Source organism: Schistocerca americana, chromosome 6, assembly GCF_021461395.2.
Source record: "Schistocerca americana isolate TAMUIC-IGC-003095 chromosome 6, iqSchAmer2.1, whole genome shotgun sequence".
Taxonomy (NCBI): domain Eukaryota; kingdom Metazoa; phylum Arthropoda; class Insecta; order Orthoptera; family Acrididae; genus Schistocerca; species Schistocerca americana.
The window spans coordinates 26,017,259-26,305,616 of record NC_060124.1 but is presented as its reverse complement, the minus strand read 5'-3'; the positions used below and the strand labels follow the sequence as shown (position 1 = coordinate 26,305,616).

The following is a 288,358-nucleotide window of genomic DNA, read 5'->3' as shown; positions in this document are numbered from 1 at the left end:
ACGCGTACATGCGCAGCTCCCACCATCGAGGACGTCTGTCGACCTTCGTGGTCGTATCGGGTATAAGCACAGTGAGACTCCCATCGTATGGTTATCCACATTGTGTATAGAGAGAGATATCACCGCGGTGAGCACACAGTCTCACAATTTCATTTGGGAGTTGGCACCATCGACGTGCTGATACATGTGAGTACCTAGGGAACGTTTTTGTAATAACAGTTTACCGATCTGAAAAAAAATGTGACTCGTTGATGTTTTCAATACCCTTTGATGCTTTCAATGCCTAATTATTTCCAAGCATTCAAGTAGTGTGTAGATAACAAAGTTACACTCTCTTCTAAAATGGTCTACAAATACCCAGTCGCTGTTTGTACTTAATTAATATTAAAAAATTGAAACGCAGTTAATTGGATGCGTACCAGTGGTAGGGGAAAAATCATCCCTCATCTTATTCGGTTTGGCCTGTTTATTGACTTCCTTCATCTTATTGGGTTTGGCCTGTTTATTGACTTCGTTTACTGATATGTTTATTCACTTGAGAACCATGTTCTGTGTCGTTGTGACCATGATGGCCATTCTTGCTCACGGATTAAAGCAGCAACTGATATCTTCAACTGATAAAGTCAATGCAATTTCAGGAACTACTTACCTTTTCTTCCTTGAATGTGAGAGCTTTTCAATTCTATACTCGTTATTTACATACCGTAATTGTGTTCAAATGAGTGTGAACTTCTAAGGGACCAAACTGCTTAGGTCTTCGGTCCCTAGACTTACACACTACTTAAACGAACTTATGCTAAGAACAATACACACACTCATGCCCGAGGGAGGACTCGAACCTCCGGTGGGAGGGGTCGTGCAGTCCGTGACATGACGCCTCAAACCGCGCGGACACTCGGCGCGGCATAACGTAATTATGTATTACGAGTAGTGCTTAACAATAAGTTTTCCCAATGGTAAAAGTGTGTGATTTGTGTGAAGTATGTTCTAATTTGCAGGAAAAATTAGAATTCACTGCGAGAAAAATGAACGTCTTCCCTTGCTCGTTTGAAAGTCGCTGAAACAACGAGGGAAAAACAGCTACAGGTACATTCCTGTACCACTACCAGAATACATTACGTCTGCACACATGTAAGACGTTCTTGTTTGTAAATAAGTCTCCTGAAACCACTAGCTTGTAAATTTTCTTTTGCATTTTATAGGCAAAAAATGGTTCAAATGGCTCTGAGCACTATGGGACTTAACATCTATGGTCATCAGTCCCCTAGAACTTAGAACTACTTAAACATAACTAACCTAAGGACAGCACACAACACCCAGTCATCACGAGGCAGAGAAAATCCCTGACTCCGCCGGGAATCGAACCCGGGAACCCGGGCGCGGTTTTATAGGCAGCTGAGACAAAATTACGTTTTAATTCTTTTTCAGATCTGTCTTTTCTATGCTTTTCATTTTGAATGGTACTTTGTTTTAGCAGATGACCAACGTATTTCAAACATTTACAGGCATTTGCGTGTTTCACGCTTAATTTGTAAATTATTGACAGTTAAAACACACTCCGGGGAGAAAGCACTCTTATATGAACACACTATCAAATGTTACAGAAAGTATTTCCCTTCAGTTAATAAGGTCCCAGAATATTTTAAACATCTGAAGGGGACGAAAAGTGTTAGAAGTGGCAATAGTCGAAGCGTCGCAGCAGAATGATGCCATTTCATAATGGAACACTCTAACGACTACACGACGATTGCCTCTAGCATTTTGTAACTCGGTTTGAAATGTAAACTGCTTGAAGGCTTCAGCTGTCGTTGTCTATTCACCTTATATTTAACTACAACAAATCGTACCAATAGCGACCCGTTTTCTAGAACTCTTCAGTATCTAAAGCAGCCTATATTCATAGGACATACGTAGAGGTGAAAGTGAAGAAAAACCTCGAGATTTATTGAATAGAATGAACAGTCTAATAAGTACAGAATATGGAACGAGAGTAAATGAAAGAAAAACTTAAGTGTTGAGAAGAAGTAATAATGAGAAGAGCGAGAACCGTCCCATCAAAACTGTGGATCGTGAAGTAGATGAAGTTAAGGAACTGTTCTCCCTAGGCAGCAATTTAATCCTGACGAACGGAGCAAAGAGGACATACAAGGCGCACAACTTTGCTTCCGCCGTTTGCCGGTAGGTGGTGACAACGGTAAGTAGCGGTCGGAAGAAACAGATCGCAGACGTCAGGCAATTAGCTTGGACCTCGGTAAACATAACCTCACTCAAACATTAAAAAATGGTTCAAATGGCTCTGACCACTATGGGACTCCTGAGGTCATTAGTCCCCTAGACCTTAGAACTAGTTAAACCTAACTAACCTAAAGACATCACAAACATCCATGCCCGAGGCAGGATTCGAACCTGCGACCCTAGCGGTCTTGCGGTTCCAGACTGCAGCGCCTTTAACCGCACGGCCACTTCGGCCGGCTCTCAAATATTAGTCGATTTGTGTCTGCATCATAACGTTGTTCTTGATTGAAAATGTCAGTTTACGAGCCTAATTCTCATCATTTGCGGGAGGTGTTACTGTTTTCTTTCAGTATGAAGAGCGGCTGATTCTCATAGTATGCTCTCAAGTACGTCTGATAAGGGTGCTATTAGTGAAAGAACGTGTCGTGAGTGGTTTCAACGCTTTAAGAACGGTGATGTTAACGCCGTAGACCGGCGTAGTGGTGGAAGAGAGAATGTGTTCGAAGATGCAGAATTAGAGACATTGCTGAGTGAAGACTCGCGTCAAACTCAAGAAGAATTGGCACGATTAATGGGAGTGACACAGCAAGCCATTTCAAAACGTCTCAAGGCTATGGGCATGATTCAGAAAGAAGGAACTTGGGTCCCGTGTGAGCTGAAACCAAGAGACGTTGAACGGCGTTTGTGTGTTAGTGAATAGTTGCTTCAGAGGCAAAAACGGAAGGGATTTCTGCATAGCATTGTGACCGGGGACGAAAAATGGATTCATTATGATAGCTCTAAAAGCAAAAAATCCTGGGGATATCCCAGCCATGCTTGGACGTCGACAGCCAAACCGAATATTCAAGGCTCCAAGAACATGCTCTGCACCTGGAGGGACCAGCTCGGCGTCGTGTTAAAACCAAGTGAATCAGTCACATGTGCTCGTTATAGATCGCAATTAATGCGTTTGCGCAGAGCATTAAAAGACAAACGGCCGCAATACAGCGAGAGGCACGAGAAAGTGATTTTGCAGCACGACAACGCTCGACCCCACGTTGCAAAAGAGGTCAAAACGTACTTGCAAACGTTAAAATGGGAAGTCCTAACCCCACTGGCCGTATTCTCCAGGCATTGCTCTCTCTGAATATCACCTGTTTAGATCAATGGCGCATGACCTGGCTGACCAACACTTCCGATCTCATGAAGAAGTTATAAATTGTATCGATTCGTGGATCGCTTCAAAAGATGAACAGTTTTTTCGAGGTGGGATTCGTACACTCCCCGAAAAATGGGAGAAAGCAGTGGCCAGCGATGGATGATACATGTGTAACCAATTTGTTTCATTTGTTGTTGTTGTGGTATATAGTCCAGAGACTGGTTTGATGCAGATCTCCATGCTACTCTATCCTGTGCAAGCTTCTTCATCTCCCGGTACCTACTGCAACCTACATCCTTCTGACTGTGTGGCTGGTCCCGGCGGAGGTTCGAGTCCTCTCTCGGGCATGGGTGTGTGTGTTTGTCCGTAGGATACTTTAGGTTAAGTAGTGTGTAAGCTTAGGGACTGGTGACTTTAGCAGTTAAGTCCCATAAGATTTCACACACATTTGGCAATTTTGAAGCCGGCCACGGTGGCCGAGCGGTTCTAGGAGCTTCAGTTTGGAACTGCGCGACTGGTACGGTCGCAGGTTCGAATCCTGCCTCGGGCATGGACGTGTGTGATGTCCTTAGGTTAGCCAGGTTTAAGTAGTTCTAAGTTCTAGGGGACTGATGACCTCAGATGTTAAGTCCCATAGTGCTACGAGCCATTTGAACCATTTTGAACATCCTTCTGGATCTGCTTAGTGTATTCATCTCTTGGTCTCCCTCTAAGATTTTTACCCTCCGCGCTGCCCTCCAGTACTAAATTGGTGATCCCTTGATGCCTCAGACTATGTCCTACCGACCGATCCCTTCTTCTAGTCAAGTTGTGCCACAAACTTCTCCCCAATTCTATTCACTAGCTCCTCATTAGTTATGTCATCTATCCATCTAATCTTCAGCATCCTTCTGTAGCACCAAATTTCGAAAGCTGCTATTCTCTTTTTGTCTAAACTATTTATTGTTCACGTTTCACTTCCATACATATACATTCAGAAAAGACTTCCTGGCACCTAAATCTATACTCGATGTTATTTGTTTCATTAAAGCCTCAAATGTTAGGGAAAAAAAACGGGGGAAGCAAAGTTGTACACCTTGTAAAAGGCGTTGTAGCACTGGCAAAAAGGACGTAGCTGACCAAGAGAAGTCTACTAGTATCAAATTTGAGGAAGAATAATGGCTCTGAGCACTATGCGACTTAACTTCTGAGGTCATCAGTCCCCTATAACTTAGAACTGATTAAACCTAACTAACCTAAGGACATCACACACATCCATGCCTGAGGCAGGATCCGAACCTGCGACCGTAGCGGTCGCGCGCTTCCAGACAGGAGCTTTGAGGAGGAAGTTTCTACCTTTGGAGCACAGCATTGTATGGCAGTGGGACATGGACTGTTGGAAAACCGGAACAGAAGAGAGGAGAAACGTTTGAGATGTGGTGCTACAGACGAATGTTGTAAATTAGAAGGACTGATAACGCAACGAAAGAGGAGGTTCTTCGCACATTCGCCGAGGAAAGGAATACATGGAAAATACTGCCTAGAAGAGGAGACGAGACGATATGAGAGCTGTTAAGATATCAGGGAATATCTTCCATGGATCATGAGAGAGGGCCTTGACAACTGTAGATGAAGACAGATATTGGGACACATCCAACAAATAATTGAGGACATAGGTTGTAAGTGCAATTCTGAGATGAAAAAGCTGGCACAGGAGAGGAATTCGCGGTGGCCGCATAAAACCAGTCAGAAGACTGATGACTCCAAAGGCGTAGATGTTTACAACCTATCATATGTATATATAAACCATGGAATAATGTAGATAGAGAGGTAAAAATTGACACACATGCTTGGAATGACATGGGGTTTTATTAGAACAAAATAAAAAACAAAGTTCACAAAATGTTCGACAGATGGCGATGGACAGCAAAACGTCGTGTATAAAGGAGCTGTAATGAGAGAGAGAATCAGATGCGCCAGCAGTCGCAGCATGTTGACGTTACCTGAAAAGGCGCTTTTAGTTAAGCTGCATTGTCAGAATGGGGATGTGCTAGTTCAGCGTTACGATCCTATAGCCATAGGAAGGAGATTCGAACGGGTAAAGGTCCGTTGACAAATGCAGCTGTGGCGAGAATGATTTCGAAGTTCGAAGCCACGGGTTGTTTAGACGATAGACCCCGTAGTGGCCGACCGAGCACAAGGCGTAATGCTGCTGAGACAGTTCAGGAAGAAATGGAGACTGTCGCGGGTTCGTCTATGCACGGGGAAGTCAGCGTTCGTGCAGTCGCACGTCGCACCGGCATTCCATACACTACTGTTTAGTTGGCACTGAGGCGTACCTTCCGATGCTATCCGTACAAAATCCATCGGCATCATGAACTGTTACCTGGCGATTAGTGAAGCGGAGGACATTTGCGGTGTGGACGTTTCAAAAGATGGCGGAAGATGACGATTGGTTGAGTAACGTGTTGTGTACCGACGAAGCTCCTTTCACGCTCCGAGGGTCTGTCAAAGCCCACAACTGCAGAATTTGGGCTACCGAAAATCCTAGAACTGTCGTGGAAACTCCATTCCACGACCAGGAAGTCACGGTATGGGTTGGATTTACCACATTTAGCGTTATCGGGCCTTTTTTCTTCGAGGAAATGCGTGACTCTGGTTTTGTAATTGCTACCGTGACGGGTGAGAGGTACGCCGATATGTTACAGAATCGCATCATCCCCAGCCTGGCTGATAAACACCTGCTGGAACGTACGATGTTTATGCAGGATGGCGCTCCACCCCATATTGTTAGACGCGTGAAAGATCTCTTGTGCGCGCCGTTTGCTTTGGTGATCATCGTGTGTTCAGCCCCCACTTTCGTCATGATTGGCTTCCCAGGCCCGTAGACATCAGTCCGTGCGATTATTGGCTATGGGATTACCTGAAGTCGAAGTGTATCGTGATCGACCGACATCTCTAGGGATGCTGGAAGACTACAACCGACGCCAATGCCTCACCATAACTCTGGACATGGTTCACAGTGCTGTTCACAACATTATTCCCCGACTACACTCCGCAAGCCACCCAGCGGTGTGTGGCGGAGGGCACTTTACGTGCCACTGTCATTAACTCCCTTTTCTGTTCCAGTCGCGTATGGTTCGCGGGAAGAACGACTGTCTGAAAGCCTCCGTGCGCGCTCTAATCTCTCTAATTTTACATTCGTGATCTCCTCGGGAGGTATAGGTAGGGGGAAGCAATATATTCGATACCTCATCCAGAAACGCACCCTCTCGAAACCTGGCGAGCAATCTACACCGCGATGCAGAGCGCCTCTCTTGCAGAGCCTGCCACTTGAGTTTGCTAAACATCTCCGTAACGCTATCACGGTTACCAAATAACCCTGTGACGAAACGCGCCGCTCTTCTTTGGATCTTCTCTATCTCCTCTGTCAACCCGATCTGGTACAGACTACAGCTATTGTTGAGGAATGATGGTGGACATATTGAGCATTTCCTCTAAAGAACATCATCTTCGCTTTGTCTTACTTTGTTATGCTAATTACTGCTATTCAGATCAGATGAAGCGCCGTCTGTCAGCCATTTTTTGAAACTTTGTATTTTTTTGGTTGTAATAAAATCCCATGTCATTCCAAGCATGTGTGTCAATTTGTACCTCTCTATCTACATTATTCCATGATTTATTCAGTTTTCAAATTTATACTGACTTTTTGAACATCCGGTATATAGATATAGTTTCTCTCGCTTCTCAGGAGTCGATGTGACAACGAAAGTCGATAGACGCCGCCACCGATCGAAATTGGGCGTGTATACATTGTAGTGACGTCGCAGAGGAGCGTCACCGAGGTGAATCTAACGTCTCGCGATTGTTCGGTCATCTGGTGGTGTGGCTCTCGTCTCTCGCCACGCCCCAGTCCGCTGTCCGCGCCCTCCTCCCCCGCGGCCGGGACTGGGGATTCCCGGCTGAGAACGCCGCTCTCCCGCCGCGGTCCTCCCCGGTTGTTCCCGCGCCTCCCAGAATAACCGGCTGCCTGAGTCGGCACGCCGCGCCGCATTCCCCGGCTAAAAGCGTACCCACTCCTCTAATCCGGGCCTTCCGCGGGTTTCCCGCCTCCTGGCCGCCGGCTGAAGGCTGACCGACCAATCGTATCTCGCCACCAGCACTCCCAAACCACACACGCCCCGTAATAATACTCCCTGAGCTTGCTTTACCACAGGCAACGAAAACTTAAAGAAAGTGGGGTCCCTGCACCGCCACACTTGCATGGTGACCATTATAAAAGGTTCGACTGTCACCTCTGCCAAAGGGTTAGTACAGGGGTTGCGCAAAAACATCGCGAGCTATGCAAGCTTCAACACACACTGAGATGACAACAGTCATGGGATACCCGCTAAGGTCGTGTCGGATCTCCTTTTACCCAGCATAGTGCAGCAACTTGACGTGACATGGACCCAAGTTGTTAGAACTGTCCTGCAGAAAACTGGAGCCATGTTGTGCTGCTTGAGGCTCTCCCAATGGACATGTTGTATATACAGGGTGTTTCAAAAATGACCGGTATATTTGAAACAGCAATAAAAACTAAACGAGCAGCGATAGAAATACACCGTTTGTTGCAATATGCTTGGGACAACAGTACATTTTCAGGCGGACAAACTTTCGAAATTACAGTAGTTACAATTTTCAACAACAGATGGCGCTGCAAGTGATGTGAAAGATATAGAAGACAACGCAGTCTGTGGGTGCGCCATTCTGTACGTCGTCTTTCTGCTGTAGGCGTGTGCTGTTCACAACGTGCAAGTGTGCTGTGCACAACATGGTTTATTCCTTAGAACAGAGGATTTTTCTGGTGTTGGAATTCCACCGCCTAGAACACAGTGTTGTTGCAACAAGACGAAGTTTTCAACGGAGGTTTAATGTAACCAAAGGACCGAAAAGCGATACAATAAAGGATCTGTTTGACAAATCTCAACTGACTGGGAACGTGACGGATGAACGTGCTGGAAAGGTAGGGCGACCGCGTACGGCAACCACAGAGGGTAACGCGCAGCTAGTGCAGCAGGTGATCCAACAGCGGCCTCGGGTTTCCGTTCGCCGTGTTGCAGCTGCGGTCCAAATGACGCCAACGTCCACGTATCGTCTCATGCGCCAGAGTTTACACCTCTATCCGTACAAAATTCAAACGCGGCAACCCCTCAGCGCCGCTACCATTGCTGCACGAGAGACATTCGCTAACGATATAGTGCACACGATTGATGACGGCGATATGCATGTGGGCAGCATTTGGTTTACTGACGAAGCTTATTTTTACCTGGACGGCTTCGTCAATAAACAGAACTGGCGCATATGGGGAACCGAAAAGCCCCATGTTGCAGTCCCATCGTCCCTGCATCCTCAAAAAGTACTGGTCTGGGCCGCCATTTCTTCCAAAGGAATCATTGGCCCATTTTCCAGATCCGAAACGATTACTGCCTCTCGCTATCTGGACATTCTTCGTGAATTTGTGGCGGTACAAACTGCCTTAGACGACACTGCGAACACCTCGTGGTTTATGCAAGATGGTGCCCGGCCACATCGCACGGCCGACGTCTTTAATTTCCTGAATGAATATTTCGATGATCGTGTGATTGCTTTGGGCTATCCGAAACATACAGGAGGCGGCGTGGATTGGCCTCCCTATTCGCCAGACATGAACCCCTGTGACTTCTTTCTGTGGGGACACGTGAAAGACCAGGTGTACCGCCAGAATCCAGAAACAATTGAACAGCTGAAGCAGTACATCTCATCTGCATGTGAAGCCATTCCGCCAGACACGTTGTCAAAGGTTTCGGGTAATTTCATTCAGAGACTACGCCATATTATTGCTACGCATGGTGGATATGTGGAAAATATCGTGCTATAGAGTTTCCCAGACCACAGCGCCATCTGTTGTTGACAATTGTAGCTACTGTAATTTCGAAAGTTTGTCTGCCTGAAAATGTACTGTTGTCCCAAGCGTATTGCAACAAACGGTGTATTTCTATCGCTGCTCATTTAGTTTGTATTGCCGTTTCAAATATACCGGTCATTTTTGAAACATCCTGTATATGGTTCTCAGGCGAGACGTCGAATGTCATAGTGAAAACTCCACAATATTTCATCAGCGCAACTGGCCGACATCTTCAGGTGCGGCGAACACACTGCTAAGGCAAGGCTAGAGCCCCATATTTATGCCGGTCTTAGGCAGGAAGTGCGCACGCATGGAGGCGCCAAATTCGATGGCCAACAGCGACGATATCAACCGATAGCTGGAAGGACAGCAACGCCACCTGCAAGATGGAGAACCAGAGCCTTCGGCGCACGCGCGGAGGCTGCCGCTGCTGCTCTGCGCTGCCATCGGCCGCCCCAGGGACCTCTGTCGGAAGCCGCAAGCAAAGATGCGCGTCCGCGTAAGCGCGTGACTATCCTCCCGTTGTCAACAGAATATTTACGTTGCTGGCGAATCGTCATCCGTCTTATGACCAATAGTACTCCTCTCTGCTCGAAGCGACTTCAATTTGGCCACTGCTGGATCCCAAGCTGTACTGAGCTGAATGCCCGTGTCTCTGTTTACAAGATTCGTCGAGCTATGTATTTCCACTGCTTCCTTAATAATGTTGTCTCTACAGCCATCCATAATTGCGAAAGTGTTGCTGGTGCAGAATTTTGTGCGCAGACTGAACCTCTCACTGTGTCCCACAAATGTTCGATGGGATTCACGCTGGGCGATTTATGTGACCAAATCATTCCATCGCACTGTCCAGAATTTTCTTCAAACCAATCGCGAACAGTTGTGGCTAGGTGACATGGCAGATTGTCATCCATAAAGTTCCATCGTTGTTCTGGAACATGAAGTCCATGATCGGTTCAGCTGGACCAGAGGAGTCAGTCCATACCTTGTAAATACAGCCTGCGACATTATGGAGCCAGCAACTTCCACGGTGTCTTGTTGAAAACTTGGGTCCACAGTTCCAACGGGATCTGTGCCACACTCAAACCCTACTATTAGCTTTTACCAACTGAAATCGACATTCATCTGACCAGGTCACGCTTTTCAGTCGTCTAGAATCCAAGTCATTCATGACGAATCACGTGAATACAAATGACAGCTCCGCCAATGCACTGCCCTTTTATACTTCGCAGTACACCTGCCATCTGTGTATATGCATATCGCTATCCCGTGACTTCCCTCACCCCAGCGTATATCGCCACCAGCTCTCCATAACCACCCACTCTGCCGGCCGGTGTAGCCGAGCGGTTCTAGGCGCTTCAGTCTGGAACCGCGCGACCGCTACAGTCGCAGGTTCGAATCCTGCCACGGACATGGATGTGTGTGTTGTTCTTAGCATAAGTTAGCTTAAGTAGAGTGTAAGTCTAGGGACCGATGACCTCAGAAGTTAGGTCCCATAGTGCTCAGAGCCATTTGAACCATTTGAACTACTCACTCTCGATAACATTGCAATCTAAACTCGATTTACCACACGATACGAAATCGTATAGAAGATGGAATCCCTCCACGGTCACACTTGCATGGTGACCATTACAGAAGGTCCTGCTGTCACCTCTACGAAAGGGTTAGTACAGGGGTTGGACGGAAATACGGAAACACCGCCAGAAATGCATGCTTGATCGTCAACGAAGATGCTAGTCAAACTTGCACCTTGCGCTGTTGTATTTGGATCGTGAACGTCACCCATTGCAGTGTCCTCAGTACACTGGAAGGATCAGCCGTGGTCAGGACAATGACATTTGTAGTTGTGAGTGCACTGGTCGAACCTACGTCATTTCGAACGTGGGCCAACTGTTGGTGCTCGTATGGTGGGTAGTCGAAGGTAGTCGAAGTGTTCGGTGTTTCACCAGGCACTGAACTGAAGATTCATACCGCATGTAGGGGACGTGGTAAAACATCATTCGCTAAGTTACGCAGCGGACGAGAATGTGTGTTGAGTAATTGTAATAGACACTGATTGAAGAGGGCTGTGACGAAAAATAAGGGGATGACAGCTGTCAAAGTCACTGCAGGACTGAATGTCGCAATCGCGAATACTTTCAGCATCAAAACAACATGAAGCGGGCTCCATTACCAGGGAACTGCAAGGCGGGCTGGAATTCCAGAATCCCTCGTCAGTGGTGCAAATGCCCTTAATAGGAAAAGTTGGATCCGAAGCCATAACACCTGAACTATGGAACAATGGAAGAAAGTAATTTTGTCGTTTGAGTCCTGTTTCATACGTTTCGACTTCTGGACGAGTTTACATCCCGAGAGTAAAACATAGCGGAGGTTCGAGGATGATTTGAACGCCATATCATGGTATACCTGGAGGTACTCTCCAAGATCGCATTATTGCCAAGGATTGTGAGACCATTTTGGGTGATCAGGTCCATTCCACGGCACAATATTTGTTCTGCAATGGTGACGCTGTCTTAGAAGACGATAGGACACTTCGTGACACAGTTCGCATTATCTAAGACTAGTTGTGTGAGCACAGGGATGAACTGTCGCATCACCCCTAGACACCACACTCACCAGATCTCAGTATTATTGAATTCTTGGGGTCTGCTTCCTAGCTATCCACCTCCATCATTGCCGGACGCGGGGGCCGAGAGGTTCTAGGCACTTCAGTCTGGAACCAAGCGGCTGCTACGGTCGCAGGTTCGAATCCTGCCTCGGGCATGGATGTGTGTGATCTCCTTAGGTTAGTTAGGTTTAAGTAGTTCTAAGTTCTAGGAGGCTGATGACCTCAGATGTTAAGTCCCACAGTGCTTAGAGCCACCTCCATCATTGCTACCAGAACTTGACGCTAGTTTGCAGCAATATTGGTGTAAAAACCATAGAGGAACTGTATTTATCGATTCCGAGACGACGGAAATCTTTGAATGTCAACGGTTTCCCTAGACGGTATTACGCATGGTAATCAGTTGTATTGTTGTGTTCCCATAGTTTTATTCAATCGCTGTGTTTCTATCGAGGAGTCACCATTTTCTTTCACTGGGCCTGGATTTTACTCAAAAACTAGAAAGGGAATGATATCGGCATGTAACTGAAAAGAACTGTTATTAATTGTGTTTTTCATGTAGATACAATCTATAATTATAAACAGAAGGGCTGACATTACATCAAAACCCACAATTTTGGAAATCACTAGGCTGACTGATAACAGTTCTGACTATATTTCACATCTTGGGATGTGTTTGGGGGGGAGGGGGGGGGGGCAGGCAGTGTGTGAGAACAATGGAAAAATAATCGAAAACTACAAATATTTGTTTTCATCTGTAGTATTCGAGTTTGGTAGGGTGATCGTGGCAGTCCTTGTGATTGTCGACCTGTAGGAGAAGATGTGAAAGATGTTGTGGGAAAGCAGATGACATGGAAAGCATAACTGTGCAGCACTTTGAAACAAACTTGTGCAGATAACTGGGAAAAAATGCAGGGAGGAAGAGATGTCTGGGCCCCCTAGGCGTTGGGATGAGAATGGGAAGGTGTTGATGCTGAAAAATAATCGGTTAACTGGAGCAAGATATTCTTATTTTCAAGTTAGAATATCTTTGCAAAAGGTTTTAGTTCTGCTTCGTATGTGCGATAGTTTTGACACCCGCATTACGCTGAAACCAACAGCAACACCTAAACATTGCAGATCAAGAATGGATCTTAGTCCAGTTAAAGCAGCATACAGGGAGGAATCAGAGCGACTCCAGGATATCGGAGTTAAGAGACCAGTAAACATGAGCAACTGGACTGCACCTAATTAGTGGGGCAAAGTTTAATATGGAACATTGGTTAAACAATTTAGACACTGTATTACACTTTGTCTAAATTCTTTAAACAATATTCCACTCATTGCAGTCGATTTCCCGCCACATGGCCAATCAACAGAGTCTGAGGGGGAGGAAGGGGCATGCATGCATGGTACGATTTTTATTATTTAAAACCCGCTTTTGCTGAATTTATGAAGGAAAATGGCAATCAGGAACGAAAATTAGAATATCCGGAATTTCCTGGGACTGGCTTGACACACAGCGCGTGTCTTTTCGATATTTTCAGGCGTTTTCAGCCTTTTTGGACGACCGACATTGCCAACACCGTCATCAATAACACTACCCGTTCTCTCAAACTTGAGCATCAAATTCTTGATTGTTAGCACACTTGGACCGGTTGTCTTCAGCTTGAACTCGGTCGTAAACTTCCTTTGAGCCGCAGCTGGGCTGTTATTGCTCGCATAGTAAGTCTTCGCAAGCGCTATATGCTCAGGCAGTGTGCACCGTGACATTTTCACGTGGAAATGGCCGACAACGAGAAGGCGGTCAGCCGTGCGGTTTGAACGTCCTAGCGAAAACTGTTCAGAAGTTATGACGATTTTATTTGATATAGTTCAATAACAGTCACCCTATACATTACGTTGTCGAACTCTTTTTGTGGGTCGACGAATCCTATGAGCGTGTCTTTAGTTTTCTTCAGTCTTGCTTCCATCATCAAGTGCAACGTGAGAACTGCCTCTCAGATGCCTTTACGTTTCCTAAAGCCAAACTGATCATCGCTAATATTCTGAAGACTGTTTGTTTCTATATGGTTCCAAAGGTAGTGTTCTTGGGGAAGAATGACTTTACGTTTAAATAGTAAGCGATTTTCTTTCTGTGGCAAAAGCAGATGATAACTTCTAAAAGTTAATCGGTGGTAGCTCGTTTTTCCTCACTTAAACGAACTTCAATCACCTTAATGGACAAGAAAACCATTTTCACGAAAGAAAACATTTTGCAAGGACAGAAACAAAGTGATACTGAATGTGTGATGCACTCTGGGCTCGCTCCAGTAGATCTGACTGTTACTTAGCAACTTTACGGTGCCATACGTTGCGTCCCTCAAGTTATCAAAAAATAGGCGCCCAATATGGACCCGAAACTGCTAGATTTTACTGCATGAACTTTCCTCTGTTCACTGCCCATTACTGGTAAAATTACGTCGCAACAGATAAATTTTCCAGGCTGGAATCGCAACTGTTTTCATTCGACCTTCCACTTCTCAATTTACGTCTGTCTTCTTTGCTATAAATGAAATTGGCCAACAGTTTACGAGTTCTGACTTAATGATAGACTATTCCCTTGAGCAGGCGAACATATTTTGTGAGGCTAGGGTCCAAGGGTCCAAGACAACAAGCACGACAAAGACTATAGCAGAACGTGGTCAGTACATTACCAAAGAAAGGACTGACTGTGCGCCTACGTGTCGCCGCTGCACTCTTTGGATTTGGCTCAAGTCTGTTGCTGAATGTGAGTTATTTGAAGAGTTTTTGACATCATCGCGTAAGTATACAGGATGTGCAGAATACTGTGAGCAATCCTATCAGTAGGGGTTCCGAAATTCGTTTGCTAGGTTACAGGGCTGTCAAGCTACTATGTCACTTTTTGCAACTGTTATTAGATACGCTTCTCGCGAACAGTTAAACCCCCTCCTCACATAACAGTGGAAGTGCTCACCCCCTGCCAGAATATAGCCTTCAGCACGCCGTCAGGGCCTGTTCTACGCGCATTACGGTACCGCATAATTGAACGTATGTGAACTGTGTCCTCGGTACTTGGACAATATGCGCGGGAAGATATGCTTCATCATCGACCAGTTGACTTGACGTAAACCGACAGAAAGAAGTTCGCTGTGTTTGTCATATGGCCGTAAAAATCAAGATATTGGACGGCCTCCGCCTACCCACTTCGCTGGACGGAGAGACAAACAATAAGTTACTCCAGGACTGGGGAACCGAAAAGTGCAGAGGGTAGTAGTAGGTGAAGCATATCCTCCAGCGGACTGCCAGCGGGATGGAATCCGAATAATAGGACTTTACGCTCAAGGGATTTAAGGAACAAGTTCGCGAAATTAAGTCGTCCACACCTGCGAAGAAAACCGGTGACATTTGTAAAGCATTAAATTAAGACTCATTAACGGTTTCGGCTTTGCAGGCATCATCAGATCCAAAGAGTATAGCAGAACGTAGTCAGTACATTACCAAAGAAAGTACTGACTATGCACCGACGTGTCGCCGCTGCACTCTTTGGATTTGATGGAGACTGGAAATCCGAAACCGGTCATGAATTTAATAAACTAGTTTGTGATGAACAGTGGCCGTGCGGTTCTAGGCGCTACAGTCTGGAACCGCGTGACCGCTACGGTCGCAGTTTCGAATCCGGCCTCGGGCGTGGATGTGTGTGATGTCCTTAGGTTAGTTAGGTTTAAGTAGTTCTAAGTTCTAGGGGACTGATGACCTTAGAAGTTAAGTCCCATAGTGCTCAGAACTATTTGAACCATTTTGTGATGAAGACTTCGATCTCCATAATTTATTTCAAGAGCGAAAGAAACACACACACACACACACACACACACACACACACACACACACAGATTAACACACAGATTCATTTTCTCATAACTCGAAAACGAAACATTTACATACCCATTCTCAGATGAGCTTTTATTGTTGTATTTACCCATGGAATCCGATGTATAAATATTTCCTACTATATAAGAACGTAGGCTTCCGCGGCCGGTGTCATAGTGATTAAAATCCTTCTCGGTATTATGCCGCGTCATTGCTAAAAACTAACAACAATAATAATTGTTGTTGGTTTTTAGCAATGACGCGGCATAATACCCAGAAGAATTTTAATCACTATTTCCCACTATATTCGACACATCCTGTATACAGGGTGTTACAAAAAGGTACGGCCAAACTTTCAGGAAACATTCCTCACACACAAATAAAGAAAAGATGTTATGTGAACATGTGTCCGGAAACGCTTACTTTCCACGTTAGTGCTCATTTTATTACTTCTCTTCAAATCACATTAATCATGGAATGAAAACACACAGCAACAGAACGTACATTGTTGGATGAACCATTCGCAGAAGTGTACCCGTGGATGCCAATCAGCTGCTGATAGTGCCTGCACACGCTGTACATGGTACGGAAACAACTGGTTCTCCCGTAGCACTCTCCATACAGTGACGTGGTCAACGTTACCTTGTACAGCAGCAACTTCTCTGACGCTGACATTAGGGTTATGGTCAACTGCACGAGCAATTGCCTCGTCCATTGCAGGTGTCCTCGTCGTTCTAGGTCTTCCCCAGTCGCGAGTCATAGGCTGGAATGTTCCGTGCTCCCTTAAGACGCCGATCAATTACTTCGAACGTCTTCCTGTCGGGACACCTTCGTTCTGGAAATCTGTCTCGATACAAACGTACCGCGCCAGGGCTATTGCCCCGTGCTAATCCATACATCGAATGGGCATCTGCCAACTCCGCATTTGTAAACATTGCACTGACTGCAAAACCACGTTCGTGATGAACACTAACCTGTTGATGCTACATACTGATGTGCTTGATACTAGTACGGTAGAGCAATGAGTCGCAAGTCAACACAAGCACCGAAGTCAACATTACCTTCCTTCAATTGGGCCAACTGGCGGTGAATCGAGGAAGTACAGCACATACTGACGAAACTAAAATGAGCTCTAACATGGAAATTAAGCGTTTCCGGACACATGTCCACATAACATCTTTTCCTTATTTGTGTGTGAGGAATGTTTCCTGAAAATTTGGCCGTACCTTTTTGTAACACCCTGTAGATGATATTGTGTGTCCCGAAACGTTAGAGTGAAAATTTGTTGTGGACCGGCAAGTAATGGTAATATTGGGTTGATTACGTGCTGTATGTTTCACGATATTTATTAAACACAATATTTCCTAAACGCACAACAAATGTCAGACGCCACAGGCAATTAAAGTATTGAATCGTATCTGTACATAACACTGTGGGTGATTTTAACGAACTTACGCCTTGCCTTCAGCAATTATTATACTAATGACAGAACTGCCTCGAAAATTCTTCGAAAAGACACACGCTACAACTAATGGCGATACCGACGTGCGATGTACATAACTGGATCCTAAAGTTATTGAGAAGGGGAACCAATGTCTGGAAATGATTGACTAACCGTTATGGTCGGAGACTTACGAGAAACTGAGCCGTTCAAGCCACAGAGAGTCGGCCTCGGCTGTAGACAAAGGACTGTTGACATAGCAGAGTTCGAGGATAAGGTACTGAATCATCAGCGTGTACCCACAAACTTTACTGATCCAGGTCACATTTCGAAGACTTCAGTTGCGAGAGAACTGCAGTAGCGGCATTAACACGAACATCATAGAGGCAGAAAGCAATAGCGCCAAATGATGTTGTCCTGAGTTCAGTCAGTAGATTATTTAGTGCCGTTATAGTACATGCACTGCGACTGGCGGTCACCAGTTTGTACAGCTCCTGTGGGCTCAAGATCTTGCTATGATGTGTCAGTTGTTTATGTCAATAAAAAAACAACAAATATTCATTTTGAGACCTTTGGTTCCTTATCAAATTGTACTCAATTTAAGATCGACCACCATCTACATAATTTAAACTTAACTGGATAATATTCAATTTCATCAATTTCTTTTTTCTTAATGTAATTGTTTTGTGAAAGATTGTTATAGAAATGCTAGAAACCACTTGTTCAGAAGATTCTTCAGATAGAGAACGAAGAGCTTCATTTTTACTGTTTAATACAAAGCACTGCTGAAATTAATTTACAGGTGAAATCCCACAGGCCTTCAGCGTTAGTGTGGCGGTGTGCCAAATGACCCGTTCATTACGTAAGGATCGCCGCATTCCACGCCGGACTGACTGCGTAATGCCTCTCCTGCTGTCAGAGACTAAATTAACCGTAGAGAGTCCTCGGCAATAACTTAGGGAACTTGTCAAGTGCTGGCTGGGGGTAAAAACAGTTAAATAACGAGTCACTGATCTCACACACGGTGGCTATTGTCTCAGACTTCAGTTTAGCCGCAGAGATATTCCGAGGTGTCCACAAATAAGGTACTCAAACTATAAGAAGATATTCTATTGGGCGTCGAAAGAACGGGTTAACTATGTGCACAGAGGAAAGGTTTGTTATAAATTCGATAAAGCACTTTAAGACCATGTGTAGCTCCCGTCTCATTCTGAGGATAACTGAAGATATGGATATGATGCCGTACAGTACGTTGCGTGATAAGCGTTAAACTACGCGATTGAAAAACATGAGCTGTACTATACAATCAAGGGTGTATCCCCCGCGCCGCAGAAAGGAAATCTTACAAACCAAAGTCACATCTGCCCACCAAACAGAAACAGATCATTTCAGTACCAGTAGAAGAAAGCCATAACAAATCATTTGTAGCAGGGCTATATGGAACCCTTTTGAGTTGACTCCGAATTTTACCCTATCCCTTCTATCATCATCATCATCATATAAAACAAACGCAACACGTTATTACACAGCTATGCAATACCCTCACCTATACTCTGCAAACTCACATTGACAACTCAAGGAGCCAACGTGCGCGGAAGAAGAACGCAGTAGCACCCCGTGTGTGAGATCCGTGACAGGTTTGCTGTGCCCACCCCGTGATATATTCCGGCCAGCAATGCTATACGACATTTACATTTCCACGTCCAACGTTAAGTGTTGCTTGTAAATAAATTTAATGTATTTCAAGTCAAAAATCACGATGTGATAGTGTCACCTAGCATCTTCAACCTTCATACTCTTTGTACTTACATTCAACGTTTGTTTACTGTGGAAAAAAAAAAACCACGCATCACGAAGGAATTCTTCGAACGGGACGGAAATCGGAAGATTTTGATGTACAGGTATTCACAAAAACGATTACAAGTTCAGGAAAACTGGATGGTTTACTCAACAGAAGGCGCTTCAAAAATTGACAAGTCAGCAGCCCTTTGGTCCACCTCTTGTCCATATGTAAACAATTATTTGGCTTAGCATTGATTGAGAGAGTTCTTGGATGTCTTCCTGAGGGATTTAGTGTCAGATTCTGAGCACTTGGTGTGTTATGTCATCGAGATCCCGAGCTCATTTGGGGAGTCATCTGACGACCTTGCTGCCCAAGGTATGATTTGGCAAGCACGGAAACACTGGAATGTAAGCACAGAATGGCTTGTCGTGAAGGGCAATAGAGCGGGCGTACCGCTGTGCTGTGAGGATGTTGCGGATGACAAGCAGAAGAATCTTACTATGAAGTGAAATGCCACCCTACACCATGACTCTTGGCGAGCGACAGTCAGGTTGAGATACCACCGCTGTCCGGGGCGTCTCCAGATAGTTCTGCCTGGAATTTCATTGACTGGAATAGAACTGTCTTCAGTGATGAGTCTCGCTTCAAACTGAACCCTGATGGCCAGTGAAGACTTGTCTGGAGAGGCTGCGGACCTGACTGTCTCCCGCCACATTGCCCTACAGCCAGGAGTGAAGGTCTGAGCTGCCATTTGTTTTCATAGCAGGACCCCTTTACTTGTTATCCGCAGCACCCTTACAGCACAGCGGTACGTCGACGGTGTTCTACGTCCCGTTGTGTTGCCCTTCATGGCAAGCCATCCTCGGCTTACGCTTCAGAAAGACAATGCCCGCCCTCACACGGTGAAAGTTTCTGCTGCTTCTGATCCTACTTGCCAAACCCGACATTGGTCGACAAGGTCGCCCAACCTCTTTCCTGTTGAGAACATGTGGAGCACATGCGCAGGGCCTCAAACGAGCTTGGAATTTTCGATGATCTGACGCGCCAGTTGGGACAGAATTGGGCACGACATCCCTCTTGAGGACATCCTAAAATCTGTCAATGCCAAGCCAAGTAACTGCTTACAAAGGGCAAGATGTGGATTAACGCGTTACTGACTTGCTCTCTCTCCTGAATAAATCATCCATTTTTTCTGAATCTGTAATCATTTGTTTGTCTGTACATGTGCGTCACATCTACCGATCTCCGTCCCATTCGGATAATTCCTTCGTGGTGCGTCAGTTTTTGGCCTAGAGTGTGGTGCGGGTGCGTGCGTGTTTGTGTTTGTATGTGTGTGTGTGTATGTGTGTGTGTGTGTGTGTGTGTGTGTGAGAGAGAGAGACAGAGAGAGAGAGAGAGAGAGAGAGAGAGAGAGAGCGAGAGCTGACTGAAACATATACCGAGCGAGGTGGTGCAGTGGCTAGCACACTGGACTCGCATTCGGGAGGACGACGGTTCAATCCCACGTCCGGCCATCCTGATTTAGGTTTTCCGTGATTTCCCTAAGTAGCTCCAGGCAAATGCCGGGATGGTTCCTTTAAGAAGGGCACGGCTGACTTCCTTCCCCGTCCCTAATCCGATGAGACCGATGACATCGCTGTCTGGTCTCCTTCCCCAAATAACCCAACCCAATTTAAACATAAATTAACGGAATGAATTTCTCATGGATGCCATGAGACAGTGCAATATAATTATCCTAAAACATAGATGCCTTTTCGTTTCCTAAACATCTATGTAATGTATGCCTAAATTTCTATTAATTCCGCCGTGACCGTGACCCTAGCGTCTACACTGATCAGCTAGAACTTTATGACCGCCCACCTGATAGCCTGTATGTCCATCTTTGGCACGGGTAACATCTGCGGCGCGTCGTGGCATGGAAGCAGTGAGGCCTCGGTAGGTGGCTAGTGGGAACTGGCACCACATCTGTTCATACGTTGTAAGACGTGTATATTTCTATTGTCTGTTGTCAAACCACAATTTATGAAAGATTTTTATATTTTATTAATAGGATTAAGTAGGAATAATTAATATTTGTCATGTTGGAAATAATTGTGGTAGCAGGGAATGTCTGCACCAAAGTATTGTTGGCGGGAGAGACCGCACATTCATATAATTTTAAAAAGGGCGGGAGAGACCGCGTATGGAGACATTTTAAGTAAAGAGCGGGAAAGACTGCGCATTGATACATTGGTAGCAGGGACTGTTTGCACCAGAAAGCATTGTTGGCAGGAGAGGCCGCACTTCAGCGTTCGTAGGAAGTCAGTAGTAAGCGAGAAGTGAAGCGAGTCGGTAGCAGGTCTGAAACGAGAGGTTGAGAGGAGCGGTGTGCCTGCCAGCCACCAGCTATGATTTACAAGAGATTATAAACGGATGTACAGAGACATCAGCTAACTATTATAATAAGAGGAGCTAATATTATTGAATTTTATATTTTTTTTTTTTTTTGAGGAACTCAAGACTACTGAAGATATGTTTGCGCAATGCTAGTTGTGAGATTATTGTAAAAAGTAAGTCTCATTTGAACGTTTGTAAAATCATTTAATTAGGAACAGTAAATATTTGAAGAATCTTTTTCAGAATATAACTAATTTTTGCCAGCGATATTGCATTACTGATTATAATCCATCCCTAAAACCATCAACGTAAAACTTTGCAAAATTTTACTGTTGTTAAGAAAAAGTTTAACTATGAATTACGTAACTTCAGTCAAATTAATTAAAGAATAACGTCAGCTTTGGTATTAAAGAATAATGTCAGCTTTCGTAATAAATACAGCCACTTATTATGACAGCCCACCAGCTGCTAATAGAGTAACTACTGTATATCCATGTCGCAGTTCGATGTAGCAGTCAGATGGCGATCCAGTTGACAGTAAAAAAGGTAAGGAACAGTTTTCGGTTGTTGCAGGTAACGACTGAGGGCCACGACGACGACATATTCTATGTTTCGTCCAAATAATAAGAAAATCACTTTCAATAAGCAGCATTTAAATTTTTATGCGAAGATTGCACTTATTATTATTGAGAAAGAGAATTATTTTCAAAGGAAAGATTTCATTTGTTAAGCAAGACATGGAAATCCTAAGGGAAGGTTTCATGGGTTATTGTAGAAGAGAGGGTTGCGCAACAAAATAGATATAGAGGAGACGCGAAGGTTTCAACGTCACCTAATTCCTGTGGATTCCGAGGAGGGGGGTCGATGGGCTCTGACACTGCGTTCGATCGTGTTCAGATCTGGTGAGATGAGGTGGTCAGCATATGAACTCGCCATTGCGTCCCTCGAACCACTCCATCACACTCCTGGCCTTGTGACATGGCCGATTATCTTGTTGAAAAATGCCACAGCCGTCGAGAAACATGATCGTCATGAGGGGTATACGTGGTCTCCAACCAGTGTAAGATACTCCTTGCCCATCACGGTGCCTTGCACGACCTCCATTGGGCCCATGGATGCCCACGTGAATGTTCCCCAGAGAACAATGGAGCCGCCGCCAGCTTGTCTCCGACCCGCAGTTGAGGTGTCAAGGAAGTGCTCCCCTGGAAGAAGACGGTTTCACGCCCTCCCATCGGCATGATGAAGAAGGTATCGGGATTCATCAGACCGTGCAACGCCCTGCCACGGCGCCACTGCCGATGGTCACGTGCGCATTTCAGTCGTAGCTGCTGATGTCGTGGTGTCAACAGTGACACATGCGTGGGTCGTCGGCTGCGGAGGCCCATCGTTGGGAGTGATCGGTGCACCGTGTGTTCAGACACACTTGTACTCTGCCCAGCATCAAAGTCTGATGTTAGTTACGGTCAGTTCGCCGCCTGTTTTACCAGCCTTCCAGCTTACGACGTTCAACATCTGTGCTCAACCAACCCTACGGCGTCTGGACTTGGTTTCACCTTGGTTTCGCCACGTGTTGAAGACACCCACCACAGCACCTCTAACACGCGACAAGTCGCGTAATTTCTCAAATGCTCGTTCCGAGCGTACACACCGTGACAATCTGCCCTCGATCAAACTCAGATAGATCGTGCACCTTCCCCAATCTACACTTGGTTCAAAATGGTTCAAATGGCTCTGAGCACTATGGGACTTTACTTCTGAGGTCATCAGTCCCCTAGAACTACTTAAACCTAACTAACCGAAGGACATAACACATGTAACCTCCCCACAAAAAATATAATTTTAAATATTATTTGGTTAATGATTCTAATTTTAGTGTAACCTCAGAACAAAACTGATTCCCATTTAATGTACCCACAAAATTCTTTTCTCATTTAATATAAGCTCGAAACAGAAAAATTCCTAAACCTCGTAATAAAAAATAAATTCAGTAACCTGGTAAAATTGGGACGACAGCAGTGCTGCGTCATGGCCCTGTAAGATCATTCTGAATAAAAAGCAAAAATTCTCACCTCGATAAAGTCGGCAACTATCTGGTCTTACAATAGCTCTTTTCCGGCACAGCTCTGTGCAATGCTGCCCTATACATTTGTTATTTATGAAAGGAAGCAAATGATTTTTCTTTTGCAACAATCGGAATGATCATGCATTAAAAAAATATTAAATTCTTTAGATTGAAATGAATGCTTGTTCTTATTAGGACATTTTAAAAAGATATACAAGGGAGTTTACATAATATTACTAGATATGCGCGAGGCTGTTTTTTTACCTTATACAATAATAATCAGGCTCCGGCATCGCTGCACCGCGACCGGCCCAGCCAACATGATACACCAGACCAGACCAGAGGAGACACACACACACTGCTACACAGTTCGTACAGTCAACACTGCTCTCTGGTCAGCGATTCTCTTATACCTTGCATATCGCAGGCAGCGCATGAACAATACATCGAAATTACATCTGCTCGGACCTCTTCCATAAAATTACATCTGTATTACATCTGCTCGGACCCCTTACACACACATCTATGCCCGAGGCAGGATTCGAACCTGCGACCGCAGCGGTCTCGCGGTTCCAGATTGTAGCGCCTAGAACCACACGGCCACTCCGGCCGGCCCGGCTCTAGACATGGACAGCATGCTCACTGATAATAAACACACTTTGCGTTTGTCTCACTGGCAGTTATTCCTCGCACACATGCACGTAGCTATCCCTTGGACTAGATTGTATCAATAATAGGATGGTCATAATGTTCTGGGTGATCAATGTAGTTGCGCATGCAAAGCTGCCAGGAAATAATGTTCCTGTAACATCTTTATCTCAAAAAAAAAAAAAAAAAAGAAAAAAATGTTGAAATATGTGTGAAATCTTATGGGACTTAACTGCTGAGGTCATCAGTCCACACACACATCCATGCCCGAGGCAGGATTCGAACCTGCGACCGCAGAGGTCTCGCGGTTCCAGATTGTAGCGCCTAGAACCACACGGCCACTCCGGCCGGCCCGGCTCTAGACATGGACAGCATACTCACTGATAATAAACACACTTTGCGTTTGTCTCACTGGCAGTTATTCCTCGCACACATGCACGTAGCTATCCCTTGGACTAGATTGTATCAATAATAGGATGGTCATAATGTTCTGGGTGATCAATGTAGTTGCGCATGCAAAGCTGCCAGGAAATAATGTTCCTGTAACATCTTTATCTCAAAAAAAAAAAAGAAAAAAAAAATGTTGAAATATGTGTGAAATCTTATGGGACTTAACTGCTGAGGTCATCAGTCCACACACACATCCATGCCCGAGGCAGGATTCGAACCTGCGACCGCAGAGGTCTCGCGGTTCCAGATTGTAGCGCCTAGAACCACACGGCCACTCCGGCCGGCCCGGCTCTAGACATGGACAGCATACTCACTGATAATAAACACACTTTGCGTTTGTCTCACTGGCAGTTATTCCTCGCACACATGCACGTAGCTATCCCTTGGACTAGATTGTATCAATAATAGGATGGTCATAATGTTCTGGGTGATCAATGTAGTTGCGCATGCAAAGCTGCCAGGAAATAATGTTCCTGTAACATCTTTATCTCAAAAAAAAAAAAGAAAAAAAAAATGTTGAAATATGTGTGAAATCTTATGGGACTTAACTGCTGAGGTCATCAGTCCCTAAGCTTACACACTACTTAATCTAAATTATCCTAAGGACAAACACACACACCCATGCCCGAGGGAGGACTCGAACCTCCGCCGGGACCAGCCGCACAGTCCATGACTGCAGCGCCCAAGACCGCTCGGCTAATCCCGCGCGGCACCTCTATCTGATTAGCAAGCTGCAATGACTCAAAAACTAGTTAATGGGCTAACAAATCGTATCAGATTCAGAAAATTAGTGGTTGCATTGGTCGGTGTGGTTTTACTTGGTAGTTTGCTTTTCAAAAGTATTGTATTTACTCCTACAAATGGGAGGTAATTTGCCTCTATAAATTAAAGAGTTAATAGTAGATAAGACTTTCAAATCTATTACAAGTACGAGTGGATGAGAAACACTCATCTACTGCTGGCGACAGCGTGCGACCTATTTAACGAAGTGGCGGCAACTGTCGAAGCTGAAACGCAGGTGTGGCGAAGTCTGCTCAGACACCCGTCACAGGTGTGGGACACATTTTCTCTAAGGTCCCCAGTTAGAGGCTAAGTTCAGGTATTGTGACAGAACGGGATCACGGATGCTGTCTACGTCAGCCCTCGCTTCGCGGTCCCAAACCGTACCATCGTGGCCACGCTATGCCTCCGTCCGCTTGCGGCCAGTTGCTTCATCTACTCCCTCTGCCAACTCCCGACTCCGGGGCCCAATAACGCTGCTTCCACATATAACTTTTAAAATCGAATTAACTTTCATATCCTTGGCATTGCCCCTTACAAAAGTGCCCCTTCCCATTTATTTAACTGCTGGCGTACTACAGAAACACAACAATTGTCATCGCAAAGAAAATGATAACTGAGCATCACCATCCTGTCCATTTTCGGCTTAGATATTTCTGTCTGTTCTGAAACCAAGCAGTTTAAAGCTGATTCCACCATCTTCTTAGCGGTCGTCCTACCATTCTTCCACCCTTCTGTCTGTAGTCACTAGACATTCATGCGCGTTCATTTCATGGCAAGGAACTGCTCCCCTCGAAGACGACGGTTTCGCGTCCACCCATCGGCATGATGAAGAATGTGGTATCGAGAGCTAGGATGCCACTGCGTAGGTGCAAGTTCTTAAGTTGGCACTACGACAGACACCGAGGACAGCGCCCCCTAGCCGGTGCTGTGGAGGTCTACGAGCTCCGCTCCAGATTCAACCCATTTCATCATGTGCAGACGGCCGGGACACTTCGCTTCATATAGAGACTTTGCACTACTTACGACGGGTCTAAGACTTCGCACCTACGTACTCATCATTGCAAAATTATGTTACCATTTATTAACTTGGTTTTTGCCTATAGCAAACATCTATAATTTTACTCGCAGTACCGAAGTGTTTTACCTCTCCTGTTCATACTCGCTTTCGTCATTCGTCCAACCTTTCAGTTTTCAGGAGCAGACCCACGCACCGCCTTCCAGGCGGGATACAAAAAAGAAGGTATCGGGATTCATCGGACCATGCAACGCCCTGCCACTGCTACTATTCCTAGAACATGGAGCTCCTCTCTTGTCTCAAAGTTGCTCTTATGACATTCCCACCAAAGGTGTTAGAAATCTTATTTCTGGAGCTACAGTTCTCTGTCAATTTTTTGTCATTAAGGTCCACGAGTCGGATCAGTAGAGCAATAACGGTGTACACATAGTATTATAGAATTTGAGTGGTTCCTCTTTCCTGGTTCTGTTCAGGAGCGTCCTCATTATCGTATTTAAGTGTGTAAGTACTTCTGTAGTTTCCTTTCAGGGTCATTATGATAAGTTTATGGGGTACCACAGCCCAGATAATTGAATATGTGGACTTGATCTAGAAATTGTTCTCGATTAAGATTTTAGCTCTAAGACGTAATTTTTTTTTAAAAAAAGTCATAACTTTAGTTTTCTTTGGGGATATGGTTAAATTATAATGTTTTTCCATTGTATGTAAAGACCACTCAGCTCATTTCAGATTGTATTCCGTGTCTACTAATATACCAGGTTGTCTGCAAAAGTGAATGAGTTCAATACAGTACGCCTCCGTGAGCAGAGGTCTTTCATTTTCTTTTGCCATCAAGTGATAATATCACTTGCGTTTGTGCGTAATAGCGTGGACGCTATAGGTCCCTTGTCTGAATCCAGTGCGATTTTTCTCATCCCGGTACGAATAGTTGATCGTAAACGTATCTTGATATTGTTATCAACACGGTAGTTGAAATTTGAAAAAGGTAATGTCGGTGACGCAGAATGATTACATTGTAAAGTGGCGTTTGGAGATAACTTGTTTGCAACATATCACGTACGAGCGTTCAGGAATTTTGCTTTCACTGCGTCATTCAATCCGAAGTTTAATTTGATGAGTGATTTTTTACATATATATTTTTCCATCGAAATTGTGGTAGGATTTTGATGCACTCTTGCCACAAAATATCACAGATAGCCCGCTGTATTTATCTGAATGTAATTGTCCCTATAAAGACTCGAAAACTGGCAACATTTTAAAGGCGTTTGTGCATTGATCTGAATATCGGGGCTTTCGCCTTGACGTCACTGATGGATCGATACTTAGGAGACAGACATAATACAGTCAAGTACGACTGTAAACTCACTGGCTGTTTGATGATGAGGTGTTGCTCAAAAAGCGCAGCAAGAAACTGAGTACAGTACTTCCAGCGGAACCCGCTAAGATGTACGAGGTTGCTGGTGCGGCTACGTTCAGTGTCTAAGTAGCCTGCTTTTTCTTATTTTTTAAAGAAGAAAGACAAGAGAACTACGGGCTGTGCGAAAGTAATGCCTTCCGTTGTTTTTCCTCCTTCGTTAAGTGGGGAATGTAGTAGTTGTGAATGTGGCACACATTCGCTAACCATCTTTGTCACCTCACTCCACTAACAGCGTCCTACATCGACAGACGGCAATACAGAAAATTAGTGGCATTGACATACATACAAGACAGAGTTCTGTGACTGAACTTGTTACATCAGAAGGTGAAACACCCAGTTGCATTAATCAAAGGCTGAAGAAGAAGGAGATGCTACAGTGGATGTCAGTACCATTAGAGGTAGGGTTTGTCGCTGCAGAGAAGCTGAATGGCGAATGCGGTTGGCTGATGCAACACCGGCACGGAACGGCCGGCCAGTGGCTGAAGTGACGTCACACAATATCCAACGTGTCGACAAGATCATCCGTGACATCAGCCGGGTACCGACAGATGAATTGTGTCGTCAGCTATTCATCGGTAGAGGCAGTGTGTTGGCCATTACTGAAAAACTGGGCTATCCAAAGATTTGTGCACATTAGTTTCCAGAAGTTCAAAAATGGTTCAAATGGCTCTGGGCACTATGGGACTCAACTGCTGTGGTTATCAGTCCCCTAGAACTTAGAACTACTTAAAGCTAACCAACCTAAGGACATCACACACATCCATACCAGAGGCAGGATTCGAACCTGCGACCGTAGCAGTCGCACGGCTCCGGACTGCGCGCCTAGAACCGCGAGATCACCGCGGCCGGCTTTCCAGAAGTGTTGGCCGACAAGAATAAAGAGGTCAGGAAAGCAGGTGCATTCAGCCTGTTGCACTACCTCTGGGCATCACTTTGAAGGTGCAAAACACTTTGTAGAAACCTGTACGCCAGTGGGTGAGGAAGCAGGACCTTGATTTTTACCTCACAGGCGTACATGCACTTGTATCAAGGCGAAGAAAAACCATGGACAGAGATGATGATTACATTGAAAAGTGACAAATTAAACGTGGATGTTGTAGCCATTTTCCAAGTGTATTGCATTTACTTTTCTCGTAAAACAAAAAGTAAAAGAAGAGGCACTACCTTCTGACTGACCCTTATGTCTTTGATACCCGTAATCCCTAATCCTTGATATTGTATGCATAAAACCACCTCATCAGGATACGTAGACACTCGACTCGTTATCGATGTAAGCGATGCCGAGGCCCTCGTCCAGCCAGTGCGGTCTGCGGTTTCATGTTTTAAACCACTTCATTTTAATTTCATCAAGGCCACTACACTTTTCTTCTCCAAATAGGTTACTGCTCCGCCCGTGACGCGTTTCATGTCGGCGAGCCACTCCTCCCTCCCTGCAATCTCTTCTCTGCAAGACATGCACTCCTGACACTCGGGGCTTACCTCCAGATGGCCCGCCAGCAACAAAAACTGTTCCGCCAGGTCCTGGGGGCCTTATGTAACGGCGGAATCTTGAGAAACGCGTGCCGGAAACTCCGTCCCACTTGCACAACTGTTTCTGTTTCTGCCTGGCACAGCACATGTTGCGCTTTCACGTGCCACCAACGCTAGCCGTACGACCATGAACGTCTGCTGCAACTATCACACAGATCTCTTGTCATTCAAATACCATTTAAAACATCTCGGTTATAATCTGAAACACCCCGCAATTCGTAACGGCAATCCATTGTCTCTCACGAATAGCCGGCCAGTGTGGCCGAGCGGTTCTAGGCGCTACAGTCCGGAACCCCGCGACCGCTACGGTCGCACGTTCGAATCCTGCCTCGGGCATGGATGTGTGTGATGTCCTTAGGTTAGTTAGGTTTTATGTAGTTGTAAGTTATAGGGGACTGATGACCTCAGAAGTTAAGTACCATAGTGCTGAGAGCCGTTCGAACCATTCTCTCACGAATAGTCCTTAAATGAAAGCGTTTTCTCCAGGTTGGTAAGAAGACATTTTGTTCCTGGCTCACTTATAGGGACTGGATAAAAACATGAAAACAACAGGAAGAAAGCATGCTTGAACATAAACGCAGTTGCTAGCCAAGCCTGAAAGTTGCGCTGTTGTATTTGACCAGTCAGTCGTAGTCAGAACAGCGTTCTGTGTAGTTGCGAGTGCATTGTGTCGCTGCTAAGTGAAGTCGAACGTGGGGAAGTTATTCGTCCTCGTACGGTGGTGCTTCTAGCCGAACTGTTTGCTTTTTGAGGAGATTCGATATCGAAGATTTACTCGTGTGCCGCAAACAGAGAAAACCGAAAAACATCATCCACTAAATCACAAAGAGGGCGAAAGTGCGTGTTGACTGATCGTGAAGACGATTGTGACGAAAATTAGACGACGACAGCTGCAAAAGTCATTGCTGAACTGAAAGTTCCACTCGCGAGTCCTATTAGCGCCAGAAGACCACGAGAGCGGCTCCATAAGAAGGCAAATTCAGGGTGAGCTGGAATCCAGAGACCATTCATCTGTCATGCAAACACCATTAACAGGAAAACGTGGTGCCGAGGCCATAAAATCTCGACTATCGAGCAAAGGAAGAAAATCATTTGGTTGGATTGAGTCTTGTTTCCCACTGTTTTCAACTAACGGCCAAGTTTACCTCCCAGGAGCGAAACGTGGCGGGGCTTCGGTGATGATTTGGTCAGCCATATCGTAGTCTTCCGTGGACCCGCCAGGTTAGCCGAGAGCGCTAACGCGCTGCTTCCTGGACTCAGGTAGGTGCGCCGGCTCCGCATCGAATCCGCCCGGCGGATTAACGACGAGGGCCGGTGCGCCGGCCAGCCTCGACATGGTTTTTAGGTGGTTTTCCACACCCCCCTTGGTGAATACCGGGCTGGTCCCCACGTCCCGAACCAATTACACAGCTCGCAGACATCTGAACACTTTCGCATTATTCTATGGATTACATCAGTCTGCTTTCCGCAGCGCTGCGGCGAGGACGTCTTGTTTACGTCCCGTCCGCGCGGTCGCGAGTGCCCGTAGTTGTTTACTACTTCGTCGCCGCTAGTTTAGAGTCCATCACTACCGACGCAACATGGCACATTCATACAGACAAACCACCATCAACATCAGTTTTCAAACCGATCATGCACGACCGCGAGCTTTTGAAGTGGAACGTTTTCTACGTGACGACGTTAAAATTGACCCGCGAGACATAATTGGTATCCATCTCTCTATCACGAGCAGTGTTGTCTACGTCAAGCTAGTAAGTGACGAGGTGTGCAACAGAATCGTGAGCGCACATGCGAACGATCTTAAATTCAAACATTCTGATGGCCATATTGGGGTGGTCTCTATCGATCACGCGGGGCTTGGCCTCCGTACGATACGCGTCTTCGAACTCCCTTTCGAAGTACCACCGGACGTAGTTACCGCGGCTTTCCAGCCCTACGGCAGAGTGATCAGCCATGTGGCCGAAAAATGGACCACCTTTACAACGTACCCCGTTCTTAACGGGGTACGACAGATTAAAATTGAACTGACCAAACATGTTCCGTCATATCTTGTCATCGGCGGATGTAGGGCGATCATTATGTATGACGGTCAGCCACGCACTTGTTCTGGTTGTGGCCAAGAAGGGCACGTCCGGTCGGATTGTCTCCGACGACGGCTTACTCAAATCCCGACAGGTGAATCTATGACTCCTTCTACGGTGACGACCCTTCCTCTCAATTACGTCGAAGTTACACGGGCAGCAACTCTTTCCGATGCTGACGACAGTAGTCCGATAGCCACCCCCGATGGAGAGACCAAAATGGCTTCTGCAGTACAGGATCCGGCCTCTACAACGGCGCCCCCACCTGAAGATAATCACCGATCGACCTTGCAAGAAGGCGTGGATGCCAGAATGGACATTGACCCACGGGTTGTGCCGACAGCGGCTTTTCTTCCAGACACTGGAGCAGCTGACGAAATCCACCCACATTCAGATACTGAAACACACGTCCGTAAACAGCGTTCCCCGCGAAAACACAAGAGACGGCGGCGTGCTCCATCGGACGAGTGTTTGCAGCGATCGTCTGACATGGACTATGGAAATTCCGACGACGGTACCGGCGGTACAGAGGCCGCTGTAACTTCAAACTCAACAGATCGCCGTGGTGACGGCTTCAGCCCCTCAGACCCCACAGCACAGCAGCATCACAAGCAGACATCCGCTGCCGATTCCCAGCCAGCAGAGCCGATGGAGTCAGCGCCGAGTGCCGCAGCAGCCACTAACAGCCACCAACAGCCGATGGTGTTTCATGGCGACTGGGCGGACGACTGTGAGGAACACTCCTTGCCCGTCGTGTCGGACGACACGGGGGGAAATTTACCCCACCAGTGTTGATCCTTTCCCGCCGTCAGTTACAGTGACGAGACAGCCTTACCAGGGTATTGATGGCCAACACGGATGCTGTGGATAGACCTCAAACTTATCGCGTTGCAACTATAAACATTAACACTATACGGACGCGCGCTAAGTTATCCTTGCTTCAGCATATGTTGAACTCTGCTTCCATCGACATAGCCCTTCTCCAGGAAGTGTATGTCGACGACTTCCCAGGCATGTACGGTTACGATGCTTGCGTCTCTCCAGCTTCCCCAACAGGCAGCGGTATCGCTGTACTTCTTCGGGAAGGGATAGTGGCGGACGATATCCTGTTTCTGCCTGGGGCAAGAGGAATGGCACTCACAGTACTGGGTGTCCGCCTTATCAATATCTACGCACCTTCCGGGACGGACAAACGTCGCGAACGTTCACGATTCTTTGCGGAAGACGTCGCCCCGCTCTTCCAAGGCCGCCACGACCATCTGGTGTTTGGAGGTGACCACAATTGCGTACTGGCGCCCAGAGATCAACTCCCACGACATAATCCGTGCCCGGAACTCGGGACGCTAATTCGAGACCTGCAGATGGTGGACACTTGGGAACATCTTCACGGCCACCGACCGGGATTCACGCACTTCACAAGTCACTCTTCCAGTCGTATCGATCGGATTTATGTCTCACGCTCTCCCGCCGCTGGAACACAGGATGCGGAACTGTGGCCTGCAGCATTCTCGGACCACTCAGCTTACATTTGTGCCGTCACCCTGCGGCGGCAACAAGTGTGGAGAAGCCGCAGCCCGTGGAAATTAAACATCGCTCACCTGTCGTACCCGGATTGCCGCCAAGCCGTTGAGGATACGTGGCATTCGTGTGAAAATCGCCTCCGTGCATATCCCACAACGATCCGCTGGTGGTTGGACTGCGCCAAACCGGCACTGAGGCGAACGTTGATAACCTACGGTCGTGACCACGCTACCTGGCGAAGACATACACTCGACTTTTACTTCCGGGTCCTGCGCGACTGCGATGCTATGGCGCCGTCTCCGGAACGACAAACGGCGGTCCACCGTGCTAAGGCTCAGATCCTCGCTCATATGCGACGCCACCTAGAGGGGGTAGCCATCCGCTCGAGGACGCAGGATCGGATACCGAGCGAACGCCCGTCAATGTTCCACGTCCTTCGTGAACGTAAACGACGCCAACGAGCGCTGATACGCTTCATCGACACGGAGGACGGTCATCGCCTCACCACGCAACAAGACATAAACACAGCGTTCTACAATCATTATTCCCAACTCTATTCCGCTCAGACCCCTGATCCGACAGCACTGGAGGACGTCTCTCAGACGATTTACGGCACCGTCACCCCGGCAATGGAAGCGGCCTTGATGGAAGAAATTACAGAAGAAGAAGTGATCGACGCCTTTCGAAAAGGTGCTGTCAACAAGTCTCCGGGTCCTGATGGCCTCCCCTTGGAATTTTACCGGACTTTTCAATATTTATTAGCCTCCCGATGGACGGACATCTGTCGCGAACTCCTATCCCCGGACGTGCCGCTCCCTGCGGCCCTTGTGGAAGGGATGATTATTCCTATTCACAAACCGTCCGGTGGCTCACGACTGCACGACTACCGCCCGTTGACGCTATTGAACTGCGACTTTAAGATCTTTTCTCGACTGTTGGCGGCGCGGATACGCCAGACCCTACGAAATGTTATCTCACCCGATCAAACATCATTAGGAGGCGACAATAATATTCAAACAGCACTCAGTGAATATCGTGACTTGATCTCACTGGCGAGGGCATGTCGTCTGAAGGGTGCACTGGCGGCAATCGATTTTAGTCAAGCTTTCGACCGAGTGGGCCACAACTATTTGGAAGCGGTCCTCCAACATATGCGGTACCCACAGCCATTCGTCACTGTCGTCATGCGACTACTCCGTGGCGCGACGTCCAAGGTGATCGTCAACGGCCGACCTTCGCAGCCCCTCACCATTTCTCGATCGATACGCCAAGGGTGCCCTCTGTCCACTTTACTTTACGCTGTGGCCATGGAACCTCTCCTCTGCGGCCTGCGCCAACGACTGACGGGTATGACGTTACGAAGCCACACTTTCCGGTGTAAAGCGTACGCTGACGACCTGGTGATTGTCATCCGCCACGGTGACGACACCGCTAGCGCACTAAATTGGATAACGAAATATGGCATGGCCGCTGGTAGTCGTATCAACGTCGCAAAATCGGTGGCGATGAACATCGGAGTCGGATTGTCTGAGAACAGTGTCACCCCCTTACAGCTCAGAGATAGTTTGAAATGTCTCGGCATTGACTTTACAGACGATATACGACGGACCGCTGCTCACAACTTTCGACGGCTTTTACGGAATGTTCGGACTGGAATTGCCAACAACCGCCTACGAGCCCTGGACATCGTCCAACGGACCCAGTATGTTAACTCACATTTAGCGTCACGCATTCCGCACATCGACCAGATATTACCTATACCGGTGATGTTAGCACGCCGTATACATGCGGCTTTTGGGTCCTTCGTGAGTTCAGGAATGCTTTTCAAGATCAAATATGAGACTCTCACCCTTCCCCCCCCATCGGGGAGGGCTTGGCCTTTATCACGTTTATGACAGAGCGGTCGCCCTATTTGTGAGCACATTAAACTACGGCACCGCCGTCCGGACAGTCTGACCAGTTTGTTAATAGAAGAACTAGCACCGCCCTCCCTGTTGCCGCCCGTGCCGATACACCACGTCCCCTCCTCGCTCTTCTACATCGGTGTCTTTTACCTCGAACTCAGTTACGTTCGACTTGCCTTACCAGCGACTCAACTGGCGACGGCAAAGACGGTTTGTAGGGTCCTGCAACGTGGACGACCCGATAACGTCGTGGAGAGTAAGCACCCGAACGTCAACTGGCGAGTAGTGTGGAGGACAATTCACCACGTAACATTGGACACTGACGTCACGGCGATGTGGTATATCACTGTCAACGGTAAGCAGGTGACCAGATCAAGGCTACATGCGATCCACATGGTGGACTCACCCACGTGCACGAACTGTGGCGTTCAAGACGACGATGAACACCGTCTTAGCTGTGGCGAGTCTACGGCAGTGTGGCACTTAGTGAGGCAAATGTCAGCATACTTCCTTCGGGTAACGCCGAATCATATCGACCCCAAGACTATCTTATTCCCGGATGAAACGTATTACCCACGCACTAAAACTAATGCAATGACGTGGCTTCGTGGACATGCAGTGCATTATTTGTTTCAAGACGGCACTAAGGACACTTTAGACTTTTGGAACTATTTGCAGGAACGACATTGCAAGATCCTCCGTAACCCTAAGTATCGACAATATTTTTCCAATTTTTTGTGGAGTGCGTTCCACGACCCTCCACGTAGCTGGAACATCACGGGTAAGAGAAGTTAAAATTACAATACGATGATAGAACACTACACGGTACGACGTGGGATCTACTTTCATCATTACGAGAAGTCATACCTGGATGATACAGCAGATGGAGAGTTTCGTTGTGAACCCTCACACTATGTAGCAGTATTTGCCCCATTTCCTCTTTTTGTCCCCGGTGCGAAAAGGTCTTCGCAGTTTTAGTTTCCCCATCCGGTGCAAGATGTAGCACTGGTTAATGGTGGTATGGATTCCACCCCTCAGTTTTGTTTCATGGTTTCCTTCGCCCCGCACTTTGCTCTCTTTCTTTATGCCTTTTTCTACAACTATTAGCATGGTTTTAGTTATGTGCGTCCCCAACTCGACGCAAAGAGTGCACTTACTAGTTTTCAGTTCCTTACCCTCTTGACGGGCTTTAATTAACAGAGAGGAAAAGGAGAGACAGATCTCTTAAGTCCTGGTCGGCATTCTACCCAGGAGAAGATACTCTGATTTAAGACTCTATCCCCCAGGTTGGCGGTTGTGCGGTGGACTGGTTACCTATCCATATAAACCGGAATAAGACAGATAGTTCTCAAAGTCGACGACAAGGCCATGATAAAGGAAAACGAGCTGGTGTTAAAGATATATTTTCCGTAGGTACCTGTAATGTAAGAGCATGTTTTAATACAGAGGAATTAGACCTTATAGAAAACTCGAAACAAAGAAACGTAAAGAGTGCTGTAATAACAGAAACACAGAAGAAACTCAGAGGAACAAAATATTTAAATAATTACAGATTAATTTATGTTAAGTCGAACAAACGAAGTTCAGTCAATTCTTTTTGTCATTTTCGTGACGTGGGTTTGTCTGATCATATTATCTTCTTTCTTGAAGGTTTTTGTAAAAATAATTCTTGTGTGCATGTTTCTGTCACATTGAAACTCGACTATTGTATCACACTAGCGAGACCTAGCAATTCTTCGCAATTGCTAAATATATATGGTAATTAGATATTCGTCGTAATCTCCTTCTCGTTCCCCTCTCTGCCCCTCACCTCCTCCATTCTGTTTCTGTCCATCACCTTTGCCCCATATCTTGAAAGGTGGCTACACTGCGTCACAGCGCCAGAGATTGCGCCAAAGATTATTATTCCGCCGCTTCCACTGGTGCAGTAGTAGTTCAGAGGATGTCGAGGGCAGTTGTTGTTCTGTTGGGCGAGAGAGTAGATGCTGTTCGGTTGGTGTAATGTATAGATGGAAGAAGTTGCAATTGTCAGAGTGTATTTGAGGAGATGGACTTTTGATTATTGATGCTGGTATAATGGAAATTTTTCGTCAATATATAATGAGGTAAAAAGGTATTACAGTTTTCTTTAATGACAATGCCTCTTGCTCACAGGTACAGTCAACAAGGCATCTGGCTCGTGTTCATTTCTTAGACTTGTAATTCTGGTTTCTATGTGCAATTATAGTATTTCTGGTTTTTCAATTAGTTCGTTGTAAATGGTGTTTAAAATATTTTGTCGTATTGAGAAAGAACCGAGCCAGATACATGTACGTTGAGTCACACTACCACACACAGAACAGTTACACTGGTGCTTTGTTCTTTCGTAGCTTCTATAGTTGCAGGGGACTTAATTAATCAATTGTGTTAATGGAAATTCCTTGTCATTCTTTATTTTTACTTTATGCAGTCAGATTGCGTGCTAATAATAGTCAGGGCCAACCGGTTACGAGACTTCGTAACCGATCACACAGCTAGTAAAATTATTGCATTTATTCATTAATATTTTTAATTAAGCCCCCATGCAATTTCTCCATCTCCTTCTCCTGACACTCGCGGTTCATCTCCTGCTTTCCCTTGAGGCAAATGCCGGGATGGTTCCTTTGAAAGAGAACGTCGATTTCTTTCACCATCCTTCCCTAATCCGACGGGACCGATGACCTCGCTGTTTGGTCCCCTCCCACAAATCAACCAACCAACCAATCCTCCTTTCCCGTCTCTATGTCCATTTCCACCCCCTCTGTCCAGCTTCCTATTCCCATTCTCTATGAGCATAAGCCTTGTTAATTGTTATTGTCAATGAAACCTTTATTGGGAATGAAAGTCGAATGAAATTAATGGATAAATCGGTTGGGATCAGTGGTATACGGGTTATGAGGGACCACGCGTGCTGCTGGATCTGTGGATCGAGCGGTGTAGCACACTAGAATCGCATTCAGGAGGACGACGGCAAAAGCTTGGATGGTTCCTTTGAAAGGGCATGGCCGATTTACTACCCGGTTAGTGAAACATTCCGTGCTTGTGCTCTGTCAGTAATGACCTCGATGTCGACGGGACGTAAAACTCAAAACTTGCTTGCTTGGATGTGTGAGAATTGTAGCTTCAATGACAGTATTTCACATAGTTTTAATGTGAAGCCGAGTAAGAACAAAGTTTGAGACGACTGAGATTCCAAGATTCTACCTAACAAAGTTTCCCGTTTATATATTGTATAAATATTTAAAGTAAGTTGGTCAAGAACTTTTCGAGACTTTTTATAATACAATTTCTGAGTAACAATGATATGTATAGCGTATACTCGTCCAAATGATTGTTTCAGTATTGCGTAAAAATTTAAAGACAATTGGTGTATAACTTCTCGAGAGTTTTGCTCAAAAAGTTTCCCCTTTATACAGTACATATTGGCAGTTATAAGAGTCCAAGGGCACGAAAGGGAAGCAGTGGTTGGGAAGGCAGTGAGTCAGGGTTGTAGCCTCTCCCCGATGTTATTCAATCTGTGCATTGAGGAAGCAGTAAAGGAAACAAAAGAAAATTCGGAGTAGATATTAAAATCCATGGAGAAGAAATAAAAACTTTGAGGTTCGCCGATGACATTGTAATTCTGTCAGAGACAGCAAAGGACTTTGCAGAGCAGTTGAACAGAATCGACAGTGTCTTGAAAGGAGGATATAAGATGAACATCAACAAAAGCAAAACGAGGATAATGGAATGTAGTCGAATTAAGTCGGGTGATGCTGAGGGAATTAGATTAGGAAATGAGACACTTAAAGTAGTAAAGGAGTTTTGCTATTTACGGAGCAAAATAACTGATGATGGTCGAAGTAGAGAGGATATAAAATGTAGACTGGCAATGGCAAGGAAAGCGTTTTTTAAAAAGAGAAATTTGTTAACATCGAGTATAGATTTAAGTGTCAGGAAGTCGTTTCTGAAAGTATTTGTATGGAGTGTAGCCATGTATGGAAGTGAAACATGGACGATAAATAGTTTGGACAAGAAGAGAATAGAACTTTCGAAATGTGGTGCTACAGAAGAATGCTGAAGATTAGATGGGTAGATCACATAACTAATGAGGAGGTATTAAATAGAATTGGGGGGAAGAGGGATTTGTGGAATAACTTGAAGGAAGAAAGGACCGGTTGGTAGGATATGTTCAGAGGCATCAAGGGATCACAAATTTAGCATTGGAGGACGGCGTGGAGGGTAAAAATCGTAGAGGAAGACCAAGAGATGAATACACTAAGCAGATTCAGAAGGATGTAGGTTGCAGTAAGTACTGGGAGATGAAGAAGCTTGCACAGGGTAGAGTAGTATGGAGAGCTGCATCAAACCAGTCTCAGCACTGAAGACCACAACAACAACGCAGTACATATGTGTTTGTATGCGACACATATTAAACAGAATATGTAGCCTAGTCTGTCGCAATATTGAGTAGAATATCGTGTAAACATTTGAGATAAATTGGTCGACGCCTTCTCAAGAAGTTTGGGAACAATGTTAAAAAACGATTATCTTTATATAGTAGTAGGCATTATAAAGAATTTGAAGATGTAAAAGCTTATTTCATTTTATAAAGTTTTAGTTCGACATCGAGATGTATCCGGGACGATAAAGGAAACTGCAAATCATCTGCCTAGCATGAACTTCCGTGGAGACGAGCAATAAAAAGACAAGTAAAACTATTTCATGGATACTGTTCGAACATATCGCACCATACCAGTTTTATGGCATAACATGTAATTGTTTAATGAACAAAACATATTGTATATTATTAGCTGTTTTTACTGTTTTTGGTCGAATTTGGTGACATTCGGAATTAACATATAATTTGTAAGTAGGGTGTTTAGGTTTTTATGTTGGTAACGCCACGTAGCGCTCTGTTTGAAAATCGCTGACTGTGCTGTGTGCAGTCTGTGACTGGTTGGACTCATTGTTGGAATATTTGCTTGTGTAGTGTTGGGCAATTGGATGGGAACAGCGCGTAGCGTTGTGCACTTGGAGGTGAGCCGCCAGCAGTGGTGGATGTGGGGTGAGTGATGGCAGAGTTTTGACAGCGGACGATCTGGACGTGTGTCCGTCAGAAAAAGGAAATTCGTAAGACTGGATGTCATGAACTACTTATATAATGAGTTTTGAACACTATTAAGGTAAATCCATTGTTTGTTCTCTATCAAAATCTTTCATTTGCTAACTATGCCATCAGTAGTTAGTGCCTACAGCAGTTACAAACTTTTATTTAGCTGGCAGTATTGGCGCTCGCTGTATTGGAGTAGTTCTAGTAACGAAGATTTTTGTGAGGTAAGTGATTCATGAAAGGTATAGGTTATTGTTAGTCAGGGCCATTGTTTTGTAGGGATTATCGAAAGTCAGATTGCGTTGCGCTAAAAAAAAAATATTGTGTGTCAGTTTAGTGATGATCAGAATAAGTAAAGAGAGAAATGGCTGAGTACGTTCAGGTTTGCTCAACTGTTTGAAAGTGAAATAACGTATGAGGTTTATCGGCACAGTTATTTATAATTTTTCTCAGGAGACGGCACAAATTTTACAATAAATTGAAATAAAAATTCCTCATCATTTAAGCTACTTATGGAAGAGACATAAATACATAAATATATCAGTTTAACTAAAATAAAGGCATGTTGCTACCACAGGCGTGGTTATATCTGACAGTGTGTCCAGGTTCAGAGACTATTTACAACTGACTTTCTGCGCTACATAATGTGTGCTGTTGTGTTACTGGTACATAAATTACAGAAGCCTACCTCGGTGAACGCACTTATTGTCATTTGCTGGCATCGAATTTGACTTTCTCCCTTATTTCTTCATAGTTCAACACTAAAGTGGCAACATCAAAGTCTGCATACTCTAACCACGAAAAAGGCTTGTATCACGCGATGAGTCAGACAATTTCGTTCATTCATTCAGCGTTCCGGACGAAAAGGCGCTTCTTCATCATAAAAGTTTAATTTAGCCCCTTCCTGATTCAACGAGATCTATCAGATTGTCCAACGCCGAAAAAACGGAGAAAGTACAATTTAAAACTAGGCGTCTATTTAAAAGTTGGGAAACTTGGAAGAGCATTTTGGTGGGTTCTTTGCGCTTTACGGTTTGAATTTGAGAGATGCGCAAGCTGCCTGACCTACTGCATAACACGCCGCTGCATTGGGGAAAGCTGTCGCGTTATGGCCCAGCTATGTGGGTCAATACCCTGGCGTTACCGCAGCATTAGTGGCAACGACGTCGTAGTGCAATTAGCTTTACAGGGGAAAGCCCGCGCTGATCTCTAGCTCCACTGAACACGGCCCTGAGTGTAAAAGTAGCGGAGCTCTCATAGTGAGTACTTCCAAGACCCCAGAAGCCCTTGAACGGTCGAGAAGGAACTATTAAAGCTGATGGCTATGGTAGTGAATACAGGTGAGTTAGGAGGAGGCTTTCAGACAGCAACTACATTGGTGCGCTAAACATTAGGACGATAGTAACTTCCACATGATGTGTCACTGCCGAATAACAGAGCTCGATAAAACTTGGACCACACATAGAAAGATCTGCTAAAGACCTGCTACAATATGGGAGAGAAGGTAACTGAAAGAAATACGCAGTGAGGCGAACAAAAACGACAGTTTTATTTAGACAATAATTACCCTGAAGTCAACACGATTTATGACGATACCTTGGACATTGCAAAGGAGATAATTGGTTCAGTAGGGTGTGTGGACACATGATCGTTTTTTGGTGGTCCAGATACTATGGCGTGGGGAGGCATATTGTTGCGTGGGCGTACTGACCTCCAAATCTTCTAACACGGTACAGTCACGGGGGAACGCTTTACTCCTTTCCCATGTGTGTTTCCAGATGTGAATTCGGCCTTGACTTCATTTTTTTGCATGACCGTATCGAACAGCGCAAGTGGAGGAGCCCTTGGAACGAGAGGATATTCGGCGAATGGACATTCCCCCCCTCCCCCCCGGCTTAAATCCCTCCGAACACGTGTGCATCCGCTGAGGAGGCGTATTGTAGAATGTCCACATTCGCCAACGATCATGTAGCAGCTGCCAACCGCACTGGTAGAGGAATGGAATGCCCTTTCACAAGAACTCCTTAGCAGTCGTGTGGCTAGCATGAAATTACGTTGCAGAGCTTGCATTGCTGTCCACAGTGATCACACACTCTGTTAGTGATAATGTCCCGCAATTTGTGTCGTCCACAGGACGATCATAAATGGCGGTGGCTTCAGTGTCACTACTGCTTTTGAATAAAGGTGTCACTTCTGTTCGTCTCATTGCACATTTTTCAGTTATCTTCTGTGCTGTAATATAATGTTTCTGTCAGTGTATGGTGCAAATTTCATTGATCTGCGTTACTTGGCAATGACACAACATGTGAAAGTTACTTTCGTCCCGAAGTTTTGCACACCAGTGTACCTGCTACACTGTCAGGCTAACCGGTTACTTCCTTACTGTACTTGTATATTAGGCAGTGCATAGTCCATAAAGAAAAACCTAATGGCTATCGTTTTCAGTTATTTTTATGCATACTCTTTCCCAGCTCATTGTCATCATTAGAGTTGGAACGTCATTATGGCTGCCACCAAGCGACCTAACGACCTGGAGAACTTTGGTACTGAAACTTGTTTCAACAATTTTGATTGTTTTCACATGTCTCTGCCTTCCCATCTCTACGAAATGTCGCTGATCAGCTAATGACTATGAATGTGACGCTGAATCAGGCATTTTTGATTATATTTCTTTGTCACTACATTCCCCTTCCTGCATCCAGGAGATCAATTTTTCTAACTACGTGTACCAAGGTTGATCGAAATTGTTCTGCATATTCCACAATTAAGGTTGAAAAACAAACCAACTGCAGTTTTGTTCTACTAATATTTGTTTATTTCGAATTTGCGTATATCTTATTATGCCATCATGAGAAAACAATTCACTAGCGTCCGCTAAAGACACTAGTGAACAGGAAAGCAAACATTAGAAACAAACATCAACACACAGACTCTTTGGTCATGGCATTAGGCGAGAAATCTCTAGTCGAGCGTTCATTAATCATCTTATGCACATACCACATTAAATTACAATGTTACAATACAATTACAAGGTGGTTTGTATCAAACACACTACATAACAAAACAAACGCAATATTAAAGTATAAAAGTTACGTAAGTATAGTACTAAAGGATGCGACGACGAAAAACAAAGTAATATTTATGACAATTCTGTTGTGGTAAGAGGTTGTGTAGATTAATACAATCATTGGGAGTGAGGTCTGGAAGAATGTGGCTGACTGAATGGATCATTTGAAGCTTAACGGTGGTGATATGCTCAGATGTAACTGATAATTTAAGACCACGTGGTTATTTGACCTAAATGGTTATTTACTTCAAGTGGTTTTAATAGGCTATGTTCCTCCAAATGGTTCAAATGGCTCTGAGCACTATGGGACTTAACATCTATGGTCATCAGTCCCCTAGAACTTAGAACTACTTAAACCTAACTAACCTAAGGACATCACACAACACCCAGCCATCACGAGGCAGAGAAAATCCCTGACCCCGCCGGGAATCGAACCCGGGAACCCGGGCGTGGGAAGCGAGAACGCTACCGCACGACCACGAGATTATGTTCCTCCATTTGTTGGGTATGCGCAGCAGTTCTGTGTGGGCTCTGTATCTCTGACCAACCTTCAACATATGTTCAATAAACGTGGAGTCTGACTTACGTGATCTCCAGCTTCTTCGGCTTCAGTCGGTGCAGCCGATATAGGTTTGCCTGTTTGACAAATATACAAATTATTTGCACTCAATGGAGTTTTACAAATATCACCACTTCTTAATAAATCCGTTTTATCGTTGCTGCTGAATAAGATATGAGCTGTGCTGCTTCTTGAGAGTTTTCTTTAAGGGGATGGTCCCATTTGAAAGTATGAAAATTAGGGTATGTTCGTATTTTTTTTTCAAGTAAAATAAAAAGTGATTCTAAATCCGATCATACAGTTTTATTCTGTTTTCGGAGACCCATTTTCACAAATCGCCTTGTAACTCGCCATGGAGTTTCTGGCGAACTTGGGATGAACACTGCAGTAAAGCAGACATACCAAAGTCATGAACACAGCAACCATGTTTAAGGAGGGACATATGCGAAAGCGACCAAAATTGTGAAAATTATTTTATTGGATCTTCATTTACTACATGGTATTGAAATTTCAGTTTCAGAATATTAAAAAATTACGTTCTAATTCCACTCGTAAGTGTGATTAAAATAATAATTGACAAAAGCTTGTATGGAGCCACGACCCTATGTTGTCCTGTATTTCCTCATATCGTTTTTTTCTACGGTGTTTCCTTCCAGTTTTAAAGAGCCACACTGTAGCAGATTCAGAACTCCTACAAAACTACGTGCATGGAAAAACACAAAATCCTAATGAAATTTACGACTCTCTGATAGGAAAATCATGCCCCAACACAGCATTTGTTTCCACAACTACTGATGAAGTTGCAATGTGTGACGCTTGTTTAGCTTTTAACTGCGCTAATCTTGGCACGGACGCTGAGGAGGCTAGGATTTGATCCAGGAGCTTTCACACTTTCGATACTGAAGGAAATCGATAACAGGAGAATTGATACAGTTGACAGTATTGTTACTCTGTTCGAAACTCGGGTTAACCTAAGAGGACAAGCGAAGAGCCGGCCGCGGTGGCCGAGCGGTTCTAGGCTCTTCAGTTTGGAACCGCGCGACTGCTACGGTCGCAGGTTCGAATCCTGCTTCGGGCGTGGATGTGTGTGATGTCCTTAGGTTAATTAGGTTTAAGTAGTTCTAAGTTCTAGGGGCTGATGACCTCAGATGTTAAGTCTCATAGAGTTCAGAGCCAATTTTTGACAAGCGAGGAAAAGATGCTTGAGAATGAAGAGGGGAGTGTTTATGGTTTGCAGTAGTCCACCCAGATAAGCCAAGGCCTAATACAAACACCATCAAAGCTTTGATTCGGGATTCCTATAACTCACTTTTTGACGACTTCATGTACCTTTTCCTCACAAACCACTGACATTATATATGTATATATAGGGTGTCCCAGCTATCTTGTCCACCCAAAATATCTCTGGAACAATAACAGCTATTGGAAAACGACTTTCACCGGTATCAATGTAGGGCTGGGGCCCATGAAAGTACATATTTGGAAACATTCTAAAACGAAAGCATATGTGTTTTTTAACACAAACTTATGTTTTTTTTAAATGGGCCACCTATATTTTTTCTTCAGCAATCCATAGCATGACAAAGCACATACACAATGGCGTTGATTGCATCGCAATATTCCCATTACATCCCGAGATATTAAGACGTGAAGTTGACGCTTGAAACACCCGACCTGCGCTGCTAGCGCACGTCCTGAGGCTCAGGCGTGAACCCCATGCTGCCCGTAATCGCGATGTGATTGACATGCGTAATCACACTTCCATACTTATCAAGAGGTCCCAAACGAATAATACGGTCTGCTGCCATCCTGCATTAACGTCGTACATTCCAGCAGGTATTTATCCCATAGGCTAGGGGTGATGCGGTTCTGTAACATATCTGTGTACCGCAACGTTAGTCACAAAGTTAACTTCGCTTATCGTTAATCCGTTATTAAAAAGGTAATGCCGTCCAACGGTAAAACTTTACTTTACTGTAGATCTAGCGCAAGTGATAGTTAATCAGTCACTCGTAATAGTAAAATTCATGTTGATGGTTTTAGTGAAACGAGCAAGTGGACTAAAAGTTTTACCGTTGTTTAGGTAAAAATGTTTTGATTTGGGAAGTTCAGGTAGGACATAGAAGATGAATGTAAACATGTTTAACCAATTAGTTTTATCATCACATAATTATAAATGTTACGTTTATCTAATGCGTTAAATGACAAATTGTTGCAAACAAATGTTTCTTAACATCACTGGGTAAAATGGCCCTTTGTAGAAACTTCCACTGTGATACCAGCACTACATACTAAACATAGCGTTCACATCTCATGCTCAAAGTGATGCCCATCGGCTTGCATACATAGGGTCACTCTGCAGATGAAGGATGCCCTACTTCGTGCTACTGTTTCCTCTTTGATGGCTGTACAAGCATCAATAATGCGTTGCTTCATGTCCTCTGGTGTTGTTGGTTCATGTTGGTAAACAGCATCCTTCACTGCTCTCCAAAGAAAATAATCCAGCGGTGTAAGGTCCGGAGATCGGGCAGGCCACCTAACTGGGCCACCTCGTCCAATCCACCTACCAGGGAAATTACGGTTCAGAAGTCGTCGTGCTCGTAAGGCGTTATGTGCAGGGCATCCCTCATGCTGATACCACATGACCATTCTCCGGTTCAGAGGTACAGTGTCCAAGAGAACAGGAAGATTGTGTCGTATAAATTTGGAGTATTGTCTGCCATTTGGATGCCATTTATAAAGAAAGGTCCGATAATGGTATCTCCAATAATCCCACACCAAACATTAACTTTCCACGGACGTTGATGCTCTACCTGACGGAGCCATTTTGGATTGTCTGCGGACCAATAATGCATATTCCTCATATTGACAATTCCTTTGTTGGAGAATGATGCCTCGTCGGTAAAGAGAACATCTGCAAAAAAAATTTGGATTAGTCAGAAGTTTTTGCTGAGCCCATCGACAAAATGTTACCCTATTGCGAAAGTCATTTCCGTGAAGATCCTGGTGTAAATGAACATGGTAAGGATGAAATTTATGACGTTTAAGAATACGCTGTGCACTTGATTTCGACACACCAACTTCACGTTCAATTTGACGTGTGCTGATTTGAGGATTCACAGCTATGGTAGCGAGCACAGCAACTTCAGCACGTTCATCTGTGCGTGTTCTAGGACTATGTCGAGGTCTTGGATTTAAGCTTCCCGTTTCACGTAGACGAGATGTGAGACGACCAAACATCCGACGCGAAGACGATGGCTTGTCAGGGAATCGTCTTTTGTACAGTCGTTCTGCCTGAACAGCATTTCGTCCACCCACAACAGGGTACAGTACAGGTATGTAGAGTAGGGTAGAAAACAGACATATTAACTTAATAATCATAATGTTCGCTAACAGTACTATCAAAAAACAAGCAATCTCATAACGTATTTCCCGTCAACGTACATTCTCCATAGATCAGCAGCATTTCTACCATATCTTCATGTGTGTACATTATACTGTACAGTATAAGTTCCACAACACAACGTTTATTCACAATGTGTACTACCTCCGTGCCGTCAGTAGATTACTCTGATGCACGACTACACTGGCAAACGGTGTACTGCACGCCAAAGCAACAACAAATGGGATGCTCGGAGGGTGGTGGAGTACAGGAGTTTGCATGGGTCGCAAATCATAAACAAGGCGAAGTGGTAACTGTGGCAGTAGTGGGAACTACGTTGGACACTTGACTAGGTAGAGCCAGGCCCTGTGCGACAGGCACAATGGGTCATATAACGCATTAGATAAACCTTATTTTGGGTGTGCAGGATAAACAAGACAACCTGACGGGTGTACACCGATCGGTACTGGTTCATATTGTGTACGTAGATACGTAAAACGTGCAAGAGGGAAACCATTATGTGCTTATGAGAGTTGATGGCAGCAGACCGTATTATTCGTTTCGGACCTCTTGATAAGTATGGAGGTGTGATTACACATGTCAATCACATCGCGATTACGAGCAGCATGGGGTTCACGCCTGAGCCTCAGGACGTGCGCTAGCAGCGCATGTCGGGTGTTTCAAGCGTCAACTTCGCGTCTCAATATCTCGGGATGTAATGGGAATCTTGCGATGCAATCAACGCCATTGTGTATGTGCTTTGTCATGCTATGGATTGCTGAAGAAAGAATATAGGAGGTCCATTTAAAAAAACATAAGTTTGTGTTAAAAAACACATATTCTTTCGTTTTACAATGTTTCCAAATATGTACATTCATGGGCCCCAGCCCTACATTGATACCAGTCAAAGTCGTTCTCCAATAGCTGTTATTGTTCCAGAGATATTTTGGATTTTGGGTGGACAAGATAGCTGGGACACCCTATATATATATATATATATATATATATATATATATATATATATATATATATATATATATATATATATTTGACATGCAATCAGTCAATACTATGAATCAGTCTGAAGGAATTTTCGTTTAAGACAACATTAATTTATATAATATTAATTTATGAAAGAGAAAATCCCTACGCTTTGGTGTATTTTTATTCATAGAAATTAGGAGAGCTGTAAAATTGTAGCAAAAGAATATATCAATGTTCTGTTCCACAGATATTTGTAATAATGGTATACCAAACTTTGTACAAAAACACATTAAATTCATTCTGACAGATTATTCAAAAAAGGAAGTTTGTACTCACCTGGTTGAAAAAAATTCAGTTGTTTATAAATACAAACGTATAATTTCAATAAGCGTGAAAACATATGTCTGTATCCATATAACATTCCTTAACAACTTTCTCAAATTTAGTTACATTGCCTTGAAAACTTTTGACTTTATAAGGATATTTTTCAATGTATTGCAACTTTGCATGTGCGCCCAGTTAAATGGATGTAGGTTGTATTATTTATTCAGAGAGTAAGGGACTAGCACATAGTAGACTAACATGAAGAGCTTCATCAAACCAGTCTGCGGTCTGAAGACCACAACAACATAGTTCTTTGCTTCTGTCAACCCACTAAGCGGCATTCGTATTGTATCTGTGTTTCTTCGATGATCGGGTCAGCATTTTGTTCTGGTATTCAAAGGTAACTCCAAACAGTATTAGCGTACTTAATAGGCAACATCATTTTTGGGACCAGTCATTATTTGTTGTAATATCATGCATTGGGACAAACAAGCAACACTTTAAGACAAATCGCATAAAAATGATCACCTGACTTTCAATAATACTCTACTGAACGAATGAGTTTTGGTAATTATTACATCCAGTGTATTTTATTTCTTCGTTTGAATATCATGTAACTTGGGGAACTCGAGACGTACTATACACTTCAAAATTTTTGTTCCGTTTTCTTACATTTGGATCAGAAAAGTGAGAATTCATAATTTAATGCAACAGACAAAATAAACTTAATGTAGCTGCGTCACTTGTTCTGTGAGCATTTTATGACTGCGAAGCAATTCTTCTGATCAAAATAGTAGTTTTATTTAGATTAATTGCCTTGACAACCAAATGGTCTATAGGGAGAATAAAGGACACCAGCCGATTTATTGCTCTTAAAATTTTATCGTAATGGGTGCCAGAGGGAGTTAAATTGGAAAATAACATCATTTAATGGACAATGAAAAAAGTTACTGCTTAGCTACAAGCTTCCATAACGGCTTCCTCATGGCTGTTACTAATGTGGAATATATGGTGGCCAAACAATTCAGATGTGATTATGTGCACCATGTTCATTTCACCATCCCAAACTTGGCACACCGCTTCAATCTGTTGAGAATGTTTTGCTTCGCTTTTGTTGGCCTGACACACTTCGCGACATTTGATGCTATCACAAGCCATGATACATTACCGTCGGTCACACACACACACACACACACACACACACACACACACACACACAAATACCTCAGGCAATAAGTCAGAGTGACGACTATGAGTGGGTGTCTGTTGTCGGACCTTGATGATACGTCTTTCATAAGGTTCTTTTTATTCACTTATTCATTCATCAACTCAAGGTGTATTTACATAATTCCCTTGAATCTTCTGGAAGGACTTTCTAGGAGATCGGAACAGTTTTCGAAGGAATATTCGAGTATTTCTAATATTTCTACATTGGGCATTCGAAGACTTTCCCTCCACTGTTGCTTGGACAAACTATGTTTCCTGGCGGATTGTCCCAGCGTAGGTTCCCAGCTTGAGGCTATAGCAGGTCGCATGTCATATCAAGGTGAGGAAGAACTCGTTGAGTTTATTAGGCAGGCCAAGAATTCCCATTTGCAATGAAACAAAGCACACAGCGTAAGAAACATAATCAGAGATGCTCCAAGCTTTATCATCGATCCAAGGCTCGTGTATTGCCTACGATATACTTTAATCAATTCCACCATGGTTTTTCATCACATGGGGGACTCAAATTAAAGAGGATTGAGTCTGAAAGTTCCTCGTAGCCTCCAATAGTAGGTTACCTGTGATTCTCTAAAAAACATGAGGCAAGTACTAGGGTAGTTGCTTCTAGTAAATGTGGCTGTTTTCCTGCCTAATGTTCGTCCAATTCAAGTTCAGCTCCACTTATGACGTTGTCCTTGTTGGCAGGATGTTAAAACTTAATCTCTCCATGTTCTCCGTCAGTAATGTAGGTGAAGTGATGGATGCAGTTCACGTCAGTATCAGTTCCGATGTATGGGGGGGAACTTCCACACAACATAAGAAAGGACCACTTGATCGTTAAATCAGGCACTTACAAACTATAAAAAAACTGATGGTAGATCATATTCAGCTGTTTGTTCGCTTATAACGTCCCAATGGATACTTGCAGACACAGACAGTTGATGCACCGATTCATCAGTCTCCCCTCGTTTCCGAATTGAATCTCAACAGTTCAGCACTTCAATGAAGACTCCGCGGACACGACGATTCTTGCCTGTTTCTCAGCTGATCATACCGGGAGTCTGTAAGAGGTGCGTTACACCTTGCTCGACTCACTCTCTGTGACTTCCCGCAAGCTTCTGACTAACCTGATATTCACATGGCTTCCCTTCTTTCCTGGTCTCTTGTTGGATATGTATCAAGAGGGAGCAGCTGCCAGAAGGAGGAGGGTGTGGGGTCTTGCCCACTCTTCGCTCATAGGGTGCCTACGGGATGCAGAGTTCTCGGAATGCTATACAAGAATTCAAACAAATAACATTAGTATTATTTCTATAAAGCAATTGGCAATATTTACCTCGGGAGATACATCAAATGTCGCTAGCGAGAGGCGACATGAAAATAGTAAAGTTCTTGCGATACACAAGGTTCATGGAAGTTTACACGTCACCGATAACTAGAAGTCGTACATAACAGGTGAAATGTCTGCTGATTATATAATAGCTTCCACCTGATTCAACAGACCTTTCAGTGTAACAATTGAAAGTAGGAAGCAGAGAAAAAGTGAACTGCTCAGATGACACAGTCTGCTTTGCTGATGGATCGAAAACAAGCAAAGATGCTAGACTAGAGAGAGCCATCTCTCAAGGGGCTCAGACACCGGCATTACAAGTGGATATATTCTTGGAGGAAAATCTACATAGGTGCCACAAGGCTCCTAGCGCCCACATTCATTCAGACAGTCAAGCAGCTGTGATATCTCTATCAGTTTGTGCAAAGAGATCAAACATCGTTACAGAATGCCATCATTCCTTGTACGACTAGGGGAAAGTACAAGCGTAAATCGGCTATGGGTTCCTGATCTATCTGCTGTTACTGGGAAGGAGTAAGCTGATGGGTTAATCAGGAGAAGGGCAACAGCCCCATTTGTTGGACCGCAACCTGTGCAAACCATCACCAGTGTGGTGATGAAATCTAAACTATGTAGCTGGATCGGAAGGTAGCAATTAGAACTTTGGATTGCCTGAACTAGCTTCAAAGGGAAGTTCTGCAACTCTGCTGTTGAGCGGGAAGCAGATTGAACTCTGGAATTTTGACAACTGCCTACAGAAACTTCAAGAAACATCTAGAGACGGTGGGAACAGAGAAGGAAATCCCTAACTGTAGACTGTACGGTGTGGGGGATGAAACTACACAACATTTAAACTTCCAGTGCGAAGCACTGGAAGCTAGAAAACCCTAAATATGTGGGTCGGTAATTGCTCAAGAGACTGTATCTACCAAAGCACTAGTCAAGCGACTCCTACTACTCTTCAAGGGTACTGGCTAGCTTTACTTGAGTTACAGGAGGAGATACCAGATAGTTAACTTTGTTTCATTTCGGGAACAGCGGGTTCAGACCACTGATGGTTTGTCTCCCTGATTAACTCCAGTCATACCAAGTCAATGGTCTTCAGATATACATTACTGTTTGTAAAAAGTGAAACACCGAGAGATGTGATCACAAAGAAATTTGTTCCGCTGATTAGCGACTTGACACTACGCAGATGATTAGCATTACAGACCCGAACCCACACTGTGACTCTGGAAGTTCAGTACGGAATATCTCCACCACATGTTGCAATCACAGCTGCTAGATGTCGCGATACAGAATCAAAAGGCTTCTTAATAAGCTGCTGGGGAGTACTCTGACACACGGTTTGTAGGTGCGTCCAAAAAAAAAAAAAAAAAAAAAAAATAAGTGTCAACTGTGGCTGCAGGATGACTTGGACAAACAAGCTGCCAACTAATCATATTCTAGACATGTTCGTGCGTGTCAGGCCAACGGGCTGACCAGGGAAGCAGTGGTATCCATCGTTCTTCGAAAAAGGCTTGCACACTCCTCGCCACGTGTAGCCGGGCATTGCCCTGCTGAAATATGCCATGTGGAACGGCTTGCAGGAGGGGCTGTACCTCGGGCTGTAAAACCTTCCTGATGTAATGGCAGCTACTCAGATTGCCCTCAAGACGTTTGAAGCGAGATCGTGTGTTATTTGGCAACGGTGTCCAAACCATCACTCTTGCTACTCAACAATACAGTTTTCCCGACCCTCTGTGCACCACGGCGGCGTCGAATGCGTGTGCGGCCATCGCTGTAAGACATACTGAAGCGGGATTCATCCGTAAACACTCAGCAACCCAGGGCCGCGTTCACGTGCCCGTTGCAGTTCTGGTCAGTGGAAGCTGAGACAATGGCATGCTTGCCACCTGTTCAGCCCACAGAAGACGGCGTCGAACTGTCGAAGCAGACATCTCCATACCCGATGCAATGCTGCAGCGTCGCGACAACACTGTGGACGAAACTGTTGTGTTCATCACAGCCAAATAGAGAAGGCATCGGCGGTCTCCCGCTGTGGTCACATTGTGTCCCTTGTTGTGTCCACATAAACCTCACTGTTGAAGCAGAGTGCTCGGTGTACGAGCTGCCATGTCACGTGACAACAGACACACTTAAGAAGAGCAATCACTCTGCCTCGTTCGAACGCACTCAAATCCCGATAACCCACCCTGTGATGGCGGCGAGGCATAGTGGCGCTTATTTACACGTTTCCATTTCGTGTAACGTCTCCGCGCCTACTGAGTGTTGCGTAACACAGTCCTCTCCAATCACACAAAAGAGGGCGCTGCTGCGCCGATGTGCACGCCGCTCCTGTGCTATTTGTAAGTAGGCTGTTTAGGTTTTTATGTTGGTAACGCCACGTAGCGCTCTACATGAAAAACATTGACTGTGCTTAAACTGACACACAATATTTTTTTTTGCGCAACGCAATCTGACTTAATAATCCCTACAAAAGAATGCCCCGGACTAACAATAACCTATACCTTCCATAACTCACTTACCTTACAAAAATCTTCGTTACTCGAACTACCGCAATACAGCGAGCGACACTACTGCCAGCTAAATAAAGGGACTAACTACTGATAGGCATAGTTAGCAAATGAAAGATTTTGATAAAGAACAAACAATGTATTTACCTTAGTAGTGTTCAAAAGTCATAATATATATATATATCAGTTCATGACATCCAGTCTTACAAATTTACTCTCTCTGATGGACACACGTCCAGATCATCCGCTCTCAAAACTCCGTCATCTCTCTCCCGACATCCACACTGCTGGCGGCTCACCTCCAACTGCGCAACGCTACGCGCTGTTAACAGCCAACTGCCCAACACTACAATAGCATATACTCCAACAATGCAAATCAACCACAGCCTTCATACAGCACAGTCAGTGATTTTCATATAGAGCGCTACGTGGCGTTACCAACATAAAAACCTAAACAGCCTACTTACATAGCCCCCATGCTCCCCACAAAAATTTTACAAATTCAAATGGTTCAAATGGCTCTGAGCGCTATGGGACTCAACATCTTAGGTCATAAGTCCCCTAGAACTTAGAACTACTTAAACCTAACTAACCTAAGGACATCACACACACCCATGCCCGAGGCAGGATTCGAACCTGCGACTGTAGCAGTCCCGCGGTTCCGGACTGCAGCGCCAGAACCGCTAGACCACCGCGGCCGGCTTTTACAAATTGTTTTGGGCAGTGGCCAATAATGATTTGATAAAATTTTTCATCATTACAATAACAAAGATGTCAAATGCTCACACTTATTGATACACTGTTGGTCAAAAGCAAAAATTGTAGTTATTTTGGTTCCCATATTGTCTGTTTCTCTGATTGTCTCCATGATAGTCATTATCGGGGAGAGGTGATCTTTCCCTGTAATTATTACTACTGTGCCAACGGTTGTCATACGGGTGGTGTCTGTTTTGGTCACGATTTACATTGTAAGAATAGCCTTGACGTGTCCAGCTATTATTTCTGTCAACGCGGAATTGTGACGGATCTGACTTGTAATTGTTGTGCTCCTGTTTTCGAGTTCCGCGATTGTCAGTGTCAATTTCCAATTCTTGTAACAGTCCCTGAAAAGCTTCAATGTCGTCTTTGCAAAGTCCTGCCAAAATAATAAGTCATAGATGTTCAGGCAATTTGATTAAGCAAATGCGGATGAGTTCTGAGGGGCTGTATGGGTTTGACAGGTACTGATTCTTATGCAACATGTCTTCAAAATATTTCACAAGACTGGAAAATTCAGATTGTTCGAAATGTTTCATCATTATGATGGTATGTTTTACTCGGTGTTGTGTAGCTTGAGACCAATATGCTGAGAGGTACGCATGTTAAAATTCTCCTTCACTGTGACAATAGTGAATGACCGATCACATTCTTACAGCTGGTTCATTCTCTAAATAGCCACACATAAATTCTAACCTGTGCTCCAATGAACAGTTGGGAGGAAAACAATGAGAGTATTGATGAAGCCACGCTTGTGGATGAATGTCGTTGCCAGAATTCTTAAATGTTTTGAATTTACGTGTACTAATGAACAGCTTATAGCCAAAATCATCGTGTCGGCGAGTCGCGTATCGGTCATTGTTACGTCGTGTCGGCGCTTCCATCTCAAAATTCGGTGCACCTTGCCAATTTCTTTCATTCCGAAATGCCCTGTGTTATTATTTTGTGGCTTTTCCGTATTTCTGAGTCCCTCTTCCCGTGTTGGAGCGCGAGTGTCCTCTGAAATATGTAATTCTTGTATTACTTGTGCCAACTGATCTTGTACTTCCCGGATTTCTCTTTTGTACAGTGTATTGGTTTGATTTTGATTTTGTTTGAATTTCCTAATTTGTTCGTACTCTTCTGTATCATTAAAGACTACCGGTCTTGTGTCATTCAGATTATCATCTACCTTCGTAGACAAATTATTTAGCTGATCCGAAAGTTCAACTACTTTCTCTGATAATGAACTAATTTCCTCCATGTGTCTTTCTGAACCAATTTTCAGGGTATCTGCTGTGTCCTTTAAGTTTTCCTGAGTTTTTGCAAGTAGCGTAACCGAATCGGTAGATGCAACTGAGTCAATTTTAGCTCGCAAGGTCTCGTGATTTTCATGAACAATAGTTTGCAGTTCTTTTGTGGCTGCTTCGTGATTCTGTAATGCATTTTCATGACGCGAAAAAATAGGTGAAAATGCTCACAAATTTGTTTTCTTACGTCATTACAGACTTTTTGACATTTCGATTAGATGTTATGTAACTCAGTAGTTAAAGCGTCACGTGTTTGTTCAAGCGTGGTGTCTAACTTTCGAAGATTTTATTCCGTTGTGTCTAACTTTTGAAGTCTTCGCTGTGTTTGTCTCTGATTTTGTTCCATCGTGTCTAACTTTTGAAGATTTTGTTCCATTGTGTCTAACTTTTGAAGCTTTTGTCCCATTTGTTGTATTAATTGTAATAACAATGCACTGCTGTCTGCAACATGTTCCTCAGTGCTTTTTGGCAGTGAATTTGCACCGGCAACATTCACATTTTGACAAGCAGAAAATGCGTCTTGACTTATTTGAGAAAACGGTGAGGATCCAAAACCTGAATCTACAGTGTTTGCGAAATTGTGTCCTGTCATTTCGAATTCCTGAGGCGAGCTGTTGCCGACCGATCGATCGATAATGCTTCCCTGTTCACTAACTGTTTCAATGTCTACACCATTATTTGCAGCCCGCTCATTTTCCTATGCACAATTACCAAATTAATAGTTGGAACATTAGTTAATTCATTACACAGTGGCGCTAACACACTGCTTTCGTCTTCACTGTCATTTCTAAGTTTACTTTGGAGCCTAGTATTACGTTTTTCACACGCTATTATTGTCACAATATTTGACATGATAACACAGAAAAGCACAATTTGAAGAGCAAAATAAGAAAACACATTAGCATAGCATTAAAAATAATATCTCGTTAATTGCAAGAACAGCTGCGAAATACTCGGTGCAAATCTACATGAATGCCACAACTGTTTTACTGTACAACAATGAAAAACTACTACTACAAAGGAGATTCTCTCTACAATTACACGCTAGCAATAAACAATAGCTACACTAATTACAGAAACTACAAGAAAAAAATCAGAAGATTCCAGTGAGGTACCCTCGGCTAAGGGTCGACATATGAAACGTCCCCTTAGAAAAATTATAAATGACTGTGCTTAAAGTGACACACAATATTTTTTTAGCGCAACGCAATCTGACTTAATAATCCCTACAAAAGAATGGCCCTGACTAACAATAACCTATACCTTTCATGACTCACTTGCCTCACAAAAATCTTCGTTACTCGAACTTCTGCAATACAGCGAACGCCACTACTGCCAGCTAAATAAAAGATTCAAACTACTGAAGGCACTAACTACTGATAGGCATAGTTAGCAAATGAAAGATTTTGATATAGAACAAACAATGTATTTACCTTAATAGTGTTCAAAAGTCATAATATATATATATATATATATATATATATATATATATATATATATATATATATATCAGTTCACGACATCCAGTCTTACAAATTTACTGTCTCTGATGGCCACACGTCCAGATCATCCGCTCTCAAAACTCCGTCATCTCTCTCCCCACATCCACCACTGCTGGCGACTCACCTTCAACTGCGCAACGCTACGCGCTGTTAACATCCAACTGCCCAACACTACAATAGCATATACTCCAACAATGCAAACCAACCACAGCCTTCACACAGCACAGTCAGTGATTTTCATATAGAGCGCTACGTGGCGTTACCAACATAAAAACCTAAACAGCCTACTTACATATTTAAATCTGATGTTCTTCCTAGCAAGGCATACGTGACAAAGGCTTGAACCTGTTTAATTTTAATTTCGAACTTGAGCATATCTGCTTGAAACTTTGACCATTGCTTTCTCACAATGTAATGTTATGGTTTCTTAAACTTTCATTCTGATAAAGACATCCTTAGAGGTGTCGAAACCTAGATCCTTGAAACAAAGAGTTATTTGCAACCGCTTGACTGTGTGATTCCTATACTGGAGCCATTTACATCACTTATTAGGGTTCCGGTGCCGCCTCTGTGATCGAGCGGTTCTAGGCGCTTCAGTCCTGAACCACGCGGCTGCTACGGTCGCAGGTTCGAATCCTGCCTCGGACATTCTACATCTACATCTACATCTACATGATTACTCTGCAATTCACATTTAAGTGCTTGGCAGAGGGTTCATCGAACCACAAGCATATTGTCTCCCTACCGTTCCATTCCCGAAGAGCGCGCGGGAAAAGCGAACACCTAAACCTTTCTGTTCGAGCTCTGATTTCTCTTATTTTATTTTGATGATCATTCCTACCTATGTAGGTTGGGCTCAACAAAATATTTTCGCATTCGGAAGAGAAAGTTGCTGACTGAAATTTCGTAAATAGATCTCGACGCGACGAAAAACATCTTTGCTCTAATGACTTCCATCCCAACTCGCGTATCATATCTGCCACACTCTCTCCCCCCTATTGCGTGATAATACAAAACGAGCTGCCCTTTTTTGCACCCTTTCGATGTCCTCCGTCAATCCCACCTGGTAAGGATCCCACACTGCGCAGCAATATTCTAACAGAGGACGAACGAGTGTAGTGTAAGCTGTCTCTTTAGAGGACTTGTTGCATCTTCTAAGTGTCCTGCCAATGAAACGAAACCTTTGGTTCGCCTTCCCCACAATATTATCTATGTGGTCTTCCCAACTGAAGTTGTTCGTAATTTTTACACCCAGGTATTTAGTTGAATTGGCAGCCTTGAGAATTGTGCTATTTATCGAGTAATCGAATTCTAACGAATTTCTTCTGGAACTCTTGTGGATCACCTCACACTTTTCGTTATTTAGCGTCAACTGCCACCTGCCACACCATACAGCAATCTTTTCTACAACGCTTTGCAACTGATACTGGTCTTCGGATGACCTTACTAGACGGTAAATTACAGCATCATCTGCGAACAACCTAAGAGAACTGCTCAGATTGTCACCCAGGTCATTTATACAGATCAGGAACAGCAGAGGTCCCAGGACGCTTCCCTGGGGAGCACCTGATATCACTTCAGTTTTACTCGATGATTTGCCGTCTATTACTACGAACTGCGACCTTCCTGAGAGGAAATCACGAATCCAGTCGCACAACTGAGACGATACCCCATAGGCCGGCAGCTTGATTAGAAGTCGCTTGTGAGGAACGGTGTCAAAAGCTTTCCGGAAATCTAGAAATACGGAATCACCTTGAGATCCCCTGTCGATAGCGGCCATTACTTCGTGCGAATAAAGAGCTAGCGGCGTTGCACAAGAACGATGTTTTCTGAAACCATGCTGATTACGTATCAATAGATCGTTCCCTTCGAGGTGATTCATAATGTTTGAATACAGTATATGCTCCAAAACCCTACTGCAAACCGACGTCAATGATATAGGTCTGTAGTTCGATGGATTACTCCTACTACCCTTCTTAAACACTGGTGCGACCTGCGCAATTTTCCAATCTCTAGGTACAGATCTATCGGTGAGCGAGCGGTTGTATATGATTGCTAAGTAGGGAGCTGTTGTATCAGCGTAATCTGAAAGGAACCTAATCGGTATACAATCTGGACCTGAAGACTTGCCCGTATCAAGCGATTTGAGTTGCTTCGCAACCCCTAAGGTATCTACTTCTAAGAAACTCATGCTAGCAGCTGTTCGTGTTTCAAATTCTTCCCTGGTGAAGGAATTTCGGAAAACTGCGTTCAATAACTCCGCTTTAGCGGCACAGTCGTCGGTAACAGTACCATCGGCACTGCGCAGCGAAGGTATTTACTGCGTCTTGCCGCTTGTGTACTTTACGTACGACCAGAATTTCTTCGGATATTCTACCAAATTTCGAGACAATGTTTCGTTGTGGAACGTTTTAAAGGCATCTCGCATTGAAGTCCGTGCCAAATTTCGCGCGTCTGTAATTTTTAGCCAATCTTCGAGATTTCACGTTCTTCTGAACCTCGCATGCTTTTTCCGATGCCTCTGCAACAGCGTTCGGACCTGTTTTGTGTACCATGGGGGATCAGTTCCATCTCTTACCAATTTATGAGGTATGAATCTCTCAATTGCTGTTGCTACTACATCTTTGAATGTGAGCCACATCTCGTCTACATTTGCATAGTCAGTTCGGAAGGAATGGAGATTGTCTCTTAGGAAGGCTTCTAGTGACACTTTATCCGCCTTTTTAAATAAAATTATTTTGCGTTTGTTTCTGGTGGATTTGGAAGAAACGGTATTGAGCCTAGCTACAACGACCTTGTGATCACTAATCCCTGTATCAGTCATGATGCTCTCTATTAGCTCTGGATTGTTTGTGGCTAAGAGGTCAAGTGTGTTTTCGCAACCATTTACAATTCGCGTGGGTTCGTGGACTAACTGCTCGAAATAATTTTCAGAGAAAGCATTTAGGACAATCTCGGAATATGTTTTCTGCCTACCACCGGTTTTGAACAAGTATTTTTGCCAACATATAGAGGGAAGATTGAAGTCCCCACCAACTATAACCGTATGAGTGGGATATTTATTTGTTACGAGACTCAAATTTTCTCTGAACTGTTCAGCAATTATATCATCGGAGTCTGGGGGTCGGTAGAAGGAGCCAATTATTAACTTAGTTTGGCTGTTAAGTATAACCTCCACCCATACCAATTCGCACGGAGTATCTACTTCGACTTCACTACCAGATAAACCATTACTGACAGATACAAACACTCCACCACCAATTCTGCCTAATCTATCTTTCCTGAACACCGTCTGAGACTTCGTAAAAATTTCTGCAGAACTTATTTCAGGCTTTAGCCAGCTTTCTGTACCTATAACGATTTCAGCTTCTGTGCTTTCTATTAGCGCTTGAAGCTCAGGGACTTTCCCAGCACAACTACAACAATTTACAACTACAATTCCGACTGTTCCTTGATCCAAGCACGTCCTGTATTTGCCATGCACGCTTTGAGATTGCAGCCCACCCCGTACTCTCCCGAGGCCTTCTAACCTAAAAAAACGCCCAGTTCACGCCACACAGCCTCCGCTACCCGTGTAGCCGCCAGCTGAGTGTAGTGAACTCCTGACCTATTCAGCGGAACCCGAAACCCCACCACCCTATGGCGCAAGTCAAGGAATCTGCAGCCAACACGGTCGCAAAACCGTCTGAGCCTCTGATTCAGACCCTCCACCCGGCTCTGCACCAAAGGTCCGCAGTCGGTTCTGTCAACGATGCTGCAGATGGTGAGCTCTGCCTTCATCTCGTAAGCAAGACCGGCGGCCTTCACCAAATCAGATAGCCGCTGGAATCCAGAGAGAATTTCCTCAGATCCAAAGCAACACACGTCATTAGTGCCGACATGTGCCACCACCTGCAGCTGGCTGCACAAAATACGACATTGATGTATGTCATGTTCTTAGGTTAGATAGGTTTAAGCAGTTCCAAGTCTAGGGGACTGATGACCTCAGATGTTAAGTCCCATAGTGCCTAGAGCCATTTGAACCATTTTATGGTTCCGGTGGTCTACACGTCTTCTTATCGTGGCGTGTTGCAGACGATTGTGTCTGAGTATTAGACTTTTTACGATTAATAGTGTGATGTGTTCCTGACACCTATATCTGTTTCATATTTTACAAACAGGAACCCAGTTTAGATTAATTCAGTCGTTTTGTTGCTTATATCACATTCCTTTACTGGTGATAATGTCGTATCAGAAACTGAATTTTTCAGTAAATACTAGCAATTGGAGGGACGTCCGTTTTCGCTCGGAATCTCTAAACTTCCCAGAAAACACCACTCCACATACTTTGTAATTCGAGGATAGAGCTCCGTTATTAATCGGGACGGTGAAAGCTTGTGGAAATTCAGCTCGCCGCGGCCTAGATGAGAATACTGGAGTGCCGTGAGGCTGCGCTTCGTTATGGCCCATTGTCACGCTTACCGTTCGGCTAATGGCGCTTTGGCGACCTTACTCCCATACCGACGCAGCCTGCAAAGGTCGCGTGGCGATACAACACGTGGATTGCAACTTGGACTGAACAGTACCTGGTTGCTCACGTCAGCACAACGTAGAGCGGGCCACCGCCCTATTATAACGACATTTTTTCGAAATATTTCAGGAAACAAAGACCCGTATTGCTTGAAGATAGTAAAAAATCGCTTATAGTTGAATAGCGCCATATGAGGAGGTGCTCTCGAGAATAGTCGAAAAAAGTAATTTGTGGGGCATTTTTTTTTTTTTTTTTTTTTTTTTTTTTTTTTTTTTTTTTTTTTTTTCAGATCAGACAAATCGTATCGTAGCTGATTTAGACTTTTGCAAGTGGACTGAATGTAACCCGCCTATGGATGTGATCCATCAGTCTCATCTCATTATATCTTGCTAAGAAGTCGATGCCGGCTGGTGTGGCCGAGCGGTTCTAGGCGTTACAGTCTGGAACCGCGCGACCGCAACGGTCGCAGGTTCGAATCCTGCCTCGGGCATGCATGTGTGTGATGTTCTTAGGTTAGATAGGTTTAAGTAGTTCTAAGTTCTAGGGAACTGATGACCTCAGAAGTTAAGTCCCATAGTGCTCAGAGCCATTTGAACCATTTTTTTCAGAAGTCGAAACGGGTGATGGTACCATTTCTTGACGTTAGAATGAAATCAATTATATGGAACTTAATATATGTATGTTCATCTTCTCTGTGCCCCTATACCAGTCATATGACTAGGATGAAACTTTAGTGGGTTGCTGTGTGTACAACCGCGAAGGTTCCTGTGGGGGTAAGAACCACTTGACACCCACAGTGGTCAGAGTTGGAAAGGATTGACCTATAAGCTGCACTCAGGAACGATGGAGCAATTTCAATCAAATTTTGTATCGATATGGCTCATTAGTTGTGTATCTATTTATATAAAAACATTGTGAACGCTAAATCATCTTAGGGGTGAGAATGGGGTGAGAAGACGTAAGTCGTAAAAATATTCGATAACGACCGATGTTGTTGTTGTTGTTGTTGTGGTCTTCAGTCCTGAGACTGGTTTGATGCAGCTCTCCATGCTACTCTATCCTGTGCAAGCTTCTTCATCTCCCAGTACCTACTGCAACCTACATCCTTCTGAATCTGCTTGGTGTATTCATCTCTTGGCCTCCCACTACGATTTTTACCCTCTACGCTGCCCTCCAATATTAAACTGGTGATCCCTTGATGCCTCAGAACATGTCCTACCAACCGATCCCTTCTTCTAGTCAAGTTGTGCCACAAACTTCTCTTCTCCCCAACCCTATTCAACACCTCCTCATTAGTTATGTGAGCTACCCATCTAATCTTCAGCATTCTTCTGTAGCACCACATTTCGAAAGCTTCTATTCTCTTCTCGTCTAAACTATTTGTCGTCCGTGTTTCACTTCCATACATGGCTGCACTCCACACAAATACTTTCAGAAACGACTTCCTGACACTTAAATCTATACGACCGATATTAATATAAAATTCATTGTTTTCATGGTTGCCCACCACATTTGGCACTCATCCTTAGAGTCGTCGGGATAGGAGGCGGAAGGGAGGATGGGGGTGCAAGGACAGTGAGATATCAGAGTATTTCTGTAACGCCTGAAGGAATGTCTGCCAGTATTGGCCCACATATCACTTGTTATCTGGAAAATAATCTGGTGTGGCAGTAAGGCACTCCTAGTATCCCTATGGGCGAGGGTTTGAGGTGAAGAAGCGTGACATGAAATCATAACTAAGGAACGTTTGTAGCACTTTCAACCAAATTTGATACATACGTGACGCATTATTTATACAAAAATTCTGTGGGAGGAAGATACAACTACTGCGAGGGGGTGAGAAGAAGATGAGGCGTGACATGTGCTAAACAACCTTCTTGATATTTCTTCTCAGTAATTGGTTAACTTGGAATACTTTAAGCCATTTGTCTCTTATTGGCGTTATTGTTTGAATCGTTATTGTTTGAAACGAGTTTCGCCTTAGTACAACAAGTACATTTAACGTCCTCTCTAGAATCAAATTGTGTAAAACAGCGAAGGATCAGACCGTTGCCAGCGACGGATATTTGTCTCGAAACGACAATCAGTTACCGGCAGAATTACAAGATTCGTGAGAATTAATATGAAACGGCAGGGCGAAATTCACTAGAGACACAGATGAAGTATGCGTACAATACGTTGAATGTATGTGAAATATATTTATGTGCGACCCGTAGAGAGGTCCAGAAAAATGTAGACACTCTTTGATAGATAATATCTCTGGAACAAAGTGACATATCGTTGCAATTTCGCGCAGTAGCATACTCCACTGTTTTCTCAACAGATCTTGGCGTGCGTTTTCCAGCAGATGACGGTGTCGCATTGCATGAAGTAAGATTGTCGTGCGAGCAACGCAATGCCGTATTGAAGTGGTACTGGAAGTATCAGAACATGACGGAGGTACAACAGCAATGGCGTAATGTGAACGGAACTGAGCCATCAACAGGTACAAGAATTTGTCGTATTCGCGATAAATCTGACCGTACTGTTCAGGATGCATAAGGAAAGACATGACCAACCAAAAACAACAAGTCCAGCTTTCAGCGCTGTTGTGTTGTAACATTTTACTAGGACACCTCAAAAAACTGTGATGCGGGGTGCACGTGAAAGCGGGGTGAACTGATCAAGCGTACAACGAATTCTGATGGCTGCAAAGTGGGAAGTGTACATTCGAAGATTGCTGCACGCTATGAACGAGGACGACCCGGCTCGAAGGATGGAGTACTGCGAGTGGTTTGAAGGCATGCTTCGCGAGGATGACCGGTTTCTCATTGATGGTTATCTGGTCTGACGGGGCGCAGTTCAAACTGAACGGTACTGGAACCTCCACAACTGCGTGTGCTGGGCTCCTGGAAATCCTCGCGTTCATGTGGGCAAACATGTTAATCTACCGGGTGCTAATGCGCGGTGTAGTCTGTAATCGAGCGGTTTGACTGGCCTATTCTTCTTTGAAGGTACCGTAAGTGGTGGGGTGCATCTTCACATGGTGCAAACATCGATTTTACATGCCATCCGAGATGTGTTTGGAAGCAACAAACTTTGCCTACAACAAGATGGCGCTCCGCATCACTACCACAGAGGTGTCAATCCACCTGGACGACGGACAGTTCGAAAAGGAGCTGTTGAGTCCCCATCACGGTCTCCAGACCTTACACTTCTTGACTTCAACCTGTGGGGGACCTTGAAAAATGAAATTCATCAACCAGCTACAAGTAACAATCGAGGCGTCCTACTCGGCTACCACACCAGCAACACCGACAGCTGTAGCTCGGTAAACAGTTCAGCGGCATCGACAATGTTTGGCTGATAATGTGGGTCACTTTGAGCACATAAAATAACCTTTCCCCCGTGCAAGAATTGTGACAGTATGTCATTTTGTTCCATTAATATTGACTATCAAAGAGTGTCTACATTTTTCTGGACCTCTCTATGTACAACGTATTTAACATGTGCCTATGTGGCCGAATCTGCTTGAAGAAGCTTGCTTTTTTGAATTAGAAGGAAAGACGAAAAGTATTATATATCTCAAAGCACTTGAATAAACTTTTTCAACTTTAATTTTATCCACAAAAAGTCTTTGTCTTTTACTTATTTTGTACATGTAAATGCGTCTGTTTCGTACATGTGTACCTACTTAGAAAGAATAAACGCATGCGTTCCTCGAAGGCAGTACTCCCAGTCTGTATACTTGTGTGTTTTACAGTTGCGGGAAATAACTTCAGTGGCATTACACAGAGCCTTTGAGGAAACCATAGGAGGAGACAAAAACTCATATAAATACAAGAGAATGAGGAGATTGTAAAAGGAAAGGAAATCTTGGTTGGACACATCCAACCAATCAGAAGACTGAAGGCATTTAAAAAAAAATATTGTACCCCTGTCTTTTCGCTCACTGAGTTAACATGATACATGAAATGTCCCCTTAGAAAAATTAATGAATAACTGTGCCGGTAAACCTCTGACGTTATTTGATTTTCAAACAGCTGAGCAAAACTGAACATACTCAGACATTTCTCTCTTTACTTATTCTGATCATCACTAAACTGACACACAATATTTTTAGCGCAACGCAGTCTGACTTTCAATAATCCCTACAAAAGAATGGCCCTGACTAACAATAACCTATACCGTTCATGAATCACTTACCTCACAAAAATCTTCGTTACTCGAACTACTGCAATACAGCGAGCACCAATACTGCCAGCTAAATAAAGGATTCTAACTACTGAAGGCACTAACTATTGATAGGCATAGTTGGCAAATGAAAGATTTTGATAGAGAACAAACAATGTATTTACCTTAATAGTGTTCAAAAGTCATAATATATATATATATATCAGTTTATGACATCCAGTCTTACAAATTTACTCTCTCTGATGGACACACGGCCAGATCATCCGCTCTCAAAACTCCGCCATCTCTCTCCCCACATCCACCACTGCTGGCGGCTCACCTCCAACTGCGCAACGCTACGCGCTGTTCACGTCCATCTGCCTAGCACTACAATAGCAAATATTCCAACAATGCAAACCAGCCACAGACTTCAGACTGCACAGTTAGTGATTATCATATAGAGCATTACGTGGCGTTACCAACATAAAAACCTAATCAGCCTACTTACGTACATTGCTACAACATTTAATGATTTAAATACTAAAACATTGCACCAGTTTCTTTTTTTTAATTTAGCACTACGCGTTTAGAGCAGTCAGTCTCATTGTCAATTGCATTTTGTGACGATACTGATTTGTTACATATCGCTATGTGACAATATATAAAATCATTTTACGTAAACATTCCGAATGAAAGAGCGGGGCCTGGGAATTGTGGCATCTTAGTTCGTGTTTCTCTCAGCTGCTGGAGCGTGGCTGGACGTGCCAATTGTTAAGTTTTAGGCGATGGTTGGACAACGGCGGAAATCGCGGGAGGTTTCCCACTAGTAACTCCCATGGGCAGCGGTCACGCGAGTAAGCTGATTTCGGTATCTCTTAAGCCAGAATACTTCAAAAGTGCCTTTCAAAGCAGTGCGAGCCACGTGAGCTTCCGAAAGATTTCAACAAAAGCCCACACCCTGTCCTTAAAAGGGACGTCACACGTTCAATAATATTGTCGAAACGTCAAAATACTGACCACCTGAGAGCGCTTATTGATGTATTGTCAGTTCAAGAAATGTTGATGAGAAGTATTGATGGCCATCAAAATATTTTCAGTAGTGTCGATTCATACTGAGAGTATGAGGTCGAGTATTGACGGTATGACAATATTCGGCTTTCAGATGTTGGCACAGCTTCATTAACCAGCCACATGGCGCTAGTGTACAGTCACTGCGTGTTCGTGTTTTCAGTTAATCCACATTAGTCTTTGTGCGGTTTTGTTTCTCATTTCCGTTGAAGTTCGCCTTTCACAAAATGATCTGGCCTGTGTTCGTAGAATTTATAGAGTGCTGCCAGCGAAATAAATCCTTGTAGAATCATTCCGAAAAAGAATACATGGACGGAAATTATAAAAAAAAAATGCCGCCTACGAAGAACTACTGAAACTATATTGAACGTGCTATGCTAATGAAAAACTGCTTCAGGAAACAATTTAAAAAAAATGGAAGACAGTAACCGCTCCGGAGCTGGAGCTTCAGATGTATACATACCAAAGTACTTTCCACACACTTCGTTTTCAGATTGATACCGAGAGCTTTGTGGCTGTGTCAGTTTCTTTAGAAGTGGTAAGCTACATTAAAACAAAGTTTTAATTTACAGTATTTCTTTATTTTATTGCAAATCATTACGATATTTTAACTAAGCTTTAGATAACATATTTATTACAGGAGGACATTATCTTGCCAAAAGATTTCTCCTTATTGGGAAAATTGCAAGCAGCTTAGCCTCCAGTATTATTTGCTGAAGTAATCGCATTCAGAAATCACCCCCTTTGCAACTGCAAAAGATCTCTGCTCACTCGATCAGTCCGTCTTGTGATATTACCTGTTGTGTGGTCTTCAACGTCTACCACTTCTTGCATGTAGCTTGCTGGAATATAAATGTGCAGAAGACAACATACCATTGTAATGAAATTCACTTTCTCAGTCTCCAAGTTGACGTGTTTCTGAAACATCACAAAATTAAATACTGTACTTGCTATGGCAACCTTTTATTAGTGAAATTCATTGTTTCTTTCTATAGGTCTTCGAATTAGATGAAGACGGAAATGTAAGCGTAGGCTTCCGCGGCCGTTGTCTTCTTCAATAAAATTCTTCAGGGTATCAGACCGCATCGTCATAATTTAAAATGCGCCAACGTTTCGGCCAGCGTTGCAGCTAGCCTTCATCAGGGCCTTACGTTAACTGCTAAATGAACACACTTGGTTCCTTAAATAGCTGCACGACAAAACCGTGTCGTTACTTGATTGGCTGTAAAAGGAGGAGGAGGAGGGGTGAAAGGTATGCTTTATTGGAGTTTCCTTTATTATCTGTCATTGGCTGAAATAGCTGTTTTCTATTGGTCTTTATATTAATCCACCCCATTGGAGGAGACGGACGAATAGCGAACAGGTGATGGCTGTGACGTCACACTGTTTCCATGCTGTCCAGAAGCCGGCTGCGGCGTGCCATTGCTTTGTGTGCTCGCGACCACTGCTCCAGCTCTCCGCGTGTCTGCATGGGCCGCCACGGCTCTGCCGCCGCTCCGTAGCCCTGCTATTGCTGGCAGCCAAGACCTCGGAAGCTTGTACCCGTCCTCTCTATTCATGTTGGCGGGTCTTTTGGCAAAATTCTACGAAAAGCCGACATCAAACCAATTTTCCGAAGCAGAAACAAAACATCAGACATGCTCGGTTCTACCAAGGATGCAGTTGACAAACTACACACAGCTGGCGTGTATGAAATTGATTGTGCGTGTGGATTAGTCTACATAGGTGAGACGGGTCGTCCGATTAGCAGAAGGCTCTCGGAACATGAAAGATATATCCGCCTGAAACAACACACTAAGTCAGCAGTGGCGGAACACCGAGACGAGTGCGGGAAACCAATATTTTTTCAAGAAGCCCGCGTCCTGGCGAAACAGCCTCTCACTTTCAAAAGAAAGATTAGAGAGGCGATAGAAATAGCCAAAAGACCCGCCAACATGAATAGAGAGGACGGGTACAAGCTTCCGAGGTCTTCGCTGCCTGCAATAGCAGGGCTACGGAGCGGCCGCAGAGCCGTGGCGGCCCATGCAGACACGCGGAGAGCTGGAGTAGTGGTCGCGAGCACACAAAGCAATGGCACGCCGCAGCCGGCTTCTGGACAGCATGGAAACAGTGTGACGTCACAGCCATCACCTGTTCGCTATTCGTCCGTCTCCTCCAATGGGGTGGATTAATATAAAGACCAATAGAAAACAGCTATTTCAGCCAATGACAGATAATAAAGGAAACTCCAATAAAGCATACCTTTCACCCCTCCTCCTCCTCCTTTTACAGCCAATCAAGTAACGACACGGTTTTGTCGTGCAGCTATTTAAGGAACCAAGTGTGTTCATTTAGCAGTTAACGTAAGGCCCTGATGAAGGCTAGCTGCAACGCTGGCCGAAACGTTGGCGCATTTTAAATTATGACGATGTGGTCTGATACCCTGAAGAATTTTATTGAAGAAGACGGAAATGTTACAGTAATTTTGTCATCTGCCTTATCACCAGCTTCTGCCTCATCACCACTTTCTACTTAATCATCAGCTCCTGCCTCATCAAGAGCTGCAGTCAGACCACAACTTGGGAAATCAACGAAGAGATAAATAAGCGAGCAGGGTGCTCTTGGCAAAGCATAATACTTCAAAACGAGACAGCAAACAGAGGAGGAGGCGATTGCAAAAGTCTGGAGCAGGAAACTGAAATCAGTGAGTTCAGAACAGTCAATATTTGCTCAAAAACATATTTTTGATGTATTATTGGTAGAACAACTGGGATCTCTGTTGATAGATATGCTTCTCCAGGACTGATTGAGACCAGAGCAACAAATAACATCCCTACACACCCAGAAGAGAGAGCATCAGGTAAAATCGGGACAAAAAAAAATCTGTGTTCCTCAAACAGCAAGGCAAAGACACAAGTGTTACAACCTGTTTTGTTTCCAAAAGATTGTATTAGTAGTTTGAATAAATGTAACTTTGATTCAATTTATACATTAACTGTGTTTGTTTCCTGTATCTTGATATATGCTGGAAGTGACCTTTCATTTTTTACCAAATCATAGCTTAAAATTTCTTATGTTCATAATTTTATGGTTATGTGCAGTTAGTTGGATTTTTTTAAATGTGATTTTGTTGCTGGTCATCAGAAGTTTTCTAAAATTGCTCTGCTTCAGTCACTTTAATTAAGTGAATGGAATCATTATTACTACCACTGAATTCTTCCCAAAAATGACATTCTCTGTTTTGTGTATATATGTGTAACTTGCGAAAATAGTGTTTTATGTTTTGTAGTCCATAACTATGCAGAATATGTTGTCTCATAATATATGTCTCCCACTGCTGTGTATGCATTGTGTGTGCATCCCACCACATACCTGCAGGTCACATTTCCTTACTTCAATGTCATGGTTAGGAACACTGTTTACACACACCAGCTACAAACTCACAAAATGTTTTGCATAAAATAAAGTCAGTACACTGACTTATACATATAATTTCACAAAAAGTGAAACCAAAATGGAAAATTTTGAAATGCAACAGATTTTGTCATCCTGTATATCAAATCAAAAGTCAGAATGTGGAATTTCTGAAATTGTACAATGCCTCACACAGGAATCTATTTGCGCTGAAACAGAACTGTGGGAGAAAAATACACAACATTTGGTACATTATATTTTGATACAAAACAGATTTCTTTATTTAGAATATATTATTTAGACGTAACCAAACAATTTAAAATAGTATTTGAAGTACACTTTAAATTTTAGAAACAAAGGCATTAAAATAGTTTAAGGAAGTCAGTTACTGATAGGTCCACAATAAATTAAACGGAAATGTTTGTATCAAACCTATAATTTTACATTTAATGGAAAAAAATTGTATGCTCTGTTTTATTTGGTCGTGACAGATAAAATTCTAGTAAGAAAAAGTTTTACAACTGCTTGCAACTACCAGAAATGTTTTTACAGATGTAACATTCGATTTTACTCTACTGAAAAAAGGAATTTCAATTTTAAAAAAAAAGCCAAAATTGTGGAAACTGAAAGTAGTGAGAATAATTTCTCAACAAATTGCTCACATGAACTCAACAACTGGTGTCAACAGAATGGTGATGAGACGAACGAAGCAGTTGAAGTTGTGCAGGAAGGTTCTATAGATGTTTTCTAAATGTTAGGCATCAAGCTTTTAGTCCATCGTTTTATCAAAAGTAAGGTACCATCTTTGAAATGACAATAGCTGAAGATGTTTCAGACTGCGTTTGTGTACTCCAGATTGATTTCAGTGAAAGCTTCACTATTGCTCATCAGGATAAGCTCTAACATTCATACCAGAGTAAAGAATAAATCACTATTTACATAGCAGTGGCTTATACAGTTACTGGTCCAGTGTTATATGCTATGGCATCCGATTACCAGCAACTCGATAAGCCAGATGTTCATGCTCAAAATCAGAACATACTTCAGAAACCAAACAACAAATTTCTTAATCTTAAGGTGGTAGAAATACTCTCTGCAGATCCTAGCAAATATTTCATACAGTGGTATGCATATCGATTGTGATCCTGTGATAAACTTAATGAAACAGAAGTTCCAGAAGAGGAGGAAAAACACTTGCTGAGAAGTTACAGCAGCACTGGAGTGAATCAGAATTCTTCCAAGCACTCATCAAGACAACATTCCTTCCCACCTTTGAGAAATATACAGAGGGTTGTTGATCTAGAAGCGGAACAAGAACATACATACAAATTTGTTCGACATGATGTCATTGACAAAGTAAAAAAAAAGTTTTAGTTAAGTTGAGAGTAGGGAACGAATTTGGCAGAAAGAGACAATACTAGTGAAGCTGATACTTCCCCACTGGTGTGTACTTTACAAGAACCTATCACAGATTCTCAGGAAATTAAATTCAAGATTTTGAAGTGAAATTGGTTTCTGTTATCTGAGTGGTGTTCGTTTATTCACAAATTTGTCACCATACAATGATTTTAGCATTGTGGGGTATATAATTTCAGTCCTAAATTATGAGTTAACTGGACTTGTTATATCTGTAACACCAAAATGTTACACCTGTGAAATGTAACTGTATTGTTTTATATTAGTGTGGGCAAACTGTGATATATTTTCGTAAATACTCGCCCTCATGCTTCATCTAAATATTGCAAATTTATTTTTGGTGAAGAATACAACAGATATTACAGGACATTCAAATACATGTGGATTGTCTTCGAATTTCTCAGTTATTTCTGTAAAACCACTGTCTTATTTTTTTAGTAATAAATGAGAACAGGTAGGTTAATCAAATCTTAACGGTATGTTCTATCAGTATAACAAAAACATGTAACTTCTTGCTTTATTTTCTTGTTTATACTTCATTTTCAATTATAATAATGTTTAATCTTCAACCATGGGATGACGCAAATAGAGTCTTCACTATTGAAGAAAATAAGCTAAATTTCTAACAATAAATTTTCCTTTCATCACACTACTGTTTGTGTGTGGACTTTCATACCACAACAAAATTCTACATAGCATTTGTTTATGTGAACACGTTTCATAGTCCTGAGTGCAATTTCATTAGTTGAAATTATTATTAGCTTTATTAAAGTGAACAAGGGTACAGAAATGTTACTCATTTATGTAGTATTTAAGGACACAGCTTCAAAAAATATACTTTCAGTATGAGTAATTAAATCTATAGAAGAGAGTTTGTGAGAGCAATTATAAATGATTTGTTGAGGTAGTTAAAGTGTAAATAGGGGAAGTTACCTTACAGGAATTCAGGCTGAGATTAAAATTCCATGTTATTAGGTAACCTTCAGGTTTGTTTAGGAAAGCTGTGTATACTAAATGTGGTACTTAATCACAAGTTTTCAGTGGATACTGGCAACGTTAAAAGAAATTTGTAGCTTAAACATATTTATTATGTATAAATACACTACAACATTTGGAGTAAGCTTTAGGTTACTTGATTGTTACAAAATAATATTGTCTTGCCAGGGAACTTTCCCCTCATTAGCGAAACAGCTAGCAAATTTGTCTCTAATATCCTTTGCTGCAGCACTTGCATTCTAAAATCTTCCTCTTTACAGCTGCAAAAGATCTGCGTTCACTCGATCGGCCCCTTTTGTAACACTGCTAGTCATATAATCTTCTACATTTACCATTCCATGCAGATAGCTGGTTGGATTTTCCTGTATTATCTAGCTGTGTAGAAGACACCACGCCATTATAATTATGCTCATCTCTGGTGGCTCCATATTACTGTCTTTTTGTAATATCCCAATTTTGATACTCGGATTTCAAATACATTTTCTACTACTCTTCGTGCTCGTGAGAGTCTGTCATTAGAAACACGTTTCATGCTGTGTAGTCCATTTATACTGTACAGTTCATGAAATTTATCTGTAACGCAAATGAGTCATCTGTTATAAACAGAAACTTTTCTGCACTATTTGGGATGAAGTTAAGGCCGTGAATATGTAAGGCCCCACTCACAAATAGATCCCAAAATTGGTGCAGTGAATGTCACCACCATCGGATATTCTTCAACTGAACCCAAAATCAACAGAAACAAATCTGTAGTGAGCGACCACAACAGCCATCAACACCACACTAAAGTAGCTCTTATAGTTATGGTAAACAAAACCTGAGTTCATGGGCTTTTTAATGTCTTACATGTTAACCATCTATGGCACCCAAAGAACTATGAAAATTTCACTTGCTTCCACAATCATGAGCAACATCCCTCCATTGGTCTTCTGTTTATGGCAGCTGAAATAAATTTATTACTTGGTATAACAACATTTGTTAGTGAAATTCAGTTATTGTTTCGTTCTACAGATATATGAAATAGATGAAAATGTCAGATTTGTAGAATTTCTATCACCGATTTCAACATCAAAGACAGTGTCCATATCAACATGGTAAATCAATGAAGAGGCTGAGAGTCTAAAAGTGACCACGATCTACTCAGCAAGGCCTATAACTTCCTGCAAAATAGGGAACAGAGGAGGAGGAGAAGAAGTAGGAGGAGGCAATAGCCGAAGTGAGAAGCTTAAAACATGTTTTCAGTTTCATGGAAAATGAATTGCCAAGCTTAGGAATACTGTTTTCAGAAAACGGCTTAAGCTGAAGACCGATAATGTATTTTACAAAGTATAAACAAAGTTTACGAAATTTGTTATGAAACCGAAGATCCATGTATCTAATGGTAATCTCCATTGTCGTAGTACACTAGAATTACACAACTATTTATGTAATATTTAAAGACCGTTTCAAACATTAACTTATGCACTGGAACATACTGTCAGTAGGAGCAATTGCGAGTACATAAACACTTTAGTAGCCTAGATATTGTAGCTGTAGGGCATGGACAAATAATTTGTTGAACTATTTAGAGTGAAGACAGGATAAAGTATTTTACAAGAATTTAGGGTAAGCTTAGAATTTGTTGTTTTTAGTCAATCTTCAAATGCGTTCAGCAACAGTGTATGTGCTGTGTCACGTAACCAAAAATCTTCAGTGTGAAGAAGGTACAGTTGTCCAGCTACAAAGCAGTATGAAAAATGCTTTTACTTGAAAAATATGTCATAAAATCTTGGTTGCGCTGACAAACATCTGCGGTGTAGGCCAAGGTCTAGGTAAATTTCAAAGGCGTCCGTTGGGTTAAGAGTTGCTGAAGCCTATTAATATGATTACCAAACAAAGGCTTTAGTGGCAGGTAGACATGTAGCGCTTTGCCATTATATAAACTAAAATTGCAACGTAAATTCAGAACATGAATTTACGTATTGGACGAATCTCTGACAAGTATTTTGATGCATATCATGTATGTGGATGTACGAAAAGTGCAGGCCTATACCTTTTACCCAGTGCGCTATTAACTAGGTATGTAAAATGCATGTCACTCCTACCAAGTTACCACAGAACGTGAACAGAGTCTAATGTTTATTAGCTGCATATATTATTGTACGGAAGCTATAATTGCTTCACAGTTTTCCATAACAATTTTGCTGATTGTGTTTGCTAACGTTGCAGCACTAAATATCAAGCACTCAAATGACTTGCCATTCGCCAGAAATCTCAAAGTTACTCTCAGCCTCTCGTCAAGTGGGGTTGCCTCTCTCATTAACGTATTTCGCTTCTCTATTTTATCTCGTATCAACATTAATAACTTATCGTACGATAAAGGACTCATCCGAAAACAGTTCATGAAATCTTTCAGGTCTGGTTCTGATTTCAGTTAGTAAATTCACATCTGACCAGTTGCTCCTTTTCTTCAACCATTCTCTGATCTATTCCCTCTTTTTCGTTGTTTTATGTTGTTTACCAACTATCGCTAATAAAACTGCAGCAAACGCTTTCTTCTGGCCATTTGGCATTTTACCCTCATGAAATTGCGTTGCCAGCTAACATTTTTGGTCAATATTATTGATGGTGTGAGGTCGCTTCATTATATTGAAGGGTTTTCAAACTAGTACTGTCTATAAACACTGAACACTGCACGCTCCTTAAAGTGGAAGCAGAGAACAGAGCCACCGAAAGCGTGTGAAGTAAGCTGCATTTATACACTCAGACATCATTCCGCCAACCATAAGGCGAGGGCCAGTAGCACTGCCAACTTTCAGTTTGTTGATAAAGAATACAACAAGTGTCGGAGAAGAAATTTTCGCAGGCTTTTCATGCATACAGGAAGAGAAAGAGATTTTTAGTTGTCGCTGCGGTAAACCTTGCGATTTCCTCCCCTCCTACAGCAATTTTTGAGAAGTGTGTGAGAGTAGGCAGTCGGTAGTCGATTTCTGGGGCGAATACATAGTGGCGGTTCATGTCTCTATGGAGAGTCGCTATTCGGAACCCTTCTTCAACTTGGCGCTCCTTTAGCTGTTTTGGAGCAAGTGTCGCGTTTCGTGTTTGCATTATCTCTGCACTACATAGCTCCAAATTTGCGAGTCTGTTTCGCAATTTGTGACTGCTTTTTATCCTTACTTCTCTATCATACTGGAATCAAAGTCGATGCTATCCAGTATATTTTCCTTTCGTGTGTTGCCCAGATTGTGCACAGTGATTTGCATCTTAGTTTACAGTCTTCTAGAGAGCATTCGGGTTCCTTCTGCACGGACAGAACGTTTATTAATCTGGATACTATCACGCTGATGCTTCAGAAAAATCTCAAGACTGTATGCGTATTGATTTTTACATTTTTTGATGAAAGTCATTGTAAACCAATCCAACTTCAATTTCAACATCAATGATTGAGAGCAAACACTTTAGTATTTTAAAAATAAATCATTCTCACTCAATCATTTTCTCCTGCAACGTTCCAACGCGGTGACCCTTTACATTAAAAATAAATACCTTTAGTGGGCTACAGCTCACTGAATTGTAGTCTCACCGTGAGGCATGCTTCCAGTGTGATACAGGTGCCATTAACATATTGTTTTCCTTTTATCTGGAAAGTTAGTTGGGTCCTTTTTAATTATATGAATTGAATTGAAAACTCAGCTGCATTAGCGCTTAGAAACGTAGATAATGATGAGCTTATTGGATTGTATTTGAGCATAGACTTGCTTGTTTGGTCACTTGTGTCTTGAGTTTACGAGTGTGGCAGGCAGCTTGCATAAACGACTGCTGAACCCCAGTGGATCCGCACATATTACAACAAGTAATAGCCAACTTAGATTGTTTGCAGATGATGCTGTCATTTACCGTCTTGTAAGGTCATCAGATGAACAAAACGATTGGAAAATGATTTATATAAGATATTTGTATCGTGCGAAAAGTGGGAATGGACTCAGAATAAAGAAAAGTGTGAAGTTATTCACGTGAGTACTAAAGAAATCCGCTAAATTTCGATTACGCGATAAGTCACACAAATCTGAAGGCTGTAAATTCAACTAAATACTTAGGGATTACAATTACAAATACCCTACATTGGAACGATCACATAGATAATGTTGTGGGTAGAGCAAACCAAAGACTGCGATTCATAGGCAGAACACTTAGAAGGTGCAACAGGTCTACTAAAGAGACTGCTTACACCACGCTTGTCCGCCCTATTCTGGAGTACTGCTGTGCGGTGTGGGATCCGCACTTGATGGGACTGACTGATGACATCGACAAAGTACAAAGAAGGGCAGCTCGTTCTGTATTATCGCGAAGTATGAGAGACAGTGCCACAGATATGATTCGTGAATTGGAGTGCCAGTCATTAAAATAAAGGCATTTTTCTTTGCGACGGGATCTTCTCATGAAATTCCAATCACGAGTTTTCTCCTCTGATCGCGAAAACATTCAATTGGCACCCACGTACATAGGGAGAAGTGATAATCACGATAAAATAATAGAAATCAGGGCTTGCACAGAAAAATTTGAGTGCTCGTTTTTCTCGCGCGCCGTTCGAGACTGGGACGGTAGAGAGCTTGAAGGTGGTTCATTGAACCCTCTGCCAGGCACTTAATTGTGAATAGCAGAGTAATCACGTAGATGTAGAAGTACGATAAGAGACTTAAACATTTCAGTTTCTTTACATAAGTGTTTTGTGTAATATCTGTGTGTGTGTTTTTCTGCCTTTCTTACTTCTGTAGTCGCCTTTTTGAGGCTCTGCTGGAATGGAAAATCTGTAAAAATTAAACTTGGGATGTTTCTCATATGGTAAGGTTAGAAATAGTATTTTGTGTTTTCATCCTTTTGCTTACAGGTACTGTGCCTCCTCCGTTACGCGGAATACGACACACACACACACACACACACACACACACACACACAAAACACGCATACCATTACTCACACTGCTTGTTTTTGAAGTCAAATGTTGAAATTCCATAACAATGCGATTTCATAAAGAGAGTGGATGCAGTAAGGGGTCGTTTGCATTATTTACGCAAGGTTGCCAATTATACTTTTATTTTACCATTACTATTACTAACTTTTAAATTATGTGTTATGCTTTATATTCTGTTGTGTTATAAATGTTGAGTAGAGTCCATGATGAAATGATGATATTTATGGAATTTACTACAGTTATGATACACAGGAGAAACATTTGAAATAACCAAATCATTCACTATCTAGCTTGTCACTGAGAATTTCTTCCACCTGTTTTTGTGGTGTACAAAAGTTTCCATCTCCTCCATTAAATCCATTGTATGTGATTTACAGAGGTGATGGGAGTATCTTAAGATCTTCTTCAATGTTTCTGAACGGATTTTCAGCTTTTTTACGTGTTGCTATTGCCAATTTTGCGAATCAATAATGTATGTAACAGTTGATGTGTTCAGGGTACCTACGGCTTGTACATGTTAACTACCGTCTTTTGCAGCTTTAATTAAACTATAAATTTTATATCTGCAAGTGAGGAAAAGAGAGGTCGAATAACAAAGAAGACAACATCAGTGTATCTAGTAGGAAAGCTACTGCAAGTTTTACATCTGATTTTTTTATGTTCCTGAGTGTGAGAATTCATCTTTTTCATTGATTAAAGTGTGCACTAATTTTTGTTGTAGTTTGTCGTTGTAGAGAAAGCTATTTTCACTTTACATGACCCAAGTAGGTTCGTTATATTTTGAGAAATGTTGCCAACACAAGATATGCTGGCCATACATTTGATTATATTATTGGTTCCTCTTCGACCTGTCGGGGGAATCGAACCTCGTACCCCGTGATCTTTTCCTACGAAACTCCGATCTGATTCTTCGCGCGTTCATGACTCTACTTCTTGCTAGTTGTTGCACCTCTTAATGGAAGACGCACTATGTGTTGTCCTCCTGACTTTGTTGAATGGTACTCCGTCCTGGTTTTCTCGTTAACGTTGACGTAATGTCAAGGAATGAACTCACCGTCCCTCTGAACACCGTCGTCACATTACTCATCTCGGAGCCGAGGTGCGCCTTGTCCGAAATAAATACAAATTTATAAATTTTTGGTAAGGTCGTATGGGACCAAACTGCTGAGGACATCGGTTCCTAAGCTAACGCACTAACTTACGCTAAAGACAACACACACGTCCTTGCCCGAGGGAGGACTCGAACATCCGACGGAGGAAGCCGCGTGTCCGAAATAGCCAAGGTTTTGTGTATTAAGGTATTCAGCAGAGCTGGATGGTGACATCTTGTCAGTATCATAGTTTCTAACACGAGTCATTTAGGTGCAGACGTAGCTGTGAGAATTTGCGCGATGTTTAGTGCAACCTCCGTGATAAGTTTTCTGTGTCAATGTCATGCACTGACAGCGAAAGACGAAGTAGTTGCCTTGTGGCCCATCGTTACACAGAAAAGTGCACATACTTCATACAAAACTTTATTAAAATAATTCATTAAAATAACCACAATAAAATGAACACTATCGTGACTGGCACGGTAAGAAAATTTCAGTAACTTCATTATAGCCGTGGACTTCACTGTCCCAATTAATTTGATGCCATGAAGATCAAAACCTAGTATTTGTCTTGATATTTAACAGTTACACTATTCGTATTTTAATTTCGGACAAGCGAGAGTTCTTTACTACATCTATGACCGAGTCTCACAGGAACTACTATATTTAGCTGTGTCACGGACAAGTTACGTTTTGCCAGAAGTGGATTCGAACGTTCAGACCTGCTTACCATAATCTACGATTACCATGGAGTTTTGCGGCCTAGACTACTTGGACTTTTTTCTTTTTAACAACTGATTTTTATACGTATAAAGCACAAAATACAATTCGTCTTAATAAAAAATTTCAATATCACACAAAATGTTACTTCCGTCACTAGTGCAATCTCATGCGTTGTCTCAAAACAAGTTTGCGCGTTAAGTACATTTTGTTTGTCATTTCTCAAGAGGGTCTTCCCAACTGTGTTTCGTCAAGTTATGTTATAGGTCCCCCCCCATGAACCATGGACCTTGCCCTTGGTGGGGAGGCTTGCGTGCCTCAGCGATACAGATGGCCGTACCGTAGGTGCAACCACAACGGAGGGGTATCTGTTGAGAGGCCAGACAAACGTGTGGTTCCTGAAGAGGAGCAGCAGCCTTTTCAGTAGTTGCAGGGGCAACAGTCTGGATGATTGACTGATGTTGCCTTGTAACAATAACCAAAACGGCCTTGCTGTGCTGGTACTGCGAACGGCTGAAAGCAAGGGGAAACTACGGCCGTGATTTTTCCCGAGGGCATGCAGCTTTACTGTATGATTAAACGATGATGGCGTCCTCTTGGGTAAAATATTCCGGAGGTAAAATAGTCCCCCATTCGGATCTCCGGGCAGTGACTACTCGAGAGGACACCGTTATCAGGAGAAAGAAAACTGGCGTTCTACGGATCGGAGCGTGGAATGTCAGATCCCTTAATCGGGCAGGTAGGTTAGAAAATTTAAAAAGGGAAATGGATAGGTTAAAGTTAGATATAGTGGAATTAGTGAAGTTCGGTGGCAGGAGGAACAAGACTTTTGGTGAGGTGAATGCAGGGTTGTAAATACAAAATCAAGTAGGGGTTGTGTAGGAGTAGGTTTAATAATGAATAAAAAATAGGAGTGCGGGTAAGCTACTGCAAATAGCATAGTGAACGCATTATTGTGGCCAAGATAGACACAAAGCCCATGCCTACTACAGTAGTACAAGTTTATATGCCAACTAGCTCTGCAGATGATGAAGAAATTGATGAAGTGTATGATGAGATAAAAGAAATTATTCGGGTAGTGAAGGGAGACGAAAATTTAATAGTCATGGGTGACTCGAATTCGAGAGTAGGAAAAGGGAGAGAAGGAAACATAGTAGGTGAATATGGATTGGGGGGGAAGAAATGAAAGAGGAAGCCGTCTGGTAGAATTTTGCACAGAGCATAACTTAATCATAGCTAACACTTGGTTCAAGAATCATGAAAGAAGGTTGTACACATGGAAGAATCCTGGAGATACTAAAAGGTATCAGATAGGTTATATAATGGTAAGACAGAGATTTAGGAACCAGGTTTTAAATTGTAAGACATTACCAGGGGCAGATGTGGACTCTGACCACAATCTATTGGTTATGAGCTTTAGATTAAAACTGAAGAAACTACAAAAAGGTGCTAATTTAAGGATATGGGACCTGGATAAACTGAATAAACCAGAGGTTGTAGAGAGTTTCAGGGAGAGCATAAGGGAACAACCGACAGGAATGGGGGAAAGAAATACAGTAGAAGAAGAATGGGTAGCTCTGAGGGATGAAGTAGTGAAGGCAGCAGACGATCAAGTAGGTAAAAAGACGAGGGCTAATAGAAATCCTTGGGTAACAGAAGAAATATTGAATTTAATTGATGAAAGGAGAAAATACAAAAATGCAGTAAATGAAGCAGGCAAAAAGGAATACAAACGTCTCAAAAATGATATTGACAGGAAGTGCAAAATGGCTAAGCAGGGATGGCTAGAGGACAAATGTAAAGATGTAGAGGCTTATCTCACTAGGGGTGGGATAGATACTGCCTACAGGAAAATTAAAGAGACCTTTGGAGAAAGGAGAACCACTTGCATGAATATCAAAAGCTTTGATGGATACCCAGTTCTAAGCAAAGAAGGGAAAGCAGAAAGGTGGAAGGAGTATACAGAGGGTCCATACAAGGGTGGTGTACTTGAGGACAATATTATGGAAATGGAAGAGGATGTTGATGAAGGTGAAATGGGAGATATGATATTGCGTGAAGAGTTTGACAGAGCACTGAAAGACCTGAGTCGAAACAAGGCCCCGCGAGTAGACAACATTCCATTAGAACTACTGACGGCCTTGGGAGAGCCAGGCCTAACAAAACTCTACCATCTAGTGAGCAAGATGTATCAGACAGGCGAAATACCCTCAGACTTCAAGAAGAATATAATAATTCCAATCCCAGAGAAAGCAGATGTTGACAGATGTGAAAATTACCGAACTATCAGTTTAATAAGTCACAGCTGCAAAATACTAACGCGAATACTTTACAGACGAATGGAAAAACTGGTAGAAGCGGACCTCGGGGAAGATCAGTTTGGATTCCGTAGAAATGTTGGAACACGTGAGACAATACTGACCCTACGACTTATCTTAGAAGCTAGATTAAGGAAAGGCAAACCTACGGTCCTAGTCTTTGTAGACTTAGAGAAAGCTGTTGACAATGTTAACTGGAATACTCTCTTTCAAATTCTGAAGGTGGCAGGGAGCGAAAGGCTATTTACAATTTGTACAGAAACTAGTTATAAAAGTCGAGGGACATGAAAGGGAAGCAGTGGTTGGGAAGGGAGTGAGACAGGGTTGTAGCCTGTCCCCGATGTTATTCAATCTGTATATTGAGCAAGCAGTAAAGGAAACAAAAGAAAAATTTGGAGTAGGTATTAAAATTCATGGAGAAGAAATAAAAACTTTGAGGTTCGCCGATGAGATTGTAATTCTGTCAGAGACAGCAAAGGACTTGGAAGAGCAGTTGAACGGAATGGACAGCGTCTTGAAAGGAGGTTATAAGATGAACATAAACAAAAGCAAAACGAGGATAATGGAATGTAGTCAAATTAAAGCGGGTGATGTTGAGGGAATTAGACTAGGAAATGAGACACTTAAAGTAGTAAATGAGTTTTGCTATTTAGGGAGTGAAATAACTGATGATGGTCGAAGTAGAGAGGTTATAAAATGTAGACTGGCAATGGCAAGGAAAGCGTTTCTGAAGAAGAGAAATTTGTTAACATCGGGTATAGATTTAAGTGTCAGGAAGTCGTTTCTGAAAGTATTTGTATGGAGTGTAGCCATGTATGGAAGTGAAACATGGACGATAAATAGTTTAGACAAGAAGAACTTAGAAGCTTTCGAAATGTGGTGCTACAAAAGAATGCTGAAGATTTGATGGGTAGATCACATAACTAATGAGGAGGTACTGAATAGAATTAGGGAGAAGAGGAGTTTGTGGCAGAACTTGACAAAAAGAAGGGACCGGTTGGTAGGACATGTTTTGAGGCATCAAGGGATCACAAATTTAGCATTGGAGGGCAGCGTGTAGGGTAAACATCGTAGAGGGAGACCAAGAGATGAATACACTAAGCAGATTCAGAAGGATGTAGGTTGCAGTAAGTACTGGGAGATGAAGGAGCTTGCACAGGATAGAGTAGCATGGAGAACTGCATCAAACCAGTCTCAGGACTGAAGACTACAACAACAGATCACAACAACAACATGTTATAGGTTTGAAAGTGAACTCTTCACCATCATTTTCAGGTCTTGAGCTGTCCAGAGAGCCACACGCAGATAACTGAGCACTGGCGGTCCATATCTGGCTGCTAGTTGAGACCTGGGAGTCCAACATTGCAATGCCGTATGTAGCACACTATGTATACAGCTGAGCGTGTAAGTTTAGTTTTATGTTTTTATGCTTCTTAGCAAGAGTCGGACAGGTTTCGGTGATGGCGTCTAGCCGGCTGCGGTGGCCGTGTGGTTCTAGGCGCTCCAGTCTGGAACCGCGCGACCGCTACGGTCGCAGGTTCGAATCCTGCCTCGGGCATGGCTGTGTGTGATGTCCTTAGGTTAGTTAGGTTTAAGTAGTTCTAAGTTCTAGGGGACTGATGACCTCAGAAGTTAAAGTCCCATAGTGCTCAGTGCCATTTGAACCATTTTTTGATGGCGTCTAGCAAAATAGCTGTAATATGTATGGGTGATGTTTTAGCCATTAAATTTCTTCAAACTTGTGACCAATTTGTGTGAGAATATTGGCTGTCCTTAAATCTGATAGACCGAGCGAGGTTGCGGTGGTTAGCGCACTGGACTCGCATTCGGGAGGACGTTGGTTCAAACCCGCTTCCAGCCACTCTGATTTAGGTTTTCCGTGATTTCCCTAAATCGCTTTAGGCAAATGTCGGGATGGTTCCTTCGAAAGGAGACGGCCAATTTCCTTCTCCCTCCTTCCCTAGTCTGATGGGACCGATGACCTCTCTGTTTGACGCCCCCCCCCCCCCACCTCCCAAACCAACAACAACAAACCTGATAGATGAAACACGTGGAAGATCGTTTCCGTGATACTTAATAAGTCTTCCTTGAGTATCTTGCTTGTTCGAGGTATATTTCTCAGTCCCTATACTCTTTCCACTATAACAACACTGATTCTCGTCAGATCACCGAAGTTAAGCACTGTTGGGCTTGGCTAGCACTTGGATGTAAGACCGTCCGGTCTCCCGAGCGCTGTTGGCAAGTAGAGTATACTTAGCCCTTGTGAGGTCAATTGAGGACGTACTTGACGGGGAAGTAGCGACTCCGGTCACGAAAACTGATAATGGACGGGAGACCGGTGTGATGACCCCATGCACTCCATTTCCGCATCCAATGACGTCTGAGGGTTGAGGATGACACGGTAGTCGCTTCCTAACGTTGGGTTCAAAATGGCTCTGAGCACTATGGGACTTAACATCTGAGGTTATCAGTCCCCTAGAACTTAGAACTACCTAGACCTAACTAACCTAAGGACATCACACACGTCCATGCCCGAGGCAGGATTCGAACCTGCGACCGTAGCAGTTGCGCGGTTTCGGACTGAAGCGCCTAGAACCGCTCGGCCACCGCGGCCGGCCCTAACGTTGGGCCTGCAAGGCCTGTTCGGAAGGAGTTTATTTTATTCTCTGTTGATACGCCAGGTAGATGAGTTAAGAAAACGGAATTTGAACGAACTGAATAATAATAAAATCCATTTTATATTGGCTGCCACACTAAAATAACTCAATCTACGTCATATTTGCAGACCCCACGTTCTCGAAATACAAGATGCAGATGATCATAACCTCACATCTCTTTGAGATTTTCCACTTGAAACCCTTGTCCCTTAGTTTCAGACTCTTTCGTCTTGTGTATGACACATATGAGCAAGTTTCATAGGAATTACTATATTTACACCAACTGCGACATGGTCGCGTATACAAACAGTGATCCAATACTGTCAAACGTTTTTTATTCCAGTCTTTGATCACAATATGAATTCTTTAGACGATGACCGGTTTCAGTCCGTAATGACCATCCTCAGATCTTTTTTACACCATATCCTAAAGTGATAAGGCCATAATGGCATCGTCAAAACATATAAATATAATCAGCACAGCATCGTCATATAGATCTAAAATATGGTGTAGAGAAGGCCACATCGTCCACACAGTCTTCATTGCAATAATGACTATGTGGTGTCACCGCCAGACACCACACTTGCTAGGTGGTAGCCTTTAAATCGGCCGCGGTCCGGTAGTATACGTCCGACCCGCGTGTCGCCACTGTCAGTGATAGCAGACCGAGCGCCACCACACGGCAGGTCTAGAGAGACGTACTAGCACTCGCCCCAGTTGTACAGCCGACGTAGCTAGCTACAGTTCACTGACAATACGCTCTCATTTGCCGAGACGATAGTTAGCATAGCCTTCAGCTAGATCATTGCCTACGACCTAGCAAGGCGCCATAGCTTTGATAATTAATATTGTGAAGCATGTATCATCAAGAGCGATGTTCTACAAATGTGGATTAAAGTTAAGTGTTACAAGATTTTCGTACTTTATTGCAATTCTCAAGACATTGTCCTGTTCCAGACCTCACGCCAATCTGCGTGAGCTTAACGCGTGCCTTTCGGCTACTTCCGAGTGGCGTGGCTGTCTTGCTACGCCACTACAGACTATGTGAACGATGTGGCCTGTTCAACACCTTATTTTAGATCTATATGAGGAGGCTGTGCTGATTATATGTTTTGACGATGCCATTATGGCCTTATCACTTTAGGACATGGTGTAGAAAAGATCTGAGGACAGTCATTACGGACAGAAACCGGTGTACATGTCAGGATGTGGCTGAGGTGGAAGTGGGGTCTAAACAAGAACAAGTGTTAATTTTTCAACTCCGGTAGGCAAACTGCCTCCCGTTTATTGAAGAAAAAAAAAAAAAAAAACATTTACTGATGACCTAGCCGGGGTACATTAATGGGAGTTTAGCGGGCCTAAGGCGCAAACAGATTGAGCTGGGGCTGGAAAAGTGCACGGAGGCAACCGGCCAATGCGTCTGATCTCGTCGGGGGCCTGTCAGTGAAAGAGGGCGATCCACCCGCCTCGTCCGCGCAGCTCTGTGCTGTGGGCGCTCACACGTGATCTGCTGGACCTTTCTGATTGGCTGCTGTAGGAGCTCTGCCTGGGCAAGCGACGCTTCCCTAAGCGTCACCCCGTCAGCAGAAAGGTTGTTTGTTCGTCGAGCACGTGAACAAGCCCTGGGATAGCGGCACATACTGGAAAAATCTGATGTGTCGCCAACCCAGGGCCCGCGCACTGCTTTGTGAAGATGCATTGCCATCCATGGCTCACGCATTTATTAAAAAAAATTCCCTTTTCTTTTATTGAAAATAAAGGACTCCCGTACTCAATCTGCCAGCACCTGTACACCGGTCATCGTCTAAAGAATTCATATTGTGATCAAAGACTGGAATAAAAAACATTTGATTACTATATTTAGATTTGGAACGAGTAGTTAAAAATTTGTCAGAAGTGGGATTCGAAACCATGCACTCAGATGAGGACCAGAAAGCTCAAGAAAGCCACTAACCGCAGGCAAGGGCTATCCTTCAGGGTGGCGCCTTATCTCGCTCGGCCATTCAGGCAACTCTCAGGATAATGTCGCTTGTGAGTTTCAGTGCTGATGTGTGACCTTCAGACATGCGAGAACAGAGGTGAGTTAGCGGAAGACTTCTCAGTTTGCACAACTTATCGACACCGCATCTCGCCGACTAATGGGGGGTGTTTGCTTTCTTTTCTACTGAACAAATGTACGTTGGCCATTCGAGGAGGATAGTGAGGTCAATGAACCCATGCATTCACTGAAGTAAGACAGCGGAGTGACACCATTATGATCTAAGTAGACATTTCGTAACGCTCTCAGGAGCCCTTACCCACATATAAAGGAGATTCGATATATACAGGGTGTTGCTATTACACTCTCTACGAGCTGTAGACGGGATTCACAAAATGAAATTTTACATCAGAACATGCGTCGGGAAAAGAGAACAGTACTTGCTCAAATTTTTAACTCTTGCTATGTTTGTTAGATACCGCAACTTGGTCTTCTTGTGTTCAAATGTGTGTGAATTCCTAAGGGACCAAACTCCTGAGGTCATCGATCCCTAGACTTACACACTACTTAAACTAACTTATGCTAAGAACAACATACACACTCATGCCCGAGGGAGGACTCGAACCTCCGGCGGTAGGGGCCGCACAATCCGTGACATGGCGCCCTAGACCGCTAGGCCACTCCGCGCGGCTGCCTTCTTGGACGATGTACCGCAGAACATTAGTGAGGTAGTTGTACACAATAGCCGTCGTCTTATTGATAAACTTTTGTAGATAACTAAGTAAGAAATGTCAATATTAGTTTGAAAGTTAAGGCATGAGTCAGTTGTCCTTTACTTCTAACGGTAATGAGAGAATCGTTTCCGGACATGTGTTCCTGTGTAACACTTTATCTTATACATCTTCTGCTGGCGAGTTAGCCTACAGAGCCTTCTAAATTTTGTGCACGCGTTCATACCGACTCACTTCTCTGGGGCGCACCGGACCTTCCTTTGTGTGAAACTGCCCCCAGTAAAATTTGCACCTGTACAAGAATTTGTGATATGCATTCTCAGTATTCCCGGAAACTACTTGTTCACTAAGTCACGGCGTAGCTGCACCTTGAGCATCCTCGTCCATCGGAAAGCTCTCTATGCACGCAGTAACGTGCTCTGCCGGCATGCTAATGACCAGCAACGTGAACATCCTTCTGCCGGGAGAAGAGCGCCACTTAGGGTCGACATAACGTGTTACGATATGGCCTCACATATTGCACTTTCTCTAATTGTTTTAACGTTTATATCCTGATTTACCTTATTCTTTGAAGCGTACTCTGTGCCAATATGAAAAATGAGTTAATGCATTCCCAACTTAAAATTTATTTGTTTGTTATTACGTAAGTTACTTTACGACGCATAGTAAAGTTCTCAGAACTCCTGAAGAGAGACATTGACTGGGGGTATTGTATCACAGACAGAGTCCCTTTGACTGTTCAGAGATGTCAGTAAATCCGCCCAAAGATGTAAACAACCATGCATGAGCAGCGCCTATTAGACGGAGGGGATCTGACAGCCGATCAGTTCCAGTCATTCTCTGTAATTCAACCGTGCCTAGACGGTCAATACCGCGTTTCGATCGCGTCCGCATTGTTAGTTTGTGTGTCCGCAGCTCGTGGTCGTGCGGTAGCGTTCTCGCTTCCCACGCCCGGGTTCCTGGGTTCGATTCCCGGCGGGGTCAGGGATTTTCTCTGTCTCGTGATGACTGGGTGTTGTGTGCTGTCCTTAGATTAGTTAGGTTTAAGTAGTTCTAAGTTCTAGGGGACTGATGACCATAGATGTTAAGTCCCATAGTGCTCAGAGCCATTTGAACCATTTTTTGTTAGTTTGTGCCAGGAAGGGATCTCAACAAGGGAAGTGTCCAGGCGACTCAGACTGAACCAAAGCGCTGTTGTTCGTACATGGAGGAGTTACAGGGAGAGAGGAACTGTCGACGACATGCCTCGCTCAGGCCGCCCAAGGGCTAATAATGCAGTGGATTACCGCTACCTACGGATTATGGCTCGGAGGAACCCTGACAGCAACGCCATCGTGTTGAATTATGCTTTTCGAGCAGCCACAGGCCGTCGTGTTACGACTCAAACTGTAGGCTGCTTGATGAACCGCTTCACTCCCGACGTCCATGACGATGTCCATCTTTGCAAATACAACACCATGCATCGCGGTACAGATGGGCCCAGCAACATGCCGAATGGACCGCTCAGGATTGGCATAAAGTTCTCTTCACCGATTAGTGTCGCGTATGCCTTCAACCAGACAATCGTCGGAGACGTGTTTGGAGGCAAACCAGTCAGGCTGAACACCTTAGACATACCGTCCAGCGAGTGCAGCAACATGAAGGTTACCTGCTGTTTTCGGGTGCCATTATGTGGGGCCGATGTACGCCGCTGAATACGTGAGTGCCATCTTCCGACCGATAGTACAACCACAGCGGCAGCATATTGGCGAGGCATTCGTCTTCATGGACGGCAGTCCGCGCACCCATCGTGGACATCTTGTGAATGACTTCCTTCAGGATAACGACATCGCTCGACTAGAGTGGCCAGCATGTTCTCCAGACATGAACCCTATCGAACAAGCCTAGGGTAGACTGAAAAGGGTTGTTTATGGACGACGTGACCCACCAACCACTCTGAGGAATCCACGCCTAATCGCTGTTGAGGAGTGGGAAATCTGGACCAACAGTACCTTGATGAACTTGTGGGTTGCATGCCAGACGAATACAGGCAAGCATCAATGCAAGAGGACGTGCTACTGGGTATTAGAGGTACCGGTGTGTACAGCAATCTGGACCGTCAGCACTGAAGGTCTCGCTGTATGGTGGTACAACACGCAATGTGTGGTTTTCATGAGCAATACAAAGAGCGGAAATGATATTTATCTTTATCGCTATTCCAATTTTCTGTACAGGTTCCGGAACTCTCGGAACCGAAGTGATGCAAAACTTTTTTTGATATGTTTAATTAATATTTCGCTACTTGAGGCAGTTTAGATGAAAAACTATCTACCGTACGGTACCCAGCTTTATAGTAATTATGTTGAGACTGTGTGCTGTAGGATTTGCGTTCTTAGCGCTGTTAGTGTTATGACTTTCCATTATGCGCCGGTGCTGGTACGGTAATGTCCATAAACCATTAATTTACTTTGAATTCTTGACAGAGATACACAAGAAGAGATATTAGTATAGCGTATGCGTCGCGTTTATCAATGAATGTTTGACGCCGCCTGCTAAACATTGGTTCTTCGACAATAATGAGGACTGGACACTGCAGGAGGACAACGATGCGAAGCACCGCAGCAGGCTCTGGAGGGACTAGAAGAAGGAGAAAGGGGTGCACGTTGTGAGTTGGCTGGTCCTCACATTCACCTGACGCTAATCCTACTGAAAATGTGTGGTCTTACATCAAAAAGCAGTTGCAACGAAAAGAGGTCTGCGCTTTGAAACAGCTGTCAACTCAAATTCGACGCATTTTGAAGTCTCTTCCACGCGAATATGCGGTAAACCTGGTTTCAAGCATGCCTCGCCAATGCCAAGCAATTAGCGAAGCTGTAGGTGACTGGTCGTATTATTAATTATAACTGCATTTTTCTTTTGTTCATTTGTGATATATGTTTTAGTTTGTTGTCAAATACATTTTTCTACTGACTAAATCGACGACAATCTGACTTAATGAACTGTATATCTCTGTGTTTTGTTGTTTATAGATTAAAATAGTTTTTCTCTATGAATTTGGAGTACAGTGTAACTCAGATGTTTTTCCCGCTTATTTAAACATTCTGAAGCCCACTGCTTTTTTCCTTAGTTGTTGCTTCGTATATTGTTATCTTTGCTCTGCTACGATAAATTTTATTACGTAGTTAGGTTGTTTGCGAACGTGTTGGAAAGACAGAACTTTGATGACCCTGGAAGAAACAGACCCAACAGCCACGACTGAGGAAGACCGAGGCACAAGTAAATGGGGGACCATATGTAATCAATGTTTGTGACGTTACAATTCTGTTTAATGATGAGTGGTGGACTTAATGTTTGATAATTTTGTTATGTTTTGTATTTACGTGTTTGTATATTTTTGTTTTATGGGCCTAAGTGGCCTGTTTATGTGCAATAATTGGTGAAGAAGATGATGATTGTGCGTACAGTGGTGCCCTTTGGCAAATCTAATCTTGTTTTTATCTTAAATAGCAACGTCATGGAACGTACATTTGTGTCAGCAGCTACTGTACAACATGTGATGTGCTACACTCTGTAACGATATTTTATGGTATGTTTTTGGTCACTTTCTTTCTGTTTTTATGCTGTGCATTTTTTAAGTAGATAGAACATTTTTCTGTCTAATTTAGGCCCAAAGATCATTACTAGTACAATCGAAGACTTCCACATCATCTTTTACATTCCTGATCTAGGCAAATAAAGGTTATGTTAAATTTTCTTTGAACTTATAATTCGGTATATCATTTTCATTATTGGCAGTTGGCATACGAGCATTATAAACTTGTATATTATATGAGCTATTCTTTAACATGATATACAGTGTGGTCATAATTAAACGTACGCTACCTGAGTGATGGTGAAACGCCCCCTTTGAACAATTATGCATGACTGTGCTTAACCTGACACACAATATTTTTAGCGCAACGCAATCTGACTTTCAGAAATCCCTACAAAAGAATGGTCCTGACTAACATTAACCTATGCCTTTCACAAATCACTTACCTCACAAAAATCTTCTTTACTCAAGCTACTGCAATACAGCGAGCGCCACTACTGCCAGCTAAATAAACGATTCAAACTACTAGAGGCCCTAACTACTGATAGGCATAGTTAGCAAATGAAAGATTTTAATAGAGAACAAACAATGTATTTACCTTAATATATAGCAGTTCATGGCAAATTACAAAACTCCGCCATCTCTCTCCTCACATCCATACTGCTGGCGGCTCACCAACTGCGCAACGCTACGCGCTATTCACATCCAGCTGCCGCTGCCCAACACTACAATGGCAGACAACAATGCAAACTAGACACAGACTGCACACAGCACAGCCAGTGATTTTTATACAGAGGTGGCGTTACCAATAAAAAAACCTAAACAGCCTACTTACAATGGTAGTACAATGAAACTTGGTGGAAACATTTGTAAGGACGTGAGGGAGAGAAATGACATATAAACCACTGAAAGAAACAGATTTCAAATGCCTCATGAGAGGGTATCATTTGTTAACTGCTTTGCATATTTACGCTCCAGGTTACAAACGTCACCTAGTGGGACAACAATCTGCACTTACGACAGCCTAGAGCCGTTCTAGAGATCCCATTTCACGATTTTTCGCAGAACTTTTCGAACGGTGGACCATGGAGTGTTCAGCTGCTCGTGCCCTGTTTGACGATAGCACATTGCGTCCAGCATTCTCGATAACGACAACAGTAACCTCCCCCAATTTGTGTCACAATGAGCCGTCGGCCTTTCCCAGGAGCAATTCCCAAATCGCCATTTAAACCCGGTGCGGGAAGGCGACCTTCTCCGTATTCCTTTAACGCGTCGATACTGGCGAATAGCAGCAGCTCTGCTGCTGTTGTTTCCATAAAACAGCTTTGCGGATAAGGCTCTGTTCGCCTTGTCGAGACCCATGTTGACTGTCTGCACCAGTAACGTGTGTATTTCAAACCAGCTACAGAGCATACAGATAACTCAGTTGCTGTTCATTTGCACTTTGTTATACGTATATGTTTGCTATCTTTACATGGTTCTAATATTTTAGAAAATGCAATTTGAACCATCTGGAACATCTGAAAATGATTCCAGGCCCGAAACTAGTCATCCAGTAAATAAAAGAATAAAGGTGCAACATTGGCTGTTTTTCCATTGTGTAGACAATAAAATGTGACAAAGAAAAATGTTATCAGGTTAGTGGTGTTTTGGTAACATATAATACAACCAAGAGACCACCAAAATGGCATCTACTGTAAAATATCTTAATTACAACAATTCAGTCTATAGCATGGACGACTTTAAAATAATAACGTTCCTCAACAATGATTGACAATACCCACATCTATATATAAAAGGCAGTGTCCCGACTGACTGACTGACTCACAGATTCATCATCGCCCAGCCCAAATGTCTAAGGATAGAAACATGAAATTTGGCGAAGTGGTCTTATACAGCAGATATCTCTTAAGAATAGACTGTTTGGAATTCCACTCCTAAGAGGGTGAAATAGGATGTGAAAGGCTGTTTGAAAATATGTCGCTATTAAGATAATTTTGAAGCTGGAACTACGAAACCTGGTATTTGATTTCTCAGTGCAAAATAAGAAGCATGTGTTTCAGTATTTTTGGAAATTCAGCCACTAATGGGGTAAAATAGAGGGTGAAAGTGTTATTGAAAATAAATCGTTATTGAAGACACTACTTAAGCATTTTTAAAGCTACATCTGTAAAAATTGGTATTTGACCTCTCGGTTATAAATTAAAAATTAGTGTTTCAGTGTTTTTGGAAATTCAACCCCTAAGTGTGAAATTGAGGATCAAAAGTTTTACGAAATTATTTCATTATCAAAGCACTTTAAAAGCTAAAACTATGAAAATTTGTATTAGGCTTCTCTGTCAGAAATAACAAAATACATATTTAAAAAACTTTACAGCTAAGCCATGAAAACTGGTATTTCACTTATCGGTTAGGTATAAATAGATATGTATTAGGAGATGAAAGTTTCTACTGAAATATATCCACAAGAATGAAAAGGCACGATGAACAAAAACTTTGAACTCCAGCTGCTAGAATCGCTTTTTGGTCAGAAGTACATTCGGGAAAGGCCATGCTTCTATGGGCTTAATTAGCGTGGAAAGTTTGGAAAATCATATTAAATAAAAATAAAAATATCTGTCTACGCACGCGATGCAACATGCACTAAGTTAGTATGTACATATATTTAATATTCTCGTCACAAAATTGTCATCAATATTACAAATATTAAAAATCAAAAAAGATGCATAAAGTTCTGAACTGGAATAATTTAATAGAAGATACTGAATCAAATGAAAAAAAAAAAAAAAAACATTTACGACACAACTTGACTAAGACACGGAATGTGATGTGTTGATAGCGCATATCTTTATGCTTTGCTAATGGGGGAAACGGTGTGGGATAAAAATTGTAGCGGAAGACCTAGGTTCGAAAGTAGCAAACGGGTTCAAATGGGCGTGGTGTAAAGTAGATAGGCAGAGATGAAGAGACTTGCAAATCATAGACTGCGTAGGAAGTTTCATCTAACCAGTCTTCAGTCTGAATACCAGAGTAAACAAGTGTTCAGAATAGAGCAATATCACTTTCAGTTTGCAGTTAGATGGTTATGCGCGAAAGTGCTCCACTCCGACCTTCATCTATTTTTGAAGTGTGAGAAAATAAAAATTTTGTCAGAAGTGGGATTCGAACCCACGCCCTCATACGAGGACCAGAATGCTCAGACCTGTCTGTACAGGCAAGGATCTCCCTTGAGTCTGGCGCCTTAGACCGCTCGGCCATCCTGACAACTGGCACGCTGCCGCGGCACTAACGGGACCAATGATAACGGACCGCCTCTGGGTCGCTTCACAGAGGCGCGGCGTCAGCAGAGCACAGACTCACAAACAACGTGTTGGGCACCAGACTGGCAAGTCTTGTTTCTCCGACAATCTAAATTCCTTTGTTACCTTGACTGCCCAGAAGACAAGCAGCAGTCAAGGAACACCCAGCAAGACACCTTCGAAGTCTTGAAGAACAGAGGAGGTACGCCTCAGCCGTGTAAAAAGAGCCTCGGACCGACACATCTTTGATATTACCGTAGAAAATTATCGGTATACATGTATACTGATTGTTTTCACTGGGGCTGATCGGATCTTCCAACAGCGCAATGAGGTGACTCTCACTAGAAGTGCCCGCCAGGAAGTCCCCAGTTATCTAGGCACTGATCCTGCTGAGAAACTGTACAAACTTGGTCGCGGAAATAGCCCAGTGTAGCTTCAGAACGTAGCAAAGTCGTTCGCAATCTATCTAGTGTACGATGCTACTCTGCAGGTAATTTGGTAGAGTAATTTGACTATACTGAGTGTTTTCGTAAGAGCGTGCAAAAATTTAACAGGACATTGAAGATGCTCCACTGAACAATTTGAGGTAGGGAACCTGTGGTCGGAGAAGCCAGCTTAACGCGGTAATAGGAATAAAATCACATTACTGTGAACGTTTTCTTTATTTACATTTGTTACAGTTATCTGCAAATACCATCTTTGACACAGTAAATGTAGCATTTGTGCTGTATCTTACAAAATGTGCTGAAACTGATGGCCATCAGCCTCAATTCAAGCATGACATCGGCGAACAAGATTCTGACTGACCTTGACAAATATCCCTGATGTGTTTCGAATCAGATCACAGGCAGCTACAATTCTGGCAACTAACTCCATCTCCGAATCCTCTGGGGTCACAAACAAAAGCGACTTTAGGTATCTCCAGAGGAGACAATCAAGGGGATTCGGGTCATGTGATCTCGCAGGCCATGGAATACAACCTCCCCTTCCAGTTCAGCGACCAGGAAGTACGCCATTAAGATTGTTAGGGACATCCGCACTGAAGTGAGGCTGTGCATCGCCATGTTGATTCGAAGCACGTTCTGTCATGGGACATTGTAAATACAACAGAGCCACCGTATGGACAAGTAAAGTAAACAATCCCAGCATCACGACTTCCTTGCAATGAGGCTCGTCCTCCTTGTTTCCTTGCAGGAAATAATGTATATGTAAATAAACAGCAGAGTACGTGCAAACTTGTAGGCATGTTAGTTGTAAATACACTGGAAAACATGCTACACAAAGTGATAAACAAGTTTATTTCCATATCTCCTTAACCTGGTGTCTCCGACCCCCAGATACCCTACCTCAAACTGTTCAGAGAAGCATTTTCTATGTCCTTTTACATTTTTGAACGCTCTTTCGGAAACACCCTGTAAGCAGTTCCTATATCACGAGCATTGTGACACCATGCAAACAGACTTGGAAGATGTCGTCCTAGCGGATGGCAGTTTATTCCATGAAAAGCAACAAAATTACAAAGGTCAAAATCTAAGAGACGCATTCTCTACAAAAAAATATGTTTTTAGGAACGTAGATATTTGTCGTTATTGTGGACTTTAAGTTTTGTTAATATTCAAAATCATTGCATCAGACAAAGAAGCACAGACTAGTAGTCAGTTTTTATGGAGTTTACAAGAAAGCGTTTGATTTTGTTACAATAAAAGCTTTTGTGGTTGCACTTGAGAACCATGGAACAGAATCTCCACATTAGTTTGTTAAGGGATATAAAAAATATGGCTAAATCTTCCTTTTCAGTACATCAAGAGAGTGACAAAGTCACAATTGAGGAAGAAATTAGGCTAGGTAACTATGTATCACCGAAAGTGTTTCCTACAGCCTTGGAAGAACTCTTCAGACCATTAAACTGGGATGAAGAAAGGAGTATGCATAAACTGAGCTTAGCAGAACCACTTTCGATTTGGAGATGATGTCGTCCCGAGATGATGTCGTTTTGTTTGCATCGATCCACGAGCACTTCATCAAAGGATGGAAAACCGAGCAGAACGAGTATGACAGTAGGTCCAATTTATTAATGTAAGCAGTAAATTCCTTAAATGATTTCGTTTCTTATATAAGCTGCTCAGATCGCTTAATATAGTTTCCATATTAGAAAACGCTTTCCTAGTATCTGCAAAATATTATTCATTTTGTTACGAACTGGTTTCGGCTCCTTAGGCTAGGGTCAGGTGACAACTGATTATCACAAACAAAGATAAAATGAGGCGAGTGACTTACGTAGCCATTATTATGTAAAAGATGCCAAAACGAAGACATAAGGAGTGGTCACAAATCAAAGTATTACATCATTTTTATCTCACACGGAAATAGTTACAGCTAACAAAATATAAGGTTTTTTGTGTGAATATCGTTACATTTTACAACAGATGATAAATGAAATTCACTTTACAGTTGTAATACAATATTTTTGTAACTAACTACGCCAGTTCTACCTGACTGACCAACGTGTAATTTTCCACAGTGCATGTTATTTTATACACACCATTCTGTTTCAAAAGTTGCAGTTTGTCTTCACTTCTTAGTAAAAATTTAGATACGGTGTTGTTAATGTAGGTTTTCGGATTGTGCTCAAATAAATGATATTTTGGAGAACATTAGGAAAGTGTTTCATATTTAAGCTTGTTGTCCAGTTTTGCCAGGCGCTGATGTATGTTGACATGTTTTCATTTCTTACGACTTTCTGCTATTGCCATCACCTTCTCAAACCAGAAGAGGAGAGCCAAAGCTGTGCTTAGTCGGTACGTTTATTGCAAATGGCACTGAACTTCGGTGAACGAGTTCTAACTATTGATCAAATGGTTCAAATGGCTCTGAGCACTATGCGACTTAACTTCTGAGGTCATCAGTCGGCTAGAACTTAGAACTAATTAAACCTAACTAACCTAAGGACATCACACACATCCATGCCCGAGGCAGGATTCGAACCTGCGACCGTAGCGATCCCTCGGCTCCAGACTGTAGCGCCTAGAACCGCACGGCCACTCCGGCCGGCAACTATTGATCACATGATAGCCTAAACCTAAATGTCGAAATAAATGAAAATTTACAGTCAGTTCTACCCTGATAGGAACATGTTAAGATTCATGATGACATTATAGAAATTATTGAGAAATCCAAATACTTACGACTACTGAAAATAAGTAAATTTTAAGAAATAAATAAGAGAGTGAAAGTGACTTGGAGCTCATTTGGATAACTGTCTTCGGAGGGCAATTTGCAATGTGCCTCAAATCAAATAACGATAGTTAAAGTTAATGAATGAAATATGACGTGGATGTTACATGTGCAAATAGTTCAAAAATTGACGGTACCGACTAAGCAACTTGAAATACACATGCTTAACATAACAAGAAGGGACAGACGGACAAGCAAATCGTTAAGACAAATTGTTGGTAGTGACAGTGGTAGTGGCTGTTACGAAATTAAAATGGAAATGGTCTCGGAATATTGCGAGACGGAATTATGGAAAACGGGTGAATGAGCGCCTGTGTTGCATTCCCTGTAAGAAGAAGAGACCTAGAGGACGACCTAATCAGGTGGGACATGGATTGACGATATAAAGAAACAAGTACGACAAATTTTGCCGCGAAATGTTGAAATTAGCATGCAAGGAGAGGTCTGGAAAAGCCATGTGTCCAGCAATGGCTGATAAATGGATGATGATGATTGCATTTCAAACTTTCTTTTCCTGCTACATTCTTCAAATACTTATTTCGACAATCAGATAATAATCTTTTGTTCTGCCCCTATAGGCTATAGATGACAATCGTACATGTCTTGAATTCAAATACGTCCATTGCCAGTTTCCATCAAAGGAATAACTACTATAATCGAGCTTCAGACCAAGTGTCAATTATTATTAAAGTTCCCGAGTCTCCATATGAATTATCTATTACTTACAGTAAATACAGACGACCTTCTGGTCGGATTAAATCACCAAACATAATTTAGTTCAAATTGGGCGTGTGTTCAGCAGTCCACAAGTTCATTCGTATAGTCGGAAAAGTACACTGGATTTAGGCGTGCCCGGCAATAGCTGTACTCAAAAACCAACCAATAACCAGTCACGTTAGACAACTGGTGCAGAGGACTCCCGTTGCAGATCAAGGACGGAAGTCACTTAAGTATGTTCCTACAGCCTACCTTACGATGTTATTTATTATATGGCTTCCAGTTTCGGTGCTTCAGCGCACCATCTCCAGACCGTAACTGACCGTAAGGGGTTAACTCCAGTCGTATACACGATTCATCAGTGGCCAAAATCTATGAATCGGTTTTCGCGGACTACCTGTAGCAACGATGTTGTGTCTTCAATTAAGTACTTTCGATCATTTTCATGGCCGTCCTACGGCAAAAGACAGTGCGAGAACCGACGAGGTGATTTGGTTACATGGTTTTAAATAACACCGCAATATTGCTCTGTAGTACGGGCGTAAAGTTTTCGCGGAACGGCAGGTAAGGGTTATGAGGCGTCAGTCAAAGGGCACGTGATGGAGCCTGTATTTGCCTGCCAAGTGTTTTGATGGCAGTGAACTTATGTACAGGTGGTGTAATAATGTGGGGCTGTTTTTTTCTGGGTTGTCTTCGGAACAATTTTCTTGGCCTATGGCAAAAACCAATCAGGTGTTTACAAAGTCAGGTGATACTGATCCAGGATGTCCTTTTTTCTATTACAGTCGAAACTATATGAGCGAGAATTTAATAAGCATGGTTTTTGCTCTGTTATCTGGATTTATCATTTACAAAGGCTCAGAGATGACTTACCTCTTTTACAAAAGTTTCATCCAATCCAGGTCTAAGAAAAGAAGGGAAATTTGACAAGACCTCTGTTCTGAAATGACGCTACAATAACTTATAAAGTAATTATCCAAATAATTTATAATGTACAACCAGCTTACAGATAACCACTCAACTTTCGTCGTTTATCCTTTTTGATTGTTTGAACATCATGCATGTTCTCATCTTCTGGGAGATGTGGTCCGTGTAAACAACTAAATAAAACTATCATATAGGAGCTTCCAGCGCAGTTCCCGTGCTTGCAGAAAATAATAATGGTTAAGGATGAGTCCGCCTTTTTGTCAGAACACAAAACATTGTTTCGTTTCAATACCCAACCTTGTTTCACCACAGCTGTGGTACCCTCAGTGAGTTTCTTCTTTTGTTTTTGTGAAATAAATACGTACATAGAGATAATGTTTAGGTTAGAAAATATGTTACATCCGATTTTGTAGTTCTTTAAAATTATACATTAGTGCCATGTCACCTGTAACCAAGAGGGATGTTAGAAAATCGTCTGCATTGAAATTTTGTTTCTAATCGAATCTTTGAAATGTGTATTCAGGTAAAATTCGTGACACATGCTCTTTTTTGACAATATCATTGTAGTATTTGCTAGTCCTGACATATAAAACAAACAATACTCTGCAAAAAAGACTAAAAACATCCAAAACTCCCATAGATAAATTCAAAAAAGCACGTACATATCAGGCAACCTGCAAAGACTGTGATTCAGTATACATCGGACAGAATGTTTCAGGATACTGAAAATAGGCAGCACACATTCCACATTTGCAGACCACCTGATCAATAGCAACCACTATCCCAGTGACATAGAAACAGGTCTCCAAATCCTAAAACACACAGTAACCATCTGTACCAATTTTTAACGATAGAGAAAAATTATCACATGCAAAAAGCTATTACACAGACAAAAATGTTATCAATGACCAAACGGTACTACACTACGTGATCAAAAGTATCCGGACAGCTGACTGAAAATGACTTACAAGTTCGTGGCACCCTCCATCTGTAATGCGGGAATTCAGTATGGTATGTCCCACCCTTAGCCTTGATGACAGCTTCCACTCTCGCAGGCATACGTCCAATCAGGTGCTGCTAGGTTTCTTGGCGAATGGCAGCCGTTCTTCACGGAGTGCTGCACCGAGGAGAGGTATCGATGTCCGTCGGTGAGGCCTGGCACGAAGTCGGCATTCCAAAACATCCCACAGGTGCTCTATAGGATTTATGTCAGGACTCTGAGCAGGTCAGTCCATTACGTGGATGTTATTGTCGCGTAACCACTCCGCCACAGGTAGTGCATTGTGAACAGGTACTCGATGATGTGGAAAGGTGCAGTCGCCATCCCCGAATTGCTCTTCACCAATTGGAAGCAAGAGGGTGCTTAAAACATCAATGTAGGCTTGTGCTGTGACAGTGCCATCCAAAACAACAAGGGGTACAAGCCCCCTCCATGCAAAACACGACCACACCATAACACCGCAGCCTCCGAATTTTACCGTTGGCACTACACACGGTAGTAGATGACGTTCATCGGACATTCGCCATTTGCACACCCTGCCATCAGATCTCCACATTGTGTACCGTGATTCTTCGCTCCACACAAAGCTTTTCCACTTCAGCCGTCCAATGTTTACGCTCTTTACACCAAGTGATTACCGAACTATCAGCTTAATAAGTCACAGCTGCAAAATACTAACACGAATTCTTAACAGACGAATGGAAAAACTAGTAGAAGCCAACCTCGGGGAAGATCAGTTTGGATTCCGTAGAAACACTGGAACACGTGAGGCAATACTGACCTTACGACTTATCTTAGAAGAAAGATTAAGGAAAGGCAAACCTACGTTTCTAGCATTCGTAGACTTAGAGAAAGCTTTTGACAATGTTGACTGGAATACTCTGTTTCAAATTCTGAAGGTGGCAGGGGTAAAATACAGGGAGCGAAAGGCTATTTGCAATTTGTACAGAAACCAGATGGCAGTTATAAGAGTCGAGGGACATGAAAGGGAAGCAGTGGTTGGGAAGGGAGTAAGACAGGGTTGTAGCCTCTCCCCGATGTTGTTCATTCTGTATATTGAGCAAGCAGTAAAGGAAACAAAAGAAAAATTCGGGGTAGGTATTAAAATTCATGGAGAAGAAATAAAAACTTTGAGGTTCGCCGATGACATTGTAATTCTGTCAGAGACAGCAAAGGACTTGGAAGAGCAGTTGAATGGCATGGACAGTGTCTTGAAAGGAGGATATAAGTTGAACATCAACAAAAGCAAAACGAGGATAATGGAATGTAGTGTAATTAAATCGGGCGATGCTGAGGGGATTAGATTAGGAAATGAGACACTTAAAGTAGTAAAGGAGTTTTGCTATTTAGGGAGTAAAATAACTGATGATGGTCGAAGTAGAGAGGATATAAAATGTAGGCTGGCAATGGCAAGGAAATCGTTTCTGAAGAAGAGATATTTGTTAACATCCAGTATTGATTTAAGTGTCAGGAAGTCATTTCTGAAAGTATTCGTATGGAGTGTAGCCATGTATGGAAGTGAAACATGGACGATAACTAGTTTGGACAAGAAGAGAATAGAAGCTTTCGAAATGTGGTGCTACAGAAGAATGCTGAAGATTAGATGGGTAGATCACGTAACTAATGACGAAGTATTGAATAGGATTGGGGAGAAGAGAAGTTTGTGGCACAACTTGACCAGAAGAAGGGATCAGTTTGTAGGACATGTTCTGAGGCATCAAGGGATCACCAATTTAGTATTGGAGGGCAGCGTGGAGGGTAAAAATCGTAGAGGGAGACCAAGAGATGAATACACTAAGCAGATTCAGAAGGATGTAGGTTGCAGTAGGTACTGAGAGATGAAAAAGCTTGCACAGGATAGAGTAGCATGGAGAGCTGCATCAAACCAGTCTCAGGACTGAAGACCACAACAACAACAACAACAACAACACACCAAGTGAGGCGTGGTTTGGCATTTACCGGCGTGATGTGTGGCATCCGCTCGACCATTAAATCTACGTTTTCTCACTTCCCGCCTAACTGTCATAGTACTTGGAGTGGATTCTGATTCAGTTTTGAATTCCTGTGTGATGGTCTGGATAGATGTCTGCCTATTACACTTTACGACCCTCTTCAACTGTCGGCGGTCTCTGTCAGTCAACAGACGAGGTCGGCCTGTACGCTTTTGTGTTGTACGTGTCACTTAACGTTTCCACTTCACTATCACATCGGAAACAGTGGATCTAGGGATGTTTAGGAGTTTGGAAATCATGCGTACAGACGTATGACACGACACCCAATCACCTGACCACGTGCGAAGTCCGTAAGTTGCGCGGAGCGCTCCATTATGCTCTCTCACGATGTCTGATGACTACTTAGGTCACTGATATGGAGTACCTGGCAGTAGGTGGCAGCGCAATGGACGTAATATGAAAAACGCATGTTTTTGGGGGTGGGTTGGGTTGTTTCGGGGAAGAGACCAAACTGCGAGATCATCGGTCTCATGGGGCTAGGGAAGGACGGGGAAGGAAGTCGGCCGTGCCCTGTCAGAGGAACCATCCCGGCATTTGCCTGGAGCGATTTAGGGAAATCACGGAAAACCTAAATAGGGATCCTCCCGAATGCGAGTCCAGTGTGCTAATCACTGCGCCACCTCTCTCGGTTTTTGGGGGTGTCCGTATACTTCTGATCACATAGTGTATGTAACACACACACACACACACACACACACACAGAATTAAAACAAGCGGAACAGATTCAAAGTTCTCGGACGTCAAAACAAAGCAAAACAGTAAAGAAACGACAGTCGGGAGGGCATCAGAAAGCTAAATCTGTGCATTGAAACATGTGGCCAAGCCAGAGAGGTATAGCTAGACGCTGTATTCACTAACGAGCAGGAGGCCACGCTAGTAAACACTGTCAAAATACGAAATATAATCCGTGAATAACAAACTACTCGAAATAGTTCCCAATATCTAAGTGGCAACAAAACGACTATTCACGTTGGTGTGTAGAATATATGAGTCTGGCGATATACCATCTGACTTTCGGAAAAGCATCATCCACACAATTCCGAAGGCGGCAAGAGCTGACAAGTGCGAGAATTATCGCACAATCAGCTTAACAGCTCATGCATCGAAGCTGCTTACAAGAATAATATACAGAAGAAAGCAAAAGAAAATTGAGAATGCGCTAGGTGACAATCAGTTTGGCTTTAGTAAAAGTAAAGGGACGAGAGAGGCAATTCTGACGTTACGGCTAATAATCGAAGCAAGGGTAAAGAAAAATCAAGACACTTTCATAGGATTTGTCGACCTGGAAAAAGCGTTCGACAATATAAAATGGTGCAAGCTGTTCGAGATTCTGAAAAAAGTAGGGGTAAGCTATAGGGAGAGACGGGTCATATACAATATGTACAGCAACCAAGAGGGAATAATAAGAGTGGACGATCAAGGAGGAAGTGCTCGCATTAAGAAGGGTGTAAGACAAGGCTGTAGCCTTTCGCCCCTGCTCTTCAATCTGTACATCGAGGAAGCAATGATGGAAATAAAAGAAAGATTCAGGAGTGGAATTAAAATACAAGGTGAAAGGATATCAATGATACGATTCGCTGATGACATTGCTATCCTGAGTGAAAGTGAAGGAGAATTAAATGATCTGCTGAACGGAATGAACAGTCTAATGAGTACACAGTATGGTTTGAGAGTAAATCGGAGAAAGACGAAGGTAATGAGAAGTAGTAGAAATGAGAACAGCGAGAAACTTAACATCAGGATTGATGGTCACGAAGTCAATGAAGTTAAGGAATTCTGCTACCTAGGCAGAAAAATAACCAATGACGGACGCAGCAAGGAGGACATCAAAAGCAGACTCGCTGTGGCAAAAAAGGCATTTCTGGCCAAGAGAAGTCTACTAATATCAAATATCGGCCTTAATTTGAGGAAGAAATTTCTGAGGATGTACGTCTGGAGTACAGCATTGTATGGTAGTGAAACGTGGACTGTGGGAAAACCGGAAGAGAAGAGAATCGAAGCATTTGAGATGTGGTGCTATAGACGAATGTTGAAAATTAGGTGGACTGATAAGGTAAGGAATGAGGAGGTTCTACACAGAATCGGAGAGGAAAGGAATATGTGGAAAACACTGATAAGGATAAGGGACATGATGATAGGACATCTGCTAAGACATGAGGGAATGACTTCGATGATACTAGAGGGAGCTGTAGAGGGCAAAAACTGTAGAGGAAGACAGAGATTGGAATACGTCAAGCAAATAATTGAGGACGTAGGTTGCAAGTGCTACTCTATACATTTTTACCGACGTCCACAACTTCAGCTCAACTACACAAAAAGACGTTTCGCACACTAATACAGGTGAAGCCTGACATAGTTTGTGATCGAGAGGGGGTGGGGGGGGGGGGGGAGGGGGGGGAAGGGAGGAAAAAGGAAAACAGCGGTCTTGATGAGGTATATTAAATAATTTTTTTAAGTAATACCATTTAACGTCTAGGCCGCAATTTTTCTGTCATAATTAACGTTCCTGTTGCTACTTCCAACCGTCTTCAGATCCTTCAAAATATGAAAAGGCGGTGAATAAGCGTTGGGAAGCATCATTAGCTGCAGTCACGGGACGACATGCATTCGTAAGCATGAAAATAATAACAGTACGTCGCCGAAAACGTCACCACGAGTAAGCCAGATTGTAGACCTGTCGAAAGAAGGTAATTTTGCGGGTTGACAGTCATACATGAAATTATCAAGTTGCATGAGTAGAAGTTGGATCAAAAGCTTCTTACTTGAATGGCGACACAGGTATTATCGTGACAACACTATATGCAAAAAAATTGTCAGCTATTCCGTAGCCTGGATTACACAAGAATGATCCTGCTTGGTGTATAATGTAGTCATTATAAAATATGTACAAGTAGAAGGATAATAAGAAAATTCTGCAAGCTCACCAGTCTGAAAAAACGTTCGTTTGGACTTGTCATGTCAGACTGGTGGGCCCATGGCAATTTTTGGAACCTTTGCGTGTACTGCTCTCACGATGATACGTATTATACTGTAGCAAGTAATGAGCTTTTGATCCAATTTCTAATCATGTAACTTAATAATTCCCTGTATGATCGTCAACCCCCGAAATTACCTTCTTTCGACAGGTCTACAGCCTGGCTTGCTCACGGTGACGTTTTCAACTGCGTACTGTTATTTTCATACTTACGATTGCATGTTGTTGCATGACTACAGCTAATGATACTTTCCATTGCTTACTCACCGCCTTTTCATGTTTTGAACGATCTGAAGATGGTTACAGATAGCAACCGAAGCTAGTTATCGACCTTTAATTGTGATAGGAAAATTGCAGTCTAGACATTAAAAGTTTTTATTTAAAAAATTATTTAATAAAACACAAAAACAAACTTCTCACAGCTCAGTACTAGCCAATTACTACAATGATAAGGCCAAAAACGGGCATATGCCACGAATTTTACCTTGATGTACATTTTGAAGATTGGATTATAAACAAAAATTCAATGCAGACGATTTTCTAACATCCCTCATGTTTGCAGATGACATGGTGTAGTCGCTTAGACCAGTGGCTGATTTCGGTTGGCAACCACAGGGCATTCACAATGTAAAATAAAAGGTAAAGTGCATCTATAATTTAAAGAACAACAAAACCTGCTGTAGCGTATTTCCTAACCTAAAGGTAGTCTGTGTCTATATATTTCAGAAAAATGAAGGAAAAATCCACAGAGGATGCCAAAACTGGGGTGAAAAACATGTTTGGATGTTAAACCGAAACAGTATTTAGGGGTTCTTGGAAAAAGATGGACCCCTCTTCATTCATTATTAACTAAATAAAAGGCCTTTTATTTATTTGTCATATGTGTTTCCTTGCTTTTATTCACAAAGCATCCTCAGTGGCCTATAAAACGTTTCTTGTATGTATATAATGAATGTGTTACATAATGTTTCCAGATATGTTATTATATTAAGTTTTTTGTTATAATCTTATTTTTAGTAAGAAAGAACTTTTTGGAGCGCATGTTTTGTTTGCTACGTTGAACTACTGTTTGTTTCTACTTCTGGGTTTTTAAAATCTTATTATCACATGAGTGTCACCATGGAATTGTTTCTCATTGTCCTGTGTACAACAGGATATCCGGTTTTTGAGATTTGCGATCAGATTTTAGTTAAAGGGTGCGCTTTCGCTATATGTTTCTGTTTAAAACCTATGTTGTGTATCTTTACTGTCTGCGGTGTTGTCAGCTGTCGCTGTGTTTTTTAGGTCGTCTTTTGTTTGAGCTGTGGTGTCTGTATGCAGTTTGGCATTCGCTTCTTTCTTATTGAGGAGCGTGTGTTATTGTGTGCAGGCGGCTATTTTGTGGTTCAAATGGTTCAAATGGCTCTGAGCGCTATGGGACTTAACATCTGTGGTCATCAGTCCCCTAGAACTTAGAACTACTTAAATCTAACTAACCTAAAGACATCACACACATCCATGCCCGAGGCAGGATTCGAACCTGCGACCGTAGCGGTCCCGCGGTTCCGGACTGAGCGCCTAGAACCGCTAGACCACCGCGGCCGGCGCAATTTTGTGTCATGGTGGGGAGGATGAGTATGTTTCTGTTTAGTCTGGTTATGTTATACATTTTGTTTTGTTAAATGTGATTTGAGACTTTCTCGGCGTATTCCATTCGTGAAATCTTCTCGGGTGATCAGCCGAGTAAAGGCGTCGTCTTCTCGCAACGTTTCGAAGGGTTTCGTACCCATCATCTTCAAGCGAAGTGTCGAGATGATGGGTACGAAACCCTTCGAAACGTTGCGAGAAGACGACGCCTTTACTCGGCTGATCACCCGAGAAGATTTCACGGATTTTGTTTTGTTATTCTTTTAGTTCCTATCATGATCAGAGGGTTGTTACGTTAATTTTGTCATTTATTACGTTCTTGTTCATTGCAAGAGCTGGTTGTATGCGAAAATTTTCCGGCAATGTCAGAAATCTTCTGTTGCGACTGTTCATTCTAGTGAATTTCGTATTTTGTTCCATTTTAGAGGACTCGTGCTCATAGTTGATTAGATGTTCCACAAAGGTAGAATGGCTACTTTCATACTTCTTTGTATCTACAAGTGGCTTTGAAATTTATGCTTGTCATCACCAGATTCCCTGATTCTGAATCATTGATATCTGTCTGTTTTTTCAGTTGATGTTTGTAAATGTCACTGAAATGTGTTTCTTGTCCTGTATGTTACACATAATCTTTGTTTCTCCAGTATGTTTGCTATCCTGTTTTTTGGTTTGTATGTGTATGTTAATGTGTACCATTTATTTTTGTTAGTAATAAATGAGAATGTTCTTTGCGTTTGTGTGAATGCCTGTCTATACTGCTTGTGTAGTTTTGTGGTGCTTCTCTCCTCTGCTTGTTTCCGATTTTCTTTAGCTGTCTTTTGATTTATTTATTATGTGGCTGTTATATCCTGGGGACTGTTAACCACAGCCTCACAGTACGCTTATGCACATCTGAAATATGTTATAAATAATCCATTTGAGTTTGAGAGTAACAAATATTCAAGAATTATCTTCAGTCCATTTAATGAATTAAACTTTGGCAGAGAAAGGTACGAAATGTGTTGATTTGTTAGTCTACATATAGAAACGAAATACGTGACAGACGGGAGAAGTGTTTTAAAATGTAGATTATAGATATTTATCCTTAACAGCTATTTCTATAGAGTAGAGGAAGTATTGCATAGAAATAATTAGTTATTTTTATTGAAAAAACTGTAAATGTCCAGTATGTAGCCACATAAATATTTGTTTCAAGTTTTTGTGATAAAAGGCGCTGTCGGTTATTGAGGAGGATGGTCAGGGGGTCTAATTTGTTCATTTGTTCACGGTGTCCAAAGAGGAATGGTCACTATTCAGGGATGTGACAGGAGAGATCATTCAAAGTAAAAAAAAATCTAGTAAATACAGGCTCTAAGATGCATACCTTGAGCACGTCTTCATCTTCGATACTGTTAAACAAATCTCTTCTATTGCACTCTCTTTGCATTCCATATTTCTCGACGTGTCGGCGTGGACCAAAACATTGTCAAGTAAACATGGGCTCTAAAACGCATACCTTAAGAGCTATGAGCACTTGTCTATTGGAGGAGATGTGCTCCACAGTAGCGAATATGAACAAGTGTTCATGGATCTTAAGGTGTGGACCTTAGAACACATGTTTACTAGACCTATCGGCTTGGAGTGATCGTTTCCGTCGTATCCCTATGTACTGACCATTCCTTCTGGGACACCCTGTGTATGCTGCCCAAAACCTTAAACCTTAAACAGTCGCTTGACGATCCTGAAAAGTTTGAGATGGGGAGTCGAAGATCGAAAACCAATATTTCAGGCGGTACGAATTCGTGAATGAACGATACTTGTGAGGCATGTCTTTGTTATATACTTTGTTATGTACTCATAATAAGCAACTGCCTGACGCACTTCAGTTTTGTGGGTATATTACTATTGGTTGACTTGAAGCCGCCGCTGTTCGAAGGCACACTTGATGCTGCAGAGGGACTGTTTGGCAGGGTGATAGCAGCTTGTCTCCCTGTGATATCCGAGAGAGCGTGGTCAGAGTCTGTGCTCCGTTGTGATGCATACAGTGAGTTTGGCAGTTGTTATCTCTAGCAGTTACTTGGAGCTTAAATTGTTCCTTTAAGGTGTGAATTGTAAAAATAAAAAATTAAAAAACTACAGGGTTATTACAAATGATTGAAGCGATTTCAAGGCTCTACAATAACTTTATTATTTGAGATATTTTCACAATGCTTTGCACACACATATAAAAACTCAAAAAGTTTTTTTAGGCATTCACAAATGTTCGATATGTGCCCCTTTAGTCATTCGGCAGACATCGAGCCGATAATCGAGTTCCTCCCACACTCGGCGCAGCATGTCCCCATCAATGAGTTCGAAAGCATCGTTGATGCGAGTTCGCAGTTCTGGCACGTTTCTTGGTAGAGGAGGTTTAAATACTGAATCTTTCACATAACCCCACAGAAAGAAATCGCATGGGGTTAAGTCGGGAGAGCGTGGAGGCCATGACATGAATTGCTGATCATGATCTCCACCATGACCGATCCATCGGTTTTCCAATCTCCTGTTTAAGAAATGCCGAACATCATGATGGAAGTGCAGTGGAGCACCATCCTGTGGTACGTTTAGCTCCCTGCTTGCCTTATTCGTCGACTTCCGCGGGCAACGCGTGAAACTTGCCCGCACGCGTTCAACTGTTTCTTCGCTCACTGCAGGCCGACCCGTTGATTTCCCCTTACAGAGGCATCCAGAAGCTTTAAACTGCGCATACCATCGCCGAATGGAGTTAGCAGTTGGTGGATCTTTGTTGAATTTCGTCCTGAAGTGTCGTTGCACTGTTATGACTGACTGATGTGAGTGCATTTCAAGCACGACATACGCTTTCTCGGCTCCTGTCGCCATTTTGTCTCACTGCGCTCTCGAGCGCTCTGGCGGCAGAAATCTGAAGTGCGGCTTCAGCCGAACAAATCTTTATGAGTTTTTCTGCGTATTTGTAGTGTGTTGTGACCACATGTCGATGAATGGAGCTACAGTGAATTTATGAAATCGCTTCAATCATTTGTAACAGCCCTGTATTAATTCTTGATCTCAAAGTGCCCATTTTAAGATTTTCTACCACCTGTATTATTTTCGGGATGTGATGTACACTTCCAGACATGTAGCACGGTTCTCACTTATGGAAGTCTCTTCGCAAATAATGGGGCATCGCGCTCAATCTCAGGCACACAGCTGATAGTAAAGCAACATAGATAGTAATACGGATCTGACGATGTAAATACATTGGAACTGGCCATTTTATGTTTCAGCACAATAATGTTTTTGCTTACAAAATAAGAGCCACTACTTTGTTCTTAGAAGGAAACTGACTTCGCTGGACTTGCCTGCTCAACGATTCGACGCGATCCCCTCCAATGTATTTGGGGTAAACACACTGCTGGCAGCGTACCAGCTCGACACGTCCAAAAATTCGACGCCGATTTTTTAGCTACTTGTTCGCATTGTGGTCACCGTCTCGCGAACACAGAACTCTGAAACGAACCCCTCATAGGGCATAAATGTGGTTTTTATCTGTGTCGTATAGTATGTGTTGTCTATAACTGCAAAATTCGACTGGATGGGTGATAGATACACATCTAGATCTACATTATACTCCATAAGCCACCTTACGGTGTGTGGCGGAGTGCCTTCTGTTACCATTACCTTCTCCCCTTTGCTTCTTCCAGCCATGTATGGAACGCGTAAAGGTCGTTGTGGTTATTTCGTGAAACGCATTTGGGGGAAACTAACACGTTGTCTAACTCTTCCCAGAACGTACTCTCTGGGAATTTCAATAGGAAATCTTTTAGTGATGCACAACGTCTCTCTTTTAACGTCTGCAATTGGGGTATGTTGAGCATCTGCGTAACGCTCTTGAGCCGGCTAAATGATCCCGAGACGAAACACGTAGTTCTTCGTTCGGTCTTGTCTGCTTGTCGTATTAATCCAACCTGATCAGGATCCTAGACTGATGAGCAACGTTCAAGAATCGGTGGAACAAGCGTTTTGTAAGCCACTTCTCTCATGGATGAATTATATTTCCTTAAGATACTTCCAATGAATCTCAGCCTGGCAGACGCTTTGACTGCAGTTTGTTTTCCATGTGTTGTGCTCATTCCATTGGAGGTAGTTCCGGGTGGTTACTACCAGTAACTACCGTAGTGCCTGTTCGCAGTAACCTGTCGCCAGCAGTGAAAGCGTACAGTACTGGACATCTCAGCCTATTTATGACCACTACGTTACAATTATTTACGTTCAGCGTCAGTCCATGGATCACTCCTTGATTGTCTGCAGGTTTTTCTACAGTTTGCTGTACAGTTCTGGCATTCCTACCTTCTTATAGACAACTGCACAGTCTGCGAACAGTCTCATAGAGCTTTCGATGTTATCCACTACATTATTTACACATACTGATTCACCACACTTCATCGGGGTACTACTGAAGTTTACATCTCTGACTTTTGTTAAGAGCGATGCGTTGAGAACTCCACGTAAATGAATTCTCTGTAAGCTCGATTCTTGTTTCATTAAACGAAAATACGGATCTGTATCAAAAACCTTCCTGAAGTCAAGGGATACGCTAATCAACGTGGGCGACTCTGTGTGTTGTAGATCTCATGGACGGTCAGAGCTAGATCTGCAAGATGTAAACGAAATGACAAATAAATTGGTTGGATGAGCTACGATTAATGAGTTACAATGTGCTTACAGATAACTGAGTCGTGAATATAATTACAGAGATAACTTCTAAGGCGCTGCAGTCATGGACTGTGCGGCTGGTACCGTCGGAGGTTCGAGTCCTCCCTGGGGCATGGGTGTGTGTGTTTGACCTTCGGATAATTTAGGTTAAGTAGTGTGTAAGCTTAGGGACTGATGAACTTAGCAGTTAAGTCCCATAAGATTCCACACACATCTGAACATTTTGAACAGAGATAACTGAGTTTTTTTTATAATACCAACCTTCAAAACTATTGATCGTGTTTTGGGAAGAAAGAAAATATTCTTTTAACAGAGCACCGGCAGTTTTTGAAGGCGTTTCATCTAAGATTAGATACTAAGTAGTAACAAACTGAAGTCATAAACGCTGGAGACTTGTCCATATTCGTACAGACGAGGTGACTGTAGAGTTGTCGGCATGATTATACGTTTGAACCTGCTACAGAACGCTCGTCATTACAGTAACTTCACTGTCCACTGGCATAAAAACTTGAAAGAAACCGTACGAGATATGCATTTATATAACTCAGCATGACCTCAGCAGTTCAAGGCGAAACAGCTTATACAATTTTTCACTGGCGTTTGATCAATTATAATTGGATTTTTTCTTCTAACTTTACAACTCTTAATTATTCATATACATCAAATACTACAGCTATAATCAAGAAATGATTGGTGAACGCCTAGCAGAAAGTTACTTTTTGTTGCACCATATGCAAATGTTTTTCTCCTGCATCACTCAGAAATTCTTATATGTCCTTTCAATCTGGTGTTTACTTTCCTTGTGTTATGTAAGTGTGTAAGTAGCTCTATTATACAGTACAGTCATTCTCTCTTGAAAAAGAGGCACTATAAAAGTTAAAGTAGGATTCTGTCGCCGTGTCTATCGTCAATCAGCGCTTCTCTGACAATTTCCAGCATAGCGAATAATAGGCCTATAAGATTCAAATGGCCTCATTACCATTTCAAAAATTCATAGCTCCGCGACTACTAGAGATAAAGCTTCGTGGTTTGCTATAAAATATGTAGCAGATTCTGTTATGCCAAACATTCAGTGTCAGTCCCACTCATCGCTCGTAGAACATCAAGGCCATATTCGAGTACTGCTCATGTACTGTTAGTATTGCAGCACCAACAGTTCTGTTTGTTTCATTGGTAGGTGCACGAAGGACAGCAATACCACTGACTCGTCCTTTGTATACGCGATCCTTGACGCAACCCCGCAAGAAGAATTCTAATGGCATGACATCGGGAAAACGTGGGAGCCAGGCGATGGGACCATCACAGCCCATGCACTTCTCAGGAAACGTCTCATTCAGCACCTTCAGATTCCATTGAAGGGACGCACAATCATGCTGGAAGATGTTGGACGGTTGCAGCTCTTCGATCTCTGGTAAGAGGAAGTGTTCGAACTCGAGCAGATAAACAATTCCCTTTATACGAAGAATGTGGGTCTCACGGGGAGCGTGCAAGGGATAAGTCCCTGCAGTCGCACTATCCTCTTAAAAAAAAAAAAAAAAAAAAAAAAAAAAAACTGAGTAAAGGAATCAACGATCAACTTGAATGGATGTCTTGTGACGTCTGCCCAGACCAAACGCAAAAAAAAGATGTCTAGAGCTTCTGCCATGTAAGCAGGAGATCCCGGGTTCGAGTCCCGGTCGGGGCACACATTTTCAACTGTCCCCGTTGATGTATATCAACTCCTGTCGGCAGCGTTGGGTCTTGATTTAATTATCATTTAATTCCCTTTATGCTTTTCTCTGCGAAGAAAAATAGGTAAATCACACACACTGTCGAGCATTATGCCATATCACACTTAAAGCGTCGAACTATCACGAAATGTGTTGTTTGCGCTTTGCCCTGGTCTGTTGCCATTTTGATGCATTCCAATTCAAATGTGCAACAAAGGACACAGGAAGGGAAACAAACTTCGAAAGCTGCTGAACGTTTTACAGCAAATCATGATACTAGACAACGAATAATTGCAAAGTTACGACTTTCTGAAATCATGATAGCCGAACTTTACAGACACCCTGTAGTGTGACAATTCGCATTCTTCTTTTCACATGCGCAAAGTCTTCTACTATTCTGACACAAGGCTTGGTGTGTAGACAGAAATACTTTTATTTATTTATGACGTTATGTGTTTGAGGTATACGTAGACTGTCATAAAAATCTTAATGGTTGCGGACCACTTTATGGTGTAAAATGAAGAACCAACATTTCAGCCACTGCTGCAAGGGGCCTTCATCTGGGTATGTATTATATATGCGTTTTATGGAAACATTCCGGCCGTGGAAGTTTACACACATGTAGGATGAACGCAAACTCCACCGCCAAAATTTCGAAGCGTGATCAAGCGTTTATCAGTTTTGTTACAGGTGACACAACGTCTTCGATGATTCCTTACTGGGTTACTACATTTAGTTTGATTTCTTAGGCCAGTTTACCTTTGCAAGTGTATTGCGATGAAAGTATTTGCACAACAGTGCAAATGTCTTGTTTGAAAAAAAAAAAAAAAAAGGTTCCATTCACTCGTAGTTCTTGCTGATGATAACAGTAACACCCACGTTACACTTCTTCCTCAAACTTGCATTCAGTAATGTTCGGTTCTGTCTCGGATTAGTTTTTCTGGCAGTGTTACTTGTACGTCTACAGTGAAACATAACGACGCGGACAGGTTTACTGATTAAGCGTTGACCGATATTGACCTCGTGTGTGGATTGAGTGAATGCAGTGGAATTGTGGCACAATGAAGCAATGCTGTGACGGCAACCACATCAAAATACACCGTGTCCACATGAATGGAAGCTGATTTCAGACCACAAATTTAAAAAAATAGTCCACACAGATACAGGCTGATAATTATTGAACCGTATGAAATAAAATCGTGTCGGCCGGTGTGGTCGAGCGGTTCTAGGCGCTTCAGTCTGGAACCGCGCTGCCGCTACGGTCGCAGGTTCGAATCCTGCCTCGGGCATGGATGTGTGTGATCTCCTTAGTTTAGTTAGGTTTGAGTAGTTCTAAGTTCTAGGGGACTGATGACCTCAGATGTTAAGTCCCATAGTGCTCAGAGCCATTTGAACCATTTTTGAAATAAAATCGTCATGATTTACGATAGGACGCTGCAACTGCACGGGGCATGATGGGAATTTGTACGCGCATGTTGGTTTGGCTTAGCGACGAAGCCCACTTTCAAAAATGGTTCAAATGGCTCTGAGCACTATGGCACTTAACATCTGAGGTCATCAGTCCCCTAGAACTTAGAACTACTTAAACCTAACGAACCTAAGGACATCACACACATCCATGCCCGAGGCAGGATTCGAACCTGCGACCGTAGCGGTCGCGCGGTTCCAGACTGAAGCACCTAGAATTGCTCGGTCACTCCGGCCGGCAAGCCCAGTTTCATTTGGATGAGTCCGTCAATAAGCAAAATTGACGCTTTTGGGGGGCTGAGAATCCGCATTTCGCGATCGGGAAATCTCTTCATCCTCAGCGGGTGACTGTATGGTGTGCAGTGACCTGTCACGAAATAATCGGTACGATATTCCTTGATGGAACCGTGAGTACCGGACGGAACTTGAAGGTTTTGCAAGATGATTTCATACCTTTTATCCAGTGTGAGCCTGTTTTAGACAAGATGTGGTTCGTGAAAGACGGAGCTCGACCCCATCGAAGCAGGAGAGTGTTTGACGTTCTGGAGGAGCACTTTGGGGACCCAATTCTGGCTCTTGGGTACTCAGAGGCCAGTGGCAGTGGGCCCTGATTCGCTGCTGCTATTTTCTTCGGATCTGCTCACATGCGACTCCCTTTTTAGTGAGGCTATATTAAAGACAAGGTGTAGAGCAAAAACTCCAAAACCATTGATAAGCTGAAAACAGCCATTCAGGAGGTCATCGACAGCATCGATGCTCCGACACAATGCAGAATTTCGCTATTTAATCTGCGCCACGTCATCGCCAATGATGGCAGTGTGGTGTCACCGCCGGACACCACACTTGCTAGGTGGTAGCCTTTTAAATCGGCCGCGGTCCGCTAGTATACGACGGACCCACGTGTCGCCACTGTCAGTAATTGCAGACCGAGCGCCACCACACGGCAGGTCTAGAGAGACTTACTAGCACTCGCCCCAGCTGTACAGCCGACGTTGCTAGCCATGGTTCACTGAGAATTACGCTCTCATTTGCCGAGACGATAGTTAGCATAGCCTTCAGCTAAGTCAATTGCTACGACCTAGCAAGGCGCCATTTATCCTTTGCTATGTATCTAATGAACTATGTACAGTAACAAGACCAATGTTCACCAATTGTGGATTAAAGTTAAGTATTCCAGCAGCTACGCACTTTTCTTTATAGCATTCATTACGTATCCTGTTTCAGACCTCACGCCATCCTGCGTGAGTTTAAGTGCGTGCCTTTCGGTTACCCGTCACTGTGGACTGGCTGTCTTGTCAGTCCACAACAGGCAGGTATACCGAATATGTCATAACCTAAAGCTGAATATCTGTAGTCACGTTTACATGTTGAATAAAGTGTGTGCACGCCGTAGTTTGTAACAAATTTACGTTTTTTTTTCGTATAGTTCAATAACTGCCATCCAGTGCTTACAATTTGTGGTCCGGCATGCTGAAAAGCGGTTTTGTGAAAACTCTCAAAGATTTTAAAAGGAAACAAACGTTATTGAAACACAACTTTATTCTTCGTATCTACATACTTATTTCTCAACATACTCACTCTGGCGACGAACACATTTCTCCCAACGAGAAACCTGTTTGTTGATACTGTCGCTATAGAATGTTTGACTTTGTTGACGGAGCCACAACCCCACCTCTGCTTGCACCGTTTCGTCATTAACAAAGTGAAGTCCTCGAAGGTATTCTTTAAGTTTTGGAGACAAAGAAAAATCTGAAGTGGCCAGCGCGGGATCGTATGGGAAATGACCGATGACAGTGAACCAAGGAGACGGATTGCTGTGGACGACGCAATGCTCTTGCATGGCCAGGCACTGTCAGATTGTAGAGAGTGCTCTACGTGTGGGGGCGACCTCTTCGGATTCAAAACTTGATTGCCGCAGCCTGTTTCTCACGCACCGACGTGGTTGCGTTATACATTGTCATGATGCAAGGTACAACTGGGAGCCATCTAGCGGCAGACAGCTGCAAATTTGTAGATGTGAAGAATAAAGCTGCAGAATGTTAATAACGTTTGTTTTATTTTAAAAAAAAGCCTTAATAGTCTTCTTGTAAAAAATTCAGAGACATTTTTCTGGGCACGCTCGTTTTATGTAAAGTAACTGAAAAACACTTGTAAAACAGACCAGTTTACTTCTGCATTGACGCTTTTCGTCGCCCGTAAAATGTCTAAACGATACTCCATCTCAACCTACGTGCACACAAGCTTGTCTGGGGTAACGGAGGTGACCCGTGTATCGACTCGTGCTAAACCTTGTGTTTAGATTGCATTGGTTTTTCTTTTCTTCTCCTGACATGTTTGTTTGATATGTTGTCTGTCATTAAGTGGCTGCTTGGTTGTCTTTTCTCTCAGCTATCGATATCTGCGATTTTGCGTCCGGGAAACTGCTATGGAGAAAGTGAGCTCTCTGACCGGTTGTAACCTGATGTGGTGGCGCGGAAGTAGGGGGTTGCGCTGAGAGAGTGTGGTGGACCAACCTTTGAGTCGGTGTTGGGTGGACACGGGAGGGCAGTGTGGCTCTCCAGCGCGAAGCAGGCGTGGTCGGTTGTACCGGGGTCGCCACGTGATGTATGTCGGTTGTGTGTAACGAGCGGGTCGAGTTGACGGAAGAGCTCCCAGCGGGCTGGTTGTATACAGAATCGCCCCACGAGTAGTTGCTGTTCATTTGACCTTGGTGGGACGTTAACAAGCTTCTTCAAGTCCTCCGTTTCAACACTGGAGTTTAAAAGGAAGACTCCTAACATGCAGGAGTGATCACTACCCGTCAACGCTGCAGAGAAGACGTGACCTCCGGTGACAGAGCGTGTTGTCGCGTGACCGTGGCGTGTTGGGTACACTGGGGACGCGTGCGCGCTCGGATGTGTGGATCCTTGCCATCGGAGGTCGTGTACTGCCTGTTGGAGCATAATTGCAAGTTAAGTTCGTGGAAGGTTTGATCATTAAGTAATAAGTTTGCGTAACCAGTGTCTCTTCCGCCTTGTGGCCTCCGGCGATCGGGTTTGCTGTCCCCGGCACCGGTCTAATTGAAGACCTTTCCTCCTCGTCTCGTTACTGCCCGATGGGAGGTGTAGTTTTAGCAGTACAATTGTTTCGCTAGTCTGTCGTGTGTTTATGAGTAAATTCATGCTGCTTGTTGGTCGATCATGTGGTCGCTCATTCAGGACTGTGTGGTGTAATGTTTCCTTGCACGAGGTTAGCTCTAATTCCGTCAGCAAGTTAAGTCATCTTATTACAAGTTATCGTTGGTTAAATGTCGGTGCAGTGACCAGCCTGAGAGTGGCAATTGTGTTTACGGGCGTATTTAAATTGGTCAGTATTCTGCCTTACACGGATTCGTCATATCTGTTATGTTCTAATGATATTCCAGTACACTTTTGTTTAAAAACTTTTTTAAATTCCTCCATTGCTTTATTGCCATTAATCCTGTGTTTGCTGAGACCTTTGATTTTTTTTTAAATGTCGTGTTGGTAGCTTCACTACCTCACCGTACTTTATTAACAAAGTTCTGTATTTACTTTAGTAGCCTGTTTACTAATGTTCTTAAAATTTTGTAACTGTTGTCTTGCTATAAAATTATTCGATTGCCGTTAGCGGTGTGTTTTGAAAGGCTGTTGTTGCCGTACTGCTAGCTTCTGCGTGTGTGTGTGTGTGTGTTTTTTTTAAAGAACTTTTTTTTAACTGTTGCATTGCTATAAATTACTTGATTGCCGTTAGCGGCGTGTTTTGAAAGGTTGTTTATTGCCGTACTGTTAACTTTTGTGTGTTTTTTTTAATTTTAAACTGTTGTATTGCTATAAATTACTTGATTGCCGTTTCTAAAAGAAATTTTTCAACTGTTGCATTGCTGTAAATAACTTGATTGCCGTTAGCGGCGTGTTTTGAAAGGCTGTTTATTGCCGTACTGCTAGTTTCTGTAAGATATGAATAAAACATTTGTGTGTGAAAATTTCAACTCGACAGTAAACTGCTAGAAATTTGGCCCCGTTTCCCAACTTGTAGTGTGGCTTGTAGTAACCGTAACCACTGTGTGTGTCAGGAGGCTTTTGAATTCCAGATCTGCGGATATCCCAAAGTCACCTTCAAGCGAGGCATACACAATGTTTTTCTCATAATCCCAAACGGAGAAATTCAAGCGAGGCACACACAACGTTTTTCACATAATGTCACATGGAGAAGTACGGAGAACGCAGTGACCACTTGCATATTCTAACACGTCTTATCCGTCGACGTGGAAACATTCCGTCCAGGCAGGTAGCCGCCGGAGTTTTCACGCCACTTCCGGGATATGAACAGGAGCGTCGGGCCCGGACCAACGACGAGGGCTAGTGCGCTTATGAAAAGTCCCCTTTTGAAAAATTATATACGTGACTGGGCTTAAACTGACAAACAGTATTTTTAGCGCAACGCAATCTGACTTTCAAAAATCCCTACAAAAGAATGGCCCTCACTAACATTAACCTATACCTTGCACAAATCACTTACCTCACCAAAAATCTTCGTTACTCGAACTACTGCAATACAGCGAGCGCCACTACTGCCAGCTAAATAAAAGATTCAAACTACTGAAGGCACTAACTACTGATAGGCATAGTTAGCAAATGAAAGATTTTGATAGAGAACAAACAATGTATTTACCTTAATAGTGTTCAAAAGTCATAATATATATAGCAGTTCATGACATCCAGTCTTACAAATTTCAAAACTCCGCGATCTCTCTCCCCACATCCACCACTGCTGGCGGCTCACCTCCAACTGCGCGACGCTACGCGCTTTTAACAGCCAACTGCCCAACGCTACAATGGCGAGTATTACAACAATGCCAACCAGCCACAGACTGCACACAGCACAGCCAGTGATTTTCATACAGAGCGCTACGTGGTGTTACCAATATAAAAACTTAAACAGCCTACTTACACGCTGGCCTGTCTGGTTGTTGTTTTTAGGCGGTTTCCCACATCCAGTTGGGTGAATACTGGGCTGGTAACCACAACCCACATCAGTTACGCAATTCGCAAACATTTTGAAAACGTTCTCAAACTTTCATATGAGGTATAATCAGACGAGGACGGATGCGGTAGACCAATCCCATCCAGTGGTGGGCTCGGGAGGGGGGGAGGGGGGAATGGCGCACAGGCCCCCCTCTAACACTAACACACCAAATCCAGATTAACCTACTAATCCCGAGAATATGCGGGGCAAAGCCCACGGAAGAGAAGTTAGTTTGGTTCCCAAGTCAACAAGTGCGTAGCCAGTGTGATAGGTATTTCAAAATTTTTGTTTTTTACTTCTTCATTTTGATAGTTTTCCATAATGTACAAATACAATTCATTGTGGCTTACATGCTAAGTAATATCGTCGATTCAGCAAAGATCGTCTGTTCCTGCAGAAAGTGACCTGCTGACAAGATGGTCACTGTGCACCAGTTCTCGGTAGCCAATAGGAAGCGTGGGTGATAAATCACGTGATAACTACCGGCCACCGCCCGACAGGACGCTCGGTCGCTCTCTGTGAATCTGGCTTCCAGTTAACAATAACGCGATTCCTTCCTCCTTTTTTCTCGTACTTTTTTCCGACACCAAAATAAACATCTTAATACCGCCAAGAATGGCTCAGATTCCAAAACTAACCTCTGTGAGCCCATTTGTGTTCCACACAAGAAATAAACTTCCTGAAACTTCCTGGCAGATTAAAACTGTGTGCCCGACCGAGACTCCAACTCGGGACCTTTGCCTTTCGCGGGCAAGTGCTCTACCGTCTGAGCTACCGAAGCACGACTCACGCCCCGTCCTCACAGCTTTACTTCTGCCAGGTTCGCAGGAGAGCTTCTGTAAAGTTTGGAAGGTAGGAGACGAGGTACTGGCAGAAGTAAAGCTGTGAGTACCGGGCGTGAGTCGTGCTTCGGTAGCTCAGATGGTAGAGCACTTTCCCGCGAAAGGCAAAGGTCCCGAGTTGGAGTCTCGGTCGGGCACACAGTTTTAATCTGCCAGGAAGTTTCATATCAGCGCACACTCCGCTGCAGAGTGAAAATCTCATTCTAGATTGTATGATTGTGGTTCGATGAACCCTCTGCCAAGCACTTAAATGTGAATTGCAGAGTAGTCATGTAGATGTAGAAGCAATGTGCGACCTTCAAGCAGTGCACGGGCTGTGTCACGACAGCTGAACTTCCCGTGGCCCACTGTTCGAAAAATGCTGCGCTCGATTGTGAAATGGTGTCTCTAGTGCGGTTCCAGGCTACTGTGGACGCAGATGGTCGTCACATCGAGCAACGTTTGTAACCTGGAACGTAAACATGGTACGCAATTATCAGGTGTTATCCTCGAATGTGGAAACTAAAATATGTTTCTTTCAAAAGTTTATTGTTGCTTTTGTCTTCCCCATGTCCTCAAATATTTTCACAAAGTTTTATTGTCCTCCGATCACCTGTTTTTCTTGGGGACTCTCTCAAGTAATGAAAACTTAGTTTTAACCAGCATGTACGTACTTGGCGAATGTCGTAGAGCGAATGCGTCACACTTTCCCTCGAGTATATCCATCGCTTACTGTTAACACGGCCCAGGAAGTCTCTAGTTAGTCTCTTCACCCGACATCTGTATTTTCTGCATGTTACGACCATTGACGGCTTCCGAATTTCGTTCACGCAGACACACAACTTTCACAAATTGTTTACAGAGACTTGGTGACTATTCTCAAAAGCAGTATCAGGTACTTGTGTCACTCTGAAGTGTAGTACAGTGTTCAATAAAATTTACGTGACTTTCAATAACAATATGTAACTTACTTCTTGAAGCCCCAACGTATTTCTCAGAAAATACCCTACCTTAGCAGATAGGTGAAAGCGAGCTCCAGAAGGATTGTCGGTATGCCTCTGTGTGGGGTCTAATCTCTCTGATTTTCTCCTCATGGTCTCTTCGTGAGATATACGTGGGAGGGAGCAATATCCTGCTTGACTCCTCGGTGAAGGTATGTTCTCGAAACTTCAACAAAAGCCCGTACCGAGCTACTGAGCGTCTCTCCTGCAGAGTCTTCCACTGGAGTTTATCTATCATCTCCGTAACGCTTTCACGATTACTGAATGATCCTGTAACGAAGCGCGCTGCTCTCCGTTGGATCTTCTCTTTCTCTTCTATCAACCCTGTCTGGCACGGATCCCAAACTGCTGAGCAGTATTCAGGCAGTGTGTTCGGATTGCATTTTCTTAGGATGCTTCCAATGAATCTGTCTGGCATCTGCTTTACCGACGATCAACTTTATATGATCATTCCATTTTAAATCACTCCTAATGCGTACTCCCAGATAATTTATGGTATTAACTGCTTCCAGTTGCTGACCTGCTCTTTTGTAGCTAAATGATAAGGGATCTTTCTTTCTATGTCTTCGCAGCACATTACACTTGTCTACATTGAGATTCAATTGCCATTCCCTGCACCATGCGTCAATTCGCTGCAGATCCTCCTGCATTTCAGTACAATTTTCCATTGTTACAACCTCTCGATGCACCACAGCATCATCTGCAAAAAGCCTCAGTGAACTTCCGATGTCATCCACCAGGTCATTTATGTATATTGTGAATAGCAACGGTCCTATGACACTCCCCTGCGGCACACCTGAAATCACTCTTACTTCGGAAGACTTCTCTCCATTGAGAATGACATGCTGCGTTCTGTTATCTAGGAACTCCTCAATCCAATCACACAATTGGTCTGATAGTCCATATGCTCTTACTTTGTTCGTTAAACGACTGTGGGGAACTGTATCGAACGCCTTGCGGAAGTCAATAAACACGGCATCTACCTGGGAACCTGTGTCTATTGCCCTCTGAGTCTCGTGGACGAATAGCGCGAGCTGGGTTTCACACGATCGTCTTTTTCGAAACCCATGCTGAGTCCTACAGAGTAGATTTCTAGTTTCCAGAAAAGTCATTATACTCGAACATAATACGTGTTCCAAAATTCTACAACTGATCGAAGTTGGAGATACAGGTCTATAGTTCTGCACATCTGTTCGACGTCCTTTCTTGAAAACGGGGATGACCTGTGCCCTTTTCCAATCCTTTGGAACGCTACGCTCTTCTAGAGACCTACGGTACACCTCTGCAAGGAGGGGGGCAAGTTCCTTCGAGGACTCTGTGTAAAATCGAACTGGTATCCCATCAGGTCCTGCGGCCTTTCCTCTTTTGAGCGATTTTAATTGCTTCTCTATCGCTCTGTCGTCTATTTCGATATCTACCATTTTGTCATCTGTGCGACAATCTAGAGAATGAACTACAGTGTAGTCGTCCTCTGTGAAACAGCTTTGGAAAATGACATTTAGTATTTCGGCCTTTAGTCTGTCATCCTCTGTTTCAGTACCATTTTGGTCTCACAGTGTCTGGACGTTTTGTTTTGATCCACCTACTGCTTTGACATAAACGTTGCTTATTTGCGTGCAGGTGCTAGTGATGGCTGAACCCAGGGTGAGATCAACTTCTGATACTGCACACAATCTCGGACGATGGAATGAGCTAGCTCTGCCTGTTGAAGTGGGCGAATGTCGGACCGTGTTCGCGGTAGTCACACTGCGACTGCGAATCAGTTTCTCGATTGCCTGGGAATTATTGTCTGTGGTCGATGAAGGCGGCCTTCTTTCCCAGTAAGCGTCACCCACATACGTGTGGTCTTGTTTCACGTTCCACCAAAATACCACCATGAATCTCTGTACAATTTGGACGTCTTGCCCACAAGAATCGTTCTGTCCTAAGTTCTTCAACTTTGGACTACGTTTCCAGTTGCCGTGCACTTTCATTCGCACACTGTGATGCACCTATTGTCTTTACCGTAGCATCACTATGTCTGCAGAAAACTCGGAACATTCACTCTCTTTTGACAATGCGCCACTCTTGTTGTGCGATACTTTCAGCGTGGGAGGAATGTGTAACTTACTTTCGGATGTTTCTAAGTATATCCTACATTCAGCGCTTACCATAGAAATACGTACATTGTTTCTGGTTTCATTTTGGGTCTCATGCAGGGAAATTAAAAGTTTTGGAAGGGTGGAGTTCGAGCCTTCGATCTCTGACTAGCAGCAACGCTTTTAAGTAAGATTTCACAAACAACGCTGCCTTTCGAAAGGCACGCGGCACAACTGATGAATCACATACCGAGCTCTCAGTGTTACGTATGGCCACTGGATCTGTGATAACAAAGTTGCAACACTCTCAGACATCTATTTATATTGCAAAACTAACGCCTGATCTCCGTTGAATGACGTGATATGTTTCTGACGCACAGTGTTCTCTCTCACAATGGAAGCTCTCACGAAAATCCACGATGCTCAAGTAAACTCAGGACGCGTACTCTTTGCTTTTGTTTCACCTTCGTTTACAAGTGCTTGCCAGTAATTAATTTTTACCAACATTCGAAATCGCCTTTGGCCTCGGAGAGCAAACTTTTTTTCTGGATCTTAGAATTTGGCAAAAGAGAATTTAACCATTACTTATATGTGTCTATATTCTCCTTGCGAGTTTATTTGTGAACTGTTGCCCCCCCCCCTCTCCATTTTTGTATGGGTACCACTAACAAGAGGACCACCGGACCTGTTAATCAGGCAGTTTGATGAGTCCTAGGTATGTTGTAGAGGGATCTGCCGTGAGCACAAGGCTTGCGGCTTTTCAAGCGACGGTCTTTAGTTTCCAGAAAATCGATGCTGAAGACTTACGCGTATCTTCTACACCTGTAACGTTTGCCATGTTTTGACCAACCCAACATAGTGCAGCGATTAAGGTTCGTGGGTACCATGCTGGTGGTATGGGATCAGACCCTACCGTGTAATTTTTTCCAGTTTCACTGTACCGAATATGAAAATATAGTACAGGGCAAGCAAAATTTCATTACTATACCAGTCTTTATGGCGAACTTTCTCCAAATGTGTATTCTGTTTGTTAGAGAATAGATTACAGATTGAGTTTGAATAACAAGTAGACTGTTTTTGTTCTACTCATTCTTGTTTATTTCAAACTAGTTTTCGGCTTACTGGGCCATCTTCAGGGAACAAATGACTAACGTCTGAAAGGAACACTAGTTCTTAGGTAACCAAACATGATATGCAGGATACAATCCAGTTGCACGGAGTGTAGAGTGGTGTGCATTAAGCTTGTTTCTTAGCCTTGAAATTACACTTTACCGAAGAGACATTACGAAGTGCAATGGATAACTAAACTAACAATATTACAGATGAAATGGTTGTGATGCTAAAGCTTTAGAGGTCTCGATATTGTCTGAGAAACAGTTAAACTGTGCACTCTCGATTTATATTGTGCAACAAACATGTTTTTTGACATTACAAATTAAACTTTAGGCGATGGACAATATTATAGACCACACTTAAAATGCACAATCTTACAGTACTACAGGTTATATGATTAAGATGTAATAATTTATGTGGTCGTGACATTGATAGAGAACTGTCTATCTGAGCACTAGTAACTTACGTTGTGTAACAAACATGTTTTAGGTCGTAAATTAAATTTTGTGGAATGGGCAATATTCAACACATTACATGGTTAAAATTCACAATATTGCAGTACTGTACGTTATATTGTTGAATTTTGTGGTGTAGGCAAGGTGCGGAACAGGAAATGGTATCGTGTTTTAATTTTGTGTTGCTGTATGGGTATTTGTGGTGGTTTGTGGGTATGTGGCTGGTTGACTGCATCATGTGAAGCTTAAAAATGATGTACACAGCTGTAATTGATCATTTAGAACCAGCTGGGTATTTCCAGCTAAATTTTTGTTTACCTCAAGTTCTTCTAACAGGCTTAGCTTTCTTCCTTCGTTGGCAGCATGTAGTACTTCTGTGCGGACTTGGTATCTGAGTCCTCCCTTCAGCATGTGTTCGGCAAAGGTGGAACCTGACTTATGTAATTCCCAGATGTGTTCGTGTTCAATCAGCTGATTGTTATAGCACTGCCTGTTCGGCCAGTGTACAGTTTGTTGCAGTCATTGCAAGTGATTTTATTAACACCACTGTTACTTAATAAGTCTGTTTTGTCCTTGCTATTGAATACGATATGAGCTGTAGTGCCTCTTAGGTACATAAAATGATGTTTTGTAATTGCAAGCTTTGTGGCAGGTTTTTGGCTAATTTATGTACTTGTTATTCAATCTTAAATATGGATTGGTCTCACTCGCTGTCGCTCGCATCACTTGCTGTGCTAGAATAGAATTCCGGATGGTATTTATCGTAGAAGCAATCGAAACACAAATTTGTAGAGCGCCACTCACATTTAATGAAAGCTACTGACTCACAGGCACGCGGATTTTGCAGAAGCGAGACAAAAAAATTTCTTTTTAAATTCAGAAATATTTTTCCTTCTTTGATCAACTTCAGTGTGGACCACACATATTTGAGCATCCGAGTGGAAGCATGTGCATTAACTCTATGCAGAATTAAACAATCGACTTTTCTATTAGTATTTAACATATTGCGCACCTTTTTAATTTTTTCGCGGAGATTTTATCCTATCCGTGAAAATAAACATTACAGCGTTCGGAAAGTGGAGATAATTTTTACGGTGCTGCTACATACTTTTCTTTCATTTCCAAAGATCTGAACGTAAAGTGTCTGGTCAGTCTGCCTTCCACACGAATCAAGTGAAATTTGTCCAAATATTTGGAATTTAACTACGAAGCTATATTTGGAAATTTAACTAGGCCGTAGCCATGGCCTGCTACTAGAGGCCGGAAACTGTAATATTTTTAATAAATGACTGTGCGATCGAGACTATTTTTTACCAATTTTACTTAAATGACAGATCGCTGTTTCCCAATAAGGTCATCTAAAAAGTTTGCTTTATTAACGATATTATTTGACTATTTTTGAATAATTTTTCATTATATATGCCAGTATTTAATCATTTTTCTATACAATCAAATCGAAAAAAAAGCACACGGCCATGACCAACACCTACCGCAAGCGAGTTGAGCCTTGAACCTTAACCACAGCGCTACGTTCACTTACCTAGTAGTCGAAACATGACTAACGTCACAGGTACGCATAAAACTTCATCATCGATTTTCTCGGGAACATGAAAAGCCGCAAGCCGGGTACTCAGGTCAGGTGCCTTTACATCATACCTAAGTCTCATCAGTATCCGTGATTAACAAATCTGGTGGTATCATTGTAACTATGGACGGCTGGACAACTTGTCTGGCGTAGAGGTTATAAATAATGTAGAGAAACCGTCATCGTAAATCAGTCTATCGATGATCGATGAAACCCGTACAAAAACTGAACAGCAGTTCCTGATATACGGCTTAAAATCTGCTGGGCACACTTTCAATGAGGTGTTTGAATGACTGTGCAGGAATGGCAGCCCATTCTTCCTCAAGAGGCGAAACAGGAGAAATTAGTGATGCTGAACATTAGGGTTCGGACCGAAGCTAACCTTCTGACAAATCTCAAACGTGTTGCATTGGGTTCAGGTCGAGACTCGGGCAGGTAGTTTCATTTCCGGAATGGTATTCTCCACAAGCCATTGCCTCGCAGATACTGCTTTATGATACGATACATTGCCATGCTCATACAATCATCGCCTCAGAAATTTTCCTCTGGTGTATGCAGTTAACAATGTTGTAAACTTTGTTCATTTCCTTCTGCATTCAGAATTTTCTTAGGCGCAATAAAGGGACCACTCCTCCATACTGTTAACACCTCCATCGTACTTCACTTTGTCACTACGTATGATGGCAGCTAACGTCTCCAGGCATTCGCCGAATTCAACCCTTTCCATTGGACTGCCACAGCATATGGCGTGAAACATCACTTCAAATCAATCGGTTGTATTCAATTGTTGTCCTGTGGCGTCGCTCTCCAAAACCCAGATTTTTTATAACTGTCGTGACTTGGCAAGACAGCCAAGCCACTATGAGATAGCCGAAAGGCACGCGTTTAAGCTCACGCAGGCTGGCGTGAGGTCTGGAACAGGACACGGAAATGAGAACTTAGAAAAACGTACGTAGCTTCTGGAATACTTAACTTTAATCCATAATTGGTAAACATCGGTCTGACGGTACATGCATCACAAGATAAATAGCAATTGATAATGGCGCCTTGCTAGGTCGTAGCAAATGACGTAGCTGAAGGCTATGCTAACTATCGTCTCGGCAAATGAGAGCGTAATTTGTCAGTGAACCATCGCTAGCAAAGTCGGCTGTACAACTGGGGCGAGTGCTAGCAAGTCTCTCTAGACCTGCCGTGTGGCGGCGCTCGGTCTGAAATCACTGACAGTGGCGACACGCGGGTCCGACGTATACTAACGGACCGCGGCCGATTTGAAGGCTACCACCTAGCAAGTGTGGTGTCTGGCGGTGACACCACAATAACCAACCTACGCATTGCTCGACAGTCCGTCAATACATGCCATCTCTACCTGCTGTTGGATTGGCTGGGGTTGTTCCTTCGTATTTAAGGTCATAATCACCTCACTAACAGACATCTTGAGCATCTTTGGAAGCGTAGAAATGACCCACATTGATTCGTTACTCAGGTGACATTCATAGACTAGACGACGTTCGAGGTCAGTGAATTCTTCTGACGAAACCACCCTGCTGTTACTGCCTTTCTACTGACAATTAAATATTTATCGCCTCGTTTTAAACTGGTGAGTCCGCGTCTCGTGACTTCCACTGGTAAGTGCTGCTTACATAGGGCTGTGTGGATGTTTCTGGTCAGATAATGTATGTGCAGATCAGTGACTCCCAACCTTTCTTAGATCATTAGCCCTGAGCACAATTAGATGGTAGCTAGTACCCCTGCCCTGCTCCCTCCCCCCTCCTGCCATCTGTTGCCATAATAGTAATGATCTTTTGAAAATAATTTAGTTTTGTGATTGAAACAAAATTGAATAGTTTAGTTTTTACTAGCATTTGTAGACTTGGAGAAAGCTTCTGACAATGTTGACTGGAATACTCTCTTTCAAATTCTGAAGGTAGCAGAGGTAAAATACAGGCAGCGAAAGGCTATTTACAATTTGTACAGAAACCAGATGGCAGTTGTAAGAGTCGAGGGGCATGAAAGGGAAGCAGTGGTTGGGAAGGGAATGAGACAGGGTTCTAGCCTATCCCCGATGATATTCAATCTGTATATTGAGCAAGCAGTAAAGGAAACAAAAGAAAATTTCGGAGTAGGAATTAGAATCCATGGAGAAGAAATAAAAACTTTGAGATTCGTCGAAGACATTGTAATTCTGTTAGAGACACCAAAGTACCTGGAAGAGTAGCTGAATGGAATGGACAGTGTCATGAAAGGAGGATATAAGATGAACATCAACAAAACGAAAACGAGGATAATGGAATGTAGTCGAATTAAGTCGGGTGATGCTGAGGGAATTAGATTACTAAATGAGACACTTAAAGTAGTAAAGGAATTTTGCTATTTGGGAAGCAAAATAACTGATGATGGTCGAAGTAGAGAGGATATAAAATGTAGACTGGCAATGGCAAGGAAACTGTTTCTGAAGAAGAGAAATTTGTTAACATCGAGTCTTGATTTAAGTGTGAGGAAGTAGTTTCTGAAAGTATTTGTATGGAGTGTAGCTATGTATGGAAGTGAAACGTGGACGATAAATAGTTTAGACAAGAGAATAGAAGCTTTCGAAATGTGGTGCTACAGAAGAATGCTGAAGATCAGATGGGTAGATCACATAACTAATGAGGAGGTATTGAATAGAATTAGGGAGAAGAGACATTTGTGGTACAACTTGACTAGAAGAAGTGATCGGTTCTTAGGACGTATTCTGAGGCATCAGGGATCACCAATTTGGTATTGGAGGGCAGCGTGGAGTCTAAAAATCATAGAGGGAGACCAAGAGATGAATACACTAAACAGAATCAGAAGGATGTAGGCTGCAGTAAGTACTGGGAGATGAAGAAGCTTGCCCAGGATAGAGTAGCATGGAGAGCTGCATCAAACCAGTCTCTGGACTGAAGACCACAACAACAGTGTTTACTCCTCAGAAAATTTCATTTTACCCCTCAGGAGGTAATTACCTCCTCGTTGGGAACCACTGGTGTAGACGGATTAAACAAGTTAGGTTATTATTCAAAGTAATGGTTGTCGTATACAAATCTGTGAATACTTACTCATATAATTCTGCACCTTTGCTTTCACATTTTCATCGTTACATTGTAGGTTGGAGAACGTTTCACTAATATTGCTCACTCATATTTTTTTACAAAATATGTGTCTAAGACTAAGACTACTGTTTGTTGGTGGGTAATATGAAGAAATAACTTATGGCGCACTCGACGATCGGGGAGTTGTGGGTGACACTTTGTCTCCTGCATCTCGTGCTCATCTGCCGTTTGTGATCAACTGCTCTAGTGCTAGAATAGTTATAAGCTCCACGTGGCCTTAATCTCCCAGTACACATAGTATAATTAATGCGGTGTCCCCAGTGAAAAAATTAAACTCGTTCACAAAAGAAACGGATTGTTTTTGCATCATCTCTCTAAGAGACTGATGAGGACGAAAAGAAATTAGCATTTTCGCCGTTCTGTGTTTACCTGTCGATTAAGATGAGCAGCCTGATGAAGAGACACAAAGTCTAGGCGATCGTCAAAACTCCGTCGAAATTCCGGCAACTACAGAGTTTAGTTAAATATGCAGCAGGCCTCGACAGATCCGAAGTTTACAAAATACGCTGCGGCTATCGCCAGTTTTACTTCAGACAACGCGCTCTGGTTTCTCTTCCTCGTTTTTTATGTTGGATAAACAGAGCGCACTAAAGACGGAGCATAAAATATTTTATAGACTACGGCGTTAGAGTCAGCTTTAGATGAGCATGCTCTGGAAAACAGCCACCGCCTTAAATCTGACTACACGTCTGTCGTGGCTCACACTAACGGCTCTGGGACAGTCTAATTAAAGAAAGCATCGAAATAAATACCACTGACAACATTCTCAGTAGAGACGCTGGTCTACAGCTCAGCGCTGCGTGGGATCCAACGACAGCGAGGTTTAAGCATCGAAAGCGGGTGCAACGTATGACCATATACGAGGTGCGGCTAGAAAAAAACCGGACTGATGCTGGAAAAAACATTTATTTACAATTATTTACAATTTCATGTTATCTCCTTCAATGTACTCTCCTCCTCGGTCTCTACACCGCTCCATATGAATTTTCCACTGTTCATAGCAATGCTGCAGATCATTTTCGGTAAGTCCATACATTACTTCCGTCGCTTTTTCTTTTACTGCTTCAACAGTCTCAAATCTAGTTCCTTTCAAAGCTGACTTGACTTTAGGGAAAAGAAAAAAGTCACAGGGGGCCAAATCAGGTGAGTAGGGTGGATGATCTAAGACGGGAATGTTGTGTTTTGCCAAAAACGTCTTCACTGACAACGCACTGTGAGCTGGGGCATTGTCTTGGTGAAGGATCCATGACTTTTTTCTCCACAAATCGTTCCGTTTTCTCCGTACTCACGTAGGGTAGCCAGGACGCTAATGTAGTAATGCTGATTCACTGTTTGTCCCTCTGGTACCCAATCAATGTGCACAATCCCTTTGATGTCATAAAAAACAATCATCATTGCCTTGAATTTCGATTTTGACATTCGTGCTTTTTTTTTGTCGTGGAGAACCAGGAGTTTTCCAATGCATCGATTGGCGTTTAGTTTCGGGATCGTAAGTAAAAAACCACGATTCATCGCAAGTAATAACATTTTGTAAGAAGGTGGGATCACTTTCAATGTTTTCCAGGATGTCAGAACAAATCATTCTTCGGCGTTCCTTCTGTTCAATTGTGAGACACTTTGGAACCATTTTTGAACACACTTTGTTCATTTTGAAACTTTCATGAAGGATCTGCCTAACACTTTCCTTGTCAACTCCTGTTAACTCAGACACTGCTCTGATTGTTAAACGGCGATCTTGTCGAACAAGGTTACCGATTTTTTCAATGTTTCCATCAGTTTTTGCCGACAATGGTCTGCCAGTTCGAGTGTCATCACTGGTGTCTTCGTGGCCATCTTTAAATCGTTTAAACCACTCAAACACTTGTGTTCGCGATAAACAATCGTCGCCGTACACTTGTTGTAACATTACAAACGTTTCACTTGCAGATTTTCCTAGTTTGAAACAAAATTTGATGTTAACACGCTGTTCTTTCTGTACACTCAACATTTTCCGACGCACAGACAAAACGTCAACTACTTAAAAGAGACGCCACGGGCAGACTGAGTGCAGGAGGCAGATGAAACTCGAGCAGTAGGCGGAGCGAGAGTCACGTGACAGGCCACGCGACTTTCAGCCTTATTGCACTCGTTTTATTGTTTCACCAGTACTAGTCCGGTTTTTTTCTAGCCACACTTCGTATTACGATAATGCGGACACCAGGGACGTCACAGCCAGCAGTTACTTAACTATTTGATGTGGATGAAAGCACGAGAATATTTTATTCAGTGTTGCATTCCTACATGTCTTCTAGCTATTTTAAGTCACTTACATAATTACAAAATTCTCAAAAAGTTGTTGGCCACCAGTGTGTTAGGATTTAGCAAATAGCTATTGTAGGTTAAGTGTCAGCGTCGATGTACTTAGAGACGAATTAAATGCTCAGTTTGTGAAGCTGCGTAAAGGAATAGGCAGCAGTTTGTTTGAGGATCACGCTGAAAAAGCAAATAAATGTGGCAAAGTGGGGATTTGAATCCCAGTCCTCCCAAATACTAATATTCTGTCTCAACCATCGTACCAACGCTCTCGGTTCTAAACGACACGTGTGAACACAAGGATCACGACCCGAAAGTATATGAAACTGAAGAATTCGATCCCGTTCGTGTCACAGGTGTGTCAGAATGCCACTTTCATTGAAAGTGTCGCTGTGGAAATGACGCTGTGGGACTCTCTTCAGTACCTAATCTGAAATCGAGAACAGACGGCTGGAACTCTTGCCTGCAAGTATGCGACGAGTTATTCTTATTCAGCCATTCGCAATTTAATTAGTGCACGCACTGACATGTCTGTCGCGATACGTAAATGCGTACCAAAGAAAAAAACTTATTTATTCTTCCCGTAGTGAAGCATGCAGGTAGTTTCTTTGTGGGTGTTAACAGATTGCAATGAGGAAGGTATCAATTGTGTTCTAGTTTTATTAAGCGGTCCGCGACAAAGTTCGAGTAGACATGTCCCTCGAGTGGAAGTGAGAGCTTAGTGTATTGCAAGAGATCTTAGTGGGCAGCACACATCAGCATACGTTTCCTTGCATTCTTGTGTGGTTGTTCATACGTAGCAGTATTATTTAATTAACTAGCTGACAGGCCCGCTATTGCCCAGGTATGTATTATGACGACTTTCTACTAGAAACTAAAAAAAAAATGAACTGTGTTTGTAGTGTAAAATCGAAAAAAACCTCATTTCCATGTTTTCGTGAAAACACCTTTCAAATCATGAAACATTCGTACAAGGAAATATGCATAATATACAAATTTGTAAATACAGTATCGAAATTAAGAAACATAATATGCAAAATACAAATTCTCTGTAATATTTAATTCCGAACTTGATTATAAAAAAATATTTCTAGTTACATGCCCATGCAGCTGGCCGCAGCCATTTCGTGTGACTACAACACGATTTTGTAAACGTCCCTATGACAACGCCTTTCAAAGCTCTATTGACAGCTATTACACTACTGGCCATTATAATTGCTACACCACGAAGATGACGTGCTACAGACGCGAAATTTAACCGATAGGAAGAAGATGCTGTGACATGCAAATGATTAGCTTTTCAGAGCATTCGCACAAGGTTGGCGCCAGTGGCGACACCTACGTGCTGACATGAGGAAAGTTTCCAACCGATTTCTCATACACAAACAGCAGTTGACAGGCGTTGCCTGGTGAAACGTTGTTGTGATGCCTCGTGTAAGGAGGAGAAATGCGTACCATCACGTTTCCGACTTTGATAAAGGTCGGATTGTAGCCTATCGCGATTGCGGTTTATCGTATCGCGACATTGCTGCTCGCGTTGGTCGAGATCCAATGACTGTTAGCAGAATATGGAATCGGTGGGTTCAGGAGGATAATACAAAACGCCTTGCTGGATTCCAACGGCCTCGTATCAATAGCAGTCGAGATGACAGGCATCTTATTCGCATGGCTGTAACGGATCGCGCAGCCACGTCTCGATCCCTGAGTCAACACATGGGGACGCTTGCAAGACAACAACCATCTACACGAACAGTTCGACGACGACGTTTGCAGCAGCATGGACTATCACCTCGGAGACCATGGCTGCGGTTACCCTTGACGCTGCATCACAGACAGGAGCGCCTGCGATGGTGTACTCAAACGACTAACCTGGATGCACGAATGGCAAAACGTCATTTTTTCGGATGAATCCAGGTTCTGTTTACAGCATCATGATGGTCGCATCCGTGTTTTGCGACATCGCGGTGAACGCACATTGGAAGCGTGTATTCGTCATCGCCATACTGGCGTATCACCCGGCGTGATGGTATGGGGTGCCATTGGTTACACGTCTCGGTCACCTCTTGTTCGCATTGACGGCACTTTGAACAGTGGACGTTACATTTCAGATGTGTTACGACCCGTGGCTCTACCCTCCATACGTTTCCTGTAAAACCCTACATTTCAGCAGGATAATGCACGACCGCATGTTGCCGGTCCTGTATGGGCTATGGGCCTTTCTGATACAGAAAATGCTCGACTGCTGCCCTGGCCAGCACATTCTCCAGATGTCTCACCAATTGAAAACGTCTGGTCAATGGTGGCCGAGCAACTGGCTCGTCACAATGCGCCAGTCACTACTCTTGATGAACTGTGGTATCGTGTTGAAGCTGCATGGGGAGCTGTACCAGTACACGCCATCCAAGCTCTATTTGAGTCAATGCGTTTGTTTTGGGTACTGATTTGTCAGGATCTATGCACCCAAATTGCGTGAAAATGCAATCACATGTCAGTTCTAGTATAATATATTTGTCCAATGAATACCCGTTTAACGTCTGCATTTCTTCTTGGTGTTGCAATTTTAATGTCCAGTAGTGTATTTTTGCCTACAGCCATTTGTGCTTTGCAGATGAAAGCTGTAAAAAGCGCTGCCATGTTCCAGAGATTTCTTGAAGTTGACTCGGCTGCAGCAGTGCCTTAGGAGTAAAGAATAAATGTATTAAAATTTCATGCTTATTGCGGCATTTTTTCACGCATCTCAGTGTTCATGACCTTAAGTCATATCCGCTTAGCTATGTGCCGTACAATGATATAATTTTGTAGGTACATTCAGTGACATATGTGGATTCTGTCTGCAAAATGTGCCGATAATGTAGTCGGTAGCAAACAAGTATAACATATAAACTTCATGCACATTGAGGAAATTTTTCACGCATCTCAGACCTTACTACGTCATATGTCCTGAACTAACTGTGGTGCCACGATATAATTTTGTAAGTGCATGTAGAGGCTGTAGATACGGTCTGCGAAGTTTATTGTGAATAGAATTAGTAAGATAGAAGTCATAAATATAAACACCATGCATGATGCGGCAGTTTTTCATGCATCTCATTGTTTATGACGTCATATTTCCTGAAATGTGATATACAGGTGTTTCTTACACCCACAGCGATTGTTGCTTGGCAGTAAGGGAAATGTGTAAGAAGTTTGGTTGAAATAGGTCCAGTGGTTTAGGAGGAGACGTACAACATGCAAGCATACATACATACATGTAACGATTCTTATTGTAACAAGTGTTGTGAATGATGTGTACAGTTGCTTTTAATGGACTCGTTAATTCACCCGTGTATGTTTAGTCTCTAACTTTCGCAGGGCTACGCGTACAAATAACGCTTGTATGAACCGGTCTGTCTGAGGTGGCTGTGTAGCAGTTACTGAAGTTGCTGTGCGAACAGTTTCAGAGCCAGCCGCAACCACAAGCGACCCGCAGGTGGCAAGCTGGTGTGTGAGAAGCGAGGGAATCCCACAAATTAAAAAGCTACCTACATAAGAACTGGTCGGGCGAGTGCGTAGCCGCCCGTCTGCTTTTTTCTGCTCTCTTTCTCAGAATTGTTCCTCGGACCGCATTGTGTGCGCTGCGTTCCCCACATTTAAAACTTCCAACCTCTCTTGTATCATGTAGGCGTTTGGGAGCCTTCCGACAAGAAGGCTGCATTCTTAAATTGACAGACTGAAATAAATTATCCTCTGCCCTAAAAAGGAATGTGTTTGCATAAGCGTGTGTTGGTGACTTTGCTCTGAAATTTGTAGTGAAATCAAATGAGAGTTCTACATGAGTTTTATAGACAATATGTTTCGTTCAGTAACACGTTTGTTTCCATGGGTGTGCTATAGTTACACGTCTATGAGAACCAGAAGTTGGTATGGGTTTCAGTAATACTTATTTTGCAAATATCCGTAATAATAATTACGTTGCAGTTAAGAGTTAAGGGGCAGTATCAATATCATTATTCGACGTTCTTCAAATTGTTTTACTTGCAATTAATGAACTTGTCTGCACAAAGCGGCAGCTCACGAAGACATATATACGCCTATAAAGTCGCGCGACATTGTATCTCGACATCTTCTGAGTCAGATGCACTCGAGTGATCACGGCGCAGCGTTTGCACAGTGTTCTCCGTATATTTAATTTGTGTTTAGTCAATTTAACTTTTTTACAAGGTAAGAAAAGCAACGTAAATGTCACTAGAGGAGAACTGTGTTTTCGGGATGCATAACGGGTGCTATGAATCTTCTTGAAAAATCAAAACCAGAATATGGTATGGGCTTCAGAATTTTTTTAAGAATGTGCCCTGCCGATTTCGAAATCCCTTCTGCAGATGTTTCGAGAAAAGATTTCTAAGGATTCCACTGTATTTAGGGACACCATTCCACTCTCGGTCAGGCTAGCTCTTCCAGTCCGGCTCCATGCCTGTGGTATACACACTTAGAATTTCAAAACAAGCAATCTCAAGTATCGCCCCAGAAACCTGTGAAGCCATAATTACTTCGCTGAAAGATCTTGTAAATGTAAGAAATACTACTTTTTTGTGTTATCGGCCGTGTTTAGTTTCGTTTGTGAGTAAACGAATTGTAGTTCCATATTCAGTCATCGGCAGATGTTCAACTAAACAAGTGATAACCGGGATCGAGCGGCAAAGATCAGATAAACAACAATAATGACGGTTCAAAAGGAACTGTTATAACAGGAGGTATTGCTATGCGTATGTGAGAATCTCAATTTACTGAATGCATATACATATAGAGAGAACTGCACGCAGAGCCGAGCATCAGCCTGTATATTTGAGGAAAAAAACAACAAATAGCCTAAAATCAATTTCTTCGTCTCAAAATATTGTAGTCGATTAACTAATTAGTTCATCAATTTCAGCCTAATTATTTATGCTGCTGTATCAGCTTTGACCGGACAATCTATAAGATTATTACTTGCAACGTTTTGAGGCATATATGAGAAAATCGCATTTCTTTCTATAGATCTTTATTATTTGACAAAATCTATTTCTTTACGACTCAAAACCTTATGGCAAAACTCAGACGCTACGTAAAGCACATGCTGCATTCATTTCTCTCTCTCTCTCGCTCTCTCTTTCTCTTTTTTAATAAATGATGATAGTCTTCAATGAGCTTGCCTCGTCTCACAGTTGTATCATTTACAACTTCCAGTTCCTTGTGCTTGCCTTAAGGAACCCGTCACTCAATTAAAATCTGATAAACCATATATTTGTTTTATTATAAACAAAGTGTTCATTTTTATTACTGATAATTTCTGAGATTTGATCGATTCCCACTTAATCTATTTAGAATTTTCGTCTGATGGCTCTTCCTCTGGGCTAACATTCACTAACTTAATTTTTAATTCCGAAGACGAATTAGGATCTAAGACTGACAAGACAACGGATTCAGGAGACAGATACCACCGTATATTTTCAGTTCTTGTAAAGCCACGCGAGAGATTGAAATCGTAATAATGTGCTTTTGGTGCAGAGGGGGGTACAGATCTGAATTTCCACATACACAATGTCAAGGGAAATACGAATATCACGAACTTCAATCTCTTGTTGTGATGAAATTCAGATTTCAGAACATAAACCGCAGAACATAAACATTTTCAAAAGCTTTAGCCGTCCACTTTTTTGGAAAGCCCCCGACACGGAGAGATAGTCCATGAGAGGGTGTTTCACCAAGAAAAATTGCAGTTCATTTTGGAAATCCTCTATAAATCTCTCTAAACTGCCGTCTTCTCAGGAGTTTTGAACTGGGGACACCTCAACTTGAGCCAAATGAATTTCAGATTGGATTTTATTAACATCATTTTAATACTAAACGGTTTGAAATGTATTCGATATTAAGTTTGATCTTTGTTTCTACAGTGTATTTCCTCAAAAATTCTGGGAATGATGTCGTATACTTGAGGCCTACGAGATAAACATAAGACTTCCTTTTTCAAAACAAAATTCAACCAACAGGCATGCATCTCTGAGAGCGCCCGCATTTGATTTCGTTGTGTCAGAAGCTGCCTTCAAATAAGACATAGAACTCAATTCAGCGATCAGTTCATAGACAGACGTTACACGTTTTTTTCCAGCTCCAGAACTGTAATGCAGGCACTCCAGTAAGTTTCTCAGCACCAATTTTTGAACGAATCACAGAATATTTGTCTACCGTTTCGTCACTTGTTAATTCCAGTGCGTGCTAGCGTACTGCAATTTCTTTTCTTTAAGTGGTTCCTGATTTCAGTAGCCTTTTCTTCGAGAGTTTCTCTGGAACGCTGAACAGAACTCTACTTAATTTTAAATTTCCAGCATCTTGATCTAGCGCTTAGTAGCCTTAGACAATGTCTGATTGCCTAGACTGCTTCCTTCCCATCCATGACCATACCATTGAAGGACGTTCTTCTCAATTACGTGCACGACTGGTTGCTCCGAATCCAGTATTTCTCTAATTTCATAATTTCTTCTCCTCCTCAATATGGATTTCCCGGCTGCCATAGTTATTCCACACATTTCTGCTGCCTCTCTCTGCCGCTCCCTCAGGTTCATCCTACCGCATCAAGTACTATTTGCAGAATCCCCTTCTTTGTTTTCGTTGATGCTCCCCTTCTCCATAGAACTCCATTTAGCATCTTAATTGATCCTCTTGCTTTCTGGGTTCTGCATTCCAAATCTGCTTTACAGCTTCCCAAGGAAGGGATAATCCATCCCAAGTATTTAAACTGCTTTACAGATTTAATGGTTCCCTGCGACAGTCCTATATCTCTTCCATCACATCGCACTACTACACTACTGGCAATTAAAATTGCTACACCAAGAAGAAATGCAGATGATAAACGGGTATTCATAGGACAAATATATTTTACTAGATCTGACATGTGATTACATTTTCACGCAATTTAGGTGCATAGATCCTGAGAAATCAGTACCCAGAACAACCACCTCTGGCCGTAATAACGGCCTTGATACGCCTGGGCATTGAGTCAAACAGAGCTTGGTTGGCGTATACAGGTACAGCTGCCCATGTAGCTTTAACACGATACCACAGTTCATCAAGAGTAGCGACTGGCGTATTGTGACGAGCCAGTTGCTCGGCCACCATTTACCAGACGTTTTCAATTGGTGAGAGATCTGGGGAATGTGCTGGCCAGGCAGCAGTCAAACATTTTGAGTATGCGGAAAGTCCCGTACAGGACCGGCAACATGCGGTCGTGCATTATCCTCCTGAAATATAGGGTTTCGCAGGGATCAAATGAAGGATAGAGCCACGTGTCGTAACACAGCTGAAATGTAACGTTCACTGCTCAAAGTCCCATCAGTGTGAACAAGAGGTGACCGAGACGTGTAACCAATGGTACCCCATACCATCACGCTGGGTGATACACCAGTATGGCGAAGACGAATACACGCTTCCAATGTGCGTTCACCGTAATGTGAGCAAACACGGATGCGAGCATCATGATGCTATAAATAGAACCTGGATTCATCCGAAAAAATGACGTTTTGCCATTCGTGCACCCAGGTTCGTCGTTGAGTACACCATCGCAGGCGCTCCTGTCTGTAATGCAGCGTCAAGGGTAACCGCAGCCATGGTCTCCAAGGTGATAGTCCATGCTGCTGCAAACGCCGTCGAACTGTTCGTGCAGATGGTTGCTGTCTTGCAAACGTCCCCATCTGTTGACTCAGGGATCGAGACGTGGCTGCACGATCCGTTACAGCCATGCGGATAAGATGCCTGTCATCTTGACTGCTAGTGATACGAGGCCGTTGGGATCCAGCACGGCGTTCCGTATTACCCTCCTGAACTCACCGATTCCATATTCTGCTAGCAGTCATTGGATTTCGACCACCGCGAGCAGCAATGTCACGATAGGATAAACCACAATCGTGATAGGCTACAATCCGACCTTTATCAAAGTCGGAAACGTGATGGTACGCATTTCTCCTCCTTACACGCGGCATCACACAACGTTTCACCAGGCAACGCCGGTCAACTGCTGTTTGCGTATGAGAAATCGATTGGATACTTTCCTCATGTCAGCACGTTGTAGGTGTCGCCACCGGCGCCAACCTTTTGTGAATGCTCTGAAAAGCTAATCATTTGCATATCACAGCATCTTCCTCCTGTCGGTTAAATTTCGCGTCTGTAGCGCGTCATCTTTGTGGTGTAGCAATTTTAATGGCCAGTAGTGTACATATTTTGTTTTGCTCCCATTTATCTGACCCGTTAAAATGGTTCCATTAATCTCTTTATCATAAACCTGACATTATCTCTGCTTCGTGCTGTTTATCATTTAAAAACGACATACTGCTGGTCATATCTCCGAATAAGTTCGTCGAGGTTGACTAGTTACTAGTGTATAGTATCCCAAAAGCCTCTAAAGAAGTGGGTTAGGGAAATCTGAAATCCGCCATTGGAGATTCACGACGCGGCTGAACTGCTCAGAGGCCCCGGGTGGGGGGAGCAGGCGGAGGCCGCGAGGCGCCGGGCTGCATCACGTGCCTCGGCTTCTCGTGAAGGCTGCCGCCAGCACACTCCCCCCGGATGTGGTCAGACCCACTCACACGCACGTGCCCAGCTAGCGGCGCCTCACGGCTTCCCAGGGAACCGCTATTTCCCCGATGACGTCAGGATGCCGGCGGTCTCAGCAAACCACGCTGCACTCTCTGTGGTGACTCTGCCACAGTCCTCTGCTATCGGTACCGCTTGCCGAACGTGTGCGGCAGGATGGTTTCTCCGGCGCCTTTCCCGAGTCACGTCGTAAGTTCTCCACAGTGTTTCGGCAAACAGATTTTTTGCAATCTTCAACTGCGTCTTGTATCCTTTGGTTGTTCCTCCCGTCCACCACTTCCAACCTGTAGCTGCCCACATATCCGCCACAGTGTGGGTTGGTAAGTTGGGAAATGGGCCCCCAGACTCCGCACTACCGCCGCCAGGTGCAGGCCTCACTGTACGGCAACTCTTTGTTTTTTCTAAATCCCCGACTCAGTTATAGGCTGCTATCTTTGATTACGAAATCAGATATTGGATTGTAAGGTGTACCCAGGAGCAGATGTAGACTCAGATCATAATTTAGTAGTTGGTCTGAAGTTCAAGAGGCTATTCAGGAAGAATCGGTGTGCAAAGAAGTGGAATATGGTCGTACTACGGAATGAGGAAATACTCTTGAAGTTCTCTCAGGCCGTAGATACTGTGATAATGAATAGTTCAGTAGGCTTTTCGGATCAAGGGGAGTGGACGTATCTAAACAGGGCAGTCAAAGGAGTTGGAAAGAGAAACAGTGCTACAAAGAACGTAACTGCAAAAAAAAAAAAAAAAAAAAAAAAAGCGTGGGTAACAGAATAAATGAATGAAGGAAACACAAAAATATCGGGGAAATCCAAGAATATAGAAAAACAAGTCACTTAGGAATGGAATAAACAGGAAACGCAGGGAAGCTAAGGCGAAAAGGCTGCAAGGAAAATGTGAAGAAATCGAAAAAGGAATGATTGTCGGGAGGACTGACTCAGCATGCAGAAAAGTCAAAACAGTCTTCGGTGAAGTTAAAAGTAAGGACGATAGCATTAAGAATGCAGTGGGAATTCCACTGTTAAATGCAGAGCAAAGGGCATATAGGTGGAAAGAGTACACTGGGCTTCCATGAGAACATATCTGATGATAGAAGAAGAAACAGGAGTCGATAAAAAACGAATAGGTGGTCTGATATTAGAATCAGAATTTAGAAGAACTTTGAAATACTTAAGATCAAATAAAGTAGGAGGAGTAGGTAACATTCCATCGGAATTTCTAAAATCATTGGGGGGGGGGGGGGATGGCAACAAAATGACAATTCATATTGATGTATGGAATGTATGAGACTGGAGATATACCATCAGACTTCCGGAAAAATATCATCCACATAATACCAAAGGTTGCAGGAGCCGACAAGTGCGAGAATTATCGCACAGTCAACTTAGGAGCTCATGCGTCCAAGTTGGTGACACGAATAATATGCCGAAACACGGAAACGAAAATTGAGGATGTGTTAGGTGACGATCAGTTTGGCTATAGGAGAGATAAAGACACCAGAGACGCAGTTTTGACATTGCCGTAGATAATGGAAGCAAGACTAAAGAAAATTAAGACACGTTCATAGGATTTGTCGACCTAGAAAAAATCGTGCAAGATTTTAGAAATTCTGTCAAAAATAGGGATAAGCTGTAGGGAAAGGAAGGTAATATACAATATGTACAAGAACGAAGGCTGATCAAGAACAAAGTGCCCGGATTTAAAAGGGTGTAAGACACGGATGTAGACTTTCACCTGTTCTGTTCAATCTATAATCGAAGAAGCAACTAGGGGAATAAAGGGAAGATTCTAGAGTGCAATTAAAATTCAAGGTGAAAAGATATCAGTGACAAGATTCGCTGATGTCATTGTTATGCTCAGTGAGATTGAAAAAGAATTATAGGATCTTTTGAACGGAATGAACAGTCTAACGACTAAAAAATGTGTGTTAGGAGTAAATCGAAGAAACGCGAAAGTAACACAAACGAGAACACAGAGAATCTAGCATCAGACCTGTTGATCATAAAGTAGTAGGCAGCAAAATAACCGACGTCGGACAGAGCAAGGAGAACATAAAAAGCAGACTAGCACTAGCAAAAAGGGCATTCCTGGCCAAGAGAATCAACTAGTATCAAACATACGCTTTAATTTGAGGAACAAATTTCTGAGAATATACGTTTGGAGCTCAGCATTGTATGGCAGTGAAACGGACTGTGGGAAAACCGGAAAAGAAGAGATGTGGTACTGCAGAAGAATGTTGAAAATTAGATGAAATGATGTAAGGAATGGGGAGGTTCTCCGCAGAATCAGTGAAGAAAGTAATATGTAGAAAATATCGACAAGAAGAAGGGACAGAATGGTAGGACCTCAGTTAAGACATCAGGAAATGTTTTCCCTGGTACTAGAGAGAGCTGTAAAGGGTAAAAATTGTAGAGAAGACAGAGATTGGAATACATCTAACAAATAAACAAATAACGTAGGTTGCAAGCGCTACTCTGAGATGAAGGTTGGTAAAGGAGAGGAATTCGTGGCGGGCCGCATCAATTCAGTCAGAAGACTGGCGACTGATGACTTGAAACACGTATGTAACGCAGCAGCGATGGCGAGGCATTGTAGCATCTGTGACCAGAGAGTATGCGCTTGACCGCGCGAGTGTTGCGAGCGGTTCTCAGTCGGTAGTAGTCTTTGCGAGTTAGTTGTCGCTATGCAGAGCAGTCAGTCAGTCGTTGCGAGTCTGTAGCTCTGTCTAGTTGAGAGCAGTACTCAGTCTGTAGTCGTCATGCAGAGCGGTCGGTCAGTAGTAGCAGCCCAGTGCGGTTGTGTGATGTAGGCGGTCGGCAACAATGGTCAAGATGAGGAATAAGGTATACTGTTAATTAATATAATCATTAGATAATGAAAAATTTTATTTATTGTAATTATTCTCCAACAAGTCTCCCAATAATAATTTTTTATTTCAAAAGCATTTTCTCAAAAGTTTAATTTTTTTTGAACTAAAGATCTCGTTGCACTTCCCATTTCATTCCACTTCTTTTTGAAGAAAAATTTCACTAGAATTACAAAAAAAAAGGAGAATATTATTATTTGCAATGCAGTTCCTCCAAGTGGTGCGCAACAACAAGAGCAGATATGTGACATCCATTTATTCTGAGGTAAGACTTTAATTCTGATTGTTTTACACAGGGCCAAAGACCGATATTTCGGTTTAACTGAATTTTCTTATCACTGAATGGACTTTAATTTTTTTTTTGAAGGATTTACATTCGAGTCAGATTGCGTATTTCACATTTTTGTTGCCATTGTCAGTACATTTCATTGTGGGCAGGTTACGCTTAGAGCAATGTCCATCAGCATTTCTAATTAGTATCGTTATTTTCTTTTAAAATTTTTGTGGGGAGGTTACACTTGGCGCCCATTTCTATTAAGTATTGCTATATTTATTTTTATATAAAAAAAATTGCGGTGGGGAGGTTACACTTGGCGACACCCAGTCCAGGATCGTATTTCGTTGAGAGTCTTTTGAGCGACAGTCAGATATCTGCTCTTATTTGCTTAGATAATTAGGACTTGGCGCAACGCTTTTAATAATATTGTGACTTTCTTTCTACAGGTCAACGGCAATTTGCTGCTTTGTTGTATTTGTGTGTTGCTTTTGCATTGTGCTTATTTGTTTTGTGAAAAATTTTGACTATTGTTAAAATGCCGCGAAAGACTGTGAATAGTGTATCGCGAGGTATTATGAATGAAATTACCGACCCAAACAACTTTGCCGATAGGACATGCGACACGCAGTGTAATGATGACAATCCTGCGTTCACTAACAATCCGTGCATTCTAACCACTAATGATGATTTTTGTCTTAATGACGAACAAACGAACTCGGTTATGTCCTCTGTTGATTTGTCGACAATCGATGACGCGGGACGCTCTATTATAATGAGTGATGCCGAGCTTAACACACCCGATTTAGAAAATTCAAATAATGTGCAGACAAGTTTTTCGAATGAAAATGGTCAGTGTACTGAAAATTCGACGGATTCATTTAGCGCGACAGTTGCAGGTACACAATCAAACAGCACGGTTGATAGAGTGGGTAATATTACTTTGGATCAATTTATGGCAATAATGCTACAGTTTAGGGACGAACTTGATGAACAGTACAAACAGCGGAAGGAAATGATGGATGAAAATTTCAAACAACTTAGGGAAGATAACAAACAAAAGAACGAAAAACTAGACAAACTTAGGGAGCAGTATAAACAACTTAATAAAAAACTTGATGAACAGAACAAACAAGTTAGGGAAGAGATTACAGCTGTTACCGTTCAATGTCAGGACACTAAAGTACAATTACGTGTGAATACTAAGACTTGTGCTAATAACAGTAATGAAAAAGTTGGCACTGTTGCACAAGAATTAAATAGTACACATGTAAGCACAACAGAATTACATAAAGACGAAGTTAATGCAGTCACTGAACAATGTTCAGCAAACGAAACACAGGTACACGAAATTAATGCAATCACTGAACAATGCCCAAAAAACGCAGTACAGATTCGCGACGAAGTTAATTTAGAGTCAGTGGAAGTTTCACACACTCCGAATACGGAAGTCAATAATAAAAGTGAACGACAGAACAACCAAAATGTCGCAAGTTTTCAAGTAACAGAGTTGAAAACTATTTCAGTCACCAATACGTCACAGAATCCGCCACGTTTCGAGCATTTGCCTGACTCACGCAGCGTGTATAATGTGAACAATTTACAGAGACTACGCGAATTAAAATCCGAAAAGCTACGCGACTTAAAATCTGAAAAGCTACGTAACTTGAAGTACGAAACGACACAGACAAACAGATTCACACATAAACCCGAACGTGTTTTTAAATTCAATGACGAGTACGTGGATTTCGAGCAATTTGCATTTGTAAGAAAATGTAAAGAACTTAATAATGACAGCGTACAGGTACACGCTTTGAGCTGTATACGACAATTTATTTTTGTACATTCACCGCTATTACCTGTAATGCAGAAACTAGCTTTGAACCAGAGGCGACAATTTGCTATTGTATTTTCATCAGCATTACGTATTATGCAGAAACTGGAATTAGCAAGAATACAGCGATTTACTTTTGGAATTTTACCGCTATTGCTTGCAACGCAAAAGCTAAAATTTATTTGCAGTGCGTAAATGACCTCAGGGGATTCATTACGCTTTAATGAATATGTGCCGTAGCGAGCATAGGGCCCCGAGCTGTAGTAGTGCTATTTCATCTTTAGTTTTCTGCACTGCTGCCTTCTCTTCTACTATCCTTTATATCTATCCAAACTGCTCTTTAACTATTGCTCTACCTAGTATTAAGAAACGTATGTAATGAAAACCGGATACGACAAATCTTTTACCGAATGTGACAATTTTCAGTAGGCACTCCAGTACCGCCGTAATTTTAATTACAGATAAAATCGTAATCATCAGTATGTATAAAATTTTGAGCAGTCGGAACCATATTTTTGTAACAATAGATGTTTTTCACCACAATAGCATGAAAGTCAGCCGCTTAGCATACCTAACCAACAATGCAGTCTACAAGGTCAACCAAACTTTAATGTTTCGCCGCGTGCATGTATAGTCTCAGCGCCAACAAATAGTAACGCATGGCAGCAAAGAAATAACTACGTACAGACAACACTCTATTTCAATTCCTATCGCAATACACCGTATAGGAATGATTATTAGGACAGACGTAAAAAGAATGATGAGCACAATTTTCAGCGTACATTTAATAACAGTCGATCTTATGAGCAACAACAAAATAATCAACAACAAATAATCATGAATGAAACAGACAATAGGTGTCATCCATAGCGTAACACGTCAGTAAGAAATAACAGAACAGTTCATATAGTGGATATGCCACAACATTCTCCCGTAAATAATAATACGTACGATAGATTTTAACCAGATACAGCACAGATTGCATACTACAGTAACGCAAACATTACTTTTGACACGCAGAATTTTGTTCACGAGAATGTTATTTGAAACATGCTTTATTGAATGCTCTACTTTTATCGCACCCAGATCTCACCAGAAATTTTTCCATTGCCACTGACAGCTCTAACACCGCTTTAGGTGTACATATTTTTCAGGAAATTGAAGAAGATGGTTCTACAGTAATTAAAAACATCGCATTTGCAAGTCGCATTTTGTCACCTGCTGAACGAAATTATTCCGTTACAGAACTGGAAACATTATGTGTTGTATGGGCTTTTACGAGATTTCGGCACTTTCTTTATGGCAGACATACCACCGTTTACACAGACCATAGAGCTATACAATTTTTGCTTTCAGCTAAATTTACTCACGACAGATTAAGTAGATGGAAACTATATTTACAAGAATTTAATTTTACGATTGTTCATATTCCCGGTACACAAAATGTTATAGCGGACGCACTATCGCGTTCTCTCGGCAACAATCAGCAAGACATCGCAACCAACTTCTGCAAAGCAAATTTCAGCGTCATGTACATTCAACAAGTTGCATTTGAAAATTTCATTTCGTCGTCATTACGAGACATAGTATTCTTTTTTTTTTTCACATGCTTTGGTCAGCTGCGCGAGCTAATGCTTCTGTCCGTCAGCTGTGTTGTCTTCTGCTGTCACTACCAATTTACGACACTCACAAAACACAAACAAATGTTTTTCAGCAAATGATTAATTTTGACACGTGCAAACTATTACGGATAGTAACAAAGTAGAATCGGAACACAAAAGAACATGTCCGACCTCACTACCATGTTTTTGCTACATATTTGTCGCTGTTGAGCTCACTTCAAAATTTGTTACTTTCACTCCGTTACGCAAAGCTACTGCTAAAACTGTTTCGAAAGCATTTGTAAAACATTTTCTATTTCATGTAGGGCATGTAATGAAAGTAATTTCTGATAATGGATCTCAATTTCGTAGTAGTGTATGGACACGCATGTTACGAGCTAGAAACATTTCTCCGATCTATATATCCAAGTACCACGCTTCTTCGAACCCTTGTGAAAGATTAATGAAGGAAATTGGTAAACTGTGCAGAATATACTGCCACAAAAGACATATTGATTGGGATACACACATACTCTCATTCCAAGATGTAATTAATTCCATTCCAAATGAATCCACTATGCTATCTCCGACTGTTATACTGAAAAACGTTGAACCACCGAACAAAATTAAAGAATTAATAGAATTCCCCAAAAATCGTCGCCTACGACACCACGAAATAATTGACATTGCGCTGAACAACATCAAACGTGCCGCAGAGCGCCGGAGAAGACAGCAAAAACAGGTTTGTACACGCCGCGACTTTCACGTTGGACAGAAGATATTAGTACGTACACACTATTTATCCAGCAAATTAAAAGGTAAGTGCAGTAAATTTGAACTTCTATACGCAGGTCCGTATCGGATTCGCAGTATCCCTCACCCCAATGTTGTACACGTCGAAACTTTGAGAACCAGAAAATCGAAAGGCAATCACCATATCTCAAACATTAAACCGTTTATTGAGTGAAACCACTGTATGATTCAACACACTATGATGCCATTTACTAATGCAATTAATTCACCTGACTAATTATTGATGATTATCGTATTTTTTTTTTCTTGGCAAGTGCCCGGCAAGGTAAGGTTAGCAGGTCGCTCTTCTTGTCGTTACACATCAGACCGTGCATATTTTTCCAGATGAATTTACACATTTACGACTATTTCTCCGATTATATTTATGTGACTACTTATTGATGATTATCGTATTTTTTTCTTGGCAAGTGCCCGGCAAGGTAAGGTTAGCAGGTCGCTTTTCTTGTCGTTACACATCAGACCGTGCACATTTTCCATTTTTTTGTGTATATGACTGTACTCCAGTTTTGTTTGTATGCACTATGAAATAGTTAAGATATAACACACACCAGTCGACTTTGACATTTTTTTTTTTTTTGCCTTATGACATCTCAACATCGTGACTGTTTCACATTTTTTTTTGCTACTGCATTGTATTATTCTGTGTACATTTTTTCGCATCCGAACACTGTCAATGTCTTGGACATATTACGTTTTCTGTCATGTTATGCTGTATGGTTAATTGTGTCACCATAAACCAGTCATTATTTAGTGGGTATAGGATTTAAATGCAAAACATTAATCTTTGTTCATCAATTTCAGAAAGGAATGATGATTCTAAGAAATAAATTTAACATAAATGGGAATTTCACCTACGGAATAAACGAAAGGAGATGCAATAACTTTATGAGGAAGAGTAAAGGGATCAGGATTAACAAGCATTAACAAGACTATACTATACTCATCACAGAATAGCAGTCTTAACTAATTTTTTCTTTCAGAATACAAGGTGATTGATGCAGGCTGTCAGAGAGAACTACACATCTTATTTTTAGTGATGAAATATGCTAGAGATAAGGAATAGTTATGTAATGAGTAATGAAGTGATTTTTTGCAGATGATAGTGAATACTGATGAATAATGATGAAGGAAATGGTATTATGAATAATGAAGTTTTTCTCTACAGGTGATGATAATGGTGAAGTTATGATGATATGGATAATGAAGTTTTTTTTCTTTATGCCACGTAGTTATTTAAGTATTTGTTGCGGTTTGCTTTGACAGCAGGTGTTACATTGCATAGTAGGATGACGGAAAGTTTTGGAAAGGACAGCTATGGAACACATTTTATACACATTTCACTACTTGTTAATTCGAAGTTCACTACTTTTCAGCATAGTGTGCGTTTCTTCTTTCAGGTCAATAATCCGTTTTTGTATTTTTTCCAGGAGAAGTTTTTCATGACACTTACTAAACCTGTTACTTATTATACCTGTTCTAGTACTTGCATTTTTATATATTTTACCCATTTGTGTTTATCATTTATAAATGTGATCACATGTACTGCCTTGTTACATAATCTTGCTACAGCTGACTCATCACGAATGACGTTACCTATCCTCATTTGCAGCAATAGGTCAAAAGCAAAAAGTATTATGCCTCAGCAATTAATTATCGATCCCAACGCAATGCATTGCTACCAAAAAAATGTATTACCAGTCCCACATAATGTCACTAGTTTATGATAATTCTGAATAATACTGATCAACTCTGAATAGCATGTCACTCGAGTAATGACCTCTTAATGAGACTATATTCAAAATAATGCTTTGTCACTAGCTAATAACTGCCACTGTTTATTGTAATGCCTGTGATTACTAATGATTTGACTGTAATTAACTGATTTTTAATAATGACTTTGTAATGATCTGAATAATACTGAATGATGAACTATGTTTTATTCTATTCAATACTTGATGGCCACTGAGTGCCAATAATTAATGTCACTCCACGAATTGTTATTAATTATGCCATTGATTAGCTCTTGTTTCCAATGTTGATACTTTGTTGTTGGAAATGAATGTGACTGTTTCATAATGCTTTGTAATTAGGAAAAGACTAATGATTCTTAATAGATTGGAATGACACATAATTAATTAACTATGGTACTGTTTAGTAATGCTTTGTAATTAATTAAGGCTAATAATTCTTAGTATATTGAAATGACAAATGATTAATTAATTAACTGTAATTAGACAAATGATTAATTAACGACAAATGATTAATTAACTGTAATTAGACAAATGATTAATTAACGACAAATGATTAATTAACTGTAATTATACAAATGATTAATTAACTGTAATTAGACAAATGATTAATTAATGACAAATGATTAATTAACTGTAATTAGGAGAAGGTTAATGATTCTTAATTATACTCTGTAACTGAAAAGAATGCGATTATTTCATAATATTTTGTAACCAGGAAAAGAAGGCTACTGATTCTATGTAAAACAATTAATGAACATTTTTCTGTAATACTACATACTTGGTACAGAAATGTTCAATAACTGGGCTATGAATGCCACGAACTATCAATGAAGACTGTAATTGTCAATATTATGTGACTTGATGTCCTTTACCTCATAAGCTGACTACCCTGAATTACTGCAATGTCCATTTGTCCTGTTTATCCCAGTGATCATGGAGCACTATATTTGGTTTTGCACTAATTCTACGTTGGTGTGCCTTGTAAGAGTGTGGTGTTGACACGACATGCTGTCCACCACCATGAGCGATGAAGACATTATTATGGTCCCACTGTTTGGTGTACCTAATGTACTGCCAAAATGAAAACATGGAACATTACTACGACAGTTCAGTGTCTTGGCTACACTGATAAATTCTGATGGGAAAAGAACTTCAAGTTGTGTCACTTGGTGTTGTACTACTGTGGAAAGATATGGACTTTCAGAGCAGCTGTGTGCAATCTAAAATGCTACAACCATGATGCAATCCTTCCCTTTCCTATCCTGATTCTTGTCACATAAAGAAAAAATTTTTTTTGGTAACATCATTTATGTTCATAGGTTATACATTTTTCGATTCGCTAAACTCCAGTGTGAGTACACTTATGTCACTGGTCGACATGATGTTTGCCATTATGTTTATTTGTTGTGAAAATACTAAAGACATTTTTCAGTGCATGTGCACTTTGGACATGAATTTTTTTTGCCATTATGTTTATTTGTTGTGAAAATGCTAAAGACATTTTTCAGTGCATGTACACTTGTCAACATAATATTTTTTGCCAGTCTGTTTATTTGTTCTGAATATGCTAAAGAATTTTTTCAGTGCCTGTGCACTTTGTTATCTGTCAAATAATTTGTATATACTTTTTTCTGATTTGCTACTATGTTTAGTATTCACATTTTGTCCTTGTCTGATATATTTTGTACTTAGTGCGTGTGCACAACATTTAAATATTCTGTAAGTTGTAGGATTTTGTTAATTAAAGAAAAATTTTGCCGCGCTTGGCAAGTCCAAATGACTCACCATCGCTGCCAAATTTTTGCCCCCCGAGTGGAGGGTTATGAAACACGTATGTAACGCAGCAGCGATGGCGAGGCATTGTAGCATCTGTGACCAGAGAGTATGCGCTTGACCGCGCGAGTGTTGCGAGCGGTTCTCAGTCAGTAGTAGTCTTTGCGAGTTAGTTGTCGCTATGCAGAGCAGTCAGTCAGTCGTTGCGAGTCTGTAGCTCTGTCTAGTTGAGAGCAGTACTCAGTCTGTAGTCGTCATGCAGAGCGGTCGGTCAGTAGTAGCAGCCCAGTGCGGTTGTGTGATGTAGGCGGTCGGCAACAATGGTCAAGATGAGGAATAAGGTATACTGTTAATTAATATAATCATTAGATAATGAAAAATTTTATTTATTGTAATTATTCTCCAACAAGTCTCCCAATAATAATTTTTTATTTCAAAAGCATTTTCTCAAAAGTTTAATTTTTTTTGAACTAAAGATCTCGTTGCACTTCCCATTTCATTCCACTTCTTTTTGAAGAAAAATTTCACTAGAATTACAAAAAAAAAGGAGAATATTATTATTTGCAATGCAGTTCCTCCAAGTGGTGCGCAACAACAAGAGCAGATATGTGACATCCATTTATTCTGAGGTAAGACTTTAATTCTGATTGTTTTACACAGGGCCAAAGACCGATATTTCGGTTTAACTGAATTTTCTTATCACTGAATGGACTTTAATTTTTTTTTTGAAGGATTTACATTCGAGTCAGATTGCGTATTTCACATTTTTGTTGCCATTGTCAGTACATTTCATTGTGGGCAGGTTACGCTTAGAGCAATGTCCATCAGCATTTCTAATTAGTATCGTTATTTTCTTTTAAAATTTTTGTGGGGAGGTTACACTTGGCGCCCATTTCTATTAAGTATTGCTATATTTTCATATAAAAAAATTGCGGTGGGGAGGTTACAGACTATAAAAAGAATCTTTAATAATAGACCGTCTTCGACCCTAATTTCAATAGCCTCTTTTGTAACGAAGTGTCAGAAGGAGGAAGATTCTCTGAGTGTCTTGGTTTTGTTGTAATGTATAGTATGGTCAGGTTTTATATTATGGTCGGCCTCAGCTGATGCGGTAAAAAAATGATCGTGTGGTATTGATGGGAGGCCCCATCCGGGGAAGTTCGGACACAGAGTTGCAAATCTTATTTCCGGTGACGCCACATTGGGCAACTTGCGTCTCGGTGATGATGAAATGACGGTGAGGACAATACAACATCCAGTCCATGAGCAGAGGAAAAAATCTCCAATCCGGTTTGGAATCGAACCTTTTGTTTTCACGTATGTAGACTTTTATTTACACTTTCTTCATTTATTTTCGAAAAAGAAATCAACAAAGCACACTTATATTCTTAATTTTACATTTGTCTTGCGTAGAGTTTTTACATTGTTTGCTGTTGTTTTCGTTTATTGCTAGTGGAATCTTGATTTAGGTGTACAAAAGTCGTCTAGCTTTTGGTGTATTGCAGTATCATAAATTTTGCTAATTTTTTTATCATTGTGATTTTAGTTTAGGTATTATTTTAGCTAAGCATCAAAATGGTGATTAAAAAAATTTGGAACTATTTAAAAGCAAAGAAATATGAAGGGTGGTAAGTATGAATAATTAAAGAGAAAACGTTACATTATATAAGGCAATGAAACATACATGTGAAACATGAGCTGGGAAGATGCTACATTTTGACGCACAAACACCTTTGTTGGATGTCAGTGGTATATATTATTTTGTGCAATATCAGTAAGGAGGGGCGAGAAAGAAGACACACACATACAGAGAGAGAGAGAGAGAGAGAGAGAGAGAGAGAGAGAGAGAGGCGTATTCAGATCTTTCATAGGGAAATGCGTTTTACACACTCTGTTTGCTTTGTATTGTGACAGATCTCGTTGTTGTACGTATGTTGCACTGCAGTACACTGTTGGATCACTTATCACTTTTGAGAGTTTTCACATTGGTTTGAGATTGAAAACACTATCTCTTTATACTCGACACACTTTGATCATTCGGCACAGGTTTTGATGTTACTGGGTGTTGGAGGGCAACGTCGACAACGACGAGGGCGTTGATATTTTGTGAGGGTGGCGGTCACGGGAGTTTCTGAAGGCAGCATCCAGCGGGAGCTACAGTAATCTGTGGAACGTCTGGTGGTATTTGCGTTGTTGTTTAGTGTTCTTATGCTCCTGCCACAGGTCCATGAGGAACTGCGTCTTGTCTGTTTGGCCTTTGGTAACCGCTGTATGAGCCGTCATGGCGAGAATCCACATCGTGGCGGTGCACTTTGCTTTCGGGAGAGTTATCCATCAGGGACGGTGAGTGACGTGATTGGTACGGTTCTTGCGTCACTTCTGTTAATGAGGGCCACCATTTCTTTGCTTGTCACCCACATTTCGTTTGCCCGTGTGCATTGGAAACGGTGTTCAATTGTGTCTGTTTGATTACAGCTCTAGCCATTTGGCGAGTCCCTCTTGTTGATCTGGGCTAGCCTTTCGTCGATTGGTATTATCCTGTGTATAACTTTATATCAAGTGTCTTTTGCATGATTCGGCAGCGCCCGTTCAGAGATATTTTTCCACGCCTGTGTCCAGTTGTGGTTCGGAAATTTGGTCTCTGTTTTGGTCTTGCACACACTCCCTCTCAGGGCGCCTTATATTTTTCTGGCTGTTCTGTGTTGCGTATTAGTCACGGTGGTGAATGAGTAACTCTTATCTATGACTATCTGCTTGTGGTGCCGCAATTTAAAGGGAATATGGCTGGCGTCGACCGGCACCTCCTCAGAATCCCCAGGTCCGCCGCATGGTAGGCAAACACGTTACCATTCAGCTAAGCAGGCGGGCAGCTGATATGGTGGTCTGGTGTAATTCAGTGTGGCGCCTAAGTTCACGACATTTCTCTTTACTCAGGGTACAGTTTCCTCCACGTATGCCTTGTCGCGTTGGCAGGGAATTTGTTAGACCCCCGGTTTGCGACAGCCTAGATCATCCTTTGTTGAACGTATCAAGGTTTTAGGTGCTCAGCGAATTTATATTTGATATTGTGCCGCTCCAATATTCTGTTGACTTTTCTGGATGTATTGCCCACAAACGGGATACTCGGAGTAGAATGTTAAGATTATTAACAAGGAATGCCTAAATTAACCATTACCATATTCGTTCTTCCATCAAAAGCAGACCGAGAACACCAAGGACCATTAATGCTAATTACGAGACATCAGCGTGGATGATACGTCATCAGTCTTTCCATTGGTTTAACGCGGCCTTCCATGGTTTTATAATCTTGTGCTAACCTTTTCATAGCTACGTAACTTTTATACCAATCATTATCTTCAATTTTTGCATATTCTAGTTTTGACGTGCTGCTACTATTTTTTCTATACTACTTCTTTCAGTGTCACGTTTATTCTCAGTTCTGTTCATGTCCTTTTTTCTAGTGTTTCCTCACCTACTCTGTAAAGTACTTCTTAATTTCGTTCTTTATTTGTCCACTTAATTATTTATACTTATCGACACTATCACTTTTCCAGGGCTTCCAATTTCTTCATCACTGTGTCATACGATACTGTAGAGTGAGACCTATTTTGCGGTAACAGCTTTTGTATTTTGACAACATATCATTACAGGACATTCGTGGATGGCGGACCGAAAAATTCGTTCGACATCTCCGTGTGCAGATTCTAAAGTCATCAATAACTGCCCGCATCTCGTGGTCGTGCGGAAGCGTTCTCGCTTCCCGCGCCTGGGTTCCCGGGTTCGATTCCCGGCGGGGTCAGGTTCAAATGGCTCTGAGCACTATGGGACTCAACTGCTGAGGTCATTAGTCCCCTAGAACTTAGAACTAGTTAAACCTAACTAACCTAAGGACATCACAAACAACCATGCCCGAGGCAGGATTCGAACCTGCGACCGTAGCGGTCTTGCGGTTCCAGACTGCAGCGCCTTTAACCGCACGGCCACTTCGGCCGGCCGCGGGGTCAGGGATTTTCTCTGCCTCGTGAAGGCTGGGTGTTGTGTGATGTCCTTAGGTTAGTTACGTTTAAGTAGTTCTAAGTTCTAGGGGACTGATGACCATAGATGTTAAGTCCCATAGTGCTCAGAGCCATTTGAACCATCAATAACTGTCGCAGTTCGTTATTTTCCCTCCTGTCTGTTGCGTTCTTGTGATTAGCTGGCAAAGATGATTTAATACTAATTTGTTCAGATATAATTTTCTCCCTGCAACGAGTATGTTAAATATTTAGGTAAATCGTAACGAGGGCGAATTATAATCACGAAGGAAACTTGGCACAATTTATTACTACGAGCTGTACGAGAAGGAAAGAAAAAGAAGAAAGACGAACGAGGGGGGCAGCGGGGATACTGTAATGAGCAGCGAGTAATAGACGTGGATGCACGAAAAAAGGAGGATCTGAACCTCGTCAGACAAGTCACAAGCCATTGGCTCACTGGGCGCGAACTTGCCGGCAGCAGGACGGAGATAGGTGTTTTCCTTGTAAGACACGTCATCATTCATCGGGTTGTGGCGCTGCTACTGCGTACGTAGTAACAAACATGAGCACCAGACAGACATGACCTGGCTGGCGTCATCAGTATTTGGAGGGTTTGTAGCCGCTCGGCCGGCCGGGGTGTCCGAGCGGTTCTAGGCGCTACAGTCTGGAACCGCGCGACCGCTGCGGTCACAGGTTCGAATCCTGCCTCGGGCATGGATGTGTGTGATGTCCTTAGGTTGGTAGTTCTAAGTTCTAGGGGACTGATGACCTTAGAAGTTAAGTCCCATAGTGCTCACAGCCATTTGAACCTATTGAGCTATTCACTATTACAGTATCTACAGCCTCAGAGAACTTCAAGCGTATTTCTTCATTCCATAGTACGACCAATTACTAAATTATGATCTGAGTCTATATATGCTCCTTGGGTACCCCTCACAATCCAATATCCGATTTCACAATCAAAGATAGCAGCCTGTAACTGAGTCGGGTATTGAACCCTCCTCTGACAAGGGGAGGGCACGACGTTTGGAACGCGGATTTACTTAAACTTCACACAGTCAGCTTAACAGCTCATGCATCCAAGTTGCTTACAAGAGTAATTTGCAGAAGAATGGAAATGAAATCGGGGATCTCTTAGATAATGATCAGTTTCGCTTTAAGAAAGGTAAAAGCACCAGAGAGGCAGTTCTGGCATTGCGGTTGATAAAGGAAGCTAGACGCAAGTAAATCAAGACACCTTCATAGTATCTGTCGACCTGCAAAAAAGCATTCGATGTCAAATAGTGCAAGATGTAACCTCCCCACCGTAATTTTAAAAGAAATGTAAGTGACAATACTTAATAGAAATGGGAGCCAAGTGTAACCTCCCCACAAAAATTTGAAAGAAAGAAACACGACAATATTTAATTATGAATGCTACTGGACATTGCGCTAATTGTAACCTCGCCCACAATGAGAGGTATTGAAAATGGCAACAAAAATGTGAAATACGCAATCTGACTCAAATATAAATTCTTCACAAAATTTAAAATCCGTTCAGTGACAAGAAAATACAATTAAACCGAAATATCGGTCTTTGGCCCTGTGTAAAACAATCAGAATTAAAGTCTTACCTCAGAATAAATGGATGTCACATATCTGCTCTTGTTGTTGCGCACCGCTTGGAGGAACTGCATTGCAAATAATAATATTCTCTTTTTTTGTGATTTTAGTGGAATTTTTCTTCAAAAGAAGTGGAATGAAATGGGAAGTGCAACGAAATCTTGAGTTCAATAAAAAATTAAATTTTTGAAAAAATGCTTTTGAAATAAAAAATTATTATTGGGAGACTTGTTGGAGAATAATTACAATAAATAAAAATTTTCATTATCTAATGATTATATTAATTAACAGTATACCTTATTCCTCATCTTGACCAGTGTTGCCGACCGCCTACATCACACAACCGCACTGGGCTGCTACTACTGACCGACCGCTCTGCATGACGACTACAGACTGAGTACTGCTCTCAACTAGACAGAGCTACAGACTCGCAACGACTAAACTGACAGACTCGCAACGACTGACTTGACAGACTCGCAACGACTGACCTGACAGACTGCTACTGACTGAGAACCGCTCGCAAAACTCGCGCGGTCAAGCGCATACTCTCTGGTCACAGATGCTACAATGCCTCGCCATCGCTGCTATGTTACATACGTGTTTCATAACCCTCCACTGGGGGGGCAAAAATTTGGCAGCGATGGTGAGTCATTTGGACTTGCCAAGCGCGGCAAAATTTTTCTTTAATTAACAAAATTCTACAACTTACAGAGTATTTAAATGTTGTGCACACGCACTAAGTACAAAATATATCAGACAAAGACAAAATATGAGTACAAAACATAGTAGCAAATCAGAAAAATGTATATACAAATTATTTGACAGATAATAAAGTGCACAGGCACTGAAAAAATTCTTTAGCATATTCAGAACAAATAAACAGACTGGCAAAAAATATTATGTTGACAAGTGACATAAGTGTACTCGCATTGGAGTTCAGCGAATCGAAAAATGTATAACCTATGAACATAAATGATGTTACCAAAAAATTTTTTTTTTATGTGACAAGAATCAGGATAGGAAAGGGAAGGATTGCATCATGGTTGTAGCACTTTAGATTGCACACAGCTGCTCTGAAAGTCCATATCTTTCCACAGAAGTACAACACCAAGTGACACAACTTGAAGATCTTTTCCCATCAGAATTTATCAGTGTAGCAAAGACACTGAACTGTCGTAGTAATGTTCCATGTTTTCATTTTGGCAGTACATTAGGTACACCAAACAGTGGGACCATAATAACGTCTTCATTGCTCACGGTGGTGGACAGCATGTCGTGTCAACACCACACTCTTACAAGGCACACCAACGTAGAATTAGTGCAAAACCAAATATAGTGCTCCATGATCACTGGGATAAACAGGACAAATGGACATTGCAGTAATTCAGGGTAGTTAGCTTATGAGGTGAAGGACATCAAGTCACATAATATTGACAATTACAGACTTAATTAGTAGTTTGTGGCATTCATAGCCCAGTTATTGAACATTTCTGTACCAAGTATGTAGTATTACAGAAAAATGTTCATTAATTGTTTTACATAGAATCAGTAGCCTTCTTTTCCTGGTTACAAAGCATTATGAAATAAATGCATTATTTTCAGTTACAGAGTATAATTAAGAATCATTAACCTTCTCCTAATTACAGTTAATTAATCAGTTGTCATTCCAATAATCATTAGCCTTTTCCTAATTACAGTTAATTAATCATTTGTCGTTAATTAATCATTTGTCTAATTACAGTTAATTAATCATTTGTCTAATTACAGTTAATTAATCATTTGTCGTTAATTAATCATTTGTCTAATTACCGTTAATTAATTGATCATTTGTCATTTCAATATAGTAAGAATTATTAGCCTTAATTAATTACAAAGCATTATTAAACAGTACCATAGTTAATTAATTATGTGTCATTCCAATCTATTAAGAATCATTAGTCTTTTCCTAATTACAAAGCATTATGAAACAGTCACATTCATTTCCAATAACAAAGTATGGCATCGTTAATTAATCATTTGAAATTCCAATATAGTAAGAATTATTAGCCTTCTCCTAATTACAAAGCATTATTAAACAGTCACATTCATTTCAAATTACAAAGTATCAATATTGGAAACAAGAGCTAATCAATGGCATAATTAATAACAATTCGTGGAGTGACATTAATTATTGGCACTCAGTGGCCAGCAAGTATTGAATAGAATCATCATTCAGTATTATTCAGATTATTACGAAGTCATTATTAAAAATCAGTTAATTACAGTCAAATCATTAATAATCACAGGCATTATAAGTGGTAACATTACAATAAACAGTGTTCCTCCTTCAGTAGTATTCAGACCATTACAAAGTCATTATTAAAATCAGTTAATTACAGTCAAATCATTAGTAATCACAAGCATTATAAGTGGTAACATTACAATAAACAGTGTTCCTCCCTCAGTAGTATTCAGACCATTACAAAGTCATTATTAAAATCAGTTAATTACAGGCAAATCATTAATAATCACAGGCATTATACGTAGTATCATTATAATAGACAGTGGCAGTTATTAGCTAGTGACAAAGCATTATTTTGAATATAGTCTCATTAAGAGGTCATTACTCAAGTGACATGCTATTCATAGTTGATCAGTATTATTCAGAATTATCATAAACTAGTGACATTATGTGCGACTGGTAATACATGTTTTTTTTTTTTTTTTTGGTAGCAATGCATTGCGTTGGGATCGATAATTAATTGCTGAAACATAACACTATTGGCTTTTGACCTATTGCAGCAAATGAGGATAGGTAATGTCATTCGTCATGAGTCAGCTGTAGCAAGATTATGTAACAAGGCAGTACATGTGATCACATTTATAAACGATAGACACAAATGGGTAAAAATATAAAAATGCAAGTACTAGAACAGGTATAATAAGTAACAGGTTTAGTAAGTATCATGAAAAGCTTCTCCTGGAAAAAATACAAAAACGGATTATTGACCTGAAAGAAGAAACGCACACTATGCTGAAAAGTAGTGAACTTCGAATTAACAGGCAGTGAAGTGTGTATAAAAATGTGTTCCATAGCTGTCCTTTCCAAAACTTTCAGTCATCCTACTATGCAATGTAACACCTGCTGTCAAAGCAAACTGCAACAAATACTTAAATAACTACGTAGCATAAATACATTACTTCAACATTATCCTCATCTGTAAAGAAAAAAAAACTTCATTATCCATATCATCATAACTTCACCATTATCATCACCTGTAAAGAAAAACTTCATTATTCATAATACCATATCCTTCATCATTATTCATCAGTATTCATTATCATCTGCAAAAAAATCACTTCATTACTCATTTCATAACTATTCCTTATCTCTAGCATATTTCATCACTAAAACTAAGATGTGTAGTTCAGTCTGACAGCCTGCATCAATCACCTTGTATTCTGAAAGAAAAAATTAGTTAAGACTGCTATTCTTCGATGAGTATAGTGTATTCTTGTTAATGTTTGTTAATCCTGATCCATTTACTCTTCCTCATAAAGTTATTGCATCTCCTTTCGTTTATTCCGTAGGTGAAATTCCATTTATGTTAAATTTATTTCTTAGAATCATCATTCCTTTCTGAAATTGATGAACAAAGATTAATGTCCTGCATTTAAATCATATACCCACTAGATAATGACTGGTTTATGGTAACATAATTAACCATACAGCATAACATGACAGAAAACGTAATATGTTAAAGACGTTGACAGTGTTCAGATGCAAAAATGTACACAGAATAATACAATGCAGCAGCAAAAAAAAAAATGTGAAACAGTCACGATGTTGAGATGTCATAAGGCAAAAAAATGTCAAAGTCGACTGGTGTGTGTTATATCTTAACTATTTCATAGTGCATACAAACAAAACTGGAGTACAATCATATACACAAAAAAGTAGAAAATGTGCACGGTCTGATGTGTAACGACAAGAAAAGCGACCTGCTAACCTTACCTTGCCGGGCACTTGCCAAGAAAAAATACGATAATCATCAGTAATTAGTCACGTGAAATAATTGCATTAGTAAATGGCATCATAGTGTGTTGAATCATACAGTGGTTTCACTCAATAAACGGTTTAATGTTTGAGATATGGTGATTGCCTTTCGATTTTCTGGTTCTCAAAGTTTCGACGTGTACAACATTGGGGTGAGGGATGCTGCGAATCCGATATGGACCTGCGTATAGAAGTTCAAATTTACTGCACTTACCTTTTAATTTGCTGGATAAATAGTGTGTACGTACTAGTATCTTCTGTCCAACGTGAAAGTCGCGGCGTGTACAAACCTGTTTTTGCTGTCTTCTCCGGCGCTCTGCGGCACGTTTGATGTTGTTCAGCGCAATGTCAATTATTTCGTGGTGTCGTAGGCGACGACTTTTGGGAAATTCTATTAATTCTTTAATTTTGTTCGGTGGTTCAACGTTTTTCAGTATAACAGTCGGAGATAGCATAGTGGATTCATTTGGAATGGAATTAATTACATCTTGGAATGAGAGTATGTGTGTATCCCAATCAATATGTCTTTTGTGGCAGTATATTCGGCACAGTTTACCAATTTCTTTCATTAATCTTTCACAGGGGTTCGAAGAAGCGTGGTACTTGGATATATAGATCGGAGAAATGTTTCTAGCTCGTAACATGCGTGTCCATACGCTACTACGAAATTGTGATCCATTGTCAGAAATTACTTTCATCACATGCCCTACATGAGATAGAAAATGTTTTACAAATGCTTTCGAAACAGTTTTAGCAGTAGCTTTGCGTAACGGAGTGAAAGTAACAAATTTTGAAGTGAGCTCAACAGCGACAAAAATGTAGCAAAAACCTCTGTTAGTTCTCGGAATCGGACCAAAAATATCTACAGCGGCCATATGTCTTAATTTAACAGGTATAATGGGATATAATGGAGGAATATGTGAAGTGGTGTCTGATTTAGCTTTCTGGCAAATTTTGCAAGACGCTAAAACTCGTCGTATACGTTTTTCCATGTTAGTAAAATAACAGTTCTGTCTCAGTATAAGAAAACATTTTCGTGCTCCGTAATGTGCGTAGCTTAAATGAGTGTACCAAATTAATTTGTTAACCAGTTCGTCAGGTATGCATAATAACCAGCTGTTGCTGTCAGGATGAGGGCGGCGAAACAGAATGTCATTGCGCACTCTGTAGTGGTTCCTAATCGTAACATTATTCTTATCTTGCCAAAGCTGTTTAATTTCTTTCCACACATTGTCTTTATTTTGCTCTTGTGCTATGTCCTGTAATGACGATGAAATAAAGTTTTCAAATGCAACTTGTTGAATGTACATGACACTGAAATTTGTTTTGCAGAAGTTGGTTGCTACGTCTTGCTGATTGTTGCTGAGAGAACGCGATAGTGCGTCTGCTATAACATTTTGTGTGCCGGGAATGTGAACAATCGTAAAATTAAATTCCTGTAAATACAGCTTCCATCTACTTAATCTATCGTGAGTGAATTTGGCTGAAAGCAAAAATTGTATGGCTCTATGGTCAGTGTAAACGGTGGTATGTCTGCCATAAAGAAAGTGCCGAAATCTCGTAAAAGCCCATACAACGCATAATGTTTCAAGTTCTGTGACGGAATAATTTTGTTCAGCAGGTGACAGAAAGCGACTTGCAAATGCGATGTTTTTAATTACTATTGAACCATCTTCTTCAATTTCCTGAAAAATATGTACGCCTAAAGCGGTGTTGGAACTGTCGGTAGCAATGGAAAAATTTCTAGTAAGGTCTGGGTGCGATAAAAGTGGAGCATTCAACAAAGCATGTTTCAGGTTCATTCTCGTGAGCAAAATTCTGCGTGTCAAAAGTAATGTTTGCGTTACTGTAATATGCAATCTGTACTGTGTCTGGTTAAAATCTATCGTACGTGTTATTATTTACGGGAGAATGTTGTGGCATATCCACTATATGAACTGTTCTGTTATTTCTTACTGACGTGTTACGCTATCGATGACACCTATTGTCTGGATCATTCATGATAATGTGTTGTTGCTGATGTTCTTGCTGCTGAAAAGATCGACTGTTATTAAATGTACGCTGAAAATTGTGCTCATTATTTTTACGTCTGTCGTGATAGTCATTCCTATACGGTGTATTACGATACGATTTGAAATAGAGTGTTGTCCGTACGTAGTTATTTCTTTGCTGCCATGCGTTACTATTTGTTGGAGCTGGGACTATACATGCACGCGGCGAAACATTAAAGTTTGGTTGACCTTGTAGACTGCATTGTTGGTTACGTATGCTAAGCGGCTGACTTTCATGCTGTTGTGGTGAAAAACATCTATTGTTACCAAAATGTGGTTGCGACTGCCGAAAATTTTGTACATACTGATGATTACGATTTTATCCGTTATTAAAATTACGCTGGTTCTGGAGTGCCTACTGAAAATTGTCACATTCGGTAAAAGATTTGTCATATCGGGTTTTCATTACAATGTTTCTTAATTCTAGATAGAGCAATAGTTAAAGAGCAGTTTTGATAGATATAAAGGATGGTAGAAGAAAAGGCAGCAGTGCAGAAAACTAAAGATGAAACAGCACTACTACAGCTCGGGGCCCTATGCTCGCTACGGCACATATTCATTAAAGCGTAATGAATCCCCTGAGGTCTATTACGCACTGCAAATCAATTTTGGCTTTTGCGTTGCAGGCAATAGCGGTAAAAATTCAAAAGCAAATAGTTGTATCCATGTTAATTCAAGTTTCCTCATTACAGGCAATGCTGATGAAAATACTATAGCTAATTGTCGCCTCAGGTTCAAAGCTAGTTTCTGCATTTCAGGTAATAGCGGTGAATGTACAAAGATAAATTGTCGTATACAGTGCAAATTGTGTATCTGTGTTCTGCCATTATTAAATTCCTTACATTTTCTCACAAATACAAATTGCTTATTATCAACGCTCTCGTCACTGAATTTGATAACATGCTCAGGCTTGTGTGTGAATCCGCTCGTCTGTGTCATTTCGTACTTTAAGTTGTGTAGCTTTTCAGATTTTAATTCGCGTGGCTTTTCGGATTTTAAGTCGCGTAGTTGCTGTAAATTGCTCACATTATACACGCTGTGTGACTCTGACAAATGCTCGCAACGTGGCGGGTTCTGTGACGTATTGGTGACTGAAATAATTGTTAATTCTGTTACTTTAATACTTTCGTCAATCTGGTTGTTGTGTCTTGCAAATTTCTCGTCATCTTCCGTGTTCGGAGTGTGTGAAACTTCCACTGACTCTAAATTAATTTTGTCGCGAATCTGTACTGCATTTTTAGGGCATTCTTCAGTGACTGCATTAATTTCGTGTATCACTGTTGCGTTTGCTGAACATTGTTCAGTGACTGCTTTAACTTCGTCTTTATGTAATTCTGTTGTGCTTACACGTGTGCTACTTAATTCTTGTGCAACAGTGCCAACTTTTTCATTACTGTTATTAGCACAAGTCTTAGTATCCTCACGTAATTGACTTGTATTATCACAATTTTGCGTGGCAATGGCTTTAATCTGTTCACTAATCCGTTCATTTCGTTCACTAAGTTGTTTGATTTTTTTATCAATGTTGTCTTGTTCTTCATTCGATTGTTTATCCCTTTCATTAATCAGTTTGCTTTGTTTGAGATTGTTATCCAGTTTTTCATTCATTAGACGTAACATTACCAAAATTTGACCCAAGCCATTAACTACTCTAATGGACATTGCAGTAATTCAGGGTAGTCAGCTTATGAGGTGAAGGACATCAAGTCACATAATATTGACAATTACAGACTTAATTAGTAGTTTGTGGCATTCATAGCCCAGTTATTGAACATTTCTGTACTAAGTATGTAGTATTACAGAAAAATGTTCATTAATTGTTTTACATAGAATCAGTAGTCTTCTTTTCCTAGTTACAAAGCATTATGAAATAGTCGCATTCTTTTCCAGTTACAGAGTATAATTAAGAATCATTAACCTTCTCCTAATTACAGTTAATTAATCATTTGTCATTCCAATAATCATTAGCCTTTTCCTAATTACAGTTAATTAATCATTTGTCGTTAATTGACCATTTGTCTAATTACAGTTAATTAATCATTTGTCGTTAATTAATCATTTGTCTAATTACAGTTAATTAATTAATCATTTGTCATTTCAATATAGTAAGAATTATTAGCCTTAATTAATTACAAAGCATTATTAAACAGTACCATAGTTAATTAATTATGTGTCATTCCAATCTATTAAGAATCATTAGTCTTTTCCTAATTACAAAGCATTATGAAACAGTCACATTCATTTCCAACAACAAAGTATCAACATTGGAAACAAGAGCTAATCAATGGCATAATTAATAACAATTCGTGGAGTGACATTAATTATTGGCACTCAGTGGCCAGCAAGTATTGAATAAAATCATCATTCAGTATTATTCAGATTATTACGAAGTCATTATTAAAAATCAGTTAATTACAGTCATAGCATTAATAATCATGGGCATTACAAGTGGTAACATTACAATAAACAGTGTTCCTCCTTCAGTAGTATTCCGACCATTACAAAGTCATTATTAAAATCAGTTAATTACAGTCAAATCATTAATAATCACAGGCATTATAAGTGGTATCATTACAATAAACAGTGTTCCTCCTTCAGTAGTATTCCGACCATTACAAAGTCATTATTAAAATCAGTTAATTACAGTCAAATCATTAATAATCACAGGCATTATAAGTGGTATCATTACAATAAACAGTGGCAGTTATTAGCTAGTGACAAAGCATTATTTTGAATATAGTCTCATTAAGAGGTCATTACTCAAGTGACATGCTGTTCATAATTGATCAGTATCATTCAGAATTATCATAAACTAGTGACATTATGTGGGACTGGTAATACATTTTTTTTTGGTAGCAATGCATTGCGTCGGGATCGATAATTAATTGCTGAAACATAACACTATTTGCTTTTGACCTATTGCAGCAAATGAGGATAGGTAACGTCATTCGTCATGAGTCAGCTGTAGCAAGATTATGTAACAAGGCAGTACATGTGATCACATTTATAAATGATAAACACAAATGGGTAAAAAATATAAAAATGCAAGTACTAGAACAGGTATAATAAGTAACAGGTTTAGTAAGTGTCATCAAAAACTTCTCCTGGAAAAAATACAAAAACGGATTATTGACCTGAAAGAAGAAACGCACACTATGCTGAAAAGTAGTGAACTTCGAATTAACAAGTAGTGAAATGTGTATAAAATGTGTTCCATAGCTGTCCTTTCCAAAACTTTCAGTCATCCTACTATGCAATGTAACACCTGCTGTCAAAGCAAACTGCAACAAATACTTAAATAACTACATAGCATAAATACATAACTTCAACATTATCCTCATCTGTAAAGAAAAAAAAACTTCATTATCCATATCATCATAACTTCACCATTATCATCACCTGTAAAGAAAAACTTCATTATTCATAACATCATATCCTTCATCATTATTCATCAGTATTCATTATCATCTGCAAAAAAAATCACTTCATTACTCATTACACAATTATTCCTTATCACCAGCATATTTCATCCCTAAAACTAAGATGTGTAGTTCTCTCTGACAGCCTGCATCAATCACCTTGTATTCTGAAAGAAAAAATTAGTTAAGACTGCTATTCTGTGATGAGTATAGTATATTCTTGTTAATGCCTGCCAATCCTGATCCATTTACTCTTCCTCATAAAGTTATTGCATCTCCTTTCGTTTATTCCGTAGGTGAAATTCCCATTTATGTTAAATTTATTTCTTAGAATCATCATTCCTTTCTGAAATTGATGAACAAAGATTAATGTCCTGCATTTAAATCATATACCCACTAGATAATGACTGGTTTATGGTAACATAATTAACCCTACAGCATAACATGACAGAAAACGTAATATGTCAAAAACATTGACAGTGTTCAAATGCGAAAATATACACAGAATAATACAATGCAGCAGCAAAAAAAATGTGAAACAGTCACGATGTTGAGATGTCATAAGGCAAAAAAAAATGTCAAAGTCGACTGGTGTGTGTTATATCTTAACTATTTCATAGTGCATACAAACAGAACTGGAGTACAGTCATATACACAAAAAAAATGGAAAATGTGCACGGTCTGATGTGTAACGACAAGAAAAGCGACCTGCTAACCTTACCTTGCCGGGCACTTGCCAAGAAAAATACGATAATCATCAATAAGTAGTCACATAAATATAATTGCAAAAATAGTCATAAATGTGTAAATTCATCTGGAAAAAATATGCACGGTCTGATGTGTAACGACAAGAAGAGCGACCTGCTAACCTTACCTTGCCGGGCACTTGCCAAGAAAAAATACGATAATCATCAGTAATTAGTCAGGTGAATTAATTGCATTAGTAAATGGCATCATAGTGTGTTGAATCATACAGTGGTTTCACTCAATAAACGGTTTAATGTTTGATATATGGTGATTGCCTTTCGATTTTCTAGTTCTCAAAGTTTCGACATGTACAACATTGGGGTGAGGGATGCTGCGAATCCGATATGGACCTGCGTATAGAAGTTCAAATTTACTGCACTTACCTTTCAATTTGCTGGATAAATAGTGTGTACGTACTAGTATCTTCTGTCCAACGTGAAAGACGCGGCGTGTACAAACCTGTTTTTGCTGTCTTCTCCGGCGCTCTGCGGCACGTTTGATGTTGTTCAGCGCAATGTCAATTATTTCGTGGTGTCGTAGGCGACGACTTTTGGGAAATTCTATTAATTCTTTAATTTTGTTCGGTGGTTCAACGTTTTTCAGTATAACAGTCGGAGATAGCATAGTGGATTCATTTGGAATGGAATTAATTACATCTTGGAATGAGAGTATGTGTGTATCCCAATCAATATGTCTTTTGTGGCAGTATATTCTACACAGTTTACCAATTTCCTTCATTAATCTTTCACAAGGATTCGAAGAAGCGTGGTACTTGGATATATAAATCGGAGAAATGTTTCTGGCTCGTAACATGCGTGTCCATACGCTACTACGAAATTGAGATCCATTGTCAGAAATTACTTTCATCACATGCCCTACATGAGATAGAAAATGTTTTACAAATGCTTTCGAAACAGTTTTAGCAGTAGCTTTGCGTAATGGAGTGAAAGTAACAAATTTTGAAGTGAGCTCAACAGCGACAAATATGTAGCAAAAACCTCTGTTAGTTCTGGGAATCGGACCAAAAATATCTACTGCGGCCATGTGTCTTAATTTAACAGGTATAATGGGATATAACGGAGGAATATGTGAAGTGGTGTCTGATTTAGCTTTCTGGCAAATTTTACAAGACGCTAAAACTCGTCGTATGCGTTTTTCCATGTTAGTAAAATAACAGTTCTGTCTCAGTATAAGAAAACATTTTCGTGCTCCGTAATGTGCGTAGCTTAAATGAGTGTACCAAATTAATTTGTTAACCAGTTCGTCAGGTATGCATAATAACCAGCTGTTGCTATCAGGATGAGAGCGGCGAAACAGAATGTCATTGCGTACGGTGTAGTGGTTCCTAATCGTAACATTATCCTTATCTAGCCAAAGGTGTTTAATTTCTTTCCAGACATTGTCTTTGTTTTGTTCTTGTGCTATGTCCTGTAGTGACGATGAAATAAAGTTTTCAAATGCGACTTGCTGAATGTACATGACACTGAAATTTGTTTTGCAGAAGTTGGTTGCTACGTCTTGCTGATTGTTGCCGAGAGAACGCGATAGTGCGTCTGCTATAACATTTTGTGTGCCGGGAATGTGAACAATCGTAAAATTAAATTCCTGTAAATACAGTTTCCATCTACTTAATCTATCGTGAGTGAATTTGGCTGAAAGTAAAAATTGTATCGCTCTGTGATCTGTGTAAACGGTGGTATGTCTGCCATAAAGAAAGTGCCTAAATCTCATAAAAGCCCATACAACACATAATGTTTCAAGTTCTGTAACGGAGTAATTTCGTTCAGCAGGTGACAAAATGCGACTTGCAAATGCGATGTTTTTAATTACTATACAGCCATCTTCTTCTATTTCCTGGAAAATATGTACGCCTAAAGCGGTGTTGGAACTGTCGGTGGCAATGGAAAAATTTCTGGTAAGATCTGGGTGCGATAAAAGTGGAGCATTCAACAAAGCATGTTTCAGGTTCACAAATTCAGAATGTGCTTGCGTATCCCAAGACCAAATAGTGTTTTTACCTGTTAATTGGCATAGTCTAGGCGTGTCTAAAGCGGAGTGATGAATAAATTTACGAAAAAAGTTAATTAAGCCCAAAAAACTGCGTAATTGCTTTTTTGTTGTAGGAACAGTAATGTCACGTAGAGCTTGAAGTTTTTCCGGATCAGGTGCAATGCCTTCTGCTGAAATTACGTGTCCAAGAAATTTTATGGAAGTTTTGCCAAAGTGCGATTTACTAAGATTAACTGTAAGTCCTTGTGCATGAAAAGTTTGTAACAGTTGTTCAAGAATCAGATTGTGTTCGGACCAGTTAGCTTCTGCGATAAGAATGTCGTCTACATACGTCGTAATTCTGTCTTTAAGTTCTGTCGGAAGTATAGTGCTCAAACCGCGAATAAAAGCTGCAGAAGAAATAGTTAAGCCGAACGGTAGTTTGCAAAATTGATAACAGTCGCCGAAACAGAGAAAAGCTGTATATTTTCTGCAGTTCGGATGAAGTTGAATTTGCCAAAATCCCGATTCCAAATCTAGTGTAGAATAAATAGCAGTACCATGAAATTTTTGTAGAAGTTCCTCTAATGTCTGTGGTCGATCTGTTTCATTAATAATAATGTCATTAATGTGACGTGAATCAAGTACTAGGCGAAGTGAGCCATCTTTCTTCTTAACAATATGTAGCGGGTTTATGTACGGACTAACTGCTGGTTCAATAATTCCTTGGTCAAGCATATCCTGCAATTCTTTTTTAACTTGTTCTCTGTGGATATATGGAATAGGATAATGCTTTGCTTTAAATGTGTCGTGCGGTTTGACTTGAAATTCATACATAAAGCCGGACATAGTACCAGGAATGTTGTCAAAAACTGGAGCTTGCTGTAAAAGAATTTTGTGTAATTGCGTTCGTTCGTCGTCTGTAGTTGCACTGCTCTCTTTAACCTTATCAGAAATCAATTGTATTACGTCGTAGTCAGCTTCGTCTGGAGTATTATAGTTATGTACGTACGTATCCGTGAACAATGTGGGATTACAGTCTATGTTACGTGTTGCGGAAATGACCTCTGTGCGGTTAATTGTTTGTTCTTCCGCAGATAAAGAGTGCTGAAATTCTAAAGCCAATTGTACATTTTCATCCTTTAACATTAAATAAGAATTCTGAAAGTCGATAACCGCGTCGTGTTGTACCAGAAAATTCGTGCCTAAAATTACGTCTGTTGTCAATAAAGGAACAATCCAAAAATTAGAGTGGAAAGTATGACCTCCAATACAAAATGATAAATGCGTCTGTAGTTTAACGTCTACTCCTTTACTCGGTACTGCTCCTTTCACTTTTGTTTTGCCTAAAGGTAACGTCGGATAAGTATTCTCTTTGTTGCACTCGTTGAAAGTCTCCTCATTAATTACTGATATAGGTGATCCGGAATCGATTACTGCTGAAAATTTCAATGAACCAATTTTAATCTCGACAACAGGATGTGAAATGGTTTTCTGAATAACTGGTCTTTCCTGCAAGAGAGTGTCTCTGATATCGTCAAAAGTAATTACATTTTCGTGAATAACATTTTGCGTGTCTAAGGTAGTGCTTGTATTATTGCAAGATGCGTCCTGTGCAGTATTTAGTCAGATTCTATCTGACGTGTTATTATTATTAGGAGGATTCTGTGGCATTTCGACTATTTGAACTGTCCTATTACTTCTTCCAGGCGTGTTACGCTCTGGATGGTACCTACTGTCGGGTTCATTCATGAGAATATGTTCTTGCGTATGATTTTGCTGTTGGTATGACCGACTGTTGTTAGATGTTCGCTGAAAATTGTCCTCATTATTTTTACGTCTGTCGTAATAGTCATTCCTATACGGTGCATTACGATAGGAATTGAAATACTGTCTTCTTTGTATGTAGTTGTTTCCTTGCTGACGTACGTTACTATTTGTTGGACCAGGGGCTACACGTCCACGCGGCGAAACATTAAAGCCTGGTTGACCTTGTGTATTCCATTGTTGGTTAGGTATGTTAACCGGCTGGTTTTGATGTTGTTGTTGTGAGATTAATGTCTTGCATTTAAATCATATACCCACTAAATAATGACTGGTTTATGGTGACACAATTAACCATACAGCATAACATGACAGAAAACGTAATATGTCAAAAACATTGACAGTGTTCAAAAACAAAGATATACACAGAATAATACAATGCAGCAGCAAAAAAATGTGAAACAGTCATGATGTTGAGATGTCATAAGGCAAAAAAATGTCAAAGTCGACTGGTGTGTGTTATATCTTAACTATTTCATAGTCCATACAAACAAAACTGGAGTACAGTCACATACACAAAAAAAAAAGTGGAAAATGTGCACGGTCTGATGTGTAACGACAAGAAAAGCGACCTGCTAACCTTACCTTGCCGGGCACTTGCCAAGAAAAAACACGATAATCATCAATAAGTAGTCACATAAATATAATTGCTGAAATAGTCGTAAATGTGTAAATTCATCTGGAAAAATATGCACGGTCTGATGTGTAACGACAAGAAGAGCGACCTGCTAATCTTACCTTGCCGGGCACTTGCCAAGAAAAAATACGATAATCATCAGTAATTAGTCAGGTGAATTAATTGCATTAATAAATGGCATCATAGTGTGTTGAATCATACAGTGGTTTCACTCAATAAACGGTTTAATGTTTGATATATGGTGATTGCCTTTCGATTTTCTAGTTCTCAAAGTTTCGACATGTACAACATTGGGGTGAGGGATGCTGCGAATCCGATATGGACCTGCGTATAGAAGTTCAAATTTACTGCACTTACCTTTTAATTTACTGGATAAATAGTGTGTACGTACTAGTATCTTCTGTCCAACGTGAAAGACGCGGCGTGTACAAACCTGTTTTTGCTGTCTTCTCCGGCGCTCTGCGGCACGTTTGATGTTGTTCAGCGCAATGTCAATTATTTCATGGTGTCGTAGGCGACGACTTTTGGGAAATTCTATTAATTCTTTAATTTTGTTCGGTGGTTCAACGTTTTTCAGTATAATAGTCGGAGATAGCATAGTGGATTCATTTGGAATGGAATTAATTACATCTTGGAATGAGAATATGTGTGTGTCCCAATCAATATGTCTTTTGTGGCAGTATATTCTACACAGTTTACCAATTTCCTTCATTAATCTTTCACAGGGGTTCGAAGAAGCATGGTACTTGGATATATAGATCGGAGAAATGTTTCTACCTCGTAACATGCGTGTCCATACGCTACTACGAAATTGAGATCCATTGTCAGAAATTACTTTCATTACATGCCCTACCTGAGATAGAAAATGTTTTACAAATGCATTTGAAACAGTTTTAGCAGTAGCTTTGCGTAACGGAGTGAAAGTAACAAATTTTGAAGTGAGCTCAACAGCGACAAATATGTAGCAAAAACCTCTGTTAGTTCTGGGAATCGGACCAAAAATATCTACTGCGGCCATGTGTCTTAATTTAACAGGTATAATGGGATATAAAGGAGGAATATGTGAAATGGTGTCTGATTTAGCTTTCTGGCAAATTTTACAAGACGCTAAAACTCGTCGTATACGTTTCTCCATGTTGGCAAAATAACAGTTCTGTCTCAGTATAAGAAAACATTTTCTTGCTCCGTAATGTGCGTAACTTAAATGAGTGTACCAAATTAGTTTGTTAACCAGTTCGTCAGGAATGCATAATAACCAATTGTTGCTGTCAGGATGAGAGCGGCGAAACAGAATGTCATTGCGTACAGTGTAGTGGTTTCTAATCGTAACATTATTCTTATCTTGCCAAAGCTGTTTAATTTCTTTCCACACATTGTCTTTGTTTTGTTCTTGTGCTATGTCCTGTAATGACGATGAAATAAAATTTTCAAATGCAACTTGCTGAATGTACATGACACTGAAATTTGTTTTGCAGAAGTTGGTTGCTACGTCTTGCTGATTGTTACCGAGAGAACGCGATAGTGCGTCTGCTATAACATTTTGTGTGCCGGGAATGTGAACTATTGTAAAATTAAATTCCTGTAAATACAGTTTCCATCTACTTAATCTGTCGTGAGTAAATTTAGCTGAAAGTAAAAATTGTATCGCTCTGTGATCCGTGTAAACGGTGGTATGTCTGCCATAAAGAAAGTGCCTAAATCTCGTGAAAGCCCATACAACACATAATGTTTCTAATTCTGTAACGGAATAATTTCGCTCAGCAGGTGACAAAATGCGGCTTGCAAATGCGATGTCTTTAATTACTGTAGAACCATCTTCTTCTATTTCCTGGAAAATGTGTACGCCTAAGGCGGTGTTGGAACTGTCGGTGGCAATGGAAAAATTTCTAGTAAGATCTGGGTGCGATAATAGTGGTGCATTCAACAAAGCATGTTTCAGGTTCATGAATTCAGAGTGTGCTTGCTTATCCCAAGACCAAATAGTGTTTTTACCTGTTAATTGACATAATCTAGGCGTGTCTAAAGCGGAGTGATGAATAAATTTGCGAAAAAAGTTAATTAAGCCTAAAAAACTGCGTAATTGCTTCTTCGTCGTAGGAACAGTAATGTCACGTAGAGCTTGAAGTTTTTCCGGATCAGGTGCAATGCCTTCTGCTGAAATTACGTGTCCAAGAAATTTTATAGAAGTTTTGCCAAAGTGCGATTTACTAAGATTAACTGTAAGTCCTTGTGCATGAAAGGTTTGTAACAGTTGTTCAAGAATCATATTGTGTTCAGACCAGTTAGCTTCTGCGATAAGAATGTCGTCTACATACGTCGTAATTCTGTCTTTAAGTTCTGTCGGAAGTATAGTAAATGGATGTCACATATCTGCTCTTGTTGTTGCGCACCGCTTGGAGGAACTGCATTGCAAATAATAATATTCTCTTTTTTTGTGATTTTAGTGGAATTTTTCTTCAAAAGAAGTGGAATGAAATGGGAAGTGCAACGAAATCTTGAGTTCAATAAAAAATTAAATTTTTGAAAAAATGCTTTTGAAATAAAAAATTATTATTGGGAGACTTGTTGGAGAATAATTACAATAAATAAAAATTTTCATTATCTAATGATTATATTAATTAACAGTATACCTTATTCCTCATCTTGACCAGTGTTGCCGACCGCCTACATCACACAACCGCACTGGGCTGCTACTACTGACCGACCGCTCTGCATGACGACTACAGACTGAGTACTGCTCTCAACTAGACAGAGCTACAGACTCGCAACGACTGACTGACAGACTCGCAACGACTGACTTGACAGACTCGCAACGACTGACCTGACAGACTGCTACTGACTGAGAACCGCTCGCAACACTCGCGCGGTCAAGCGCATACTCTCTGGTCACAGATGCTACAATGCCTCGCCATCGCTGCTATGTTACATACGTGTTTCAAAGATGATCGAAATTCTGAGAAAAATAGGTGCAAGCTTAAGGGACAGAAGGATAATATACAACATATAGAAGTACCAAGAGGGAACGATTAAAAATGGTGTGAGACAGGGATGTAGCCTGAAGATGATGATTCAAGATGAAAGAATATTAATCACAAGATTTCAAAAATGGCTCTGAGCACTATGGGACTCAACTGCTGAGGTCATTAGTCCCCTAGAACTTAGAACTAGTTACACCTAACTAACCTAAGGACATCACAAACATCCATGCCCGAGGCAGGATTCGAACCTGCGACCGTAGCGGTCTTGCGATTCCAGACTTCAGCGCCTTTAACCGAACGGCAATCATAAGATTTGCTGATGACATTGCTACCCTCAGTGAAAGTGAAGAAAAATTATATACTACTGGCTATTAAAATTTCTCTACCACGAAGATGACGTGTTACAGACGCGAAATTTAACCGACAGGAAGAAGATCTGTGATATGCAAACGATTAGCTTTTCAGAGCATTCACACAAGGTTGGCCCGGGTGGCGACACCTACAACGTGCTGACATGAGGAAAGTTTCCAACCGATATCTCATAGACAAACAGCAGTTGACCGGAGTTGCCTGGTGAAACGTTGTTGTGATGCCTCATGTAAAGGGAAGAAATGCGTACCATCACGTTTCCGACTTTGATAAAGGTCGAATTGTAGCCTACCGCGATTGTGGCTTATCGTATCGCGACATTTCTGCTCGCGTTGGTCGAGATCCAAGGACTGTTAGCAGAATACGGAATCGGTGGGTTCAGGAGGGTAATACGGAACACCGTGCTGGATCCCAACGGCCTCGTATCACTAGCAGATGACAGGCATCTTATCCGCATGGCTGTAAAGGATCGTGCAGCCACGTCTCGATCCCTGAGTCAACAGATGGGGACGTTTGCAAGACAACAACCATCTGCACGAACAGTTCCACGACGTTTGCAGCAGCATGGACTATCAGCTCGGAGACTATCGCTGCGGTTACCCTTGACGCTGCATCACAGACAGGAGCGCCTACGATGGTGTACTCAACGACGAACCTGGGTGCACGAATGGCAAAACGTCATTTTTTCGGATGAATCCAGGTTCTGTTTACAGCATCATGATGGTCGCATCCGTGCTTGGCAATATCGCGGTGAACGCACATTGGAAGCGTGTATTCGTCATCGTCATACTGGCGTATCACCTGGCGTGATGGTATGGGGTGCCATTGGTTACACGTCTCGGTCACCTCTTTTCGCATTGACGGCATTTTAAACAGTGGACGTCACATTTCGGATGTGTTACGACATGTGGCTCTACCCTTCATTCGATCCCTACGAAACCCCACATTTCAGCAGGATAATCCACGACCGCATGTTGCAGGTCCTGTTCGGGCCTTTCTGGATACAGAAAATGTTCGACTGCTACCCTGGCCAGCACATCCTCCAGATCTCTCACCAACTGAAACCGTCTGGTCAATGGTGACGGAGCAACTGGCTCGTCACATTACTCCAGTCACTACTCTTGATGAACTGTGGTATCGTGTTGAAGCTGCATGGGCAGCTGTACCTGTACACGCCATCCAAGCTCTGTTTGACTCAATGCCCAGGCGTATCAAGGCAGTTATTACGGCCAGAGGTGGTTGTTCTCTGTACTGATTTCTCACAATCTATGCGCCCAAATTGCGTGAAAATGTAATCACGTGTCAGTTCTAGTATAATGTATTTGTCCAATGAATACCCGTTTATATCTGTATTTATTCTTGGTGTAGTAATTTTAATGGCCAGTAGTGTAGGATCTGCTGAAGGGAATGAACAGTCTAACAAGTAAAGATTATTGACTGAGACTAAATCGGATGATGACGAAAGCAATGAGAAGTAGCAGAAGTGAGAACAACTAGAAACTTTTAGAATTGGTGATCACGAAATAACTGAACTTAAGGAGTTCTGCTACCCAGGAAGCAAAATAAGCGACGTCGGACGGAGCAAGAAAGACATAAAAAGCGGACTAGCACTGGTGAAAAGGGCGTTTGTGGCCAAGAGAAGTCTACTGGTATCCAACGTAGACTCAGTTTGAGGACGAATTTTCTGAGACTATATGTTTGGAACACAGCATTGTATGGCAGTGAAACATGGACTGTGGGAAAAGGGGAACAGAATAATTTGAGATGAGGTGCTACAGAAGAATGCTGAAAATTAGGTGGGCTGAGAAGGTAAGGAGTGAAGGGATTCTCTGCAGAACTGGCGAGGAACGGAATACATGGAAAACACTGACAAGAAGGAGGGAGAGGATGATAGGACATCTGTTAAGACATCAGGAAATAACTTCCACGTTACTAGAGGGAGCTATAGAGTGTAAAAACTGTAGCGGGAGCCAGAGATTGGAAAACATCCAGCAAATGATTGAGGACGTAGGTTGCAAGTGCTACTCCTTGATTGATGGCGGGCCGCCACATCAAACCATTTAGAAGGCTAACGACAAAAAAAAAAAAGGAAAAAGAAGTTCTCTGCTAACGCAAGTGAATAGCAAATTATTACCGGATCTGTTCAGTCAAAGGCATTCAGAGAATGAGAAAATTAACAATTTTTGACCTGGGACAGAACTACTCTTGAGCTGTGTTCCATTTACATTAAGCTTTAGTATCACCTTAAATGTTCGTACTGTGATTACGTTATAGTGCTAAAATTACTTACTTCAATTGATCACAAGTAGCACAAAAATACTTAATGCAAGGAGCAGACACGTAACTAGAAACACAGAATTAATCAGAAAAGGACCACAGATAAAAAACATTCAGGCCCGATATTTGCGGATGTTTAAGCAGACCAGCCAGTGGAACCGAACTTAGAATTCAAAATTTATTACATAATAAATTTAGATAATTAAAAATTGAAACTCATGAAATTAAATCATTTGAACACCGCATTCAACAAATGATTCTAGTTGCGGAAGCAACCAGCTATAGGCCATCACTGAAAGTCGACACCAACCACGTGAGACCAGTTTTTTACAACAGTTAACAACAGTATGGACAGGAGTTTGTAATACACGTGTAAAATAAAACAATTACCAGGTACGTAATTTTTCAATATACTACTGAGTTAACATAAAACACCCTTTAAAACAAAACCACCCGAGCTCGGGACTATATTCGAGGTAATTGATTAAATCAATTTTGTAGATCACATAGTGTAGGTTTTCACGGCCGGTACTGTCTTTACTTAAAACGTCGGGGCTGATGGGCCGTGGTCGATGCATAAAACTCTCCACTGACGTTTCGTCTCCGACTGCGGGAGACATCCACGGAAACGTCAGGAGAGAGTTTTATGGATCGACATGGCCCATCAGCCCGGAAGTTTTAAGTGAAGACAATTTTGTAGGTGTTTCAGGAGAGAAATTTTAATTTCTGAAATGTTACTGTTTCAGTGTTTATTGAAACATGATTTTGTATTTCATACAGCACATTCATTAGTATTTCTTTAAAGTATTAAAATTATTTTTAAAAACTGGTCTTTATGTGTCTATTTGTCTGAATGTCTACTTCCATTTTCTTAGTATAATCTTCAAATAGGATTGTGAAAGTCATAATCTAATGTGATATTGAGATCATATTTCACCATATAACCTCCTTGCAACTCCCAACAACAAAATTCTATTCATTTGTGAATTTAGTCATCTGTCATGCAGAGCGTTTATGACTAACGGGGTTTTATCAATATTATTGTTTATGAATTTTATATTTTATTTTGAATGAACTCGAGTGAATTATAATGATTAATAAGTCAATGTCGTACTTTACTATGTAAATTTTTTATCCTTATTGAATCACCTTGTATATAACTTCCAACAATCATGCAATCGTTGTCACTTTCCAGGTATGAACTTCCTCTAACTGGAAATGTCACACTAACTGATTTCAAACACTTTGCATGATGGGCAGTGGATGAACCTTAAAGGAGTGTAGTTTTTGTTTTGACCCTCAGATGAGTCACAGAAGATTTCCAAATTATTAACCTCTGGATTCAGGATCGTAGTGACATAATGATGCAGGAAAGAAACTATTTCATTTGAACGTTTATTCCCTATGTTTCAGGATAAACATAAAATAATGCACTACTGGAATGAGATTTTCACTCTGCAGTGGAGTGTGCGCTGATATGAAACTTCCTGGCAGATTAAAACTGCGTGCTGGACCGAGAGTCGAACTCGGGACCTTTGCCTTTCGCGGGTAAGTGCTCTACCAACTGAGCTACCCAAGCACGACTCACGCCCCGTCCTCACAGCTTTACTTCTGCCAGTACCTCGTCTCCTTATGGACAAGGAATATTCCATTGGAAAACCATACAGATACGAGGGCGGTTCAGAAAGTAACCTCCGATTGGTCACAGTGCGGGTTGTGGCGACGCCATCTGTGCGTTCACGCACTCAACAGGTCAGTCGGCATCAAGCCGTGGTCGAGTGAACGTCGTACATGCGCTAGTTTAGTTTTTGTGGCAGTTTGAAATGTGTGCTGCAATAGAAAACCCCGCCAAATGTTAAGTGCGTGCTGTCATAAGGTTTTTTACAGCCAAAGGATATTCTGCAGCAGCTATTCATCGTGAGCTTTGTGCCGTGTACGGACCAAAAGTTATGAGTGAAGCAGTTGTCCGTGAATGGGTACGTTTATTTAAAAGTGGACGAGAAAACGTTCATGATGAAGAGAGGAGTGGTAGACCATCATTGGTGACTGACGAACTCGTTCAGACAGTTGATGCAAAAGTTCGTGAAAATAGACGTTTCTCAATGTCGGAGTTGTCTACTGGTTTTCCACAGATTTCTAAGACTCTCTTGTACGAGATAGTGACAGCAAGATTGGGTTACCGTAAGTTCTGTGCACGATGGGTGCCCAAAATTCTTACCGACCACCACAAAACTCAAAGAATGGCCTCTGCAATAGACTTTCTGTCATGTTATGAGGACGAAGGAGAACCATTGTTAAACAGAATCGTGACCGGTGACGAAACCTGGATTAAGTACGTGAACCCTGAGACAAAAGAACAATCAAAGATGTGGGCACATTCAAATTCGCCTACCAAACCAAGAAAAGCCTCGCAAGATTTTTCTGCCAGAAAACTGATGGGAACGGTGTTTTGGGATGCCAAAGGGGTGTTGTTGGTTGAATTCATGGAACGTGGTACGACCATTAATCAAGACGTGTACTGTGAAACAATAAAAAAGTTACGACGGGCTATACAGAACAAACGCCGTGGTATGCTGACTTCCGGTATCGTTTTTTTGCACGATAACGCCCGTCCTCACTCTGCTCGCAGAACAACGGCCCTTCTTGAGTCCTTCAAGTGGGACGTTATCAACCATCCACCTTACAGCCCAGACCTGGCGCCAAGTGATTATCACCTCTTCATGCATTTGAAGAAATGGCTCGGGTCACAGCGGTTTGATGACGACGAAGAGCTCAAAGATGCGGTCACAGGCTGGCTCCAGGCACAAGCGGGTGATTTTTATGCAGAAGGAATTTCAAAGCTTGTGAAGAGATACGATAAGTGCCTCAATCGCTATGGAGACTATGTAGAAAAATAGTGCAAAGATGTAGTTGTAAGATGTATATATTAAAATATTTTTATTTAACTTGGTGTACTTTTTTAAATCAACCAGAGGTTACTTTCTGAACGGCCCTCGTATATTCAGTGTTACTAAACTTCCCGCTTCTCAGTTGAGGTTGTCTTTTACGCTGATAGACTGCATCAAGCTTTCTCAGTGTAATTCACATTCAATCTTTTCTCTCTTAGTATTATATTGAACATCTAATCTTTCCTTTCCATCTGTGTATTTGTGAGTTGCACCTCTAGAGCTTTGAGAATTATAGGAAAAATATGGCAAGTACTGCATGTATCACTTCGAGGGAAACCGAACAAGAGCTTAAATTTTGTATTAAATATTTTACTGTAGGTTTCATATGATGAAACATCTTCTTCACAGCTGGATCTTCTCTGTTTTATTTATGCTGCAAATATTGGACCTTGCTTTAAATGTTTTGCTCCGTTCCTGATAAAAGATTATGAGCTTGGTTTCTGTGTTTCCCTCGTTTGTCAAATGGGGGCATGCCATCAGTTTTTAAGAAATTCCTATTAGTTTCTAATATCATCTATGAAGTCTGATGCAGTGATATAAACCCCTTTTGACAAAGAGTCAAGTGTGGCACAGTATTATCTCTTATTAATCTTACGTTATAGTGAAATGTGTAATCACGCCAAGTTGAATATTACCGATGAAATCAGTCCTGCCAGGTTAGAGCTCTGCTTATTCCAGTCCTTCATTTCAATGAAACTAGACATGAGTCTAGACTTTTCTCTATCTGTTAGCTTATCGGTACAATTCTTCTTGCAGATGTAATGCTTTCCTATTTCGAGTGATATTGGTCTTAGTATTTTAGATACTTCAGTTTGCCTTCCATAACTCTGTCTGTTTCTAGATTTTCCATTGCTGCTTGGTTCTAGATATTCTGTTATTAATTAAAACACAGACTGCTGTTGGATATTATACAAAAATCGATTCCACCACACATAACCAACGAAGCTAATCTCAAGTCTGCCGTGTGTTAGCAGAAATCTCGAACTTCGACAATACAAAATAAAAAGCAACAATGACATTGCATTTAACAATACCAATAACGAAACATTCAATAAACCAGACAAAAAAAAAGCAATACAGGTTAGAAATCGACACCTGCAGGTCTTCATACTTTCTGAAATGTTTTGGATGGACATGACCCGTTTTCTCAATGTGTGCCATATTTTTATCTGGCTATAACTCTGGGACGAAATCGATTACATTCAACCAAGTTGACCCAACTGAAAGTTTGTCTGTTGAACTGCATAATGATGCAAATAACTCATTTTCGTTAAATTTGTACTTTTTTCCTTGTAATCTCCAAATGAAATTTTAAACGAAGTCGGCAAGTACTGCAATTAAAATTAACGGCTCAGATTTAAAAAATTAAATAGCTGCACTAACTGTTAGGTGCTCTGTTCTCGAACAAACATCGAGAAGGCATAGTTGTGAATTAAATAAGGCACAGTATGCTGTAAATTAATAAAAGACAAATAAAGCTACATGCGGCTTGCTACTGCTACTTTACGATTTGAGAAGGAATTATAACATTTTTTAAAACGAGCCACGCAACGCAAGTAGCACAACAAGGTCCTCTAACAATACACGGAAGCAAGTTCCTAACAGCTCATTACAATTAAAGCGTAACCCTGACGACTTTAGGGGGACCAACAGTTTCAAGCAGTTACCTCACGACGAAGGCAAGAAGTTCCATGAACCAGTTACGAGTGCTCGATACTTGTGCAGACAGGATTTAGCAGACGACTCCACTTATCCAAATCCACCAAACTCCTTTTTCTCTGGACCGTGAACGCCATCCCACAACGTGGCTACCCCGGCCAGCCAGTTTTAACATTCACTGTGGCAATCGATACACGGCACACTGAGCCGGCCGGAGTGGCCGAGCGGTTCTAGGCGCTACAGTCTGGAACCGCGCGACCGCTACGGTCGCACGTTCGAATCCTGCCTCGGGCGTGGATGTGTGCAATGTCCTTAGGTTAGTTAGGTTTAAGTAGTTCTAAGTTCTAGGGGACTGATGACCTCAGCAGTTAAGTCCCATAGTGCTCAGAGCCATTTGAACCACGGCACACTGTGTCTCGGTATAGGCCTACACTACAAAGGGGTTAGTACGACTTCACCAACTCAAAAGAAAGCAATAAAGACTAGCTAACACTTCAGCCAAGACACAAGGCAGAGTGCCGACTCTCTCTGAGCTGGCCCACGTACCAGCTGTCGATGGCATGAATTGCCCATCTCCAGCCATCCACGAACTGGAAGAAAATTTTTGGGTCGACTGTGAACCAGCCCAAACTTGAATATCACGATAAATACTGGAAAGGCGGTTTACCTGGGTGTAAATATGCAAGCAGTCGCTTTTTTCGATGTTGGATACGATTTGTTGCACCACTAACTAGTTTTCGAGCCACTGCAGGTTCGTCATCAGACGAAGGTGTCACAGGAACATTATATTGTGGAACAAGTGTAGCTAGACGTTGTGATGATGGGACTGGCGAAAATAACGGAAATTTAGTGATCGGTAACGAAACGGAAATGTTCTCGAGTTTTGAGGACTTACAGTGTACTACGTCGTGCTACCCATGGCAAATCCATTCCCAAAATGTAATTACAGGATCAGGTGTATACACCAATATGCACAGCACTTAGCTGTACTTATTTTCAGACTTATTCACAGAATGTAAACTCTGGATGTAAATAAAATGAATATGTATACAGTAGATATACCACTTTGCTAACTCACAATCTTTAGCCTGAGATGCATTATGTTACAAAATAAACATTTACAAGTAGAGATAACATATTTAAGTGAATCTTGCCAGCTTCAGGTGTGTTCTTATATTGCCAGTTTCTTGATTTTAACTATATTGCCCTAAAAGATTAACCTGGAAAACGTAAGTGAGTGAAAATATGCTAAATATGCTAACAGTCCTGTGAAAAATTCGAAAGTGTTAAGAATACAGAAATAAGATTTTGGTTTACTTATTGATAAGCCATTTCCATCAAATCTCAATTTTTTATCCCTATGGATGAACAGGAATTTCATGATGCAGTTTAGTTTGGTTGGTGATTATTGATTCCTACTTCTGGTAACCGAAAATCATTTTCATTTGTTTGGAACTGCATAATACGAGTCTTTATGAGATGTAAACGCTGGATGTAAATACAAAGAATATGTATACAGTAGATATACCACTTTGCTAACACACGCTTTTTGACCTGAGATGCATTGTGTTACAAAAAAAACATTTACAAGTACAGATAATATATTAAAGTGAATCTTGCCAGCTTCAGGTGTGTTCTTATATTGACAATATACAAGTAATATAGCTTAGAGGTACACAAATGATAAACAGATATACTGAACTATTTACTGCGTAACTAAAGAGTGAATGGGTTATAGCATGTCATAGTCGTTGAATGACTAACAAGTAAGAGAGCGAAATATTTACTATGTAATTAAAGAGGGAATGAGTTGTAGAATGCCATCGTTGTTACAAGACCGAGGGAATAGAATTTACGCAGGGAGATGAATACGTCTTATTATTGTCTTCTTTGGTGTTTTGGAGCCACGATGTACTGGAAGTTCTGGAAGAAAAAGATCTGCATTGATTCCGTTTGTTCGTTAAGAATTTTTTGAGATTGTTTTAGCTTCTTAATGTAAATCTCTAATTCTTCAGGGAGATCCAGCTGCAGCCCTTTTTCAGCAATGTGTAGAACAGAAAGACCGTCGTTGATATCACCAACTCTGTATGGTACTGTTGGATATTTGACAAGATTTATTCCAACGTTTACTAAGTCAAGCTACAGAGGCAATGCGTAAAATATATCTGGTAAAAACAAAGAATAAACAACACTATGGCAACATAACGTCTTATAAAAGTTTTTCGCAAGCGGCACTTTGCAGCAAGATTATTTTCCACTATCGCCACATGATTCCCGACCCCCCCCCTTCTCCCTCCCCTCCCACCCCCCCCACCCCCCACCCCATCCACTGTCAACGATATCGTCAGTTGAATTGCACACGACGCCCCGACCGCGTAACCACTTGCTTTGCGGTGCTCGCAATTGTGACCCTTCTTGCGACCTCACCGGCGCCTGTGGTTAACCTCGGCTGCGTGGCGCATAGAGTAAATATCTCTGGAGTGACCATTCACATGCGCAGAACAGATTTTGTGTTGTCAACAGACATTGCCGGCCTGGTCACGTGATCTCGGGACGTCGTGTGTTTGTCCGTATAGCGCCCTATGTATTTAGAATGACACTACATCTCTTTACAGACGGATTCTTTTCGTACGTGTCGTGGATTATTTATATATGTTGCGCAGACATTTTAACAGTATCCATTTGATACCGGGAATAAACCAGCTACGTAACTTTTAAGGGCAAGTGATATTACATTCTGCTTCTTTTCGATAGGTGTCACAGTTCAGATGCACTCGATTTTTGGTAGTTTTCGGTATGATTCGGCACTTTATAGTATTACAGAGCCTGACGTACATTTTTGCAGTGATGGTCTTGCAAAACGACTTGACAGTACACTAGTACTTTTGCAAGTGTCCGAAAAACACCGAATTTGCCACACATTAGCGATCATATCCCTGCTAATTCGTCGTTTTTTCTTGTATTTCTGCGTATTTATTTTCTCGTTTTTTGCGACCTAAAGCACAATTTTTCTTACTGGTGACACTTTGAGGCATTTATTTAACGCATTTTAAGTACTTGCTCCCAGCTTATTAAATAAACTGTAGACTGAGTAATCTATATACATAATCGACAAGTCACTGATAAATGCATGGAGGATAGTATTTACTGAAACAACTAACCATTCCCTTTCCTGTTCCACTAGCAAATTTACGAGAGGAAGCGATTGTTTTTAAGTTTTTGTACGAGCCGTAATATCTGTTATATAGTCATAAAATCGTAGAAAAATAGGTCTACAGAATCAAGCCTTAATTATACGGCGTCTCGAAATTTTTAAACATATACAGTGTCTCTTACTAATATGATAACTATAATTAGAGCTACATGGTATGTACCCATGAAAAGTTACTATCCCTCCTTTCACATATTTTTCTTTGCATCCGTAGCAACAACAGTAATTCACCCTCGCTATTACACTATCAACAAACGGTGAAACACAACAAAAACTCTTGATATTACAAACTTCAAACGCTGCAGAAAGCACACACGCACAGCGAAGTCCCGAAAACACGTGACAATCCTGGTTGAATGCTGACAACATGCGCAGAACGCAATGCTCACTCCAGAGATATTTACTCTATGGCGTGGCGCTTGCGCTCGGGTTGGGCAGCCGGCCGCGGTGGTCTAGCGGTTCTAGGCGCTTCAATCCGGAACCGCGCGACTGCTACGGTCGCAGGTTCGAATCCTGCCTCGGGCATGGATGTGTGTGATGTCCTTAGGTTAGTTAGGTTTAAGTAGTTCTAAGTTCTTCGGGACTGATGACCACAGATGTTAAGTCCCATAGTGCTCAGAGCCATTTCCATTTCGGATTGGGCGCCTTAAATTGTTTGCCGCCGCTACTGAGCACGTTGTAGGGTCCGCCACGAAGCGGTTGTAACGGTTTGCGCACGGCGTCGCCACAGACAAAGATATGTTACTCTGTGGCGTCGTGCCGAACGAAAACTTGTTTGCACCTTCACAACTTGCGGAATTCAAATGAATGACGAGGCTGTCGTTCTCTCGGTGCCACGGGCCGCAGTTGCTGTATCTGCGACCGCAGGTTCGTAACAAACTCCGAGACCTCTACCACATCATTCAGAGCACTGTGGAAAAATTCACCTGGCAGCCGCATCGTTTGTCCATATTCCATCTCGGCTACCGTGGCTCCCACACCCTCTCTAAAGGCTGCACGGGTGCCCAGTAGAACCATGGGTAGTGACTCGGTCGAATGCTGTGAGTTGTGACAACGTAAGGACGCAGTCGTTCCACAAGTTCATTTTCCGCTGGGTGGAACGCTGTGTATCTAATCCACTATGCTCCCAGCAGCGAAGCGAGGCTTTGAACAGGTGTGAATCGAATTGTCTACCTTGATCCGCTCTGATCCGTAGGGGAACGCCGAAACGGACTATCCACCCGCACAAAACGGTGGTAACTACAGTCTCTGCTGTCATGTCTGCCACGGGAGAAAACTCGGGCCAACGTGTGAACCGATCGACTGTGGTCAAACAGTAGGTAAACCTTCAGGTTTTGGCGGCGGAAAGACTGTTCCAGTAAGTTTCGGGTGAGCAGCCGCAAGAAATCTCCTAATATTTCGGCTGTATAACGTTCAGCCATCTTCAGAGTGAGCCGCAAGACTGCCGCTCCAGTGCTCGCTTCGTCCCTTTATACTGTTGTACCGCGCGACTGCGCATGCGGCCACAGATGCAAATGCGCCAGAGACGTTGGTCGGCGGCAGAGACGAGCATAATGCGCGAATTGTATCTATGACTCCGCAGTTGATCTTTGTTGGCATATCGATATTTTGGCAACTACATCGTCCTTTTGGGACTCGATAGTAAAGGAGGCAATTGAAATTCGCTTGACGACGAACTTAATTAATAGAGATAGTGGTTTCAATCTTGATAAATCCTGGAATCCGGCACTTGCTGTAATAAACTCGCAAAGACGTCGTCACAGTGCAGCTCACAATGATATATCGATATGCCAACAAAGATCAACTGCAGAGTCATAGATACAATTCGCGCATTATGCACGTCTCTGCCGCCGACCAACGTCTCTGGCGCATTTGCATCTGTGGCCGCATGCGCAGCCGCGCGGTACAACAGTATAAAGGGACGAAGCGAGCACTGGAGCGGCTGTTTAAACTCCAAACCCACGCCCTTCCTATCAGCTACATCCGTCTCCACCGCCCCTCCTATGTTACCATCCATAATGCCAATTCCCACACCTTCTACCCCTCTGCAGGCGTGCCCCAGGGCTCTGTCCTCTCCCCTCTCCTCTACCTCCTGTACACGGCAGATATGCCCCAACCCTCCCCCCCCCCTCCAGTACACCTCTTGCAATATGCTGATGACACCGCATTCCTCGCCCTCGCTCCTACCCTCCAACGGTCCCAACGCCTTCTCCAGAATCATCTTGACCATTTTGCTGCATGGTGTAACCAGTGGCTCCTGAAAATCAATCCTTCCAAGACCCAGGCAATCATCGTAGGTCGTACCATTCACTCCTTCCGGCTCCTGGACTTCTCCCTTACTGTCTGCGCCCGTCCTGTCTGCCTCACCCCCACCCTCACCTACCTTGGGCTCACCATTGACCGTCACCTCACCTGGATCCCTCATCTCCGCTCCATCCAATACAAAGCCCACAACCGCCTCCGACTCCTCAAACTCCTCTCTGGCCGGACATGGGGGTTGCATCCCTCTACCATCCTCCACACCTACAAATCCTTAATCCATCCCATCCTCTGTTCTGCCAGTCCTGCCTGGATATCTGCCCCCCCCCCCCCCAAGTTCTTCCGCCTCGCCTTCCGTATATGCCTCCCGTCCCCCACACGGATCCTCTATGATCTCATTCCTTTCCCCCATCTGCTCCTATTCCTCGAACATATCTCTACATATTCTCTACACCTCCCGCCACCTTGAACCCCCTCACCCCCTGGTTGCTCCTCTCCTCTCCCATCCCCACCCCCTGCCACGTCTTCACCGTTGTGTCCCCCCTACCCTCCATCTCTACAGCCTTCATCTCCTTTCCCAAGGTGGCTTCCATCAACTCCCCCTCCTGGATGATTCCCTCTCTCCCTCCATTTATCCCTCCTATCAACTCTGATCCTCACTCCCCCCCCCCTTTCCTCTGTCCTTTTCCCGGGCTCCCTCTCCCCCCCTTCCATCCTCTTTCTTCCCCACCTCCCCTCTCTTTGCCCCCTTCTCTCCCCCGAGTCCTTTTACATTTTCCTCCTCTGCCTCCTCTCATTCCCTCTCGTGTCTGCCCTTCTCCCCCTTTATTAGTCCTCTCCCTCCTTGGTTCCCTTCCCCCTTTTTCGTTTTTTTCCTTCCTCTCACCTTGTTCTTCCCCCTCCTCCAGGTCCCCCCCCCCCCATCTGCCTTTGGCTCGGGAGTGTCATCTTTGTGCCGCCACTTTCGTGCAGTGTTCTACAGTGAGTGTTCTGTGTTGTGTTTTTTGGGAAGTGTTGCGAACGGCCATCACACTGTCGCTGGGTGTGCCTTTTATCTCTTGCGAACAGAAACCAGGCTGTCGCTGTGTTTTTTAATTGTGTGTGTACTATGTTACTTGTCTGATTCCTGTGTCTTTTATTAACATTGCCAACCCCTTTGTTTTCTGTTTCAACTTTCCGCATTTATCCGCCATTTTACACTTTACGTCACCGTTTCATCGCCTGTTTTTCTTGTTTCTTTTCTTCTTCTGTTTTTAAAATAAAAGTCTGTAGGCTGTAGAGCAGCGTACTAGGCTGCTGCCAGCCCGCCTCCTTCGGGGGGCATTGAAAATCAATAAAGGAAAAAAAAAAACTGGAGCGGCAGTCTTGCGGCTCACTCTGAAGATGGCTGAACGTTATACAGTCGAAATATTAGAAGAAGGAGATTTCTTGCGGCTGCACACCCGAAACTTACTGGAACAGTAGGTAAACCCTTCAGATGGTGGGAGAGGTCATATTACATCCAAATGTATATGCCCGAAACGTTGAATGAGTGGCTGAAATGTGCCTGCCGGCCGAGTGGTTCTAGGCGCTACAGTCTGGAACCGCGTGACCGCTACGGTCGCAGGTTCGAATCCTGCCTCGGGTATGGATGTGTGTGATGCCCTTAGGTTAGTTAGGTTTAAGTAGTTCTAAGTTCTAGGGGACTGCTGACCTCAGATGTTATGTCCCATAGTGCTCAGAGCCATTTGAACCATTTTGATATGTGCCGACTGGTGAACGAACATGTCGCGTAATTTCATTGAGCTGCCATGCGTTGTATTGATGCACATAAGCCTTTGAAGTCTGCGTTGAAACTCGGCCACACAAGAGTTCGTTTGACCGCCTTGGTGGTTCCGCGGAGTCTTGAGTGTGACGGCTGATGCAATGAAGCAATGACCTGCTAGCGGAACCCCATTTCACAAAAGAATACACACTATATACAGGCGTTTGATGTTGGCAGCAGAAGCTGCCGGAGCTTTAGACCGGCGGGTTCTGACAAAATCTCTCGCAGCTCTGTATCAAGCTGTGCTACTGCGAGGGCTTCATAGCCCACAGCGCTCGTGATCTCTTGAATACGCGATGGGGCACCAGACAGCACATTCTTCTCATCGTCGACGTGTGCAATCTTGGTTGTGAATTATCCAATGAAATCTAAATGGCGGAGTGGCATGGCGATCCTTGTCAGGTTTTTGTTGAAATGCGTACGTGAGAGGTTTGTGGTCCGTAAACAGGGTGAGTTGTTGCCCCTCGAGCATCTACCGGAACTTCTCAACAGCGGCGTACGCAGCACACAGCTCCCGGTCGTACGTGGACCAGTGTTGTGCCGGCGAAAGTTTCTTGCTGAAAAATGCTAATGGTTGCCAGCACTGGTTCGTCTGTTTTTGCAACATGGCACAGACCATGGGGGCGAGAGGTGCTAATAGAGCTGGGTGAGCAAACAGTGTGACGTGTGAGACGGCAGATTCCTGTTTCGCAAAAGCCTCTAGCATTCCACCAGTCCACTTCGCTTCCTCACTCGTTTAAAGGTGCCGGCAGTAAAGCATGGTTACGAACGAAACGCCTATAAAAATTCGTGACACCTAGATATCGACGTTAATCACGTATTGTTATCGGTTGTGGGTAACGCAAGGTCACTGCGTTCCATGAGTGCTGATGGTGTGGCCCAGGAACTGCACATCTGGTGCTCCGAAAACACACTTCACTGGATTTATAAGCAAACCGTGAGCATGAAGGCGATCGAAAAGCTAGCGTAAATGTTGTAGGTACCCTGTCTCTGATCTGGACATAACTAAAACGTGGATATAAACGAAACAGAAATCAAGACCACATGTCACTTCATCCATAAACGTTCGAAAAATTTGGGCAGCGTTGCATAGGCCAAATGGCATCCTGGTAAATTCAGGAATTCCTAATGGAGTACACACTGTCACTTTGGGGTATCCTCTGGTGGAACTGGTATTTTGTAATAAGCACGCACTAGCTCTATGCATTTACGGTCTGTGTTGTGGGTGAAATCCTCGGTGTGCAGCGCAGGGTATCGGTCGGGAATAGTCCGTTTGTTGAGCTGACGATAATCGCCACAGGCGTGCCATCCATTCGTTTTCTTTGACACGATGTGGAGAGGCGAAGACCAGCCTCTATTAGATGGTTGGCAGATTACCTGCGCCAGCATAAAGGCCAACTCCTGTTTTTCTGTTTTAAACTCATCCGATTTCAAACGCCGTAGTCGTACGTGGATCGGTGGACCAGGAGTTGTTAATATGTGGCGCACCGTATTTGTTACACTTGTGCAAACGTGAGTGACTGCCGTGTAATCTCTGGATACTGCTGGAGGAGTGCGATGTACTGTGAATCACCCGTTACTGTTCGTACTCCGGCACAGTCGCTGTGGTGAAATCGACCCTAGCTGCTCAGGTCAGTTGTCGCGTGCAGAAGACGGCGATGTCTGAGGTCTGCATGTAGTCCAAAGCGTGGCAAAAAGTCTGCTACTACTGACTACATGACTCGTGCGTGTGATGTTGTTTATATGTATTTGACGATGCTGCTGCTGATTCCGCATTTAACATTTGCCAATGCCACTATGGCGCAGTTCATTAGGACTTTGTTTTTATGAAACAGATCTGATGGTGGTCATTTAAGACCGAAACCGGTAATCTGTTAACAAAAAGTTTGTGTCCATAAATGTAAATTAAAGGAAACTTATTACATATACGGGTCACTGTTTTTTCGGGACGATGTCGCAGCTTGTGAAACCCGTCCATATGTCTGAATGGTGGAGCTACTGGCGGCAAACAGGTGACAATCGTGACGACTACGACGAGACAGCAAATGGATTGTCAGTGAGTTTTGACAAGACCCAGTACATACACTTTAGTACCTCACAAAGTTCCCGGGTTCGATTCCCGGCGGGGTCAGGGATTTTCTCTGCCTCGTGATGACTGGGTGTTGTGTGCTGTCCTTAGGTTAGTTAGGTTTAAGTAGTTCTAAGTTCTAGGGGACTGATGACCATAGATGTTAAGTCCCATAGTGCTCAGAGCCATTTGAACCTCACAAAGAATACCTGACCCTGTAAGTATAATGTATTCAAACAATGAAATTAAAGCTGTAGACAGTGTCAAATGTTTAGGGCTACAAATTGACCACAAAATAAATTCGAAAACTCAGACTTAATGAAACGTCTTAGTTGAGCAACATTTTCAGTACGCATGATAGCAGAAATAGGTAATTTAAAAATGAAGTTAGTTTATTCAGCCTACTTCCATTCACTAATGATTTATGGAATCATCTTTTGGGGAAACTCCTCTCACAAAGAGAACATTTTCAAAATTCAGAAACGAGTCATTAGAATTATAGCCGGCCGGAGTGGCCGAGCCGTTCTAGGCGCTACAGTCTGGAACCGCGTGACCACTACGGTCGCAGGTTCGAATACATATACTCAATGATGGCCTTTGTCATTTCCAACACGTCTCTTTTTTCCACAAAATAGTGCAAAACATGATTATAACACCGGAACCAAAAACAATCTGTATAAGGACTATAAAAGCTTAACATTAGCACAAAAAGGAGTCAAATACAGGGGTACTCATATATTCAGTAACTTACCAGAGAATATGAAAGGTGTTGCAAGTGATGAAGATCGGTTTCAGAGTGAATTAAATAACTTCCTGTTGGCCAAGTCCTTCTACTCCATCGATGATCTTCATAAGGATTGATTGTAGCTGATAACTCTGTCTGCATTAGAATTGTACAATATCCATGTACCCGAGTAAAAAAGTATCTAAAAGAAAAAAGGCTGCCGGAGTGGCATCTACATCTACATCTACATCTATACTCCGCGAGCCACCTTACGGCGTGTGGCGGAGGGTACTTATTGTACCACTATCTGATCCCCCCTTCCCTGTTCCATTCACGAATTGTGCGTGGGAAGAACGACTGCTTGTAAGTCTCCGTATTTGCTCTAATTTCTCGGATCTTTTCGTTGTGATCATTACGCGAGATATATGTGGGCGGTAGTAATATGTTGCCCATCTCTTCCCGGAATGTGCTCTCTCGTAATTTCGATAATAAACCTCTCCGTATTGCGTAACGCCTTTCTTGAAGTGTCCGCCACTGGAGCTTGTTCAGCATCTCCGTAACGCTCTCGCGCTGACTAAATGTCCCCATGACGAATCGCGCTGCTTTTCGCTGGATCATGTCTATCTCTTCTATTAATCCAACCTGGTAAGGGTCCCATACTGATGAGCAATACTCAAGAATCGGACGAACAAGCGTTTTGTAAGCTACTTCTTTCGTCGATGAGTCACATTTTCTTAGAATTCTTCCTATGAATCTCAACCTGGCGCCTGCTTTTCCCACTATTTGTTTTATGTGATCATTCCACTTCAGGTCGCTCCGGATAGTAACTCCTAAGTATTTTACGGTCGTTACCGCTTCCAATGATTTACCACCTATGGCATAATCGTACTGGAATGGATTTCTGCCCCTATGTATGCGCATTATATTACATTTATCGCAGAGCGGTTCTGGAGCCGCGCGACCGCTACGGTCGCAGGTTCGAATCCTGCCTCGGGCATGGATGTGCGTGATGTCCTTGGGTTAGTTAGGTTTAAGTAGTTCTACATCCTAGGGCACTGATGACCTCAGAAGTTAAGTCCCGTAGTGCTCAGAGCCAGTTTCTTTTTAAAAAAAACCTTTGACTCTTTCCAAATCCCAGAGACTCTTCTACAAGAGATCCTAGGAAGAAAATGGTTCAAATGGCTCTGAGCACTATGGGACTTAACATCAGAGGTCATCAGTCCCCTAGAACTACTTAAACCTAACTAACCTAAGGACATCACACACATCCATGCCAGAGGGGATCCTAGGAAAACGATAAATGTAATGTAATAGGCATCTGGGGGAGTAGGCAAACACATCCGCTCCCGTGTCTACCAGGAACGGCTGCTTCGTGTATTGCTTGGTGACGAAAAGGCCTGTTGAATCAGTTGCCGCCATCACCGAGCCCTTCTCGTTGTTTCCCATTTCCCATGGCGGGCTACACTGCTTGGACTCCGTGCCGAATCACCGAATCATTCGTGTTACCAACATACCCTCGTAGCTGGCGGCGAGCGGCTGCGACCCCGTGTTGAGATCCGTCGGTTGGTACTTGCATTCAGAGCCGCGACCTGCGCTGTAAGCTGTGCCAGTTGTGCCCGCAGCGATGCAAATGTTGCTGTGGTGCGACAGCTGCCTCATTTGCAGACGGATACATTTCCAGTGTACAGTCGGCCGTCTGCGTGAGCGCGTGAAAATCTGCCGCACACACCGTTAAGTACCTTCAGTGTGCCCAGCTGCTCATAACTGACTGCACTATTTGCCTGAGTGCGCAGACGATGTAACAATTGCGATCTCCAAGCTCTTCTGTGCGCAGCAGTTTCTCCAGTCTCTTGGTCTCTGTGACAGTCGTTTCGGTTAGTGCACTTTTAACTGTTCAGTACCACACCGTGGCTGGGGACGCGGCTAAAGATATCCTGTACTTCGCTGGCCATCTCTTCGTTTAGTGCCGCGACGACGTAGCTGTATTTCGTCTCGTCGGCGGTGACATGCGCCAACACACGCTGGGTCTACAGTCGAGCAAACCAAAGCACTGGGCGTTGTTGCCAAAAGCGAGGCGGTTTCACGGATGCGCGGCCGACTGCCGGGGTCGCTGGCATCTCGTTTGGGACTGCTGGTTCTGACGTGAGTACAGTCTTGGCTCCTCTGTTAAGCTGCAAGAGAAGTACGCCGCGCGGCTGGCGTAGTTGTTCGCGTGTACTTCGCGCCACGGAAGGTTTACGCATACGCTGTAGCCGACGCAGTCGTTCAACTCGTTAGGCTGCGCGATCACGATGGGGTCACCACTAAATATTGGGTATTTGACGAGATTTATCCCAACATCTACGAAGCATAACTACGGAGACAATACCTAAAGTACAGGGTTATTAGAAATGATTGAAGCGATTTCACAGCTCTACAATAACTTTATTACGTGAGATATTTTCACAATGCTTTGCACACACATACAAAAACTCAAAAAGTTTTTTTAAGCATTCACAAATGTTCGATATGTGCCCCTTTAGTGATTCGGCAGACTTGAAGCCGATAATCAAGTTCCTCCCACACTCGGCGCAGCATGTCCCCATCGATGAGTTCGAAAGCATCGTTGATGCGAGCTCGCAGCTCTGGCACGTTTCTTGGTAGAGGAGGTTTAAACACTGAATCTTTCATATAACCCCACAGAAAGAAATCGCATGGGGTTAAGTGGGGAGAGCATGGAGGCCATGACACGAATTGCTGATCGTGATCTCCACCACGACCGATCCATCGCTTTTCCAATCTCCTGTTTAAGAAATGCCGAACATCATGATGGAAGTGCGGTGGAGCACCATCCTGTTGATAGATGAAGTCGGCGCTGTCGGTCTCCAGTTGTGGCATGACCCAATTTTCCGGCATGTCCAGGTACACGTGTCCTGTAACGTTTTATTCGCAGAAGAACTTTAAACCGTGAAATTGCACAAAACACGTTAACTGTTGGTGAATTGCGATTTTGCTGCACGAATGCGTGAGGATTCTCTACCGCCCAGATTCGCACATTGTGTCTGTTCACTTCACCATTAAGAAAAAATGTTGCTTCTTCACTGAAAACAAGTTTCGCACTGAACGCATCCTCTTCCATGAGCTGTTGCAACCGCTCCGAAAATTCAAAGCGTTTGACTTTGTCATCGGGTGTCAGGGCTTGTAGCAATTGTAAACGGTAAGGCTTCTGCTTTAGCCTTTTCCATAAGACTTTCCAAACCGTCGGCTGTGGTACGTTTAGCTCCCTGCTTGCTTTATTCGTCGACTTCCGCGGGCTACGCGTGAAACTTGCCCGCACGCGTTCAACCGTTTCTTCGCTCACTGCAGGCCGACCCGTTGATTTCCCCTTACAGAGGCATCCAGAAGCTTTAAACTGCGCATACCATCGCCGAATGGAGTTAGCAGTTGGTAGATCTTTGTTGAACTTCGTCCTGAAGTGTCGTTGCACTGTTATGACTGACTGATGTGAGTGCATTTCAAGCACGACATACGCTTTCTCGGCTCCTGTCGCCATTTTGTCTCACTGCGCTCTCGAGCGCTCTGACGGCAGAAACCTGAAGTGCGGCTTCAGCCGAACAAAACTTTATGAGTTTTTCTACGTATCTGTAGTGTGTCGTGACCATATGTCAATGAATGGAGCTACAGTGAATTTATGAAATCGCTTCAATCATTTGTAATAGCCCTGTACATCTATGGTTACACACAGCGACCAAAAGTAAAAACAAAGAGTATGCAACACTGTGACTACATAACCTCTCATAAACTTGTTTGAGAAGCGGCACGGGACCGATGACCGTAGCAGTCTGGTCCCTTCAATCCCACAAACCAACCAACCAACAAGCGGCATTTTGTAGCGTGATGCTTTTCCATTATCACTAGGTACAATAAATCGTATCTAAAATCCAAAAGACCGACTGTGCCGTGCGCGGCTCTTGTTCATGCCATTTATTGTTTGTCATCTTCCGTTACGGTACTGCCGCATCGTTTTCTTATTCCATTTACTGGCGTCACGCCGGCCGGAGTGGCCGAGGGGTTCTAGGCGCTACAAAAAATGTGTGTGAAATCTTATTGGACTCTAGGCGCTACAGTCTGGAACCGCGCGACCGCTACGGTCGCAGGTTCGAATCCTGCCACGTACCTGGATGTGTGTGATGTGCTTAGGTTAGTTAGGTTTAAGTAGTTCTAAGTTCTAGGGGACTGATGACCTCAGAAGTTAAGTTCCATAGTGCTCACAAGGGAACCTCCCCATCGCACCCCCCTCAGATTTGGTTATAAGTTGGCACAGTGGATAGACCTTGAAAAACTGAACACAGATCAGTCGAGAAAACAGTTAGAAGTTGTGTGTAACTATGAAAAAATAATCAAAATATACAAACTGAGTAGTCCATGTGGAGATACGCAACTTTTTGGATGACGCGAGCTCAGTAGCGCCGTGGTCCCGTGGTTAGCGTGAGCAGCTGCGGATCGAGAGGTCCTTGGTTCAAGTCTTCCATCAACTGAAAATTTTTATTTTCAGGCAATTATCAGAGTTCAGGCACTCAAACATAATCAACTTCGCTCTCCAAAATTCCAGGACATGTTCAGATTTCCTTGGACATATACAGGTCTACACACGAAAAAATTTGAAAACGTTAAAAACATATTTTTTGAGAGCGCACTGAGGAAACTGTGCGACTGTGAAAATGTTGCATTCATTTGTTGCAGTTTATGTGACACACTCTTATGTTTTCATCACTTTTTTGGGAGTGATTATCACATCCACAAGAAAACCTAAATCGGGCAAGGTAGAAGAATCTTTTTACCCATTCGCCAAGTGTGCAAGTTAGGTGGGTCGACAACGTATTCCTGTCATGTGACGCACATGCCGTCACCAGTGTCGTATGGAATATACACTCCTGGAAATTGAAATAAGAACGCCGTGAATTCATTGTCCCAGGAAGGGGAAACTTTATTGACACATTCCTGGGGTCAGATACATCACATGATCACACTGACAGAACCACAGGCACATAGACACAGGCAACAGAGCATGCACAATGTCGGCACTAGTACAGTGTATATCCACCTTTCGCAGCAATGCAGGCTGCTATTCTCCCATGGAGACGATCGTAGAGATGCTGGATGTGGTCCTGTGGAACGGCTTGCCATGCCATTTTCACCTGGCGCCAGCGTTCGTGCTGGACGTGCAGACCGCGTGAGACGACGCTTCATCCAGTTCCAAACATGCTCAATGGGGGACAGATCCGGAGATCTTGCTGGCCAGGGTAGTTGACTTACACCTTCTAGAGCACGTTGGGTGGCACGGGATACATGCGGACGTGCATTGTCCTGTTGGAACAGCAAGTTCCCTTGCCGGTCTAGGAATGGTAGAACGATGGGTTCGATGACGGTTTGGATGTACCGTGCACTATTCAGTGTCCTCTCGACGATCACCAGTGGTGTACGGCCAGTGTAGGAGATCGCTCCCCACACCATGATGCCGGGTGTTGGCCCTGTGTGCCTTGGTTGTATGCAGTCCTGATTGTGGCGCTCACCTGCACGGCGCCAAACACGCATACGACCATCATTGGCACCAAGGCAGAAGCGACTCTCATCGCTGAAGACGACACGTCACCATTCGTCCCTCCATTCACGTCTGTCGCGACACCACTGGAGGCGGGCTGCACGATGTTGGGGCGTGAGCGGAAGACGGCCTAACGGTGTGCGGGACCGTAGCCCAGCTTCATGGAGACGGTTGCGAATGGTCCTCGCCGATACCCCAGGAGCAACAGTGTCCCTAATTTGCTGGGAAGTGGCGGTGCGGTCCCCTACGGCACTGCGTAGGATCCTACGGTCTTGGCGTGCATCCGTGCGTCGCTGCGGTCCGGTCCCAGGTCGACGGGCACGTGCACCTTCCGCCGACCACTGGCGATAACATCGATGTACTGTGGAGACCTCACGCCCCACGTGTTGAGCAATTCGGCGGTACGTCCACCCGGCCTCCCGCATGCCCACTATACGCCCTCGCTCAAAGTCCGTCAACTGCACATACGGTTCACGTCCACGCTGTCGCGGCATGCTACCAGTGTTAAAGACTGCGATGGAGCTCCGTATGCCACGGCAAACTGGCTGACACTGACGGCGGCGAGGCACAAATGCTGCGCAGCTAGCGCCATTCGACGGCCAACACCGCGGTTCCTGGTGTGTCCGCTGTGCCGTGCGTGTGATCATTGCTTGTACAGCCCTCTCGCAGTGTCCGGAGCAAGTATGGTGGGTCTGGCACACCGGTGTCAATGTGTTCTTTTTTCCATTTCCAGGAGTGTATAAGACGTGTTTTACTGGATCAAATGTTTTCGGTTCCCATTGCACAGGCACGTCCTTTCGTCTACTAATCGCACGGTTTTGCGGTGCGGTCGCAAAACACAGACACTAAACTTGTTACAGTGAACAGAGACGTCAATGAACGAACGGACAGATCATAACTTTGCAAAAATAAAGGAAGTAAAATTTTCGCTAGAGTGAAGACTTGAACCAAAGACCTCTCGCTCTGCAGCTGCTCACGCTGACCACGGGACCACGGCGACCGTGCGCTTACATCCTCCTCGATATTGCCTATGCTGCCGATGGACTACTCAGTTTGTATATTTTGCTTATTTTTATCATAGTTCCACACAACTTCTTCCTGTTTTCTCGATTGGTCTGTATTCAATTTTTCAAGGCCTATCCACTGTGCCAAATTATAACTAAATCTGAGGGGGGTGCGATGGGGAGGTTCCCTTGTCAGAGCCATTTGAACCATTTGATCCTGCGCAGAGATATCGGTTGTGTACCCTCTGCATGGTTGGGTCCGAGCCAGTGTCTCCGGGACGTCGGCAGTCCGAAGGAAGTCAGTTCAGTTGGGAGCAGCAGTCGGGCACCGAGCTGGCAGTCCGTAGCAGGCTGATCCGCACGGTGCAAGTATGCGCCGGGACCGTGGCCGACGCAGACGGAAGGCCGTTGGTCGGTCGGTCGGCTGGTCGTCGGATGGCGACATGCGGGCTGCTGAGCACCGACACCAGTATCAGTCGGGGACGAGTTGTCAGCCAGCAACAGCTGCGTCCGTATGGTGCTAGTATTCACCGGGACTGCTGTTGGCGAAGGTGGGCTGCCGTTGGTTGTTTGCTCGTCCGGTCGTCTCAGTCGACGACGAACACCATTTTCCAAGTCGGGATGTGGTTGGACCTTGTGGGTTCGCTGCAACTGAGCAGCGACGTAGTCTCCACAGTGCGAAGCCAGGCTTGGGTTTTCGGTGGCGGGCACGCGCTGTTGTATGTGGAGGCCCTAGCTGTGTGAGCGACTTTTCGCTTTCTTCCGAAGCAGGATCCTCAAGTTGAGTAATTAGTTATCTGTTCTTAAAACTCTCCAGTTACGATTTGTTCGTTATTTGTGGATTGTCGTTTGCTCATCCCATGACGCGTGTGATAACAAGTGGTGTTTTCTTGCCCACCATCTGCAGCCTCTGGTGGTGACTTTGTAACGCCGGAAATGCATATCCTCCTATTTCCATCTATTGTACTATAATTTGTTTTCCTTATTTTTGTTACCTGAATATATGACATTTCTGTGTCTTTACATATTGTAATTGTTTTACTATTTGTATATATATATTTATGCATTTATGTCGATGTATAATTGGTTTGTTTCGTAAATATTATTTGTATTTTTACGCTGGGTCTTGCCTAGGGAAAACTGCTATCGAACGATTACATCGATAGGTCGTGTGAAGAACCAAAGTGTGTAGGATCTTTGGTAGTGTTAACTCTGCCGCGTGGAGCGCGGGCCGAGCAGAGAGGGTCTGGCTGGGGTGGTGCAGTGGAGCAGGTGTGTTGTGTGAAGCTCCCGCGAGTTGCCGCGCTTTCGGGGTTTGGCAGCATGTAATTGCGCTCGACTCGCGATGATAGTTTCTGACATGGTGTCGCGGACGGGAAGCATTAGCTGGCGCACATCAAGAGCCCGTTTCGCCTGGTGACCGTGTCGAGAAGAAGGCGCGCCAACATCCAGCTTCTGCAACAGCGACGGCCGACAATGAGTGACTGTCGCCACCTCCTCGATCGACGGCTTCAAACCTTCAATCAACCAACAAGGAAGACTAAAAGCACGTAAAGTTTCAGAACTGTATGGCAGACCTCAGCTTTTCAAATTGTTCCATTTGCCTCGCAAAATTACAGCAACATGGGATGAACCTTTGTTGCTCATTGTCCCAATTGCATTGCCAAGCAGGGTCCCTTCCTTTTCCGAAATGAACCCGAGCGTCGTTGAAATTCAAACGCCAGCATAATTCCATTTCACTGCTTTAATTTCAAAGTTCAGTTAAAGTATTCATAGCTGGCTACAATATTCAGATTACACAAGCACAAATTAAGAGTGCGAGTTTTGTTACCGTGTTTTAGCTTACCTGTGACTGCAGCTCAGCTTGGTACGTACTAAATTTTACTATTGTTAATTGTTCAGAATCGTTTAGTTCAAGTTCATAGTTAAATCTCTTCTTTCTAAATTGCGTAGATTCAAGTAGCTTTAGAAATGATTGTTGAGGTAGTCCATGTATTTAGATGTGCTTCAGAAAGAAAGCTCACTATTAACTTCAGTCACTAAATTAACTTTCGATTTTCCGGTTTCATTAATTCTTTTGCTAAATTAAGTGTAGCGAAATTTATTACTTCTGACAAACTTTCAGTTTTCACACTACACGTGTCAACCTTCAGTTGCCACGCTTCTAGTGCTAATTATATGTGTAATAACCTTTCTTTTTCAGTTATTATAGTAATTGTCCATAGGACTGGCGACCGTAATTTCCCCCAAATCTCAAATATCTAATTACCGCTAGTTGATTGTTAACGTAACGGCCGCACATTTACTTTCTTTATTAACTTATCCCTATTTCAAAATTAATTTCCACCAGTTTCACTTGCATTTTTCCATTCATTTAGATGTAAGCCTTTCCTCCCTCTTTACCGACAGGTTAACTTCGGTGACGATTGCTTTTCCAAAATTCCCATTAGGTACACGCGGTTTCATTTTTCACTGTCATTAAGGTCGATAAGTGAGGGGGAGGTTACAACTTGACAGCTGTGACTTGTGTTTTCGGATTCTCTTAAATTCGTCTTCAATGATGCTTGATGCCTTGATCTTGGTGAGACCCAGTTTGAAGTTATTGGTATCTCGGATTACTCTTCATCGGCCGATATTTTCCATTATCTGTGCAGTTGGATTTGACCGTTGGAAATCGGTCAGATTGTGGGTCGGTCGTGAATCGTCCCTTGGTTGTGTTCCCTTCCGATTAAGAGGTTGTCGGTCTGGCTGCCTGTCTCACCTCACGTGCCTTACTGTTACTTCCCAGGCCGACTCTTGGAACCTTCTGAGCGCCGCTCCTTCAGTTTTACATAGTGATTCCCTTTTATTTTTAAGTACTGTGTATGGCCTTCAGCCGAGTTTTAAGATTTTTTAAATAGCATGGCTGTTCTTTTAGGCCTTAAGCCGTAAAAGTGTTTTCTGCATGGTGTGTGTGGCCTTCAGCCGGATTTTAATCTCTCTTAAATTATAAGTTAAAGATCTTTTTCTTGACCTTAAGTCATAAGATTGTTATTCTTTAGTATGAGACCTTCAGCCGAGCTTTACACGAAATATTTTCAGATAAAGCCTTCAGCCTTTTCAAATTGGAAGCTCTTCTTCCTAGGCCTTAAGCCATTAAATTGTTTGTTGATATGCGGCTTTCAGCCGATTTATCAGCCTATTTAGAATTACCATTGAAAGTTCTTGTTTTGGCCTTAAGCCGTAACACTGTTCTTGCTTAGTGTGTGGCCTTCAGCCTACTTTTATTGAAGAAAAAAAAAGTTTTTTTGAAAGAAGTGAAACTTCCAGGAGAACTCCTGTACCTCAATTCCTTGCTTAGGCCTTGGGCCCTGGATTTTCGTATGTGGTTTTCAGCCGATTAAAATCAAATCAAAGGAGCTCTTTCGTTAAGACCTCGAGAGTTTTTAATTCTTTCTTATGTTATTGTGTGTTTAACTAATAAAATTTATGTGTTGAGTCTAACTGACAGCAACTTGTTTTGGCCGCTTTCCACAAATATAACCTCACCCGCTCTGCCCTGCTAGACCAGGGATTTCACTAACTGGTTACAAATTTATGCCGAGACAAATCGCCAATTTAAATAACAGTTGCAGTTCATCATCCCTAATAGATGTACTGAAATATTCGAAAGTTTACGTGAATAAGACAAAATTGTAATATACGCATGAATTGTGGGAAGATAAATCCATGGTATACGTACAGCGATTGCCTGAATCCACCAGCAGAATAAAAAAAACTACACATGCAAATAACGTTTCTGATCGAGTCGTGAATGAGGTTTCAATCACCCGAGAATGCATAGAAGTACTAGTTTTTCGAAATGTACCTAATACTACCAATGTTTCTAAAAAAGCACGATAATTTCTATACCCTGGTCTCCCAAGCTGCGCTTTCTCACCATACTGACCGCTCACTCGTTATAACGTGTGCAGAAAGTAGTGAGCATTTGTGATGAGCTACGGACTGCAACACATCAGCTCTCTATCAGATCTCCATACAAAGTGTGTTCTGTTTCACATCCCGGGTCGAAGTGCTCTCCCCACGACCCCCAGAAGGACTGTTCTCCATCGTGTCTCCTCCATACAAGTCTGCACAATTCCCGTATGTCAATGAATAAAGGCTCTGCAAATTGCTGACCAGTGAAATTCTTGCTAAAAAGAATGTTTTACAACATTAGCCAGTCATTACATTCCATGCCCATAGTTCTCTATTTCAAACAGTGCGCTCATCTCCACAAACACATACTTTTCTCGGCCATTGGGGTCCTGACAACTCCCACTCTGCTGTTCTCTTAAGTTAACCAATGAGGAACCCTCTCACAAATTTTTAGGCCAGAGGTTATTGACCCTGTTGTAACCTGTTGTGACCGTGACTGGAACGGTCGCGGGGTGGCCGAGAAAGCGCGGCGGGACCAAACGGAAAGCGGCCCGCGAACAGACAAACGAACGGAAAGCACGGACACGAAACAACGACGGACGATGGAGAGAGACCTTACTACGACAACACGCAAGAAACAACGGAGTGACAGAGACAACCAAACGAATCCAAGACGTCCACGAGTAATGAAATCAAAGAACGATAAACACGTTGTCTGATGTCGAGGCGATGTGTCGAGACTCACGCAACGATTAGACTCGCTGGCTGAGCGAGAGGCAGGCGCTTAAATATTCCAGCGGGGGCGCCGCTATCGGCCGCTGCAACCTCGTGTTCCACTGTGGCGCCCTCACTCTAAATGCGGGCCAGGAGGCGCGCGACGCCACAGCTTACGTCACGATGCTGCAGAGACCTCTAGGGGTCTTCGACGTCCATGACACCTGCCGGGGGGATTCAAATTCCGCGGCGCGCCGTACCAGAGACCCTGCGGAAAACGCCACCAAAAAGTCTGCTCATAACAAAGAGAAACGAATGCACGTCCACAACGCACATGTCACCCCTCATGGAACGCAGAGACCTTTTTCAACTTTTATAATCCTGTCTTCCTCAGTTGCGTGTAATATTACGGTATATTAATAATTTTTACTTATGGACCGTCTGACAGCAACTGAATAAAACACAATTTTAGTGCCATACGCGTTTCGCCTTTATTTTCTGCAAGGCATCATCAGTGGCCTGGAATATGTACATATGTTAGCTATTTTATTTACATTTTTGTCATTGTGCCTATAGGTTATAAACAGTTCTGGTGGTTATTTCCTATTAAGTAGTAATGTTTTGAACTGTACTTACAGGTTGCGTGGACAATTTCCTACATATTACGCTCCTGTTCCATTTTTGGTGTTGTTCTTCTTCTTATGAACGCCAATTCGCGGTTTCTTTCCCCATTCCACAACACTATGCACTGAACGCTTCTTTTAAAGCAATGTTTTGGTTTCTGTTGCCGACTGTCAAACGTTTTTGCCAAAGATCGAATGTTATTGCCAAACTTATGAGTGTAACTATTGAAGTATCTGTGGTCTGTTCGTGTGTGCATTTGTGTGTGCGTTTGTGTATGTGTGTGTGTGTGTGTGTGTGTGTGTGTGTTTTGGTGTGATATATATTTTTTTGTGCTGTGTGTGTGTGTGTGTGTGTGTGTGTGTGCGTGTCTCCAGATGATGTGGGGAAGAGTTTTATTTTTTTTTTTATTTTTTGTTTTATGTTATCATTTCCTTTACTATGTGTAGTAGGGAGCCTGTGCTGATGTGTGTTTGTTCATTTATCACATGTTTGTTTTCTGCTATGGCTTTCTGGATGTGCAAGTTTTCTTGCATTTGTATAAGATGTTTGTCATGGTTGCTTATTCTCATTATTTTCATTTCTTGTTCCATGTTTGTGGGATGATGGTTGTAGTGTTTTAAATGCTCTGCAAATGTGGAATGGTTTGTTTCATACTTCCAACATCTGATATGTTCTTTGTATCTTGTTTGAAAATTCCTACATGTCATGCCTATGTATACTGCATCACAACTTTGACATTCAAGTTTATATATTCCTGATTGTTGGAATTTGTCTCTCTCGGTAGCTGGCTGGCTTAGGTGTGATTGAAGGGTTTGCCCAGGCTTATATGCTATTTTGAAGCCCTGTCTCTTTAGGATGTTTGCAACTCTGTGTGTTAGTTTATGTGTGTAGGTCATGGTGTACCATCTGGTTCTTTTCTGTGTGGTGTTGCCATTGTGTGTGTTTGTTGAGTGTGTTTGTAAGTTTTCAGCTTGTGAGTTCTTTTGTATTGTGGAACTGTTGTGTTTGTTTTTTATTAGTGTTTTTATTTTTTGATTGAGCTTGTGTACCACATGTGTGTCATACCCGTTGTTCCTAGCTATTTGTATGATTGTACTCATTTCTTGTTCATAGTTTCTCTTGCTGAGTGGGATTCTGTTTAATCTATGTAACATGTGTCTTAGTGCCGCAAGTTTCTGGCTCTGGGGGTGGTTGGATGTGGAATGTATTATTGTGTCTGTGGCTGTTGGTTTTCTAAAGATGTTAAATGTATGTTTACCGTTTTCTTTTTTAATTGTAATGTCAAGAAAATTTATTTGATTTTCTTTTTCCTTCTCAAGTGGAATGCCAATGAGAGCTGTTATCAACTTCAAGAAAGCTCCAGCATACCACATAGCCAAACACCTCCAAAAGTTAGTCACAAAACACTATAAAGTAGAAAACAACAGAACAGTGATAAACACAGGAAACCTAATAGAAAACATACAGAACATACAGGTACCACACACAGCATCACTGATTTCATTCGATATAGAAAATATCTACACCTCCATCCCTATCACAGAAACAATAGAAATCATAGAACAAAATCCCTCATCCCACAGCAACCTCACCACAGATGCAATAAAAGAAATAACAAAAATGCTCAGACTGACAACTGAACAAAACTACTTTCAGTTTGAGAAAGAATATTATCTACAAACTGATGGACTGCCCATGGGATCCCCAATATCAGGAACACTAGCAAACATTTTCATCAGTCACCTAGGAAATCAGATATTTGATAAGATAACCACAAATGAAAGTTTCAAAATCATATATTGGTACAGATACGTGGATGACATTATTTGTCTGGTAGATGAGCCAAGTGAAAAAATAGATGAACTCCATTCAGAAATAAACAAAGCTCATCAGAACATAAAATTCACACTTGAAAAAGAGAAAGAAAATCAAATAAATTTTCTTGACATTACAATTAAAAAAGAGAACGGTAAACATACATTTAACACCTTTAGAAAACCAACAGCCACAGACACAATAATACATTCCACATCCAACCACCCCCACAGCCAGAAACTTGCAGCACTAAGACACATGTTACATAGATTAAACAGAACCCCACTCAGCAAGAGAAACTATGAACAAGAAATGAGTACAATCATACAAATAGCTAGGAACAACGGGTATGACAAACATGTGGTACACAAGCTCAATCAAAAAATAAAAACACAAGTAAAAAACAAACACAACAGTTCCACAATACAAAAGAACTCACAAGCTGAAAACTTACAAACACACTCAACAAACACACACAATGACAACACCACACAGACAAGAACCAGATGGTACACCATGACCTACACACATAAACTAACACACAGAGTTGCAAACATCCTAAAGAGACAGGGCTTCAAAATAGCATATAAGCCTGGGCAAACCCTTCAATCACACCTAAGCCAGCCAGCTACCAAGAGAGACAAATTCCAACAATCAGGAATATATAAACTTGAATGTCAAAGTTGTGATGCAGTGTACATAGGCATGACATGCAGGAATTTTCAAACAAGATACAAAGATGTTGGAAGTATGAAACAAACCATTCCACATTTGCAGAGCATTTAAAACACTACAACCATCATCCTACAAATAGGTCTCCGATTCACTCAGGATTTATTGTTGCAACAGTGCATCGGAGTACAAGAAATGATTGCAATTGCAAACCAATAGCACCGGGTATCGAGCCACGCTGAAACTCATATTAGTCACAGATATTATACAAGATTTCGGGAGGGGGGGGGGACATCATTAAAACAAACGCGTTTGTCGTTGCGGCGGTATCTTTTCACAAAATTCCAATCAGTAACACCCTCCTCCGATTACGAAAATATTTTGTCGACGCTGACCTACTTAGGGAGAAAAGGTCATCGCAATAAAATGACGGACATCATATCTCGCACGGAAAAACATCGGTGTTCGTTTCTTCTCGCTGTTTGATACTGGAATAATAGAAAATTATTGTGAAGGTGGTTTGATTAAACTTTTGCCAGTCACTTAAGTGTGAGCTGCAGAGTATCCACGTAGATGTATATGTAGTAAGTGTTGTAGCGTCTACGGGAGGTAACGCGGGCGCTGACTCCAGCTTCCAGTCGGTCGTGCAGATGGCCAATACTGCACTGGGACATGGTAGCCCACAACTGCTCGACCTGTTCGCGTAGTTATGTAAGAGTTGGTGACTGATGAATCACACAAGCCACTGTTCGTCCCATCATATCACACACATGCCCAATTGGAAACAAGTCTGAAAATCGTGCTGGCCGTGGAAGTTGCTGCTCGTCTTGCAGAGCACGTGGAGTTTCACAGAGAGTGAGTGGGCAATCGTTATCCTGTCGGAACAACGTATCACCTTTCTGTTGCAAGAACGGCAAAAGAACGGGTCTAACAATATTCTGTACTGCCTCATTCCCTTCTCAACCACTGCTTCATTTTCATGTTCATCGATGTACGAATAATATAAAGATATATATACTTTCGCTCCCTATGTTTTTTTCCACTAACTTCAGAATTTCATAGACTGTATTCCAGTCAGTACCGTCAAAAGCTTTCTCCAAATTGGCAAATACTGTAACGGTAGGTTTGCCTTTCCGTAACCTATAATCTAAGACAAGTTGTCTGGTCAGTAGTGCCTGGCGTTTTCCTGCATTTCTCCAGGACACAAACTGACCTTCCCCTTCCCACCGTCACTTCCGGCAGCGCCTCATCTCCTAACTTCCAAACTTCACAGAAATTCTCATACTTTGCGGGACGAGCACTCCTGAAAGAAAGAGACTATTGCGGAGACATGGCCTAGCCACAGCCTGGGTATTGTCTCCTGAATGAATTTTTCACCGTGGAGGATCTTGGGATGGAGTCCCTGTGCCGAAAGTTATTTTTTCATTTTCAATTTTTACGTTACATACACTGCACATAAACCAAAATAATGTTCAATATATTCTACTTACTAACATCTTCATAATTGGCCTCATAAGAAAGAGCAAAGGAAAATTGGGGATTGGAAATAAATTTCCAGGAAGGGATTAGAAGGTGTGCACGAGAACTTGGCATATAAAATTACTTTTCTTATTTTACAGTTGATGATTTACACGTGCTGGGGCGACATTCATCGTAAAAACAGGAGAACCAATAATTTTCTAGACAACTTGTATGTGTTATAAACGCCACTTTTTTTTTACAATTACATGGTTGTTTTGAAGGTTCTATAAATGCAAACTCTGTTTAATACGTAAAAGGTTGGCAGCAAAACCATGCATGACATCATTTCGCAAAATACGAGGGCGGTTCAGAAAGTAACCTCCGATTGGTCACAGTGCGGGTTGTGGGGGGAGTAGCGACGCCATCTGTGCGTTCACGCACTCAACAGGTTAGTCGGCATCAAGCCGTGGTCGAGTGAACGTCGTACCTGCGCTAGTTTTGTTTTTGTGGCAGTTTGAAATGTGTGCTGCAATAGAAAACCCCGCCAAATGTGAAGTGCGTGCTGTCATAAGGTTTTTTACAGCCAAAGGATATTCTGCAGCAGCTATTCATCATGAGCTTTGTGCCGTGTACGGACCAAGAGTTATGAGTGAAGGAGTTGTCCGTGAATGGGTACGTTTATTTAAAAGTGGACGAGAAAACGTTCATGATGAAGAGAGGAGTGGTAGACCATCATTGGTGACTGACGAACTCGTTCAGACAGTTGATGCAAAAGTTCGTGAAAATCGACGTTTCTCAATGTCGGAGTTGTCTACTGGTTTTCCACAGATTTCTAAGACTCTCTTGTACGAGGTAGTGACAGCAAGATTGGGTTACCGTAAGTTCTGTGCACGATGGGTGCCCAAAATTCTTACCGACCGCCACCAAACTCAAAGAATGGCCTCTGCATAAGACTTTCTGTCACGTTATGAAGATGAAGGAGAACCATTGTTAAACAGAATCGTGACCGGTGACGAAACCTGGATTAAGTACGTGAACCCTGAGACAAAAGAACAATCAAAGATGTGGGCACATTCAAATTCGCCTACCAAACCAAGAAAAGCCTCGCAAGATTTTTCTGCCAGAAAACTGATGGCAACGGTGTTTTGGGATGCCAAAGGGGTGTTGTTGGTTGAATTCATGGAACGTGGTACGACCATTAATCAAGACGTGTACTGTGAAACAATAAAAAAGTTACGACGGGCTATACAGAACAAACGCCGTGGTATGCTGACTTCCGGTATCGTTTTTTTGCACGATAATGCCCGTCCTCACTCTGCTCGCAGAACAACGGCCCTTCTTGAGTCCTTCAAGTGGGAAGTTATCAACCATCCACCTTACAGCCCAGACCTGGCGCCAAGTGATTATCATCTCTTCATGCATTTGAAGAAATGGCTCGGGTCACAGCGGTTTGATGACGACGAAGAGCTCAAAGATGCGGTCACAGGCTGGCTCCAGGCACAAGCGGGTGATTTTTATGCAGAAGGAATTTCAAAGCTTGTGAAGAGATACGATAAGTGCCTCAATCGCTATGGAGACTATGTAGAAAAATAGTGCAAAGATGTAGTTGTAAGATGTATATATTAAAATATTTTTATTTAACTTGGTGTATTTTTTTAAATCAACTGGAGGTTACTTTCTGAACGGCCCTCGTATTTACGAGGAGAGTTGGTGATGGCAATGGAACGTGGTACATTCTTCTCAGGATGTGATTTCTTTTTGTCTCTTGATGAGATAAGAGCAGTTTCGAAGCTTCTTGGTCAAACTCTTACCTGACGATAAAACCTTTCGTTCTCCTACATGTAGGGTTTTATCACATCAGTCAAAAGTTTTTGTTGTAAGTACTGTTGTAAGTTTCCAGATTTTGACGAACTAATGACATTTATATATTTTGCACGTACTCGTCCACCGATTCTTGAATCCTCGGTCCAAAAGGGCCAGTGCTCTCTGGTAAGCATATGTACTACTTGCAGAGATTTTGCCGGCCGGTGTGGCCGTGCGGTTATAGGCGCTTCAGTCTAGAACCGCGTGACCGCTACGGTCGCAGGTTCGAATCCTGCCTCGGGCATGGGTGTATGTGATGTCCTTAGGTTAGTTAGGTTTAAGCAGTTCTAAGTTCTAGGGGACTGATGACCACAGATGTTAAGTCCCATAGTGCTCAGAGCCATTTGAACCATTTTTGGCAGAGATTTTGCAGCAAGGGTCATGGCATATTGCACTACATCAACATCTACATCATACTCCGCAAGCCACCTAATGGCGCTTGGGAAGACTGATTGTCGGTAAGCCTCTGTATTTAATTTCTCGAATTTTCTCCTCGTGGTCAATACGCGAGATCTGTTTTATTTGGCCATTCCAATTAAAGTCTCTCTGGATAGTTACTCATAGATATTTTACGGCAGACGCTGTCTCCAGCTGTTTGTCATCAATAGTGTAGCTGTACAGTAGTGGATTTCTTTTCCTATGTATGCGTAATATGTTACATTTATTTACGTTCACGGTCAACTGCCAGAGCCTGCACCATTCATCAATTACCTACAGGTCGTTCTGCAAATTCTTACTATCTTTTGGCGTTGCTACTTTGGTATAAACAACTGCATCATCTGCGAACAGCCTTAAAGAGCATCCGACACTTTCTACTAGATGATTTATATATATTGTAAACAGCAACGGTCCGATCACACTTCCCTGCGTTACTCCGGATATTACCTTTACATCTGTCGATTTAGTTCCGTTAAGAGCGACGTGTTCTGTCTGCAAGAAAGTGCAAGAAAGTGGTCCTGAAGCCTTTCCACTACTAAGCGATTGTAGCTGCTTTTCAATTCCGCGATCGGTTATCTCAATATCTGCCATTTCGACGTTCGCACGTCGATTGAAAGGAAGGACAGTGTTACGATCTACCGCGGTGAAACAACTGCGGAAGACTGAATCCAAGATTTCGTCCTTATCTCAGTTACCTTCCGTTTCAGTGCCGGTGTGGTCGCTGAGAGAATGAGTAGATGATTTTGACCCACTTACTGATGTTACATACGACCAAAATCTCTTAGGGTTTTTACTCAGGTCTGTTGACAACGTCTTACTTTCGAAATCACTGAATGCTTCTCTCATTGCTCTCCTTACGCTCATTTTTGCTTTGTTCAGCTTTTGTTTGTCGGCTAGGTTTTTACTTCTCTTGAATCTGAGATGAAGTGCTCTTTGTTTACGTAGCGCTTTTCTAACACGGCTATTAAACTATGGCGGATCTTTCCCATCCCTTAAAACCTTATTCGGAACATGCTTGTCTAGGGAATATTGAACGACGGCTTTGAATTTCTATTTGTTGTCCATATCTTCGTCCTCATCACCGTATACAAGTGGGTTACCTTGTTCATATTTCGGTTTATTTGCAGCGCAAGTAGCGTAATAATTGAAAATAACTAATAAAAGTTCTCGTATAGGGACTCGAATTCACGACCCTCGAGTCTCCGTTGTGTACTCTTCCCAACGTACAGTTTACCAACTCGTTTCGGAACCTGGACGTTATAGGAAAATGGACATACAATCCTACAAAACTGTACTCCTTTTAGATTTTTGGGGTCGTTGATTACGAATCCGAATTCCGAATTATGAAAATCAAAATGGCGGGTGCAATTTGGCGGATCAATAATTATAAATCTAGCGGATTCGAGTAAAACTTAAATAAACTTAAATAAAAGTATTTTAAAGTCGCTGATAACGAACTATAAGTCAAAATTACTGTATTGAAATGTTTTATTCGATATTTTACGTTTTTCAATCGAAATCGTAGTGACATTCGTCACTATCAGGATGGTCCTATTCTGGTTGCACACTGGGAGATGCTTCGGAAAACATGTTTTTTTTTTTCTTTCTGGAATGTCGAGGTGAGCGGGCCCAAAGGTGCCAGAAGCCGATGGAATACATGTATCGTTTTATAATGGGAATATTGCCTCACAAAATCTCGGCCACGACAGATATTATTTCGGGCTTCCTGTGCCTCTTCACATAGACAGCCAACCGGTAACGGAGTAGCTGCGATTGTGGGATATCCGTGCATCAAAACTATGAGGATTGATGCCGATATCGGGCATTATTGCAGAATATTGTGCATTACTGCAGAATAATTGTCGACCAGGGGCACTGCCGCACTACAGAAAAATGACCGTCCACTAAAAACGTGCAGATGTTGCACGGGGGCTTAATTACCTATAATGCAAATATTTTTTAATTTTCAGTAGCTGACTGTCCGGTTACGAAGTCTCGTAACCGGTTGGCCCTGACTGGCATTTGTACGCAATCTGACTGCATAGAATAACAACAAAGAATGAAACGAAATTTCCGTTAACACAATTAATTAAGTCCCCAGCAACTATAAAACCTACGAAACAACAAAACACAAGTGTAGCTGTTCTGTGTGTGGAAGTGTGATTCAATGTACACATCTGGCACGGTTCTTCCTCAATACGACCAGATAATTTAAACACCATTTATACTGAAGTAATTAAAAAAAACCAGAAATACTATAATTGCACATAGAAACCAGAAATACAGTCTAATACAAGAACACGAGCCAGATGCTTTGTTGACTGAACCTGTGACCAAGAGGCATTATTGTTTAAGACATTGAAATAATAAAAAAAGGAATTTATTACCTTCATATATATTGACGAAAAGCACACTCTGATCATTACAGCATCCCCAATCCAACAACATCTGGTGTCTAACCCATCAAAACAATACTACAAGTTCTGAACAAGCACTCACTACCGCAACTTCTCAACTACAACTCGCTACTGCAACATCTCAACAAGCACTGCCTACTGCTACTTCTCAATAAGCACTCTCCACTACCACATCTCAACAAACACTGCCTACTGTTACTTCTCAATAAGCACTCTCCACCACGACTTCTCGACAAGAACTCTCCACTACCACATCTCAACCAACACTGCCAGTGGAGGCGGCTGAATAACACTCTTTGGCGCAATCTCTGGCGCTGTGGCTCAGTGTAGCCACCTTTCAATGTGTGCACGCAAAGACATTTGAACTCGACAACTATTAAGCTAGTAGGAGAGCCATTTACGAAAGTGGAGGCACACAGAGTAAATTTCGAAGCTAACGATTTCGGGTAATAGCGGCTGTAGCTTAGTTTTTCGATGAGGTGACAAGTATCGTGTTGGACCTCCGTTTGCTTGGCATGTTGCAGCAACTAGATGTGGCAGGGACTCACCAAGTCATTAAATATTGAGCCGTGCTACCTTTACAGTCGCCTATAATTTCGAAAGTGTTGCTGGTCAGGATTTTGTGAACTAACTAACTTCTCAATTATTCCCAACTAATGTTAGATGAGATTCGTCTCGGCCGACTTGGGTGGCCAAATCATTCGCTCGAATTGTCAAGAACATTCTTCAAACCAATCGCGAACAACTGTGAAACGGTGACATGGCACATTGTCATCCATACAAATTTCAACGTTATTTGCGAACATGAAGTCCGTGAATAGCTCCAAATGGTCTGCAAGTAGCCAAACATAACGATTTCATGTCAATGATCGGTTGAGTTGGACCGAGTCGATTCCACGTAAACAGTACGCGCGGCATTATGGAGCTACTATCACCTTGGACAGTGCCTTGTTGACAACTTGGGTCCATCGTTTCGTTGGGTCTACTCCACACTCGAACCCTGCCATCCGACTCACCTGACCAGGCCACGGTTTCCCAGTCGTCTAGGGTCCAACCGACATGGTCACGAGCAATGGAGAGGCGCTACAGGCGATGTCGTGCTGTCAGCAAAGGCACTCGAGTCGGTCGTCTGCTGCCATAGCCCATTAACGCAAAATTTTCCCCGACTGTCCTAACGGATTCGTTCGTCGTACGCCCCATTTTGATTTCTGCGATTGCTTGACGCAGTGCTACTTGTCTGTTAGCACCGACAACTCTACGCAAACGCTACTGTTGTCGGCTACGTGAAGGCCGTCGGCGTTGTCCGTGGTGAGAGTTATGCGTGAATATTGGTGTTCTCGGCACACTCTTGACACCATGGATCGTGGAATATTGAATTCCTTACGATTTCCGAAATGGAATGCCCCGTGCGTCTAGGAGGATGCTAAGTTCACCCAACCTGGATATGATGTGACGTCATTATGACGTATATACGCTTTAGTCGATTAACACACCTATCGACTTTTACGAACGTTCGAGATTCTAAACTGTCGTCAGCTAGTGGTTTGTTTTGACACGTGCGATTCTGATAACAGCTCAGTGTGGCAGCGTATATGTATTTCGCCAAAATAAAAGAGCTGGTTATTAATAGAACTATTCCTGACTGTGGCCTTGAAAACACCACAGACAATATGTTTCGTAAAAAAGTGAAGTCTTCTTACGTCCCGACCAGATTTGATTGTGTGATTGTTGTGTTGAACGCTTACGCCGAAAATAATATTTATTTATTATCAATATTTTAGTATGGTTTCATACAATTGGTCTTGTCAGTACATATTACATTGTAGCAGCATACTCTTGCTGACTTTTTTTCTTAATTTATATAGCTGAAAGAGAACTTGTGCAAGTTTGTTAGCTAAGTAATTTATATGTCCATCTCAAGATACTCTTTTCTCAACCATAATTCCAAGTAATTTTACACTCGGACCGCAGAGACAGGTACCTTAGTGTCCAGTAATGACTGGTGTGTAGAATCATTGAATTTCGAACTTAAAAAGAAAAATATGAGGCATTGTTGAAGAAAAATCGTCGACCGGAGATGAAATATGAGGGGAAGTAGATTTCTCAATGTAATCTTAACCAAAGGTTAGTGTCTTGACGCATCTAAAGATTTTGGCTGCTGAGTGCTTCTTCTCACCGAGTACGAATAACCGACGCACTTCAGTTGGGTCAGAAGTACATCAATTTCTGCTTGAGATTCACAATAACCACGCAATTGCCCGTCGTCATCGATGCTGAACTCTTTCAGATTTTCTCTCATTAGTCTCTCGAATGCTGAACACATAATTAGAGACGAGCAAACGAAAAACTACGCACAGGACACAAACACAGTACAATACACGATTTAAACGCAAGGAACGCAAAACACATTTAAACGAGTGGCGCAGAGCACAGCGCTACCCTGTCACTACCTCTCGAAAGTTCACAAAAGTCGAATAGTCGATATACGGTTTCTATCGTTTTCGATGTAGCGTGTATACGTCATAATGACGTCACATCGTATCCAAGTCCAGTGAACTTAGCATCCTCCGTGCGTCTATTTGCAACTACCACTCCGAGTTCAAAGTCTGTTAAATCCCGTCGACGGCCGTAATTACGTCGGATACCTTTTTACATGAATCACTTGAGTACAAACGACAGCTCCGCCAATACATTGCCCCTTTATATTTTGTATACACGATACTATCGCCATCTGCATACGTGCGTATCGCTGACCCATGACTTGTTATCTCAGTGTAAGTCGAAATAAACGTACCTTCTGGAGTGCTGTCCACTGTATTTGACACTGAGAGCTGAGCAAGTTCGCTGTCATAAATTAAATAGGCCACACAAACAATATCTGAAAAGTGTGTCGTCGCCCAGTTCACTGTTTACCGGCAACTGTCACGTACGTGTCATATCAACTTGCGACTGGAGTGCCATCGCAACAATGGACAAGTAACCACCCGTGCAATCTACAAGAGGTTACGTCGGACTACAGTCGGAACATGTGCTTTTTTCTGTTTCTGTTCTGTTCAGGTTTTGAACCAAGCCTGGGCTCCACGCTAACATACAGGTAAATTGCTGATCCCTCGCTCTTTCCGCGTCAGAAATGCTATATTTTTTTCTAAATGATTGGCCATCTGGAGCTCCCACTTCCGTCACTTTCGTTTGTGGCCAAGACCAGCTTATATCATAAATTTAGACGAAATCGGTAGTGGCGTATAGGCACGGCCCCTTTGTTGGTGGCAACGTATTCTGTACTTAATTAATATGAACCCATACGTGTCCAGTAAATACTTGAGTAGAACCCAATTACATTTTTCAATAATGCACGCTAGGATCGTATCGAGATAAAATGCACTCGTTACTGGACCTGCGGGCGGTCAACCGACTACTCTTCGATGCACTGGTGGTAAACAATGAGCTGAGCTGCTTTCTATCTCGTTTCCTCGTCTAAACCTCCCTCATAGCTCATTGATAATGAATGTATCCAGCCTGTATCGGTTCCCTGTTGACACAATGTGTATGCTTCCCGAAAGTATGGACGAACTACCACTATTTATTTCTGTAATTCATCTATTAATTTTCCGCTGATAGGTTGCAGGGACCATTTGTATTCTGGAAATGTGGATTCTTGGTCTTTCCCACTTTAGCTGCCTCGTTTTTTAGGCTTCCGTACCGCCAAGTGGTACAAACGGATCCCATAAGGGTCAGTTTGTTGTCCGTCCGTCTGTTTGTCTGTCTTCAGAAACCCATTCTCTCAGGAACGGATTGAGGTATCAAGTTTATTTTTATGCTATATATTGAGCTCTACAGTGGCTTGGCTATGTAACAAGTCAGTGCAGTCAAAAGATACGGCCATTTACGTGACGTATTTTGATACTCGCAGACTCAGTCATCTAAAACGAGAGGGTACTTCCTGTTGACCTACGATCAGGAACTTTGTCAGCTATGAAGGTTTCACAGCACAAGTAAAGCAAAGATCCGACAATTGTTGATTTACAGTTGTTTCACTCGACAAATATTTGTTTTTTCATTCGTTATCCGACGTCAAACTTGGAATTAAAACGATCAGCAGTTCTGCATTCAGGCTGACTGGGTCGCGTTGGTAAAAGTCAAACGGCTCATATGACACGTTTCGGAATTCATCCACCATCACATCAGCAATCGTTCCTGTAAATCTGATGATATATAAATTCCGAACCGTGTCGTATGAACAATAAGGCCACTCCCTGCCTGATGTTTCATTTTCACCATGCGAGTCAACCTGAATGCAGAACTACTGATTATTATAATACTGGTCGCCTGCCTCCTGAATGACATTATGTCATATTTATATTACTGAAAGTAAAATATTCTCAAAAATCTAGGAATACCTGCGACCGGTATCTTGCCAATATGATCGTCAATGACAGGCAAATATGGTCGAGATTCTCGATTCCAGGAATGGATGACCTCTCTCTATACATAATTAAATTTGTACGAAACCCATAGTGCGCGAGTTCTGCTCGCTCCTGGCCATTTTTTAAAAATTTTTATTGACAGCAACACTCTGATGTAAATTCTGTTTGCAGTATCCCAGTTACTTCTGCCCATAAACAATTGAGATCACTCTGCAACTGAAACACCCGGTTTCATTTGCGAGGTTCAGTGTTAACGGTGAAGGCGACAGGCGCTTTTACAAGTAAGGTCTGATTAAATAAAATATGGCGTTTCAACAGCTTGAAATTACTTTACTTATGACAGTGAACTTTGTGTTCTGTACGGACAAGTTACTCTGTAACTACAACATATGGTATGTTGGCATTTAATACGTTCCAAAATTTCTTTTTGTAAACTAAGATATTTTTATCACTAACTGTATCCCTCTTATTAATTACATTTTTAACATTGTCTAACAGATCTGAAGATGGGCAGCTAGCCCGAAACCGGTAATTGAAAATAAAGAATAGCGATCGAAGACTGAAACGCCATATTTTATTTAATGAACGATCGCGGAATACCCAGTGAGACAACCATGTCTAGTTTTGATAAGGTCTGATTTATCTGTGAAATTATGGAAAGGAGTTGCCGAGCTGGAAGTACAATTTTGATCAATCGCACTCCATCTTTTCAGTCAACCTTATCAAGAAGAATGACCACTCAACGAGATAGTTCCCCACAAAACTACACAGACCTGGATCTTCTCAAGTATTGCCACAACTACACAGACGCTACAAACTTCACTTCGTGCTATCGCTGCTCACTTAATTTTTGAGCATGTTGTATAGCATAACGCTTCTCGGACTGTTCTTCTCTAGTTGCTTTTGCAAATTTCTTAGCATGTCGGTATCCTCCGTTAGCCAATGTCTCATCACCTCAGCTTCAAACTTAAACCAAATTTTTCATTACACACTTTCCATGCATTAGTGCATTCATCATGAAGCACAAGTCATGGCTCAGAGGCCTTTGCGACTCACAAAGTAGATGGTTATTTTGGTTTATGTCCACAGACGAAATATGAGGGCCACTCGTATTTTTGCTGGTAAGTAACCAACTCGAAGTGCGTCACTTGTTTACTCCGCGTGAGTTGAGGCAGAGGGATTTCCTGCCCTACTGAATCAACATGCGGTCTTTCCTCGACGGAAATAATGGTTTTACGTCTGTGCGGTGCTTATCTCTCTTTCCACTCGCGGTTTCTTTGCGTCGTTCGGTGGCCGCGTGGAGCACCGTGTGGTACTTCTAGGCCTTTTCGGCTGAGAACTCTATTTAGTACTACGAATGAATCAAAAGTTGTAACGAGTTCGCATCAACTAGAGAACAGTGGTCATTTTGCATGTGCAACTTTGAGCATCTGCGGAAGTGAACAGTTTTCATATTGATTCCCTTCACATTTACGTTAAATTATCGCAGGGTTTAATTATTTTGCAGATATTGTACCATAGGAGATGCTTTGGAGTGTCGACGATGTTCCTGCTGATCCAAGTGTGTTACCTTGTCTCCTTTTATCGCAAATTATTTTACTATCGGAAGAAAATTTACTAGGAATCCATTTTCTACTGCTGTGGCTGATTCTATACATTGTTGTTGTTGTGGTCTTCAGTCCTGAGACTGATTTGATGCAGCTCTCCATGCTACTCTATCCTGTGCAAGCTTCTTTATCTCCCAGTACCTACTGCAACCTACATCCTTCTGAATCTGCTTAGTGTATTCATCTCTTGGTCTCCCTCTACAATTTTTACCCTCCACGCTGCCCCCAATACTAAATTGGTGATCCCTTGATGCCTCAGAACATGTCCTACCAACCGATCACTTCTTCTGGTCAAGCTGTGCCACAAACTTCTCCCCAATCCTATTCAATACCTCCTCATTAGTTATGTGATCTACTCATCTAATCTTCAGGATTCTTCTGTAGCACCACATTTCGAAAGCTTCTATTCTCTTCTTGTCCAAACTATTTATTGTCCATGTTTCACTTCCATACATGGCTACACTCCATACAAATACCTTCAGAAATGACTTCCTGACACTTAAATCTATACTCGATGTTAACAAATTTCTCTTCTTCAGAAACGCTTTCCTTGCCATTGCCAGTCTACATTTTATATCCTCTCTACTTCGACTATCGTCAGTTATTTTGCTCCCTAAATAGCAAAACTCCTTTACTACTTTAAGTGTCTCATTTCCTTATCTAATTCCCTCAGCATCACCCGACTTAATTCGACAACATTCCATTATCCTCGTTTTGCTTTTGTTGATGTTCATCTTATATCCTCCTTTCAAGACGCTATCCATTCCATTCAACTGCTCTTCCAAGTCCTTTGCTGTCTCTGACAGAATTACCATGTCATCGGCGAACCTCAAAGTTTTTATTTCTTCTCCATGCATTTTAATACCTACTCCGAATTTTTCTTTTGTTTCCTTTACTGCTTGCTCAATATACAGATTGAATAACATCGGGGAGAGGCTACAACCCTGTCTTAATCCCTTCCCAACAACTGCTTCCCTTTCATGTCCCTCGACTCTTATAACTGCCATCTGGTTTCTATACAAATTGTAAATAGCCTTTCGCTCCCTGTATTTTACCCCTGGCAACTTTACAATTTGAAAGAGAGTATTCCAGTCGACATTGTCAAAAGCTTTCCCTAAGTCTACAAATGCTAGAAACGTAGGTTTGCCTTTCCTCAATCTTTCGTCTAAGATAAATCGTAAGGTCAGTATTGCCTCACGTGCTATACATTAGCAAATCCGTAATAATGCGTATGTGATAAGAGACAAGAATGAATGTTATAAATTGCTCTCTGCAATAGATGAAGGTTGTCTTCTGAAATCTCAGTAGTTCCAATTACTTCTCCACTTTTCTAGTTTTGTAGCATGACGAATTTATTCTTATGTCTGTTGCGTGATATTTCCGCCCAGTTTTGACGTTCCAGCTATTCATGGTTTGAGGTAACCCGCCCCGTTAAATGCAGGATTACAACGTTAAGAAACTGTCCTCTTTCGTGAAATACTCCTCTGCATAGAATGGTGACCCTGTGCACCGAAGTGGTATGAGGACTCACTTGAGGTTTTTATCCTTGCTTGTGGATAAATTTCATTGGACTGAGCTGATTAAACTTTGCAGGATGGTCTTTCTGATCTACAGAGAAGGAGAGGTTCAAACTGCGGCATACACTGAGTCGCCGTTAAGTCTGTAGCTGTATGTCACTTGAAACAATGCAGAGTCGAGGTAGCGAAATTCTGGCAACCGCTGATGTTGGTTTAACTGCACTGTAGTTTAACGATTAAGTCCCAATGTTCAAATGTAGTTTATCGTAAATATTTAGTCAGTGTAACTTGATTAAATAGCGGTTTATGCCTAAAATTAGTTTTGAAAGTCCCTTCTGATTTGCTGAAATAGTTAAAATCTTGCGAAACGAACGATAAAGTTCTTGTACGTAGCTTATAAGAGGTCGATAATTAGCCACTATGTATATGAAAGTTGAACTCGAACATCTTTTGATAATTAAGCACATCACTTATTTGTCACAAAGCACTTTAAAAAATTATCACTTAAGCTATTTTCAGCCATAATGGCTATGTTTGTGGACCGTGACGGTGTAGGATAATTATTTATTTCAAGTTTCTGCTACCGGTCACTTTTTATTTTATTTTATGCTTAATCTAACACAATGCAACGTGTTTCGAACATGTTCTGTTCATTTTCAAGCGTTAATACATACGTACATACATAGAGAAATGTTACTTAAAAATAAACAGTCTTAAACTAGATTAGTCTAGAACACTTTGTCCATTGTTTTTTAATTTTTTTAATGTAGCTGCTGGAGTGGCATTTGGGGGGGGGGGGGGAAGAAGGGGGGCAATGTATATCTAGAAATCGAAATCAGTGATGTCTTCTGCTAGTTTTCTTCTTTGTTGACTATGTATATTACAGCCTGTATCGGATGTAGATAGATTTGCATCAGTTATGTGTTACGCAAATAGTGTGAAAGGTTTTTATATGACAGTTGATCACTTACAATTTCATCATCTTGCTGCTTCACTTGTATCACTGGTGTAATGGCGGAGCTGTTGACTGACATTACACTATTGCACATTATATTATGTCACTTATTGCCACTGCACAAATTGCTTCGCTGTTATACACACAACACAAGATGGCAGACTGTAGAATGAGAGTCTGTATCGATTATCGAGGTTTTGTATCGATATTCTTGGTTCTAGACAATTATTTACGTTGACATTTCTTGAATCTATTGAATTAGAACTGGCTTAAGACTGTTGAAGAATTTTGAGTTTTTGAATACGGTTATTTCATTAACAATGTTATCTCCATGCTTTGTGTTATGTATGAAAATTTCCATTTCTTTGATGATATCCATTCTTTTACTTTTTCTTATTTTGTGTAAAATTTCGAGGTTGTCTTCGATTTTCAAAGGGTGGCCTGTGTCTTTAATGTGAGTTGCTACTGCTGATTTGTTACATTTATCATACCCGTAGCAGTCTAAATGATCTTTGAATCGGGTTCTGAAATTTCTGCCTGTTTGGCCGATACAATGTTTATTACATTGGCTACAGGTAATTTTGTAAATGCCAGATGCATCAGGACTTGTATCTGGTGGTTTTATATTGTGAATAAGCTTCCTACTTAGATTATTGTTGGTGCTGAGGCTAATTTTTACTTCTGTGTTTTTGAATAGTCTTGCTAATTTGTCAGATACTATTCCAAGATATGGCATTTTTTCATATTTGACTGCTGGGGCACTGCCAGTTGTGAGTGTAGTTTCATGTTGTTTGTTCAGTTTATTTTTTTATCTTCTGTGACATGGTATTAATTAGAGAAGGGTCATATCCATTGTGTATTGCAGTATATGTTATGGTTTCTATTTCTTGTTGGAGTTCTGTATGTCCAAGTGGAAATTTGTGTGCTCTGTATAACATTGATTTATAAGCAGCTTTTTTGTGGGAGAAGGGATGTACTGAGGAGTTTGGTATAGTGGTGTCAGTGCCAGTAGGTTTTCTGTAAACATTGAAAGCTACCTTTTTGTTCTGTTTTGATATTTTTGTGTCAAGAAAAGGTATGGTGTTGTCTTCTTCCTGTTCAAGGGCGAATTGAATATTTTATGTAAGCTACTGAATTTGTAAAGAGGTTTGTCTCTTCATCATCTGTGCCATCAAATAGAATTAGGGTGTCATGTACATATCTCTTGTAGAATTTAACTTTGCTTGTGATGTTATCATTTAGTGTTAGAATTTTATTTTCTATATGGTTGATAAATGTTTCAGCTAATAGGCCACTGAGAGAGCTTCCCATTGCTAGACCCTGGTCCTGCTTGTAAATTTTATTGTTAAAAGAGAAGTACATCTACAAGATCTATGATTTCTGGTTTGCTCATTGTCTTGTTTCTCAATAGGTTCATTCTTATTATCTCAACTGTTTCATCTACAGGTATACTGTTGTAAAGGTTAACAATATCTAGGGATAGAAGCTTGGCTTGAGGTGGTACTGTCAAATCTTTCAAACTGTTAATAAGTTCATAGCTGTTCTTTATGGAATATGATTTTTCAAATGTATATTTTTCTACAAGTAGTCATTTAGTTCTCTCATTAATTTGTAGGCTGGGCTATTAATTGAGTTCACAACAGGCCTGATAGGTGTGTTGGTTTTATGGACGTTTGGTTGTGCTCTGAGTTTGGGGGCTGTTGGGTTCGTCTCAATAAGGTCTCGTACATCATTCTTAGTGAAAAGAAAGTTACTGTTGTTGAGGCATTTTCTTATTTTAGCTTTAAACTTTGGTGTGGGGTCAACTTGGACTTCCGGTATGTGGTTGTTTGCAAAGAATTCGAGTGTTTTGTGTATATAATCATCTTTAAACATAATAGAGTTGTGGAACCTTTATCAGATTTTACTGCCAGGGCATTATGGTTTTGTAGTTACTTATTGATTGACTGGAGTACATTTATTTCAAAGTTGTTTGTTTTTGTTGCTTTAGTGGTTATGTGTTACTGTACAATTTTATTAGCCTTGTGGCCTATTACCGTTTGTTCCGTGTCATTAAGTTTTGCAAGATCACTGGCTATCTTTAGTGAACATATGGTGTCTTTTATGTTATTGTGATTGATGCCTGGATTTATATTATGATTCAAACCATTATTTAGTAGTCTCATTTCTGTCTGACTGAATTCAATGTTGGTTGAATTTACAACTCTTGGGAAAAATTTATGGGGATTACTATTCTTATTTACGTATTTATCGATAGGCAGCTTGTTTCTCTTTCTCAAATTGCCAAGCTTCTTTTGATGAGCGCTGTTTATTTTGTTGTATGTGTTTTTTATTATGTTTCCAAGGATATCTTGGAGTAATGGGATCTGTGCTGGATGTGCTAATAACATTAACTCCAGATAGGTGCTGTAAGCTAATCGGTTTAGGCCTTCTTTCTTTTTATATAACTGTTTTACTTCACATCTTAGCCAGAACTTCTCACCTCTAGCTTTAGCAAGTTGTGTTGAGATAGATTTACAGTTAGTCTTAATGTTCACGTATTTAGGTATTATGTTTTCGTATAGACAGGTTTTGTTGAATTTTATATCAAGACATGCTCTTTGCCTTTCTGAAATTAGTGAAGTCACTCTTATTAAGGCACTTTCCTCAAAACTGTCTCAGAATCAAATTCATGAGAAAAAGATTCAATCTGCTTCAACTTCCTGAACTGCGGTTTTAATTATGAGAAATGTCTTCAGCAATTTTAGAAACACCACTGGAACACATTGTCGGTAACTTCCTGGAATGCATGTAACAAAAAAAGAAAAGAAACAAATTTTAGTATACATTTTTAACATAAACTTATTACAAAAATTATTCACATATGCAGGCCTTACTTGAGATCGCATAAGCATATAAATGAGGGCAGTGGGCATCCAAATTGGTGCACTACAAGTTCCTTCTACAACAAGTTTATTACACAGTCTGTGATCGTCTAATGCTCCACCTAGTTTCATTCCTTCTCTTGACTCGTTACTAACTGAATTTCATCATTTAGATTTTACAGTATCTCTTTTTTTGTTGTTTTATCTTTTCATGCCTTCTAAACGCTGCTCCAAATCTTAGCAGCATTCATATGTCGATACAGCATAAGCGCAGGGGTACATTCTTGAATGAAACATGTTACAATATAGGCAGCAGCACAGATTTATCCCGCAGACGATGTTGGTTCTCTGTGCTATACAAATCGACTGCTGGTCGATTTTGGGATGTGGAACATGCTCATTTCTTTCAAAAGTAGATAAAAAGTGCCAGAATATAGTCTAAATCGGTGTTTGTCGAGAAGGTAGTACGAAAGAAATTAAGAGGAAAATGACAATAACCAAGTACTTGGCAATCACAATGTCCTCATAGATTGCGGACACAAGGTCATCAATTCTGGTGTCTGTAGCGTGCTACTTCCACTCACTTCCACCCACCACTTCCACAACTTCATCTATTCGCAGTTTTTGCACAACAATCGTTATTATACAGTCTGTTCACATCTAATGCCCCACCCAGTTTTATTGCTTACACGTGACTCGTTAGTATCAGAATTTCGTCAGTTACTTTTCACACTACCTCTATACTTTATTTTTTCTTGCCTTCTATCTTTCTCTCGACCTACAGTCCGGCGATTTCTAAACGCTGCTCCAAATCTTAGCAGCATTCACGTCTTATAGGCAGTGCTGGTTTAAGGCACAAGCCACCACTTGGGACTCTGAAGCCGAAAGGGGCGCCAGGGGGCCCAATGCAACTTTCCAGGACAAAACAGCATACAGTTAGTTCCGAAACTTTCGTTTAAATTTATACAGGAGGTAGAGAAAATCCAAACAAATATATTTAGTTATGGTACACATTTTCCACGAAACCGGTTTGTGGTGCTAGGGACAATTTACACAGAAGGATGTTTAGCATGCTAATGACAGAAGTGGCATTCACAGGAACTGCTAAAATGCGCGACCACTGACCTAAATGTACACAGTACATAGTGAGACCAAACACTGTCGTCTCCGTTCGACGATTGACATGTCCGCAATGGTACCAGCAACGACGGCAATTCTAGCGACGAGGTCTTCTGTTTCCACAGCTGTTTCATACACCATGTAATACCATAGCTCTAATGCTCTACTGATTTATTTTGCCTTTTTGTTTTGGTTAAATGTCATAACACTGAGCATCTGTAAATGTTGTTGGATTGAATCGATGTCATGAGAGTGTTTATTCTTTTCTGTGTAAAAAACTTTGATGTCACGGTTTGATTCTATGCAATGTAGTATATCTGTCATTTAAATTCTTTGTCTCAATTGGAGGGAGACAAAACTTACCGTATAAATTTGGAATTTGGGTGAATAATTTTTTGTAGAAATACTAATATGTTTAAATATTCTGTTTTATTTAAAATGTTTGTTTGCTGTTATGTAAACTGCTGGTCTTCACTTAGGGTTCTTATTTAGTGTGTATGTTAAAGGTGTAGTGGTTCCCCTCGGGAACGGAACTGTGTAGCGCGCACAAATTGTGGTTGGACTAGGTAGAAAAGGTGGAATCAAGAGTCAGTCGGGGACGAGCTACCAAACTGTGCACTGCCCATGTAAAAGTTGTATATTGTGCTGGTTCCGAGAGAGGCTTTTCCTGCCGCTTACCAATGCCTCGGATGGATGGATAAATAGCTGGACCTATTCTGGAATTGGTATCTATCATCGCCACCAAGAAGGGACAGAGTCCAGCAATTACGCCTGCAAATCCACCTACCAACATGCAGTTGCCACCACATCGCGCAATCATTGTAACGGAATACTATAATAATGTACAGTGAAGGATCAGCTTATTGAATGTTTTAGTGTGCACAAATATAAGGTAACTTATAACTGAATTCATGTACCTACCTTGATTTTTTCCCTATCACAACACCTCTCAGGTTCCTCTCCATTTGAACTATGATTACCGAGTGTCCTGGTTTGTGGAAGAAATGAAAGCCTCAAAGCCAAAGAGCTAATTAAATAATGTTGTTTAATCTTTGGTAAGAAGGGCGTATTCAGATTTACTGTGGATTTAGTGAAATTGTGGGGGGTAGTAAATGTAGTCTTGTGAAAGCCTCCCAGTGATGGAACCAGTCCAACAGTCCAAGTTTTTTTTGAAGTTTCAAAGTCACTTATTTAATCATTTACTTCAAAGTAGAAGACTGTGGTAATAAAGACAATTTGCTGGTTCTTTTAAAAATTAAAAGTTCTTAAAACTGAGCCTTATAAAGTTTTTCTTAGTTAGTGGTCATAGTGCTGCCTGTAGTAAATTTTAAAAGGTGATTCAGTTTCTTTTAAATTTGTCAACATTGTGTCTCACTGCAGTAAAAGTCGTGAATTGCAGTTGTGGAAAGTTGGATGCTTGCTAAGCACTTGTTTCTTTTGGGTATTGAAAGTGCATATTAATAATGTAATAAGATCCACAGGTTATCCTTTACCACTATTTATGAAAAGAATAATTTCTTTATTCAAAAGATAGTGAGAAGTAACCTGTTGGTGAATTCCATTTAACTTTCATTCTAAATAGAATAGTATTTAGTTAAGAGATATTTAATCTGTGACCAGTTCATAATTTTGCAGTGAACTACATCTATAATTTTATGATACCCGTGGTCTAGGGGTAGCGTCTTTGATTCATAATCAATACGTCTTCGGTCCCGCGTTCGATCCCCGCCACTGTCTCAATTTTGATAAATAATCAGCATTGGCGGCCGAAGACTTCCGGCATAAGAAGTCAGCCTCATTCTGCCAACGGCCTTGTCAAAGAGGGCGGAGGAGCGGATAGAGGTTCAGGGCACTCTCTTGTCCTAGGGGTGGGAAATTGCCCCTAAAGGCGGAAGAATCAGCAATGATCAACGACATGAGGATGCAGAAGGCAATGGAAACCTCTGCATTAAAGACACGTAACGTGTATCCATAGGACATGTGGCCTGTAATTGAAGAAATGTCATGATGATCTCTCCATTGGCAAAAGGTTCCGGAATAGTCCCCCATTCGGATCTCCGGGAGGGGACTGCCAAGGGGGAGGTTACCATGAGAAAAAGATCGAATAATCAACGAAAGGATAACGTTCTACGAGTCGGGGTGTGGAATGTCAGAAGCTTGAACGTGGTAGGGAAACTAGAAAATCTGAAAAGGGAAATGCAAAGGCTCAATCTAGATGTAGTAGAGGTCAGTGAAGTGAAGTGGAAGGAAGAAAAGGATTTCTGGTCAGATGATTATCGGGTAATATCAACAGCAGCAGAAAATCGTATAACAGGTGTAGGATTCGTTATGAATAGGAAGGTAGGGGAGAGGGTGTGTTACTGTGAACAGTTCAGTGACCGGGTTGTTCTAATCAAAATCGACAGCAGACAAACACCGACAACGATAGTTCACGTATACATGCCGACGTCGCAAGCTGAAGATGAACAGATAGAGAAAGTGTATGAGGATATTGAAAGGGTAATGCAGTATGTAAAGGGGGACGAAAATCTAATAGTCATGGGCGACTGGAGTGCAGTTGTAGGGGAAGGAGTAGAAGAAAAGGTTACAGGAGAATATGGGCTTGGGACAAGGAATGAAAGAGAAGAAAGACTAATTGAGTTCTGTAACAAGTTTCAGCTAGTATAGCGAATACCCTGTTCAAGAATCACAAGAGGAGGAGGTATACATGGGAAAGGCCGGGAGATACGGGAAGATTTCAATTAGATTACATCATGGTCAGACAGAGATTCCGAAATCAGATACTGGATTGTAAGGTGTACCCAGGAGCAGATATAGACTCAGATCACAATATAGTAGTGATGAAGAGTAGGCTGAAGTTAAAGACATTAGTCAGGAAGAATCAATACGCAAAGAAGTGGGATACGGAAGTACTAAGGAATGACGAGCTACGTTTGAAGTTCTCTAACGCTATAGATACAGCAATAAGGAATAGCGCAGTAGGCAGTACAGTTGAAGAGGAATGGACGTCTCCAAAAAGGGCCATCACGAAAGTTGGGAAGGAAAACATAGGTACAAAGAAGGTTGCTGCGAAGAAACCATGGGTAACAGGAGAAATACTTCAGTTTATTGATGAAAGGAGGAAGTACAAACATGTTCCGGGAAAATCAGGAATACAGAAATACAAGTCGCTGAGGAATGAAATAAATAGGAAGTGCAGGGAAGCTAAGACAGAATGGCTGCAGGAAAAATGTGAAGACATCGAAAAAGATATGATTGTCGGAAGGACAGACTCAGCATACAGGAAAGTCAAAACAACCTTTGGTGACATTAAAAGCAACGGTGGTAACATTAAAAGTGCAACGGGAATTCCACTGTTAAATGCAGAGGAGAGAGCAGATAGGTGGAAAGAATACATTGAAAGCCTCTATGAAGGTGAAGATTTGTCTGACGTGATAGAAGAAGAAACAGGAGTCGATTTAGAAAAGGTAGGGGATCCAGTATTAGAATCGGAATTTAAAAGAGCTTTGGAGGAATTACGGTCAAATAAGGCAGAAGGGATAGATAACATTCCATCAGAATTTCTAAAATCATTGGGGGAAGTGGCAACAAAACGACTATTCACGTTGGTGTGTAGAATATATGAGTCTGGCGATATACCATCTGACTTTCGGAAAAGCATCATCCACACAATTCCGAAGACGGAAAGAGCTGACAAGTGCGAGAACTATCGCACAATCAGCTTAACAGCTCATGCATCGAAGCTGGTTACAAGAATAATATACAGAAGAATGGAAAAGAAAATTGAGAATGCGCTAGGTGAAGATCAGTTCGGCTTTAGGAAAAGTAAATGGACGAGAGAGGCAATTCTGACGTTACGGCTAATAATGGAAACAAGGCTAAAGAAAAATCAAGACACTTTCATAGGATTTGTCGACCTGGAAAAAGCGTTCGACAATATAAAATGGTGCAAGCTGTTCTAGATTCTGAAAAAAGTAGGGATAAGCTATAGGGAGAGACGGGTCATATACAATATGTACAACAACCAAGAGGGAATAATAAGAGTGGACGATCAAGAACGAAGTGCTCGTATTAAGAAGGGTGTAAGACAAGGCTGTAGCCTTTCGCCCCTACTCTTCAATCTGTACATCGAGGAAGCAATGATGGAAATAAAAGAAAGGTTCAGGAGTAGAATTAAAATACAAGGTGAAAGGATATCAGTGATACGATTCGCTGATGACATTGCTATTCTGAGTGAAAGAATTAAATGATCTGCTGAACGGAATGAACAGTCTAATGAGTACACAGTATGGTTTGAGAGTAAATCGGAGAAAGACGAAGGTAATGAGAAGTAGTAGAAATGAGAACAGCGAGAAACTTAACATCAGGATTGATGGTCACGAAGTCAATGAAGTTAAGGAATTCTGCTACTTAGGCAGTAAAATAACCAATGACGGACGGAGCAAGGAGGACATTAAAAGCAGACTCGCTATGGCAAAAAAAGGCATTTCTGGCCAAGAGAAGTCTACTAATATCAAATACCGGCCTTAATTTGAGGAAGAAATTTCTGAGGATGTACGTCTGGAGTACAGCATTGTATGGTAGTGAAACATGGACTGTGGGAAAACCGGAACAGAAGAGAATCGAAGCATTTGAGATGTGGTGCTATAGACGAATGTTGAAAATTAGGTGGACTGATAAGGTAAGGAATGAGGAGGTTCTACGCAGAATCGGAGAGGAAAGGAATATGTGGAAAACACTGATAAGGAGAAGGGACAGGATGAAAGGACATCTGCTAAGACATGAGGGAATGACTTCCATGGTACTAGAGGGAGCTGTAGAGGGCAAAAACTGTAGAGGAAGACAGAGATTGGAATACGTCAAGCAAATAATTGAGGACATAGGTTGCAAGTGCTACTCTGAGATGAAGAGGTTAGCACAGGTAAGGAATTTGTGGCGGGCCGCATCAAACCAGTCAGTAGACTGATGACCAAAAAAAAAAAAAAAAAAGTCAGCTAGGAAAATGTTTGAACAGTAACACTGAACCTATGTCCAATAAATGATTCTGCAGTGAATATTAATAGTATTGTTATAAAGACCATTCAGTTTGAATAAGCCCTGAAAATAATAGTGTGTTTCGTTATCTGTTAGATTTATGCCAGTAGTATGTTCAGCTCTGTCAGCGCAAATCTTACCGTGAGTTCATTGGACTTACGTGTAGCAAAGTATAGGTTGTGTTTGTTCGTTAAGGTTATTCATACTTAATTTCTTGAACAGGAATGTCAATCATCCTCTTGCCTAATTAGGCTGACGACCGTTTTCCTTGTTCTTTGAACAGTGTAGATAGGTAAAATATTGTTTGTACTGTTCAAATATTTACGTAATTCTGACTTTCATTTCCGATAAGCCACCCCCGTTAGGTACAACACGGTCAACATAACAAAATTCCTCTCAGAGGGTAACACTGCTCTGTTGCTTTATACCATAATTGTTTTAACTAGATAGTTTCATTTCACGACCTGCCTCCTACTTTAAGGTTATGGTATAGCAGTAGCAGACAGGAGTGTAATAACCAGACATGTGAGGTCACTTGGCCTGTTCGGTCAGGCCACGGGCCGCCTCGGCCGATCCATCAATTCCTGAAGCTGGCTGCCAGATGATTGCCCATAGGAATGCTGAAATGGGATGGCGTCCCATCATACTGGAAGTCTAACATTGAGAACTACGTTCTCCAGCAGTTTTGACAACACATTTTCCACGAAGATATCTCTGACCGATGAGGCGAAGTGGAAGACTGTATGCTCCAGTCAACCTAACACCAAGAATACATTAAATTTATTCGCAATTGCGAATGAGGACAACCATCAGCGGTAGAATGGAATGACAACAGCGAAAATTTGTATCGGGCTGGGATTCGAACCGGGGTTTCCCACTTATCGCGAGCGATCGCCTTACCATTTGGCCATCGGTGCACCACTCACGGCCAGACGTCCGCGATAAGCGGGAAATTCATTCACAATTACGAATTCATTTAATGTATTTCATAACGGCTGTAGTCGCCACAGTGGCTGTTCGTGTCCAAAGGAATAACACAGGCAGGCACTGCAATAGCGTATATATCACTGAGAATGCCGGCTCACATATTAAAAAATGGCTCTAAGCACGATAGGCCTTAACATCTGAGGTCATCAGTCCCCCAGAACTTGGAACTACTTAAAACCTAACTAACCTAAGGACATCAAACCCATCCATGCCCGAGGCACGATTCGAACCTGCTACCGTAGCAGCAGCGCGGTTCCGGATCACGAGCAAACGAATTCTCGACGGAGTACCGGATCTCAGCAGGAGCTAAGGAGTGGTGGGCAGTCTGCTGTAAAAACTGTTGTTCTATTCAGTGGCGAAAATCTTCAGGTGCCAGTGTTACCACGCACAAAGAATGGAAAGGATGAAGCTGCTGGCCATGTAACAGATTCCACCCAAGGCTATGTCTGACACCAACGATGTGTACTTGTGGATGGAGTGTATTCAAAATGTTGCAAAATCTCGTCTTTGATTTTGGGAGTTCGCGCTCTTCGATTCCCACTTGTAACACACATCCTTGCAACCGAGCGAGGTGGCGCAGCGGTTAGCGCTCTGGACTTTCATTAGGGAGGATGACGGTTCAAACCCACATCGGGCCATCTTGATTCAGGTTTTCCGTGATTTCCCTAAATCGCTTCAGGAAAATGCGGGAATGGTTCCTTTGAAAGGACTCGGCCGACGTCTTTCCCCATCCTTCCCTGATCCGATGGGACCAATGACCTCACTGTTTTGTTCCTTCCCCCAAATCAACCATCCGACCATACTTGCACGGAAAGTACCAGTTTCACATAGCACACGTCAGAATATTTGAGGCTGTGGAACCCATCGCTTGCGAAAGCGCTGTCGATATTCTCTCACTGAACCTTTTGCATTTACAGACTCGTATACCAGGTGAATGTCAGCCATTTCAGCATATATGAACCACTTCATGCTCACTGTTGTTGTCATAAGGTGGTAATGATTGCGACTGAATCGAAGTGTTTACAAGAAAGTCGCCGTAGTTGTCAAATAACAGTGATGCTTGTGAAAGAATCAATGTGTTTCCAAGGAGATGTCAGAGCCAGTCATCCATACACAGAGCAGTACTGAATGTCAGTACACACTCCCATTTAGCGACGCCGACACAAAAAAATGGTTCAAATGGTTCTGAGCACTATGGGACTCAACTGCTATGGTCATCAGTCCCCTAGAACTTAGAACTACTTAAACCTAACTAACCTAAGGACATCACACACATCCATGCCCGTGGCAGGATTCGAACCTGCGACCGTAGCAGTCGCACGGTTCCGGACTGCGCGCCTAGAACCGCGAGACCACTGCGGCCGGCGACACCGACACAACTTACATCTGCATCACTAATAAAATGTTTCCTAACATTACAATTTGACTTGAGAGACTTTACGTCCAATTTCTAAATGTATTTATTTTGATGTGGTCTACCTCCAGTATTAATTTGAACAAATAGTTCAGAACACCCTGTATACTTTTCACAGTAGCAGAGTCATAATCGTATCATCTACAATCCTTTAAAATAAGAAGTGAGTTATAACGTGAAGTGGTTAAGTTAAAAAGCAATTTAGAAGGGAATGATCCTATCCGACAGGTTGAAACCTACACTAAATTTTTTCACCCAGGAAGAGTATATCGAAAGAAACAGACCGTCAAAATTTTTGCTGCTCAGGTGAACTGAAAGCATTTAAAAAATATGTTACAGTCACTCATTACTGCCGCACGAATAAGCGCTTATGACAGTGGTTGTACAGCCCGTCCTGCCCAGCGCGGGAATCAGCGAACAAGCAGACGCATCCGTGACTAGAGGACGCAATGGCGCGCACTGCGGAGTCCAAAGTACGCATACATGAAACAATACGAAAAAAGTCTCAAATCATTACTGTTTTAATAACTTGCGGTTCATATTGACAGCTAAACTGTTACAGACGTGTAATTGTTACGCAGGTGACCAGCAGAGGAAAGAAAATCAAGGCAGTGTATAATATTTCATCACAGATGACTTCAATTTGTTGATATCAAATTTTTATAACAATTCCTGTAGCACATTTCTTATAATTTTTGAATAACGAAAATTTTACTAACAATGAGACAGTCCTGTGTTTATTTCCTATAGTCTTGACAAAAATGCGAAATATCTATTGGATGACGAAAATAAACAATCTCCTACATCAGACATAGTGTTGTTGTTGTGGTCTCAACAACAACAACAGACATAGTGATAAAAGGAAAATCAATGCATTCAGCAACTTCACAGTAATTACTAGTTTTATTTAGACAGAACTGAAATGGAGTAGGAAATGGTCATGGCCGTTGTTCTGCACAGTATACTGCGTACCAGGCATGACCGATCAACTTCGTAAAAATGTGGTGATGCAAAATGACAATGCAGAAATGACTGAAGTTTAACAATGAACCTGAAATGAAATTGTAATGTCCAGCAAAATTCTAAAAAGGTGCTTTACAATACTGAAAATTATTTTTGTCGAGAGGCTGAATCAGACTATTAGCTCCCGGTGGAATCCGAATTATATTTTGTCGTCCTCCTAAAGACAGAGGTGTCGTTATGTCGACAAAAGCAATGAATTATTTTCTGCCGATGGTAGGAAGTCATTTCAGATGTAACACTGAAAATTATTCTCTCCGATTTTTCCAGTTTTTGGGACATCGATTACAACACTTTTGTAAGTAAAGTCCTTTTTTTTAAAAAAAAAATTGGTCCTAACTTGCCCTGATGTTCCTGGAGATAGCGATAAAGCTGCGGAAACAGTAATCCACTGATACTTATCACTGGCATTGCTGTATACGAATGTGCCATAGCACTCACCGACTGCACAAGTGGTTCTGGTTTTTTTTTTTTTTTTTTCGCTCGAATGATAAAGCGTAATTCACACCAATGCTGACTGATTGGCTTTATACTCAGGCCTTAGGGATAACAAGTAACTTCGCCTTCACGTCAGCTGCGAATTTCCCTATAATATTACCTATTAATGACATCTTCTCTACACATTTACGTGGGGTAAACTTCGTAATTTTACTACTTCCTTTTCTGTATAATTTCTTGAGTCTGTTTAACCAGGCCGAAAAAAAAATCAGTTAAGTTCACCTCACTTGCAACTGAGGGCACCAAATTTTGTGTGTATCCCTGGAACAGTGCATTGGTTCTCACGAGAAGTTCTAAATTTTTCAAGTAGCTCTTATTTCATACTATTGTGAGTTCCATTTTGGTGCATATTTCGTACTTCATGTAAATCTCTTTTCCATTTATACAATTCATGTTCAGAATTTACGAAAAGAAGCCGTCTTTACACACTGCATAAGTTTAAGATATTTCCCCCCTCATTCGTTTAACGAAACAATATACCTTTATAACAAAAAATTTTCCGTCATGAAATTAATTGCTGAAAATGGTAGAGGAGTGGTAAAACTTTAACCTCTGAGTGCAAGCCATGTGAACTGATAACTTCATTTAATCATGTTTGAACAATGAAGTAAACCAACCCAAACCAATAAGGAAAAATTCCATTAAAGCCTACCGTTATTGAAACACTTCATAACTACGTTCAAGCGAGCTATGCAGCAGCAATATTATCTCATATCTTCACTCGTCAAATTTATTTTTTATCAAATAATGTTCCAAAATTCGTTCTCAGTATCCTTGTTCAGCTCTCTGCAAGCTGTTTCAGATCGGTCAGTAGTGTAGCCAACACCCAGCTCACTGACTATCTTCTCTTAGAATTCTGCTGTAACGACAATGCCACTGACAACCAAAGATTATAGTGCTTGTACTCGGATTCTCTACGGCCTAACATATCGATCATTGAAAACTACTGTTTGAGAAATGTTTACCGTGCAAATATGAACTGTGATACATCCAACAAAGATACAGAGCTCACATCACTTTCCCTGAACGTCAAAAATAAACTAGCAACCATACAGCGGCCATGCAATTTTTCACAGCACTCTCGGGCAACGTCAGTACGTGGTGGAACGCAACCCTGCTCGAATGCAGGCTTGAATCCGTTATGGCATACCACCGGCAAGATCATCCTCTAGTCCAAATTGTGTCATTCTTCAATGGCGATTCTGCGTGCAGAACACGTGGTCATTTTCGATGTCTAAAAACAGCACGTTTCATTACCTGTATCTACATATACATACATGCTTCTGGCGGAGGGTATCTTTTACCACTATCAGTCTTTGCCTCTCCTCTTCCACTAGCAAACAGAGCGAGGAAAAGACGACTGTCTATATGCATCTGTATGAGCCCAAATTTCTATTATCTTTGTGGTCCATACGCGAAATGTACGTTGGCGCAATAAAATCGTTCTCAGTCAGATTCAAATATCCGTCTTCTAAATTTCCTGGGTAGCTTTCCTCGTAAACAACGTTGCCTTCCCTCCAGGGATTCCTGTTGGCATTCCCGAAACATCTCTGGTAACTGGTAACTGATGTAGCAGACCACGTCTGAATTGCTGTAGTGAAGTCCGTGGTGTTGTCGCCTACAAAATGGTGCTAGCCATGGCTATCGGGAATGCAGATTCGCGTCATGCAGTTGGCTCTTAACAGTTTGATGCGATACAGAACGTCCTGTAGGCTCTTCTACCAACGAATTCGATTTTTGGAGCACTCAATCCACAGTTCGTTTGACTCAAAAGTCATAGATGTCGATCACCTTAACCTGTATTTCGGACATAAGTAAATTGCTACTCACCAAAACAATGACAAACGAGTTAATTTTACTAAGAAGTTAAAGAGGGACTTCAATAATTTGACAATAATAATCTAATGCCTTGGCAAACCTGAACAGGCGATCTGGAATTGGTTTCAGATGACCTGCATCTGGATAAAACAGTTATATGCTCGTGAATTGTATCGTGATTGTCGAAAGGTTAGTTTATAAAGATAGAAAATGCTACGGAAAGGTATGCGTTTGCATCTGTGGCCAGGGCTGAAAGCATGTTGAACTTCTAACTGCAACTTGTGACTGCAAACAAATATTCTGAGTAGAGACTGAAGTTAAAACTGACTCGACCTTCACTGCTGTTTACCTCGCTGTTGCAGCTGGATCTCACAATACTCATAATCTGCAAATGGTGGTTCAAGTGGTTCCAATATCAGTCATTGGCTCTATACCAACAACTTGCGTCCAAGTTCAAACCAGCCAAATGGGAGTCTCTCAGCTCTGAAGTAATGTGTATGTATAGAGTCACCTGTGTGCCAGTTAAGTCTGCTGGAGAAGTCCGTCTGTCAAGGTGCTGAATATAAGAAATAACTTTCTGCAGCACGCTTCCGACTAGGAAGACACAGTTCTCTGTGTTTTTCCAGTGTCACGTAATTTTGATAAGCTGAATGATAAATATTGCAAGTGCTGAACGGTAAGGTGTCTTAACCCTATCAGACCCTCTGGCTATAATTGTGTACATTAACTCTTACTGTGTCTTAGCTGCAACAGAAATATTTATTACCAATGGAAACCTGAGAACACATTTGAGAATGTTCAACCTTTTCATCATTTTACTATTTATTACAATAGAGAATTTTTTAATTACTTATTTTAGTCAATAAAATGAAACCATTTGTACAATGTAAGTTTTGAAAATGACATTTTTGTACAAATCTTGCATTTGAAATCATTGAAAATCGCCTACGATACCAAACAAAGAAAAATTTTCCTTCCTCCAGAAAAACGTCGGAGTCAAGAAACAGAAAAAATTTTCTTGTAACTCACAAAACAAAGGAAGATGACTCAAAAATATTAAGGAGGGTTAAACGTCAATATCAAAAAGATATACTTTCTATGATAGAAACAAATAGTAAGGAAACCAACTCACGAGATTACTACGAAACATTTAGCAGGCAACTCACACAACACTAATGCTAAAAGATTAAAAACAATAAGATGGCCCAAAGTGATAAAAATTCAGAAAATTTATGAGAAACATTTAACGAACTACTAAATTGCGAGGATCCTCCTGAGCTTCTTGAAATAAACACAGAAACTCCAACAAAAACCCCACAAGAATATATAAACTCACCAACAATTCAGGAAGTCTACGAAGCTTTGAGCCTGCTCAAGAACTACAAAGCAAGTGGAGAAGATCAAACATTGACAGAACTCTGGAAATACGCAGCAGAACCCGTGAAGATACCATTACATCAATGCATAGTTAAAATCTGTATCAGAGAAGAGCTACCAGAACATTGGATTACAGATATTATACACCCATTACACAAAAAGGAGAGAAATCAAATCCGGACCACTACAGAGGGATTTCACTATTGGATTGCACATACAAAATATTGTCCAGAATTCTCTACAATCGCTGTAAAGATCAACGTGAAAAGAAGCTAGGAGAATATCAAGGAGGGTGTAGACCCTGGAGAAGCTGCCCAGAACAGATCATCACATTGAAATTAATAATGGATGTCTACAAAATGTGACAGAAGCAAATAGTCATATCTTTGTAGACTTCAAAAAAGCTTATGATTGCATCCACTGATCTTCTATGCTGGAAATATTAAGAAGTTGTAGACGTTTATAAAAATGATAAAATTAACCCTTACAAACACCAAGCCCGAAGTAAAATTCAGAGGATAACTATCTGAGCCATTTACGATTTCAACAGGATTAAGACAAGGAGATGGTCTATCACCGCAGCTGTTCAACTGTGGTCTTGAAACTTGATGAGAAAATGGTACAAAGAGAATGCTAAAATACATAACAATTGGAACCAAAAAGATGATATAAACCTAAATTGTTTGGGATTTGCAGATGACTTGGCATTACTAGTAACTTACAAGAAGCTAGAAATAAAATAATAAGCCTGCAAAATATAGCACAACAAGAAGGACTCCAGATATCTTTCGAAAGGACCGAGGTGATGGTAACAGACCCGCTAGTAATAGACCACCTAACAGCAGACAACAGAAAAATTAAAAGAGTGAATCAATTTAAATATCTTGGAGAGATTATAACACAGGTTGGATGAAAAACCTGCTTGGCAATAAAGAACGAATAAAATGACAAAAGCTCTAAACTAACATGGTCTACATACAATAAGAAATGTCTATCAATTGAAACAAAATTAAAACACTACAAGACGGCGGTTCCGCCAGGGCTAACATACGCAAGCGAGACTCTTTTTAAAGTCACTCAGAGAAACAGAGTCGGCAAAATACTACAGGTAGAGAGAAGAATAGCAAACGACATGCAAAAATAAAAAACACCAGAAGGAAGGACAATGGCGGATAGTGCCGAATGAAGTACTGTACAGGAAACTCGAGCTCATCACAGATACTGTACGTAAAAAGAGGATTTCTTTCTTTGGCCACAAAATGAGGACACCAGAAACCAGATTAGCAAAGACAAATTATGCAGAAACTGTGGAATTGGAAGCGACAAGTAGGATGGATCAACCAAAAGTAGGCAAACGACACACAATAAAAAGGGTATTTGGAGATGAGGAAAGATCGGAAAAATGAGAACGAATGAAAAGATACTGGGCAATTAAGAAAGAACGAAACATGCGCTTACTGACGAAGAGGACCAGGAAATGATTGATTAAAGTAGTTCAGCGAGGCCATAAAAACAATATATATATATATATATATATATAGTTGGCACAAAACAGAAGTACAACTCAGGGCATTCACAACATATGGACTCAATTTTTTTCATACAGAGTTCACATTGGTGTCACTGTGTATAAAATTGTGGTTATGTCTGTAAATAGTGATATGATTGGCGTGGCCAGACAATAAGTAAGTAGTAGTACAAAAATGGTGGAACCGAACATTGTGTCATGCATTTGTTCTCTGTTCAGAACATATTCAAACAAGTTAAAACAAGATTTTACTATCTCAATATAGTTCATATACTTTATAATCAAGATGTATAGGTTAGTCTCTGGTATGCAAAAAACATTAAATTGTTCCTGAAAGAAAAAGAAGCATTGATGTCAGTTTGAGGCACAAAACTAGTTCATCAAACAAGACTGGCATTATCAATGACTTGGTACAAGAGGTACAGAAATGGTTTTTATGCTCAAGGTTCATGGTAATGAGTTTATTCTGTCATGGCATACTAACATTCGTTTGAAATATAAAGTTTCTCCCTATTGTCCTTGTAACACATACGTATGAAGTCATAAGTTCAAGTGTTCACAATACTTGTAACCATAACATATCGTATGAAAAATTCGAATTCTCAATATAATCACAGCTGTTCGCATTTGCTTTAGGTACAGGGGTATGAACAATGTCTTAATAATCTCTCTCCTTCCTTGATATTCTCATAAGATACATCAAAATTGAGTATCTTTTCACTCACCAAACCACTTGAGAAGTGGTCAGCCATCCTCTCTCACTTGACGAAACATTCCACTCCATCCACAAGGTTCTGCATTTGACTTAATCATATGTGTCCCTTGTGCACATTCACTTTGAAATCGTGAGTATGGTTGTGAATTTCTTGGTGTTCATTATGTACGAAAATACAATACATTTATCACATGGGCAAATGGCATTGGCAGCAGGTTTGTGGAGTCATCGTCATTTTGCATATATGAACAGAGCCGCTAGAACACACTTATTTTGTAGTAGTTAAGTTTCAGAACGACCAGCTGTGCATTTGCTCACAGAGAGGCAGTGATGGGTTTCTGGAATGCCCATGGGGCTCTGCTTGTGCGATGGGCTTACTCAGCGGCAAACAGGCAGATGGTGAGTGTATTTTCCTCACAGAGGCTTGTCTGTGTTGGCAGGCAGCCACTGGTTCTCAAGGCATATGCCAAAGCTGAACAACCTGCCACACTGGTTTCTTGTATAACTGATATGTCAGCCCAGCTGCAGGGCCATAATGCCTCAGCTACTCATGCCAACTCTCTCGTGCCTACCTCCATCTGCATCTGTCTCGTGCCTGCCTCCAGTGTGTGGCTGGAGTGACCTCAAACAGTTTATAACACATTAGTACTACAATTCGAAAAATAAAATACAAATGTAGTCTATTCCTATTATACTTCCTCCAAGAATAAAACTTTTGCAATTCCTTCTTTATTTAGCAATAGCACTTCCATAAGTAATAAAATAATTTAAATTCCTTTCCAATTTAATAATATTACAAATGAACCTTCTCAATTACTTTACCAGTTTTTACTATTCGTGACTGTTAAGTCCTAAATGAATTTCTATTCTTTAAAAGATTCGTCTTCACAAATTTAATTAACATCATGAGAGTTAAATTGTAATACAACTGTCTTACTTAAAATTTTTAAACTCTTTCTCTTATTTGCATAATGACATTTACTTCAATGCTTATTTCGGTTTAGAGTTAGTTTATGTTAGTGTTTAATTGTTTTGATGTAGTTATTTATTGTTCACACACAATGCTAGCTAACCCACAAAAGTCTACTGATACTTAGTAGGTTCTTCACAATTACTTGGATACTCACTCATGTCTACTGTGGCAAACCAATATATTTTATTATTTCACAGTTTCACCGATCTTCAGTTCTCCTCATTCATTGCTTTCCATCTGACAAGTAAAATCCCCGATACATCAGTCACCTTCCATCTTAAGAATTCATTTAACGTTTGTACTGTAGGTTCCCTAAAATCTGCATGCAAATACGGTTCTCGACTCACACCTGAAAATTGCAATACAGAGTTATCCTGCTTTACATGTTGTTTGCTTTGGTCATTCCTTACCTTGTCGTCTCTTATCTTTAACTGTTACCTTATTTCGCATTTGTAATGGGTCATGGCCTGCCTCTCTTTTATTGAAGATCCATAAATAACTTACTCCTCCCTTATCCATAACTAACTTGCTCGTCCCTTCAATCCAGGTCATGTCAAGTTCAATCTTTTATCATCTCTTACTGTTTTGCTTTCACCATGGTTTGCCTCCAATAGTTGAACTATCTGCCCTGTCTATTGAACATGGAGATACACATACAGTATTGCGTCATACTGTCATCAAACAAGCAAATAATCATATAAATCAGCATTTTGTCCTACTTACCAACTTTCAAATTGCAACATTCCTTCACATCTGCTAAACCCTCACGTCTGCTTTCCTCAAATTCTCGTCATATCATAGCTAACTAACGTCACTCACCTAAACTCAAATTATCAAGGTCCATAGCTTCTTTCTCAGTGCTCCTTCACGTCTGGCGAACATGTAGAAATTAACCTCTATCAAAATGCACATCTTCATCAATGGGCAACTACAATGAATGATATGTTTAGTACTTCTCCTCCCAGTAGCTCCTACATCGTCCTTCTGACTTCTCCTGATTACCCCTGGGCTCGTGTAAACTCTCTTGTACAACCTGATGACACCTTTACTTTTACGTTGGTTTACTTCGTGTTATTATTATATGACCTTACAACAGTACTGAGACTGGGCGTCATGTCTTCTCATTCCCTAAACAACTCGACAATTGAAATGCGGTGACTTCCAATTGATTTGTGGCTCTGTAGAGTGTCTTATTCTATGGTGCTGTGTGGAACAATATTCCACACACTATAGGGTCCACAAAATACATAAAAGGTTTGATAGTTTCCATGCTCGTAACAGAACTTTGTAACCTACAGTAACCTTCATCGCCTCTATTAGTACTCTCTGATTTTCCTTCTTCTTCTCTGCTTTTGTACTTATCCTCTCCAATGCTAAATTTAACAAGTTGCTGGTAGCTTTTCCAGCTGACAGATGGTCAGTCTACAATTTCTCTTATTCGTCTCCAGCTGGTTGGTTAGTACTTTAATACATATTGCAGTCTCACTCTTGCATCTGTGGATTCAATGTGCCGAAGTTTTGCATCTATCTCACCGTAAATCGCTTCTATTTCACTTTTATTTGCCTCCAAAAGCCTCAGCATCACGAAACCTTGACTTCTGTCTGTCTCTACATAATTGTTAAAGCACAGATTCACTAGCCTATTTGCAACTTTTGCAGTGACAAATTTTTGCAAGTTGCAAAACCATGTTACACATCTTCGAAAAGTCGAGTACCAATATTACTTGAACTGTTAACGCCGGTATAACCATAGAATCTGCTTTGATGTTTGGTACGAAAAATCTACCCTCACTTGCTCTTTAAGATCAGCACTCTTGCCAATCAGGGCACCACTAATCTTAAGATTTGGTGTTTTGAATGCTGGCCATCTCCGTTCCCTGTTGCAACCATCACGTATACACTTAACTAAAACTGATACTTGGCTAGCTGTATCTAGCACACATCGAACTATTCTACCATTTAAATCTCTGTTGACGATGGAATATTCAAATGATCAGTCTTGTCACCCTCTCCTAATAATGTGCTTCGGAGCTCCACGAAATCTGTGTACAATACTCCTGCTTCCTAGCACCTCGAATACTCCTTCCCAAAGCAGGTGGATCTTGTCCGTTCTGGGAATCATTTCTTTGCTTCTTGTTTCTTTGGTTATGTCATAGGTCCGATCCATGAACTTCCACAATTCCGACTCTTCCTTCTTCCTAATTTTCATGTATCCACTTATCTCGCCGATCACCATGTCGTCAGATATTTCTCCTATCGTCTTGCTGGTACTGTGGTCCCTATTGCCCTGTGCTCACTTTACGTATCCTATACACTTCCATTCCTTCGCGGTAGGCGTCTTTCTCTCCAGTTTTGATTACTTCTTGCTGATTTTCAGGTGGAAAGGTTCCCTTGCTCCCATACTTCGACTGTATCCTAGCTCTTGCAACAAAAGTTGGAATCCACATACATCATGCATGTTCCTACCTGTGATTGTAATTTCCCTCTGGATTTAATGCGAAAGTATCATCAGACAAATTTGTATTAGTTCTGCTGGTTCATAATATATGCCTAAGCAATGGTTTCTGTCGATCATCTCCTTGAAATATTGTTTTGGGTCCCGCCACCTCGAATTTGCATAGCGTTCCATCACCCGTATTCACAGCATAACTTGCTCTTGTTTTGCCTTGGGCCAATACTCATGCAGGAAAGTACATTCAAAGCCCTCGTATGTCTTACACTCTTTTTCAGTTACTCTAATTTTCGCTGCTGCTTCTTTTTGAAAGTGCGTGCATACAAAATTAATCTTCAAAACATGCGGTCATGATCTAGATAAACCCTCTCTGAACTGATCAATTCAAATCTTTTGGTGTAAGCGGTCTAATGCATGTGGAACCAATGAATTCACTTCCACTGAAACAAACTGCTGTGGTGTTCAGTCATCACCGCAGTCGCTTTTCAATATATTGTGTGAAATTGATTTCTATAGTTAGAAGGCCATAGATTGAACAGTTTTACTCGAATCACGTAAGAGGGTGCAGCAGTACTTGCTGAGCACTTGTTGTAAAGGAAACGATGAACAGAAGTAATGAGGTTCTACGAAAGCATGTAAAGCGACGTTCACGTTCACATTTGGTACTTATCTGTAGCAATGAAAGTGATATAAAATTAAATTAAGGTCAGAGCCCAAGGTTCAACAATAAGCAGAGTATTGTGTAATAGATACTGCAATGCCACTCTGTATCAGATTGTATAGATTGGCGGATGATAAGCACAGTGAAAAGTGTTAAGAAGACTTGCAGATTCTGTTGGAGAGTGTCGATCAGTATTAGTAATGGTATTTTGTGGGCTCAGGTTTCAGTCTACGGCAGATCGCTTCATAGCGAACATGTCCTCCCATTCCGTTGCAGTTAGTGTGAGAAGAATGGGAAGGGAAGTGCTACTTCAGGAAGATTACACTTTCGTATTCGAAAAATTGTTAAAAGATTATGTAGTGCGATGGACGTGCATAATTAATAATTGCAAAAGTTTTATTAAAACCACCTCCATTGAAGACATCAATGTGCTCAAGAGTCTCAACGGCCATAACCAAGCAGAAATAGCTGGTGATAAAGGCAGAAAGCAATGGGAGATCTGAAGGGGGAATCTACACAAGATATATGTCGGACATCATCAAAACTTGTATATAACCAAATGAAAGGTGAACACAAGGTAGAGGTAACCATTAAACATGTCGACAGCTTTCGTAAATTCATCTACAAAGCTAGGCGGAAAATTTTATCGAAATTACCTACAAGTATTCAGGCGGTTCATATTGCTCTGAAGAAATTAAGTGTGAAAACTACAGAGGAGCGAATTTGTTGCTACATAATGATGCTGACAAGAACGTTATAATATTCTGTGAAGCTGAAAACCTGAAAACCACAAAATATACGTTGACGTAATTTTCATGTATTGCACAAAGGATTTTTGGCAGCTATTTAAGATCCAACGTCTTGTTAATAGACATAACATTTCAACGTTTTTTCTTTGTTGAATGATATGAAACCTTCATCTTATCATCATGTCTTTTCAGCAGTTGTTGACAATGTGATAATCTAGGACTGAAAATATCTGTCCATTATGTTTTCAGGCTTTGAAGAAAGCATTATGAAAGCGGGACTGAAGTGTGGACTGCTATAAGAATCCCAGATTGTAAATTCCATCCAACACAGAGCTGGTAGCGAAAAATACAGTAGTTGGGACTTAAGTGAATTTTCTCATTTTTAGAGCACTGTTTTAACTGTTAACAGCCATTCGGCAGCCAAGATCTCATAAATATTTCTTTATTCAAGACAATCGTTTTCAGTAGACACTGCTGTCATCTTCAGTTCTGTACGAAAGACTAAAGATATGGAATATGTCTCATAAGTTAAGATGTAACATTTGTTATAAATGTATTAGTTTGGTATTGTAAAAACTGGAAGTGGACCTGTACATTTAGATACTTTGAACTTTTTGCTGTGAAACATGTTCATTTTACGCTGATCCTCACGCACAAGATGTCAAGTTGATAAAAATCAACACATAATAAAAGGTTTGTGTCCGCTAAAATATTTAAAAACTTAAAACACCTTGTGCAAGTGGCACAAATATTCTGGCGATGACAAACCTCCAGGCCAGTTAAATACTCGTTCGACAAAACTTGAATATTTCTCGTCAGTCAAGGATTCGTAGCAGAAAGGACTGATAGAGGAAATATCAGAATATACAAAGAAGTGCAGCACGTTTCGTTGCAGGTTCATTTAGTGAACGCGAAAGCGACTCGGACATGCTTAGTCAGCTCCAGAGGCAGACGCTGCACGAGACGCGTTGTGCATTACGATATGGTCTACTGTTGTCTTTTCGACGATTTTAAGTTCCTAGAAGAGTCAACCAATACACTGTTTCTTCATACGCGAATATCGCAAAAAGACTATGGACATAAAATTGCAGAGATTCGAGTCCACACTGAGGCTTTCCAGCAAACGTTCTTCCTGCGAACCATCTACATCTACATTTATACTCCGCAAGCCACCCAACGGTGTGTGGCGGAGGGCACAATACGTGCCACTGTCATTACCTCCATTTTCTGTTCCAGTCGCGTATGTTTCGCGGGAAGAAAGACTGCCGGAAAGCCTCCATGCGCGCTCGAATCTCTCTAATTTTACATTCGTCATCTCCTCGGGAGGTATAAGTAGGGGGAAGCAATATATTCGATACCTCATCCAGAAACGCACCCTCTCGAAACCTGGACAGCGAGCTACACCGCGATGCAGAGCGCCTCTCTTGCAGAGTCTGCCACTTGAGTTTGCTAAACATCTCCGTAACGCTGTCACGCTTGCCAAATAACCCTGTGACGAAACGCGCCGCTCTTCTTTGGATCTTCTCTATCTCCTCCGTCAACCTGATCTGGTACGGATCCCACACTGATGAGCAATACTCAAGTATAGGTCGAACGAGTGTTTTGTAAGCCACCTCCTTTGTTGACTGACTATATTTTCTAAGGACTCTCCCAATGAATCTCAGCCTGGTACCCGCCTTACCAACAATTAATTTTATATGATCATTCCACTTCAAATCGTTCCGCACGCATACTCCCAGATATTTTACAGTGTTTGTTCCGCTATCATATAATCATACAATAAAGGATCCTTCTTTCTATGTATTCGCAATACATTACATTTGTCTATGTTAAGGGTCAGTTGCCAGTCCCTGCACCAAGTGCCTATCCGCTGCAGATCTTTCTGCATTTCGCTACAATTTTCTAATGCTGCAACTTCTCTGTATAGTACAGCATCATCCGCGAAAAGCCGCATGGAACTTCCAACACTATCTACTAGGTCATATATATATATATATATATATATATATATATATATATATATATATATATATATATATATATATATATATACACTCCTGGAAATTGAAATAAGAACACCGTGAATTCATTGTCCCAGGAAGCGGAAATATTATTGACACATTCCTGGGGTCAGATACATCACATGATCACACTGACAGAACCACAGGCACATAGACACAGGCAACAGAGCATGCACAATGTCGGCACTAGTACAGTGTATATCCACCTTTCGCAGCAATGCAGGCTGCTATTCTCCCATGGAGACGATCGTAGAGATGCTGGATGTAGTCCTGTGGAACGGCTTGCCATGCCATTTCCACCTGGCGCCTCAGTTGGACCAGCGTTCGTGCTGGACGTGCAGACCGCGTGAGACAACGCTTCATCCAGTCCCAAACATGCTCAATGGGGGACAGATCCGGAGTTCTTGCTGGCCAGGGTAGTTGACTTACACCTTCTAGAGCACGTTGGGTGGCACGGGATACATGCGGACGTGCATTGTCCTGTTGGAACAGCAAGTTTCCTTGCCGGTCTAGGAATGGTAAAACGATGGGTTCGATGACGGTTTGGATGTACCGTGCACAATTCAGTGTCCCCTCGACGATCACCAGTGGTGTACGGCCAGTGTAGGAGATCGCTCCCCACACCATGATGCCGGGTGTTGGCCCTGTGTGCCTCGGTCGTATGCTCTCCTGATTGTGGCGCTCACCTGCACGGCGCCAAACACGCATACGACCATCATTGGCACCAAGGCAGAAGCGATTCTCATCGCTGAAGACGACACGTCTCCATTCGTCCCTCCATTCACGCCTGTCGCGACACCACTGGAGGCGGGCTGCACGATGTTGGGGCGTGAGCGGAAGACGGCCTAACGGTGTGCGGGACCGTAGCCCAGCTTCATGGAGACGGTTGCGAATGGTCCTCGCCGATACCCCAGGAGCAACAGTGTCCCTAATTTGCTGGGAAGTGGCGGTGGGGTCCCCTACGGCACTGCGTAGGATCCTACGGTCTTGGCGTGCATCTGTGCGTCGCTGCGGTCCGGTCCCAGGTCGACGGGCACGTGCACCTTCCGCCGACCACTGGCGACAACATCGATGTACTGTGGAGACCTCACGCCCCACGTGTTGAGCAATTCGGCGGTACGTCCACCCGGCCTCCCGCATGCCCACTATACGCCCTCGCTCAAAGTCCGTCAACTGCACATACGGTTCACGTCCACGCTGTCGCGGCATGCTACCAGTGTTAAAGACTGCGATGGAGCTCCGTATGCCACGGCAAACTGGCTGACACTGACGGCGGCGGTGCACAAATGCTGCGCAGCCAGCGCCATTCGACGGCCAACACCGTGGTTCCTGGTGTGTCCGCTGTGCCGTGCGTGTGATCATTGCTTGTACAGCCCTCTCGCAGTTTCCGGAGCAAGTATGGTGGGTTGACACACCGGTGTCAATGTGTTCATTTTTCCATTTCCAGGAGTGTATATATATATATATATATATTGTGAAAAGCAATGGTCCCATAACACTCCCCTGTGGCACGCCAGTGGTTACTTTAACGTCTGTAGACGTCTCTCCATTGAGAACAACATGCTGTGTTCTGTTTGCTAAAAACTCTTCAATCCAGCCACACAGCTGGTCTGATATTCCGTAGGCTCTTACTTTGTTTATCAGGCGACAGTGCGGAACTGTATCGAACGCCTTCCGGAAGTCAAGGAAAATAGCATCTACCTGGGAGCCTGTATCTAATATTTTCTGGGTCTCATGAACAAATAAAGCGAGTGGGGTCTCACACTATCGCCGTTTCCGGGATCCATGTTGATTCCGACAAAGTTGATTCTGGGTTTCCAGAAACGACATGATACGCGAGCAAAAAACATGTTATAAAATTCTACAACAGATCGACGTCAGAGATACAGGTCTATAGTTTTGCGCATCTGCTCGACGACCCTTCTTGAAGGGTGCTCTTTTCCAATCATTTGGAACCTTCCGTTCCTCTAGAGACTTGGGGTACACGGCTGTTAGAAGGGGGGCAAGTTCTTCCGCGTACTCTGTGTAGAATCGAACTAGTATCCCGTCAGATCCAGTGGACTTTCCTCTGTTGAGTGATTCCAGTTGCTTTTCTATTCCTTGGACACTTATTTCGATGTCAGCCATGTTTTCGTTTGCGCGAGGATTTAGAGAAGGAACTGCAGTGCGCTCTTCCTCTGTGAAACAGCTTTGGAAAAAGGTGTTTAGTATTTCAGTTTTACGCGTGTCATCCTCTGTTTCAATGCCATCATCATTCCGGAGTGTCTGGATATGCTGTTTCGAGCCACTTACTGATTTAACGTAAGACCAGAACTTCCTAGAATTTTCTGTCAAGTCGGTAAATGGAATTTACTTTCGAATTCACTGAACGCTTCACGCATAGCCCTCCTTACGCTAACTTTGACATCGTTTAGCTTCTGTTTGTTCTGTTTGTCTGAGAGGTTTTGGCTGCGTTTAAACTTGCAGTGATGCTCTCTTTGCTTTCGCAGTAGTTTCCTAACTTTGTTGTTGAACCACGGTGGGTTTTTCTCGTCCTTCACAGTTTTACTCGGCACGTACCTGTCTAAAACGCATTTTACGATTGCCTTGAACTTTTTCCATAAACACTCATCATTGTCAGTGTCGGAACAGAAATTTTCGTATTGATCTATTAGGTAGTCTGAAATCTGCCTTCTATTACTCTTGCTAAACAGATAAACCTTCCTCCCTTTTTTTATATTCCTATTGAAACCTTCCTGTCGTCTCCTCTATATCTCTTCTGTTAATGATAACATTCCCTTTTACAATAAACTATGAAACCTTCCCTTAGGATTTCTATCTCTTGCTTAATAATAACAAATGAAATCTTCCCTTTGAAATTTATTCTCTTTATCTTCTCACACAAATTTAATTGCTGCTTATTAAAAGTGATTTTCTGATTATTTAGACGAAACATAGAATGTGTCGTCGTCGTGGCCCTCAGTCGTTACCTGCAATAACCCAAAACTGTTCCTTACCTTTTTTTACTGTTACTGGATCGCCATCTGACTGCTACATCAAACTGCGACATGAATATACTTACTCTGTTTTACTATAATCTATTAGCTGCTGGTGGGCTTTCATAATAAGTGGTTGTATTTATTACCAAAGCTGACGTTATTCTTTAATTAATTTGACTGAAATTACGTAATTCATAGTTAAACTTTTTTCTTGACAACAATAAAATTTTGCAAAGTTTTACGTTGATGGTTTTTGGGATGGATTATAATTAGAAATGCAATATTGCTGGCAAAAATTAATTATATTCTGAATGAAATGATTTTACAAACGTTCAAATGGGACTTATTTTTTTACAATAATCTTACAACTAGCAATGCGCAAACATACCTTCAGTAGTCTTGAGTTTCTCAAAAAATTAATTCAATAATATTAGTTCCTCTTATTATAATAGTTAGCTGATGTCTCTGTACATCCGTTTATAATCTCTTGTAAATCATAACTAGTGGCTGGCAGGCACACCGCTCCTCTCAACCTCTCGCTTCAGACCTGCTACCGACTCGCTTCACTTCTCGCTTACTACTGACTTCCTACGAACGCTAAAGTGCCGTTTCTCCTGCCAACAATGCTTTCTGGTGCAGACAATCCCTGCTACCATTACAAAATGTATCAATGCGCGGTCTTTCCCGCTCTTTTCTTAAAATGTATCCATACGCGGTCTCTCCCGCCCTTTTAAAGATTATATCAATTTACGGTCTCTCTTGTCAACAATACTTTGGTGCAGACTTTTCCTGCTACCACAATTATTTCCAACATGACAAATATTAATTATTCCTACTTAATTCTATTAATAAAATATAAACATCTTTCGTAAATTGTGATTTGACAATAAACAATAGAAATATACACGTCTTACACTATTTACTTCCATATTCAGGGATGCTGCAACGGCCTTATGATCGCTGATTCCCTGTTCTGCGCTTACAGAGTCGAAAAATTCGGGTCTGTTTGTTATCAGTAGGTCCAAGATGTTATCTCCACGAGTCGGTTCTCTGTTTAATTTTCGGATAGTCCACTCAGTATAATGTCACTCGATGTTCTATCCGTAGCATACGCGACTGAAACAGGAAGAAGGGGGATGTGGCAGAGTTACACAGAGTACCCTCTGCCACACATCGTACGGTGGCATGAGTAGTATTGATGTAGATATTAACTTTTCTTTGAGACTACTATCTCAGTTTTCAAGTTGTCCCTAGTTTGAGGAAGTCCGACGGAACCTTTATCATTGATGTTTATCTCCTTCTGTATATTGGCGTAGGTCGAATGTATGCCTTACCTCTCAAGGACTGTCGTCACAGATTTATTTGAAACTGTCAAAAGCTTTCCGAAAATCTATGAATCTCTGATTAAACGGTAATTCTTAGTGACTCGTTCTGTAAGATTAATGTAATTCTCCAAGTCGCGGAATCGGAAATAAAATGACAGATGCTTGTATATTCGTGTTGGTGTCGGTAACAGGCGCCATTTGGTCAAATGTGAAATGTTCACATTCATGGAAAGAAGCCTAAATGGTTTGTCTACAACGACGTTTTCAGAAATGGATTACTAACTAAGTTGTGCAATCGTAGGAAATGGAATCTGTTATGGTCTCGCTAGAGGTACCATCCCCACTATACACCGGAAGGGTCTGCGGACACCGGGAGAAAAACAACACAGGACGGCAGGTAAGGCGTCCCCGGCTTCTTTTACGTGCGAGTTGAAAGTTTCAGGTTGTTATTGCAGAACGTGAGAGACTAGTTCCTCTTGGAGATTTTCGGGTAGAGAGGCTAACATCTCCAAATAGGGAACGCCATTTGGCGTATTTGTGCGACAAGTTACGCTCAGTCTTCATGCAGGTGCTAACTCGTTCGGGGAAAACCAAGCGCGTTCTCCGAGGTAGCCGCAGGTGACAACAACAGGTCCGAATTCTGTCTAGAGAATGTACTGTCAAGTTTTGCCTCACATACGAAGCTTCACAGCTCACTACTCAGTCTCGTGAATTCGTAACATATCAGAAATATAGAATAATTTTTTACACAAGGATTCATATGATTGCATGTAATTTTCAGTCCACAGGCCATAACTGATCGGATCCTCACATATCTACAAAGAGCTAAAAAATATAGGTTGACTCTTACATACTACAATATCTTATGGTTGCTATATCGCCATCTTTTTATACATACTTCCATGTGGTGAAACTTTTTCGTGTGTGAGTGGTGCTTCAGATTACGTGCACATATATAAAAAAGTGCATCATATAGTTTTCGATGCTGCAAGGTCACAAGCAGTTTGCAGTGGAACGTAATGGCGCGGATTTTTTGGCTGCGCTGCTGCCTCAAGGAGATTTCCTCAGATGGGAAAATAAAAAGCGAAAGCTAATATAAAACGTATCTTAACGTGAACTAGCCGTGTGAAGATGAACGTGTCGGGTCGAAACCGGTAACGGAGCTATATAAATAAATGAATGGCGTTGTAAAAAGTGGTTCGTTGCTGTTATCCTCTTCGTAAGAGTCAACCTATATTTTGCACACAGACACGGGCTCAGAATGTCAGTTTTCGACAAAACACCACAGAGCTAAATAATGTTACACATTGTCATTCACAAAATAATATAATTAGGCCTATCGGATATAAATATATATACACATTATAAAAAATTTAACATCATGAAGGCGGCATGCAACACACCTCAAACCGCCATGGTGTGTACTACTTGCTCTAAAATGCAAATGGTTAGCATTTCAGCACAATCCCACGAATTGGGTAGGAAGAAGCCATCTACAGGGTGGTTGTAATTACATTTTCACTACTTTAACCATTGTAGATGGAAAAATATTTGAAGGTTGTATCTATGCCATAATGGATGCTTGTGTCACAACTCGTGTGGTGACTACTCTCTTTAATGACACGTTTGGATTTACACATAATGAGATTAATCAAGGTAAAGGAGAACATTTCATACATACGTGCGGAGTCAAATACCTTCTCCATACCTAAGTATGATGTGTTCTTCTTTACCTGGATTGATCAGACATTGTATAAATCAAGACGGGTCATTAAAGAGTGTGTAGTCACCCCACAACTTGTGACTTCCAAGTATTTTTTATGTCGCTCATTATAGCACTGATATAACCTTCAAATTACTTAAAAGTGGAAGCATACCTTTTAAGATACTTCACGTCAGACCGTTGGAAAGCTATTAACCCGATGCATACTGAACTATGTACGAATGATGTTCAGATTGTGGGCTGGACGGGATTTGTTCATGACTTGCCGTTAGGCGCCAGTATTGGTACTGCCGTGTGGGTTTGAAACGCAAGCGTCAGTGCCCATTGCGGCTGCAGTCAGCCAGCATGGGTCTGGGTGAGGTGAACCCACTCTTCTCGTAAAGCTGTTTTGTGGAAACAACAGCAGTGATGCTGCCGCTCTTAGCGAGTATCGTCGCTCTAACACAGGGCTTCACAACATACGTGCTCGCGGAGCAAGCTGTGAGCAGCAAGGCGCGAGCACGGAGCAGCGCGAGCACGCTACCCCCACTACCGGACCAGAGCGGAGAGTGGGGAGAGTCACGTGGGGCACACAACAGCTGCCGCCAGTCAATGTAAATCCGCGGCCACCTGCAGGGATATCACTCACGAATTATTTCTGCGACAAATGAAACAAATAAAGGAGAATGTACACATGCCACATAATTTTATTAGCTTAGTGTATGCCTCTACATTCGCATTAATTTGTGAACTGTTACACAATAAAAGGTGTCACTGAAGTGTGGGATTCTCGGTTATCTTGTACTTTTTGCCCTTTACAATTGCGTCTATGTTCGGAGTAATTGTTCTTGTGCATTTTAGGCGCAGCGTGCAGTTTAAATTTCGATCAGACAATGCGTTTCTCAGGCGCGTCTTGTTACATTTCATTGCAGAGAACAGTTGTTCACAAACATACGTGGAACCGAACATTGATATTATTGTAGCCGCCAGTTTGTGCAAACGAGGAAATCTATCCTGAGGGAAGTGTCTGTAGAATTCCAAAATGTTTTTCTTGTTCTGAAATTTGTCTCTGTATTCTCTGTCACACTGCAGGTCAATAATTTCTTGCTGCAGCTCAGGACGAATCTCTTAAATATTCGCTGAATATGGAGAGAACAGATCAAAATCACTGTCTAGTGCTGTCAGATCTTGAAAGCGCTGATCAACTAAACTATGTGAATAACGTTCACAGTCTTTGTGAACATCTTGCATGGATGATAATTTAGGAAAATGAGCTAGGTTTCCTGTTTACAGCTGACTCACCCAAAGTGTCAATTTCATTTTAAAAGCTCGTATTCGATCTATGAAATGAGTAATTAGCAGATCTTTACCTTGTAGTAAAATGTTCAAAGCATTCAGATGGCTAGTTAAATCTGCCAAGAACGCGAGATCACGTTCAAACGTGCGCGCGTATTTCCCCTCCCTCCCCTCCCTCCCTACTCCGCGACCTTGCACCTGCTCGCGAGCACCTGCCTGAGCAGACGCGAGTACTCGCGCTCAAAACCGGCCAGTTGTTAAGCCCTGTTCTAACAGAACTCCGAGAGGTCCTGTTTCCGCAACGGTGGTGATGAACATGATTCGGGAGTTCTAATTAACTGGGTGTTGGGGAATTACTCCTGGGAGAGGCAGACAGCCAGTTGCACCACAAATTTTTGATGACTTACTGTTGCCATGGCTGAGAATGTTGGATGCAATGTATGATTTTTTTTCTATGCACCAGCTGTGCCATGACAGTTAAACATACCATGGCCCATCGTTCGAAAATTGCTGCGAACAGTTGTAAAATGTTACCTCTAGTGCGGTTCCAAGCTGTCGTGGGTGCAAGGCACGTCACTTTGAGCAACGTTTCTAATCTGGAACGTAAACAAGGTACGGTATTAACAAATGTTATACTCTCGTGTGGAAATTAAAATGTGTTTCTTTCAATGGTTTATTCGTTGTTTCTCTTTTGTGTGTCTTTTCAAATGTTTCCACTAGTTTAGTTATATACGAACACTGGTCTTTCACTCGGCACTCTCAAGTAGCGAAAGTTTAATTAAAACCGCCCAGCACATTCTGTACAAACTTACTTACTTACTCGTTGGCGCTACAGCGCATGCAGAGCCTTGGTTTCCTTGACGATCGCAGTCCAACCTTGACGATCTTCTGCTCATCTTCTTATTCCCACCTTTGTCAAGTCCGTCTCTACATCGTCCAGCCAACGTTTCCTTGGTCTCCCTTTGCACTGTCTGCTACCTGGCTTTCCTCTGTAGATCTTCTTGACATATATATCCTCTGACATTCGCTCTACATGGCCCATCCATCTTAATCTGTTTCTCTTGATTTCCGAAACTAGGTCAGCATAACTGCCTAGTTCTTCCAATGCCTGGTTTTTCCATGTTATCCATTGCCCCTCCTTGCTCACTGCTCCAAAAAATCTTGTTGATGTTTTACTTTCTTATTTTCATGGGAGCACCTATTTTGTCACGGTCATTGTCCATGTTTTTTTAAGCGTTCGGTAGACCGTTCGGTAGACAGTCACCTTCGATTTGCTGCTCAGGATTCGTGACTGAACAATCTTAATCAGGGCCCAGAAAGCACTATTTCCCGCGGCAATCCTTGCTGTTATTTCTTCAGTTATGCTGCTATCGTTAGTTACCAGCGCTTCGAAGTACTCTCACATTTCTCTTACTTGACTGCATTTATGATATATTTCTTTTTAACAGCAACGTTTCTCCTGGAAGTGAAGAGATACCGTCTTTTGGTGGCGTTTACTCGAAGCGCAACTCTTCTGTCTCGGTTTCTGGTCTGCCAAATCCTTCTTTCGGCTCTTTCAGTCTTCCAGGCAGCATACAAACATGTCAGATTTCGGTTCATAACGTCAACGAGTACCAGCTGTGTTACTGATCTGCACCTTTCTCATCACGCCGGCCCTGTCGTAACCTTCAGCTAGCTGAATTCTTAGTGAGCTTTCCTTCTACTTTCACTTTGCGTTTCGTGCTCGTGAGGGTCATTTTTAGCAGTCTGATTAGTTTATACGGAAATTCCATATCCAGTGTCTGATGCAGTTTTTATCATTTTAACGCTATCAGAAGCCTGTTAATCTACAATGACGTGGTGTACAAACATAATATATTCATATCACTTTTCCATCATTTGATGGACAGTCTTTGTCAGAAACCACTCTGGTAGCATCGTCACGTATCTAAAAATTGTTGCACATTTTCATTCACAAAGTGGTGTCACTGTCGTATATAAATGTATATGAATCGGTGAGTTGGGAAAGCGGTAAAGTCTCAGAATGTAAATTATTCAGAAGAGAAGAAAGCTATTTTACTACACAATGGGTTTAAATGCGGTATCGTGGTGTTGCTATGTAGTAACTGGCTGAGGGTGAAAAAATATAATGGCTTTCAACATAATTTAGTCATCAGTTCTGGAGGTATCCCTTGTTCGAACCTGATGATGTTGATGAGGCATCTAGCGATCTGTTTGCGGAGGAATGATTGTGTTATGAAAGTTGATATTATCCACATTTTTATAACAATAAGAGGCTGTGGTGATCATAAAGCTTTATTCATAACGTACCCAAACTGAGACCTGTTTGGCAGGTAGTCAGAGACCGCACAGGATACAGATAAGGTTGTGGATGGGGCCCTAAACAGTTACTGTGAGTTGCACAATCAAACACACAACTTTATTTTTCTAAGAACCACTTATTAACAAGCTGGCTTAAGGATCACAACTAAACAATACGGCTGAAGGCCTAGTTAAAGAAAACTGCTGGACAGCAACAACACGAGGAGGAAAAGGCACATTGCCTACAAACTACGCTAACGACCAGGGCAGGTAACTGGAGCGTTGACGGCCACAGGGCTGAAAATACCGCTGGTGCACTTCACTGATAAGTTAACAGCCAAATTAATAATTAATCCCAACATAGGAAGACGCCGCGAGATTTCGCCGACTGCAACACATCATACGATGCTGCTAGCCCGAACGGCCAAGGGGGCAACAACCCGCAAATGAACGAAGAGATGTCACAATAGTTGAGGTTTCGTAACAGATTAACTGATCGCTCAACTTCAGCGTCCAGGTTCGCTGGGCAACGAAGTTGTCGCTCTCGCAGCTAGCGCCTCACCATCCGACAGTGCGTGCACGCCGCCAGCGGTCACGGCCCCGTCTCGGGCTGCAGAGACTTGCTTGCTGCTCCATCCCAACCGACTCACTACATGCAGCACGCCGACAGCATTAAAATACCTGCTCAGTCAAAACCACCCAAGCTACACAAGGTTCCATGGAAACACTTCCACAACAACTCGATCAATACGAAAACCAGTGACTGTGGAACAAAAGGACGAATCACAAGTCGACACACACGGAGAACCCAGAAGATGTCGGCGACCAAATACACGTCGTCCAATGAGACGACCGACCGAACGACCAACCAAGGTCGCCCCACTCATCTTCATGTTGTTCATTCTTCACTGCCCACTGGCAGATACTGTTGTAAAATACACTCCTGGAAATGGAAAAAAGAACACATTGACACCGGTGTGTCAGACCCACCATACTTGCTCCGGACACTGCGAGAGGGCTGTACAAGCAATGATCACACGCACGGCACAGCGGACACACCAGGAACCGCGGTGTTGGCCGTCGAATGGCGCTAGCTGCGCAGCATTTGTGCACCGCCGCCGTCAGTGTCAGCCAGTTTGCCGTGGCATACGGAGCTCCATCGCAGTCTTTAACACTGGTAGCATGCCGCGACAGCGTGGACGTGAACCGTATGTGCAGTTGACGGACTTTGAGCGAGGGCGTATAGTGGGCATGCGGGAGGCCGGGTGGACGTACCGCCGAATTGCTCAACACGTGGGGCGTGAGGTCTCCACAGTACATCGATGTTGTCGCCAGTGGTCGGCGGAAGGTGCACGTGCCCGTCGACCTGGGACCGGACCGCAGCGACGCACGGATGCACGCCAAGACCGTAGGATCCTACGCAGTGCCGTAGGGGACCGCACCGCCACTTCCCAGCAAATTAGGGACACTGTTGCTCCTGGGGTATCGGCGAGGACCATTCGCAACCGTCTCCATGAAGCTGGGCTACGGTCCCGCACACCGTTAGGCCGTCTTCCGCTCACGCCCCAACATCGTGCAGCCCGCCTCCAGTGGTGTCGCGACAGGCGTGAATGGAGGGACGAATGGAGACGTGTCGTCTTCAGCGATGAGAGTCGCTTCTGCCTTGGTGCCAATGATGGTCGTATGCGTGTTTGGCGCCGTGCAGGTGAGCGCCACAATCAGGACTGCATACGACCGAGGCACACAGGGCCAACACCCGGCATCATGGTGTGGGGAGCGATCTCCTACACTGACCGTACACCACTGGTGATCGTCGAGGGGACACTGAATAGTGCACGGTACATCCAAACCGTCATCGAACCCATCGTTCTACCATTCCTAGACCGGCAAGGGAACTTGCTGTTCCAACAGGACAATGCACGTCCGCATGTATCCCGTGCCACCCAACGTGCTCTAGAAGGTGTAAGTCAACTACCCTGGCCAGCAAGATCTCCGGATCTGTCCCCCATTGAGCATGTTTGGGACTGGATGAAGCGTCGTCTCACGCGGTCTGCACGTCCAGCACGAACGCTGGTCCAACTGAGGCGCCAGGTGGAAATGGCATGGCAAGCCGTTCCACAGGACTACATCCAGCATCTCTACGATCGTCTCCATGGGAGAATAGCAGCCTGCATTGCTGCGAAAGGTGGATATACACTGTACTAGTGCCGACATTGTGCATGCTCTGTTGCCTGTGTCTATGTGCCTGTGGTTCTGTCAGTGTGATCATGTGATGTATCTGACCCCAGGAATGTGTCAATAAAGTTTTCCCTTCCTGGGACAATGAATTCACGGTGTTCTTATTTCAATTTCCATGAGTGTAGTTTCTGCTCGTCAGATACGCAGTGTAGAATTTTCTTTACCGAACCTAGTTTCTTGTTTTGTTACTAGGACATGTCCACTTTATGTTTGTTTATCTGGAAGATATCCCTTACGTAATCCTTTGAGCAGTGGAAACTGGAAAGCGGTGACTCTGTCAATGACCGGACCGGCTTCAATAAATCCAGTAGAATCGCCAAGGAAAATGAAGTGGCTGTGCATTCGTACCTGAAACTTCACTGACGAGTCACCTCTGGGCATGGTCCCTTCTCTTAGTACCCGTCTAACGACTGCTTCTGTTGATGTGAGTCCGCAGCTCGTGGTCGTGCGGTAGCGTTCTCGCTTCCCACGCACGGGTTCCCGGGTTCGATTCCCGGCGGGGTCAGGGATTTTCTCTGCCTCGTGATGACTGGGTGTTGTGTGATGTCTTTAGGTTAGTTAGGTTTAAGTAGTTCTAAGTTCTAGGGGACTGATGACCATAGATGTTAAGTCCCATAGTGCTCAGAGCCATTTGAACAATTTTGTTGATGTGACAGTATTCCTTTTAATACCAAATGATGCATGCGGATATACAGATCAGCTATCTCCGGTAAACGTATTTTGAAAATACTCCGGCGTATCGACAAGCGCCGGCACGAAGACGAAGATCGCAAGAGCAAAGAAGGCAGTGAGGCGATGTCCGCCAATAGCACACTGACCTGGACGTCACTACGATGGGAGCGACATCTAGACGAAGTGGATATAAGCGCCGCTCCTGCCAGCTTCGGCCGGACAGTATTCGGACAGCACTAGGAGTGCTCTACGATAGCAGTCACGTGTGATCCATACCAATTGCTTACCTGGTCCTTGTATACAGCAAATTTAAAGTATTGTCAATCTGCTTTATGTGATTTGCTTGAATTGTTGTATAGCATTCCGAGAATGCAGCATTCTTTAGGCACCGTATACGAGACGAGTGGGCAGGACCCCACATTTGGCGACGAGGTCTTCCAATCGAACTCCGTGCCTGGCGACCACAGAATTTTCAGTTTTTTTTTTTTTTTTCTAGCGCCTTAATTCTGTCTTGTCTTTACTTTGCAGTGGCGCTCACTTGCTTTAACAGTTTCTTGTCGTTTTTGCTAATCAGTGTTTTCAGGTGGGCGTTCCAAAAAATTTCTTTGCTTCTTGTCTTGTTTGTTTGTTGCATGTGTGTCTTCCAACATGCCCGCCCTCTGCTCAGGCGCCACAGCCGCAAGCGTTAGATGCTACACAGCTAATGCAGGTGTTTCACTTCCACACGCAGCAGATCTCTACGTTACTCAACACGGTGCAGCAGCTTCTGGCCAATGCTGCGCGCTCGACGGAACAAGCATTGCCTACTATAGTTGCTAACCACGTTTCGACAGTTTCTTGAACAAGAAGAGAAATGGCTCGAGTCGTTGCCCCGATTTGAGGCGCACCTACTAGCTCACAATGTACCAGGGACTGTGAAACTTCCATATCTATTATCAACAGCAGGAAGTGTACTGTTTGGGCTTCTACAAAAACATTTTCCTAACGTCACTCCGAGTGAACTGTTTTATGAACAAGTAATCCTCCCTTCGTTAACTAACTATTATGGCCAACAAGTGAATGTGGTAGCAGCTAGGTTTAATTCTTTAATTGCAAAAAACGGTCAGAACGAGTGGGTAACAGATTCGCACGGTACGACAATGAAAAGCAAATTCAAATGTGCTTGCAGTGCTTTGTATTCAGATGTTATGTTGTGGGAAGTGATCGTGTGCAATATACCTAATGTCAAACTCAGAGAACAGATTTTGCAACAAAAAAATGTCTCTGAGCACTATGGGATTCAACATCTGTGGTCATCAGTCCCCTAGAACTTAGAACTACTTAAACCTAACTAACCTAAGGACATCGCACACATCCATGCTCGAGGCAGGATTCGAACCTGCGACCGTAGCGGTCACGCGGTTCCAGACTGACGCGCCTAGAACCGCACGGCCACACCGGCCGGCAGATTTTGCAACAGTCCGATCCATCATTTCAGCAGGTAGTGCAAATACTAGATCAGTACGACTGAGGTGCCTCGTCGGCTCATAAATTTGAGCAGCCAGCTATATGCCGAGTTGAGTCCCGTGCTTCCGATCGCCCCATTCCACACCGGCGGCTTGCGCTAGCCATCCCGAGTAAACAACGTCCCACGCCGCGTAAGCTGCTTGCTAAACAGGTGGCTACACAAGCGAACAGAATTGAGTCTTGCTCTAGGTGTTATTCACGGCACAAACGCCAAGACTGCCCCTCCCGATAGCATCAGCGTTATGCTTACGGTAGGAAAGGACATGTACAGTCCTATGTTTGCAACGGAACAAACATAAGAATTCGGCCCACTCACAAAACTGTAGTCACAATGCCCATATCATTAATGCAGTATATTCAAAGTGTGCAACAGGCATTAGAAAAACTAGCAAGCGTCCAGTTTTTACAGTGATACGCCAGTCAAACAAACTTTTTGTTCATTTACTTATTTGTGGGAAACATGCGAAATTTCACTTGGACATGGGTGCCTCTGTCACATTGCTAAATCCTCACACATATGAACCGTTAGGCTCCCCATGCCTGTCTAAAACTAGCACGCAACCGAATGTACTTTGCCTGCTATGTATCACTCGCTTTCCTGAACAGTTACTTTTACAGTGCTACAATCACGCGAATGTGAGAACATATTTGGTCTTCATTCTTTTGATTTGTTTGGCTTTAACGTTCAGGACAATGTGTTGTGTCTGCATTCAATGCAAAAGACAGTGTTTGCTAAAGGAATTCCCGGAACTCTTTTCTGAAGGTTTAGGCAAAGCTAACAATTTTGTTGCACGTATTACGCTGAAAGACAAAACTCAGCCGAAATTTTGCCGGGTCAGAACCGTTCCCATTGCATTGGAGACAAAGTCACGGCTAAACGTAAAGAATTGCAAAGTAATGCAGTTGTTGCACTTATATATGCTAGTCAGTGAGCAAGTTTAGCTCCCCAAACCTTCTGATCGCATTTGCCTCTGTGTTGACTTCAAGTCTACAGTCAACCCACAAACTGTCGTTGATACTTAACCATAGCCACGCCAAGCGGATCTCGTGGACAGATTAGGCGCTGGACGCTACTTTTCAAAAATTGATTTGCGCGACGCATATCTTCAAATACCGCTCGATGAAGAATCTCAAAAAGTGTGTGTAGTAAATACTCATATGGGCTTCTTTAAATATTTGCGTTTGCCTTTCGGCATCCGCCATTTTCCAGTGGTATTTAGAACAGCTGACTGCACAAGTACCAAACTATTTGGACGATATTGTCGTAGCAGTTCGTTCACCTGAAGAACATATTACAAATTTAAGTTCTTTGTTTCGTGTGTTGTCTGATGCAGGACTTAAGTGTAGACTGGACAAGTGTGATTTTTGTAAACGTGGCCGAGCGGTTCTGGGCGCTTCAGTCTGGAACCGCGCGACAGCCACGGTCTCAGGTTCGAATCGTGCCTCAGGCATTGATGTGTATGATGTCCTTAGGTTAGTTAGGGTTAAGTAGTTCTTAGTTATAAGTCTGGCGACATACCATCTGACTTTCGGAAAAGCATCATCCACACAGTTCCGAAGACAGCAAGAGCTGACAAGTGCGAGAATTATCGCACAATCAGCTTAGCAGCTCATGCATCGAAGCTGCTTACAAGAATCATATACAGAAGAATGGAAAAGAAAATTGAGAATGCGCTAGGTGACGATCAGTTTGGCTTTAGGAAAAGTAAAGGGACAAGAGAGGCAATTCTGACGTTACGGCTAATAATGGAAGCAAGGCTAAAGAAAAATCAAGACACTTTCATAGGATTTGTCGACCTGGAAAAAGCGTTCGACAATATAAAATGGTGCAAGCTGTTCGAGATTCTGAAAAAAGTAGGGGTAAGCTATAGGGAGAGACGGGTCATATACAATATGTACAACAACCAAGAGGGAATAATAAGAGTGGACCATCAAGAACGAAGTGCTCGTATTAAGAAGGGTGTAAGACAAGGCTGTAGCCTTTCGCCTCTACTCTTCAATCTGTGCATCGAGGAAGCAATGATGGAAATAAAAGAAAGGTTCAGGAGTGGAATTAAAATACAGGGTGAAAGGATATCAATGATACGATTCGCTGATGATATTGCTATCCTGAGTGAAAGTGAAGAAGAATTAAATGACCTGCTGAACGGAATGAACAGTCTAATGAGTACACAGTATGGTTTGAGAGTAAATCGGAGAAAGACGAAGGTAATGAGAAGTAGTAGAAATGAGAACAGCGAGAAACTTAAAATCAGGATTGATGGTCACGAAGTCAATGAAGTTAAGGAATTCTGCTACCTAGGCAGTAAAAAAACCAATGACGGACGGAGCAAGGAGGACATCAAAAGCAGACTCGCTATGGCAAAGAAGGCATTTGTGGCCAAGAGAAGTCTACTAATATCAAATACCGGCCTTAATTTGAGGAAGAAATTTCTGAGGATGTACGTCTTGAGTACAGCATTGAATGGTAGTGAAACATGGACTGTGGGAAAACCGGAACAGAAAAGAATCGAAGCATTTGAGATGTGGTGCTATAGACGAATGTTGAAAATTAGGTGGACTGATAAGTTAAGGAATGAGGAGGTTCTACGCAGATTCGGAGAGGAAAGGAATATGTGGAAAACACTGATAAGGAGAAGGGACAGGATGATAGGACATCTGCTAAGACATGAGGGAATGACTTCCATGGTACTAGAGGGAGCTGTAGAGGGCAAAAACTGTAGAGGAAGACAGAGATTGGAATACGTCAAGCAAATAATTGAGGACGTAGGTTGCAAGTGCTACTCTGAGATGAAGAGGTTAGCACAGGAAAGGATTCGTGGCGGGCCGCATCAAACCAATCAGTACACCGATGACCAAAAAAAAAAAAAAAAAAAAATAGTTCTAGGGGACTGATGACCTCAGATGTTAAGTCCCGTAGTGCTCAGAGCTATTTGAACTATTTTTTGTAAACCTGAGTTGCAGTTTCTTGGTCATGTCATAAATAGTCAAGGTGTACATCCTCTTCAACCGAATTTGTTAGACATACGAGACTTTCCACTTCCTCGCAATATCACAAAATGGCTCTGAGCACTATGCGACTTAGCTTCTAAAGTCATCAGTCGCCTAGAACTTAGAACTAATTAAACCTAACTAACCCAAGGACATCACACACATCCATGCCCGAGGCAGGATTCTCACCTGCGATCGTAGCGGTCGCTCGGTTCCAGACAGCAGTGCCTAGAACCGTACGGCCACGCCGGCCGCCTCGCAATATCACAGAACTGTAGTGAGTCTTAGGGAAAATGAACTATATTATTCGGTTCATACCGAATGCTGCACAAGTCGCAGCTGCATTGCTTCGCTTGCATCGCAAGAATTTCCCCTTTGTTTGGACAGATGAATGCCAAGCAGCTTTTCAAAACCGTAAAGATGCGTTGCTCAGTGATCGACGCTTGGTTCGCTTTGATTTTGACAAACCAGTTGTATTGCAGGTTGACGCTTCCTCTTACGGAATCGGTGCAGTGCGTTCGCACAGAATTGGTGATATAGATAGGCGTATTGCTTTCGCATCAAAAGTGTTGTCCAGAGCCCAGTGTAACTTCTCACAAATTGATAAAGACGCTTTGGCTATTGTGTATGGTGTCAACAAATTTCATCACTATTTGTGTGGTAGAAAATTCTACTTAGTAACGGATCACAAGCCTTTTCAGTCCTTGTTTCATCTGATGAAACCTTTTCCTGTACGAACTGCCCAAAAATTGCAACGTTGGGCTTTGTTGTTGTCTCAATACCAGTACGAGATTGTGTATCGTCCGACAGCTCAAGATGGTAATGCAGACGAGCTTTCACGTATTCCTATTGGCCCTGGTACAGACTTTGACGATTCTGCTGCATCTTGTTGTCACATCGATGGTCATGATTCTTAATTGCTTCAATCTTTTCCGCTGAACTATAGGAAAATTGCACAGGCCACTGACGCTGATTCAGATTTGAACATTTTGCTAAAATACATTCGCACATCTTGGTCTCGTTCCTTGCATAGCATAAAGAATCCTGTAGTGCGCCCGTCGGCATAGCCTCGCTGCACAGAAAGGAGTGATTCTTGTTGAAAATGACAGTAGACAGTCACGTTCGTCGACCCCTAAAGCTTTGCAAGAAGAACTGTTGCAGTTACTTCACCGAGGACACTGGGCGATTGTTCGTACGAAACAGTTCGTGCGTCGACGCTGTACTTCGAAGGGCATTGACGCGCAAACAGAACAGATGACGGCGCAGTGTCACGCATGTGCAGAAAATCAGTCCACTCCACCACAAAAATTCTATGCTTGGCCTAAGTTCCAATCACCACGGCAACGTGTGCACATAGACTTTCATGGGAGCTTTTTGAAACACACGTTAGTTGATAGTGGTTGATTCGTGTAGCAAGTTTCCTTTTGCTGTGCCAAAGAAGTCAACGTCAGGTAGCGCAAAGGTGTTGCCATAAAGTTTTTGCCTCGAAGGTTTGCCTGAAGTCATGGTGTCAGACAACGGCACTCCGTTCACGTCAAATGAATTTGAAATATTCTGTCATCACAATGGCATCCAACATGTAACTAGTGCACCGTCCCACCCACAGTCAAACGGAGAAGCGGAAGGTTTTGTCAGAACCTTTAATCAGCAGATGGCCAAACTTCGCTCCGCACACACCAGGGATCAAGAATTGCAGCTGCTTGTCCCTCATATCGTTCGCACCCACGAGATGGACCATCGCCGGCGTAATTGCTTCACGGGCGCTGCCATCGAACACTGCTCTACCTGCTTCACCCTCCTCATCATCCGGCGCCGAAGGGAGGCCACAAGTTTCGCTTCGCGCCGCGTGATATTGTCTGTTACAGCGTTTTTAGCGGCAGCAGACGGTGGACGCGATGCGAGACAGTCCGTCGACTTGGCGCTTGCATGTACAGGGTGTTTCAAAAATGACCGGTATATTTGAAACGGCAATAAAAACTAAACGAGCAGCGATAGAAATACACCGTTTGTTGCAATATGCTTGGGACAACAGTACATTTTCAGGCAGACAAACTTCCGAAATTACAGTAGTTACAATTGTCAACAACAGATGGCGCTGCGGTCTGGGAAACTCTATAGTACGATATTTTCCACATATCCACCATGCGTAGCAATAATATGGCGTAGTCTCTGAATGAAATTACCCGAAACCTTTGACAATGTGTCTGGCGGAATGGCTTCACACGCAGATGAGATGTACTGCTTTAGCTGTTCAATTGTTTCTGGATTCTGGCGGTACACCTGGTCTTTCAAGTGTCCCCACAGAAAGAAGTCACAGGGGTTCATGTCTGGCGAATAGGGAGGCCAATCCACGCCGCCTCCTGTATGTTTCGGATAGCCCAAAGCAATCACACGATCATCGAAATATTCATTCAGGAAATTAAAGACGTCGGCGGTGCGATGTGGCCGGGCACCATCTTGCATAAACCACGAGGTGTTCGCAGTGTCGTCTAAGGCAGTTTGTACCGCCACAAATTCACGAAGAATGTCCAGATAGCGTGATGCAGTAATCGTTTCGGATCTGAAAAATGGGCCAATGATTGCTTTGGAAGAAATGGCGGCCCAGACCAGTACTTTTTGAGGATGCAGGGACGATGGGACTGCAACATGGGGCTTTTCGGTTCCCCATACGCGCCAGTTCTGTTTATTCACGAAGCCGTCCAGGTAAAAATAAGCTTTGTCAGTAAACCAAATGCTGCCCACATGCATATCGCCATCATCAATCCTGTGCACTATATCGTTAGCGAATGTCTCTCGTGCAGCAATGGTAGCGGCGCTGAGGGGTTGCCGCGTTTGAATTTTGTACGGATAGAGGTGTAAACTCTGGCGCATGAGACGATACGTGGACGTTGGCGTCATTTGGACCGCAGCTGCAACACGGCGAACGGAAACCCGAGGCTGCTGTCGGATCACCTGCTGCACTAGCTGCGCGTTGCCCTCTGCGGTTGCCGTATGCGGTCGCACTACCTTTCCAGCACGTTCATCCGTCACGTTCCCAGTCCGTTGAAATTTTTCAAACAGATCCTTTATTGTATCGCTTTTCGGTCCTTTGGTTACATTAAACCTCCGTTGAAAACTTCGTCTTGTTGCAACAACACTGTGTTCTAGGCGGTGGAATTCCAACACCAGAAAAATCCTCTGTTCTAAGGAATAAACCATGTTGTCCACAGCACACTTGCACGTTGTGAACAGCACACGCTTACAGCAGAAAGACGACGTACAGAATGGCGCACCCACAGACTGCATTGTCTTCTATATCTTTCACATCACTTGCAGCGGCATCTGTTGTTGAAAATTGTAACTACTGTAATTTCGAAAGTTTGTCCGCCTGAAAATGTACTGTTGTCCCAAGCATATTGCAACAAACGGTGTATTTCTATCGCTGCTCGTTTAGTTTTTATTGCCGTTTCAAATATACCGGTCATTTTTGAAACACCCTGTATCTTCTTTCAGGTCCCGCAGGCTTGCAGCGCCGCCACCAAAATCCGCCTCTGTCATGTACAAGATGATCTTTCAGTGTCTCTTCCCTCAGATTCACGGATCCCGAGGACAGCAGCCGCCAGGGGGTGTCATCTTGACACCGCTGGACGACCTTCGCCTCCTCCGCCTCCTCTCGTCCTACCGATGGAGCTGGACCCGCCCACACCGCAGCAGTCACCAACTTCTTCATCTGATTCATGGCAGCAGGAGGTGGACGTGTGCCCTTCTGGTCGTTTTCTGTGGGACGTTTCCGACAGAGCGCAGGCCAGATGGCGTGGTAGGGGTACGGCAGGAAGCTGGGCGCCCCTGCAGCCGCATCTTGCCCGCCGTGGTCGCATTCCCTACAAGACGACGGTCCGTCGCTTTGGAGGGGGGGGGGGGGGGGAGGAATGTTCCGACGTATCAACAAGCGCCAGCACAGCACGAAGACCAAGATCGCAAGAGCAAAGAAGGCAGTGACACGAAGTCAGCCAATAGCACGCTGACCTGGACGTCACCACGATAGGAGCGACATCTAGACGAAGTGAACATAAGCGCTGCTCCTGCCAGCCTCGGCCGGACAGTATTCGGACAGTCCTAGGAGAGAACTACGATAGCAGTCACGTGTGATCCATACCAATTGCTTACATGCTCCTTGTATGCAGCAAAGGACTCTGATTGTTTGCATGTCGCCCATCGCTTGCGACACCATTGTAAATTCAAATTTAAGTATTGTCAGTTTGCTTTATGCAAATAAAACTACTAATGTTACTACTTCGAATTGTTGTATAGCATTCCGAGAACGCAGCATCCTTTAGGCACCCTATGTGGGACGAGTGAACAGGACCCCACAGAAAAAAATGTGGACATGACTCCAATGCAACTAACCGATTCATCTATAGACTGATAACTATTAAAATTTCAGCACCATAAAGGCGTCATGCTACAAACCTCAAATGATCAAATGGCCATGGTGTGTACTACAAGCTCGAATATGCAAATTATGAGAATTTCAGCGCAGCGGCACAAAATGGATAGGAAAACTCCATCTACTTTCTGCACATAGGGTAAGATTTCACAGGGGTTTTCTCACTCAGAAATAGCATTTAAATTGTGCTTGTTTGCAGGAAGAATAGAAACGTCTAAGAGCACATGTCGGAACTCGACAGCGTCAGGTTTCTGGCCGATCGAGACTTAATTCGTTATAATTCAGTTCATTACAATAACTTTCGAAGAGCGTGTAAGGAAACTCAACCAGGTCGTACAAATTCTATAAACATGATAACGTACAATGACGGATAAGGTATACTGTAAATGTAATTAAATTAAACAATATAAAAAGGGAATATGATTAATCTCCGAAGTGAGTAACTTCCGACTTAATTCTTACAGTTCTTACTGGCTGTCTCGGAAGAGCTTGAAGTCTGCAGACTAACTACAACTACACCCACATCTAGAACTATTATTACTACACTGTTCTATAATGACCCCACTGGGATATATCTGCACCGGCAAGCCTCGAATCTACGCACACGCATGTAATTGGCTACTGGAATTTTAAATTTTTGTAGACCTCTTTATTTATGTTATAGTCGTGTCTACGACTTTCTTATATGGACCTAAGGACAACAGTCAGTTCCAGAACGGAGAAAATCTCCGAATCGGCAGGAAACAGAACCAGAGACCCTTCTCTTCTCGATCCGCCGCCTTAAGACCATGGTTGCAATCGATTTTTGACACATTACGTCAGCTGTTTAAACCAAACCCTTCAGCACTCACATGACCCTGCTCAGACCATAAAAATTCTTAATATATTGCAGTAGCATTCAATGTCCATGGTTAATGCGTTTCCGGCACCATCTTCGAGGAACAACTACCCAATTACGCCCTCAGCCGAAATGCCACACCACGCAGTCACTCGTTGCAGATGTAATGGCTTCTCGGTAACTTATTGAGGGTTTTCTGTGTCCCAAATCCTGCAATTTTGCATGTTCACGAAACCATTCAACAGGAAGTGCACCTCATCAGTGAACATTATTTTCTTGGTGAAACTGTTGTCCGCTCCTTGTTTCACAAGCATCCAGCAGGCAAATACTTGGCGTTTTTCGTAATTGTTTGGCTTCCGTTCTTGTGTCAGACGGCCTTAGTAGGCCCAAAGATGCAGGTCATTCAGAATTCTGTGCATGCTGGTTTTGGGAATATCTAATAATGCTGTGATTGCCGGGTGACTTACAGCAATGTTGTCACTCAGGATGGCGATATTTTCCGCAGATCGAGGCAAAGGCTGGCGCGATGGCATAATGTCCACAACCGAACCGGCTTTCTCAAATTTAGCCATCAGTCTCATCACAGTCGACTTTTTCGGTGCATTATGTAGACCAGATATTCCACTGAGTTTATGAACAATCTGTGCATAATATTCACCACATTTTTAATAAAGGAATTACAAATCAAGGCTTACGTATATTGTCTTGATTTGTAATTCCTTTTAAACGTTTGTAGCTGTTATTGTGTTCTATATTGAAACTGTTCATCATATCGTAAATGCTGTAATTTTTATGTTACGTATATCCGCGCCACCTAGCGAAGTTTCCCCTACTAAACTTTACGTGGCGTACAGTTTGCCTCTGGTTCGACGACCACCTGCTTAATAGCTTGTTGGACCACCTCAGGAACGCAGTACGTCACCGATTCTGCTTATCATGGATTCGATAGTTTGTTGGTAGGTTTGTGGAGGTATGCGGGACCAAATGTCCGTGCACAAGTCATGTAATTACGTTTAACAGAAGGTCGCTGATTTGTGAACGCGGCGCTTGATTAAGACCCAAATGGGTTCCGTCGGGTTCACATCAGGCAAATATTGTGTCCAGACATCAACATGAGTTCTCTATCATGCTCCTCATACCACGGTAGCACAGTTCTGGCTTTGAGACGAGAACAATTATCGTGCTGAAAGACGACATCTTCCTCGGGGAATGGCATCAAGCGTGAAGAGATACAGGTGGTCCTGAGCTGTCAGCGGGCCTTCGATTCTACGTCAGGTCCTATGCAAGAGCAGGAGAATGCCTCCCATAATACTGATCCCACCAGCCTGCGCTCGAGGGGCGATACACGTATCGAGCGGCTGGTCACCTCGATGATGGCATTTATGGATAGGACCATCGACCAGGTGTAGGAAGAAACGTAATTTATCCGAAGGGCCGGCACGTTTTCATTGATCCAAGGTCCAATCTCGATGATTCCATGCCTACTGCTATCGTAATTCGCGACGTCGTTGGGCTCACATGTGAAGGCACATAGGCGTCATCTGCTGTGGAGCATCATGTTCAACAATGTATGGTGAACGATGCGCTCTGAAACTCTTATGCGTGCATCAGGATTGTGGTCTCTCGGCAGAAATGCCACAGATCGCTACCTCTCCTGCTTTACAGAGCAGGCAAGGCTCCGAACCCCATGTCTTGTGAAAAATAGAGGACGCCTAACCACTTATCGCCTAGCGATAGTTTCATTGCCGTTCTACCACTTTCTATAGATCCTCACGGCAGTGGCACGTGAACTTTCTACCAGCTTCGCCGTTTTCGAGATACACGTCCACAGGCCCTGCGTAATAACAATCTGCCCTTTGTCAAAGTCGCTTCTCTCAATGGATTTCTCCACCATTTGCGTCCCGCATCGTGTCGCTAGAATGATTTCCCCCCCCCCCCCACCCCCCCCCCCCCCACCTGTGCCACGTCACATTCCCGTAATGCATGCACAATCAAACACGCATCCCCTACTACTACTACTACTAATACTACCACTAAGTATAATACTTCACCAAATCACCAATAACTGAATACTGGCGATACATAACAATACTGCGCGAAAATCGGTGATAGGTGGACAAGTGTTATAAGTTTTTTGCCTGTCCATGATACACTGTCTCTTAGAGAGGCGTAATCGTCTTACAAGCCACCAGATGTTCAAACACACTACCGTAATGGCCATGTTACTGTCACATGTGGTCTTGGTTCTACAGGTACTCACAAGTACCGCTGACGGTATCCATGTTAAAACCTATATAAGCCTTATAAACCGAGGTATGGCATTATCTCTGAATGGTTTTTCCACACAAATACTTCGGTATTGAATATAGAGGGCGGTCATCGGAGTGTGTACTAACAGACCGACAGTGCTGTTACACGTCGCCGAAGGTGTAAGCTCGTAATAAAATCACAGAATTTACAAAGTGATGTGGCTAAGGAACGTGGTTTGAAGCGTGTATTTGCAACTCCCTCATGCTGCCACTAAATATTTCTCTAGTATTTGTAACGCATTCTGTTTCGTTGCCATGTCAGAGGTACTGCGATATATCCTCTGGGTTACAGGCGATGGTTGATTGAGAATTATCACATACAGTAGATGTTTTGGTGACTAAAGTCGTAAGAAATATACACTGGCTTTTGAGATCTCTAGTGTTACGCTTTCCGGGAGAAATGCTGTCTGTGATTTGAAATCGAGTCTTTTCATTCAACCACACACCTACGTTAGATCCCATGGAGAAGTCTTTTAATGATTACAGCCAATAGTGAATCATATTCTTGGCACTCTCATATCTCTAAACGAGTCATGTTTTTCTAACCTACCTGTTACAGTAAAATTCCAACGTGGTTTTAGGCAGTCCATATGCGTCTTGTAACTACTTCTCAGATTCTGCCCCGCCATCCCTGCAGCTTTGCACACGCGATCGTCCCAGTTTAAGTCGGAACTGAGTAGAAGTCAGAGAGAGCTACATCCACCACGTTCTGCAACCCGTGTAGAAACAGAATGAGCTGAGTTAATGCTATAGGGCCATGTTTTGACCACTCAGTGGAAATGGGAACATGTAGTCGTAGCTCCACCAACCATGTACGATGTGTAAGGGTAGTGCTAAACGAAGCCTGCTCCAGCACCACGAGGTAGTGTAAAAGACAATACGAACAGTTTGAAACGTCCCCTTTTTGAAGAATTATACAAGACTGTGCTTCAACTGACACACAATATTTTTTAGCGCAACGCAATCTGACTTTCAATAATCCCTACAAAAGAATGGCCCTGTCTAATATTAACCTATACGTTTCACAAATCACTTACCTCACAAAAATCTTCGTTACTCGAACTACTGCAATACAGCGAGCGCCACTACTGCCAGCTAAATAAAAGATTAAAACTAAGGAATGCACTAACTACTGATAGGCATAGTTAGCAAACGAAAGCTTTTAATAGAGAACAAACACTGTATTTACCTTAATAGTCATATTATATATAGCAGTTCATGACAGTCTTACAAATTTCAAAACTCCGCCATCTCTCTCCCCACATCCATCACTGCTGGCGGCTCACCTCCAACTGCGCAACGCTACGCGCTGTTAACATCCAGCTGCTGCTGCCCAACACTACAATGGCAGACAACAATGCAAACTAGCCACAGACTGCACACAGCACAGCCAGTGATTTTCATACAGAGCGCTACGTAACATTGCCAATAAGAAAACATAAACAGCCTACTTACAAGTTGCGGTGGTGTTTCTTATCGGGAACTTTAGGAAGACTCAACATCATACAGGTACGGCAGTCCGAAACAGATCCCCCTCTCTCAGGGTCCAGTCATGTCTATCACCCAAACGGTCTATCATCGTTATTGTGTACCATCCAAAAGAGAAAAATTATGAACTATAAAAGTTCCGCTAATTTCATCAGATTTTTACCGCATCTCTCTCTTCTGATATATCGAAAACAAAAACCGTCTGCATGTCAACATGGAGCATATGCAGCGATCCTATTAAGTATACAGGTATTTATCCATTGGAGCAGACAGCTAGTGATCGACATCGCTTCCACAGCCCAGTGTAAAGTTTCATCGCCTTTACTGTACAAGGACCGTGTCCCACAGATTATCAGGACCGTGTCCCACAGATTATCAGTCGCAAGAGAGGGTCCCTGTTTTGTCGTCTGATACAACGCTTTTACTGCTGTAACACGCTTTGTACACTGCCATACATTTTGTTTTTTCTGCCACGACTTCGAGGCTTGCGTCAGGCTCTATGTTTTGGATTGGCAAGAGCACCAACCAACTATGAGAGGAAGCCGAAAGGCACGCGTTTTAGGTCACGCAGGCTGGCGTGAGGTCTGGAAAAGGTCAAGGAAATTAGCCTAGCAAAAAAACGTACGTAGCTGCTGGAATACTTAACTTTAATCCATAATTGGTGAACATCGCTCTTGACGGTACATGTTTTACAGCATCAATAGTAACTGGTAATGGTGCCTTGCTAGGTCGTATCAAATGACGTAGCTGAAGGCTATGCTAACTATCGTCTCGGCAAATGAGAGCGTATTTTGTCAGTGAACCATCGCTAGCAAAGTCGGCTGTACAACTGGGGCGAGTGCTAGGAAGTCTCTCTAGACCTGCCGTGTGGCGGCGCTCGGTCTGCAATCACTGACAGTGGCGACACGCGGGTCCGACGTATACTAATGGACCGCGGCCGATTTAAAGGCTACCACCTAGCAAGTGTGGTGTCTGGCGGTGACACCACACTCTAAACTGACATTAACACATTTTGACCCATTGGCTCTCACAGAAAACTAGACATCACACAGTGTAAATCATGCTGTTGCTGCTGCTCTCACAATACACACACACACACACACACACACACACACACACACACTCACTGAGACACTGAAATAAAACTGAAGGAGTTTTGAGGCCTTGTGGAGCGTTTCTCAACTGCTGTCTGAAGGTGACTGACGACCTCTACATTTGAGCTTATCATTCACAGTGATGGAATACCTGATGGCGCTGTGTTCAGTTTGACCGATTCCTCGTATTGCTATCATGTACGTAATCACTGTTTTGGTGCTAGGTATCCCCAGGAGGTGTTTCTCCCTCCACCAAGAGTCTTTCTCCATCTCAAACAAATGATGTCAGTCAGTAATTATGTGGTAATCAACAGCTTGGAAGGATGGGATGAAAAAGACACCGTTGATGTAATGTAATAATGAGCATCACAGTTTATAGTGCGTTCAATTTTAGCAATTTTACCGTAGTTTCAATACTGACCAATGATGCAGCAGCATGAAACTTCATGGCAGATTCTACGCGGTATCATGCTTCAATTTCTGTATCATCGCTAAACAACATCTCCACTACTTTGCGAGTACCATTGCGAATGTAAATAGATTGTGCAGTACTTTCATTGATTAATTCTCGAGCAAATACACCAAAGTATAGCAGACAGTGACCTACGTATTTCTAGCACTTCGATCAGTAATTTATGATCTTTCTCTTTGTGGGTGGGAGTGACAGGGCATTCTTGCATTCTTAAAGATCTCCTCGCATTGTCCTTGACCAACGTCCATGTAGCACTGGCACCGATTTAATCTGCAGATGACCATAAGTAGACCGCTACATTCCACGTGTCGTGAAGGAACAGCACGAACCGAGGCTCTAACTGCTGTCCCACACCTCTCCAAGAGCACAAGATTCCTCCAGATGCGCGAATGTCGAGGAGTTTAGCACCTCTTATCAGTATATAGCAGATATGAAAGTATTGTGATGATATAGCAGACGATCAAGAACAAGAAACGGGTGGTATTTATGTATGATGGAGCTCATGATACATTGAGTTTGCAGCATTTTACGTAATCAACTGCGCTATCAATTCTAAAGTATTGTTCTAGTGTCTGGGGTCATTGCCAAGAAGGTATTGGTAAGAGAGAACATAAACATATGCATTCCTAAGGCTATAAAGCTGTGCACCTAAAACACGCCATAATGTTAGATCGTTTGGGTTTCCGACCTATTAGTCGTATGGAATGCAGCGCTATTACTATCCCAATGTAAGAAATATATTTCCAGCGCATGACATTCATTCTCCTTCCAGGTTTCTGTGCGATAAACTGTGGTGACAAACGGTAAAATGAAAAACTATTTCCTTAAAACATCGATTTTTTGTTATTCATGTACAATATTGTTATATAGCGGTGTATAGGTCTTACTGTTCACGTCCGGTCATGGTTCATAAATTATATGTTCAAAATGTTGAAATGTGTGTGAAATCGTATGGGACTTAACTGCTAAGGTCATCAGTCCCTAAGCGTACACACTAATCAACCTAAGCTATCCTAAGGACAAACACACACACCCATGCCCGATGGAGGACTCGAACCTCCGCTGGGAACAGCCGCAGAGTCGGTGACTGCAGCGCCCCAGACCGCTCGGCTAAACCCCCGCGGCCATTAAATTATACTATGCTCGCATCAGTCCTATATAAAATGGTCGTTAGTAATGGAGAACGTCTCTTAGAAAGAAAGAGACAAACGCATAGCAGCGGTGTTTGACTTGGAAATTACGCGTCATACCGCTACTATGTAAATAGGACATCTGTCAAGCAGATGTATATACGGGGATTGCGGTACCTCACAAACACCTGTCGCTAACTTAGAATCACCGTAGTTATGAAACTGTATGCTCGACTTTATGCCCACGATGCGACAGGGGAGTGGAGTACCTCGCATAAATCTTCATTCTTCTAGAGGAAAGTGTCGAAATAGGATGTAAGTCCTCTGCTGATCGAGAGGTTTGCTGTTAACAATCGCAAGTAGACAGTGCTCTAAGTCACAGACAGAACACGCAGCTGTATGCCAGTCGCACGCGGGTTATGTCACACACCTCATGCATACTGGCAGAACAACGGAAAAAAATAGTCAAATCACCTGCAGCAACATGTCCCTCTCTCTCTAGAATGCATTATCAGTCTACCATTAAATTGTACCTTGTTACAAATCCATCTCAACCGATCATTCCGTCCACTCTGCCATCCTTTAACGCATATGCTAGTAAGCTTAGAGGCAGATGGTTCTCTTTTCTCCAGGAAAGCATCAAAGACGGCAGTCAACTCGCGTGTATCACTATTACCTCAATAGACATACAGTAGAATGTTGCCTCGTTGCCCCGACGAAAACTAAAAGACTCTTTCCCTGGTTCTCTGTGCTTCCATCTCAACGTTTTCTCGTATTCCTCTTGCTGTCGTACACTCGTTTCCACGTACAAGAATTGTTCTGCACCGATCAGAAGACATGGAAGTACGCCCTCAATTTCCCCGCATTTCAGCGTATTTTCCCTGAATAAATACGTATTTTCCGTAATTTTATCGATTTAACGTCACTTCTATCCATGCGATCATGACATCACTTCTCGTTCCGTGTTATAATATCGATTGTAAATGTAGTACAGCTGCCAGCACCTACCGCAAATGGACTATTTTTCAGTTCGGGCGGCAGCACTGTACTTGAATGCATTCAGTCATCTCCAACCACATATTCTACGGTGGAAGCACGTTTTCTCTGTTTTCTGTATGTCTGTACCTGTGCAGGTGTCGCAGATGGCTCTCATGCCCACAGTAGACACGAGTTAGCATTTGAGTGTGGATCTGCTGAGCGTTATATCTGGAACAATGTTGGGATGTGAATCCACAACATGCCGCATCTGGGACAGGGCTTGAAGGTGGACCAACCATGCATTATGTCCGTAGATGTGTTCCATGTTCAAAGTTGGATCCACCAGCGGGAGGAGCATGTCATGGGAGCCTCTGTGATCGGCGGCGGTTAACTTCGCTGAATGTAGCAAAATAATGAGATGCGAATTCTATGCTGCAGTTGAATGTGAAAACTACACTCCTGGAAATTGAAATAAGAACACCGTGAATTCATTGTCCCAGGAAGGGGAAACTTTATTGACACATTCCTGGGGTCAGATACATCACATGATCACACTGACAGAACCACAGGCACATAGACACAGGCAACAGAGCATGCACAATGTCGGCACTAGTACAGTGTATATCCACCTTTCGCAGCAATGCAGGCTGCTATTCTCCCATGGAGACGATCGTAGAGATGCTGGATGTAGTCCTGTGGAACGGCTTGCCATGCCATTTCCACCCGGCGCCTCAGTTGGACCAGCGTTTGTGCTGGACGTGCAGACCGCGTGAGACGACGCTTCATCCAGTCCCAAACATGCTCAATGGGGGACAGATCCGGAGATCTTGCTGGCCAGGGTAGTTGACTTACACCTTCTAGAGCACGTTGGGTGGCACGGGATACATGCGGACGTGCATTGTCCTGTTGGAACAGCAAGTTCCCTTGCCGGTCTAGGAATGGTAGAACGATGGGTTCGATGACGGTTTGGATGTACCGTGCACTATTCAGTGTCCCCTCGACGATCACCAGTGGTGTACGGCCAGTGTAGGAGATCGCTCCCCACACCATGATGCCGGGTGTTGGCCCTGTGCGCCTCGGTCGTATGCAGTCCTGATTGTGGCGCTCACCTGCACGGCGCCAAACACGCATACGACCATCATTGGCACCAAGGCAGAAGTGACTCTCATCGCTGAAGACGACACTTCTCCATTCGTTCCTCCATTCACGCCTGTCGCGACACCACTGGAGGCGGGCTGCACGATGTTGGGGCGTGAGCGGAAGACGGCCTAACGGTGTGCGGGACCGTAGCCCAGCTTCATGGAGACGGTTGCGAATGCTCCTCGCCGATACCCCAGGAGCAACAGTGTCCCTAATTTGCTGGGAAGTGGCGGTGCGGTCACCTACGGCATTGCGTAGGATCCTATGGTCTTGACGTGCATCCGTGCGTCGCTGCGGTCCGGTCCCAGGTCGACGGGCACGTGCACCTTCCGCCGACCACTGGCGACAACATCGATGTACTGTGGAGACCTCACGCCCCACGTGTTGAGCAATTCGGCGGTAAGTCCACCCGGCCTCCCGCATGCCCACTATACGCCCTCGCTCAAAGTCCATCAACTGCACATACGGTTCACGTCCACACTGTCGCGGCATGCTACCAGTGTTAAAGACTGCGATGGAGCTCCGTATGCCACGGCAAACTGGCTGACACTGACGGCGTCGGTGCACAAATGCTGCGCAGCTAGCGCCATTCGACGGCCAACACCGTGGTTCCTGGTGTGTCCGCTGTGCCGTGCGTGTGATCATTGCTTGTACAGTCCTCTCGCAGTGTCCGGAGCAAGTATGGTGGGTCTGACACACCGGTGTCAATGTGTTCTTTTTTCCATTTCCAGGAGTGTATATCGATTTTCATCAGGTTACCCTCCATTCAGAGGCTGTTACACGCAGCGACCGTTATTTTGATTTGTAAATAATATGTATTCAATGAACTGTGTACAAAGCCAGACCAACAGGCATTACATGCATTGACCAAAAAAGGATAGTGCATTGAGAATGGTTAGTTTCTAGCTGAAATCTAGATCTGCCAATAAAAATTCCAAAGGACGACTGATAGCTGAAATCTATTATTTATATATCGAGCCGTGCGGGATTAGCCGAGCAGTCTGAGGCGCTGCAGTCAAGGACTGTTAGGCTAGTCCCGGCGGGGGTTCGAGTCCTCCCTCGGGCATGGGTGAGTGTATTCGTCCTTAGGATAATTTAGGTTAAGTAGCGTGTAACCTTAGGGACTGATGACCTTAACAGTTAAGTCCCATAAGATTTCACACACATTTGTACATTTGTTATATATCGATTTTGCTCATAAAGCTAAAAGAAAACGGACTGCCTGTTTTTGTGGAAAAAGGAAATTTATTAGAGTCATGATTGTGTTTCCCTTTTTTAAGACTTGCTTTATTATGCATTATTAATGTTACAGTCCAGTGCTGGGAATGACGTGGTGGCCAAGCCGGCCGCGGTGGCCGAGCGGTTCTAGGCGCTTGAGACCGTAACCGCGCGACTGCCACGGTCGCAGGTTCGAATGGGTGTGTGTGATGTCCTTAGGTTAGTTAGGTTTAAGTAGTTCTAAGTTCTAGGGGACTGTTGCCCTCAGATGTTAAGTCCCATAGTGATCAGAGCCGAGTTCCCTAAGAGTCCCTTAGGCAAACAACCCATGGTCGGAATAGCACTCATTTATCACGATTTTGTTCTGAGAGATACTGGCGTCGTGCTCTATTGTATGTGTAGCTTTTGTCGGCATCGATAACGCTGCCCACTCAGTAGCGTGCTTGCTGAGGCGCATTGCACTGAAGACACTGTGGTGTGAGGTTGTGGTCGCTTTAGGCAGAAGGCTTTCTGTTTCACAAGCTGCTGGCTTTGAAAAAGCCATCTGGATCGTTCTCCAGAATTTCGTTGTTGTTTCAAAGGGGTCCAGTCTTTCTGAAAAGTATGTTTAACAGATTGCAGGAAAGAGTTGCATTGACGTTAAATACAACTGTTCTCAATCGCAGAACAGTGGGTTGCTGGAGGCGAGGGCGGCATGTCTACTGGGAATGGTCACCAGATAGAGTCGCAATCCCACTGGGGGCATAGCGGTGCTGCTAAATTTCCCTGTTGTGTTGGCTAAAGGCTACCACCTCAAGGCAGGCCGCGTGCCTCAGAAAAGCTACGAGGCGCCATTTGAAATAGCCTGTGTCTCCCCTATCGGTAGATGGAGGGGGGGGGGGGAGGTAGGGAGGGGAGGCACGCGAGGAGGTAAGAGGGCCTCGATTTTTGGAAGTTTGTGGACAGCTATCAATAAGATCGCACCTTCAACTACCGCTTCCTCTGCAATCTTTTGGGACGACGATTTTCTCCAGTATATGTGTTGCATTATGACCCGTGCATTACGACTGCTGGTTTCTTCATGACAATTTTGAAACGTAATTAGAACTTAATACATTTTTTCCGGCAGTTGCGGTAGTGTATTTTGGCTTCAGTTATCTGGGCTGCAGGGTGGTTTTTGAGCAGGTGTCTAGCAAAATCTGATATCAAACAACGATAGATACTGTCCTCTACTGTATTCTTACAGGAAATACACATTTAAACTCCTCTCTCTCCAACACCAGCATTTTGTTAGTTCAATATACACGCATCAAAAACAGTTTAGCATCACCCTAGTTCCTAGAACTCCTGAAGATAGACGATGATTGTGGATATTGTATCATAGACACAGGCCCTTTGCTTGTTCAGAGATGTCACTAAACCCACCCAATGATGTAAACAACCATGCATGAGCAGCGCCTATTAGATGGAGGGGGTTCGACAGCCGAGCAGTTCCAGTCATTCCACCAGGCAGGAGGTACACGGCTCGTGTTGTCTGTAGTTCAACCATGCCTAGACGTTCAATACCGCGGTTCGAAAAAGAGAAGTGTCCAGGCATCTCGGAGTGAACCAAAGCGATGTTCAGATCCGAAGGAGACACAGAGAGACAGGAACTGTCGATGACATGCCTCACTCAGGCCGCCCAAGGGCTGCTACTGCCGTGGATGACCGCTACCTAAGGATTATGGCTCGCAGGAAACCTGACAACGCCACCATGTTGAATAATGCTTTTCGTGCAGCCACAGAATGTCGTGCTACGACTCAAACTGTGCGCAATAGGCTGCATCATGCGCAACTTCACTCCCGACGTCCATGGATAGGTCCATCTTTGCAACCACGACACCATGTCGAATGAACTGCTCGGGACTGGCATTATGTTCTCTTCACCAATGAGCGTCGCATATGCCTGCAACCACACAATCGTCAGAGATGTGTTTGGAGGCAACCCGGTCATACCGAACACCTTAGACACACTGTCCAGCGAGAGCAGCAAGGTGGAGGTTGCCTGCAGTTTTGGGGTGGTATTATGTGGGGCTGACGTACACCGCTGGTGGCCATGGAAGGCGCCCTAACGGCTGTACGATACGTGAATTTCATCCTCCGACCTATAGTGCAACCATATCAGAAGCATACTTCATGGACGAAAATTCGCGCCACCATCGTGCACATCTTGTGAATTACTTCTTCAGGATAACGACATCGCTCGACTAGAGTGGCTAGCATGTTCTCCAGACACGAATCCTATCGAACATGCCTGGGATAGATTGAAAAGGGCTGTTTATGGACGACGCGATCCACCAACCGCTCTGAGGGATCTACGCCGAATCGCCGTTGAGGTGTTGGACAATCTGGACCAACAAGGCCTTGACGAACTTGTGGATAGTATGCCACAACGAAAAACAGCCATGCATCCTTACCAGATGACGTGCCACTGGGTATTCGGGGTACTGATGTGTACAGCAATCTGGACGACCACCTCTGAAGATCTCGCTGTATGGGGGTAGAACATGCAATGTGTGGTTTTCCTGAGCAACAAAAATGACGGAAATGATGTTTATATTGATCTGTATTCCAATTTTGCGGAACTAGTGGATGCCAAACATTTTTGATGTGTGTATTTTCCGCCAAAAATAATAAAGTTAGTACCTTACACTGCTGCCTTTTTCCCGCTATCTTGTAGGTGAAGGGTAAAGTTTAAGTGTGTCTGTCAATAGTTTCGAATGGTATTGCGAAACTTTTTCCCAGTAGCATTACGTCAATTGGATAGTATCGTCAGTTTTCGAGCTGTTTGAGAATTTAACTTTTACAGTGCTTTCATTGATAATATTATCTTTACTGTTGCCACCAGGCAGTGAATGTGATTATGCCTTGGCGCTGATGTACTTTATGCACGAGCACCATCTCTTTGGAATTTCTACCAGATTTCAAGTTTCTTTGTGGAAACTATTAAACGTAGCTTGAACTGAAGTGCTCGCTAGGTTTCGAGAATCTAGAAAAAGCTGGCAATTTTGGCGATTTTATGGTCTTTTAACTGTGGCATGCTTTTCTGTAACACTGTACTGCTCTTTCTTGGACGCAGAATATTCGCAACTGTTCGTGTGCAGTCTTCTGTTTTCGGGAGCTTTTGGTGTTTTCTCCTGTTGTTTTTACATGTCAGGCTGTCACACTCGCATTCTGTCCCAAGTCGTTCTACTGGTATTTTATACCGTACTAGTATTTCTGTTGGGACAGTAAGTCACTCACATATCAACTGTCCTTAGTTTGTTTGAAATTTCTCTGCACGTTTCAGTGTTATGCTGAAACCACATACAGTCATAGATAAATAATTTTATACGTACAGAACAATGGCTGAAAAAAGGAAGACTAACATGCTGTTCAGCAACATTCGGGCTCATTGATAAATGGAATATCATGTTATAACTACCCTAGGGGATCGAAGGATTGTAGTGAATCCTACCGTAAATAGAAGCGCGGGAAATATACTACATTTAGCGCCATGGAGCCGTCAAATTTTGCTTTTTTTGTGGAATGACCCAATGAGTTTTTGTCCGAATTTCCGCGCGACTGCTACGGTCGCAGGTTCGAATCCTGCCTCGGGCATGGATGTGTGTGATGTCCATAGGTTAGTTAGGTTTAAGTAGTTCTAAGTTCTAGGGGACTGATGACCTCAGAAAAGTCCCATAGTGCTCAGAGCCATTTGAACCATTTTTTTTTCATAGACAAACTATGTAATGTTGTTGCTTTAATTTCTTCTGAAAGCGGTGCTGATGTTCAAGACCATAAAAGCGGGTTAAAAGCTGTGAGCTGTCTGGGGAAGTTAACCTTGCATTACTGAGCAACTGTTTCACCAGGTATCCAGTCTAGCTTACCAAATTCCCAACCAGACTAACATTAGTTATAATCTTTTAATCGGCATACGACAACCGGTGATATAAAGAGAATTTAAATAAAAAGAAATAAACTTGTTTATATTTGGAAATTTATTTTAACATTGATCATTGAAATTTCAGCGTTTTAAACTTGATTCATACTAAACTGGTGCCTTATTTAGGATTGTGAAAATGTGAGTTTGTAATCTTACAGAACACATCAAATATGGAGCCAAGATTGGGTGACTGCATACAACACTTCATTCATAAAATAACACACGAAGAACGTTGAAACATATGCAGGAGGAAATTAACCACTACCAACCGATTCAATTTTCACCCAAAGAAGTTACGTTCATAGCGCAATCCTGCCCGTCATGTAATTACTACACAATGATATACTAAATTCATACTAACTCTCTGTGAAATCTTCCCGAAAAGAATAGCTGAGGGCTACTTTGGTGATTACACCACATGCTTCACGTGGTCAACTTGGTTTACACAAAGAGTGTAACTCCACAATAATTTTGATAATTAAAATGAATTAGCTCGAAAAGCAAATTACAAAAGAACAACCTCGAACTGGTTACTAACGTCTTACCATTAACCTGATGGGTCAAACAATTGTATAAGCACGTGGTACTGGTCTCACAAAGTTCACCCCACGTGGGTTGAACATAAAGAAAAGTTGCTATATTGAAAAATATTGTCAAGACGAGACGTTATAATCTCACACACATTCGCATTTAAGATTGATGATCTTAGTTAGAGTTACTGATCAACACGTGGTTCCACTTTACTCACAAAGTAGTGACAAAGCAACTACTGGAAGATATTCTGAACTTCACACTCGAAATACACTGCGTTGCAATTTAAGATAACATTAGATATTTTAGAGCTAAACCTGAAATAAAGGTGATTAAATTTTCAGTTAGGCTGAACTTAAGAAATCCATTGTCCTACGGACTTAGCAGAGACGCGCTTAGCCGGGGATCTTACCACTTCAGACGCTCGCCGCGGACAGACTGCCCTGGTCCCTTCCTGAGGGTGGCTCACAAATACAAACGGAAGTGACCAGAGAGGCAGCTTCCTATACCAACATGACAAGGGACGGACAGGACCATACTAAGAATAGAAACCTCTCTGCTTTTAGAAAGCGTAGCTACCTGTTCCGACGTTGGTCCTACTGTTCTCTAGCAGACAGGCTTGTCTGCTACCATCCAGCATGCAACTACAAATACATTTGCTCATTCATCCTCTCACACAGAAGTGAAGGGGGATGACAGTATCTTATCATATACAGTATATAAAAGAAAGCGGATGTAGGTTTCGTATGAGACTGTGTGACATGAATTACATATACACTCCTGGAAATGGAAAAAAGAACACATTGACACCGGTGTGTCAGACCGACCATACTTGCTCCGGACACTGCGAGAGGGCTGTACAAGCAATAATCACACGCACGGCACAGCGGACACACCAGGAACCGCGGTGTTGCCCGTCGAATGGCGCTAGCTGCGCAGCATTTGTGCACCGCCGCCGTCAGTGTCAGCCAGTTTGCCGTGGCATACGGAGCTCCATCGCAGTCTTTAACACTGGTAGCATGCCGCGACAGCGTGGACGTGAACCGTATGTGCAGCTGACGGACTTTGAGCGAGGGCGTATAGTGGGCATGCGGGAGGCCGGGTGGACGTACCGCCGAATTGCTCAACACGTGGGGCGTGAGGTCTCCACAGTACATCGATGTTGTCGCCAGTGGTCGGCGGAAGGTGCACGTGCCCGTCGACCTGGGACCGGACCGCAGCGACGCACGGATGCACGCCAAGACCGTAGGATCCTACGCAGTGCCGTAGGGGACCGCACCGCCACTTCCCAGCAAATTAGGGACGCTGTTACTCCTGGGGTATCGGCGAGGACCATTCCCAACCGTCTCCATGAAGCTGGGCTACGGTCCCGCACACCGTTAGGCCGTCTTCCGCTCACGCCCCAACATCGTGCAGCCCGCCTCCAGTGGTGTCGCGACAGGCGTGAATGGAGGGACGAATGGAGACGTGTCGTCTTCAGCGATGAGAGTCGCTTCTGCCTTGGTGCCAATGATGGTCGTATGCGTGTTTGGCGCCGTGCAGGTGAGCGCCACAATCAGGACTGCATACGACCGAGGCACACAGGGCCAACACCCGGCCTCATGGTGTGGGGAGCGATCTCCTACACTGGCCGTACACCACTGGTGATCGGCGAGGGGACACTGAATAGTGCACGGTACATCCAAACCGTCATCGAACCCATCGTTCTACCATTCCTAGACCAGCAAGGGAACTTGCTGTTGCAACAGGACAATGCACGTCCGCATGTATCCCGTGCCACCCAACGTGCTCTAGAAGGTGTAAGTCAACTACCCTGGCCAGCAAGATCTCCGGATCTGTCCCCCATTGAGCATGTTTGGGACTGGATGAAGCGTCGTCTCACGCGGTCTGCACGTCCAGCACGAACGCTGGTCCAACTGAGGCGCCAGGTGGAAATGGCATGGCAAGCCGTTCCACAGGACTACATCCAGCATCTCTACGATCGTCTCCATGGGAGAATAGCAGCCTGCATTGCTGCGAAAGGTGGATATACACTGTACTAGTGCCGATATTGTGCATGCTCTGTTGCCTGTGTCTATGTGCCTGTGGTTCTGTCAGTGTGATCATGTGATGTATCTGACCCCAGGAATGTGTCAATAAAGTTTCCCCTTCCTGGGACAATGAATTCACGGTGTTCTTATTTCAATTTCCAGGAGTGTATGAATTACATATAAACTGTGCTTTAAAGTGTAGTAGTGTGACAAATCGTTCTTGTTTATGTGTAAAAGTAACACGTTCCACTGCTCAGTCTCCTCCCAGATAGTCAGAAACACCACAGTAAATTTAGAAGAGGAATTTATGCCGTTAATGACAACATATTTAAGAAATTAACATGAAAGGACTCCAACAGAGACCTTTGAACTAAGAGGGGGAAATGGACAAATGGAGCATTACAAAGGCCTGCGTCGGGTCTAATCTTGCAAAAAATTTAATCGCTTGAAAGTAATCACGGTAGTTAAGAAAAACTTAATCAGTAATTTTAGGGAAAAATTTTTCTTCGAATTTTCATTGCCAAATGAAGAATGGGAAATGGGTAGGAATACTATGACCCCCCAATAGAAATTGAACCTTTTAATCCTATACTTCATTACTTAATGCAACTATTCTTTTAGCCTCCTGGATAACTGTAATATGAGCACACCGCAAAAATGTGGCTTCAGATTGACCAGTGTGTAAAAAATATTTAATTGTTTTGTAGTAATACGGGTAATTAACAGAAATTTAATTAGTTATTTGAAGAAAAAGTACACAATCGATTTTTGTCCGAATTTCCAAGGCCAAAAGAAGAGTGGGGAATTGACAAATGGTGTAGCAAACTGACCAGCGACTGATCTAATTTTGAAGAAAAGGCTAGGTTGTATGAAAGTAATTAACGTAATTAAGAAAAACTTAATTAGTGATTTGCTGCTGTTGATGAAGTGTCAAACTGAAAAATCACAACATAAGTTGAAACTTAATAATAATAGAATAGCGACCAATATTAAAATGTGCACTGTAAGAGAGAAAAAGAAACAGAAAAACACGTATAACTTAAGAATAATCCGAATGGGAAGGAAATCAGTGATGTAGATTTAGGGGAAAGCAAATGTCAACTGTGATTACTGTTTCAGAAAAATTTGATGATTTATTCACGAGAGAGAGCTTCACAAATTGAGCAAGTCATTAACGCAATGGTCCACCTCCGGTCTTTATGCAAGCAGTCATCCGGTCTGCCACTGATTGATACAGTTATTGGATTTTCTCCTGAAGGATGTTGTGATGAGTGCTGTGCAGTTATCGTCAAAATCCCGAGCTGGTTGGAGGGCCCTCCAACTCTCCGAACGTACTCAGCTGGGGAGAGATCCGGCGACATAGCTGGCCAAGGCATTGTTTAGCAAGCACGAAGACAAACGTTAGAATCTCTCGCCGTGCGCAGGAGGCCATTATCTTGCTAAAATGTAGGCCAGGATGGCTTGCCATAAGGTCAACAGAACGGCGTCTAGAATACCGTCAACGTTCTGCTTCTACTTCTTGTCCTCACGCTTGCCAAATCCTACCCTGGCCAACAGGGTCGCCGGATGTCTCCCCTACTGAGAACGTTTGGAGCATTATGGGCGAGGCTCTCCAACCAGCTCGGGGTTTCGAGGATCTGTCAGGTAGTGGACGGAATTGCGCACGACATCCCTCATTAGGGCATCCAATAACTCTATCAGTTAATGGCAAGCCGACGCAGCATGTCATTCTCAATGGAGAGAAGTCTTCCGAAGTAAGAGTGATTTCAGGTGTGCCTCAGGGGAGTGTCGTAGGACCGTTGCTATTCACAATATAAATAAATGACCTTGTGGATGACATCGGAAGTTCACTGAGGCTTTTTGCGGATGACGCTGCGGTGTATCGAGAGGTTGTAACAATGGAAAATTGTACTGAAATGCCGCGAATTGACGCATGGTGCTAGGAATGGCAATTGAATCTCAATGTAGACAAGTGTAATGTGCTGCGAATACATAGAAAGATAGATCCCCTATCATTTAGCTACAATATAGCAGGTCAGCAACTGGAAGCAGTTAATTCCATAAATTGTCTGGGAGTACGCATTAGCAGTGATTTAAAATGGAATGATCATATAAAGTTGATCCTTGGTAAAGCAGATGCCAGACTGAGATTCATTGGAAGAATCCTAAGGAAATGCAATCCGAAAACAAAGGAAGTAGGTTACAGTACGCTTGTTCGCCCACTGCTTGAATACTGCTCAGCAGTGTGGGATCCGTACCAGATACGGTTGATAGAAGAGATAGAGAAGATCCAACGGAGAGCAGCGCATTTCGTTACAGGATCATTTAGTAATCGCGAAAGCGTTACGGAGATGATAGATAAACTCCAGTGAAAGACTCTGCAGGAGAGGCGCTCAGTAGCTCGGTACGGGCTTTTGTTGAAGTTTCGAGAACATACCTTCACCGAGGAGTCAAGCAGTATATTGCTCCCTCCTACGTATATCTCGCGAAGAGACCATGAGGATAAAATCAGAGAGATTAGAGCCCACACAGAGGCATACCGACAATCCTTCTTTCCACGAACAATACGAGACTGGAATAGAAGGGAGAACCGATAGAGATACTCAAGGTACCCTCCGCCAAACACCGTCAGGTGGCTTCCGGAGCATGGATATAGATGTAGATGTAGATGTAGAATAACTGCTTGCGTAAGAGCCAGAGGTGTACCAGTGCGTTATTGGCTTGTCTCCTGAATAATCAGAATTTTTCTGAAACTGAAATCATTTGTTTCTCTGTACATATACATCACATCTGTCGCTTTCCGTCCCATTCGGATTAATTTCTTCGTGATGCGTCATTTTTCTGTTTGGAGTGTACTTCATGCTTTATGAACAAAACTTGATTTTTTTAAAATAAAATAGTCAAGTGTTTCGTTAAATTGTTTGTTGCAGAGTAAGATACAAGTAGATTACAAAAACATCTGACATTCCATTGATGGTTGGCCTGAACCGTGTACAGCAAATGAAGTGCTGATCGAAAATTTAAAGTTCGATCCTTACAATTTTTAAGAATGCTAGAGGATGTTTCTCCGGTGGAATTTTACTCAACGGGGTCCTTGATATCCACGTATAAAGATCTCAACTGCTGTACACAATTTATGCATCATTCAGAGGTGTGGCAAACGTTTCTCTAATTCTTTATTTCTAAGTTTAGACAAATCATTTCATAACGCATTTGACCATTTTGTATTCAAGCAAGCAAGCAAGCTGCAACGGGAAGCATACTGCATGGCAGTTTCCAAAAACTTCCAGTTTCTTTAGTAAACTCCATTAAACATCGTTGCTTCAGTATTCCGTTACAAATACTAAGGACCTAGCATTGTTTGTGTCCCGTTACTTATTGTCACTTGTTAAAACCTTCATTTCCTTCGATATCTGGAGGAGAGCAGACACATTAATAACTGAAACACTATTGAAAATTTTCCGCAATAATATTTTTCTTAATGAACTAAGCGTAAATGTTATTGTGGCATATTAATACTGCGTGCATCAGTTGCTAATGTCTTACATTTTTTACGGGTATTAGGTTTAGCTGATTACATCGTCACACCCATGCATGAGACACGTTTGCGCTCTGAACTCTTTAACTGAGGCGGTAGACTATGTCCGCTTTCATTTTATGAACGTGATCGATGTTCAACTTAATCTGCAGAAGGCGGTGGGAATTCCAAAGCTAACGAAATACACACATAGCTAATACGATCGTTCTCGGAATGTCGCTCCACTATCGCAGACCCGTTAGTCAGTACGTCACTCTTCCAGGAAGTACAGTATCTTGTTAAAGAGTCATAAGCGGTAAAAGTAGGAGGTTCATAACAGCCAGCTGTATAATCTGTGCGGACGCTTCCACTAGGATACATACACATACGCTGTCGAGCTCCTGATTCCTTGC

At 42.4% G+C, this 288,358-nt stretch overlaps 1 non-coding gene across 1 annotated transcript; it reads right to left on the bottom strand.

Annotated features, from left to right (window-relative positions):
- Window positions 1–93,464: 93,464 nt before the first annotated feature.
- Window positions 93,465–93,581, bottom strand: Trnal-caa. Its single transcript has 2 exons — window positions 93,544–93,581; window positions 93,465–93,510 (listed from the first exon to the last, which is right to left on the bottom strand). It is a non-coding gene; the product is annotated as a tRNA-Leu (tRNA).
- Window positions 93,582–288,358: the final 194,777 nt, after the last annotated feature.